Source organism: Oncorhynchus clarkii, chromosome 14 (genome assembly GCF_045791955.1).
Source record: "Oncorhynchus clarkii lewisi isolate Uvic-CL-2024 chromosome 14, UVic_Ocla_1.0, whole genome shotgun sequence".
NCBI classification, from domain to species: Eukaryota; Metazoa; Chordata; class Actinopteri; order Salmoniformes; family Salmonidae; genus Oncorhynchus; species Oncorhynchus clarkii.
In genome coordinates this window covers 17496684-17785041 of record NC_092160.1, presented here as the reverse complement: position 1 = coordinate 17785041, position 288358 = coordinate 17496684, and the positions used below count along the sequence as shown (strand labels likewise).

The 288358-nt window shown below is 42.0% G+C and overlaps 4 protein-coding genes and 1 pseudogene across 20 annotated transcripts in view; 2 read left to right on the top strand and 3 right to left on the bottom strand.

The window, feature by feature from the left end:
* LOC139366366 (rap guanine nucleotide exchange factor 2-like) overlaps positions 1–68976 on the bottom strand; it is a 149774-nt gene extending 80798 nt beyond the window's left edge. For 15 of the 16 annotated variants that reach the window (XM_071103760.1, XM_071103764.1, XM_071103762.1 and 12 more), the window contains exons 1-4: positions 68360–68976; positions 20766–20836; positions 20128–20184; positions 6640–6723 (exon numbers count right to left, since the gene is read on the bottom strand). In XM_071103760.1, coding sequence (XP_070959861.1) covers positions 6640–6723; positions 20128–20184; positions 20766–20836; positions 68360–68428 — 281 coding nt within the window. In that variant the 5' untranslated portion in view covers positions 68429–68976. Of the gene's footprint in view, positions 1–1794; positions 2019–6639; positions 6724–20127; positions 20185–20765; positions 20837–68359 lie in introns of those variants that run through there. The other variant, XM_071103774.1, reaches the window with a different exon arrangement.
* Positions 68977–72502: 3526 nt separating this feature from the next.
* Positions 72503–77638, top strand: LOC139365840 (protein SPMIP2-like; annotated as a pseudogene).
* A 5886-nt stretch (positions 77639–83524) lies between these two features.
* On the top strand, positions 83525–88374 carry LOC139366365 (peptidyl-prolyl cis-trans isomerase D-like). The gene is made up of 10 exons (XM_071103757.1): positions 83525–83718; positions 84219–84359; positions 84646–84752; positions 84882–85070; positions 85290–85412; positions 85639–85745; positions 85929–86073; positions 86323–86409; positions 86639–86681; positions 86925–88374. The coding sequence occupies exons 1-10, from the start codon at positions 83634–83636 to the stop codon at positions 87011–87013; spliced, it is 1116 nt and encodes a 371-aa protein (XP_070959858.1). The 5' UTR covers positions 83525–83633; the 3' UTR covers positions 87014–88374.
* LOC139366364 (electron transfer flavoprotein-ubiquinone oxidoreductase, mitochondrial-like) lies at positions 87129–112745 on the bottom strand. Of its 2 annotated transcripts, none has more exons than XM_071103755.1 (13): positions 112496–112745; positions 111315–111467; positions 110386–110615; positions 106479–106560; positions 106223–106341; positions 105830–105907; positions 105488–105634; positions 105104–105244; positions 97753–97896; positions 96723–96891; positions 95915–96097; positions 95194–95415; positions 87129–88037 (listed from the first exon to the last, which is right to left on the bottom strand). In XM_071103755.1, exons 1-13 carry the CDS (start codon positions 112539–112541, stop codon positions 87874–87876), a joined length of 1878 nt encoding a protein of 625 aa, XP_070959856.1. In that variant the 5' UTR covers positions 112542–112745; the 3' UTR covers positions 87129–87873. The 2 variants fall into 2 exon arrangements, with proteins under 2 accessions (XP_070959856.1, XP_070959857.1); XM_071103756.1 differs by having other exon boundaries at positions 112568–112718.
* A 4639-nt stretch (positions 112746–117384) lies between these two features.
* Positions 117385–221581, bottom strand: LOC139366363 (relaxin receptor 1-like). Its single transcript, XM_071103754.1, has 18 exons — positions 221521–221581; positions 212673–212819; positions 176062–176145; positions 140484–140589; positions 138641–138712; positions 137459–137530; positions 137180–137251; positions 136905–136976; positions 136633–136701; positions 136473–136544; positions 136126–136197; positions 135471–135542; positions 135250–135321; positions 134534–134605; positions 130622–130851; positions 128205–128615; positions 119112–119330; positions 117385–117710 (listed from the first exon to the last, which is right to left on the bottom strand). The coding sequence occupies exons 1-18, from the start codon at positions 221579–221581 to the stop codon at positions 117385–117387; spliced, it is 2301 nt and encodes a 766-aa protein (XP_070959855.1).
* Positions 221582–288358: the final 66777 nt, after the last annotated feature.

The following is a 288358-nucleotide window of genomic DNA, read 5'->3' as shown; positions in this document are numbered from 1 at the left end:
CACTAGTTAACTACACATGGTTGATGATATTACTAGTTTATCTAGCTTGTCCTGCATTGTATATAATCGATGCAGTGCGCATCGTTGCTCCAATGTGTACCTAACCATAAACATCGATGCCTTCCTTAAAATCAATACACAGAAGTATATATTTTTAGACCTGCATATTTAGCTTAAAGAAATCTAGGTTAGCAGGCAATATTAACCAGGTGAAATTGTGTCACTTCTCTTGCATTCATTGCACGAGTCAGTGTATATGTAACAGTTTGGGCTGCCTAATTTGCCTGAGACTTGGAGTGGTTGTTCCCCTTGCTCTGCATGGGTAATGCTGCTTCGAGGGTGGCTGTTGTCGTTGTGTTGCTGGTTCGAGCCCAGGGAGGAGCGAGGAGAGGGACGGAAGCTATACTGTTACACTGGCAATACTAAAGTGCCTATAAGAACATCCAATAGTCAAAGGTTAATGAAATACAAATGGTATAGAGAGAAATAGTCCTATAATTCCTACAATCTTAAACCTCTTACCTGGGAATATTGAAGACTCATGTTAAAAGGAACCACCAGCTTTTGTATGTTCTCATGTTCTGCGTAAGGAACTTAAACGTTCGCTTTTTCACATGCAATATATTGCACTTGTATTTTCTTCTCCAACACTTTGTTTTTGCATTATTTAAACCAAATTGAACATCTTTCATTATTTATTTATTTTTACCTTTATTTAACTAGGCAAGTCAGTTAAGAACAAATTCTTATTTTCAATGACGGCCTAGGAACAGTAGGTTAACTGCCTGTTCAGGGGCAGAGCGACAGATTTGTACCTTGTCAGCTCAGGGATTTGAACTTGCAACGTTTCGGTTACTAGTAGAACACTAACCACTAGGATACCCTTGAGGCTAAATTGATTTTGATGTATTATATTAAGTTAAAATAAGTGTTCATTCAGTATTGTTGTAATTGTCATTATTACAAATAAAAATAAATTGGCCGATTAATCGGTATCTGCTTTTTTTGGTCTTCCAATAATCTGTATCGGCGTTGAAAAATCTAAATCTGTCGATCACTATAATCAAAGTCAATGAAAACATGACCGGGAAACTAATAGTTGAAGGTCTCCAACCAACTCCAACCGACCAAAGGCTAAACAGACAGTCAAGATGGTTAGAGGGCATCGAAAGAGTGCAGAGTGTCTGATACCTTCTCGCCCATCCAACACAAACACAAAACCTGCCGTTCGGGCACATGGTAGCTTTCCTGAACTGTAAATAGAAGCCGACATCCAGGCAAAGAATTCACAAGTGACTTGTGACTAATGACTCATACATTTTACTTCCCGAAATATAACTTGATGCTTCAATGACGCTGAAATAGGGTGGAGTGCATCCATTTTGGGTACACATCGATTGGAGTGCATCTCAAAATATCAAATCATGCCTAGTGTCTACTCCTTTCATAACTTTCCCCACAAATTCAAAAGCACAAAAGTTAAATGTAGTGTTAGTTCAGTTGCCAAACGGATGTATAACCTCAACCCAACAAATCTCTCTGCTGAGCTGATCTGGAGGCACAGTGTGCTCGCTAACAATAACAAAATAATTTTGAAAAACATGCCTTGCATCCCTGACATCTTTCATATACTCTAATCGTTGAACCCACCAGCTCCCTTGCTGGAGAAAAGTCATAATTTCAGCTACAACCGGTTACCATTGTGCTACTGTGTGCTGGTCCTCCTAGGGAAAACATGTCTCACAGACTCACGCCTCGTGCCTGGAAGTTAAGAAAAACGCAATGAACTCATACCTGCCAGAGGTCTGTCATCTGGTATGTATATCCTCTCTCTCCCTCTCAAAGTCCTTCCTCAGTCTACAACCACCTAGACGAGTACATCCAGTTGGGAAAAGTTCTGATCAATCGCAGCATTTCACTCCGCTCATAGTTGCACCATCCTGCTGGTGTTTGAGTGAGTGAGTGTGTGAGAGGGTGTGGTGTGTGTGTGCCTGTCTCTAGCTACGCTGTGCGTACTCTGGCCAACATTCCAGTGCACAGCTCACTTCCTGCAGGCCTGGGAGCATACAGGCCAGGGGTGGGGTGGTGCGAGGGTGACCCTTTCTTCCACCAGTCCTTCTCTGCAGGCCATATACATGAACTCTGGTGCAACAGGCTACAATTTTGACTAGTGGGGAGTAATACGCACGCAGCTCTCACTCCTATACCCTCCCTTTTTTTGATATCCTTATTGTTACTACAATTATGATTACATACATACATACATACATACATACATACACATATATATATATATATACACACACACACATACATATACATACATACATACATACATACATACATACATACATACATATACACATATATATATACACACACACACACACACACTGCTCAAAAAAATAAAGGGAACACTTAAACAACACAATGTAACTCCAAGTCAATCACACTTTTGTGAAATCAAACTGTCCACTTAGGAAGCAACACTGATTGACAATAAATTTCACATGCTGTTGTGCAAATGGAATAGACAACAGGTGGAAATTATAGGCAATTAGCAAGACACCCCCAATAAAGGAGTGGTTCTGCAGGTGTTGACCACAGACCACTTCTCAGTTCCTATGCTTCCTGGCTGATGTTTTGGTCACTTTTGAATGCTGGCGGTGCTTTCACTCCAGTGGTAGCATGAGTCTACAACCCACACAAGTGGCTCAGGTAGTGCAGCTCATCCAGGATGGCACATCAATGCGAGCTGTGGCAAGAAGGTTTCCTGTGTCTGTCAGCGTAGTGTCCAGAGCATGGAGGCGCTACCAGGAGACAGGCCAGTACATCAGGAGACGTGGAGGAGGCCGTAGGAGGGCAACAACCCAGCAGCAGGACCGCTACCTCCGCCTTTGTGCAAGGAGGAGCAGGAGGAGCACTGCCAGAGCCCTGCAAAATGACCTCCAGCAGGCCACAAATGTGCATGTGTCTGCTCAAACGGTCAGAAACAGACTCCATGAGGGTGGTATGAGGGCCCGACGCCCACAGGTGGGGGTTGTGCTTACAGCCCAACACCGTGCAGGACGTTTGGCATTTGCCAGAGAACACCAAGATTGGCAAATTCGCCACTGGCGCCCTGTGCTCTTCACAGATGAAAGCAGGTTCACACTGAGCACGTGACAGACGTGACAGAGTCTGGAAACGCCGTGGAGAACGTTCTGCTGCCTGCAACATCCTCCAGCATGACTGGTTTGGCGGTGGGTCAGTCATGGTGTGGGGTGGCATTTCTTTGGGAGGCCGCACAGCCCTCCATGTGCTCGCCAGAGGTAGCCTGACTGCCATTAGGTACCGAGATGAGATCCTCAGACCCCTTGTGAGACCATATGCTGGTGTGGTTGGCCCTGGGTTCCTCCTAATGCAAGACAATGCTAGGCCTCATGTGGCTGGAGTGAATCAGCAGTTCCTGCAAGAGGAAAGCATTGATGCTATGGACTGGCCCGCCCGTTCCCCAGACCTGAATCCAATTGAGCACATCTGGGACATCATGTCTCGCTCCATCCACCAACTCCACGTTGCACCACAGACTGTCCAGGAGTTGGCGGATGCTTTAGTCCAGGTCTGGGAGGAGATCCCTCAGGAGACCATCCACCACCTCATCAGGAGCATGCCCAGGCATTGTAGGGAGGTCATACAGGCACGTGGAGGCCACACACACTACTGAGCCTCATTTTGACTTGTTTTAAGGACATTACATCAAAGTTGGATCAGCCTGTAGTGTGGTTTTCCACTTTAATTTTGAGTGTGACTCCAAATCCAGACCTCCATGGGTTGATAAATTTGATTTCCATTGATCATTTTTGTGTGATTTTGTTGTCAGCACATTCAACTATGTAAAGAAAAAAGTATTTAATAACAATTTATCATTCATTCAGATCTAGGATGTGTTATTTTAGTGTTCCCTTAATTTTTTTGAAGGAATAAACTGCGTTCAACAGCGGATAAAAACTAAGTGGTCGCTCGCCCCTAACAAACAGTACACTAGACTCAACCCTCATTCTGAACAGCCCTACTTCTTCATTTCTCAAAGGAAAAATATCAACCAATTTCTAAAGACTGTTGACATCCACTGGAAGTGATAGGAACTGCAAGCAAGTGCCTAGATCCCCATCAAAACCCACTGAAAAGAGAGTGACCTCAAAACAATGTTTTCCTGGATGGTTTGTCTCTGGGTTTCGCCTGCCAGTAACTTCTGTTATACTCAGACATTATCCAAACAGTTTTCTATCCAAATCTACTAATAATCCTAGTTTCTGGGCCTGAGTAGCAGGTAGTTTACTTTGGGCACGCTTCTCATCCGGATGTGAAAATACCACCCCCTAGCCTAGAGAGGTTAATCCTAGGAAAAATTCCCTGTTTTAGGTCAGTTAGGATTACCACTTTATTTTAAGAATGTGAAATGTCAGAATAATAGTAGAGAAATCATTCTATTTCAGCTTTTATGAATTTCACCACATTCCCAGTGGGTCAGAAGTTTACATACACAATTAGTATTTGGTAGCATTGGCTTTAAAGTGTTTAACTTGGGTCAAACGTTTTAGGTAGCCTTCCACAAGCTTCCCACAATAAGTTGGGTGAATTTTGTCCCATTCCTCCTGACAGAGCTGGTGTAACTGAGTCAGGTTTGTAGGCCTCCTTGCTCACGCACAAGCTTTTTCAGTTCTGCCCACAAATGTCCTATAGGTTTGAGGTCAGGGCTTTGTGATGGCCACTCCAATAACTTGACTTCTTTGTCCGTAAGCCATTGTGCCACAACTTTGAAAGTATGCTTGGGGTCATTGTCCATTTGGAAGATCCCATTTGCGACCAAGCTTTAACTTCCTAACGGATGTCCCCATGTGCAGTCAGTAGTCTGACTTTTTATGGCGGTTTTGGAGCAGTGACTTATTCCTTGCTGAGTGGCCTTTCAGGTTACGCTGATATAGGGCTTGTTTTACAGTGGATGTAGATACTTTTGTACCTTTTTCCTCCCGCATCTTTACAAGATCCTTTGCTGTTGTTCTGGGATTGATTTGCACTTTTCGCACCACAGTATATTCATCTCTAAGGGACAGAACGCGTCTCCTTCCTGAACGCTATGAAGGCTGCGTGGTCTCATGGTGTTTATACTTGCGTACTATTGTTTGTACAGATGAACATGGTACCTTCAGGCGTTTGGAAATTGCTCCCAAGGATGAACCAGACTTTTGGAGGTCTACAATTGTTTTTCTGAGGTCTTGGCTGATTTCTTTTGATTTTCCCATGCAGAGGCAATGAGTGAAGGTAGGCCTTGAAATACATTCACAGGCACACCTCCAATTGACTCAAATTATGCCAATTAGCCTATCAGAAGCTTCTAAAGTCATAACATCATTATCTGGAATTTTCCAAGCTGTTTCAAAGCACAGTCAATTTAGTGTTTGTAAACTTCTGACCCACTGGAATTGTGATACAGTGAATTATAAGTCAAATAATCTGTCTGTAAACAATTGTTGGAAAAATGACTTGTGTCGTGCACAAAGTAGATGTCTTAAACGACTTGCTAAAACTATAGTTTGTTAACCAGAAATTTGTGGAGTGGCTGAAAAACGAGTTTTAATGACTCCAACCCAAGTGTATGTAAACTTCCGACTTCAACTGTACATTATCTTTCCCTTCATGTATTGTAAAGATTGGGCTGAAACAGCACAGGTGATATGATTATCTGTCACAGTGTACGGTGCATTATTCCAAAAACAAATGGGTGAATATTCAACCTATATAGCTCCTCCTGCACAACTAAGTGGGCTAATATTAAACCCATATAGCTCCTCCTGCACAACTAAGTGGGCTAATATTAAACCCATATAGCTCATCCGGCACAACTAAGTGGGCAAATATTAAACCCATATAGCTCCTCCGGCACAACTAAGTGGGCAAATATTAAACCCATATAGCTCCTCCTGCACAACTAAGTGCCTCCCTGTGTGCCTGCATCATACGCTGAGCAAACAGTTTCAGACCCATTCTCCCTAGTGGGTTCCTCTCAAGCATTAAAGTCTAATCTGCCAATATCCTAAAATCCCTCTCAAGGAGACACACTTTCACCTTGGAAAGGGGAAAGGTACATTTTGAGCGTGGGTAGCGGCTGTCCGATTCTTGGCATTTTTCAGGTGGAGTGGAACGCGGGCCTGTGGCAACGATGCTCCAGACATGCATATGAGTTATGAGTGTTACTGACCCTGAGATATGACAGAATAATTAGAGCTAAGCTTCTTAAGTCACAGTGCTTCGTATTGACATTTTTTTACATAAAGGAGCATTGTTTCAAGACACCCACAGTAGGGAAAGCGAATCCCGTATGCAAGACTGGATTTCATCACTGCGTTTATTGAGACTAACATTTTAGACAGGGAGACAAATAATTCAGTCGGGGGGGACGAATAATTCAGTCAGTGAGCCTAACATTTCAGTCGGTGACATTAATCATAGTTTTATTCACTTGTCTGCACCTGTAGTGTCTGTAGTCCAATGCACATATAGTCCTACTCTGATATAAGACACCCTTGGGTCAAAAACGTGATTACAAAATGGTCGACAATTTGATCAAATCCAGTCCCAACTTGCTGTTATTCGTACCTGCTTCTTGGCAGGAACATGGACTCCTTGATGAAGACAGACCCGGACAGTAGGATATACCAGCAGCTTCCGATGTCATCCGGGCTGTGAAAGAGAAAACAGAGAGAATTGAACTGGTGAATCGCAAATTCAAATTCGTACCTGCACACACACCCAAGTGAAAACACAGACAGCGTAATACACGTCACAGACGAACTCACACTAACCCTGAGCAGTACAACAGAGAGGATGACACACAAAGTTTTCCAACTTCCGAATAGAAAACTCCCTAGGTGGCAATTCCGTGTGACGATAATGTCAGATTTGCTGTTTAAAGTATCTGAAAGCAGCAGCAGAGGACTACAGTACAATGAGGGAGGATTCAACAGTCCATTGAGAGGGTTTTCTGATAGTTTTCTTGGCAAGCAATGGTTCTCTATTCAAATAGATCTAACAGAAAACAGCCCATTGATAGTACAGATCTAGGAGGAAATACCAGTACCGACACATAGCAGTATGTTTTGTGTGCGTGTTATTTCATACATTACTTGCTCAGAATGTTTCTTGCATTATTAACAGCCAAAATTAATTGGTGGCTATAAGATCGGCAATCACTCTACAGCATTTCAACCAGAAGTGTGATTTTCCTAAATTGGACCCTTTGTTTGAACACCCCGAGGCAGTTTCATTCATCCCGGGGGCTGCTCCAAAACACCGCCGCAGTAGAATAGGAATAAAGAGTGGGCTTCTAGTCAGACTCAGGAGGTATGCATAACCTCCACCGCTTCCGAGTATATTGCTCGCTAATATTTCCTTCCAAACTAACGTTCTGTTTTATGGAATCATGGCTCTCTCAGGAACTACAGTCTCTGACCATTCAGCCAGTGGGGTTCCCCGATAACTCTCATTGGAAAAGAAAACTGGAGGTGTACGTTTCATGATTGACTTCTTGTGGTGTGATTATGGTAACGTACAGGAACTTTTGGTCTCCCGATCTGGAATACCTCACCATCTAATGCCGATTACATTACCTTCAGAGATCATTTTCTTAAGTACGGCCGTATTCTCGCCCCAGCCGAAATGTCTCTCAAGGAAATAACCTGGACTTTATACATTGCAATGTCCGTACTGTGAGACGCCTAACACAGCGCTACAGGGAGACAGGACGGACAGCTGATTGTCCTCGCAGTGGCAGACCACGTGTAACGAGACATGTACAGGATCGATACATCCGAACATCACACCTGCGGGACAGGTACAGAATGGCAACTGCCGCCTGAGTTACACCAGGAACGCAGAGTCCCTCCATCAGTGCTCAGACTGTCCGCAATAGGCTGAGAGAGGCTGGACTGAGGTCTCGTAGGCCTTTTGTAAGGTAAGTCCTCACCAGACATCACCAGAAACAATGTCGCCTATGGGCACAAACCCACCGTCGCTGGACCAGACAGGACTGGCAAAAAGTGCTCTTCACGGATGTGGTTTTGTCTCACTGGGTGTGATGGTCGGATTTGCGTTTATCGTCGAAGGAATGAGCGTTACACCGAAGCCTGTACTCTGGAGCAGGATCGATTTGGAGGTGGAGGGTTCATCATGGTCTGGGGCAGTGTGTCACAGCATCATCGGACTGAGCTTGTCGTCATTGCAGGCAATTTCAACGCTGTGCATTACAAGGAAAACATCCTCCTCCCTCATGTGGTACCCTTCCTGCAGGCTCATCCTGACATGACCATCCAGCATGACAATGCCACCAGCCGTACCGCTTGTTCTGTGAGTGCTTTCCTGCAAGACAGGAATGTCAGTGTTCTGCCATGGCCAGCGAAGAGCCCGGATCTCAATCCCATTGAGCACGTCTGGGACCTATTGGATCAGAGAGTGAGGGTTAGGGCCATTTCTCCCCAGAAATGCCCGAGAAATTGCAGGTGCCTTGGTGGAAGAGTGGGGTAACATCTCATAGCAAGAACTGGCAAATCTGGTGCAGTCCATGAGGAGGAGATGCACAGCAGTACTTCATGCATCTCCCTTTGTTCAGGGACACATTATTCAATTTGTTAGTCACATGTCTGTGGAACTTGTTCAGTTTATGTCTCAGTTGTTAAATCTTATGTTCATACAAATATTTACATATTAAGTTTGCTGAAAATAAAAAGCAGTTGACAGTGATAGAACATTTAATTTTTTGTTGAGTTTACACACACGTTAAAAAGTATGAGGTCACTTAGAAATGTTCTTGTTTTTGAAAGAAAAGCACATTTGTGTCCATCAACCTTTTGTGACTAGGGGGCAGTATTTTCATTTTTGGAAAAATAACGTTCCCGTAATAAACGGGATATTTTGTCAGAACAAGATGCTAAAATATGCATATAATTGACAGCTTATGATAGAAAACACTCTAAAGTTTCCAAAACTGTAAAAATATTGTCTGTGAGTATAACACAACTGATGTTGCAGGCGAAAGCCTGAGAAAAATCCAAACAGGAAGGGACTCTTATTTAGAAGGCTCTGCGTTCCTATGCGTCCCTATTGAGCAGTGAATGAGATATCAACCAGATTCCTTTTTTCTATGGCTTCCCTAATGGGTCTAGTGTCACAATACATCGTTTCAGGCTTTTATTTTGAAAAATGAGCCTGAACGTCAACATTGCGTCAGTGGTCAGCTGAAGTCTCTCATAGTGTTTGGTGCGTAAATGACAAATGCGGCCATTGTTTCTCTCTATCCTACTAAGAAGCCACCAGTCCCGGTTGATATATTATCGAATAGATATTTGAAAAACACCTTGAGGATTGATTATAAACAACGAGATAATCAGTTTCTTGGCAATTTCTCGAATGGAATATCCTTCATTTCTCAGAACAAGAATAGACTGACGAGTTTCAGAATAAAGTACTTGGTTTTTGGACATTTTGAGCCTGTAATCGAAACCAAATGCTGATGCTCCAGATACTCAATTAGTCTAAAGAAGGCCTGTTTGATTGCTTCTTTAAACTGTTTTCAGCTGTGCTAACAAATTGCAAAAGGGGTTTCTAAAGCTCAATTAGCTTCTTAAAATGATAAACTTGGATTAGCCAACACAAGGTCCCATTGGAACACGAGTGATGGTTTATGATAAATGGGCCTCTGTACGCCTACGTTGATATTCCATTAAAAATCAGCCGTTTCCAGCTACAATAGTCACTTACAATAATAAAAATGTCAACACTATTTCTGATCAATTTGGACCAAAAATGTTATGCTTTTCTTTCAAAAACAAGTAAAATGTCTAAACGACACCAAACTTTTGAACGGTAGTGTGTAGTATATATACACTATGTATATACTGTATGTACGTACACACACACACACACACACACACACACACACACACACACACACACACACAAACAGTATAACAGTCAAAAGTTTGGACACCTACTCATTCCAGGGTATTTTAAATTTTTACATTGTAGAATAATAGCTAAGACATCAAAACAATGAAATAACACATGGAATCATGTAGTAACCAAATTAAAGTGTTACACAAATCAAAATACATTTTATTTTTGATTCTTCAAAGTAGCCACCCTTTGAACACACTTGGTATTCTCTCAACCAGCTTCGCCTGGAATGCTTTTCCAACAGTCCTGAAGGAGTTCCCACATTTGCTGAGCACTTGTTGGCTGCTTTTACTTCACTGCGGTCCAACTCATCCCAAACCAACTCAATTGGGTTGAGGTTGGGTGATTGTGGAGGCCAGGTCATCAAATGCAGCACTCTCCTTCTTAGTCAAATAGCCCTTACACAGCCTGGAGGTGTGTTGGGTCAATGTCCTGTTGAAAAACAAATGATATCCCATCTGGTTTGGGCTTAGTGGGACTGGCGTATGGCTGCAGAACGCTGTGGTAGCCATGCTGGTTAAGCGTGCCATGAATTCTAAATCAATCACAGACAGTGTTAGCAGCAAAGCACCCCCACACCATCACCTCCATGCTTCACGGTGATTACGACAAATCTCCAATTTGGACTCATCAGACCGAAAGGACAAATGTGTCCATTGCTCATGTTTCTTGGCCCAAGCTGGTCACTTCTTATTAATGGTGTCCTTTGGTAATGGTTTCTTTGCAGCAATTCGACAATGAAGGCCTGATTGATGCAGTCTCCTCTGAAAGGCTGAGGTTGCAATGTGTCTGTTAATTGAACTCTGTGAAGCATTTATTTGGGCTGCAATTTCTGAGGCTGGTAACTCGAATGAACTTATCCTCTGCAGCAGAGGTAACTCTGGGTCTTCCTTTGCCGTGGCGGTCCTCATGAAAGACAGTTTTATGATAGCGCTTGATGGTTTTTGCGATTGCACTCGAAGTAACTTTCAAAGTTCTTGAAATGTTCCCAACTGACTGATTTTCATGTCTTAAAGTAATGATGGACTGTTGTTTCTCTTTGCTTATTTGAGCTGTTCTTGCCATAATATGGACTTGGTATTTTACCAAACACCGGTGGTAAATTCAATTGATTGGACATGATTTGGAAAGGCACACACCTGTCTATATAAGGTTCCACAGTTGATAATGAATGTCAGAACAAAAACAAAGCCACAAGGTTGAAGGAATTGTCCATAGAGCTCCAAGACAGGATTGTGTCGAGGCACAGATCTGGGGAAGGGTACTAAAACATTTATGAAGCATTGAATGTCCACAAGAAGACAGTGGCCTCCATCACTCTTAAATGGAAGAAGTTTGGAACCACCAAGACTCTTTCTAGAGCGGTCCGCCCGGCCAAACTGAGCAATCAGGGGAGAAGGGTCTTGGTCAGGGAGGTGGCCGAGAAAGCCGATGGTCACTCTGACAGCGCTCCAGAGGTAGTCTGTGGAGATGGGAGAACTTTTGTCGCAGGAGTAAAATAATACTGCAGCAGGAGGATTTGATTATTAAAAAATAAATACATTCTAACGGGAAATCAGTTTTGATAGGACCTACAGTAGTAGGACATTTATGTCAGGTGCTGTAGAATTTGAGCGAGCGAAAGAGAAAGACCACTGAAGTGAATTGATGTCAATTCTGTGGCGCAGGGAAGTTCTCTGTGACAACAGAGTGAACAAATGAAGATATAATACCTCTCTCTATAAGTTCAATGGCCACATGTTTCACTTTGTTATGGGTTTACTCATCTAGTCTCTACCAAATGACGCTATAACAAGGAATAAACTGCTTCATCATCATAATTCTGTCTTACACTAACTACCGAGCAGATTGCCGTGGCTGCACACCCTGTACATGCTGCAGGTGCTATTAAATTGCTTGTCTTGTCATTGGGTTCCATTTAAATCTAGTGCTAATCGGCCAGTCGTGTGTAATTATTGGTCAGTGTGTACGAGTCCCACCAGCGGAGAGCTCTGAAAGGTAGTCTGGAGGAAATCCATTCGATGGCAAATATGGCACGCCAAAGGTTTGTGTCCCACTCACATCTAGAGGTGGGACGGATGGGGATGAATGCATGGCCAAACAAACAGACAAGTGAACATGCACAAGTATGTTCATACACACACACACACACACACACAGTGAGAGTTTCTCATCACAAAGTACAAAGCAATGCCCCCCACCCCCCTCCTCTCCACACCTTCACTCTGGAGCTAATACGGCTGAGTATAGCACACCCTACTGATGCAGTGTGAATCCTGCTTCCCTCCCTCTCCCCATCTCTCTCCTTCACCATTTTCCCTCCTTTCCCCTGATGCACTTGTTCCCCCCTATATCGTCCTCATCTCCTCCCTCGCAGTCCAAATGAAAATGTTCAATTATTAAATCGCTGGCACGCAGAGGCGCTCGCTCCCTTGCACATCGCTAAGGAGGAGAGGAGCACAGAACACAAAGTAGTAGGAGACAGGAGAGTCTTATGCGCCACGACAGCTTGACTGAACTGGGTCATGAGCATTTTGGGAGAAACAATCGTCTGAGAAGCGCTCAGCAATGACAAGCCCGAACACCACATCTCATCTTCAGACAGGATGCAAGGTAGGAGAGAAGCTGAGGGTCTCTGGGTGTGTTAGAAGCTGGAGAATAACTGTTTTTTAATAAACATCAATATTCTCATGAGATCCTTTATGAAATGATGATCAAATGATGTTGGAGTGGGGGGACAGAACGAGCCTATTTCCAAAGGGGTGTGTCTGATAAACTACAATATACAGTGCATTCAGAAAGTATTCAGACACCTTCCCTTGAAATGGGTTAGGGTTAAATGGTTGGAACTTCAACACGAGGTGAAGAAATAAACTCACCTTCCTTTAGACCAGAGAGACGGCAAGCTGCAGCTCATGACCATCGTGGTTCGAATCCTGAATAATCAACACGAGGTATGGGTGAGGAGCGCACCTCTCAGACAATCATTTAGACAGCTGCTTGGCTGTCGTGAGTCAAATATCTAGAGAAGTGAATGTAAGTGAGACAATCCTACTACGCTCATCACCGGGAACCGTTGACATGGCTGGCTAGCTATCTTCCAGAGTGAACAACAGTAGAAGATGGGAAAGGGGAGACCCCTTCTGGACAATTAGAGCCATGCAGCTTGCCGCTCTAAGGTCAACAATCTTCCTAATGAGGGCTGGTTCCGACCGAAAAAAGGCACTCGCGCGTCTTCTAGGGTAAGTCTATAAAAGCTTTGCACACCTGGATTGTGCAATATTAGCCCATTATTCTGTAAAAAAAAATTGTCAAGCTCTGTCAAGATGTAGGGGTCATGGCTAAACAGCATTTTTCAAGTCTTGCCACAGTATTTCAAGCAGAATTAAGTCAAACTGTAACTTGGACACTCAGGAACATCCACGGTCATCTTGGTAAGCATTTCCAGTTGAAATTTGGCTTTGTGTTTTAGGTTATTGTCCTGCTGAAAGGTGAATTCTTCTCCCAGTGTTTGGTGTAAAGCAGACTGAAGCAGGTTTGCCCTACCATTTTCCCTGTGCTTCACTCCATTCGGTTTCTTTTTATCCTGAAAAGGTATTTGCTGATGTCAAGCATACTCATACCATGATGCAGCCACCACCATGCTTGAAAATGTAGGCCAAAAAGTGTATTCCTTTGCCATGTTTTTTTGCAGTTAGTGCCTTGATGCATACAAGATACATGTTTTGGAATATTTGTATTCTGTATATTTATATTATCGGGGAGTCACGACAATGTTGATCCGTCCTCAGCTCGCCCTTCACAGCCATTTAACCCTGTAGCGGTTTTAAAATCCCCAATGGCCACATGGTGACACACCTGGGCAGTTTCATTCCGGCCCTGCAGCTCACTTCAGAAGGACAACTATCTTTGAGTTGTCTAGTGGTTTAATAACATAAGTAACTTGACCATGCTTACAGAAATATTGAATGTCTGATTTGTTAGTGTTACACATCTACCAATCACTGCCCCTTTTATGATGCTTGAAATTCAATACATGATGGAGGGACCTTACAGATGTTGTTTGGGGGACAGAAGGGTCATTTATTTTTGTACATGTAACTTTGTGATTTGTTAAGCCAAATTTTACTCCTTTACTAACTTAATCTTGCCGGGAAAAAGGTGGCTGAATACTTCGAATGCAGTGACTATGTTATATTTTTTCTTAATCTTAAAAAAAACAATTAAAATGGCCCACTTTGACAGAGTATTTTGTGTATATTGTTGATAAAAATGACAAGTCCATTTGAATCCCACTTCGTAACACAAAATGTGGAGAAATCCAAGGGGTCTGAATACTTTTGCAAGGCAAAAGTTAGTGGCAGTTGATGGCCTTATTTCTATTACAGCATATTGGATGACTGTCATTCAGATTCCATTCACTAACATCAATAGGTTTAATCTACTACATGATACTCAAATTTGCCCTATACACATGATTGCTAAAACCTAGCCTACAAATGAAAGTTTATAACATAGGTGCACATGTACAGAGACAAATTGGAGTAATCAAGGTGAGTGACATGCACACTCTTGCCAGCATCTAGCAGATCTAGGGTGTAATCATTAGCCCAAACAGTTGCTAACATTTTGCAACAAAACCAAGGTAGTTTTTTTTAACAAATGTAGGTAGGTCCAGCCCCGTTCTGTTCCGTTTGCTTCCATTTCAGAAATGTTTCGCAAAACAGAATTAGCGGAATGAATACACCCCTGATCACCGGCACACAGTTCATACAATTTTAAAGAAATTAATTTGTTCAAAACCGTTCAACTAGCATCTCACTGAGTCACTTTTGATTGGATGGACAACATGTCAGTTCACACTGCAAGAGCTCTGATGGGCTGGAGGACGTCCTCTGGAAGTCGTTATAATTACTATAGTAAGTCTTTGGGAGGGGGTGAGAACCATGAGCCTCCGAAGTTCTGTATTGAAGTCAATGTACACAGAGGACAGAAAATAGCTGTCCTCTGGCTACACCAGGGTGCTACCCTACGGAGTGCTGTTGAGGCTACTGTATACCTTTATTGCAAAACAGGGTTTAAATCCGTTATTTGGTGACATAAAACTATACTAAATATATTCATATCTAAAAAATAAATAAAACATTTATTATTATTCACTATTTTGATCAAATTCACTGCGTAGGATGGTCCTCCCCTTCCTCCTGAGGTGCATCCACTGTTTGCAGTGTTTTATATGATGGTTTTTACTACAGAATACTGCTAACCCCAATACTGACATGACACTCCCCAATTCCAACAGAGACCATCACTCATTGCCATCAGCCAGTATAGCCTCAGCTGACACATTGAATCAACAGTACGGTGTGTTTTCTCCATTAGAGTGACGTTTCTCATAGTAAACAAAAATCTGTGCATTCAGAAGGATGGAAATGCAATGTTCCTTGAGCGTTGTTTGGATGGGACATGTTATTTCTCCCAGTTCTTTTCCCAGATCAGATGACCTTGTTTCCAGAAGCGAGCGGGCACATTCCCGGCTGATTACAGTAGGACCCTATTGGGAGTTGGAGCTGGTGAGGGGAAAACTTTCCATCAGCTGCGTGAGAGTTCTGCACACACACAGGGGACGCAAGGCACACACACACAATGACCTGGGTTTGAGCACTACACACACACACACACACACACACACATACCAGGGAAGAGGGAAACCCGGAGATGAGGACTGCTGGAGGGTATAATCAATTCCTGTCAAGTGTAATACTCTTGGTTTATAACCTGATGTACTAAGATGGCAGTGTATCGCCTGTAGCACACACACTATCAACCTCACTTTGGGATTTCAGGTTTGGACAGAATTGGAGTGGATGTAAGATCAGAGTTGCTTAGCCTTGTAACAATTGACTGTCCACCTCCCTACGCATAACGTGCCGTCTACTATTGACAGCATGTCTATGATTGACAGTCCATCACCCTATCCAAAATGTGCTGTCTATGATTGACAGTCCATCACCCTATCCAAAATGTGCTGTCTATGATTGACAGTCCATCACCCTATCCAAAATGTGCTGTCTATGATTGACAGTCCATCACCCTATCCAAAATGTGCTGTCTATGATTGACAGTCCATCACCCTATCCAAAATGTGCTGTCTATGATTGACAGTCCATCACCCTATCCAAAATGTGCTGTCTATGATTGACAGTCCATCACCCTATCCAAAATGTGCTGTCTATGATTGACAGTCCATCACCCTATCCAAAATGTGCTGTCTATGATTGACAGTCCATCACCCTATCCAAAATGTGCTGTCTATGATTGAGAGTCCTTCACCTCCCCATCCAAAATGTGCTGTCTATGATTGAGAGTCCTTCACCTCCCCATCCAAAATGTGCTGTCCATGCTTTCATCTCAGGAACTGTGTTTACCTTAAGGGCACCACTACAGCTAAAGATTCTTAAATCAGATTCTCCACAGGGAGAGACTGCATCTTATTTTCCCACTGTCTGCTCCCAGCACTTATTCAGGAAGAGAACCAGAGTATGAATGTCTACAAGAGGAATCCCCTACCCTGTGCCAAAATATTCATGCATGCATACATACTACACATGACCACCGGCAGACGAGTGCACACACATACAGTGGGTACGTGTTATTTCTTAAAGAGACTGTTTCATTACATACTGAAAGTGTTGTCACACTAGCTGCCTTACAAACAGGACAAAGCTACCAGCAGGGTACGGGCACAGCGCGCACACCAGCATTCTTCTTGCCAATGTCCAGTCTCTTGACAACATCCCCCCACTGCTACTTTTGGCCAATGGGAGAACTCAAAAACTCTTTATTTAACTCTCTGCAAACTGGAAACAATTTATCCGGAGGCTGCATTCATTGTAGCTGGGGATTTTAACAAGGCTAATCTGAAAACAAGACTCCCCAAATTTTATCAGCATATCGATTGACCTTGGACCATTGTTGTGTGTGTGTGTGTCGTGTGTGTGTGTGTGTGTGTGTGTCCTCTGACTGCTGTTCCCACATGCTTCAAGAGGGCCACCATTGTTCCTGTTCCCAAGAAAGCTAAGGTAACTGAGCTAAATGACTACCGCCCCGTAGCACTCACATCCGTCATCATGAAGTGCTTTGAGAGACTAGTCAAGGACCATATCACCTCCACCCTACCTGACACCCTAGACCCACTCCAATTTGCTTACCGCCCAAATAGGTCCACAGACGATGCAATCTCAACCACACTGCACACTGCCCTAACCCATCTGGACAAGAGGAATACCTATGTGAGAATGCTGTTCATCGACTACAGCTCGGCATTCAACACCATAGTACCCTCCAAGCTCGTCATCAAGCTCGAGACCCTGGGTCTCGACCCCGCCCTGTGCAACTGGGTACTGGACTTCCTGACGGGCCGCCCCCAGGTGGTGAGGGTAGGCAACAACATCTCCTCCCCGCTGATCCTCAACACTGGGGCCCCACAAGGTTGCGTTCTGAGCCCTCTCCTGTACTCCCTGTTCACCCACGACTGCGTGGCCACGCACGCCTCCAACTCAATCATCAAGTTTGCGGACGACACAACAGTGGTAGGCTTGATTACCAACAACGATGAGACGGCCTACAGGGAGGAGGTGAGGGCCCTCGGAGTGTGGTGTCAGGAAAACAACCTCACACTCAACGTATAGGGCATTCTGCTTGTCACCAAAAGCACTCACAAACTTCTACAATACTGCACCGCCCTCAACCCTGAGGTCTGCACAACGCATCACCGGGGGGACACCTACACCACCCGATGTCACAGGAAGGCCATAAAGATCTCATCAACCACCCGAGCCATCTAGGTCAGTACAGGTGCATCAAAGCTGGGACCGAGAGACTGAAAAACAATCAAGGCCATCAGACTGTTAAACAGAAGTGGCTGCTGCCAACACACTGATTCAACTCCAGCCACTTTAATAATGGGAATTGATGGGAAATGATGTAAATATATCACTAGCCACTTTAAACAATGCTACCTTATATAAATGTTACTTACCCTACATTATTCATCTCATATGCATACGTATATACTGTACTCTATATCATCGACGGTATCCTTATGTAATACATGTATCACTAGCCACTTTATACTATACTATGCCACTTTGTTTACATACTCATCTCATTTGTACATACTGTACCCGATACCATCTACTGTATCTTGCCTATGCTGCTCTGTACCATCACTCATTCATATATCCTTATGTACATATTCTTTATCCCCTTACACTGTGTACAAGCAAGTCCTATAATCATTCTGGAATATCCTGGCTCTCATCTAAATGAAGCAATTCCTATAAACTCTTAAAAAACGGATCAGACCTTTTTAAATTTTCACCTAAAATGACATACCCAAATCTAACTGCCTGCAGCTCAGGACCTGAAGCAAGGACATGCATATTATTGATACCATTTGAAAGGAAACACTGAAGTTTGTGGAAATGTGAAATTAATGTAGGAGAATATAACACATCAAATCTGGTAAAAGATAAAGATGTTCCATCATCTTTGAAATGCAAGAGAAAAACCATAATATAACATTGCATTTTAAGCTCAATTTAGATTTTGGCCACTAGATGGCAGCAGTGTGTGTGCCAAGTTTTAGATTGATCCAGTCAAGCGTTGCAATACTGCACAGTATTTTGTATTAAGTCTGCCCAAATGTGCTGATTTGTCAATTGATACATTTTCAACTACATAACTATTGGTAACGTACAAAAATATGGTAATACAACATTTAAGTTTACACACACACACTCACAGGAATGTCATACATGATGGATCCTTAGTTTATACACTAACTTTCACAGATCTAGATGGCCGGGCGGGGTGGGTGTGGAGGCAGAGGCAGCAGGGGTTCAAACTGTAGAACCCAGTTCCTACATTTGAATATAAAAATAGATTTTACCAAACAAAACTATGCTACATTTTATCTCTAGGACCCTCAGGATGACAAATCAGAGCAAGATTACTGAATAAAAGTATATTATTTACCTTCACAGGTGAATGTATCAAATCAGTTGCCGTGATAAATGTTTGTTGTACACTCTCCTCAAACAATAGCATGGTATTTTTTCACTGTAATAGCTACTGTAAATTGGACAATGCAGTTAGATTAACAATAATTAAAAAATTCTGCCCATATAAGACCTGTCTAGGTCCTGGAAACTTTGCTGATTATTACGTCATTCTAGTCACATTAGCGCAAATTAGCATCAACCGATCTCGTAGAGGTCAATCAGATGAACTTCCGTCTCCTGCACCTATACGTGCATGTGCACACGGTTTTCTATAAAAGGTCATTATTTCTCATCAGATATGGATGACAACAGCAAAACCTCTTGTCAAGTGTGTGCATCTTCCAGTCAGTGTGTGCGTCTTCCAGTCAGTGTGTGTGAGTGTGTGTGTATATATCCAGGAGGGTCTCAGGCTCTTAGAATCATAACAGGATGTCTTGGGGTAGAAAAATGGAGTGGACGGTGCCAACGGGAGAACTAAAACTGCGCAGTCGGGAGAACTAAAACTACACAGTCGGGAGAACTAAAACTACACAGTCGGGAGAACTAAAACTACACAGTCGGGAGAACTAAAACTGCGCAGTCGGGAGAACTAAAACAACACAGTCGTGCTCCAAGCGGTTTCAACCCTCTCAAGACACACCATTATCTTTTTATCTGTCTCAATTGGAAGACAACACACAGAGGCTTACCTCAAATGGCCTAGCTAGCCAGGAACTAACCATCAAGACAAGGTTCTGGTAGCCATTAAAGCTTGCATTTTGTTATCAACCACAACTCAATGACTTGTCAAGTAGGCCAAATTGAATTGTTCCGGACGAACTTGCAGGTCTCTCTGCTTCAGTGGTTTAGATTCACGCCTAGGCAGCACAGAGGGTTTCTGGTGACCGTGCTGATGCACACAGGCATTTGTTTTCTAAATCATACATTTCGCTACGCGTCATTAACGGGGCATAATCGCAGCTTGTCAATAAGTTGGACTCTGACCATGTCTTGTGTAAAGGCTTCCAGCAGAGAATATCTAGACATGATTTATTAAGAATGTGTACCTACATACACGCACAAGGGTACTTACTAATAGAGCACTTCATTGGCTTCGTGTCTTTCATAGCGCACTGTCTCACACATTATCCTGTAGGAGAGAGAAGGAAGGAAGGACAGAGGAGAGGAGTGGGGCGAGAGGGGGAGGAGAGGAGTGGGGCAAGAGGGGGAGGAGAGGGGTGGGGCGAGAGGGGGAGAGGAGAGAAGAGAGTAGACAGTGACAGCAAAGTTAACAAATACAATAGAACAGATGGATGGTTGAGTTCACTAAAGTTTAGTTTATCGAGTTTGTAGAAGCTCTCTACTGAGTTTACCATTTTAAGAGGAAGGAAATGTCAGTATTTTAAAAGTAACTTGTGTGCCTTGGCATTTGTGAAACTTTATCTTAGTAAACAGCGATATCAAAAAACACAAACTCCAAAAAACAGCCCAGAGCATGTCATGCATATTATTGTTGCTCAAGGATTCAAAACAAGCAGGAGAAAAACAAGTTTCTGAGAACTAGCTACCACAGAGGAAAACAACATTCCTTTAAGGTGTTACCATCTAATAATAGTTTTAGTCTCATCAGGGTATTGTGCAACTGCTAATCACAGACCATCCATGTAATTAACGAGTATAAATTCATGTGTAATTCATTTGATCAATCTGAATCAATGTGGGAGCTCTCACCTCAGCTGGTGTTCTCTGAGGTTAGACAGGGCCTCCATTCCATGCAGATAGGAGTAGACTATCTCCAGGTCCTGTGTGAAATAGAGGAGATGTGTCAGTTTATTAGCATTTTAACATTACGATTTTACCGGGTGCAGGGTGTTGGAATATCATGGGGAAAAGGTCAGCGTGTTAACAGCAGACAGACATGAAGAGTCAGCAGTTCTAAGAGCCAAACAACCTTTCTAAAATGACCAGTGCTGTCCCTAATACATACAGTACCAGTCAAAGTTTGGACACACCTACTCTTTCAAGGGTTTTTCTTTATTTTTACCATTTTCTACATTGTAGAATAATAGTGAAGACACCAAAACTATGATATAACACAGAATCATGTAGTAACCAAAAAAGTGTTCAACTAATCAAAATATATTTTAGATTCTTCAAAGTAGCCATCCTTTGCCTTGATGACCGCTTTGCCCGCTCTTGGCATTCTCTCAACCAGCTTCACCTGGAATGTTTTTCCAACAGTCTTGAAGGAGTTCCCACATATGCTGAGCACTTGTTGGCTGCTTTTAATTCACTTTGCGATCCAACTCAACCCAAACCATTTCAATTGGGTTGAGGTTGGGTGATTGTGGAGGCCACGTCATCTGATGCAGCACTCCATCACTCGCCTTGGTCAAATAGGCCTCACAGGAGATGTGTTGGGTCATTTTCCTGTTGAAAAACAAAATGATAGTCCCAACTAAGCGCAAACCAGGTCGGATGGCATATCGCTGCAGAATGCTGTGGTAGCCATGCTGTTTGTGTTTCTTGAATTCTAAATAAATCACAGAGTGTCTCCAGCAAGCACCATCACACCTCCTCCTCCATGGGAAGCACACATGCAGAGATCATCCGTTCACCTACTCTGTGTCTCACAAAGACACAGCAGTTGAAACCAAAAATCTCAAGCAGTCTCCTCTGAACAGTAGATGTTGAGATGTGTCTGTTGCTAGAACTCTGAAGCATTTATTTGGGATGCAATTTCTGAGGCTGGTAACTAATGAACTTATCCTCTGCAGGAGAGTTAACTCTGGATTTTCCTTACCTGTGGCGGTCCTCATGAGAGCCAGTTGTATCATAGCGCTTGATGGTTTTTGCAACTGCACTTGAAGAAATGTTCAAAGTTCTTGAAATTTTCCAGATTGACACCTTCATGCCTTAAAGTAATGGACTGTTGTTTCTCTTTACTTATTTGAGCTGTTCTTGCCAAAATATGGAATTGGTCTTTTACCAAATAGGGCTATCTTCTGTATACCAACCCTGCCTTGTTACAACAGAACTGATTGGCTCAAACACATTAAGGAAAGAAATTCCACAAATGAACCTTTAACAAGGCACACCTGTTCATTTAAATGCATTCCAGGTGATGACCTCATGAAGCTGGTTGAGAGAATGCCAAGAGTGTGCAAAGCTGTCAAGGCAACGGGTGGCTACTTTCAAGAATCTCATATACATACATATGATTTGTTTAACAATTTTTTGGTTACTACATAATTCCATGTATTAATTTGTAGTTTTGACATCTTCACTATTATTCTACAATGTAGAAAATAGTAAAAATAAAGAAAAAACCTGACAGACACGTAGACAGACACACCTCCTCTGCCATTCAAGGCAACATACTTAGAGGCCCAAAGAAAATGCCTGCGCAAAGCACCTAATCTAAGAAAGATACATTTTAGAGACCAAAAAGGAAACAGGACGGGTGGTGCTTCCTTTCATTTGTCTCAACTTTGTCAGCTGACGCCAAGCTCTGGGCTCTGAAACCGTCTGACACCAAGGGGAATGAATGGAGAGGTCAACCGGTTTGAAGCACCTCAGGTTAGAGGTCAAAGATTGAGAAAGGGGAGCTGGTGTTTGGTTAAAAATGACCTGCGAGGGCCTCCCGGGTGGCGCAGTGGTTAAGGGCGCTGTACTGCAGCGCCAGCTGTGCCATCAGAGTCCTGGGTTCGCGCCCAGGCTCTGTCGTAACCGGCCGCGACCGGGAGGTCCGTGGGGCGACGCACAATTGGCCTAGCGTCGCCCGGGTTAGGGAGGGCTTGGTCGGTAGGGGTGTCCTTGTCTCATCGCGCACCAGCGACTCCTGTGGCGGGCTGGGCGCAGTGTACGCTAGCCAAGGTGGCCAGGTGCACGGTGTTTCCTCCGGCGCATTGGTGCGGCTGGCTTCCAGGGTTGGATGTGCGCTGTGTTAAAGAAGCAGCGGCTTGGTTGGTTGTGTATCGGAGGACGCATGACTTTCAACCTTCGTCTCTCCCGAGCCCGTACGGGAGTTGTAGCGATGAGACAAGATAGTAGCTACTACAACAATTGGATACTACGAAATTGGGGAGAAAAAGGGGTAAAATTCAACAAAAAAATAAAAATTTAAAAAATTTAAAATGACCTGCGGGTCATACCAAAGTGTGAGTTACTACAAACAAGACCATAGATCAAATCTGTTGAGCCGATCAAAGCTGAAATGTGATCTTTTGCAAGTTATTATTTGAACAATCACACATATGAGTTTATAACGTATGCCCATTGAACAGACAAGGTCTATAGGCTATTATGCAAAGTTAGGGCCTATCTTGGATATCCTATGTCCCATCAAAATACACAACATTCATGCAATACAAAACACTGTTCAGACCGTTGGCTGAATTAGAACTAAAAAAAAACGTAACTAGGTTGGTCTTCAACGCTCTATAGACTGGGTTACCTCGACCCATGTTACATCATGCAGTGATATCCCCAGCCTAATAGACTGGGTTACCTCGACCCATGTTACATCATGCAGTGATATCCCCAGCCTAATAGACTGGGTTACCTCGACCCATGTTACATCATGCAGTGATATCCCCAGCCTAATAGACTGGGTTACCTCGACCCATGTTACATCATGCAGTGATATCCCCAGCCTAATAGACTGGGTTACCTCGACCCATGTTACATCATGCAGTGATATCCCCAGCCTAATAGACTGGGTTACCTCGACCCATGTTACATCATGCAGTGATATCCCCAGCCTAATAGACTGGGTTACCTCGACCCATGTTACATCATGCAGTGATATCCCCAGCCTAATAGACTGGGTTACCTCGACCCATGTTACATCATGCAGTGATATCCCCAGCCTAATAGACTGGGTTACCTCGACCCATGTTACATCATGCAGTGATATCCCCAGCCTAATAGACTGGGTTACCTCGACCCATGTTACATCATGCAGTGATATCCCCAGCCTAATAGACTGGGTTACCTCGACCCATGTTACATCATGCAGTGATATCCCCAGCCTAATAGACTGGGTTACCTCGACCCATGTTACATCATGCAGTGATATCCCCAGCCTAATAGACTGGGTTACCTCGACCCATGTTACATCATGCAGTGATATCCCCAGCCTAATAGACTGGGTTACCTCGACCCATGTTACATCATGCAGTGATATCCCCAGCCTAATAGACTGGGTTACCTCGACCCATGTTACATCATGCAGTGATATCCCCAGCCTAATAGACTGGGTTACCTCGACCCATGTTACATCATGCAGTGATATCCCCAGCCTAATAGACTGGGTTACCTCGACCCATGTTACATCATGCAGTGATATCCCCAGCCTAATAGACTGGGTTACCTCGACCCATGTTACATCATGCAGTGATATCCCCAGCCTAATAGACTGGGTTACCTCGACCCATGTTACATCATGCAGTGATATCCCCAGCCTAATAGACTGGGTTACCTCGACCCATGTTACATCATGCAGTGATATCCCCAGCCTAATAGACTGGGTTACCTCGACCCATGTTACATCATGCAGTGATATCCCCAGCCTAATAGACTGGGTTACCTCGACCCATGTTACATCATGCAGTGATATCCCCAGCCTAATAGACTGGGTTACCTCGACCCATGTTACATCATGCAGTGATATCCCCAGCCTAATAGACTGGGTTACCTCGACCCATGTTACATCATGCAGTGATATCCCCAGCCTAATAGACTGGGTTACCTCGACCCATGTTACATCATGCAGTGATATCCCCAGCCTAATAGACTGGGTTACCTCGACCCATGTTACATCATGCAGTGATATCCCCAGCCTAATAGACTGGGTTACCTCGACCCATGTTACATCATGCAGTGATATCCCCAGCCTAATAGACTGGGTTACCTCGACCCATGTTACATCATGCAGTGATATCCCCAGCCTAATAGACTGGGTTACCTCGACCCATGTTACATCATGCAGTGATATCCCCAGCCTAATAGACTGGGTTACCTCGACCCATGTTACATCATGCAGTGATATCCCCAGCCTAATAGACTGGGTTACCTCGACCCATGTTACATCATGCAGTGATATCCCCAGCCTAATAGACTGGGTTACCTCGACCCATGTTACATCATGCAGTGATATCCCCAGCCTAATAGACTGGGTTACCTCGACCCATGTTACATCATGCAGTGATATCCCCAGCCTAATAGACTGGGTTACCTCGACCCATGTTACATCATGCAGTGATATCCCCAGCCTAATAGACTGGGTTACCTCGACCCATGTTACATCATGCAGTGATATCCCCAGCCTAATAGACTGGGTTACCTCGACCCATGTTACATCATGCAGTGATATCCCCAGCCTAATAGACTGGGTTACCTCGACCCATGTTACATCATGCAGTGATATCCCCAGCCTAATAGACTGGGTTACCTCGACCCATGTTACATCATGCAGTGATATCCCCAGCCTAATAGACTGGGTTACCTCGACCCATGTTACATCATGCAGTGATATCCCCAGCCTAATAGACTGGGTTACCTCGACCCATGTTACATCATGCAGTGATATCCCCAGCCTAATAGACTGGGTTACCTCGACCCATGTTACATCATGCAGTGATATCCCCAGCCTAATAGACTGGGTTACCTCGACCCATGTTACATCATGCAGTGATATCCCCAGCCTAATAGACTGGGTTACCTCGACCCATGTTACATCATGCAGTGATATCCCCAGCCTAATAGACTGGGTTACCTCGACCCATGTTACATCATGCAGTGATATCCCCAGCCTAATAGACTGATATCCCCAGCCTGAATAGACTGGGTTACCTCGACCCATGTTACATCATGCAGTGATATCCCCAGCCTAATAGACTGGGTTACCTCGACCCATGTTACATCATGCAGTGATATCCCCAGCCTAATAGACTGGGTTACCTCGACCCATGTTACATCATGCAGTGATATCCCCAGCCTAATAGACTGGGTTACCTCGACCCATGTTACATCATGCAGTGATATCCCCAGCCTAATAGACTGGGTTACCTCGACCCATGTTACATCATGCAGTGATATCCCCAGCCTAATAGACTGGGTTACCTCGACCCATGTTACATCATGCAGTGATATCCCCAGCCTAATAGACTGGGTTACCTCGACCCATGTTACATCATGCAGTGATATCCCCAGCCTAATAGACTGGGTTACCTCGACCCATGTTACATCATGCAGTGATATCCCCAGCCTAATAGACTGGGTTACCTCGACCCATGTTACATCATGCAGTGATATCCCCAGCCTAATAGACTGGGTTACCTCGACCCATGTTACATCATGCAGTGATATCCCCAGCCTAATAGACTGGGTTACCTCGACCCATGTTACATCATGCAGTGATATCCCCAGCCTAATAGACTGGGTTACCTCGACCCATGTTACATCATGCAGTGATATCCCCAGCCTAATAGACTGCAGGTTACCTCGACCCATGTTACACATCATGCAGTGATATCCCCAGCCTAATAGACTGGGTTACCTCGACCCATGTTACATCATGCAGTGATATCCCCAGCCTAATAGACTGGGTTACCTCGACCCATGTTACATCATGCAGTGATATCCCCAGCCTAATAGACTGGGTTACCTCGACCCATGTTACATCATGCAGTGATATCCCCAGCCAAATTATAGCCTTATGTTCTGTTCTGACGTCGCTCACTGATTTGTATACTGTGTGGGCCTTATAATTCTGCTTGGAGACTGGCTAGGTTCTGGCACCATCTACTGTACAAGGACAGGACAGGCCAATTTATTTGGGATTTAACATAAAATGGCACAGTACATTGAAACAAATTATCCAGCAAGCTGATATGAATAGAAATTGATAACACCAAAATAAGACATATTGACATATTGTGACTAGATGGAGTCATATTCTCATATTTTACTAGGCCTACTAAAGGTGCTACACAATGATTTTAAGCAAGACAAATACTGCCAATTCCATTTTTGGGAGGGATAATCTGGACTCATTATGCCTCAATGTTGCTTACATAGAATGAACCGTGAACATGCGGATTCACACGGGACAACAAGACCCTGTTGAAAGCTTAGCTGACATTTTTCAGTCTTCCCTAAAGTAGGCTTAATCACAGATTTGAGAGGTTGGTAGGTGAACAACTTGCTTTGACTTATCCAATCACCGACAGTAACAGACTATAACCTAAAGGAAGGGTTGTAAAAGAAGATTCCAAACACCAGCGCACAAGTCTAATTTCCCATTGCCATACATGGAAGCAGACCTTACCAAGAATGACCACTAGGTGGCATGTTACTGGTGTGTTTTCCCATAGGCCTACTATAGCAGTGTGGGAAAGAGCGCCACTCTTACGCCACTCAGGAGCTCCAGTGAGAGAGACAAATATGCAGACCCATCAATTGTGGCTTTGGTCTTAAATATTTCAGATTGACTCTTGAGATTAGCTCCATGGAAAGAATGCGAGGGACACCATTTTTCCACTGCCTCTCGCTACCATGCTACCATTCATTTTCCGGTTTTGTGTTTTTGGATTGGATAATGTTTGAGATGTTGGGGCCAACCGCAAAACACTGGGGGGGGGGGGGGGGGGGGGGGGGGGTATCTGGTATTGCATATTGACGGCAATGACTGTATAGACTCAAGGTAGGGGAGTGGGATAAGAGTCAAGCAATGTCAAGTTTGATAAGTGTGTGTGAGAGACAGCGAAAGAGAAATAAAGCAAGCATTTAATGAGGGTCCTTAATAACAGTGCTATTCAAGCACATTTTTTAAATACCAGATGTTTGTCTTTATGGGGTCTGGGACATTTTTCTCTGTTACCATCCAATTCCTGCTTATTTCCTTAGGTCAGGGGGATCTAATGTTTCACTACACCTCTGGATCGGAGTCAGACAGTAGCAGTGTAGTGTACCATACAGTAGGCAAACTAGCAGAGGTATTTCCTCCCAGGACATTAGGGCATTAGCCAACAATGTTAGCCTTGTGTTCTTTGTTTTGGGGGGCAATATGACCAAGGCTGCCTCTCCAGTCTCCATTATCTATAGTTTGTTGTGTAACTCCATGAGCAGTAGGGTACAGAACAGGGCTATGGGCCAACGTGTCGATAGACATGACAATCAGTTGAGCAGAGAGAGTTCCAGGAGGAAATTAATGTTTAGCTAAAACCATGCACATTCACTGAGATCCTGGATTCAAGTTAAGAGGAGGCCTATAACATGATGAAGAATTTACAACATTGGCATAAAACATTTTAGAGCTTCCAGTCAGCAATCGTCCACTGGACCTCAAATCGCTCCCTTTCACTTTCAATAAAATGGGAAGGACACGAACAACAAAGCCTCATTTAAATTCTAAAACGGCAGCCACACCTCATCTCAAATCCACTGATGTGTCTGCAAACAAGATAGGGAGCTTTAATTGTCCGCTCCTTTCAATGGTCTGAATGAGTATTTGGTACATTCATTTGGGTCAGCGTGAATGCAAACCACCCTGCATCTTATCACACTGACACTGTAGGCGAGTCATCAAAAGGTGGGGTCACAACCTTAAAGACCTATGGGGAAGGTAAAGTCCTGTGCGGAAGGTAAACTTGGACTTACAAAGAGGACAGCAGGTGGTCTAGTGGTTAATGTTGGGCCAGTAACCGAAAGGTCCAATCCCCAAGCAGACAAGGTGAAAAATCTGTCAATGTGCCCTTAAGCAAGGCACTTAACCCTAATCGCTCCAGGATCACCACTGATAATACAAGCACCCACCAAATTCTGATTTATTACTATTTTAAACCTGATTGTCTTAACTAAGAGACATCCAATGTTGTAACATATGAGCCTATATATTATAATGATACAATATCTGAGATTGCTGTGAGTATTCTAAATGTGGGATAGGCCATTGTGGTTAATGTGGCTTTTGGTTTCCACAGGATATTAAAATGATATGGCCAATAACATGTCATAAAACTCACCATGGGATGAGTGTAATGAGCACTTCATTGGGTGCATTGACCTTACAAAGGGAAGTTACATAATACCCACTCCTGTCATTGGTTAAGACAGTGTTACCATCATAATCTCCATCACTCAGTCAACAGTAGCATTCAGTCAACAGTAGCAGCCTCCAATACATCGTAAAATAGAGATTTTAAACAGCTGATAGTCAATGGGATTCATCTCTTTAGCAGATCAGTGATCACCTTGAAGGAAAGAACAAAGGATGTATTTTAAAAGTATTCCTCAAAAGTATATCAGGAGACAGTCACTCAACTACTGGGCATACATGACAGAGATACACCAGTAAGGCCACGTGTGGGAAAGCATGGGTCTGTCACTGATGAGAAGTTGTTGCCAACATTAAGTTCTGTGAGCCACATCCTGTTGGCATGCCTTGTGTAACTAGTCTGGTTCTCCAATCCATCAAAACAATGAGTCATCGACCAGTTACCTCAGCTATTAGCATGTCTCCGCCTTAAGATGCCGGTGTCCCCGATCCCTGGCAGGCAGGCACGTCAAGAACGTGGCTTTTTAATCTGGGACGCTTCGCACAGAGATTGTGGTTCTGTTTAGGTGAAAAGCTGTGAAAAGCATAAATGAATCTCCTGCGACTCAGAGCAGAGCCGTGCTAGATTTGCAACAGATTGCTAACTTGTCACCGGCTGAGAGTGATGATTTCGCCATATCTTCAGAGGGCAATGAGACGTGGCAACAAGTTCATAGCTCAACCTAGCGATCGGTGACGTGGTGGGAAAAAAAGAGAGAAAAACAGCCCCATTATCAGTATGTTTGCCGCCATTTTGATTTCCGACCTTGATCCTTAACCAGGTTAGGCCTCTAATCTGATCATCCATCCCACCAAGCAAAGTCCCAGTGTCAATAGATCCCCTTACCATGACAGTAGAGGTGGCCATCTTGTGTGTCAAATCAGGGGTGAAGACTGCATTCCTCAGATGACAGTGCCAAGACAAAAAACACACAACGCCTATGCTTTGCCCTCCACCGCTCCCTAACCTAGACATGTCGGGAGGAAGAGGCATCTGTGTCGTCCATTAGTTAGAGAAGGTCTTGTGCCTGGATACATTCTGGTGCTAGCCAGAGACCACTCACTGTTAAGTCTTACGGTAAGACTCCAAAATAGCTAATCAAATGGCTACCCAGACTATTTGCATTGCCCCCCCCCCTCCCCTTCTACACTGCTGCTACTCTGTTATTATCTATGCATAGTCACTTTAAGAATTCTACCTACATGTACATATTACCTCAATTACCTCGACACCGGTGCCCCCCGCACACCCTGTCTATGGCCCGCTATTGTTATTTACTGCTGTTCTTAAATTATTTGTTATTCTTATCTCTTACTTTTTTAAAGGTGTTCTCTTAAAACCACATTGTTGGTTAAGACCTTTTAAATAAGCCCAGCAACAGCCCCAAAACATCACTGCTCCAGAGGAGATCTGCATGGAGGAATGGGCCTTTTAACATGAGTCTTCAATATTCCCAGGTAAGAAGTTTTAGGTTGTAGGAATTATAGGACTATTGCTCTCTATACCATTTGTATTTCATTAACCTTTGACTATTGGATGTTCTTATAGGCACTTTAGTACTGCCAGTATAACAGTATAGCTTCCGTCCCTCTCCTCGCTCCTCCCTGGGCTCGAACCAGCAACACAACAGCCACCCTCGAAGCCACGTTACCCATGCAGAGCAAGGGGAAAAAAAACACAGGCTAAGAGCGAGTGACTTTTGAAACACTATTAGCACACGCTAACTAGCCAGCCATTTCACATTGGTTACACCAGCCTCATCTCGGGAGTTGATAGGCTTGAAGTCATAAACAGCGCAATGCTTGACGCACAACGAACAGCTGCTGGCAAAACGCACAAAAGTGCTGTTTGAATTAATGTTTACACGCCTGCTTCTGCCTACCACCGCTCAGTCAGATACTTGTATGCTCAGTCAGATTATATGCAACGCAGGACACGCTAGATAATATATAGAAATATCATCAACCATGTGTAGTTAACTAGTGCTTATGATTGATAGACTTTTATAAGATAAGTTTAATGCTAGCTAGCAACTTACCTTGGCTTACTGCATTCGCGTTACAGGCAGTCTTCTTGTGGAGTGCACAAGTACTAGTTAACTGTAAGGTTGCAAGCCTGGATCCCCCGAGCTGACAAGGTGAAAATCTGTCGTTCTGCCCCCGAACGAGGCAGTTAACCCACCGTTCCTAGGCCGTCATTGAAAATAAATTTTTGTAAAAATACATTTTAAAAAATCGTCAAAATCGGTGTCCAAAAATACAGATTTCCGATTGTTATGAAAACTTGAAATCGGCCCTAATTAATCAGCCATTCCGATTAATCGGTCAACCTCAAGTATTTAGTAAGGCAGCTGACTGGAAGGAGGGTATGAGTGTATAGAGAGGCAGAGGACAGAGACACAGACAGTGGTGAAGGTCACCAGATCAGTGTTGTCTACTGTCAAGTATGTGAAAATGGCACATAGTAGGTTTATACTGTCAGTTCAGCACAAACATGTCCCAGCCCCCATCGGTGTCAGTGTGCCAAGCAGGACTCATGAGGCCCCCAGCCCATTCAAAATAGCAAGGACAACAGTTTATCCAAAATGTTGTAGGAGACACGTACACCTCAGGCAGGCAGGCGGGTGCATAATGCTTGTGCAAAGTGTGTGTCATTGTGGAAGTAACATCAATAATATGTGCAGTGGTATGTTCATGTGTGTATTCCTGTGAGTGAGAGGACATTGACTGCTATCCTTGAATATCTATTGACAAAGAGTGTGGGGACTGAGGGATATTTTTATCAATTGCCCAGTGCAACCAGACAGCAGGTGGAACCTTTATGTAGGAGGGCAAGGTCACAGAGTAGCTGGGCGCAACACAGTATCAGTGGCTGTCCTGACTCCTGACAAAGAGAAGGCCAGCAATCTTGTTTTCAAAAATGTGCACTACACTATGGTAGGAATGTTGGTGTGGGGCAACACTTGTTTCCCCCTGGTGCTACCTTGAAATTATTAGCTAAGCTTGGCACCAACACACATTACACAAAGCTAAGTAGCTAGTAGCAGGAATCTAGGAGCCATGTGAATGAGCTTAGCGCCCTCCACTTGAGCTGCCAGGATAAAGACTAAGAACAACAGCACAGTGAGATTCCTTAAGCATGCAAATAGGATGCATGCTAGGCTAAAATGAGCAGTTGGTGTTATGCACTCTTTGGACTACCATATTTCTTAAAATCAGAATTGTCCCTGCGTTCTAAATTGCAACTTACAAGTAGGAATCTTCAATGTATTAATTTATAAGATGACAATACATGGGATCAATAGGGTGTACAGGCCTAGACTTTTTATTTTTAGTTTTTTAATATCACCTTTATTTAACTTCTTGGTGACGGGGGCAGTATTGAGTAGCTTGGATGAATAAGGTGCCCAGAGTAAACTGCCTGCTACTCTGTCCCAGATGCTAATATAGGCATATTATTAGTAGTATTGGATAGAAAACACTCTGAAGTTTCTAAAACTGTTTGAATGATGTCTGTGAGTATAACAGAACTCATATAACAAAACCAACCAGGAAGTGGGAAATCTGAGGTTTGTAGTTTCATTTAAGTGATTGCCTATCCAATATGCTGTGTCTATGGGCCAAATTGCACTTCCCAAGGCTTCCAGCAGATGTCAGTCTTTAGAACGTTGTTTGAGGCTTCTGTGGAAGGGGGTCGAATAAGAGCTGTTTCAACAAGTGGACTAGGCTGAGGCCAATCAGTTGTTTACTGCGCGGTCACGCGGGAGCGCCGTTCCTTCTTTTTCCTCTAATGAATACGCTATTGTCCGGTTGGAATATTATTGAACATTATAAAAAGACCCTAAGGATTGATTGTAAACATCGTTTGACATGTTTCTACAAACTGTAATGGAACTCGACTTTGTCTGGATTTTGCGCTCGCGCATTGTGCCTTTGGAATAGTGAACTAAACGCGAACAAAACGTTGGCATTTGGACATACATATGGATGTAATCGAACAAAACAAACATTTCTTGTGGAAGTGGGAGACCTGGGAGTGCATTCCGACGAAGATCAGCAAAGGTAAGTGAAGATTTATAATGCTATTTATGGCTTTTGTTGACTCCACAACTTGGCAGGTAACTGTATGGCTTCCTTTTGTGGCTGAATGCTGATCTCAGATTAACCTCTTGGATCTCTAGGGGCGCTATTTCATTTTTGAAAAAAAACGTTCCCGTTTTAAGCGCAATATTTTGTCACGAAAAGATGCTCGACTATGCATATTATTGACCGTTTTGGAAAGAAAACACTCTGAAGTTTCAGAATCTGCAAAGATATTGTCTGTAAGTGCCCCAGAACTCAAGGAATGAGCCTACACTTTGTCGTTTCCCCAAGGTGTTTGCAGCATTGTGACGTATTTGTAGGCATATCATTGGAAGATTGACCATAAGAGACTACATTTTCCAAGTGTCCGCCTGGTGTCCCTGCGTCGAAATTGGAGCGCAAAGCCAGGTGCAATTATTTTTCCATTTGAGAGCAAGGAGAAACCAGGCTTCCACGAAGGATATATCATCGAAGAGATATGTGGAAAAACACCTTGAGGATTGATTCTAAAACACGTTTGCCATGTTTCAGTCGATATTATGGAGTTAATTTGGAAAAAAGTTTGCGTTTTGAGGGCTGAATTTTTTATTTTTTTTTGGTAGCCAAATGTGATGTACAAAATGGAGCTATTTCTAATACACAAAGAATCTTTTTGGAAAAACTGAGCATCTGCTATCTAACTGAGAGTCTCCTCATTGAAAACATCAGAAGTTCTTCAAAGGTAAGTTATTTTATTTGAAGGCTTTACTTGTTTTTGTGATAGTTGCCTGCTAAATGCTAACGCTAATGCTAACGCTAAATGCTACGCTAGCTAGCTACTGTTACACAAATGATTGTTTTCCTATGGTTGAAAAGCATATTTTGAAAATCTGAGATGACAGTGTTGTTAACAAAAGGCTAAGCTTGAGAGATAGCATATTTATTTCATTTCATTTGCGATTTTCATGAATAGTTAACGTTGCGTTATGGTAATGAGCTTAGGTCTATAAATAGAATCCCGGATCCGGGTTTGGTCGTCGCAACAGGTTAATGAATATTGTGCTTTTATCGTAACGCTTTTTTGAAATGTGACTTTTGAAATGTTGCATTAAGAACAAGTTTCTTTAATTCTATGTAAAACATGTATCTTTCATCAAAGTTTATGATGAGTATTTCTGTTATTTGATGTGGCTCTCTGCAATTTCTCTGGATGTTTTGGAGGCATTTCTGAACATTGGATATAAATATGAACTTGATCGAACAAAACATACATGTATTGTGTAACATTAAGTCCTGGGAGTGTCACCTGATGAAGATTGTCAAAGGTTAGTAATTTATTTTATCTATATTTCTGCTTTTTGTGACACCTCTCTTTGGTTGGAAAATGGCTGAATGCTTTCTGTGACTAGTTGCTGACCTTTTCGCCGAAAAGCCTTTTTGAAATCGGGAAGTGTATCTTTAAAATAGTGTAAAATACTTGTATAGTTGAGGAATTTTAATTATGAGATTTGTTGTTTTGAATTTTGCGCCCTGCACTTTCACTGGCTGTTGACGAGGTGGGACGCTAGCGTCCTGAACGATCCCAGAGAGGTTATTTAACCAGGTAGGCCAGTTGAGAACAAGTTCTCATCTACAACTGCGAACGGGCCAAGAAAGCAAAGCAGTGCAACAAAAACAGAGTTACGCATGGGATAAACAATCGTACAGTCTGATGACAACCGCACTAGATATTATGCTAATGCTAACGCACTGCTAATATTGATGAACATTAGCATGATAGCTAGTGCAGTGGTCACTAACACACTGCTAACATTCAATGTAAGCTTCAAAAAAGGCTCAGGACTGTTACATTTCACCATTACACTGCATTCATTCATCAGAGCATGGAAAACCAGAGAAGTTTAAAAATATATATTAAAAATATATTTAAAAAATTAAGTACCAAAAAAATAGACATTTGGAAGCACTGACGCTCCAGACCTTATGAATATGCATATTGACTGTAGGGCGGTTCGGTGAGCACGGCTGTTGAGGCAGGAGCCTTCAGGCCACGTCACGTGCGGAGGTCCTTATTAGTCATTATTGTTGGTTATGAGCAGGGTGAGGGGGTGCGGCGTCAAAACTATGAAATAGTACCCTCACTGTGCTTTATTACAGATCGTTATTTCCAAACCCAAGTGAGTGAACAATAAATGGGTACCGTTTCTAAGGCTATCTTATAACCTACAGTATTCCAGCTACAGTAGTAATACCTGGCTGTAATCAATACTACCTAAATGAGACTGAACTCATTTATCACAATCTTAAACATGAGCTCATAAAAAGATAGCAATAAGCTGCTGGCTTGAAACGTGTCTGAGGTAAAGTAAACAGAGGAGCTTCAGTTATCAACACGGCTAATCACTTGTTAATGTGTAAGAATCTGATAAGATGGCTTCACTGTTAACCTGTCAGACCCTCAGGTAGGCAACTAGGGGATGAGGCCGGATTTCTGCCTGTGCTGGTATAACTTTCTGTAGAATCACTCCTTTGGCTCCATGGTGGGGAAATTGGCACATTACATAAACATTCTATTGGGGTTAGTTGCATATTTGCAAAGATGGTCGTCAGCATAGAGGAATATTCTGCATAAGTAGGCTAGTTATTTTTGTAAGAACTACTATTACTGAATTATTCTTATTGAAAACAGTCAAGACAATTCCATGTACAATATCACAAGGTACTGACAAAACTCATAACAAGAAAATAATTGCACATTTTAAGGGAGCTAAATTCAGCCACTGTTATTGTAGTGTTTTTTTCTCCACAAACTACAACCCCCTGGCAAAAACCAAGCAACTGATATCTTCTGAATAATTGACGTGGTAAATAGATGTATGCATAATTCATGAGGATGTTTACCTTTCCTCAGGTTGAATCCTCAGAGCGGTAATCAAGATGGCAGCGACAATCTCGTTTGTGAGCAAACTTTTAACAATGTTATTTTGGGGGAATGTGGGGAAACGGCAATGTTACGCCTAAGACTATGTATAGATAACGGAATTATGGGGACAGGGAGTGTGGGGGATGGGGGGGGGGGCTGGTAAGAATGTTCGGGGATGTTTGGGGGAAAATTGAAAATCCTGAAGGAAATAAATCACTTCTGAAACAGCTTTTCATTGGGATAAGAAAGATGGCGCAAGCAATTTGGTATAATACCAGCGAAAAGTGTATCCATGTTGAGTAATGCAACATGTGGACGCGGCACTGAATATCAGATTATGCATTGTGAGGACACGACATTGTGACCCTGCTATGCCTCTGGGTGCAAAAGAACCAAACGGTCTACACTAAATGAGCATTAATTTGCCCGCAGGCCTTCAGTCTGGTGTTATTTTAACGTTATCCACACAACATGAATCAAGCGACATCGATACAGGATCTCAACAGTCATCTAATTAGCACTGCATTTTATGCTTTGAGCAGGGCGTGAGTTGTGAGTAACTATAGATCACAATAATGCAAGCATGGTTAGACATGGCAATACATCAAAGTTAGCCATGAATTAGCCAATCAAAACATTGAAACTAGAACAAAAAAAGAGTTACCGCTTAACTAACCACAGCAGGCTTTTCAAACATTACAGGTACAAAATGGTGCTACACAAGGATAAGTGTTGACCAAACTCCAATGACCTCACCACACACCCCCCAAGTTCAACTATTCTGACCACAATCACCTGGACTAACAGCAATCTGACTTGCATTCAAACAATCACCATGACTTCATTAATGCAACCACCATTGCCCCTCGACTCCAACCCTCTAGAGAGTCTAACCGAACCACAATGGCCCCGTATGGATTTAACCGTGGACTCTGAACACTCAAAAGGATAATTCAGCACTGTCATTCAACCAAGTTGTAGCAGGTCCCAGCCAGGAACAAAGCCAACTGTCGGGCAAAATGAAATGCGCTCCATCCTGCCCAAACAAAGCCTTCAAAAGAGGTGTGGGGTAATCAAAGTTACAGAACATCCTATAAAGAGCAATTTATGACAATCCACCCCAAAATGAAGCAAAATGGGTAGAATTATATTAACTAAGGTGAATTTGACCAAACAAATGATTTGCTGTATGGGAAAAAATATGCCAAAATGTATTGTATTGTTTTTCTGTCTAATTAAATATACAAGCATGGCAGGGCTGGGGGGCAAGGTCATGAATCATAAGTAGTTGGGATGATAATAGCAAGTCAGGTCTGGCTCTAATGGGCTTCGATACAGTGCTGCTTTAAAAATCAGCCCTTCTCTCTGCTCCTGTGGCCATTAATCCTCAACATATCCGCCAGTGCATATTTTCAGGCCTACACTTAGGTATTTATGGAAACCAATAATCAATCTCCTTACAATTTCTCCCCTCAGCATTCTCTGAAAGGTAATTCCAGCCATGGATTATGATGATATCGTGCCCCGGTTGCTAGGGAACAACCAGTCAAAACGGCTTTGCTACGAGCATGGCTTTCATTAGGTGGGAATATTTTGGGCTCCAAAGGTGTAAATTCTCCCCCCTCACCAGGTGAGCATGGAATTATGGGGGGGTAGTAAATCTAAGGTGGCAAATGGTGACATCTTTAGATTGATGAGAGGTGAGCTCCGCTCTCATCTTGATGGATTTTCAATGACGGGGGGTTTAGAAGGACTTGTAAATCGAGATATCCTTTATGATATGCAGTATTGACTGCTCACAACTGGGCATTTCTATTCTTTAGAGAAGGAATGCACACATGAGTCACCCTCGCAAATAACGCCACACACACACACACACACACACCTCTCCTAAACCACTCCCACAAGCCACACACACAGCAAATCCTGAACACCAACACTGAATAAATGCATTTGTGGCTCTCTAGCAGTACATAGGGGCATTTCAATGGGTCTATCTTCCGAGTCAAGGTTACTTCCCCTCGTCACGAGCCATGTGTTTAGTGTGATTCAAGAGGGGCCTTGATATCTGGGGGTTATTTGTGCAGGGACAACATGTCCCCAGTCATCTGGGAGCAGGCCAGAGGCGAAACGTCTTTGTTAGTAACCAGATGACAGAGTCAACGTTCCTTGAACGTTTCACCGGTAATGGAGCTGTGAGTCACCAACATTGCTTCAACGTTCCAGTGATAATGGAGATGAATCTCTCACCAGTCTCCAGTCTGTTTCACCTCTGAAGGTATAATTGTCACCTATTTACCGTCAGTATTAAGAGACAATGGCACTTCTGTCTTTAACCCAGTCTCTAAGCCCCGTCTTAGTCGGGGGAGGGGTTCTACTAAGCTATATGGAATTGCTGTAAGGTCATACCAAGGATCATTTAGCTATTTGATTTTGAATTTTTAAAAGACCCCTTAAAGTTAAGTACCTAAAACATTTGATAAAACATTTTGGGGGAATTACTGATTCAGCCCATACAAACGCATTGAATAACAGATTTACTACATCAAACATAGTGGTTGTAATAGTTTGTAGGCCAAACCGTTCGGACACTACACACAGTTTCGTGAGAAGACCGATTTTCAGGATGTCTCATGGTCTGACAAACACCACTCTAGCTCTTTCACTGCAGATGCGAATGTGTGATATTGGCGGATGCAGTGGATTGAGATGCATCCAAAGCAAAAAAAACATCTCTAGCTTAAACAGATTGTTATGCCGATGTTTTTATTATGCTAATTAGATTTATGCGGGGGCATGGACATTGACTCTAGGGGGTTAAAAACATTTTTACTCATTGTATGCTAATGGTGTATTTGGTTAAAGTGTGAGTGTCATTTGGTTGACATGGATACAGGAGCTCCCATGACCAAGAGACATTTAATACTAGGTCTACTAGACTATGTGTCAGTGTGACGTCCTGGCAGGGTAATGGTCCATTCTTGTGCCACAATGAATTAAGACATATAACATGAGGGCATCTGTTATTTAGTGCAATTACTTAGTATGTAGACTACTACAAATCAACAGTATTAATGTTCAGAAAAAAAGCCTTGCTCTTGAAAATAGGAAATCAGTGTTTATCAGATAGCCTTTCAAATGTTCCTGCACTTCCTGTATACAAAGTAGCCTTAGGATCCCACCCAAGGCCCTAGCGCCTCACCAAGTCTAAAAGAAACTGCCAACTACAGACGGTGGTATTTCAAGCTATATCCTGAGGATGTTGTTTAACAGAAGAAACAGAGGACTGATTTCACTATTGTTATCTGGCGGGCCCCAAGTCACAAGTGTAGGCTTCTTCAGGGCAATACTCACCTAACCTAATCATGTTACAAAAATAAAAAGTGGATTTTTCAATTCGAGGGTAGTTCTCAAAGCTTAAAGGATTTGGAAAATAAAGGCCCCTGGATATTGGGGTATTCTGTTGGTGTGGAATGGAGATGCATCCATTTCAGTGGATGTTGCTGCAAATGTAGGCCGATATTTCAACCGGACAATAACGTCGTCAATATAAAAAGGTAAACAAGAAAGGCGCGTTCTCAGGATTTCACATGAAAAAGCTGACACTTTAGGGTCCGGTCATTCAGACTGGTCTTACTCCCTCATTTTTTAGAATACAAGCCTGAAACAATATCTAAAGACTGTTGCCATCTAGTGGAAGGCATAGGAACTGCAATTTGAGTCTTAAGTCAAATGGAAACTGTAATGGCATTGAATAGAAAACTAAAAAAAAGATTTACAAAATCCTACTTTCTCAGGATTTCGCCTGCCAAAACAGTTCTGTTATGCTCACAGGCATTATTTTAACAGTTTTGGAACCTTGAGTGTTTTCTATCCTATCCTATATGCATATCCTAGCTTCTGGGCCTGAGTAGCCGGCAGTTTACTTTGGGCACACTTTTCATCCAGAGATGAAAATAGTGCCCCCTACCCTAGAAAAGTTAACAGGTGTGCCTTGTTAGAGGTTAATTTGTGGAATTTCTTTCCTTCTTAATACGTTTGAGCCAATCAGTTGTGTTGTGGCAAGTTAGGGGTAGTATACAGAAGATAACCCTACTTGGTAAAAGACCAAGGCCATATTTGGGCAAGAACAGATAAAATAAGCAAACACAGTCCATTACTTTAAGACAAAGGTCAGTCAATCTGGAAAATGTCAAGAACTTTTATAGTTTCTTCAAGTGCAGTCACAAAAACCATCAAGCGGCTTAGATGAAAATGGCTCACGAGGACCGCCACAGGAAAGGAAGACCCAGAGTTACCTCTGCTGCAGAGGATAAGTTCATTAGAGTTACCAGCCTTAAAAATGGGCAATTAACTGCATATCAGATTGCATCCCAAATAAATGCTTCACATAGTTCAATTAACAGACACATTTCAATATCAACTGTTCAGAGGAGACTGCATGAATCAGGCATTCATGGTCGAATTGCTGAAAAGAAACCACTACGAAAGGACAACAATAAGAAGAGACTTGCTTGGGCCAAGAAACACGAGCAATGGACACCAGACTGGTGGAAATTTGTCCTTTGGTCTGATGAGTAAATATTTAGTTCCAACAGCAGTGTCTTTGTGAGACGCAGAGTAGGTGAACGGATGATCTCTGCATGTGCGATTCCCACCGTGAAGCATGGAGGTGGTGGTGTGATGGTGCTTTGCTGGTGACACGGTCAGTGATTTATTTAGAATCCAAGGCACACAACCAGCATGGATATCAACAGCATTCTGCAGCGATACGCCATCCCATCTGGTTTGAGCTTAGTGGGACTATCATTTGTTTTTCAACAGGACAATGAACCAAAACACGTCACCAGGCTGTGCAAAAGCTATTTGACTAAGAAGGAGAGTGCTGCATTAGATGATCTGGCCTCCACAATCACCCAACCTCAACCCAATTGAGATGTTTGTGATGAGGTGGACCGCAGAGTGAAGGAAAAGTAGCCAACAAGTCCTCAGCATATGTGGAAACTCCTTCAAGACTGTTGGAAAAGCATTCCTCATGAAACTGGTTGAGAGAATGCCAAGAGTGTGCAAAGCTGTCATCAAGGCAAGAATCTCAAATATTAAACATATTTTGATTTAACACTTATTTGGTTACTACATGATTCCATATGTGTTGTTTCATAGTTTTGATGTCTTCACTATTATTCTACAATGTAGAAAACAGTAAAAATAAAGAAAAAACCTCTTGAACGAGTAGGTTTCCAAACTTTTGACTGGTACTATACATGTCCAGTATTCCTGCACATTGTAAATATGTACTGGAACTGACCCTGTATAAAGTAAGTTTAATTACTTTATCATGTTCTTTTAGTTTCTGTTCCACCTTGTTATTTTTAGTATTACATTGTTATTGATGAAAGGAATTTCACTGTACTTGTGCATGTGACAAAAACTTGTAGTTGGGTAAAACAGTTACTCCCAGTGTGGCAACAAGCTACTTACTACACTGATCTTGATGGCTTTTGACAAGCAGGGAATGTGAACATTGTGCCACACGTCAGCAAGTTGTGACTTATAGCGCTTTAATTAACCTTCGGTAAGGTATAGACAAAACACAGCTGACATACCCTCTACCAAAACAGGGCCTTGGTAATAGGCTACCCATGTGCACCAGCATGAAAACAATACAAGGCGAGACACTGATGTAAATCCAACAAATGTACAATAAAGCAATTAAACAAATGTCTAACAGATCACATGATAACTTGAGCTGTTCAGTGAAGGCAAACAAATACTGGACTAGTGCACACTTCAAACAAGTCATTAGTTACCCAATGGGACAGACAAAGCCCCCAGGACTACCACTAACCACCATCTGCTGCTTCAGCATACTAATACTAAGTAAAGCCCCCCGGACTACCACTAACGCACCATCTGCTGCTTCAGCATACTAATACTAAGTAAAGCCCCCCGGAGTACCACTAACCACCAACTGCTGCTTCATCATACTAATACTAAGTAAAGCCCCCAGGACTACCACTAACTGCTGCTTCAGCATACTAATACTAAGTAAAGCCCCCAGGACTACCACTAACCACCAACTGCTGCTTCAGCATACTGATACTAAGTAAAGCCCCCAGGACTACCACTAACTGCTGCTTCAGCATACTAATACTAAGTAAAGCCCCCCGGACTACCACTAACCACCAACTGCTGCTTCAGCATACTAATACTAACTAAAGCCCCCAGGACTACCACTAACCACCAACTGCTGCTTCAGCATACTAATACTAACTAAAGCCCCCAGGACTACCACTAACCACCAACTGATGCCACAGAATTGTCCCTTTGTATCATGTCACACTTAAAGGAACATGACAAAGTACACAAATGGGTAGTCCCCCACCCCCTTCCTTGTTTGCAAATTGGGTCACGCCCATGTAATTACTAATTCACTAGACTCACCACCACGAGTCTGTGCCTGACCTGGGCAATATGCAAATGACCTGATGAAAACAAGCTTAGGTTAATTAAGTTCATTACATATAGGGGATTAGGCCAGAAATAGGTCTACACAATGGTACCTAATGTGACAGGACGAAGCCTGGCAGTCCAGATTAGGCACACCAAAAACAACCTCCAAATCTGGAAACAGATTGCAGCACAGTTCAAGAGCTGAGGGAACGCCAGCTAAATACCACAACACCAAAGCTCAGCAACCTCCTTTCTTTTCAAATTAGTGTATTCCAAAAGTATTCAAACCCCTTGACTTTTTCCACAGCATTATTCTAAAATTTATTAATTTGCCCCCCCCATCAATGCACATACAATACACCATTGTGACAACGCAAATACTGATTTTTGAAATTTGTGCAAATGTATTAAATATTTAAAAAAAGGAAATATCACATTTACATAAGTACTCAGATCCTATACTCAGTACTTTGTTGAAGCACCTTTGGCAGTGATTACGGCCTCAAATCTTGGGTATGACGCTACAAGCTTGGCACGCTTGTATTTGGGGAGTTTCTCCCATTCTTTACTGATCCTCTCATGCTCTGTCAGGTTGGATGGGGAGTGTCACTACACAGCTATTTTCAGGTCTCTCCAGAGATGTTCGATCGAGTTCAAGTCCGGGCTCTGGCTGGGCCACTCAAGGACATTCAGAGTCCTGTCCCGAAGCCACTCCAGCATTGTCTTGACTATGTGCTTAGGGTCATTGCCCTAATGGAAGGTGAACTTCCATTAGGGCTCAGAGGTCCTGAGCGTTCTGGAGCAGTTCATCAAGGATCTCTGTACTTTGCTCCATTCATCTTTCCCTCGATCCTGACTAGTCTCCAAGTCTCTGTCGCTGAAAGAAAAAACCCAGAGCATGAGGCTGCCAACACCATGCTTCACAGTAGGGATGGTGCCAGGTTTCCTCCAGACGTGATGCTTGGCATTCAGGCCAAAGAGTTCAATCTTGGTTTTATCAGACCAGAGAATCTTGTTTCTCATGGTCTGAGATTCTTTAGGTGCCGTTTGGAAAACTCCAAGCGGGTTGTCATGTGCCTTTTACTGAGGAGTGGCTTACATCTGGCCACTCTACCATAAAGGCCTGATTGGTGGAGTGCTGTAGAGATGGGAGAACCTTCCAGAAGTACAACCATCTCTATAGAGGAACTATAGAGCTGTGTCAGAGTGCCCATCGGGTTCTTGGTCACTGACCGAAACCCTTCTCCCCTGATTGCTCAGTTGTGTTCTTGGGGAACTTCAATGCTGCAGAAATGCTTTGGTACCCTTCCCCAGATCTGTGCCTCGACACAATCCTGTCTCGGAGATTTACGGACAATTCCTTCGATCTCACGGCTTGGTTTTTGCTCTGACATGCACTGTCAACTGTGGGACCTTATATAGACAGGTGTGTGCCTTTCCAAATCATGTCCAATCAATTGACTTTACTACAGGTGGACTCCAATCAAGTTGTAGAAACATCAAGGATGATCAATAGAAACAGGATGCACCGGAGCTCAATTTCAAGTCTTATAGCGAAGGGTCTGAATCCTTATGTAAATAAAGTATTTGTTTTTAATACATTTGCAAAAAAAGTTATCACAATTCCCCATATTGTCATTATGGGGAATTGTGAGTAGATTGGATGAGGGGGGAAAACATATTTTATTCATTTTAAAATAAGGCTGTAACGTTACAAATGTGGAAGGAATACTCAGAATGCACTGCAAATGATTCCTCTCCAATTCAGCATTTCGTCTTCATCCAAATACTGAATAGGGCATTCCATTTATTTATTTATTTCTATAGGCGATTGCATAATAAGTATATCCTACCTCTAGTCTCCTTTATTATTAAACCCCCTCTTTGGTCATATTTGAGAATCATACAGGCATCTGAAGAGGACATTTACAAAAATGTCCACAAATTCACATTGGATGTGGATCATAAAATAGGAAATTGCAGTGCACAAGAAATATGGAACATGAGCTGGGAGAGGATGAATGTATGATTTCAGATTTCAGCAATGTTTTCATACCAATGAGGGATTAAACTACAATTTATTCCTTAATTAATACAAATGTTTGTTTGACTACATGCTTAGAATACTCTTCCTTTTAAGTGCTCTTCTAGCAACGTGTTCTAAATTCGCTTCATGGAGACTCCTGAGTGGCACAGCGGTCTAAGGCACTGCAGTGCTTGAGGCGTCACTACCGATCCGGGTTCAATCCCGGGCTATGTCGGACACGACCGGGATGCCCATGAGGCGACGCACAATTGCCACGGGGGTGTCCGGGATAGGGGAGCATTTGGCTGGCCGGGAAGTCCTTGACCCATGGTGCTCTAGCGACTTCTGTGGCAGGCCTGGCACATGCATGCTGACATGGTCGCCAGTTGTATGATGTTTCCTCCGACACATTGGTGCGTCTGGATTCCGGGTTAAGAGAGCAGTGTGTCAAGAAGCAGTGCGGCTTGGCACGGTCGTGTTTAAGAGGTCGCATGGGTCTCGACCATTGCCTCTCCCGAGTCCGTACGGGAGTTGCAGCGATGGCCAAGACTAACAACAAATTGGATATCACAAAATGGAGAAAAAGGGGTACATATTTTATATAAATAAATAAAACAAAGAGTAGTGCACGACCCTAGGGTGGAAAATTCTAAGTGAATTCAAATGGGGCTTTCTCCATTCTTATTGTTTTACACTAGTGGTCACCAACTGGTTGATCTCCAAGGCATTCCTAGTTGATCACCAAACATTTCTGTAAAATGTGTTCCTATTTATTTATTTTTTGTGCCGCTGGCAGTAGGTGCACTTGACTCCGCAGCCCTAGTGCTGGGAAGTCAAAGTGTTCCAATTTTGAACCATTTAAAACCATTTTGAACCATTTAAAGTGTCTGAAAGAAGAACTACTCGGCCCAGAGAGCAAATCAAGTGCATCTATAGGCCTACCGCTGGACAATCAGAATGTGTAGACATGGTGGTCTGAGCTGTTTCCTCGAGCCATAGACTGCAAAAAGAAGCCTGGAACGCACTGCAAAGTTGATACTGTGAGATTTCCAAACCATGACTAGAGAGAGACTCAACGACCAGCAAAGAGCTGCTGTTTCTATTGGTTAATGTTGCATTGGTTTACATTTTAAGTCATGTTTAAAAATCTGAGCAGTAGATCTCGGCTTTGACTCAGAAAGTGATATTGACTAAGAAAAAGGATGGTGGCAACTGTTTTACACTGATCAATCAAACCTCAAGTAACATTTCTATTTTTAGCAATGTGTGCATTTGCTGCACTCATTCGAGATCATTCCCACACTGCCAGGTAGGGCTGCATGCATATTCAGTGTTGCCAAGTAGATTTAGCGAGTTCAGACCGCCACAGCGACTTTTATTGGTAAAAGAGTATTGCGAAAAATTCAGCTACTTTTTAAGGTTGCCCCAGCGACTTCCCTGCTTGTGTGCAGAGTTGTTCTGCCCCCTCGAGGTTCCGCCTGCGCCACCTGCCGTGTGCGCACCGATCACTTGGCCCCTTCTCCCACCTACCTCTCTCCGACCATCTCTGCTCTAGCCTCTGTCCTCTCCCCGCTGCAGCTAGTGAAGTGAATTTATTTGTAAAAAATAAAAAAATGGGCAATGCATAAATAAATACATTTAGTTTCGTCGTGTTCCCAAATTAATATAGGTGGCTCAGAGTTTGTTTTGATATCTCAACCTGCGTGTCCTGATCACGTCTGCTATGGATGGAGAAAATCAACATGCTCACATTGGCACACGCCCAGTCTTGTCAGCATGTAAGCATAACAAAAAAATGATTTAATGTGCATGCGACAAATGGAGCAACCAACAGCTACTTTCCATAAAAAATATTTGGCAACACTGATATGGGAAAAATAAATAAAATAGAAGCCTTATTTTTAACCAAATATTGCAATTGCAATTTGACTTGCGATTTAGATCAAAACACATGGGTAAACTGTTAGAATAATCATTCTATATCCATGATTCCAATTCTATAGTAATATAATAGTGGGCAGGTAACCTAGCGGTTAAGAGCATTAGGCCAATAACCGAAAGATTGCAGGTTCAAATCACCAAGACAACTAGGCGAGGGGGAAAAAATCTGCCGATGTCCCCTTGAGCAAGGCACTTAACCCTAATTGCTCCTATAAACATGCTAAGATGGCACCGACGGATGGCGCCTCGCCTTGAGCTCCTACAATAGATTGCAGGTTTCTACTTTTCTAGTGTTTCTATAATTTTCCTCTATTACAGAGCATACTACTCGCCAATGTTCAATCAGTGAATAAACGTAGAAACTTAAATCAGTGAATAAATAAAATCAGAGCGAGAATCTCCTTCCAGAGGGACATCAGATTCTGCAACATACTCTGTTTTTCTGAGACTGGGTTTTCTTGAGACATCCAAATGAATTATACCCAACCAGCAGGTTTTACAGTTCATTGAGCGTATAGAAAGAGGGCGCGACAGGGGAAATGTACAGGACCTTGCGAACTTCTGCTCTACCGACTTGGAATACTTGGTCATCAAATGTCACCCTTTTTACCTTCGAGAGATTTCAGGGATTATCACCATGGCTGCATACACGCAGGCACCAAAAATGCTCTGAAAGATCTTAATTGGACCCTCTCACAGTGAGGACCCTCTCGAATGTCAGCAAAACAAAAAAGGAGCTGATTGTGGACTTCAGGATGAACCAGGCTGGACACGCCCACATCCTTTATGCGGCCACCATGGGGACTATCAAAAATGTCAAGTTCCTCGGCGTACTTCTCAGAGGAGCTGAAATCTTCAAAACACATGGACACTGTGGTAAAGACACGACAACGACCCTAACCTTGAGACTCAAAAGAAAATTGGCCTGTCTCAGAGGGCCCTCAGTGTTCTACACGAGCACCAGATTGCATACCATCGGGTAGCATCACAGCCTGGGACGACAACTCCACCAACGCAGACCGCAAGGCTCTACAGTCGAACGCACCATTAAGTACAGTGCCTGGCCTCCAGGACACCTTCAACACCAGGTGTCGCACTAAGGCCAAGAAGATCAGCAGGGACCTTATCCACCCGAGCCATGGCCTGTTCTCCCCGCTTCCATCACTCAGACAAGGCCAATACAGGAGCATCATGGCTGAAACTAACAGAGGCTAATAGCTTCTACCTCCAGACCATCAGGGAGCTGAATAGACGAGGAAAAACAGTACCAACTCCCAATACTAAATATGGAAGAGAGAAAACCAAGAGTGGCAGTCTAAACTAGTAATGGTCACAGTAAAATCACTTTCCTATTTCATCAACACAATCAATTACAAGTATATTAAGGTTATACTACTGTAGAGAACAATGTAATTATTAATCGTATGCAATTTATAATGACAGTTTTTGCCCTAAGTTTTGATAATTTCATAGCACCCTTTAGAATGTCCCTGTTTTTCTCTACATTCTAGAGCAGTGAGTGAACACCCCCTATATTAAGAAGCAAAGTGGATAGCAGAATCGTTGTCATCAACATCTTGTTGCATCTGCTGCATTGACCATGCAGACTGAAGAATGAACGGCAAGTGGTCTCATGGTCAAGCAACAACTGCACTTCTTGAGTGATTGTGGGAAGGGCTTGGTGTGTCCGGAAAGAGGCAGAGACTCAAGTAGCAGAGTAAACTATGAAGTATAAAAACAGATGTTACACACAGAGGAGTGGCCTATCACATTTAACAAACCAAACATTGGAAATACAGTTACACAAGGTAAAGTAAAAACCCAAACCGGTCCGTGTATCAATACCAGTATATTGTACAAGACAGTATAGTGCACAGCCCTACAGCAGAGGGCATAATATTAGAGCAGCTGCTGTTCAACCCTGTAGTACACATTGCCCTTAAGGCAGGGAGACAGCAACAGGTCTCGTTAAATAAAAGAACAAAAAAACATTCTATGTTATTCTGAAGTAGAGCACAAAACATCTTCCAGGAAAAAGCACCACTAATATGGTATTATGCAAGACAACATTCTTAGCTGTTAGGCCAAATGGCATCAACAATGTATGTACCACATAGGCAATATGAATATTAATGATTACAAGATGAGTTATGCAAAGTATTTGTTCTCAGCAGGAACAGTTTAAATGCTAAGGAGATTCCAGGCCATTTGGGAGAAACCTGGCAATGGATGGCAGTTTGAGGTCAAGCCAGTCAATTAGCCAGAACTAGGTCTATCACAATATATGTCACTGGAAAAAATTATGCCTTGTAATACATCATGCAATTTACAGCGCATCACATATGCTTCCTCACCTTTGAACTAAAAGTACAATGGGAGGGAATCTTTAAGTGATGTCAGAGGCACTCAAAATCAAACATTTTGACATGGAGATGTCGTCATTACAAGAATATGGCACATTATCTAACAGATACAGGCAACAGGTCAGAAATGAGCAATAGCATACTGCCAAGCCTTCAAGCAAGTCAATCTCAGAAGTAAATGTTGTAAGAAGCTGGCTTGTAAAGACAAATGGTGCACAGTGTGAGGAAAGAGTGGCAGGCTAATCTTGAGGTTGCCAGTCTGGTAGCCGAGGCTTGAGCCATTTAGAAATGATCTAGCCGGAAGTCCAGTCGAGGCAAGGCTCTACCAGAGATAATGACCCTTTTTCCCAAAAGTGGGAAAGGGGAGGGAAAAAACCTCTCGGACATTTAAGGCAGAATTGGATTAGGATCAAGCTGGCGAGCAACGGACATTTTTCTTTGATAGGCAGAAGAGGGACAGGGTCTTGGATACGTGACCAGCCACAGGTCAGACAATCCCTCAGGGACCAATTACACAGATAGAGGGACACACTGCACCTATTTGAAACCCACAATTCCAATCTGCTGTGCAGGGCACATGAAATCATCAGGACCGCAGGAACAATGCTCATTAAATAACAATGTTGTGCTTAGTTACTGCAATTGGAGTCTAAATAACAAGAGTAGGCAATTTGAAGACAATTTAAAAACAAAATGTTAAAAGGCAGATTACTCAGAAGTGGACTTCATAGTTTTACATTTTGCAAAGGAGCATAACTCCAACAACAATAAGCGATGTAGGCATATATTTTCATTATCCAGTTGTTTAATTCAATAAAATGTCAAAACCTTGTTGATTTTTCCTGCATGAGATTCAAGCCAGTCACAATTACCCGTTGGCCACGCTTTGAGATGTTTTGTTTGACAATGACCTCCATGAATAAAGACAGCTGTTCTTGCTTATGTCATCTTTATTTCACCTTTATTTAACCAGGTTGGCCAATTGAGAACAAGATCTCATTTACAACTGCGACCTGGCCAAGATAAAGCAAAGCAGTGGGACAAAAACAACAGAGTTACACATGGGATAAACAAAACATACTGTCAATAACACAATAGAAAAATCTATGTACAGTGTGTGCAAATGTAGAAGAGTAGGGAGGACCGCTAGCAGTGGCTAACTGACTACTAGCTAGTAGCAAGTTAGATGGCTAGCGCTGATGGGGGTTCCGGTTCTAAAGTACAAAAATAGCAAATCCGTACCACATTGGGTGAGGCGGGTTGTAGGAGAGTATATTCAGTCTGTAGATGGAAAGAGAGATTCAAATATATACGAAGAAAACCTTATATACACGGGACAAGACAAAATACACGTCCGACTGCTACGCCATCTTCTTCTAAAGAGATAACTTTTGTCATAAAGGGCTATGAATCAGCTCTCTCTGTTCACATGTCAAGCAGTAACAGCATCCCCAGCACAGCACTTTGCCCATGTTAACATATGGATAGACAAGATAGATTAATTCATTTAGACTAGGTCTCAAAGCCCTTTACATTGTCTGGGAAGAGTGACTCTTGATGCAAAAACTGATGAGCTTTCCCTTACATTCTATAATACAGTGGGAAAGCAGACTTGATTATATAAAGTAAGGGAAAGCAGACTATTATAAGATAGTGGGGCTACCAATCTATGCCCTAGTTTAGCATAAAGAGAACACAAATTGAAATCTTTAAGCAAGTAGGCAGAGAGATGAAGGATGAGCAAGGATTTTGTCCCAGTGTTTGTTTTGACATTGATCATTCAAAGATACTAAAAGGCATTTGAGAGTGAGAGGAGATACCGTCAGCATGTATCCTGTCACCAGCGCTAGAGTAACTTATCTAAATCATGAGCCAATAAGTGATGGGTGGGCATCTGGCAAAGGTTTCTGGTATTGCAACATTGGTTGGCCACAAAGGGCAGAAGGGCAGAAGTCAAGACAAAAACTGGCCAATACAATTACACGTGTGCCCAGACGATGACCCCTGTTGTGGCAGACACACAGCCCACTAAGACCTTTGTAACAAGCATTACGTCTGTATAGTGGACTACAGCACTGTAGGATTAACAGACTCCTAATCAGTTCACCATTTTATCCACTTCATGTCTGGCCAGTTCAAGAACAGGAAGGATTACACTGTGCAGTAGGAATCGAGGCCAGAAGGCAATTTTCACTCATAAGCAATTCTGGTGGTTTTGTTTCTCAGGCGCCATACCGTTCTGCATTAGATTTAATGCCAAGCACAGTGTGAGCTGTGTAATAAAATAGCATAAACATATATATTGTGTGTCTGGCAAGAGGATTATTTGTTCTTTCTACCAGTGGAGGAAGGGGAGGACTTTATCTTCTTAGATAAAACTACACTAAATATAGTCCTATCACCAAATAACTGATTAAAACACACTTTTTGACAATATATTGAATTACACTGTACAAAAATAGAAATGCAACATGTAAAGTGTTGATCCCATGTTTCATGATCTGAAATAAGATCCCAGAAATGTTACATAAGCGCAAAAGGCGTATTTCTCCAATTTTGGGCACAAATGTATTTACATCCCTGTTAGTGAGCATTTCACCTTTGCCACAAAAATCCATCCACCTGACAAGTGTGGCATATCGTACCATTCATCTGCCGCCATCAGCTTATGTTTCAGCAGGATAATGCATGGCCCAATGACGCAAAGATTGGTACACAATTCCTGCAAGCTTAAAATGTCCATGGTCTGCATACACTCAGACATGCCACACATTGAGCATGTTTGGGATGCTCTGGGTTGATGTGTACAACATTATGTTCCAGTTCCCGCCAATAACCAGTAACTTCGCACAGCCATTGAAGAGGAGTTGGACCGACATTCTACAGGCCACAATCAACAGCTTGGTCAACTATGCGAAGGAGATGTGTCTCGATGCATGAGGCAAATGGTGGTCACACCAGACAATGACTGGTTTTCTGATCCCCAACCTTGTTCTTAAGGTACAGTTGAAGTCAGAAGTTTACATACACTTAGGTTGGAGTCATTAAAACAGATTTTTCAACCACACCAAAAAATGTCTTGTTAACAAACTATAGTTTTGGCAAATCGGTTAGGACATCTACTTCGTGCATGACAAGTAATTTTTCCAACAATTGTTTACAGATGATAATCTCACTGTATCAATTCCAGTGGGTCAGAAGTTTACATAGACTAAGTTGTCTGTGCCTTTAAACAGCTTGGAAAATTCCAGAAAATTATGTCATAGCTTTAGAAGCTTCTGATTGACTCAAATGATGTCAATTAGCCTATTGGAGGTATATCTGTGGATATATTTCAAGGCCTACCTTCAAACTCAGTGCCTACTTGCTTGAAATCATGAGAAAATCAAGTCATCAGCCAAGACCTCAGAAAACAAATTGTAGACCTCCACAAGTCTGGTTCATCCTTGGGAGCAATTTCCAAACGCCTGAAGGTACAAACAATAGTACGCAAGTATAAACACCATGGGACCACGCAGGCGACATACCACTCAGGAAGGAGATGCGTTCTGTCTCCTAGAGATGAAAGTACTTTGGTGCGAAAAGTGCAAATCAATCCCAGAACAACAGCAAAGGACCTTGTGGAGATGCTGGAGGAAACAGGCACGAAAGTATCTATGTCCACAGTAAAACTAGTCCTATAAATCGAAAACCTGAAAGGACGCACAGCCAGGAAGAAGCCACTGCTCCAAAACCTCCATAAAAAAGCCAGACTACAGTGTGCAACTGCACACGGGGACAAAGATTGCACTATTTGGAGAAATGTCCTCTAGTCTGATGAAACAAAAATAGAACTATTTGGCCATAATGACCATCGTTATGTTTGGAGGAAAAAGGGGGAGGCTTGCAAGCCGAAGAACACCATCCCAACCATGAAGCACGGGGGTGGCAGCATCATGTTGTGGGGGTGCTTTGCTGCAGAAGGGACTGGCGCAGTTCACAGAATAGATGGCATCATGAGGGAGGAAAATTATGTGGATATATTGAAGCAACATCTCAAGACATCAGTCAGGAAGTTAAAGCTTGGTCGCAAATGGGTCTTCCAAATGGACAATGACCCCAAGCATACTTCTAAAGTGGCAAAATGGCTTAAGGACAAGAAAGTCAAGGTATTGGAGTGCCCTGCCCTCAATCCCATAGAAAATGTGTGGGCAGAACTGATAAAGCGTGTGCGAGCAAGGAGGCGAGCAACGGAAGCTTGTGGAAGGCTACCCATTTGACCCAAGTTAAACAATGTAAAGGTAATGCTACCAAATACTAATTGAGTGCATGTAAACTCCTGACCCACTGGGAATGTGAATAAAGAAATAAGACTCTACTATTACTCCACATTTCACATTCTTAAAATAAAATGGTGATCATAACTGACATAAGACAGGGAATTTTTACTATGATTAAATGTCAGGAATTGTGAAAAAATGCATTTGGATAAGGTATGTAAACTTTCGACTGTATCTGTATTCCCAGTCATGTGAAATCCATAGATTAGGGCGTACTTAGTCTATTTAAATTGACTTCCTTATATGAACTGTCACTCAGTAAAATCTTAGAAATTGTTACATATTACTTTTATATTTTTGTTCAGTGTAATTCAAATAAAACATTTTACATAATATTCCAAAGGCCTGTTTCTCAAAAAATCATGTTTTTTGTTTTTATGAATGTTAATGACCGCTTGTTCTCATGTATTTTTGGTCTTGTCTCCTTCAATCCTGTGCAATGTGCACCTTCCCAATTACACCAGAGATCTGTATATAATGACGATGCGCATGTCTCTGCCCTAACAATGGGGGGAGTCGTCCCAAAGGAGGGAAGGCAGGTGACAAGTTTAGTTTTTTTTTTAAAGCCCACAGAATCACACTTGGCTTATTTTGTACAGATTTTAGCGAGGGTGAAACCTCTTGCTTCACCTCTTACTCTATGGTTTATACTCAACACACCAAGTCCCTGCCACTCAAACAAAGTTGAGGTCATATCTTGAGGTCATATCTTCCTTTCTGTAGGTTCAACAAAATTGGTCATTTGGACACTGAAACACATTATTTTACTGTAATAGAGAAGTTAACCTTTCTAACGATACTCATTTTGTGTCTCAACTACTGTAATTGTACTCAGCAGACATTACTAAAACGAGAGTATCAACGAACGAAAATTAATGCTCAGTTTGTTGTGCACAGCATTTTAGCCAAAGACTGTTAAACTAGCTGTCCAGTCTTTTATTTTAAAAAAAGTATTTTATAAAACATGCAATAAGCATAAAACAATTATATAAGGAATTGGAAACTGGTTCTCATGCTGAGAAATAAACATCTCAACAAAGTGGATTGGCTAGCATGCTGTTCAGCTAGCTCTTCTGTCCATAACAGAAACTGTCTTAAACTGTTCTGTCTTGTTAGCTAGCAAACAGATCCAAGTTGGCTAAACTTGAAATAAAGATTAGCTGGCTACTCACTAGCACATGGGCTTGTGCTTGAGAGATTGTTAAATGAGACCGGTGTTAATTTTTTATAGCTTAATGCCTGCTACAACAAGTTAGTCATTATTAGGGAATGCATGGTTCTGGTTATATATTTATTTTAAATGGCATTTTCATAGACTTTAAAGCCGGATCAGTGATTTCAAAAACATATTTTGATGAAATAATACAATTATTAGTTGGTCTTATGGTTGTGGAAGGCTTATAGTTAACCCAGTTATAATTTCAAACCCTGAATTCATTCGATTTTGCTGATTGTTTGAAAGTGTTATTGACCGTTAAAATTGTAGAATGCCTAAATCAGAGAAACACACATTTTTAAAATCAAGATATGTATTGTGAATAACCCAGAAGTTTAAAATAAAATATGGATTTTAGGCCATGTCGCCAAACCCTACAGTAGCCTCAACAGCACTCTGTAGGGTAGCACCATGGTGATTACAGTACAAAACCTAGGAGGCTCATGGCCCTCACCCCCTTCCATAGACTTAGTCATTATGACGTCCTCCAACCTAGAGCTCTTCCAGCATGAACTGACATGTTCTCCACCTAATCAAAGCATCAGAGAATTCATCTAGTATTGAAAGCATAAGCTACAGCTAGCTAGCTAGCACTGCAGTGCATAAAATGTGGTGAGTAGTTGACGAAAGACAATAGTACAGACTTGAACAAATTTTCCCAAAAAATTGAGAAGCAAAGAGATATTTAACTTCTTTGGGACTGGGGGGGCAGTATTGAGTAGCTTGGATGAATAAGGTGCCCAAAGTAAACTGCCTGCTACTCAGGCCAAAAAGCTAGAATATGCATAGAATTAGTAGATTTGGATCGAAAACACTGAAGTTTCTAAAGCTGTTTGAATGATGTCTGTGAGTATTACAGAACTCATACGGCAGGCAAAAACCTGAGAAAAAATCCAACCAGGAAGTGGGAAATCTGAGGTTTGTAGTTTTTCAAGTGATTGCCTATCCAATATACAGTGTCTATGGGGTCATATTGCACTTTCTAATGCTTCCACTAGATGTCAACAGTCTTCAGAACGTTGTTTCAGGCTTCAACTAGAAAGGGGGAGCGAATAAGAGCTGTTTGAGTCAGGGGTCTGGCAGAATGCCATGAGCTAAGTCAGGCGTGCGGCCGTGAGAGCGAGCTCCGTTCCTTTTCATTTCTAAAGACAAAGGAATTGTCCGGTTGAAACATTATTGAAGATTTATGATAAAAACATTCTAAAGATTGATTATATACATTGTTTAACATGTTTAAACAAACTTTAATGGAACTGTTTTGACTGTGTGTCTGAACTAAGTGCCCGCACCTTGTGAATTTGCATTTGTGAACTTGACGAGCAAACAAAAAGGAGGTATTTGGACATAAATGATGGACTTTATCGAACAAAAACAAACATTTATTGTGGAACTGGGATTCCTGGGAGTGCATTCCGATGAAGATCAAAGGTAAGTGAATATTTATAATGCTATTTCTGAGTTGTGACACCTCTCCTTGGTTGGAAAATGGCTGTATGGTTTTCTGTGGCTAGGCGCTGACCTAACATAATTGCATGGTGTGCTTTTACCGTAAAACTTCTTTGAAATCTGACACCGCGGTTGCATTAAGGAGAAGTTTCTTTAATTGTGTGTTTAACACTTGTATCTTTCATCAATGTTTATGATGAGTATTTCTGTAATTTGATGTGGCTCTGCACTTTCACCGGATGTTTGTTTGAGACAATGCATTTCTGAACATAACGTACCAATTTCAAATGAGGTTTTTGGACATAAAGATGAACTTGATCGAACACACATTTATTGTCTAACATGGAGTACTGGGAGTGCCATCCGGTGAAGATCAAAGGTTAGTGATTCATTTTAATGCTATTTCTGTCTTTTGTGACACCTCTCCTCCTTTGGAAAATGGCTGTATGATATTCTGTGGCTGGGCGCTGACTAACATAATCGCACGGCGTGCTTCCGCCGCCGTAAAGCGTTTTTGAAATCAGACACTGCGGCTGGATTAACAAGAAGTTTATCTTTAAAATGATGTATAATACTTGTATGTTTGAGGAATTTTAATTATGGGATTTGTGTTTTGAATTTGGCACCCCAAGACAGTTGTGAAGATGGCACGAAAACACCTATTTCCCTTCAGGGGAATGAAAAGATATTGGCATGGGGAGGGAAGTGCATACGGCCCACCATATCACTGGGGACACGCTTCCTACAGTCCAGTACCTATATACTAGGCGGTGTCAGAGGAAGGAAAAAAAAATTGTAAAAGACTTCCAGCCACCCAAGACAAAGAATGACCTCTCTGCATCCGCACGGCAAGCGGTACCGGAGAGGCAAGTCTAGGTACAAAAGGCTCCTTAACAGCTTCTAGCCCCAAGTCATAACACTACATTGACCCCCTTTTTTCACGCTGCTGCAACTCAGTTTATTATCTATGCACAGACACTTTACCCCGACGTACAGCTGAAGTCGGAAGCTTACATAGACCGTAACCAGATAGTGAAATACTCCTGACATTTAACCCTAGTAAAAATTCCCTGTCTTAGGTCAGTTAAGATCACCACTTTATTTTAAGAATGTGAAATGCCAGAATAATAGTAGAGAGAATTATTTATTTCAGCTATTATTTCTTTCATCACATTCCCAGTGGGTCAGAAGTTTACATACACTCAATTAGTATTTGGTAGCATTGCCTTTAAATTGTTTAACTTGGGTGAAACGTTACAGGTAGCCTTCCAGAAGCTTCCCACAATACGATGGGTGAATTTTGGCCCGTTCCTCCTGACAGAGCTGGTGTAACTGAGGTTTGTAAGGCCTCCTTGCTCGCACACTCTTTTTCAGTTCTGCCCATCAACTTTCTATGGGATTGAGGACAGGGCTTTGTGATGGCAACTCCAATACCTTGACTTTCCTGTCCTGAAGTCATTTTGCCACAACTTTGGAAGTATGCTTGGGGTCATTGTCCATTTGGAAGACCCATTTACGACCACGCTTTAATTTCCTGACTGATGTCTTGAGATGTTGCTTCATTATATCCACATAATTTCCCTACCTCGTGATGCCATCTATTTTGTGAACTGCACCAGTCCCTCCTGAAGCAATGCACCACCACAGCATGATGCTGCCACCCCCGTGCTTCACGGTTGGGGATGTGTTTTTCGGCTTGCAAGCCCCCCCCCCCCCTTTTCCTCCAAACATATCGATGGTCAATATGGCCAAACAGTTATATTTTTGTTTCATCAGACCAGAGGACATTTCTCTAAAAAGTACGAGCTTTGTCCCCATGTGGTGCAGTTGCAAACCGTAGTCCGGCTTTGTTATGGCCGTTTTGGAGCAGTGGCTTCTTCCTTGCCGAGCGGCCTTTCAGGTTGTGTCGATATAGGACTTGTTTTACTGTGGATATAGATACTTTTGTACCTGTTTCCTGCAGCATCTTCACAAGGTCCTTTGCTGTTGTTCTGGGATTGATTTTTACTTTTCGCAATAAAGTACGTTCATATCTAGGAGATAACGCTTCTCCTTCCTGAGCGGTATGACGGCTGTGTGGTCCCATGGTGTTTATACTTGTGTCATGACGTTGGCCTGTGGGTAAGGTTTATGAGCCCCCATAAATACCTTTCTCCCTTTCCTCTCTTGACTCTACTGAAGGACTCTTGAAAAGCCTTTGTTAAACATAGAGAGTCAGGGAACATCAAAAGTTGGGGGGGGGGGGGGGGGGGGGGGGGGGGGGGGAGAACCATATTTCGGCAATCCAACCAGTTGAAAATATACGTTGGTATTTAATAACCTCTTAGAACTACCCCTCCCGGCTACGGGGGAGATGTCATAAGCAACCGCTGAATAGCATAGCGCAACAGTCAAAAAATATAAAAATCCTTGGCGTTGTACAAAGGGTAGACACCAGTGGCGATTGTATTTGTTTTATGGCTCGCCTTATTTCTATTACATCATATTGAATGACTGTCATTCATATTCCATTCACCCAGCTCAATGTAACATCAATTGGATTAGGCTACTGATACTCAGATATGCAATAAGCCCATCATGAGGTTGCTACAACCTAGCCTTCGGTACTGGTACCCCCTGTATATAGTTAGGTTATATAGCTAGGTTGTAGCAACCTCATGATGGGTTTAGGGCAAATTTGAGTATCAGTAGCCTAACTCTATTGATGTTACGTTGAGCTGGGTGAATGGAATATGAATGACAGGTTGTAGTACCCTCAACACCGCACATATCGGTACTGCTACCCCCTGTATATAGCCTTGTTATTGTTATTTGATTTTGTTATTTTTTATTTATTTATTTAGCAAATATGTTCTTACCACAAAAAAATATATATAAAATAGCCGCATTGTTGGTTAAGGGCTTGTAAGTAAGCATTTCATTTCACAGTAAGACCTGTTGTATTCGGCGCATGTGACAAATAACATTTGATATGCAGGAAAGAGTGTACAAGGCGCTATTGAATTTGTCACTTTATGTCACCTTGATAACTCCAATTTGTCTCAAACTGTGCACCTACGTTATAAACTTCCGAAGGCTAGGTTGTAGCAACCTCATGATGGGTTTAAGGCTAATTTTTGTATCGGTAGCCTAAACCAATTGATGTTACATTGAGCTAGGTGAATGGAATATGAATGACAGTCATTCAATACGATGTAATAGAAATAAGGCGAGCCATAAAACAAATACAATCGCCACTGGTGTCTACCCTTTGTACAACGGCAAGGATTTTATGCACAATATGTAAAGCGTGTAGTGTTTAGTAATCTGTTGATCACGAAATTCTGCAGTAAAGAACAATGGAATCTACAGTGTGGGGCCTTGACTCGTCTGAAGTTGTTTCCTTTAAGAAATACAGTGGGGCAAAAAAGTATTTAGTCAGCCACCAATTGTGAAAGTTCTCCCACTTAAAAAGATGAGACTCCTGAAATTTTCATCATAGGTACACTTCAACTATGACAGACAAAATGAGAAGAAAAAAAATCCAGAAAAATCACATTGTAGTATTTTTTATGAATTTGCAAATTATGGTGGAAAATAAGTATTTGGTCACCTACAAACAAGCAAGATTTCTGGCTCTCACAGACCTGTAACTTCTTCTTTAAGAGGCTCCTCTGTCCTCCACTCATTACCTGTATTAATGGCACCTGTTTGAACTTGTTATCAGTATAAAATACATCTGTCCACAACCTCAAAACAGTCCCACTCCAAACTCCACTATGGCCAAGACCAAAGAGCTGTCAAAGGACACCAGAAACAAAATTGTAGACCTGCACCAGGCTGGGAAGACTGAATCTGCAATAGGTAAGCAGCTTGGTTTGAAGAAATCAACTGTGGGAGAAATTATTAGGAAATGGAAGACATACAAGACCACTGATAATCTCCCTCGATCTGGGGCTCCACACAAGATCTCACCCCGTGGGGTCACAAGAACAGTGAGCAAAAATCCCAGAACCACACGGGGAACCTAGTGAATGACCTGCAGAGAGCTGGGACCAAAGTAACAATGCCTACCATCAGTAACACACTACGCCGCTAGGGACTCAAATCCTGCAGTGCCAGGTGTGTCCCCCTGCTTAAGCCAGTACATGTCCAGGCCCGTCTGAAGTTTGCTAGAGAGCATTTGGATGATCCAGAAGAATATTGGGAGAATGTCATATGGTCAGATGAAACCAAAATATAACTTTTTGGTAAAAACTCGTCGTGTTTGGAGGAAAAACAATGCTGAGTTGCATCCAAAGAACACCATACCTACTGTGAAGCATGGGGGTGGAAACATCATGCTTTGGGGCTGTTTTTCTGCAAAGGGACCAGGACGACTGATCCGTGTAAAGGAAAGAATGAATGGGGCCATGTATCGTGAGATTTTGAGTGAAAACCTCCTTCCATCAGCAAGGGCATTGAAGATAAAACGTGGCTGGGTCTTTCAGCATGACAATGATCCCAAACACACCGCCCGGGCAACGAAGGAAGAAGCATTTCAAGGTCCTGGAGTGGCCTAGCCAGTCTCCAGATCTCAACCCCATAGAAAATCTTTGGAGGGAGTTGAAAGTCCGCGTTGCCCAGCAACAGCCCCAAAACATCACTGCTCTAGAGGAGATCTGCATGAAGGAATGGGCCAAAATACCAGCAACAGTGTGGGAAAACCTTGTGAAGACTTACAGAAAACATTTGACCTCTGTCATTGCCAACAAAGGGTATATAACAAAGTATTGAGATAAACTTTTGTTATTGACCAAATACTTATTTTCCACCATAATTTGCAAATAAATTCATTAAAAAAATCCTACAATGTGATTTTCTGGATTTTTTTTTATCATTTTGTCTGTCATAGTTGAAGTGTACCTATAATGAAAATGACAGGCCTCTCTCATCTTTTTAAGTGGGAGAACTTGCACAATTGGTGGCTGACTAAATACTTTTTTGCCCCACTGTATGTCATGAGACATAAGGAACTGAAACATGCCTTTGCCATGAGATGAGGGCGATTCATCCGACAAAAACATATGACCGTCAAAGAAATGTCCCGATCCGTCTATATTCCGACAGATATAGTGCGAGAGAGCAATGCACCTTGAGGAAACATGCAGTGCGAGGAAAGCCGTTTTCCCTCCAAGCGGCGTGAGAACACAGAGAAACGGGCTACGTCTTTGTACTGCACCGAGTATGGCGGCAGATCAAAGTGTACAATCTATGGAAGCAGATCACAGGAACATGTTTTGCAATGTGATAGAAGGGAGCAAGTAGCCTAGCAACACTTCAAAGCAGCTACTGTGTGGAGGGGCATTACCCATAGCGTAGTCAGAGCATAGCATTAGAACACAAGATAAAATATGTACAGAGAGGGACCACTGGATGGTCAGCTTTTAGTCCATTGTATGAAGGTTGTTGAATATTCCTGTTTGATTTGTACTTTCCCTTCTCCAAAAACACTACTGTATCTGAAAGATATCTATGAAACACAGAGAGCAGGTGTATTAGTAAGAGATATGTATTCTTTAGATTTAGCCTACTGTGGAGGTAGCCTAGATATTTCATGATTCACCACATTGGATTTTCCCGCCTTAAAATGAGACCAATGGATTGTGATCTTACCTTTGTTATGAACAGAGTAGAAACAATTAACTTCCAACAGATTGTAATGCAGAGATGGAAATATACAGAAACCTGTTATCAGAGAGGTACATACACTAGTGAGCAAGGTAGTGACGATTTCAGCAGACCATCCAGTGTGGTTAAATTGTGCGCCAAAGTGCAACGGCTTGTGACCATTTGTTTTTGTACAGTCTCTGTAGCGGATTTGAATATAGAGGATAGGCAGATCTCATTGGCCTTCTCATTATTAGGTTTGCTTACTAACAGACAAACACTGGCACTGTGGTACACAAGGTCCTGGTATTCCAATGAGGTGCTCCAGTGGCCTGGAATTCAAATGCAGGCACACAATTCAAACCAGGCAATCTGAGGAATTCAACTGTTTTTCCCTGTCCTCCAATGCTACAGTCTGCTACAGGAAACGAAGGACTGCCCACTAGGTCACAGATTTCACAAATTTAAACAGCAATCATTGACTAACTACAACTCTGGTACACTACATCAATATTTCTAATGTACTGTGGCTCAATGCAACCGGTCAATAATAATGAATTGTTCCATCCCCCCCATTATCTCAAATGTCATTATGAGCTGAAATACAGCCAATACTGGATAAGAAAACAAAACCCCAAAACCAGCTAGGCTTTGCCTAAATAGTGTGCGAATGTAGGCATCGTTCCTTTTGTGCTTTTCTTCCCTTTTTCCCTTGAAATACGTAGCTTCTGTATTAATAATGTGATGAATACGTAACTGTAATCGCCATGTGTGTAAACAGTTAAGCCAGAGCTCGGCCTCCACTTTCAATACAAGAATAACATGTGACATCACTTAAGTTCCACAGGGTTAGCGGCATGAAGAGAGGCCAAAGAAAGTTGCTTTTGTGCTTATGGACTGGGAGTTTGAAGCATTTCGCCTATTTTTAGCACATTTTATATGGGCAAACTAGAAGGTTCCTGCTTGCAAAAGCATAAGACAAAGTTCTTCGCAGTCCATTTTATTTCTCAATCAAGCCTGTTTCGCATGCTTCTGTTCTGACTGGGTGACCAAAATAGGGCAAATGTCACAGACCAGAAACGACAAACAAGCAGGATGAAAGCAGTCACATCAAAAATGTCTTCTCATCTGAGTCAGTCTTGCCATCAGCCCTTCAGTCCTGCTGGCTCGGTTCAAAAAGCATCCTGACTAGAGAGAGAAACAAGCTATGTCTGTCTCTCTAGACCTCCTGTCTTCACCTTCTCCTCACTGCCTTTTCACTTAGATATTACTAGCCCCTGTTTGACTACTATGCTAATCCCATGCTAAACTCAGCACACAAGGACACTGTCTAAGCTCTGAGGTAGGCCTGACATTTGAGCTGTGTGATTCACTGGCAGCTAGAGGTCTTGATGACTGTGTGTGACTGTTCATGGCCTTAACCTTTTTGCACCTGCCTAAAGAATTACAAGGAGCTGACAAGTCTGACCCATTGTCCCTTCTTGGATGGCTGCTGCGTCTTAGACACTAGCGCCGGCTGTACAGCCGATTAGAGACTCATTTTCAGCCAGGTAATTTTTTCCACTTAAATTAACCAGGCTACTTTTCTAGAGCTTGTAGTCCTAAAAAACACAGATGAGTTACCTCTGATTCATTCAGCCAGTCCTATGGAGGAAAGGAAAATGGGGAAAGAATATAATTATGGGATAAAGTCTGAGGTTAACACAGACTTAGGATATCTTATATATGTTTTGTTCTATGAGACAATCAGTCAACATGACATCAGTAGGCTACCACCTAACCCAAACTTGGACTAAAACAAGCCTAATGTTACTCCTTAGCCCAATAACCTTACATGTTCTGTTTATAGGGTGAATTGGCTCTGGAAGCTAAAACAGTGAAATAATCCATCAAAACGTCAAACGATTCTCAATTGCATTTCGTGAACTAACACTCGCATTTGACTCCTCCCCCCCTTACGAGCCCCGACTTTGCTGACAGCTAGTTTGAGAACATTTATTACTTACTATGACTGATATGTGGTTGTCCCACCTCGATATCTTAAGATGCACCAACTGTAAGTTGCTCTGGAAAAGAGCATCTGCTAAATGACTAAAATGTAAATGCAAAATTGCAGTACAGTTCTAGAAACAGAAATCCCTCTACTTTCATATCACACCAAAATAATGTAATAAATGCTAAAACACACACTGTGCACTGTTTTAACAGTTGTGCAGACAGTACTTTTCACTGACAACACGATTGTGGCATCTGTCTTCCGTTTACACAGATTTTAGGAGACGCAAAACGTGAATTACCACAGGTAGTCCACTCTGTCCTCTGTTTTCCATAAACAAGCGCTGTAATATGGAAATATGGCTGTGTGGGAAGCCTAATAAGGTGTGTATCAATTTAACTTTTACTTTTTTATTATTATCATTATTATTGTTATTCCTCTCCACCAGTCAGAACCAGGTGTTAATGATTACACATCTTTGAAACCTAGGCTAATACCAAGAGGGAATGCCATCTCCAATAAGACTAATGCTGTCAGTTGCGTAAGGGGGACACAACCAGCTGAATATTTAAATGAGTGACAAGTTAAAATTCCGAAACAAAAGTGCAAAGATGTGCCTAGTTAAAAATGTGAAAAAGTTCTGGACATCTTTCAAGGAGAACTTGTGGGGACTGTGGTCAGTCCACATTTTTCAAATACTTGTTCCCTCATATCAGCGTCAATGTCTATTTTTATTTCTAGCCGGCTTGCCTTTAATGCTTACAAATACGGTCTTGCAAAATTTGGATCTGCACGTGCATAGTGGGATAACGGAGTTCACAGTTAATGCTATGGAATTACTAGATTATGAGGCTTCCATTGTGAAGTCAAGCAAACAGCACAGTGCTTAGGAAACAACAAGCATATCTATGACAGATGAACAAATCAAATTTTATCGGTCACATACACATATTTAGCAGATGTTATTGCGGGTGTAGCGAAATACTTGTGTTCCTATCTAACAATACACACAAATCTAACAGTAAAAGAATGGAATGAAGAAATGTATACAGTACCAGTCAAAAGTTTAAGAACACCCACTCATTAAAGAGTTTCTTTATTTTTACTATTTTCTAAATTGTAGAATAGTGAAGACATCAGAACTATGAAATAACATATGGAATCATGTAGTAGCCAAAATAAGTGTTAAACAAATCAAAATATATTTTATATTGGAGATTCTACAAAGTAGCCATCCTTTGCCTTGACAGCTTTGCACACTCTTGGCATTCTCTCAACCAGCTTCACCTGGAATGTATTCCCAACAGTCTTGAAGGAGTTCCCACATATGCTGAGCACTTGTTGGCAGCTTTTCCTTCACTCCGCGGTCCAACTCATCCCAAACCATCTCAATTGGGTTGAGGTTGGGTGATTGTGGAGGCCACGTCATCTGATGCAGCCCTCCATCACTTTCCTTCTTGATAAAATAGCCCTTCCACAGCCTGGAGATTTTGGGTCATTGTCCTGTTTTAAAACAAATGATAGTCCCATGCTGTGGTAACCACGCTGGTTAAGTGTGCCTTGATTTCTAAATAACTCTAACAGTGCCACCAGCAAAGCACACCTCCTCAATGCTTCACGGTGAGAACTACACATGCAGAGATCATCCCTTCACCTACTCTACATTTCACAAAAACAGCGGTTGGAATCAAAAATGTCAAATTTGGACTCAGACCCAAGGACAGATTTCCACTGGTCTAATGTCCATTGCTATCGTGTTTATTGGCTCAAGCAAGTCTCTTCTTATTGGTGTCCTTTAGTAGTGGTTTCTATGCAGCAATTCGACCATGAAGGCCTGATTCACAGTCTCCTCTGAACAGTTGATGTTGAGATGTGTCTGTTACTTGAACTCTGTGAAGCATTTATTTGGGATGCAATTTCCGAGGCTGGTAACTCGAATGAACTTATCCTCTGCAGCAGAGGCAACTCTGGGTCTTCCTTACCTGTGGCGATCCTTATGAGAGCCAATTTCATAGTAGCGCATGATGGTTTTTGCAACTGCACTTGTAGAAACTTTCAAAGTTCATGAAATGTTGCTGATTGACCTTCATATCCTAAAGTAATGATGGACTGTCATTTCTCTTTGCTTATTTGAGCTGTTCTTGCCATAATATGGACTTGGTCTTCAACCAAATAGGGGGGGATCCACAAATTAACTAAAGGCACACCTGTTATTTGAAATGCATTCCAAGTGACTACCTCATGATGATGGTTGAGAAAATGCCAAGAGTGTGCAAAGCTGTCAAGGCAAAGGGTGGCTACTTTGAAGAATCTGAAATATAAAATATATATATTTGTTTAACACTTTTTGGCTTACAACATGATTCCATATTTCATAGTTTTGATGTCTTCACTATTATTCTACAATTTAAATCAATCTTTAAAAAATAAAACAAAAACCCTTGAATGAGTGTCAACTTGACTGGTACTGTATATATAGTGCATTCGGAAAGTCTTCAGACCCCTTGACTTTTCCCAAATGTTGTTACGTTACAGCCTTATTCTGAAATTTATTAAATAGTTTCCCCCCCTCAATATACACACACACACACACAATACCCCATAATGACAAAGCAAAAACAGTTTTTCAAATGTATCTAGTTGGATGGGGAGCATTGCTGCACAGCTATTTTCAGGTCTCTCCAGAGATGTTTGATCGGCTTCAAGTCCGGGCTCTGGCTGGGCCACTCAAGGACCTTCAGAGACTTGTCCCGAAGACATTCCTGCATTGTCTTGGCTGTGTGCTTAGGGTCGTGCCTGTCAGCCCTCTGGAGTAGATTTTCATCAAGGATCTCTGTACCTTGCTCCGTTCATTTTTTCCCTAGATCCTGACTAGTCTCCCAGTCTGTCGGAGTTACCATTGGGTGCTTGGTCACCTCCCTGACCAAGGCCCTTCTCCCTCGATTGCTCAGTTTTGGCCGGGTGGGCAGCTCTTGGAAGAGTCTTAGTGGTTCCAAACTTCTTCCATTAAAGAATGATAGAGGCCACTGTTCTTCGGGACCTTCAATGCTGCAGGCAGTTTTTTGGTACCCTTCCCCAGATCTGTAACTAGACCCAATACTATCTCGGAGCTCTACGGATCATTCCTTCAACCACATGGCTTGGCTTTGTTTTGACATGCACTGACAACTGTGGGACCTTATATAGACAGGTGTGTGCCTTTCCAAATTATGTGCAATCAATTGAATTTACCACAGGTGGACTAAAATCAAGTTGTAAAAACATCAAGGATGATCAATGGAAACAGGATGCACCCAATTTCAAGTCTCATAGCAAAAAGTCTGAATACTTATTTAAAGGAGAAAGGGGGATACCTCGACAGCTGTACAACAATGCAGTAAACTGAAATGTGTCTTCCGCAAGGGAACTGTTGGTTAACTGCCTTGCTCAGGAGCAGGACGACAGATTTGTACCTTGTCAGCTCAGGGATTCTATAAATAAGGTATCTGTTTTTTTATTTGTAATAAATGTGTAAACATTTCAAAAAACCTGTTTTGTGCTTTGTAATTATGGGTTAGTGTGTAGACTGAGTAATGTATTTGATTTAATCAATTTCAGAATAAGGATGTAATGTAACAAAATGTGGAAAAAGTCAAGGGGTCTGAATACTTCCCGGATTCACTGTATGTAATGGGATCCAGACATTATGAACAGTATGTGGACAGAATATGGTGGCTTGGTTGACGGATAACGTAAACAGAGACATTGACACACCAGTAGGTGTAGTGTGACATGGTTATAAAAAGGTTTTGTTTTTTAACTCTACAAGGCTCATTGTTTCCTGAAGAGCTATGGAGATGAGAGCGACAGGCATGATGCCATATTCATTTATTATTATGTTGTACTAATTTAGTACATGCACAGATGACTAGAATGGTATGCTCCACTATGAAACATAATGAAATGTGTAGACCTACTAGCACACGGTTAACGAGACAGCAATGACAACACGTGACAGACGTAATTGTTTCCTCAATGTCAGATACATCAGCATGTGGCAGTGTCACTATCGCCTCGCCCACTATTTTAAGTGGTCTATCGATTTTCTGGGCCATCGTTGTGCGTATCTCTTGCTGTGAACAAACCGCAGGGCGCCAGGGCCAATTGCCTGATGGTTGAAATGTACTGGAAATAACTACCCTTGCAATAAACAATAGCATGTGAAAATTTAACCGATATAGTCCACTGAACTTGATTATTGCCAACTGTCTGTCCCATGCAGCCAATTCAAGCGGCTACAGATAAGGAGTCCTGATTATTTAAGTCACTTCTAGGAGAGGCCTAAAGTGTACAGCTGAAACAGTGTCTATTAATCAAAACATGTCCATTCAAGCTCAATATGCCTAATGACACACATTTAAGGTTTGTTTGGAATTGGTTCAGGCCAATAGCATTAGCGTAGGTTTATGTTTTGTATGCTGTTTAAATACAAATTGAGCAAATTCGTAGCCTATTTCACTGTCTGGGAAACAATATAGCCGGTTTACATTGTCGTTTGGTAAATACAGGAAACGTAAACTCTGATGCGCTCTGAAGTCTGAATATGTTCATGACATAAGTGGCTGGGTTACTATCAAATCCTGTTATGTAAAGTAGCTGAAGATTATCTCCCAATGATAGAGCTTTACCGGGATGTAGTCAGGATACGTAACACTGTAGCCTCATGGCAACAGTAACGCAGAAACAAAGAATGTAACAATTTAGCGAAGGGGTGGTGGTGGGAAATTATAGAACACTGACAGTAGCAGAGGTTTCACAAATTACAACATTTTCAGATTAGCATCACTGAAGGCTAATAAAATAATTATACTGACCTGTTGCGTTCTTTCCGCCGGATTCATCATCACAGCTTGACGAAAACTGTTATCCACATAAGACGCCATTGTTTTGAAGACGCGTTAAAAACAATTAAATTGCTTATCTTGTTGACAATTTAATGTTCGCGGTCTGGGTATGCACAGACCAAGCCACAATCTTTGTTCCCACTTTGTTATCCACTAAGAAAACTCTAGTGTGCTAAGAATTGATAATTAGTCCCCCCCGCCAGGCCACAATGTGAGCCTCGGGGTTTATTATGTCCCCAAACCGATACAAGAAGGCTGCCACCGGTCCAAACAAACTTGCTATCAAGGCGCGGATCGAAGAATCCAGATTCCAACACAGTAGATCTGTTGCTGCACAATTTGTATTATGGTAAAACGGGTTCTTTATCTAAACCGACACTAAAAGCCAATCCACTGATCTTCAGCATTTTTGCGTTTGCCACAATATCATGTATCCGCCTTCAAAGAAAAAAGTGGAAATCTATCCTGACAGTAACCGGTTGTCCATTTTTTTACATAATAAACCTATACATGTAGAAAGGAAACCTTTGAAAAAAACATTATGATAGGTTTAAAAGTGACGATGAGGCCACAGCTTTCTGCTGTATGCCGCCATGGTGACTGACACAAGGGAAAGCTCATGGGCGAGTCCATTTACAAAAATAGAGCCGGGGGACAATGCATTGTGGCCTACAAAGCTATCCTTTGTCGCCATCCAATGACAGAACCTGGAATAAAACTACTAAATACTTACGCACACTTGGGAACAATGAATTGTTATGGACCTTAACGATGTGAAAATATCAGATTTTTTTCCCTATTTATTGACAACATGAAACTCTATTTGACTGGAATGTAATTCTGTTTTGATATATGGAGGAAAATATCAAGTGTAGAAGTAGGAAATGGGGAAAAAGTTATATTCAATTCCATTTAATGATATTATATTTCCTTATTCTAACCACGTGTTATATTTGTATGCTTCAGTGCTGTTCAAGCTCTTCTATTCAAGAAAAATCTGTGGCCAATGGTACATTTACATTTTGTAAAATTGGAGAAGTTCAAAACAACTGGGAAATCTCAGTTTTCCAACTTCAGTGTGTTTAATGTCGCGTTCATGTGCTAGTCGGAACTAGGAAACTCTGAAATGTATGAATTGCTAACTGGTTGAACACAACAGGTGTATAACTACAATACTACAGGAGGCTGCTGAGGTTTGGGAGGCTCATAATAATGTCCGGAACGGAGCTAATGGTACGGCATCTAACACCTGGAAACCATGTGTATGATGTATTTGATACCATTGCACTCATTCCGCCCTAGCCATTACCACGAGTCTGTCCTCCTCAATACAGGTGCCACCAACCTCCTGTGAACTACAACCAGTTAGCAAGTCGTACATTTCAGTGTTTCCTATATCTTAATAGCACTTGAAAGCACAAACTTACTAGCACTAGCACAAAAAAAAGAAGACAGGTCAAGACTCGAACCATCTGCCTCCTGTGTCTGCATCTGGGTCTTGCCCTGTGTCGTTAGAGTGGGCTTACTTGCAAAATCTTGTTATAACAAATAAGACAAATTTTCCGTTCATGGAACCAACTCACGCCCAGTTCAAACATTTTCTGGAACATGCTTATTACTGACATTGTCTCGAAAAAAGCTTAGTTAATGCCTTACAAATATTGTATACCCAACAAATGTAAGGATGTGCACACAGATTCTACATAAGATAAATCCATGTAATTCCATGTTGTCCAAATTTGTTGATATTGATGATATCTGCATTTTCTGTGTAAATGGGGGTGAAAATCTGACTCAGTTGTTCTATGAACGTAAATCTGTGAGATATTTTGGGAAAAACCTTGCAGAATACTTACTTACTTTTTTTTAACATAACTCATGTTTTTGACATGAATGATATATGTTACTATTGCAATGATAAGACAATTGAAATTATTGTGAACATTTTTATTCTTGTTGCCAAATACTTTACAGAAAAAAAATCCAGATTTCTATACTAAAATTACAAGTATTTTTGATTGAATTTAATCATCTTGTAAAGACATTGTCCATAGTGAATCATTATAATGCAATTTTTTGAATACAATTGCACTAGAATTGTCATTTTATATATATATATATATATGTATGTGTATGTGTGTTTTATGTTATTTACTGTATACACTACAGTTCAAAAGTTTGGGGTCACTTAGAAATGTCTTGATTTTTGAAAGAAGAGCTATTTTTTTGTCTATTAAAATAACATCAAATTGATCAGAAATGCAATGTTGACATTGTTAATGTTGTCAATGACTATTGTAGCTGGAAACAGCAGATTCTTTTAGGGAATATTTACATAGGCGTACAAAGGCCCATTATCAGCAACCATCACTCCTGTGTTCCAATGGCACATTGTGTTAGCTAATCCAGGTTTATCATTTTAAAAGGCTAATTGATCATTAGAAAGCCCTTTTGCAATTATGTTAGCACAGCTGAAAACTGTTGCTCTGATTAAAGAAACAATAAAACTGGCCTTCTTTAGACAAGTTGAGTATCTGGAGCATCAGCATTTGTGGGTTCGATTACAGGCTCAAAATGGCCAGAAACAAAGAACTTTCTTCTGAAACACATAATCTATTCTTGTTCTGAGAAATGAAGGCTATTCCATGCGAGAAATTGCAAAGAAGAAGATCTCTTACAACTTCCTTCACAGAACAGCGCAAACTGGCTCTAACCAGAATAGAAAGAGGAGTGGGAGGCCCCAGTGCACAACTGAGCAAGAAGACAAGTACATTAGAGTGTCTAGTTTGAGAAACAGACGCTTCACAAGTCCTCAACTGGCAGCTTCATTAAAGTACCCGCAAAACACCAGTCTCAACGTCAACAGTGAAGAGGCGACTCAGGGATACTCGCTTTCTAGTCAGAGTTTTAAAGAAAAATCCATATCTCAGACTGGCCAATGAAAAGATTAAGATGGGCAAAAGAACACAGACACTGGACAGAAGAAGATTGGAAAAAAGTGTTATGGACAGACTAATCTAAGTCTGAGGTGTTCGGATCACAAAGAAGAACATTCGTGAGGCGCAGATTTTTTTTTAAAGATGCTGAAGAAGTGCTTGACGCCATCTGTCAAGCATGCTGGAGGCAATGTGATGGTCTGGGGGTAATTTGATGGTGGTAAAGGGGGAGATTTCAATAGGGTAAAAGGGTTCTTGAAGAAGGAAGGCTATCACTCCATTTTGCAACACCATGCCATACTCTGTGGACAGTGCTTATTTGGAGCCAATTTCCTCCTAAAACAGGACAATGACCCAAAGCACAGCTCCAAACTATACAATAACTATTTAGGGAAGAAGCAGTCAGCTGGCATTCTGTCCATAATGGAGTGGCCAGCACAGTCACCGGAACTCAACCCTGTTGAGCTGTTGTGGGAGCAGTGTGAAGTGCCCATCAAGCCAATCCAACTTGTGGGAGGTGCTTCAGGAAGCATGGGGTGAAATGTCTTCAGATTAGCTCAACAAATTGACAACTAGAATGCCAAAGGTCTACAAGGCTGTAATTGCTGCAAAACAAAGGATTCTTTGATGAAAGCAAAGTTTGAAGGACACAATTATTATTTCAATTAAAAATAATTATTTAAAACCTTGTCAACGTCTTGACTATATTTACTAATTTCATGTATGTTTGAAATTTGTATGAAATTTCGAAGTGACCCCAAACTTTTGAACGGTGTGTGTGTGTGTGTGTGTGTGTGTGTGTGTGTGTGTGTGTGTGTGTGTGTGTGTGTGTGTGTGTGTGTGTGTGTGTGTGTGTGTGTGAATATATATATATATTTTTTTTTTTTGGTATATACTGTATTTAGTATTTTCTTGTTTATACCTGTGTTTTGTTATTTTAGACATAGACAGTTTGATGTAGGGATGTAAATTGTTGATATTTTTGTATAATGAATAAACAGTAAAAATAAGAGTTCCCAGTTGTCCTGAAAGCACGGTGACAACCATGTGTCGCATGGCAACAGCCCACTGACCTCATCACCAGCGCACACTGGGCTCACATATCGACCGCGGGCGTCCTGCGGTAACTGTGTATTTGGCTGCTAGTAGGCTATCTAGTATGAAATTAAAAGTTCCAATGGAGATAAGCACAATGGTACAAGGAAGGCCCCCAAAAGCCTATGGTCAAAGTCTGGTTTATACCGGTATGTGTCATGTAATTATTGGGTTTAATGTAGAATTTTGTATAAGTAGGTTACAACAATCACTTCTTATTAGCTACGTAGGCTATGGTGTGTAACCTACAGTATGTTCCATTTTATTCATGGTGCAATTACAATTAGGCTTATTTTTTAATTATACATTGGGGATGTTTCATGATATGCTTATTGGTATTTTGTGATTTCAATGACATGTAGATGGGTCAGGACAAGGAACTGTGGGGGTGAGTGGATAACAGATACTTGACACAGCCCTTTCATTGGCAAATGCCCTCTAAAGGGTACTACTTTAGATTAGGGCTCTGTGTTGTTCACTATGTATGAATGGTTCTCACATTTCACTATGTTGATTCTAACAAGGTCCAGATGGAATTGGAGACTACAGTGCAAGATTCATCGACTTTCCCCGCTAGATTGGAGTTGGCCCTTTGTCACCTATGGGTACAAGCGATTTGAATGACCTGTGCCGGCCTACTCCCTGCACCCTACCCCCCAAACAGTGCTACATTGGAGGGGTGGGATGGGGCATGCAATATCACCAGCAGCTGAACAGAAGGACTCCGCTCAGCAATATGCAAATTAAGGTGGAGCCCAAATGAAGCCTGTGAGCTGGATGTTAATTAGATTATTAATAAAGGAGGGAGTTAGGCAACCTTGATGAACATTTAGTAGATTAGCCGCATCATATATTTTATTGTGGTATGACATAAAGCGAATGCAACATATGCTAATGTAAGCTTGTCTTATCTAGACTTATATCAGTATTGTATGAAAAGTCATTCAGCATGTTTAAATGGTTCATGGTAACATTATTGATTTGACCTGCCACAATGGTAAGAATGTTTGACACGTTCTGACCTTAGTTGTTTTATTATGTCTTTGTTTTAGTATGGTCAGGGCGTGAGTTGGGTGGGTTGTCTATGTTCCTTTTTCTATGTTTTGGGTTTTCTGTGGTTTGCCTGGTATGGTTCTCAATCAGAGGCAGCTGTTTATCATTGTCCCTGATTGAGAACCATATTTAGGTAGCCTGGTTTCACTTTTGAGTGGTGGGTGAATGTTTCCTGTGTCTGTGTTTGTACCACATGGGACTGTTTCAATTTTCGTTTGTTCATTTCACGTTGTTGTTTTGTATTTTTGTAGTGTTCAGTATTATTATTAAAATGGACATTTACCACGCTGCATATTGGTCCGATCTCTCATACTCCTCGTCAGAGGAGGACGAATCCCGTTACAATGTTGTCATAAAACAATACTATAATAATGATGTCATAATGCTCACCTGTCACAATGGTCATTATGTTGTCATAAGAGAATAATGTAGTCATGATGTCAAAATGCTCACCTGTCACAATAGTCAAAATGTTGTCATAAGGCAATACTGCAATCATATGATTCTCAACAAATGATGTCACAATTGTCTCATGTCACAATGCACAGAGTGTTGTAAAGAAGACAATACTCTAGTCACAATTCCCAAAGTTGTCACGGCTCATGACCCTATTCTTACACATACATACACTCATTCTGATGACAGCATTACATGGGTATTAAGACAAAGCCACTTCAATTGTGACATTTTTATTCAGCCATCCATTTAACTGTTATAACATAGAAGTTTTGAAGTGACTCAGACCATGTTGTTCCTGTAGAGTGCTGAATTCCGCTCCGGCCTTGAGGACGAAGTCACCAACAGATATCAAAACCCATGGTAGGCCCCACATGTGGTAACCAATACTTTATTGAATATATTTTATTTTCAGTCAGTCAGAATCATTTTACCTGCGCTCTGTGCACATTTCCAATTGGAAAGTGATAGCACCAAAGCAGGCATGTTGAGTGAATGTATGTGCATTGTTCTCCAACCATTATTCACCACTTCCACTTTTGCAGGCATTCACCGCCCCACTTTCTAGATAAGCAATCTGTCGAGGCCCGCAGCAAAATCGTTTGGGCGCACAACGAGTATGAAAATTACAGCCAAGACAACAACAAATATGTTCTTCTCAACAGTAAGTCATTAACTCTAGGAATGTGACATTTCCTCCCTTACCAAAGAATGTAGGACACATTTCATAGCTGGATATACGCTATACAGACCCCTTGACTTCTTCCACATTTTGTTACTTATTCTAAAATGTATTAAATACCCCCCCCCCCCCCCCCCCCCCAAAAAAAGAAATAAAAGTAACAAATAATTAAAGAGTACTGGTACAGAGTCAATGTGTGGGGGCACCGATTAGCCGAGGTAATTGAGGTAATACGTACATGTAGGTAGAGTCATTAAAGTGACTGCATAGATAATAACAGAGAGTAGCAGCAGCGTAAAAGAGGGTAGGGGGGGGGGGGTGTGGCAATGCAAATAGTCTGGGAAGCCATTTGATTAGATGTTCAGGAGTCTTATGGCTTGGGGGTAGAAGCTGTTTAGAAGCCTCTTTGACCTAGACTAGGCACTCCGGTACCGCTTGCCGTGCGGTAGCAGGGAGAACAGTCTATGACTAGGGTAAATGGAGTCTTTGACAATTTTAAGGCCTTCCTCTGACACCACCTGGTACAGAGGTCCTGGATTGCAGGAAGCTTGGCCCCAGTGATGTACTGGGCCGTACGCACTACCCTCTGTAGTGCCTTGCAGTCAGAGGTCGAGCAGTTGCCATACCAGGCAGTGATGCAACCAGTCAGGATGCTCTCGATGGTGCAGCTGTAGAACCTTTTTTGAGGATGTGGCGGATGTGTTGTTACCTACCCTTACCATCTGGGGGTCGGCCCTTCAGGAAGTCCAGGATCCAGTTGCAGAGGGAGGTGTTTAGTCCCAGGGTCCTTAGTTTATTGATGAGCTTTGAGGGCACTATGGCGTTGAACACTGAGCTGTAGTCAATGAATAGCAATCTTACATAGGTGTTCCTTTTGTCCAGGTGTGAAAGGGCAGTGTGGAGTGCAATAGAGATTGCATCATCTGTGAATCTGTTGGGGTGGTATGCAAATTGGAGTGGTCTAGGGTTTCTGGGATAATGGTGTTGATATGAGCCATGACCAGCCTTTCAAAGCACTTCATGGCTACAGACGTGAGTGTTACAGGTTGATAGTCATTTAGGCAGGTTACCTTAGTGTTCTTGGGCTCAGGGACTATGGTGCTCTGCTTGAAACATGTTGGTATTACAGACTCAGACAGGGAGAGGTTGAATATGTCAGTGAAGACACTTGCCAGTTGGTCAGAGCATGCTCAGATTACACGTCCTGGTAATCCGTCTGGCCCTGCGGCCGTGTGAATGTTGACCTGTTTAAAGGTCTTACTCACATCGGCTGCGGAGAGCGTGATCACACAATCGTCCGGAACAGCTGATGCTCCCATGCATGTTTCAGTATTACTTGCCTCGAAGCGAGCATAGAAGTAATTTAGCTCGTCTGGTAGGCTAGTGTCACTGGGAAGCTCTCGGCTGTGCTTTCCTTTGTAGTCTGTAATAGTTTGCAAGCCCTGCCACATCCGACGAGCATCGGAGCCGGCGTAGTAGGATTCGGTCTTAGTCCTGTATTGACGCTTTGCCTGTTTGATGGTTCGTCGGAGGACATAGCGGGATTTCTTATAAACATCCGGGTTAGAGTTTCGCTCCTTTAGCTCTGTGCGGATGTTGCCTGTAATCCATGGCATCTGGTTGGGGTATGTACGTACAGTCACTGTGGGGACGACGTCATCAATGCACTTATTGATGAAGCCATTGACTGATGTGGTCTACTCCTCAATGCCATCGGAAGAATTCCAGAACTTATTCCAGTCTGTGCTAGAAAAACAGTCCTGTAGCTTAGCATCTGCTTCATCTGACCACTTTTTTGGTGCTGACCACCAAGTCATTGGTGCTTCCTGCTTACATTTTTGCTTGTAAGCAGGATCAGAAGGATAGAATTATGGTCAGATTTGCCAAATGGAGGGCGAGGGAGAGCTTTGTATGCTTCTCTGTGTGGAGTAAAGGTGGTCTAGAGTTTTTTCCCTCTGGTTGCACATTTAACATGCTGATAGAAATAAAGTAAAAAGGATTTAAGATTCCCTACATTAAAGTCCCCGGCCACTAGGAGCGCCGCTTCTGGATGAGCGTTTTCCTGTTTTCCTGCTTATGGCCGTATACAGTTCATTGAGTGCGGTCTTAGTGCCAGCATCGGTTTGTGGTGGTAAATAGACAGCTACAAAGAATATAGATGAAAACTCTCTTGGTAGATAGTGTGGTCTACAGTTTATCATGAGATTCTCTACCTCAAGTGAACAAAACCTCTAGAATTCCTTAGATGTTGTGCACCAGCTGTTGTTTACAAATATACATAGACCGCTACCCTTTGTCTTACCAGGCTGCTGTTCTATCCTGTCGATACAGTGTACAACCTGCCAGCTCTATGTTATTCATGTCGTTGTTCAACCACACCTTGGTAAAACTTAAGATATCACAGTTTGAATGTCCTGTTGGTAGGATATACGTGCTTTTAGTTCATCCACTTTATTATCCAGCGATTGTACTTTGGCCAATAGTACCGGTGGAAAAGACATATTAGCCACTCGTCGCCGGAACCTCACAAGGCACCCTGATCTCCTTCCGCAAAATCTCCATCTCTTTCTCCTGCGAATGACGGGGATGAGGGCCCGTTCGGGTGTCTGGAATAAATCCTTCTCGTCCGACTCATTAAAGACACTACAGGCTTGGCACAGCTGTATTTGGGGAGTTTCTCCCATTCTTCTCTGCAGATCCTCTCAAGCTCTGTCATTTTGGATGTGGAGCATCGCTGCTCAACTATTTTCAAGTCTTTCCAGAGATGTTCGATTGGGTTCGAGTCCAGGCTCTACTGGGCCACACAAGGACATTCAGAGAATTGTCCCGAGGCCACTCCTGCGTTGTCTTGGCTGTGTGCTTAGGGTTGTTGCCCTGTTGGAAGGTGATGATGCCACCACCAAGCTTCGCTGTAAGAATGGAGACAGGTTTCCTCCAGACGTAATGCTTGGCATCCAGGCCAAAAAGTTCCATCTGTGTTTCATCAGACCAGAGAATCTTGTTTCTCATGGTATGAGAGTCTTTTAGGTGCCTTTTGGAAAACTCCAAGGGGGTGGTCATGTGCCTTTTACTGAGGAGTGACTTCTGTTTGGCCACTCTACCATAAAGTGCTTGATTGGTGGAGTGCTGCAGAGATGGTTGTACTTCTGGAAGGTTATCCCATCTCCACAGAGGATCTCTGGAGATCTGTCAAAATGACCCTTGGGTTCTTGGTGACCACCCTAACCAAGGCACTTCTCCCCCGATTGCTTAGTTTGGCAGGGCGGACAGCTCTAGGAAGAGTCTTGGTGGTTCCAAGCTTCTTCCAGTTCAGAATGATGGAGGCGACTCTGTTCTTGGGGACCTTCAATGTTACAGAAATGTTTTGGTACCCTTCCCCAAATCTGTGCCTCTTCCCAATACTGTCTCGGAGCTCTATGGACAATTCCTTTGACCTCATGGCTTGGTTTTTGCTCTCACATGCACTGTCAACTGTTGGACCTTATATAGACAGGTGTGTGACTTTCCAAACCATGTCAAATCAATTGAATTTACCATAAGTGGACTCCAATGAAGTTGTAGAAACATCTCAAAGATGATCAATGGAAACAGTATGCACCTGAGCTCAATTTCAAGTCTCATAGCAAAAGGGTCTGAATATGTATTTAAATAAAGTATTTGTTTAAAAATATATATTTTAATACATTTCAAAAATGTCCAAAATCCTGTTTTCACTTTGTCAGTATGGGGTGTTGTGTGAAGAGGGATTAGTGAAAAAAATATTTTATCCATTTTAGAATAAGGCATGTTGTAGAAATTATTTTACATGGGACACTCAAAGTCAATCTTAAATGAATTAAATGAACAGTTAACTGGAGAGGTTCCAACAAACTTGATGCACCGTAGTGAACGTCTGTCAGGAGCTCTAACGGGGCAGTCCGGTTAGTTCCCTCCCTTATACAAGTTACATTTGTATGATTTAGTATATTCATCATTCATAATTCATGTTTGCTTCAATCATGTGACGACCAATACTGGGTCATGCATGTGACAGACCAATACCACACGAGGATTCTTCTCTTTAAGCTGAGATCTTGAAACTGAGATATCCCTTTCTCTAAACAAGGTTATGGGCGTACTGCCAAATTGCAGATACTAATAGTGAGGATTTGTTCAATCAGTCACTTGCATGAACACAGAAATGGGTTCTTTTATGAAGCACATGAATAGAACAGAAATTTGTTATTAGAAAATCACAAACTTAAAAATTTTCATCACAGGCTGTAAAGTATCAAAATGTGGAAAAAGTCAAGGGGTCGGAATACTTTTCCAAATCCACTGTATATAAAAAAGTATGTGGACACCCCTTCAAACTAGTGGATTGGGGTATTTCAGCCACACCTATTGCTGACAGGTGTATAAAATTGAGCACACAGCCATGCAATCTCTGTAGACAAACATTGGCAGTAGAATGGCCATAATCAAGAGCTCAGTGACTTTCAACGTGGCACATTTATAGGATGTCACCTTAAAAACAAGTCAGTTTGTCAAATTTCTGCCCCACTAGAGCTTCCGCAGTCAACTGTAAGTGCTGTTATTGTGAAGTGGAAACATCTAGGAGCAACAACGACTGTACCGTTTTGTGCTGTTACCATGTTGTGCTGCTGCCATGTTGTGTTGCTACCATGTTGTTGTCATATTGTGTTGCTACCATACTGTGTTGTCATGTGTTGCTGCCATGCTATGTTGTCGTCTTGGGTAAAGTGTTGCCAACTCCTCAGTAAGGAAAGTAGCCATTGGCTGTCCTAAAAGTCGCTAAATTACGTCATCGCCTAATTTGCATAATTTGTCATGTGCATGTAATTGTGATGGACGCTATAGGAGAGAGGAATAACGTCGTGGGAGAGACAAATAGTGAGTAAACTACAAATGAACTTTCTTCTGTCGATTCTTGTTTTTTTTTTATGTCACAATTCCAACCCTCCTCCTTTATCCGGACTTGGGACCAGCAAAAGTGACCCAAAAGAGACACTCTGACGGAGTTACTTAGTTTTTTATATATTTTCATTTTTTATTTATTTTAGTTTTCTTAATTTGGTTTGGGTTTTAACCTTATGGTCAACTTAGGAGCCTACAACAAGTCACAGTAAAACATGAACATTTTTAACCATCACATAAAAAAAAAAATGGTATACAATCTACATTAACAATCTAAATGGACCAAAAAGAGACACTAGAAAAAAATGGCAATGGCAATTTGAGAAATTTATGGTAACTAGTCTGGCCCTAATTCAGGTTAATTGTTTTTAACAATGTTAATCAGGGTGGGATCAGCCAGCGGCGGCTTCCTGCATGAGCGAATCAGTTGCATTCTGGACGCGGAGGGGTGAACATCTCCTGCTCTGACTCGTTGATAAGAGTAATAACGATACGTGCTTTCACGTCAGAGTCTCCAAAAGTCTCCAATAACACCAGAAAAAGCCCACTGATGGATGGGTGCCCAAACTTGACAGGAAAAAACGTTGGCCTTTTTAAAAGGATACAAGATCCAAGTAGCTGAGCTGAAAATTATTTTCCTGCGTTGCATAATTCATCAGGATGTGTGCTCTGTAAATGTGTTCTGAAAATGAGCAATGCTGTGGATAAAGTCACTAAAGTGGTAAACTTCATAAGAACAAAATCTTTAAACCACAGGCAGTTTGTCTCACTGTTGGAAGAGACAGAGTCGAGTCATGCAGATCTCCCCTACCACACAGACGTGAGATGGCTGAGTTTAGGGAATGTGCTTAAAAGGGTGTGGGACCTGAAGTCAGAGATTGCTGAGTTTTTGCAAATGAAAGGGAAATATGTGGATTTCACTCAACTGCAAGATAAAGTATAGTTGGCTGATTTTGCTTTCCCAGTGGACATCATGGCCCTCATGAATGAACTGAATTCCAAACTACAAGGAAAGTGCCTTTTTGCACATCAGATGTACAGCCTTGTCAAAGGCCGATTTAAAGGAAAAATTACTTTTCCCGACCGGCCAAGTAGAAGCCAACAATCTCACCTACCTTGCGACACTACTAGTCTGCTCCCTCTCGGATGACCAGCGGGAGTATACATCGCTGCTGCGTGCTTTGAACGGTGAGTTTTCTTGTCGTTTTGAGGATTTCAAAGTGTTGGAAAATGACATGTTGTTGGTTTCCTCTACTTTCACCTTCAATGTGAATAACGCTTCCACTGACCTGCAACTTGAGCTCATGGATCTTCAGTCTGATGCAGTGATTGGAGAACTATTCAAAACAATGTCACTTACGAGGTTCTATGCATCTCTCCATGGTCAAAACTTTCCAAAGATAACTAGTCATGCTCAGAATATGTTTGTCCTGTTTGGGTCAACCTATGTATGTGAACAGACATTTTCAGTGATGAAATATAACAAGTCAAGGCAGAGATCATATCTTACTGACTCTCACCTCTCAGCAATCCTGCGCATAGTGACGTCAGAAACTATACCTGACTTCACTGCTCTAGTCAATGCCCATCAGAGACTTCAGTCCTCACACTGACTGAGTAGTTTAAATGTAATGTTGAGCTCTCTCTATTTCCTGTGTTTTTGTGCATACCCGTTAACAAGAGTTCTGTCCGTGGTGCTGAATGCACAGTGTACTTTTCCCTCTGTGTAGTTCATTGCATGTTTAATAATTAAAATACCTACCAAAAGGAGAACATGGATGTGGTTTATTTCTGTGCATGTTAAAAAAAGTCAAATAAGTAGCATATCTGGAAGTGATTTACAGTAGATATATCTGTCAATAGTCATACACATGATGTATAATCATGTAATATGATTCTGGCCCGCGATGGCAAAAATATATTCTAATGTAGCCCTCCATGGAAAATAATTGCTCAGGCCTGTGCTTGCAACTTTGTGGCAACAGTTGGGGAAGACCCTTCCCTGACACAGAATGGCAATGCCCCCATCACAAAGCGAGGTCCATACAGAAATGGTTTGACGAAATCGGTGTGGAAGAACTTGACTGGCCTACACAGAGCCCTGACATCAGCCCCATAGAACACCTTTAGAATGAATTGGAACGCCGACTGCGAGCCAGGCCTAATCGCCCAACATCAGTGCCGACCTCACTAATGCTCTCGTGGCTGAATGTAAGCAAGTCCCAGCAGCAATGTTCCAACATTTAGTGGAAAGCCTTACCATAAAAGTGGAAGCTGTTACAGCAGCAAAGGGGGGACCAACTCCATATTAATGCCCATGATTTTGAAAGGAGATGTTAGACAAGCAGGTGTCCACATACTTTTGGTCATATAGTGTTTATTTGACCCACTAAACTCAATTGTACACACACTCCTATTTCTGCACAGGCCCTGTTCTCAGGGCACAACTGACCTCTCATTTGCTATATCACTTCTTAGAACTATTATGAAACTATATCCACAGCATTTGAGGAATTCGATGCAAATGCATTTAAAGTTCAAATGGGCCATGCATGATATATGAAAGGACATGATCTGGCCTGTGAATGAACCCATTCAAACCACACATGCTAGACCATTTCTGTATGTGGTCTTTTTAAGTGAACAGTATTCAATAGAGACAACATTATTTAAGGATTGCTATGATATTTTTGACGACAAATACCTACAACTCATAAATACTACTTTGTTTTTCCCTTCCGAGGGAGATCTACTCGTTCAGAGAAAAGCTGCAGGCACTCACAATTGAGTTTCCTTTAAATCCTTTAAATTCCTTTAAAGTACGGAAGATGATTCAATCGGCTGTGTTGTCCTGAAGACCTGACCAATTATCTGATATACACCACATTGTTATCTACTGTATATAAACGTGAATCAAACTATTTTACTCTCCCGTCAGTACTCAATTACATCCAACAGTCTCATGAATCATTTGCATGTTCTATTTCACTGAAATGGTTTAGGATCACTGCAAGTAAGCTACTCTACCACACCTACACTGGTGTATTTTACATTTAGTTATACAGCAACATTTACAGTAAATTAGCAGTCCTTAAAATTCTCAAACAAGGATTTGATTAGAAGGATGAAAACATCCCCAAGTTTTGTCTGAAGAGTTACATTGGACATTTTAGTCATATAGGAGACACTCTTATCCAGGGTGACCTACAGTTAAGAGTTAATGTATAGTTTATGTAAACCCGCTTAAGTAAATCATTCATATTTGGTTAAACCCATTGGCTCCACTATAAAATCTCCAAAGTTTTGACAAACTATTTGGAGATAACTTATCTAAAAGTACTCAAATATTGATAGCTGTACATGGGGAACTAAGAGAATAAAAAAGTTAATTCACCAAGGATGACTCGGACACCAGTATTGGATACCACAGGTCTGGGATCCAGGTATTTCCTATCTTATGACATAGATTCAAACTTTTGATAACAAGTGTGAAGAAGATAATCCATCCCCTGAGCAAAAGCCATTACAATCCCCAAAGTCTAGCTCAGATAGCTGTGCTGCTAACTGAAATAGATTGGGAGAGGAGCCTTTATCGCACTAGAGAATTCCAATGTGTTGTTAGCTCAACATCAATTTGGTGGTAATCTTGCCTCCAGTTAATGGCTGACCCTTTCTAATACCTTACGAAAAACATGATTTTATCTATTATAGTATAGTATTTTCAATCAATATGGCCAACATATTCACATGCACACCTCTGGGACATTCAGGTAGGTTATAGCAGTGGTTGAATCGAATGGGATTAGGCAAAGAGTTCACTACTTTAGGATTGGGGACAGAACACTGGGAATATAAAATATTTTAGTTAAACATAAACATTTTGGAAAAGCTATAGTTACTTTTTTGGGGTAATTTCCCGTCTTCAAAATTCACACAGGTTCTTGTAGTTGCACATCCAACTTAGTAGATGGCAGTGGTCCATGTTTTGCAACGTTTGAATCAACGCATCGAATTTAGAGGAAGTAAAATCTCCGAGATTGAAGCTCGCAGTCAACCAGGAGTACTGTGAAAGTAGATAACATTTAGAATTGTGTAATTTTTAGAAATGTCTAACGCAACACCAGTGACCAAGCCTTCAAACAAAGAAAACCCCCGTGTCTTCCTTGATGTAGACATCGGTGGTGAAAGAGGTTAGGATAGTTTCAATAAATGCGTTTAGTCGAACAACTGGACTCGATAGGCTAATGGCTAGCTAGCAGAACCGGGTAATATTCGTTTCTAGAAAAAGCACATTCAAGCTAGCTAGCTAACGTTATCGTGTTCTTAAATTGTTAACGTTACGCCACAGAAAAACTGCAGCGACCAATGTAGCCATGTTAAATAACAAATCTGCCATGTGCATGCTGTTTTAAACAAATAGATGCTTGTCTTGTTAGCTCATTTTACTGTGTGAATGTACGTTAGTTAGCCTAGTAACTTTGTTACCGTTCATTCGCAATTATAGTACATTACATTTGAAGCACGTGCTGTTAATTCTAGCATGAATAGTCAACACACCAGTATCTACCCGAGTATCCAGTTCAGGACTAAACGGCTTATTTTTATGAGTTAGTTACAACTACGTAGAAAATTGCATTTATCAAGGCCAGCTATCCACACAGTCGTGACTTATTTTGTTTGTTGTCACCAGTTGGCCGAATCGTGTTCGAACTGTTTGCTGATGTTGTCCCCAAAACTGCTGAAAACTTTCGAGCACTCTGTACTGGTGAGAAGGGAACTGGCAAAACCACAGGGAAACCACTCCATTTCAAAGGATGTCCTTTCCACAGGAGTAAGTAAATATGTCTTTCCACTGTTTGTGTGGAACTCTGCCCCAAACACCCACCGTTTCAAATACATAAGCGGTTTATAGCTATGTAACTGAGGCTTTATCTGCAGTAGCCATGTAGCTACATTTCCCCTCTCATTTTGTTCTAAATTACTACCTTGAAAACTCTTTTACCGATGCATAGCTATTATAGATCACATCTATATAATTCAGTAGTAAATAATTTTTTTAGCAACTTCAGAAAGTTAATGAGCTCTTACTTGTATTTTACGCTGTCAATCAATTTTAGTCATCAAGCAATTCATGATCCAGGGAGGTGATTTCTCCAACCAGAATGGCACTGGAGGAGAGAGCATCTATGGGGAGAAGTTTGAAGATGAAAACTTCTATTACAAGGTAAGGATTTTCATAACGGCATAACATATAGCTGGGGCTAGTATAAATACCTGGCCCTAATTATAACGTATACTTTTAGTTTTCTTCGTCATCTCTAAATTAACATGTGGGTGTTGGTCTCCTCTCCAGCACGACAAAGGGGGCTTGCTGAGTATGGCCAATTCTGGACCTGCTACCAATGGCTCCCAGTTTTTCATCACCACTGTGCCTACTGCTCATCTAGACGGCAAACATGTGGTCTTTGGACAGGTCTTGAAGGGGATGGGGCTGGTGAAAACACTGGAGGCCATAGAGACCAACGAGGACATGCCTGTCAAGGTAAATCAGTGAAAGCAACTGCCACATTAAGTAGGAGCTTGGTGTAATGTGTGTGATGACATTGTCATCAGAGGTTGTTTTGGGGCATATTAAAACTGCAGCAAGCTGTGTTTTGTAGCCAGCAGGTAGATTACCTAGTATTTTTCTGTAAGGTGCGTGACACTTGTGAAATGCTCATCGTGTATTAACAGTTTTGCTTTGATGTTTCTTTCCACATAGCCATGTGTAATTGCTGAGTGTGGTGAGCATAAAGATGGCGACATCTGGGGAGTAGCACCGAATGACTGCTCAGGGGACACCCATCCAGACTACCCAGAGGACTCCGATGTCGACTTAAAAGATGTTAGTAGGCCTGCCTTTTTTTTCTCTGGATGCTTCTCTTAAAATATTCAGAGAATATTAGTAGTTCTTACTACTAAGTATTAATAAGCAAATAATATTGTCTTAACCCTTATTCACCCTCAATCAGCATATGTGTATTGATTTAGTCTGTCAAATTAAAAAAAAGTGTATCATGAACTATGAATTGCTGTGATTGTGAAAATGGCACACTTGTCTTTTTGGTTAGGTTGACAAAATCCTGTCTGCTGCTGAAGATATTAAGAATATTGGGAACAACTTCTTCAAGAACCAAGACTGGCAGTCTGCAATCAAGAAGTACTCCAAAGCTCTCAGGTGAAACATGGTCCCAGGCTCACTCTTCTCTTGCTGTGATTTGTGTGTGTACTAGGCCTGTCTGCTATTTCATGACATGCTTTTGAATGTGCGATGACCATAGAAGTTGGCCAAATGGCACAAACAGATCTGGGACCAGGCTAGCAAAGTGTGGACTAAATGGTGAAATGTGTCTCTTGCCAGGTATCTGGCGCTTGGCGGAGACGAGCAGGAGATTGAGAAGGCCCAAACGAAGCTGGAGCCCACAGTGTTGAGCTGCATTCTCAACACAGCTGCTTGTAAACTGAAGTTGCAGCTCTGGCAGGAAGCCATGGACAGTTGTGACGAGGTAAGTATTTTAGGCCAGCCAAAATCCTAGAAGCAAGCCCTATCACGCTACCATCACTAGGCTACAGTACGATTGTTTATTAATGGCAAAGATTCAAAGGCCATTCGTGGTCAGTACTGTAAGTCTCTATGGAACTGATTGAGTGCAACTTAGGATATGTATATTTGTAGGTCAATTTGTAGATAAACATTTAAAAGAAACACTGAAGTGCAGTTACTATTTAGTCTGATTTTGTGTGTTTGTTTTCAGGCACTGGAGTTGAACCAGAAAAACACTAAGGCTCTGTTCAGGAGGGCCCAGGCCTGGCAAGGACTGAAGGAGTACAGTAAAGCCATGGTAAAGAAAAACTTATCATACCAGACATATTTCTGTCTTCAAAATGTGTAGCCTTGGTGCCAGCCTAACTAAAATGTGCTCTTTCTGGACTGGAACCCATGCCACAGAACTATTTATTTGCACTAAAGGATGCCGTCAAGAGTTGGGCCGACTCGTTTCATAAATCAGTGAAGTTGACTTGTCACGGTGTCTGTTGACTCACTGAAATGTTTTTAACTTGTTCCATTAGAGTGATCTGAAGAAAGCTCAAGAAATTGCACCGGAGGATAAAGGTTTTTACTGCTTTTTTTATTGTGACAATCAATCCAGGGGATCATGTCCTCACGTGTTCCTTTCCATATCCCAAAGGCTAACTATAGAATACATGGTCAAAAAGTGAGAGCAGTATATTTATCAAATAAAAGTTGTTTAGAAACCCCCTTTGACAGATGTGCAACATTAGATTTTTCGTTTCATCATGATCGGTTGTTTTCCTTGCCTGACCAAGTGAATTTACTTTTTGCATCCTTTAACAGCAATCGGAAACGAGATGAAGAGAGTCCAGATAAAAGTGAAGGAGGAAAAGGAGAAAGAGAAGCAAATCTATTCCAAAATGTTTGCGTGAAGGTATCAGACAATAATTTGATATAGGCCTATCCTTAAAGTCCACTTGCCAATAGTTATTTTGTTTAGGCAGCTAGCTACAATACAGGTGCAAATTGAAAACCAGGACCATATAATCATATTGTCTGTTTAATGAGTGGCACACAAAGGTAGATGAAAATGAAGTATAGATATGTAACAAAATGTAAGCATTTTTTTTGAGGAAGCGTAAACCTGTCAGCATTTTGTCAAGAGTATTTCACTATTAATTTCATATTCTTTCATGTTTACTCTGTAATATCCCTTTATTTATTTTTCTGAATGTTTAATATAAGCCATAAAGATGAAATGTGGTTGGTTAGTTGACTCTATTTCTAGAAATTTCCATACTCCACCTGTATACAATGCAATTAAATACTACCTGTACGTTCAATGAGAGAAGTATGGAGTAAGATACCGAGGCACGGTAAATATTTTATTCACCCACATACATCCTACCCACATTATGTACAGTATCTCATAGATCATATGCTGTTATTGCTAATGGCACCTGCAACTAGCTAATGAAATAACCCTCAATTTTGGCACTGATTCGAAGATATTTCGATCCATGTCAATGCAGCTTCTTCTGCTTATGGCATACAAATATATAAAATACTTCTTAGTTGCATTCTGAAAACCGTACATGAACCAAAGTCACTGTTTAATGCCCGTACTTTACAATGTTGACATTCAGTTCCATATCTATGCACACAGTATAGTAGATTCTAAAAGCTGTCTTGGCAGCAAGCCCTGAATGTGTTTTTGCAGACACCACACTTGAGGTTTCTGACCTCACTGCTACAATTGGTGCCTCGTGATATGTCTGAATGAAAAGGGAAATCACATTCCATTATAGGCTGGTCCTCCGCTGCCTTCGGGCACCACCCAGTTGATGTTCTGGCTGGGGTCCTTGATGTCGCACGTCTTGCAGTGCACGCAGTTCTGAGCGTTGATCTGCAACCTCATACCTTCTCCAGTTTCGAGTGGAACGTACTCATATACACCTAGTGAAAGGGGGAATGACGGGATTTAAGACAAATCTAACTAATACTGTAAGTCTACTCTTGTGGTGACTCATATTTGATTTATCGGGAAACAGGTTTGCAGAGGCCACTACATAGGTTAATGACTGAGAAATGATAGCTATGCAGCCAGAATTACCGCAGGTGTGTGCAGTGCAGTACTCCCAGACAGTCAATATGTTTGTCACTATTCATTAGATAATGAAATTACATTTCAATGATGATACTACTTACAATGAACAAAAATATAAACGTAACATGTAAAGTGTGTTGGTCCTATGTTTCATGACCTGAAATAAAAGATCCCAGAAATGTTCAAGTTTGTTCAGTGTAAATGCATGGTACTGCACAGAACAAAAATGCAATGATTTTACAGAGTTACGGTTAATTTCAGGAAATCAGTCAATTGTAATAAAGGTTAAATAAAATGAATTTAACTAGGCAAGTCAATTAAGAACAAATTCTTACTTACATTGACGGCCTAACCCGGTCGACGCTGGGCCAATTGTGCGCCGCCCTATGGGACTCCCAAACATGACCGATTGTGATACAGCCTGGAATCAAACCAGGGTATGTAGTGACGCCTCTAGCACAGAAATGTTGTGCCTTAGACCGCTGCGCCACTCGGGAGGCCCTAAACTATGGCTTTCACATGACTGGGAATACAGATATGCATCTGTTGATCACAGATACCTTCTTTTTTTTAGTAGGGCCATGGATCAAAACCAGTCATTATCTGGTGACCACCATTTGCCTCATGCAGCGTGACATCTTCGCACTGAGTTGATCAGGCTGTTGATTTTGGCCTGTGGAATGTTGTCCCACTTCTCTTCAATGGCTGTGCGAAGTTGCTGAATATTGGGGGGGGGGGGGGGGGGGGGGGGACTAGAATACGCTGTCATACTTGGTGATCCAGAGCATCCCAAACGTGATCAATGGGTGACATATCTGGTGAGTATGCAGACCATGGAGGAACTGGGACATTTTCAGCTTACAGGAATTGTGTACAGATTCTTGCGACATGGGGCCGTGCATTATGTTGAAACATGAGGTGATGGCAGAGATGAATAGCACAACAATGGGCCTCAGGTTCTCATCACGATAGCTCTTATGCTTGCCCATACCATAACCCCACCACCACTGGGCACTCTGTCGACAACATTGACATAGGCAAACTGCTTGCCCACACGTCTGCCACCTGCCCCATACTGGGGTTCATACATGAAGAGCACACTTCTCCAGTGTGCCAGTGGCCATCGAAGGTGAGCATTTTCCCAATAAAGTCGGTTACGACGCCAAATTGCAGTCAGGTCATGATCCTGGTGAGGACAACGAGCAAGCAAATCAACTTCCCTGAGACGGTTTCTGACAGTTTGTGCAGAAATTCTTTGGTTGTGCGAACCAAAGGTTTCATCTGCTGTCCGGGTAGCTGGTCTCAGACCATTCTGTAGGTGGAGAAACTGGATGTGGAGGTCCTGGGCTGACGAAGTTACACGTGGTTTGCAGTTATGAGGCCGGTTGTATGTACTGCCAAATTCTCTAAAACGACATGGAAGGCAGCTTATGGTGGGAGAAATGAACATTACATTTTCTGGAAACATCTCTGGTAGATTTTCCTGCAGTCAGCATGCCAATTGCACGCTCCCTCAAAACTTCAGACGTGTTGTGTGACCAAACTGCACATTTTAGAGTAGCCTTTTATTGTTCCCAGCACAAGGTGCACCTGTGTAATGATATTGCTGTTTAATCACCTTCTTGATTTGCCACACCCGTCAGGTGGATGGATCATCTTGGCAAAGGAGAAATGCTCACAAACAGGGATGTAAACAAATTTGTGAACAAAATTTGAGAGAAATAAGCTTTTTGTGCGTATGACAATTTTTGGGGGTCTTTTATTTCAGATCATGAAACATGGGACCAACACTTTACATGTTGCGTTTATATTTTTGTTCAGTGTATTTAATGGGTGGTACTAAAAAGTTTGTAATAGTTACATTTTTATGGATGGGAAACCATGAAAGAGATGCAGAAATATAAATCCCAGGTTCTGGGTCAGTAATTTTGGCCAGACATCTGAAGAAGACTGATTTCTAACAGTGTTGTCTGCATATCAAATCAATCATACTGTATTTATTACAGCTCTGCCTCTGTAGCAGTATTGGGTTTGATATTAATTTCAGAGAATAAACCTGGCTGTGCCGAACAATATCAATGTCGAGTCATATTGGTTGTGCAGGCAATGACAGCACTTGGACGCAGCAATGGTGTGCACTCTGCTTGGGTTTACTTTATTGATAGAGGGTCAGGTCGTTCAGTGGACAGTCATAACAGAGAGGAAGAGGCGATGCGAGAGGTTTTAAATCTGTCCAGAAAAATAAGCCCACCAAGTAGGGTTGCACATTTTGGGGAATATTCAAAAAAGTGGAAACTTTGTGGGAATTGAAGGGAATATATTCAAATTAATATTAATACCATTTTAATGTAGATGTTTTTTGCATTGGATATATTTACCATATGGAGACAAACATAAAACTTTTACCTTATCATAAGTAGACATAATTGCAAATTATTCAATCCTTCCAATAGAAAAAAAAACTATTTAGTTACGAATTGAACTTTAATTAAATTAGTTGACTTCATATGGGATGATATCACTGAGCAACAAAACAAAGGGAATATTGAATGATCCCCAATGATCCATCGCATCTCCCAATTTTTTTTAATAATGTTAATAATAGTCTAGAAACTAAAGCTTTGGTTGTCTTCCTCTCAGGCTTCCAGGTCTTCTTCCTGGACCTCCTCAATGTCCACCTCTTGAACATCAGACTCTGAGGCCTCATCTTCACTGTCACTTTCCAACCTTTTTGAGGATGGCTTTTTGTCAGGCTCAAAAAGCCTCAAATTTGCCAGCATACTTGGGGTCCAGCATGTACGCTGGGAGGTGTATGGGCTTCAGGCAGAAGTTCACGCTTTTTGATGTATTTCAGAACTGCAGTTTCCTCTGCTTGGAGCAACAGTGAGGTAGGCAGAGCAGTATGGATTTCTTCTCTTTCACCTGCAAGCAGAGTCTGAACATCAGACAGGATGGCATCGTCTCCCTCAATCCGTGCAATGGCTACTACTATAGGTTTCAGGAGTTTCAGGCTTCTTGATGGGGGGGGGCTATATCGACAGACTGTGATATGGCCATTTCTTGAAGATACCCCTTCCCCTCCAGGAAACTGTCAAACATGATGACAACACCACAACAACAGGTGTTGCTGGGCAGCTTCAATGTGGTCCTCTTATTCTCACTTTGCTTGGTGAGGTAGATTGCTGCTATACCTAACCATTTCCTTGGCTCTCTTGTAGAGTGTATCCATTGTTTTCAGCGCCATGATGTCCTTGAGGAGCAGATTCAATGCATGAGCAGCACAGCCAATGGGTGTGTTGTGAGGGTAGGACTCCTCCACTTTAGACCAAGCATCCTTCATGTTCGCAGCATAGTCACCAGTGCAAATACCTTCTGTGGTCCATGGTCATTGATGACTGCCTTCAGCTCATCTGCAATGTAGAGACTGGTGTGTCTGTTGTTCTTTGTGTCTGTGCTCTTGTAGAATACTGGTTGAGGGGTGGCGGTCTAGTTAATTATTTATTGTCCACAAACATTTGACCACCCATTAGAGATGGTTAAAATACAGTCTATGGTTTGCTTGACCTTCACTTGAACTCTTGAATTCTGCATTCAGCAAATGAGTATATAAACAATGTATATAAACAATGTCTGGTTGGAAGGTTGTATGCTGGGCGAAGAACATTCAGAAATCTCTTCGAATACACATTGCTTGTGAGCAGCAGAGGTGAACCAGTTTTATACACAGCTCGAGCAAGACATTCATCAGCATCTCTCTGACTACATTCCCCCATTGAGTAAAAAAACCATCGGATTCCAGGAGGAACATGAGCTGTTGATACCAATAAGGTGTCTGATTCATAATTTTCACCTCGAATTGAAGTAGAATGACTTGTCAGAGGTTGCTTGTTGTGAGCGCTGAGGGAACTTTATGCACTTGGCCAGATGATTCTGCATCTTTGTTGCATTCTTCACATATGATTTGGCACAGTATTTTCAAATATACAGAGCTTTTCATCCTACATTAGCTGCGGTGAAATGTCTCCACACATCAGATAGTGCCCGTGGCATTTTCCTGTAAAGATTAGGGGGAAAAATGAGTAAAAAATAAACTAAATACAATTCCATGTACAGATAAATAGTTAAGCGGTTAGATTAAACAACTCCTTTGTAAGATAAATGTTTTAGAATTAACACTCAGTTAGCAGGCTCAAGCAAGCTAAAACCCACATGGTAGCAAAAATGAACAAGCAGAAATTATTAACAAGTTAGAAATTATTTAAACACACTTTGCTGTAGGCTACTATTTACTAGCTAACAAAAGAACTTACCAGAAAGGGTGTAGTCCTTTGCTCAGACAGTGTACTAGTGTGGGCTCAAAGCATCTCAGTAGTGTGCAAGATCTTGAGAATCAGCTGTACATGTGATGGAAGAGTGCGCTGTGCATGCGAAGTTTTCAATTCCATTGAATTGGGGATAGTTTAACCAAAATATGCCACTATACTAAAAAGCTACCTTTTTTGATGAATTTAAGAAAAATTCCCCCAAATTCCCAGGCTTAACTTTTCGTTCCTTTGCAACCCTACCACCAAGTGAGGCATTTTAGTATGGAGGCCAATGAGAGTGACGAATTTGGTTAACAAATAATGTATTGCTAATGCGCTACGTGAGTTTAAAAAAAATCTAACATAAGTTTCATAATGGTTAGGTTGTAATGAATGCACTGATAAGTGGACACACGTGGCATTTCGGCAACTTTGGAAAATATAAATACTACTTTAGATCAGAGTTTTGCCTGTTGTAATAGAGATCGAGAACTCATGGATATAACCCTTTTTAGCATGGACATTGCCATAGAGGGCTTCCACCATTTTAAAGTAGTCAACTGGGTGGGGATTCCTATGAGCTGGGAGCAATCAGCCAATGAAGAAGAAAATTGACTACTATGCTGCCACAGACACTATAATGCAGGGCTGCCCAACCCTCTTCCTGGAGATGTACCGTCCTGTGGGTTTTCAGTCCAACCCTTTTTTAACATACCTGATTCTACTAATTAGCTGCTCAATAAGACCTTAACTAGCTGAGTCAGATACGCAAAATTAGGTTTGGACTGAAAACCTACAGGACAGTAGATCTCCAGGAAGAGGGTTGGGCAGCCCTGCATAATGGCACAGATCCAAAGATGAGTCCTTCATCACCATGGTCAATTTTTCACACGCGTTCTAGCCTTCTCATTGGCTAGAATGGTCCCACCTGATCTTGCCTCCTCCCGCCTGCATTCCATGTTTGAGGACATGTATTACCATTGTTAGAGCGGTCACGTCTATCTTGTCAATATAATAATCAATCTTTGGTAATATCCAATTATGCCCCATACCTCCTACTTGGAGTTATTGGGCATGTTCCAGGTCGTCCTCATTGCAGTCATGCTGCACAGATGATCATACACTACAAAAGTATGTGGACACCTGCTCGTCAAACATCTCATTCCAAAATCATGGGCATTAATATGGAGCGATTAGACCTGGCTTCTCCAAACTGTTGCTACAAAGTTGGAAGAACAGAACCGTCTAGAATGTAATTGTATGCTGTAGCGTTACGATATATCCCTTCACTGGAACTAAGGGGCCTAGCCCAAACTATAAAAACAGCCCCAGGCCATTATTCCTCATCCACCAAACTTTACAGTTGGCACTATGTAGTCGGGCAGGTAGCGTTCTCCTGGCATCCACCAAACCCAGATTCGTCCGTCACACTGCCAGATGGTGAAGCGTGATTCTTCACTCCAGAGAACGTGTTTCCACTGCCCCATAGTCCAATGGCAGCGAGCTTTACACCACTCCAGCCGACGCTTGGCATTGCGCATGGTGATCTTAGGCTTGCGTGCGGCTGTTCGGCCATGGAAATCAATTTTATGACGCTCCCGACAAACCGGAGACAGGCGATTTTTACGCGCTTCAGCACTCAGTGGTCCTGTTCAGTGACTTTGTGTGGCCCACCACTTCACGGCAGAGCCGTTGTTGCTCCTGGACGTTTCCACTTCACAATAACAGCACTTACAGTTGACCGGTGCAGCAGGGCAGAAATTTGACAAACAAACTTGTTAGAAAGGTGGCATCCTACAACTGTCCCACGTTGAAAGTCACTGAGCTCTTCAGTAAGGCCATTCTACGCCAATGTTTGTCTATGTAGATTGCATGGCTGTGTGCTTGATTCTATACATCAGTCATATACACCTGTCGGCAACGGGTGTGACTGGAATAGCCAAATCCACTCATTTGTATCTCAAAACGCCTGGAGGCACCACAGTAATATTACACAGCAATCTTCAGAGACGCGAAGCACGACTGCAATAGAAGACAACCTGGCAGAGGTGGATTAATAGCAAATTACTGAAGTAAAAGTGAAAGTCACCCAGTAAAATACTACTCGATTAAAAGTCTGAAAGTATTTGGTTTTAAATATACTTAAATATGAAAAGTACATTTAATTGCTAAAATATACTTACGTATCAAAAGTAAAAGTATAAATAATGTCAAATTCCTTATATTAAGCAAACCAGACGGCACCATTTTCTTGTTTTTAAAATGTATGGATAGCCAGGGTCACACTCCAACACTCAGACATTATTTACAAAAGATGTATGTGTGTTTTTTGAGTCTGCCAGAACATAAGGCAGTAGGGATAACCACATGTTCTCTTGATAAGTGCATGAATCTGACAATTGTCCTGTTCTGCTAAGCATTCAAAATGTAGAGTTCTTTTGGGTGTCAGGGAAAATGTATGGAGTAAAAAGTACAATATTTTCTTTAGGAATGTAGTGAAGTAAAAGTTGCCAAAAATATAAATAGTAAAGTGCAGATACCCCAAAAAACACAAGTAGTACTTTGAAGTATTTTTACACTACTGCAACCTGGAACACAACCCTTAACATATTTCTCATACCTATCCAACCCTTTAAGATCTAAGTGATGCTCCTATGGTGTATGGGCGAAGGATGGATGTATAACTGTGCATCAGTGGTACCTGCTGGACAGAAGCGCTGCTCAGGCCCATCGTAGATGGCCAGGTTGTTGGCCACGGGGACACTGTCGTCCTTCAGGGTAAGGTGGGGGGGCTGGTCCCCCTCGTGGTTGGTGCCACTTAGAGCCACCGAGGAGAGCAGGTCGAAGCTCAGCTTGCCGTCGGGCTTGGGGTACTCGATGGCCGTGCACTCCTTAGCCGGTCTCAGCTGGGCCGAGTCCAGGCCTAGGGTAAAATAGTTGGAAGTTATCAAACCTTATAGGGCAGACCAGATAAAATAACCTTGGTTTGTTCCCTGAGGCAATGCACTCAGCCTGTGAGCATGATTTTGCTGTTGCCTTGTCCAAAGACAAATTGACTTAAACAGAAAGACTAGCATCCAAGAGAGGGCTACTTTTTATTCTTACTTTTTCTCACATTTAAATATCTCTTTGCTTCTCAATTTTTTGGGGGAAATTTGTTCAAGACTGTACTATTGTCTTTCTCTTTTGTCAACTACTCACCACATTTTATGCACTGCAGTGCTAGCTAGCTGTAGCTTATGCTTTCAGTACTAGATTCATTATCTAGCATATCTTAGCTTCTGGGACTGAGTAGCAGGCAGTTTACTCTGGGCACCTTATTCATCCAAGCTACTCAATACTGCCCCCAGCCATAAGAAGTTAAAGAGTTGCTATATAACCATCTGATGAGCGTATCATACAAAACAACCTCAATGTTGTACCTGCATGTTTCAGTGTCCATGGCTCCTTCCCTCTGAGTATCCAATAGAAGACACCGGTGTAGACCATGCCCCCGTACAGCCCAAAGTAGTTGTGGAATGAGGGCCTGATGTTCCTTACTGAGTACAGCTCTTTCCAGATCCAAGACTTCTTTAAATTGTCCTCATATTCAGGTACATGAAGTCCTAGAGGACATCAGATAAACTCATTGTAAAGCAGATGTTAGAATATCACCCACAAATTAAACTGCTCATTTACTTTTTGTGTAAAAATCCCATTCATGTACATACAAAAATTAAACTGGAAAGAAGCAATTAACATCATTGTTCTCCTATTGGCATTAGTGATAAGAGTCTCGTCAACAAATTACACTCTTTAATAGTGTATTAAGTGCATATTTTATTGTGTTGAAATGTGCCTTATGTTTCACCTCAATTAACGAGAGGTGTGTGTGCATTTAATCAAAGGAAAGGGTTTTGGTCTGGCTTAATCCTTAAGAGTCCCCGTGCGTCAATCTAATTACCACAATAACAAAATCCCCATCAAAATCTGTCTGTTTAAGCTAGATGTGTTTTTTTGGTATGGGCTGCATCTTAATCCACCGCATTCGCTTATGTGGGCCTTCCGCATCTGAGGTGGAAGGTGGCTGAGCTACAGTGGTGTTTGTCAGACCAGGCGATATCCCGAAAATCGGTCTTCTCATGAAAAGGTTTGTGGAGTCCAATTGCTTTGGCCTACAAAATAATATGATCACCATGGAAATATGAGATGCTCACAATGGTCCCCCCCCACCCCCAGCAGTTAGGCTACCTGCAGTTTCAGATGCTAGGTCCTTGGCTGTGACTTTGGGGAAGATGGCCTCTGCGGCCAGCATGCCACTCTTCATGGCCGTGTGGGTGCCTTTAATCTTTGGTACGTTCATGAAGCCTGGACTGCATCCGATAAGCATCCCCCCAGGGAATGTCACTTTAGGTAGGCACTGGATGGAAGAACAGACAGGTAAGATTATAATCTTGAATGAACCCTCAGAACCAGTGGAAAACCTGACATCAGATTGATGCATTTCCCATTTTTGCTGCCAAGACACACAGTAGCCAGGTTTCCATTGACCCAAGCAATGTCGCTAAAATGTTTTTAAAAAAAATCTAAAACATTTTTATCTGTTTGACAGGGATGGATTTTTCTTTTGTGAAACTTTCTTTATAATGGAAACTGATGACTGATTACTAATTTCAAGGTACATGGGGCACATGATGTCATCACATAACTATAAAGCTCCACTCCACATTGAATTGTACTGCTACAATGCTACTGCTTGCTAAAATCAAAATGTTCAACTATAAAAAGTGTTTATTTGCAGGATAAGGATTGCTTCACCTTGCATTTCTGGTTGGCTGGCAAGTTTCACCATCCAATTATTTCAGATCTGAAGAAGTGCAAGTTAGCACATGAGATTTATTAGAATATGGATGATATTAGTTCATTCTTAGACTTTTGGGGGCTATACCTGAGACATATAGGTAAGAGGGCATACAGGCTGTCCCCAATTTATTAATGCACAACATCTAAATTAATAATGGAAACACTTCAATCACTTTTATGCAACACAGGATTGTTTTTTTGCGACTTATTTACATCATTAAGTCCAGCTGTTTTAATTGACACAAGACAGTCCAATGGAAACGCACCATAGCAGGCAATTGTCACATTACTTTCTATGCAAACTCTCTAAAATAAATTATAGAAAAGAAAATGGACATGTTAATGGAAACAGCTATCGTCACTGAAGCATGCACAGTGCCACAGTAGTTCATAAATAATATATACGACACACACACACCTGATAGCCTCCCTCATTGAGCGCCCTGGCTCCATAAGCGATTCTGTTCCCTCCCTCCAGGGTCTTGGCAATGAAGGGGTGGTGCTTCCATCGCTGGAACTCTCTGAAAGGGCTGAGGTATGGGTTGGTGTAGTCAAGCCCAACCTGGGAGTGGGGTAATACACAACATTCAACATTTTGACCTCAATGTATGATCTACATAAAAGTTAACTATACACATCTCAAGTAGGGCTGTGCATCTCAAGTAGGGCTGTGCATATAAAGTGGCTATGTTGTGCGTAACAGTGATAACTTTAAACAGGTCCTATACGCTACATTTAGAGTTATTTAGCAACTCTAGTTGTGAATTATACAAACCTTAGAATGTCTTAGAAATCCAAACATATATGGGCTGCATGGTGCGACTATAGGCTATTGATGATTTGAGAAAGTCGCAAAAAAGCTTGCCCCAGGTTGCACATGCTGTTCTCTCATCAAGTGATCATATTTTCACCCTCCAGACTATTCTCAATGTAATTTTGTCTTTACTTATATGTAAAATTAGTTTCGATTTAGAATGGCCCATCAAATGGATAGGAACAGGTGCAGGGGCCAAAATACATCCGTATGCACCCAAATAGCGAATGGAGGCCGCTTTCCCACGGTTAGTTTTTTAATCATGCCAGGTAACCAAGTGAAATATGTTCAGAAACATCAATAGTAACACGTTTTGACAACGAAACACATTTCATTAAACTGTTGACAGCCCCTCTTTCTGGGCACTCGAGAAAGGAATGAAGGAGAGCGAGGAGAGATGGAGATATTCTGTAGCTACAGTGGGGCAAAAAAGTATTTAGTCAGCCACCAATTGTGCAAGTTCTCCCACTTAAATATATGAGAGAGGCCTGTAATTTTCATCATAGGTACACTTCAACTATGACAGACAAAATGAGAGAAAAAAATCCAGAAAATCACATTGTAGGATTTTTTAAATGAATTTATTTGCAAATTATGGTGGAAAAATAAGTATTTGGTCAATAACAAAAGTTTCTCAATACTTTGTTATATACCCTTTGTTGGCAATGACAGAGGTCAAACGTTTTCTGTAAGTCTTCACAAGGGTTTCCCACACTGTTGCTGGTATTTTGGCCCATTCCTCCATGCAGATCTCCTCTAGAGCAGTGATGTTTTGGGGCTGTTGCTGGGCAACACAGACTTTCAACTCCCTCCAAAGATTTTCTATAGGGTTGAGATCTGGAGACTGGCTAGGCCACTCCAGGACCTTGAAATGCTTCTTACGAAGCCACTCCTTCATTTCCCGGGCGGTGTGTTTGGGATCATTGTCATGCTGAAAGACCCAGCCACGTTTTATCTTCAATGCCCTTGCTGATGGTAGGCTTTGTTACTTTGGTCCCAGCTCTCTGCAGGTCATTCACTAGGTCCCCCCGTGTGGTTCTGGGATTTTTGCTCACCGTTCTTGTGATCATTTTGACCCCACGGGGTGAGATCTTGCGTGGAGCCCCAGATCGAGGGAGATTATCAGTGGTCTTGTATGTCTTCCATTTCCTAATAATTGCTCCCACAGTTGATTTCTTCAAACCAAGCTGCTTACCTATTGCAGATTCAGTCTTCCCAGCCTGGTGCAGGTCTACAATTTTGTTTCTGGTGTCCTTTGACAGGTCTTTGGTCTTGGCCATAGTGGAGTTCGGAGTGTGACTGTTTGAGGTTGTGGACAGGTGTCTTTTATACTGATAACAAGTTCAAACAGGTGCCATTAATACAGGTAACGAGTGGAGGACAGAGGAGCCTCTTAAAGAAGGTCTGTGAGAGCCAGAAATCTTGCTTGTTTGTAGGTGACCAAATACTTATTTTCCACCATAATTTGCAAATAAATTCATTAAAAATCCTACAATGTGATTTCCTGGATTGTTTTCTTCTCATTTTGTCTGTCATAGTTGAAGTGTACCTATGATGAAAATTACAGGCCTCTCTCATCTTTTTAAGTGGGAGAACTTGCACAATTGGTGGCTGACTAAATACTTTTTCGCCCCACTGTAAATGTAAAATGTGTCAGCCTATTAATTATGAAAATATATTATTACTAGGCTATTCAACATCAAATACAAATTCACTATCATTGTAGGCTAACTCTGTAAGCCGCCCTGCACAATAAATGAACCAACAGCATCTCCTAGGCCTACAGTATATATTCTCTCCCAGACTCATGCATAGAACGTTTGGAGCGTAACATAAGATAACCAGTCCATCCAGAACGCATACTATTACAGTCCACACTCAAATGCGATTACTAGAATTTGTAAAAAATAAAATAAAAAAAAATAAAAAAATTGTATTAGGCTACACCAATTATGTGCCAAAGACATCTTAAATCTGTTTATATTTTGTATGTTTTTGCGTAACAGGCGATAAGCTACTACGCTACCGTATAACAGCACAATCGTTATTTTAATTCAAGTTTTTTTTACACAGTGATTACCGCTGTGAGTCTTCCTGGGTAAGTCTAAGAGCTTTGCACACTTGGATTGTACAATATTTGCACATTATTCTATTAAAAATTCTGATTATTGATAGACAACCATTTTCAAGAATTGCCATAACATTAGTCTTGATAAGCAACTCTAGTGTATACTGTATTTGGCCTTGTATTTTAGGTTTAGGGCTGTCCCCCCAAAAAATTACAATCTTGGTCAACCAAGAATGTGGGAGATCTGTCGACGTGCCCTCGAGCAGGGCGTTGACAGTGGATGCTTCGTTGTGTCGTTCTGAATGGGAGTCTGTTGGATGACTGGTGTGGTGTAGTTGTTGAGCGGGCTTCACTACAAGTATATTGTATGTTTTTGGATATTCAATGAAAAAAAAAGTAAAAGAAAAAAATAATAATAGTTGATTGGTCGAAAGAACAGACAATTGGCTGAAATTTTTAAACATATTTTTCCATATATTAGATACATCCTGTGTGTTTTAAACAAATCAACTATACGCACTGAGCTTGTCTGATGCCTTAAGCAAACTGTTTGATTAAATCATTAAGACACATAAATGACTAGAGGGATTCCAACTGCAACTGATTTGATTGTGCCGGGCCTGGCTCAGACTTGCTGTGACGTGTAAAAAAAAACAAAAAAAAGACAGCTAGTGACAGTGTGACAAGCACCCGATGTATTGCTCTCTTCCTGCTGCAGCAACTACCACAGAACATCAACAGTGTATTGCGCCTTCCGTGTTGCTGAAGCTGCAACATAATTATAGCCATTTGACTGAAAAGTTGTTTACCGAAATCACTCAATTGTTTAGAAAAAAATCATTCTCTATTCCCTCAACCCTTGCTCTTTTTACGTGACATGTAACATTGCATGTACTCGATCAATAGGACCTGACCTATAGCTTATCATAATCACAGTAATAAAAAGGTTATAACACCATAATACATGTAACTGCAATATGGATGTGACAAATAAACTTGAAACGAGGGAATGTTTACTGGTTGCTCAGGAGGTAAAGGGGAAGTCAGATGTGTGGAATAAAATTGATTAGTTGTGGAAAATACTGGAGATCAAGAAAAAGGTGCTGTTAGTTTACAATATAATTTTTCTGACTGTTTGGAACAATGTAAACACTAAATAAATGATAAGCGTACCACAGAGTCTGTTGCAAAAAAGTGTAAAGCCTTTATCACAGCAAAGACTAAAAACTGTTGCATTCATTCGGTTTAGGCCTATTTATTGTTTATGCTAATTATTCAATGGTCGCTTTGTTATTTTATTTTAAAACAAATGCTTGATTGCATGTCACATCATGAACGAACACATTATTTATTGATACAGTAGCCTATATGTATTGAAATATAAGCCAGAGTACACTACGGTATTAAGACTAAACAGTACGCACTCTTAGGCCTACAGCTAGATGGTAGTTATACAAGGCTGCTATACTAAGCCTACTAATGATAATGACATTACTTATAATGATCATAATAATAACATTAAGTAGCTCAATGAAAAAAGAGGGTTATTATTATAAGAAATATAATTTTAGACAATTTGGAACAGTGTAAAAATTAAATAAATGATAAATAATACCAGAGGCTGGTCTAACAAAAAAAGTCTAAAGCCTTTATTACAGCATAGCAAAGATTAAAAACAGACAAATTGGGAAATTGTTCCGGGAGGCTTGGTGCTCACGGAATCAGTAGGCTATTAAACAAACACTCAAAACAGACAACAGAAGTAGGATCTGTCTAATTTCTGGATGATTTATTTAACAGTTAGGCTATTGATTATAGATCAAATTAAGTTGGGGTTTCCTCTCCAACTTTCTTAGACAATTAAAGCCAGGACTGTTTTCTCATCCCCTAACGCTGCTGCTGCCTCCACCAATATGCTGGTTAACTTTGCTATTATGCACATAGCAACATGGTCTAGGAAAAGGCACCAATTTAACAGTGCACTGATGGTTTTTAGAACCACTATGCAATGTGGGAGAAAGTGCATGTTATAAAATGTATAATACCGTGTAATAATATAACCATATACAATTTTAGTAGCACGTCTTAGACTGATGGACTGTGCCACCCCCACGGCCTCCACAATGGATCAGTCCACTCAAATAGGCACAAATCAGACAGGTTTCTTGTACACCACGATTTCTTTATTTATTTTTTATTTGCTACTGCTCGACTAAAGAAATCTCGACCAGTCGACTAAATGGGGTTAGCCCTATTTAAGTTATTGTCCTGCTGAAATGTGAATTTGTCTCCCAGTGTCTGTGGGAAAGCAAACTGAAATGTAAGTAGTTCTGTCCTTGACCTGTTCTTGTCTACTGATGTTCTGTATTATATGGCATTCTGTATTATGTTTCATGTTTTGGGTGGACGCCACGAAGAGTAGCTGCTGGTTTTGCAACAGCAAATGGGGATCCTAATAAAATACCAAATACGAAACCAAGTTTTCCAATTAGGTTAGCATTTAATAACTTCACCATGCTCAAAGGGACACAACAAAATGTAGAAAAAGTCAAGGGATGCGAATACTTATTATTATTATTATTATTTATAATAACCCTTTTTCCTTCTCCAAAAAACAACTTACAGAAACAAACAGACTACATGTCATCATCAGACTACATATAATCTGTCCAGATCTCCATCTCTAGTGTCTGAATTATTGTTTGCCACTTGGCCTTAAAGTTGTATGGTCGCCCATGCCATTTCAATAATAAATCATTTGATTTTTCTATTGTGTCTAAATGATGGCGGATTGATTGACTTCCAAGTTCTTAGTATACATTTTTTCAATATATTTTTTCAAGTATCTCATGTCTTCAAATATGCAGACAAAGGTAAGATCACATTGTAATACAGCCAGCTTTCTAGCTCCACCCACATCTCCACCAACAACTTCCAGACTTTATTACATTCCTAGAAAGCGTGGGTTATTGAGTCATTATTAGTTTTACACTTAAGTCATGACTCTGCTGTTGTGCTGTAGAATTTGTGAATTTTGTCTCTTGTATAATAAATGATATACATTAGGTTCATACTGGATTAAGAGTACATTTTCATTAACTGTAATTTCATTAGTTATGCTCCAACTTTAAACATTTTATTTGACCTTTATTTAAGTAGGCAAGTCAAGTTAACTAGGCAAGAACAAATTCTTATTTTCAATGATGGCCTAGGAACAGTGGGTTAACTGCCTTGTTCAGGGGCAGAACGACAGATTTGTACCTTTTCAGCTCGGGAATTTGAACTTGCAACCTTTCGGTTACAAATCCAACGCTCTAACCACTAGACTACGCTGCCGCCCCCACTTTCCTCCAAGTCTTGGTTCCAATAGTTCATATATATTTGTCTAATAGATTTTCAGTTGGATATGCTCTCTGCAAGTTTTTGCATATCTTCCCTATTACATGAACATCATTTTACTCAAATACGATTCCCTCAAGTTTGCTGATATCCAAAAGATTTCAAATCAAAATGTTGTGGTATGTAAGTTGCATGTATTTTAAACTAATCTACATTGATCAGTACAATATTTTTATTAAAATGTATTATTTCAGCTGGAAAGTTTAAAGCTTCCGAAGTTGACTAGAAAAGGCCATTCTTGTTTTTTTGCGTATTGTATTAAACTTGTTCTTGTATTTGTTTGTAAGTGTCAATTTTTAATAAACCCTGTTTGATTGATATGTATCAAGTCTGGTAAGACTTTCTATTGATTATAAGTTTTGTTATTATTTGTCACAATTTATTAAACTTACGAGTCTATAAATCAGCAGGTGACTACAGATTTTCCTGGTTTTAATATAACTGAAATAACTATTTGATACATGGAACTAGGAAGCCCTGAATTGAATGATGTGTGTTGTCCTTTGTGTAAATAGGGGGGGCCTACTTTGTCCCAAAATGTTGAATAGAATTCCATGGGAAAGCCATCCATTCCTGCTGCTTACCTCCGTGTGAATGTTTAACAGTATCTAATATTTATTCTTGGGTGATCTCTGTTTTTAGTGATTATTTTTGGTGTGCTGATAGTTGCTTCAGAGTTGTTGAGTCTGAGAAGGATAGAGGATCCGTCCAACTGTTGTTTAATTCTGATTTATATAAATTGTGAATGCTTTCTGAAGGCACTGCATAGGCCTATGAGTCTGCATAAGCTCGAATGTTCTACATGCTACGTATTAAACGCTTTGAAATCATTGTCACCTTAGAAAGCGCTGTCCTTTTCGTTGTGTTTGGCTTTGAAACAACATCCTCAACGACCATGTTTTCCACTCAGTTTCAACCTGCTGTTGAACATCTGTCTTCAAATTGATCGATCACAGTGAGGTCAAACAATGTCGTCTAACAGTGGGTTTTAAAACCATGATACTATTTTGATTATGTGTTTGATATGAATTTCGAAGGCATTTGCATTGATGTGGTTAGAGGGACAATAGAGCGCTGAGTAACAGACCATTAGCAACTTGATGGTTAGCGAGTTGGGTACCATACCAATGCATGTCCAGAGTGCATAAAAGGAGATTACCGTGACTCAGCGGTCACTGCGGTCTTGTCTCAGCGGTCACTGCGGTCGTGTCTCACGACTGCCGGTGTGGTGGTAATACGGTCACCGTAACAGCCCTAAGTTGTTGTTTTAGGCCTAATTAAGATTCACATGATAAGCTGACAAGCATCCCCTTAAAAAGGCCAATAAGATAAATGGGTATAGTACATTGACATACACTGATCTCAGTGGTAAAAAGGTTACTTCATTTAGAGTTCAGACCGTTTGAAAGTGATAGCATGTCTAGTAGTTTGACTGTTGCCATTAAATGGCATCAAGGAACCAAAATGGCCACCATAACAGGGACTCACCACAATGCCCAAGGCCACCAGTGGCTCACCCTCGTTCAGGTGGTAGAGGAAGGAGCCGCCGTACGTGTTCCTGTTCAGGGGCCAGCCCACTGAATGCTCCACTCTGCCCGGTCTCCACTTCTTCTCATCAATCAGCCACACCTGGTCAAACAGAAAAACTGTTAAATGACTCCAATGTAAAATGTAATCAATATGCCATTCTAATTTGGATCCACTTAAATAATAGCTACTACAAATTATAATAAATGAATGGACCCTTTCAATCTGTAATGGATGACTGGTTGAAAACAGAAAACCAATTATAGAGTATTTGTTTAATTCTGCCCAAATAAAAATACACTTTGAGAAAGACACTTTGGGATTTGAGGGGGCAGGGAGAGTTACCTCTTTTAGACCAATGGCATAGGTCTGTGGTTCACAGTTCTCCCTGAGGTTGAACTGCCTGTAGAGCTGCTTGGCCAAGTGGCCATGGCAACCCTCTCCGAACAGTGTCACTTTAGCATGGAGTTCCATCCCCCTCTCAAACACATCCTGCAGAGGCAATGTAGAGGAGCATGTTATTCTGATACACCAGGGATGAGGCTACTTGTCATAAATACTCTATTCACTGCTGATTCTCCCTTGTTTTTCATCAAACTTGCCGTTTTCACAGCCCAACTCTAAACTTCCAAAGTCATACTGTATGCTTCACATTGGTGAATAAGTGACTGTACTTCAGAAGTTTACCTTTGGCGAACCATCCTTAGCGATGCCCACGTCATTGGTGGCAATTCCTTTCACACTTCCATCTTCATGAAACAAAACCTAAAAAACACAATCAGAAATTAAACACTTTTGAAAGTAGAATACAAGCGAACACGATCAATGAAAGCCAGTCATGTCCAGTCAACACATCGCAGTGAAATCAGTTATCGATCTCAGGCATGAAAACGCCTCAAAATATCACGGCCAATATTTGAACAACGGAATCCAATTATGTAAATGTTCACAGAGAAAAATCTGACGTTCGAGAAAAGATCAATGTAGCTTGTCAACGGTAATTGTCAACCCTACACTAGTAAGATGGCCTGTGTTTTCTTAAAATGTGAGAGAGGTAGAGAGTGGGCAGGGCTCACTCACCTCAGCAGCAGCGTAGCCGGGGTATATCTCCACTCCTAGCTCCTCAGCCTGCTCTCCCAACCAACGCACAAAGTGGCCCAGCCGCACAATGTAGTTCCCATGGTTGTTCATGGGCAGACCTATAGAAAAATCAAACAATTGTACAAAAACAGACAGAACAGTCAAAGCTAATACCATCATTTCTGTATGTTTATAACAGAGCTTACATGTGACAAGCTAGAGGTGTCATTTCATGTAAACACGCATGTGACTTTACCTGGCAACATTGGGACAGGGATCCTGTATTTCTTGGTTAGAAGGCTAAACACATCCTCTGTCACTGGTGTGTTCAAGGGTGCCTAAGGGAAGAGTACAAAAATAACGTTAGCACTTTATCTTTAGTCTGTGTTGCTTGAAGACATTCCAGTGGGAAGTATCACAGTGTTGTCTGGGACTGTGATGTACTTTCATAGTTCTCGAAGAATGAAAAAAAGACCAAGAAAATGCCAGGTCCATATCCTGTGTGTATCCGTCGAACACAAGATGTCTGTGAATTGAGCATATGCTGCATATGCTAATTTAAAGATGGCTAGTCATTATTAGCCTGGTTCTATGTGGAATGCAGGTACATTATGGGACACAGGTCATTATCTGGGACACTGTAAAGTCCATGGAGAATAAGAGCACAAAAACTGTCACAACTGATAAATCCACGATAATTGAGAATTTCAATAAGCATTTTCCTACGGCTGGCCATGCTTTCCACCTGGCTACCCCTACCCCGGTCAACAGCCCTGCAATATCACAGTCGTTCTACTAAAGAGCAGAGATGTGGACAATTTCAATTTAATCTCTCTCAGTGGAAAGAAACTCCTGCAGAGTAAACTCAGTGAGAAGATGCTTCTTTCCTCTGAATGACGTTGTAATATTGTAACATTTACAACAGACCGACTGAAGCAGCCTCCAATTTCATTTTTTACTTTAGTTTCTTTAGTAAATATTTTCTTAACTCCATTTCTTGAACTGCATTGTTGGTTAAGGGCTTGTAAGTAAGCATTTCACAGTAAGGTCTAAACCTGTTGTATTCAGCGCATGTGACAAATAAAATTTGATTTGTGAGGGCATTTCAGTTTTTCCCCTAAATGCATTTAGCAGCAGTGCTCCGCCGGGGAAGAACCCCCCCAGAACACATTCCCCCCAGCAACTCTGCCACCGCTGCTGAAAAGAATTCTAGGGGAAACACCGCATTTCATTTATAAATCTCATTCTCTCAGTGGAACTAGGAGCTTAATTCAATTCATGAATGTGTATGGTGAACTGACACCAACTCTGCAATAACTAATAGAATAAAATAAGGAAAATCCAAATATTATAAGTTTTTGCTCAAAATTTCTCATTTACCCAGAGTAGATGTCACCAGTCAAATAAGCTTGCCAGTTAGACCTAATGAATGATATCGTTGCCTGTCTCCATTACCTGAAGTAAGGAATACACACACACATGAAAGAAAAGCGAGTGGAGTTAAGGACAAGAATGAAGATGAGAGGAGAAAGTTAGAGACAAATTGAAAGCTAGAGACAGATAGCATACAGGTCCTACACACACACACACACACACACACAAACACGACTCCAAACAGAGACAGATGAGATGACACAACCAGGGCTCAAAACTACTTTTAACTGGTTGCTAGGGCAGCAGTGATTTTTTTTTAGCTGGTCACGTTAGTTATTGGTTCACAATTTGCTTGTAAATAAAGTATTTATTCAAACAGCAATGGATATGCAGACCAGGTACTCAAAAAGTTAGGTTCGAAGTCGTGGTTGAATCTTTGCGATGCCCAATTCAGTCATCAGGCACTGTTTGAATGGACATTTCTAAAGGCTTTCCCAAAACACCTTCCCAATTAAATGTTGACCTAAACGTAAGCCTACCTGACAGAATGATATCATGATGATTTGTATCAATTGGGGGACATTTGTTTTGCAATCTCATGTAGCCTACACTGTACAGTACAAAAACACTGCTAGCCAAACAATGGTCTCTTGCAAGGCGTGCAATTTAATTAAAGGGTAACTACACCCTCTAAGATTTTTTGATTGTTCCCAGTCCTCAAAAGTGGTCTCCTGATGTGGTTTAAGCATTGTTGTGGACTTAGAACATCCATTTTCTTTTTTCTTTTTTTGTGAGTGATAACCTAAAAACCTAAAAAACAACTGTAGAGTGTCTGTTCAAAATAAAATTGCTAACAATAACAGCCTTAATGACATTTGCGCAAACAATCAAATGTAAATATGATATTCTCAAGTTAAAATGAAATTGTGTATGGAGGGTAAGTATTATAGGCTACTTGGTCAGCATGCAAATTAATAATAGGCTACTTGGTTAGCATGCAAATTACAGATAATATTTAAATGATGCGCATCAGCCACTTTCCCAGGCCAGTAGCTTTCAGCTGGCACTGGCCCAGTGTGCCACTAACAAATTTACCCAAATGTCAAGCCCTGCAAGGGCATGCTAATTTAAAGATGGCTAGTCATTATTAGCCTGGTTCTATGTGGAATGCAGGTACATTATGGGACACAGGTCATTATCTGGGACACTGTAAAGTCCATGGAGAATAAGAGCACCTCCTCCCAGCTGCCCACTGCACTGAGGCTATAAAAAACTGTCAACTAATAAATCCACGATAATTGAGAATTTCAATAAGCATTTTCCTACGGCTGGCCATGCTTTCCACCTGGCTACCCCTACCCCGGTCAACAGCCCTGCATCCCCACAGAAACTTTCCCAAGCCTCCCCATTTCTCCTTCACCCAAATACAGATAGCAGATGTTCTGAAAGAGCTGCAAAATCTGGACCCCTACAAATCAGACGAGCTAGACAATCTGGACCCTCTTTCTGAAATGATCCACCGCAATTGTTGCAACCCCTATCACTAGCCTGTTCAACCTCTCTTTGGTATCGTCTGAGATCCCCAAAGATTGGAAAGCTGCCGCGGTCATCCCCCTCTTCAAAGGGGGAGACACTCTAGACCCAAACTGTTACAGACCTATATCTATTCTACCCTGCCTTTCTAAGGTATTCGAAAGCCAAGTTAACAAACAAATCACCGACCATTTCGAATCCCACCGTACCTTCCCCGCTATGCAATCTGGTTCCCGAGCTGGTCATGGGTGCACCTCAGCCACGCTCAAGGTCCTAAACGATATCATAACCGCCATTGATAAGAGACCATACTGTATTCATCGACCTGGCCAAGGCTTTCGACTCTGTCAATCATCGCATTCTTATCGGCAGACTCAACAACCTTGGTTTCTCAAATGACTGCCTCACCAACTACTTCTCAGACAGAGTTCAGTGTGTCAAATTGGAGAGCCTGTTGTCCGAACCTCTGGCAGTCTCTATGGAGGTGCCACAGGGTTCAATTCTCGGGCCGACTCTTTTCTCTGTATACATCAATGATATCGCTCTTGCTGCTGGTAATTCTCTGATCCACCTCCACGCAGACGACACCGTTCTGTATACTTCTGGCCCTTCTTTGGACACTGTGTTAACTAACCTCCAGACGAGATTCAATGCCATACAACTCTCCTTCTGTGGCCTCCAACTGCTCTTAAATGCAAGTAAAACTAAATGCATGCTCTGCAACCGATCGCTGCCCGCACCTGCCCGCCCATCCAGCATCACTACTCTGGACGGTTCTGAATTAGAATATGTGGACAACTACAAATACCTAAGTGTCTGGTTAGACTGTAAACGCTCGTTTTTTTTCTTCTATCCTTTGCACCCCAGTGTCTCTATTTGCACATTCATCTTCTGTACATCTATCACTCCAGTGTTTAATTGCTAAATTGTAATTATTTCCCCACTATGGCCTATTTATTGCCTTACCTTCCTTATCTTACCTCATTTGCACACACTGTATATAGACTTTTCTATTGTGTTATTGACTGTATGTTTTCTTATTCCATGTGTAACTCTGTGTTGTTGTTTGTGTTGCACTGCTTTGCTTTATCTTGGCCAGGTCACAGTTGTAAGTGAGAACTTGTTCTCAACTAGCCTACCTGGTTAAATAAAACAAAAAAATATATATATTGAGCATTTAATACCTGAAGAATTGGTGCGTTGGACGCAACAGTGTCACCAGTGGAAAAAGTCTTAAGCCCTGCACACTAACATACCCCTCTCTCCTTCCAGTCTGAGAAGAGCTCATTGAGGGCGCTGGGCTCCAGGCAGGCCCCGGAGAGAGTGTGTGCGCCGATCTGAGAGGCCTTCTCCACCAGGCAGACACGCAGCTCCTTCTCCTGCTCATTGGCCAGCTGCTTTAGCCGGATGGCTGCCGACAGCCCTGCGGGACCCCCGCCCACTATCACCACATCAGCCTCGTCGGCAAACCGCTCCATCTCCACACCTGGACAGAGACAAAACACCACACACAAATAGGTGTGTCACCAACTGGGTTTGGAACTGTGTTAGCTCACTGAGCTACATCGACAGTCATTAGCTTGGGAGAGTTCACACAAGTCTTCAGGTCTCGGGCAAGGTTACACAAGCCTCTGTAAGACAAACTGGAATGAATAGCAGTATGTAGTACTATCTAATGTCAAAAGTGGAAATGTGTAGCGCTGACATCAGAGTTACAATAACTTAACTTACAAATAGTATACAGTGATAACAATAACTTACAATAGTATACACTGAAGGACAAATGTTTGTTTTAGGAAGACATAAGCCTAATATATTCCCCAGTCACTCACATATCAGATTATTTAAAAGTTAACATGTGATTAGGTGAGAAAAACAAAGGTGTTTGGGTGTTGCATAATGCAATACATTCCATTTCAGACAGTGTGCCATAGATGAGGTGAACCATAGATGAGGAGGATTACCCCCATACAGGTCTTTGGCCCTGGGGCAGATTGTGTAATGTGATGTTATGTACCTTCACGTAGCTGGTCTTTGCCCCTGGGGCAGATTGTGTAGTGTGATGTTATGTACCTTCACGTAGCTGGTCTTTGTCCCTGGGGCAGAATGTGCAGTGTGATGTTATGTACCTTCCCATCATGGGTCTTTGTCCCTGGGGCAGAATGTGCAGTGTGATGTTATGTACCTTCCCATCGTGGGTCTTTGTCCCTGGGGCAGATTGTGTAGTGTGATGTTATGCGAGGCGTTACTGCGGACGAGCATTTCCATCTCCATGTGTAGAGCTGTGGAGGTGCATGATCTGCTTTCACTGTTTTCAACGCTTTTATACACCTCTGGGCTGCAAAGAACAAGGCAGATCCTTTCAGTGCTGACTGGGACTGGCAAGGAAGCTGATTAAGTTAGATCGTACTTTACACAAGTTATCTTATGCACTGTACTAACAATCACAGTCAAAAGTACACTCATGGTGGCCTGGGCAACTCATGTCACTGGTTATGATGGATCACACAACTGAAGGAGAAGTAAAAAATTATCATGAAGTCATCATGTGAGTGTTTATTGGGCTATACAGCAGAACTGTATAATACACCGCAACTGAATGTGTCACTATTATTCTTCCTAGCAGCTTGTGATATATTTGTATGGGCATGTGCATTTGTCAATAGGCACTCTCTTTTCTGAGATTGTCAGCAGAGTACTGGTAAGATAAGTTATCACATATAGTAATAACAAATCAGTACGAAAGAAAAAAAAAAGACCTAGCCTTCTACATGATCCTCAACAGACTCTTCGTCAATCATCTCTCTGACCACCTTCCTCTGATCAAGCCATAAACTGTCCCTCTGAATCTTTGGAGGATCCATGCCCTCAAAGTCTTGGCCTCTCTCTATTGGTTACAATAACTGTAGCAAGCTACAAAGTTAGCTAGCTAGCCAGCCAAGTTACTTTCAAAAGTGCATATATTTATATTATTATAAGAGTGGTTTCAAAACACACAATGTAAGAGGAAACGTAGCTACCAATTTATTTTTGTTATACACATACTAAAATAACATTCTGACCCATATTCTGACCCAAGGACAGTCGTTCATGTGCACATCTGATTTCAACTTTGCCCTACATTTGGTTTAGCTAGTTAGCTACAGTGCCAGAGTGGAGATAGCTAACGTTAACTAGCTAGCGTTAAAATATTTCAAAGCTAATGTCACCCATCTTACTATGAAAATCTCAGTGCATGCCACTCTCAAATTATAGCTAGGTAGTTTCGATAACTATCATTGACAAGTTAGGGGGACCAATATGTGTCATAAGGCAAGAGAGAGAACATGGAAATTGACACGACGTGTGCATAGCTAGCTAACTTACCTTGAATTGAATATCTGCTAGCTGGAAACATCGTATGAATTAACATTAGTCAGCTAGTACTAGCTAGCTCACCAGTTAGCAGCGGTAGTCTTTGGGTACATACGAAGTGCTCTCGCAGCTCAGCTACCCCAATGATCGTGCAAGTCTGACTGGACCACAAATCTCTTCCAGAGACACGTTATAAAATTCGTCTCATAACACATACATAACATACAGTTGAAATGATCAGTAACTGCGCAGAAGCTGCAATGTTCTGGCACGTTCACGTGAGTGAAAAGAGGCGGTACCTGCGTAAATGTAGATCTCACACTGACTGGATTGACTCAGAGACATGTACACTGTAAGTAATATCCGTTTCATAATCAAATCAAATTGTATTAGCCACATGCACCGAATACAACAGGTGTCGACCTTACAGTGAAATGCTTACTTACAAGCCCCTAACTAACAGTGCAGTTTCAAAAATTACTCATAAGAATAAGAGATAAAAATAACAAGTAATTAAAAAAAAAATATATATATATATATATATATATACAGGGGGGTGCCAGTACAGAGTCAATGTGCGGGGGCACTGGCTAGTTGAGGTAGTATCTTCATGTAGGTAGAGTTAATTAAAGTTACTATGTATAGATGACAACAGAGAGTGGCAGTGGTGTGGGGAGGGGGGGGGGGGACAATGTGAATAGTCTGAGTGGCCATTTGACTAGATGTTCAGGAGTCTTATGGCTTGGGGGAAGAAGCTGTTTATAGAAGCCTCTTGGACCTAGACTTGGCGCTCCGGTACCGCTTTCCATGTAGTAGCAGAGAGAACAGTCTATGACTAGGATGGCTGGAGTCTTTGACAATTTTTAAGGCCTTCCTCTGACACCGCCTGGTATAGAGGTCCTGGATTGCAGGAATCTTGGCCCCAGTGATGTACTGGGCCGTTCGCACTACCCTCTGTAGTGCCTTGCGTTCGGAGCCCAAACAGTTGCCATACCAGGCAGCTCTCGATGGTGCAGCTGTAGAACCTTTTGTGGATCTGAGAACCCTTGCCAAATCTTTTCAGTCTCCTGAGGGGGAATAGGTTTTGTCGTGCCTGCATCACGACTGTCATAGTGTGCTTGGACCATGTTATTTTGTTGGTGATCTTGAAGCTTGAAGCTCTCAACCTGCTCCATTGCAGCACTGTTTATGAGAATGGGGGCATGCTCGGTCCTCTTTTTCCTGTAGTCCTTAATCATCTCCTTTGTCAAGATCACTTTGAGGGAGAGGTTGTTGTCCTGGCACCACACAGACAGGTCTCTGACTTCCTCACTATAGGCTGTCTCGTTGTTGTCGGTGATCAGGCCTACCACTGTTGTGTCATCTGCAAATGTAATGCAAGTTTCTTTGTTTTTACTCTTCTAGAAGCCAAATAGGATAAAATAACAATACATCTGTAAAATATTAAAATGATCAAGTTACATCTAGAAAGCAAACAAATCATGCATATATGTTTTTATTTCCAAGGTTGATGCTGTGCAAATCTTAAAAACATCTTATGTAAACAACAGTGTCTTGAAACCACCACCAGGGTCAAATGCACGAGACACATAACTCTCCACTAAAAACACATTCAGTAGTAGTGACATAATGTAGGCTACAAAGCCAGCGCTCACTTCCAAACTATAGATTACATCACTTTTGCAGTTCTCCTTGTCCTTCCATTATTGAAGTCTGAGCACATATGGGTTTATCATATGAAAGCAAGTTTCAATTCAGCAGATAAGCCTTTGTAAATATTTTGGTGACCATGTCATTCAGTTCATGAAAAATAGCAAGAATCAAACAATATATCCACAAAATAATATCCACAAAATCATTGAATATAAAATATTTTAAGACCAATCAAAACTTTTTGGCTCTTGATTTTATTAAATACGATTACAACAAATAAAATAACAAATGATAACACACATATTGTAATGTGTGGGAGTGACTGAGTGCAAATAATGTTATGATTACTTCCTTACAAAGGAATGGCACATTACCACTGTTATCAGCAACTGTAAATTGAGACCTTTGAACAAACATTCTATCATGCCTTTAAGAAAATGCCTCCTGCGGTCATCAAATCAAAATAAAATAAAATTTTATTTGTCATATACACATATTTAGCAGATGCCATTGCATCTGTTGTTCCTAACTCCAACAGCGCAGTAGTGTCTAATAATTCACAACAATACACACAAATCTAAAAGTAAAATAATGGATTTAAGAAATATACAAATATTAGGACGAGCAATGTCGGAGTAGCATCGACTAGAATACAATAGAATACACTATATACATATGAAATGAGTAAAACGGTATGTAAACATTATTAAAGTGACTAGTGTTCCATTATTAAAGTGACCAGTGATTCCATGTCTACGTACATAGAGCAGCAGCCTCTAAGGTGCAGAGTTGAGTAACTGGGTGGTAGCCAGCTAATGATGGCTATTTAGCAGTCTGATGGCCTTGAGAGAGAAGCTGTTTTTCAGTCTCTCGGTCCCAGCATTGATGCACCTGTACTGTCCTCGCCTTCTGGATGATAGCTGGCCATCAAAGATGGACGCAAACCCAAGATTGACTGCTCTTGAAACATGACATACTTTATCTTTGTGTTGCAATAGCAAATGCCATGAACAAGTCACCTCTGCTGTCTGCATAGCCTGCCTGTACATTAAATAAACAACATGAATCTGTCAGCAGTTCACTGCTCCTCTCAGAGATGATGTCATAATTATTTCAAAGACAAAATGAAAACCATTCAAACATACAGTACCAGTCAAAGGTTTGGACACACCTACTCACTTAAAATCAGATACCACCTGGTGCTTCTCCCCTGACAAATAGATGTCTGATTCAGTAGCATCAGTTGCCCTCTTTGTGAAGAAGCAAACATGAGTCACTGAGCCACTTTGTATCATGGACCATTACAGTAGTGAATTCCTGTGCAGCTTGTTGCTTGCTCTTTGCATGCACATACAGTACCAGTCAAAGGTTTGGACACACCTACTCATTCAAGGGTTTTTCTTTATTTTTACTATTTTCTACTTTGCAGAATAATAGTGAAGATATCGGAAATATGAAATAACACATATGGAACCATGTAGTAATGAAAAAAGTGTTAAACAAATCAAAATATACTTTATATTACAGTAGCCACCCTTTGCCTTGATGACAGCTTTGCATACTCTAGGTATTCTCTCAACTAGCTTCACCTGGAATGATTTTCCAACAGTCTTGAAGGAGTTCCCACATATGCTGAGCACTTGTTGGCTGCTTTTCCTTCACTCTGCGGTCCGACTCATCCCAAACCGTCTCCATTTGGTTGAGATCGGGGGGTTGTGGAGGCCAGGTCATCTGATGCCGCACTCCATCACTCTCCTTCTTGGTCAAATAGCCCTTATACAGCCTGGAGGAATTAGGTCATTGTCCTGTTGAAAAACAAATTATAGTCTCACTAAGCACAACCCAGATGGGATGGCATAAGTGTTCCTTGAATTCTAAATAAATCACTGACAGTGTCACCAGCAAAGCACCCCCACACCTCCATGCTTCAAGGTGGGAACTACACATGCGGAGATTATCCGTTAACCTATGCTGCGTCTCAAAAAGACAGCGTTTGGAACCAAAAATCTCAAATTTGGACTCATCAGACCAAAGGACAGATTTCCACCAGTCTAATGTCCATTGCTCATGTTTCTTGGCCCAAGCAAGTGTCTTCTTATTGGTGTCCTTTTGTAGTGGTTTCTTTGCAGCAATTTGATCATGAAGGCCTGATTCATGCAGTATCCTCTGAATAGTTGATGTTGAGATGTGTTACTTGAACTCCGTGAGGAATATATTTGGGATGCAATTTCTAAGGCTGGTAACTCTAATGAACTTATCCTCTGCAGCAGTAGTAACTCTGGGTCTTCATTTCCTGTGGCAGTCCTCATGAGAACCAGTTTCATCATAGCGCTTTATGGTTTTTGTGACAGCATTTGAACTTTCAAAGTTTTCCAGATTGACTGACCTTCATGTCTTAAAGTGATGGACTGTCATTTCTCTTTGCTTATTTGAGCTGTTCTTGCCCTAATATGGACTTAACCCTATCTGTTAAAAGACCATCTTCTGTTTACCACCCCTGCCTTGTCACAACAACTGATTGGCTCAAACGCATTAAGAAAGAAATTAACAAGGAACACCTGTTAATTGAAATGTTTTCCAGGTGACTACCTCATGAAGATGGTCCAGAGAATGCCAAGAGTGTGAAAAGCTGTCATCAAGGCAAAGGGTGGTTACTTTGAAGAATTTAAAATGTATTTTGATTTGTTTAACACTTTTTGGTTACTACATGATTCCATTTGTGTTATTTCATAGTTGTGATGTCGTCACTATTATTCTACAATGTAGAACATAGTAGAAATAAAGAAAAAACCTGGAATGAGTAGGTGCGTCCAAACTTTTGACTGGTGCTATACATGACAAAACATCGCATTCCAGAACAGAGAATGGCAGTGATTGATTTATTATATACAATACTCTGTACATGAAGAGTGATGGACTTTACAGAAATGGATGCTTATGGGAATGATTGATGTTTTTTCTTATAACCATAAATCATAGAAGTGTGTCAATAATCACATGGAACTGAAAGCATGAACAAAGTCAAGGTCTAATCCTCAACAGAATAGAACGGTACATAGTCCAAAGTGTACCAATGAGCTCCTTTGATGTCTGTATAAATCACAGAGGAAAAATTTGATAAACTCTACAACAATCAACATGCTGTAAACATACCATTGCACATGAAACATCGGCATAAAAAAAAAAGACCTGTGTGGGAGTCAAGCCGCTCCTCCCTCTGCTGGGCAAATTGTTAAACCTGAAGGGCATTATTTGGGGTTTGTACTTTCCACAGGCAGTGGCTGAGACGTGCCTGATGTGCACGATATTGTGCAGGACATTTCCAAGGGATGTGTCAGGTTGTCGCCGGGCGAAGTCAGAGTCTGGCTGTTCTCTTGGAGTGGCCACATCTCCTGCAACGTCAATGAGGGGTGGTGGGCTGGGTGGCTGCTCATTAGTGGTCTCCTCTGCCTGTAGTTGGCCCACACCTGGAGGATGGTCTCTTTGAATGGCCGTGTGGTCAAGGTGTACAGGATGGGGTTGAGGGCACTGTTGATGGGCAGGATGAAGATCACCACCCAGGAGCTGATGGTTCCTATTTGGGAAGAAGATTACATTATTATCCATTTAATAATACATGAGCAACGGAAATGGATATTCTGCAATCACATTCTGCTCGGTAGACATACACAGAGCCTACATTCAGTCACGGATGGTAGAAAATGTGCCAAACTAAACTAGCCAGTCTGGCCAAATTTCACAAGGCACACATTTTTTACCTGAAAGTTACCCAGGCTAGTTGAAATTATGTTTTACAAGCCATGCTGGCTTGTGCCCTAAATCCTTGAGTTCCATTAATGTGTATAAAGTTCATGCATGGGAAGTAGGGTGAGGTGTGGTGGGGTTAAAGAGAAGAGAATGATGGTTCGAGGATGTTCTGTGATGCTGGTCCCATTTGTAAACATGCTTTTAGTACAACCACATATTTACATTTAGAGTACCCATCAGTCTGGAAGTGTGCTATTCAATTTACAACCAGAAAATAGGATTAATTATGGAACTAATCTGAATGATGTAATGTTACAAACTCCCTGCTGGAGACTCACAGCAAACCATCTCAGAGTCCTCTGAGACACAAACACTTACTTTCTAACCTTTGCAGTAGGCACCCCTCCCCACTGGAACCTAGCAGGCCAGGCTATGGTTTATAATGTCATAAACTGTCCTTTCACACCTAGGGCCTTGGCCACTGATTGGTTGACAGGGCAGTTGCTAGGGCAGTTGCTAGGGGGCCACACATCTGCTCCTCTTTCTGACTCTCCAGGTCACACACTTTTCAGTCTCTTTCAAGCCGTCACAGAGAAGGCAGCAAGTTCATCTCTGTCCTGCACAACAACTGGACTCGTTCATATCTCTGGACATGAGGCATACCTCAGGGCATGTGGGATTGCGTGCGTGTTTAAAGTTGTGTATTTGTGTATATTACTGCTAGTTGTTCAGCACTATATCAGCTTATATTTCTATAGTCCTTTATAATTTATTACTGCTTTATACTTTAAGATTCTGTATCTGTGCATTCTTGCCCTGGTGTGTTCATTCGGTATGTGTATATTCATTGCCTCTGTTTCTCCTATTACAGAACCACTACCATTCCACTACCTTTCTACATGTCCATTTCATTCCTGTGTGTGTCAATAAAGTAGCCGTGTGTGTAACTCTGAGGTTGCCTTTTTCCCCTCTGACAGGGGTAGGTGCTAGCAGGTCACAGATGGTCCCAAATGGAAAGTTGCTCTCTTTCATGCAAGTATAATATCTGTAAAAGAGACCAATTGAAATACTTATCTTTGATGTAAGATGGCACTGCACAGTAGCCTACATATTGTATGTTTTATAGCCTACAAATTTACCTTGTCTGTTTGATACAATGTTAGGGTTTCCAAATAAAATGTTTGAAATGATAAAAGTAGTCAGATTATGACAGTACTGAAACTCCTACCTGGAATCTCCACCTGCAACAGCGATAGAATCTTGAGGACAAAGATGGGTATCCAGCAAAGGGAGTCTGTGATGACGATGGAAAAGAACCTCTTGGCTATGGTCACCTCGTTCTTGATATGGTTACTATATTTAGTCGTCTGTGTCCCTGTCCTCTGGATGTTGTAGAACATACTCCCATAAGACAATACGATTATAAGGAACGCTACCAGGTTCAGGCCTGTAGAGGAAATAACATTCATTGTGAGCTCCTTGTACTCATACAAAGTAAAATTCTTAAAATACTTAAACTTTCAGAACAATTCAAACAATTACAGTTAGCAGATAATTAAAAAATACAAACAATATTTACCTGGCTTAAAGAGAAGGAATATACTATATATTGTTTACAGGAAACTCATTCAACAATTTTAGAGGAAGTTGTGTGAAAAAAGGACTGGGTGGGGTTGAAATACTTCTCCCGTGGGCAAAGAAAAACTAAAAAGGGTTGATGATATTAATTAAGTCATTTTGATCTGAATGTAGAAATTGTCCAAACAGATCTGCAAGGTAGATGGACGATTTTAAATATGTTATTGGACCATAAACAGATATGGCTCATTAATCTTTACGGAACAAATAATGATCCACGTGTCTTTGAAAATATATATAATAAATGATCAACCCTACAAGCAATACAATACTATTATTATGTTGGGAGATTATAATACCTCTAAGGAAATCACACTACAAACTATCACCTTCATGGAAATCCCAAATGTCATGTATATATTGGACGTAGTGGATATATGGACCTATATCCTGACCTAGTGAGATATACAAAGCCAAAGCTCAATCAAGCTAGTGGTCCTGACTACTTTTCTTGTGTCATTCTTGTTGGCACCAAACATTTTAAAAGTGTTGATAGCGGACAGAATGCGGTTGGAACGTCAGATAATTGGCATATACATTACTCTTAGTGAATTTTCACAGGGGTGAGGATATTGGAAACTTAATCAAAGCCTATTGGATGATAACTTGTATTTAACTATGACAGAGGAATTTTAACTGAATTTCTGACATAACATAGGTACAGAAGATCCCATTATTGTATGGGACACTTTTAAATGTGCCTTTAGAGGCCACACAATTCAGTACTCATCTATAAAACAAAAGCAATTTAGGTTAAAAAAAAAGGAGTCAAGTTTAACAAATGATGTAGAAGGTCTAACAGAACAGATACAGTCAATAGCAATACAAACTACCATAAAGGCTCAGAATAAGTCAGAGGAAAAACTAAAATAAATGGAGGAACTAATTCAAGGTGAAGTGTAATGTATTATAAAAATCAAGCACACTGGATGGAATATGGGGAAAAAGGCAGCAACTTAAAAAAATAAGAAAATCAACATAGAAATGCTAACAAAAATAATTCTGAAACTTGTTACAAATGATGGAGTCACCAAATTATATTTTGAAAGAGGAAACAAAGTCCTTTAGCATATGTTTTCATTTCAGTCTCCTCCATCTCCTCTAACCGAAGCAAACTGTATGGATTTTTAAAATTAACAGCTGTACAGAAAGACTCATGTGAAGGCAAAAAGTCCGGGAAAACTCCAGGGCTGGATGGCATACCAGTTAAGGTATACCAAACGTTCTTTTTTATATACTCAGAGAACTGTTATTAGCATGTTTTAACCACTCCTATGTGAATGGTAGATAATCAGACCTTCTTGTTGAGTGTCCGATATCATTATTACGGAATAGGATACAAGTGGTAAATATAAACATGCTGTACATTTAAAAATATTGGAGGCCCCTTACACTGTTGTGATGCAAGAATATATAGCACAAGAATTAAAGTATTGTCAGATATTATTCATTCTAATCAGACAGGTTTTTTACATGGACGATGCATTGGAGATAATATAAGACAAATACTGGACAATAGAATAGTATGAAAAATCTGGGAAACAAGGCCTGCTATTCATAGCTGACTTTGAAGAGGCTTTTGATAAAGTACGACTGGAGTTTATATATAAATGCCTGGAACTTTTATTTAATAAAGGTTAAATAAAAACAATTCAGAATTTATTTTAAAATGGGTGATGTAGAGTAGTCCTAGGTAACCCTAGGTATAAAATAGAAAGTATTGACTACTTCTTAGAAAGTTTTAAACTGTCAAGAGGAGTAAAACAAGGTTGTCCACTATCAGCATATCTATTTATTATGGCCATCGAAATGTTAGCTATTAAAATCAAGATCCAACAATACAGCCGGGTGCATGCATGCTGACACAGTCGCCAGGTGTTTCCTCCGACACATTGGTGTGGCTAGCTTCCGGCTTAAGCAGGCATTGTGTCAAGAAACAATGCGGCTTGGTTGGGTCGTGTTTCGGAGGACGCACGGCTCTCAACCGTCGACTCTCCCGAGACAAGACTAACTACCAATTGGATACGACAAAATCGGAGAGAAAAATAGGTGCTTTTTTTATATTATTATTTTTTAAAATTAAAACATAGGTGTCATTGTACACTGATGATTCATGTTCTTTTAAATACACAATTTGGATCCCTCCAGCCTCAGAGAATCTAGATACTTCTTCTAACCTCCCTGGAGGTTACAACCAAATTATGATAAAATGTACTATATTACATTTTTGATCACTAAAAAAATGCAACTTTTACATTACCGTGTAGTTGTCAGAAAGCGAGTGTAGCTGGTGCATGAAGTCAGGTGCAGGAGAGCAGAATGAGTGAGCAACGTACTTTGCTCAGAAAATAGCGGCACAAGGTAAAGCAATACACTTGACCAATAACCAACGGTAAATATTACGCATGGGTGAACACAGCACCCGTCGAAAAACCAGCCATCATAAACCGAACTGAACATAAAAATAATCACGCACAACAAACATGAGGGAAACAGAGGGTTAAATACCTGAACATGTAATTGGATAATGACAACCAGGTGTGTAGAAAATAGATACAAAACCAATGGAAAATGAAAGATGGATCAGCGATGGCTAGAAGACCGTTGACGTCGACCGCCGAACGCCGCCCGAACAAGGAGAGGGACCGACCTCGGAGGTAGTCGTGACAGTAGTTTACCAATAAAATGGTCTGATGTTGATGTGGACATACTCGGTATACATATCCCGAAAGAAGTAAATGATCTCACTCGAATAAATGTTTATAGAAAGTTAGCAAAAAATCGATAAGAACTTGCTACCATGGAAAGGAAAATACCTGTCTATTTGTGGAAAAATCACCCTGATTAACTCTTTAGTCATATCCCAGTTTACCTATTTGCTTATGGTCTTGCCTACACATAGCGAACAGTTATTTAAATTATATCAGACAAACAATATTCCATTTTATTAGGAACTGCAAGCCAGACAAAATTAAACGGGCCTATTTATGTAATGAATATGAATTTGTGGGGTAAGAAATTATTAAATATTAAAGCATTAGACGTCTCACTAAAGGCTTCAGTCATACAAAAGTTATACTTAAATCCGAACTGGTTCTCATGCAAATTAATAACCTCGCACTTTCAGTTATTTCAAAAGCAAATAATCTCCCAAATATCGCAATTTTTAAAACACGCCATAGAAAGTTGGTTGCAATTTCAATTTCATCCACCAGAAAAAAAAACAGCACAAATAATACAACAAATATTGTGGTTAAACTCAAATATACTAATAGTTACATAAACATAATTTTGGGATTCAATAAAAATGTATAATCTTTGTAAATGCATGGAGTTATGTCATATGGAAATGTCTGCTCTACCCGAAATTACAACCAACTAATTACAGCAAAAAATGGAAGAGGAAAGTCGAAGGGGAAAAATAGGGAACTGGTCTGTCAGCCCTGCATTAAAGATAATAATTGGTTAAAGAAAATTATGAAAAATAAAAAAGTATACCAGTTTCATTTAATCACCAAAAATGAACAGCTGTGCCATGTAGATTGTAAAATAGTTGGAAAGAGACTTGAGGTACGGATTCCATGGCACATGGTTTATGAACTGATACGCAAAACGACGCCAGATTCAAAACTTTAATTATTACACAAAAATCTTGCAACCAATAAAATGTTATATATATACGGGCGATACAACCTTCCCAGCTCTGCAGATTTTGCTGCAAAGAGACAGAATCATTAGATCATTTGTTTTGGTACTGTCCATATGTAGCTTGTTTTTGGTCACAGGTCCAGGAATGGCTGAAGAATTGCAACATTTACCTGGAGGTAACTCTGCAGAGGGCACTACTGGGTGATCTGAAAGTCATAGTCAATCGATCAATAATATAATAAATACTTTCAGGAATTTTTTTTTTTTTAATTTACAATCTGTAGAAATTATGAGAATAGAAAGGTTCAGTACTTTTGTGAAACATCACAGCACAAGAGATAAATGGGAGGGGTTGAATGAAGGATGGGAAAAATAACAACTAATAACAACAAGATAACTAATGTAAAACATACTGTGTCCGTAAAACGGATATAGGTTCAGAACTTTTGTGAAATAAATAGATGGGAGAGGTTGAGGTTAGAGGAAGGACAGGAGTAAAAATAAACAAAATAGAACAACTGTAAAATAGACTGTCCATAAAATGTATATAGTATATCAGTTGGAAGAAGAAGCCAAAGCGTTTTTGTTCACTAGTTTACTACATTTATGGGAGGGGTGGTAGGGTTAGAAAGTAATAAAGAACAATATATTTAAAAAAAAATGATGTGTATATATATAGTTGAAGTTGGAAGTTTACATATGCCTTAGCCAATTTGAACTCAGTTTTTCACAATTCCTGACATTCAATACTTGTAAAAAAAAAAAAAGGATCACCACTTTATTTTAAGAATGTGAAATGTCAGAATAATAGTAGAGAGAATGATTTATTTCAGCTTTTTTCTTTTCCATCACATTCCCAGAGGGTCAGAAGTTTACATACACTCAATTAGTATTTGGTAGCATTGCCTTTAAATTGTTTAACTTGGGACAAACATTTTGGGTAGCCTTCCACAAGCTTCCCACAATAAGTTAGGTGAATTTTCCTTAAGCTATTTTGCCACAACTTTGGAAGTATGCTTGGGTTCATTGTCCATTTGGAAGACCTATTTGTGACCAAGCTTTAACTTCCTGACTGATGTCTTGAGATGTTGCTTCAATATATCCACATAATTTTCCTCCCTCATGATGCCATCTATTTTTTGTAGTGCACCAGTCCCTCCTGCAGCAAAGCACCCCCACAACACGATGCTGCCACCCCCGTGCTTCACGGTTGGGATGGTGTTCTTCGGCTTGCAAGCCTCCCCCTTTTTCCTCCAAACATAACGATGGTCATTACGGCCAAACAGTTCTATTTTTGTTTCATCAGACAAGAGAGTACTTTCCAAAAAGTACGATCTTTGTCCCCATATGCAGTTGTAAACCGTAGTCTAGCTTTTTTTATTACAGTTTTGGAGCAGTGGCTTCTTCCTTGCTGAGAGCATTTTAGATTATGTCGATATAGGACTCGTTTTACTGTGGATATAGATACTTTTGTACCTGTTTCCTCCAGCATCTTCACAAGGTCCTTTGCTGTTGTTCTGGGACTGATTTGCACTTTTAGCACCAAAGTACGTTCATCTCTAGGAGACAGAACACGTCTCCTTCCTGAGTGGTATGACGGCTGCGTGGTCCCATGGTGTTTATATTTGCATACTATTGTTTGTACAGATGAACATGGTACCTTCAGGCATTTGGAAATTGCTCCCAAGGATGAACCAGACTTGTGGAGGTCTACAATTTGTTTTCTGAGGTCTTGGCTGATTCCTTTTTATTTTTATGTCAAGCAAAGAGGCACTGAGCTTGAAGGTTGGCCTTGAAATGCATCGACAGGTACACCTCCAATTGACTCAAATGATGTCATTTAGCCTATCAGAAGCTTCTAAAGTCATGACATCATTTTCTGGAATTTTCAATGCTGATTTAAGGCACATTCGACTTAGTGTATGTAAACTTCTGATCCACTGGAATTGTGATACAGTGAGTTATAAGTTAAATAATCTTTCTGTAAACAGTTGTTGGAAAATGTATTTATGTCATGCGCAAAGTAGATGTCCTAACCGACTTGCCAAAACCATAGTTTGTTAACAAGAAATGTGTGGAAATGGTTGAAAAACATGTATGTATGTATGTATGTATGTAGGTATGTATGTATGTACGTACATATGTATGTGTATATATGTGTATGTATGTACAGTCGTGGCCAAAAGTTTTGAGAATGGCACAAATAATAATTTTCACAAAGTCTGCTGCCTCAGTTTGTATGATGGCAATTTGAATATACTCCAGAATGCTATGAAGAGTGATCAGATGAATTGCAATTAATTGCAAAGTCCCTCTTTGCCTTGCAAATGAACTGAATCCCCCCCAAAACATTTCCACTGCATTTCAGCCCTGCCAGAAAAGTACCAGCTGACATCATGTCAGTGATTCTCTCTTTAACACAGGTGTGAGTGTTGACGAGGACAAGGCTGGAGATCACTCTGTCATGGTGATTGAGTTCGAATAACAGACTGGAAGCTTCAAAAGGAGGGTGGTGCTTGGAATCATTGTTCTTCTATCAAACATGGTTACCTGCAAGGAAACACGTGCTGTCATCATTGCTTTGCACAAAAGGGCTTCACAGGCAAGGATATTGCTGCCAGTAAGATTGCACCTAAATCAACCATTTATCGGATCATCAAGAACTTCAAGGAGAGTTGTTGTGAAGACGGCTTCACGGCGCTCAAGAAAGTCCAGCAAGCGCCAGGACCGTCTCCTAAAGTTGATTCAGGATCGGGGCACCACCAGTACAGAGCTTGCTCAGGAATGGCAGCAGGCAGTTGTGAGTGCATCTGCACGCACAGTGAGGAGACTTTTGGAGGATGGCCTGGTGTCAAGAAGGGCAAACAAAGAAGCCACTTATCTCCTGGAAACACATCAGTGACAGACTGATATTCTGCAAAAGGTACAGGGATTGGACTGTTGAGGACTGGGGTAAAGTCATTTTCTCTGATGAATCCCCTGTTTGGGACATCCGTAAAAAAGCTTGTCCGGAGAAGACAAGGTGAGCGCTACCATCAGTCCTGTGTCATGCCAACAGTAAAGCATCCTGAGACCATTCATGTGTGGGGTTGCTTCTCAGCCAAGGGAGTGGGCTCACTCACAATTGTGCCTAAGAACACAGCCATGAATAAAGAATGGTACCAACACATCCTCCGAGAGCAACTTCTCCCAATCATCCAGGAAAAGTTTGGTGATGAACAATGCCTTTTCCAGCATGATGGAGCACCTTGCCATAAGGCAAACATGATAACTAAGTGGCTCGGGGAACAAAACATTGATATTTTGTGTCCATGGCCAGGAAACTCCCCAGACCATAATCCCATTGAAAACTCGTGGTCAATCCTCAAGAGGCGGGCGGACAAACAAAAACCCACAAATTCTGACAAACTCCAAGAATTGAGTATGCAAGAATAGGGCTGCCATCATGTTAATTGACAGCATGCCAGGGCGGATTGCGGAGGTCTTGAAAAAGAAGGGTCAACCCTGCAAATATTGACTCTTTGCATCAACTTCATGTAATTGTCAATAAAAAGCCTTTGACACTTATGAAATACTTTTAATTATACTTCAGTATTACATAGTTACATCTGACAAAAATATCTAAAGACACTGAAACAGCAAACTTTGTGGAAATTAATATTTGTGTCCAGTACAAGTCAAAAGTCAAAAGTTTGGACACACCTACTCATTCATGAATTATTCTATATTTTTACTATTTTCTACATTGTAGAATTTTAGCAAAGACATCAAAATGATGAAATAACACATATGGAATTACGTAGTAACCGAAAAAGTGTTAAACAAATCAAAATATTTTTTTATCTGATATTCTTCAAAGTATCCACCCTTTGCCCTGATAGTAATTCAAAATAGTAAAAATAAAGAAAAACCCTTGAATGAGTAGGTGTGTCACGCCCTTACCTTAGAGATCCTTATTATTCTCTATGCTTGGTTAGGTCAGGGTGTGACTCGGGTGGGAAAGTCTATGTTTTCGATTTCTTTGTTTTTGTTCCCAATCAGAGGCAGCTGTCTATCGTTGTCTCTGATTGGGGATCATATATAAGTTGTCATTTTCCTTTTGTGTTTTGTGGGATCTTGTTTTCTGTCTTGTGTCTGTGCCTGACAGAACTGTGAGCTTTCGTTTTCACTTTTGTTATTTTGTTTGAGGTTTAAAAAAAAATAAAAAAATAATTAATACTTTCCACGCTGCGCTTTGGTCCACTCCTTTCGACGAGAGCCGTTTCAGGAATGTTTATATTTGCAAAAAATATATATGGGGGATTGGAAGTGATGCAGACAATTACATCGGTGGATGCTACAATCTATCTGACATATTAAAGCTGATCTACCCCCTACATTTAAAAAATAAATAAATAAAACAATTATTACAGTTCGACACACATGGGACAAAGGCCTGTGTGACAACTTTCATGAGCCAAAATCAATTTGTTTTAGGGGCCCAATGTGGTACTGCCTTTGTAACAGATAACGAGATACATTATAGAAAAGCACATATATAGAAACCTTCAGTGATTATGGAAATATGTCTTCTGCTCTCAACCCCATGAGAGTATGTACCCCTCATTGAGAGGCTGAAAGCGCAACAGTACCACCCACAGTGCAGCAACCCTAGAGCAATTCGCTCAAGGGAACAATGGATGTAAACATGGTAGTTGGGATTCTTACAACAGAAATCTTCTTGTTGCCAGTTCATTTACCAGACTTGGGATTTGAACCAGGTAGCAACCCTCTGGCTACTAGCATGCCTCTTTAAGCTCTGGGCTAATAAGTGAGCCTCATGATTTTAAAATGGAAGCTACAATTAATAAGCAGCACTTGGAAATATATAGAAATAGGCCATCTTCCTGTCAGTGACATTGGAACAATGCTCATGTCAGAGTGACATTGGAACCATTCTAATTTCAAACTGAAATTGGAAATAGACAATACTAATTTCAGAATGACATTTACATTTTGACCTTGGCAGTGACATTAAGTTAGATAAGACACCCACCCAGGAAAATGACGATGGAGTACACCTGCGCCCCTGTCGTCTCGGGCTGCTCCGAGTGTAACGGAAAACACACGCCGTTGGTACCATAGAAGTTCCGGAATAATCCTTTGAAGACCAGGGGGAGGAAGGCGATGACGAAGCCAATAAACCAGATGCTGAGGAGAATGGAGACGGTGCGCCGGCGGCCCGGGGTTAGATACCGGAAGGGGTAGACGATACAGATGTACTTCTCCAGGGTGAGGTAGGTGAGCAGCAGGACGGAGACCTCAGTAGAGAGCATGGCGAGGGAGCCGATCACCTGACACTGGACGCTGTCCATCCAGGCCTGGGCGTGGCGGTTGTACTCGCCGCGGAACTTGAGATCATAGGCGCCGATCATGAAGAGGTAGACACCCATCAGGCCATCGGCACCTGGGTGGTGGAAGTGGGTTGCAACAGTAATTACTATGATCCAATTGAACTCAGTGTATGGATTGATACTGCTGGACTTTTTACAGTGAAACAGATTTCTTAGCGTCGTAGTTCGGTTACCTGTGCACTACCATTCAATCTATCTCCTTGATTAAAGGAACATCTCACTCCATAGTCAATCAATTCTACTGTCATTTGGGAGTCATAAAGTGCAGAAAAGAGTTACTGTAGAGTTACATCAATGCAAACTTCCGTAATTTAATGGGACAAGCTTTTAGTCACGGTAGTATGCCTTCAGAGCATCTACAAGTGGAATATAGGCACAGCTCAACTTCAAGACACTTCTGAGGTATGAATTTGATGGACAAATTGATTTCAGAGTGAATCTGTTCAGGATTAATAGCAGTGTCATGTACAAACTGATATGTTATAATCAGCAATGACAAACTTTTCTGGTAATATATTAACTTTATCGTACACAAACTTTGAAGTCTATTTGACTCTGCTGAGATGTCCCCTTTTTCAGTAAGCCATCCATTAACATAGAGATGAAATATTTGTGCAACAAAATCAAACAAACATTTTAATCGAACTGAAATTTCAGACGTAAATTAAATAATAATTTTGGTCCAAGATGAATTTATCTGGCTGGTGTTTGACTTTGGCCACGGTGATGCCAAAACAGACAACATATTTACTGCTCACACTTCCCCTCAGTAAATGACACTAGGCTCTGTCTATTACAACATTTTGTGACTCATTGTATAACATAGCGCTAGACCATGTAATTGCACATCCTTTGATATGAAAAGGTAGCAAATGTGCATGTCAAAAAGCATTTTTCTTCTGACACATTACAGTGTGAAGCATGGCGGATTTCTAAACCCATTCTGATCTTCACAGGGATAAGTCCTAAACATATACTGTCTATCTAGTTAAATTGAACAGAAAGGTGTGTCTTACAGTGCAGGGCACAGAGACAGGGGCAAGTCAGGTAATCTAGCTATCCCACTGACTTCCAAGGGACTAAGACATGAATATGTCTCTCATTCCCTGCATCACGGTATCTGTGACAAATCTAGTTTAATTGAGCAAAAATGTGGGCCTGGCATAAAGACATGAAATGTAGCTATGTAATGTTGACTCCCTCTGACTCCTAGGGTAGTACAACATTAACATACTATGTACTAATGGTTCAGTGGTGGTCACTGTGATTGTCAACAGTTCAATAAATAAATAAACCTGCATATTAAAGACCCCAATTCAATCGTTTGCGGATCAAGGAAACCTGCACTGAGGGTTCACTAAGAATGTTCACTCTGTATCTGTGATGTTCACATTTTAATCGACACCCCGTAAGTTATCCCTCTCTTGGACATTGTCCTTGGATATTGGAGCGAAACCTCACCTTCCCTTAGGATACAGAGTAAACATTCTAAATGAAATTGAAACCTCACCTTCCCTTATGATACAGAGTAAACATTCTAAATGAAATTGAAACCTCACCTTCCCTTATGATACAGAGTAAACATTCTGAATGAAGCTCAAACCTCACGTTCCCTTATGATACAGAGTAAACATTCTGAATGAAGCTGAAACCTTCCCTTACGATACAAAGTAAACATTTTGAATGAAGCTGAAACCTCACCTTCCCTTACGATACAAAGTAAACATTCTGAATGAAGCTGGAACCTCACCTTCCCTTATGATACAGAGTAAACATTCTGAATGAAGCTGAAACCTCACCTTCCCTTATGATACAGAGTAAACATTCTGAATGAAGCTGAAACTTCACCTTCCCTTATGATACAGAGTAAACATTCTGAATGAAGCTGAAACCTCACCTTCCCTTATGATACAGAGTAAACATTCTGAATGAAGCTGAAACCTCACCTTCCCTTACGATACAGAGTAAACATTCTGAATGAAGCTGCAGTAAGGTTTTCCTTTATCTGAAATCAATTGAATGGAGGCCTGAGTTGAAAGATATGAAAGCTGTTTCTTACAACACAAGGAGATTATACACATGGCATGGAGCTTATTCTCCGATCGGATGTAGGAGCGCATGCAGATGACAAAGATGTTGCCGAAGCACGTGGTGGCCGACACCACCCAGACGAAGACCCTCAGGACAATGTTGGCCAGGAGGTCCTCGAAGGAGGAGATACCGTCCGTGTTGGGCTTGCAGCTGCGCACATGAGGGGCGTACCCACAGTACTGGAACTTCTTAAAGTAACTAAACACAACAGGAGAGAAATCAATGAACAGGATGAAAGAGGGAGACTGTCCAAAAACAATCCCTAGCCCCTGAGCTCTACCCCCTAGCCTCTAGCCCCTAGTCTCTTACCCTAGCCTATAGCCTCTAGGCCACTCTCTAGCCCCTAGTCTTTAGCCTCAACCCCTAGCCTCTAGGCAGTTCATGATCTTTAATAAATTGACAGGTATAAGCAACATGGGAGTTATCTCTACTTTGAGCTTTAATATGCTAGGTGGCATTTCTGCCACATTACTGACAACCACACATGTAGAATCTTAATTTGAGACAGTTTGCTACAGCAGAAAAATTATCCTGCAGCAACAGGAAATGTGAATTATTATGTGGATTATTGGATATTTTTGAAAGGGTTGATACATTTTCCATAATGGAAAATCAAGACTGAAATGTCAAAGTGGAAATTATAAACTTCAGAAGCCTTTTTAAACCCGAAATGCACCACAAGTTTTACATTTCCTGCATTGCAGGTAAATTCTCATTTGACAGAGTGATTAAATTAAGATCCTACATCTGTAGCATGTCCTTTGTGATCTACACATGTGTAGAGTGTAGCGATTAGGGATGGTTTCAGGGCCCCTATCAGGATAGGGGATAGTGCCCATCCAAAGGTTGCACAGAAGTTGGCCAAAAAGGTATGTGACACAAAGTTGTGCTGCATATGGCAGGAGTATTTGGTTTTCAGTGAATCTCAGAATGGACCTGTATTTTGTGTTTTGGGATGACCTTACTCACAAGTATATACAGTGCCTTCAGAAAGTAATCACACCCCACAGTTGAGCTCATTCAGTTTAGCTGATTGGCTATTATTTTATACTTTTTTTTTATCAAGGGAGGCCAAATGCTCGTTGGCTTCCCTTGCATTCAATGCTACGGGTGGCAACAATGTCATACTGTTTTTGACCAGACAGCATCAGATAGATGGCCTACACATACAGAGACGGAGGGGCGCTGTTTCACTCACTCGGATGCTTTCTCCGGTGAGATACAATCAGCCTCTTGTAAAATGAAAGAAAATTGTGAAACACAAAGAGACAAAATATCATTATTATTTTATATGTTTTAAAAAATTGTACTTGGTAAATTTTTCCCTCTGCATCCACTGTTTGCCACATTATTTGCAGTATTACTTTAGTGCCTTGATGCAAACAGGATGCATGCTTTGGAAATATTTTTAGTCTGTACAGGCTTCCTTCTTTTCACTCTGTCAATTAGGTTAGTATTGTTGAGTAACTACAACGTTGTTGATCCATCCTCAGTTTTATCCTATCACAGGCATGAAACTCTGTAACTTTTTTAAAGTTACCATTGGCCTCATGTTTCCCTCCTCTCCAGCAACTGAGTTAGGAAGGACACCTGTATCTTTGTTGTGACTGTGTTTATTAATACACCATTCAAAGTGGAATTAATACATTTACCATGCTCATAGGAATATTTAATGTCTACTTTTTTTCAAATCCAATAGGTGCCCTTCTTTACGAGGCATTGGAAAACCTCCCTGGTCTTTGTGGTTGAATCTGTGTTTGAAATTCACTGCTCGACTGATGGACTTCACAGATAATTGTATGTGTGGTGTACAGAGATGAGGTAGTCATGTTAAACACTATTATTGCACACAGAGTGAGTCCATGAATCTTATTATGTGACTTGTTAAGCACATTTTTGAACTTAGTCTGAACTTAGTTAGGCTTGACATACAGTAACTAAGGGGTTGAATACATTTCAGCTTTCATTACATAAAAATTAATAATAATTTTAAATTCAGGCTGTATAATCAAAATCCTGAAAGTCAATGGGTGTGAATAATTTCTGAAAGCACTGTATGTGATGTAATGCACAGTTGGGATCATACAGTTGGGAGTGGACATTCAAGCTTCAGATAAGGGGCCAGATTGACTATGAAATGTTTGCAATAGAAAGTACGTATGGGAAAGTACAGTACCAGTCAAAAGTTTGGACACACTCATTCAAGGGGTTTTCTTTCTTTAATTTCTACATTGTAGAATAATAGTGAAAACATCAAAACTATTAAATAACACATATGGAATCATGTAACAACCAAAAATGTGTTAAACAAATCCAAAAATATTTGAGATTCTTCAAAGTAGCCACCCTTTGCCTTGATGACAACTTTGCACACTCTTGGCATTCTCCCAACCAGCTTCACCTGGAATGCTTTTCCAACAGTCTTGCAGGAGTTCCCACATATACTGAGCACTTGTTTGCTGTTTTTCCTTCACTCTTCACTCATCCCAAACCATCTCAATTGGGTTGAGGTTAGGTGATTATGGCGCCCAGGTCATCTGATGCAGCACTCTATCACTCTCCTTCCTGGTCAAATAGCCCTTACACAGCCTCGAGGTGGGTTGGGTCATTGTGCTGTTGAAAAATAAATGACAGTCCCACTAAGCGCAAACCAGATCGCTCCAGAATGCTGTGGTAGCCATGCTGGTTAAGTGTGCCTTGAATTGTAAATAAGTCACTGACGGTGTCACCAGCAAAGCACTCCCAAAACATTACACCTGCTCCTCCATGCTTCATGGTGGGAACCACACATGTGGAGATCATCCGTTCACCTACTCTGCATCTCACAAAGAAACACCGGTTGGAACCAAAAAAAATGCAAATTTGGACTCATCAGACCAAAGGACAGATTTCCACCAGTCTAATGTCCATTGCTCATGTTTATTGGCCCAGTCAAGTCTTCTTCTTATTGATGTCCTTTAGTCGTGGTTTATTTTCAGCAATTCAACCATAAAGGCCTGATTCACACAGTCTCCTCTGAACAGTTAATGTTGAGATGTGTCTTTTAATTGGACTCTGTGAAGCATTTATTTGGGTTGCAATCTGAGGCTGGTAACTCTAATTAACTTATATTCTGCAGCAGAGGTAACTCTGGGTCTTCCTTTCCCTTGGCGGTCCTCACGAGAGCCAGTTTCATCATAGCGCTTGATGTTTTTTGCGACTGCATTTGAAGAAACATTTAAAGTTCTTGACATTTTCCAGATTGACTGACCTTCATGTCTTAAAGTAATGGATGGACTGTCGTTTCTCTTTGCTTATTTGAGCTGTTCTTGCCATAATATGGACTTTTACCAAATAGAGCTATCTTCTGTATACTCCCCCTACCTTGTCACAACACAACTGATTGGCTCAAACGCATTAAGAAGGAAAGAAATTCCTTTAAATGAACTTTTAACAAAGCACACCTGTTAATTGAAATGCATTCCAGGTGCCTACCTCATGAAGTTGGTTGAGAGAATGCTAAGAGTGTGCAAGCTGTCATCAAGGCTAAGGGTGGCTACTTTGAAGAATCTAAAATCTAAAATAGATGTAGATTTGTTTAACACTTTTTTGGTTACTACATGCTTCCATATTATTTCATAGTTTTGATGTCTTCACTATTATTCTACAATGTAGAAAATAGTAAAAATGAAGAAAAACCCTTGAATGAGTAGGTGTCCAAACGTTTGATTTGTTTTGTATACATTTTGTATTTTATTCCAGAAATAATGCTTTTTAAACAACTTACCACAACATTCATCACTAATCAGTCATAAAAAAGTGTCCAAATTTTAATTTGGGATTGATCTTCAAATACACATCCCAAATCTTTACGATGAAACAAAATGAACGAATTACTCACATATGGGTCAAGTGTTTGAGTGGTTCAAACATCCTTCGCTGTATGTTCCCTATCTCAATTCCCTCTATGCTCCTAAAAAACACAAACAAATGTTGTTCCCCTTAGGAGCTTACATAGAAAAACAAACAAAACCAAATATTTGAATTTCAGAGGCCCTCTTTGCAACGCTCTTTCCACAAAATGGTTGGTCTTTCACAAAGTGCTTTTGATGATAAGCTTTGATATATTACCTACAATGCTATTTGTTTTCTTTCTTGATACGTGTGAATGAGGGAATTCCTGATGTGTGGGCCAGTAAGTGCACTCTGTTCCAATACGATAATACATTGAACACATAATACACAAATTACATGTTAAGTGCCACATAATTCTCTTGTATGATAGGGTGCAAATTGAAAAAGTGCATCATCAGGGGATGTGATTATATAGTGTATGTAATTGAAATGAGTAAAATAGATGGATGGATTTTTAGTTAGTCTGAAAGAGCCACAAAAAGGGATGTAGAGGGGAGATGTACTAACTGTACACACATGTTCTTGTGGTTGGAAAAACGTTGTTTAAAAAAAAATATTATGTAGATTTCATTTAAATGGCCTCTTGCATATTTACAAGAACTATATATTTTTTTCTACACCTGATATTACTACTAATGGATCCCCTCTCAAGTGTGACATTCATTCACAAAGTGAGCATTGAAAAACATACAGGCTACTTACAATGATTTCAATTTATGCAAGTTATCAAAGTGGTCAATTTGCAGATCCGCGATAGGGTTATACGAGATGTTTCTGTAAGAGCATCAATCATTAGACATAATATCCAACAATAACTATAGCACCATAGCTGTATGTGTATGTCTTTCAACGTTAGTGCAAGAAAAACGTTTAAAATATTAAAATAACGTTTGTGCATAGATTCGAGTGTGGATCTGACTCACAGCTGTAGTAAATCTCCCAGATGAACAAAGAGATTGGGAGGGATTGCCAGGAGTCTGTTGCTGGACAGATCTCTGTGGAGACAAAGCTATTTATTGGAAACAACATATGAAACTTATATAAGGTTTACATGGCTTACATGACCACCTAATCACACATGCATGCTGTGTTCCCATTCATGTTAATGATCAATTCCTGGAATCCATTAGTCTACTTGATAAGCATTGTGTTAAGCTAGATGCACCACATATTTGTGTTCACCATGACTAACATGGTTATGTGTATGCGTATATTGGAGACACTCCAAGACTCCCCACTGTTCTGCAAATCCGGATACCAGTGGAAAAGCAGGTTAGGATAAATACTAGGATTAAACAGAACGCATAAAATATAAATCATAATGAACATCTTCTTGGCTTGGGAACATGTTGTTTTCCTATTCGGGCACATTTTGGGTTGCAATAAATTTCAGCCCTGTACTGCACAGTATATTTATAGTACAGTCTGAACTAATAATATGGTAGTATCTAAATTCTTCAAAAAGTCAGTGGAATAGATGAAGATGTGCAGTACCACTGCGTGTGATAAAGACATTTATAAATAAAGGAAGATGTCATGCAATTTCATGTCTGAGGCAAACAAAACATAATAACTTACAATTCCCCAAGTTTTTGCAGAAATGAAAAAGCCTGTTCATGTATGTGACTGATTCTGTTACTCTGTAGGACGCTAGAAAGAGTTGAAGAAAGACGGTCAAAACAAGAATTATAAAACAGTGAAAGCAATTTTCTTACTTTATTCCCCTCATCTTCTCTGTTGGTTCTAAAAGCAATTAAACAAGAGTGTTGCTTTTGGGTCTAATATTTAGAACCCCTTGTGGAAACAAATTGCTGTTGATATTTGGGATTGTAATGGGTTATCGCCTACTGAGAAAGCCAAGGACACATACGGGGAAAAAACAGAATCCATTCTGAAGATTGAAATGTATTAAGTCACACTCTTACAGCACAGTCATCATGTTGCATGACCAGAATGTTACGTTTCCAACACTTTCGATTTGATTCCCCTCCATGTCCCTGGAGACACACAAGCGCACAAAAACATATTTAAAATGAATATCATGCCGATAACAAAGCTCTTTGATTTGCTGACTTCCAAACTTACAGCCAGTTAAGTCTTGGCATTTCCAGGCAGATGTCATCCAGCATTGTCAGAGCGTTGTTCAACAAAACCCTGTGAACCAATACAACAAAACAAGAGCGGTCTGATTTTTGTGCCGATCAAAGAAAACAACACTCCGCCAATATACGTAAGCATATCAAATAGGCCCTTAAAAATACTGGGGCACTTCAATTAAGTGCATATTAAATAACTTCTTAGAGGGTAAAAGCAAAACAAGACCAACTCAAGAAGGTAGAGGTAGAAATGAAACTCACAGGAGTACCAAGGAGCGCAAGCCTGAAAAGGTTGTGGGGGATATCTGATGGATACTGTTGTTTTCAAGGATCCTACAACCAGAGGGTACAGTTTATTTTCAGCTCTTTTATTAAGTGAAGTATTTGGCTGAGCATTGGTTCAGATGAAACTGCAGCGATACAAGCTTGTTTGCTGAAGGCTGTCTAAAAATGTGATGTCTTTGTTCCATTTATGTTAGCAGTATGTCTATATTGGCACACAGGATATACAGAATGTGCCAGTAAGGAAAACCTACAACCACTCCAGTTTGTGTAGATCTTGGAACACCCCAGGCATCAGGATGGATATCTTGTTGTAGCTTAAATATCTGAGGCAGAGAATACTGATTTTAAATACGCACAGTTCTCTGAAACAATTCATAGGAATTATTTACCCTTTATTTCAAACATAAGCAACTTTGATGAGAGAAACATAAATCAACAACATTCATTATGAAGGACTTAGTTGTTTGATCAAGAACAAAGTTCAACATAACACTGTCAATTGCACGGATGGATGAATATAATGAACTCACAGTCTTGTTAGATTGTACAGTCCTCTGAATGCTTTAGGGCTCACAGCTCGGATTCTGTTATGTTGTAGATATCTGAAGTCGTATGTTAGAAGTATGTTACAAACATTCATAGAATTTGTGTGTTGAGGAGAACAACTGCCACAATGGCTAACACGTTACAAGAAGTTACAACATGTTACAACAAGTTACAACAAGTTACAGCATGTTACAACAAGTTACAACATGTTACAACAAGTTACAGCATGTTACAACAAGTTACAACATGTTACAACAAGTTACAACAAGTACAGAAGCCTCACATTTCTAACATGAACTGCACTTCAGACGAAGTTTAGATCACAGGTTGATCAACCCACCCAAAATTGTGTTTTCTGTCAGGTGTCGTATTTAGCCTTTCCAATTTAGCTTGCAATACTGCTAAATAGAACAGACAGGCAATGTTTACAGTGCTGAGGAATCTTTTTGGCAAGCTGTCAAGCGAGATGAGGATTTTGGCATGGTTGTGAAAGCAGCTGACAGAAGATTTCCTCCATTGAAGTGCTTTTCAATAGAACTTACAGTTGAACCATAGCATCAACTGTCCTGCTATTTTATACATAAAAACTAAATAAAAATGGCTCGATGTAGATTAGAAAAACAAAATAAGAATACCAATTGGTACATACTTTCATAATATTTGGTTTGATAGCATTTTTTTTATAAGAAAAAGAAAATTGCAAGCAACGCTTGAATGAAAGATTACCCAAACAATACTACAAAGCTGACTTTATTCGATAGATAGTTCTTGGCAGTCTATGAGGCATGTGTTCAGTCTCCTCCTCGCTCTACTACTTCCATGATGCCAATATGTTTCAGGCACCACAAGATAGACTGAATGATGTGGTGAACAATCGTGAAAGTCCACTTTCCTCACAACCATCATCCAAAGGTGAGTCTTGATAAAAACATCCTTTGTAAGCTTGTTTTGGCCCTCAAAAGCATCAAAAGGGGACAAACAATGCTTAGAATTATGTCTATGTCTGTCACAGTGGACTTGACAGGTTGGTCTATCAGTGTGTGTTTTTGAAGTGCTAACACAATTATTTCTGAACGACTGAATGCTTCACTAGCAGTCTACAACTCAACCAAGTGACTTCTCTTGCCTGAATACATTTAAAAAAAATAAATGTAATGACAACTTACAATTTCTGAAGACTCTGGTACTTATAGAATATGTCACCATTCAATATCCGGAGTCGGTTCTTTTGCAGTGACCTGTGAGATGTGAATAGTTCATAAGGTCGACTAGGTAAAATAAAAAATGTCATAAACATAACATTGTGCCACCAAACAATACTGTGTCAAATAAAAAGGCCAAAACCTTTGATCCATTTTTATTACTATGTTCTGGGTCCAGTGTCTGTTTAAGGTTTCTATGTGATCACACGTTGTTCCAAATGCAAACAATCTTCCAATTATGTTTCAAATGGGACTGGTGATAAAACACATCATTATTCCAAACAGAAGAGGAACATCTTTCTTTATGGAGTGACAGAGATAATGCATAATGTTGACATTTGTAGTTGAATCGTTATCTAAGCTCATTCCACCTCGATTAGCACTATGGCCACGTTTACCCGAGTTTACGGAGATACACTTTGAATTAGTGAAGAAAGCATTTTAATTGAAAATGAACAATGTGAAGGATGCTGCAGTAGTCTACAGCACCTTGATGAAAGCTGAGCCAATTGGAGAAGGAATAGGCGGCGATGATAAGCAATTGACATAATTGAATTATTCTGCATGCAAATTGGGCCTTCGAGGTTTACACATCAAGCAAACAAACAACACATTGTTTTGTTGATGAATAGTCAAGTGGAACTGGATGTCCCCAATATGGAAGGATGAGAAACATGGGGCCCAAATGGGCCATTATCTAAACAATGTTGGGCCAATATGATAGGGAGACATACTATTGTGAGACTGAGAAAGGGCGAGCTCCTTGTGATAATGTATAGTTATTGTTGTCATTCTTTTGCATAATGCATGAATTGAAATTATGATGTATATTATACATCATCTTGTTATAAATACATTTTGTAATAATCATATCCTTACCTTCAGTTTGTCTCACATTCCAGTAGGTTTTAGTAGGCTTCAGTAAAGAGATTCCAGTAGGCTTTAGTAGGCTTCAACAAAGAGATTCCAGTAGGCTTTAGTAGGCTTCAGTAAAGAGATTCCAATAGGCTTCAGTAGGTTTCAGTAAAGATATTCCAGTAGGCTTTACTATGCTTCAGTAGGCTTAAATAAAGAGATTCCAGTAGGTTTTGGTAGGCTTCAGTATGCTTTAGTAGGCTTCAGTAAAGATATTCCAATAGGCTTTATTAGGCTTCAGTAAAGAGATTCCAGTGGCCTTCATTCAGCTTCAGTAAAGAGATTACAGTGGTCTTCATTCAGCTTCAGTAAAGAGATTCCAGTAGGCTTTATTAGGCTTCAGTAAAGAGATTCCAGTAGGCTTCAGTAGGCTTCAGTAAAGATATTCGAGTAGGCTTCAGTGGGCTTTAGTAGTCTTCAGGAAAGAGATTCCAGTAGGCTTTAGTCGGCTTCAGTAAAGATATTCGAGTAGGCTTCAGTGGGCTTTAGACGGCTTCAGTAAAGTTATTCCAGTAGGCTTTAGTAGGCTTCAGTAGAGATATTCCAGTAGCCTTCAGTAAGCTTCAGCAGGCTTCAGTAAAGAGATTCAAGTCTCATTTTCCTCTGTCAAAAAGACTGTTCCAGTACAGCAGAGAACAGCCCTAGGACTTAAACCAACCTCCACAAACAAACTTCCATCAAGACACTCATTAGCTAACTGAGCGAGACACTTTGTTTAAATCCTTTTTCTCTTCCAATTCACCGGAGATACAGAAGAAAGTATGCACACTTCTAGTCAGATGCAAATGTCTCAACGAAGAAGGCTATCAGGTGTGTGTGTGTGTGTGTGAGTGTCATTATGTGCATATTATTTATGAACTCCTCAAAGGTGTGTGTGTGTGTGTCAACTCACATCATGGTGACGTTAATGGACACTGCTGGGACATGGTGAAACTGGGCGCCGTCACAGTCCAGCTCCAGGTCTCTGCACTGGCACGGCTCTGGAACAGCCCCCAGCACTGGAGGAGGAAGAGAGAAGACAGAGGAAGAATATGTTATTGTCTAACGCCAGAGGAGGTTGGTGGCACCTTAATTGGGGAGGACTGGCTCGTGGTAATGGCTGGATCCGAATTTGTGGAATTGTATCAAATACATCCAACACATGGTTTCCATGTGTTTGATGACATTCCATTCGCTCAGTTCCAGTCATTATTATGAGTTGTCCTCCCCTCAGCAGCCTCCTGTGTCTGATGCACATCCACGAGTCATACTGGACCAAAAAAAGATAGCAATGAAAATAAATTACAACAAGGAATTAGGACAACATTGTTGTTATAGAACTAGCGTTAAAGGGAAAATCCACTCACAAACTATCTTTCGGTATTTTCTTAATTAGTCCACCCACTGTTGATACAGTCTCAAAATGCAGAAGCAAGACATTAGACTTTCAAGTTTTTGACTGCTGACATACAAAACATTTTGGGATTGTATCAACAGTGAACTAATAAAAAAAATAAGATCCGAGAGACATAGGAGAGCATCAGGGATCAGTCTTAATCACTGCCTATGTACGTTAGAGACACGTAACTTGTGCTTGCTTTGCAGTTTTGCTTCCTTCCCTGTCTGGGTACACTGTTCTTACAAAGGCTGACCCCCTGCCAGACAACGTATTTGCCCATTACTCCACCGAAAAGGTACCAATTTGATAGCACTAGCGGAGACATTTCAAGATGTGGAATGAGGTTACGGCACAATCTCAACACCGTTACAAACGGCCACAGAGACACAATGCGAAGCTGCAATCGATTGAATTGGGGCCTCATGTCAGAGGCTGACTCGGAGGTTCCAGGAATAGAGAGGATGACTGTGATTATGTGAGTAGTTTAGGTATTATTTGCCAAAGACAAGAAGTCCAGGTTCCAGGCAGGACATTTTTAAATGGATAAGGGACCATGTTTGATATAGGATACAGTAAAGTGGATATCATCAGAAAAGAATCCTATATATTTGAGGGGAATTATAATCAGGCATAAAGGAATGGGAATATTAAAATATCAAGGGTATTCAAATCATGTCTTCAAGTTCTGTAGTGTTGATTTCCTTTTTCATTACTTGTTGTTTTTTTGATCAGTGTCATAGAGTACACTTATAATGTGTCATGACTAACTTATGGGAAGAATGAAAATCAGCAGTCTAATATTGATGTACTGTTGAGGGCACATTTGAATCATGTTCTGATGTTCAAAGAAAGAAACATCTGTAGGAAGAATGACATCTAATGCAATGCATATCTAATGACTAAAATGAAGAGGAGGTTTGCATTTGACCTGAAGTGTGAAATCTCATATTCCTCACTCATTTCAAAAGTATTTTTGAAAGACGGGAAATTTGCAATTTTAAAATGTTCTTATCAGTGACCTCTGTCACTAACAATAAAGTTACTAATGGTTTGAAAACCTGTAACTCTGTAACAAAGACATTTCAGAGAACATTGGATATAATCAAAGGATTATATGCACAGTCTTGGAAGAAAACAAACCTGTTTATTCAATCAGGAAACGCTTATTGCTTGTTATCTGATAGCATGTCAGTCGTGGTTAAAATTAAATTGCATTATTCCGAAACTAAATAAGGACATTTTAGGAATGTTCTAGCGAGGAGATGTCTGACTAATCCTCATCTGTTTAAAGCACTGTCTTAATGCCTCTGGGAGGCAGCACAAATGGACCATTCGAAACCGCTAGACTTCCATCTGGCCTGTATTATTCAGTTCCAGAACCACAAACTTAAATAAATAAAGACATCTGAATGTTAGAATTGGATATTAGGGACATCAGGCGAATTGGAGTGAAGCAGTTGCTATATCAAAACCTTGCTTCAGTCGGTACGTTTTGTTTACATGCAAAGTTAGTATAGTTCAGTAAGTTCGTCAACATGTAAAGTTATTATAGTTGTTCTACCTTTGACCTTACAGTACACAACAGGGTTTCAAACAACTCACTCACACATGTGGGAGGAGCACAGGGTCAGTTGAAGGGTCAGTTGCAGTGCCGCGGCTCTGGAGATACTAAGAGCACGTGCCTTGGATCTGAAACCCTGGCCATCTAATTGTCCGTTCAATCCCCTCATGTTTTACTTCCCTGCCATCTCCTTGACAGTTCAACCCCCTCATGCTATACTGCCCTGTCATCTACATGCCAGTTCAACCCCCTCATGTTTTACTGCCCTGCCATCTACATGCCAGTTCAACCCCCTCATGTTTTACTGCCCTGCCATCCAGATGCTATTTCAACCCCCTCATGTTTTACTGCCCTGCCATCTAGATGCTAGTTCAGCCCCCTCATGTTTTACTGCCCTGCCATCTAGATGCCAGTTCAACCCCCTCATGTTTTACTGCCCTGCCATCTAGATGCTAGTTCAACCCCCTCATGTTTTACTGCCCTGCCATCCAGATGCTAGTTCAACCCCCTCATGTTTTACTGCCCTGCCATCTAGATGCCAGTTCAACCCCCTCATGTTTTACTGCCCTGCCATCCAGATGCTAGTTCAACACCCTCATGCTTTACTGCCCTGCCATCTACATGCCAGTTCAACCCCCTCATGTTTTACTGCCCTGCCATCTACATGCCAGTTCAACCCCCTCATGTTTTACTGCCCTGCCATCTACATGCCAGTTCAACCCCCTCATGTTTTACTGCCCTGCCATCCAGATGCCAGTTCAACCCCCTCATGTTTTACTGCCCTGCCATCTACATGCCAGTTCAACCCCCTCATGTTTTACTGCCCTGCCATCCAGATGCCAGTTCAACCCCCTCATGTTTTACTGCCCTGCCATCCAGATGCCAGTTCAACGCCCTCATGCTTTACTGCCCTGCCATCTACATGCCAGTTCAACCCCCTCATGTTTTACTGCCCTGCCATCCAGATGCCAGTTCAACCCCCTCATGTTTTACTGCCCTGCCATCTAGATGCCAGTTCAACCCCCTCATGTTTTACTGCCCTGCCATCCAGATGCTAGTTCAACACCCTCGTGTTTTACTGCCCTGCCATCTACATGCCAGTTCAACCCCCTCATGTTTTACTGCCCTGCCATCCAGATGCTAGTTCAACCCCCTCATGTTTTACTGCCCTGCCATCTACATGTCAGTTCAACCCCCTCATGTTTTACTGCCCTGCCATCTAGATGCCAGTTCAACCCCCTCATGTTTTACTGCCCTGCCATCCAGATGCCAGTTCAACCCCCTCATGTTTTACTGCCCTGCCATCTACATGCCAGTTCAACCCCCTCATGTTTTACTGCCCTGCCATCCACATGCCAGTTCAACCCCCTCATGTTTTAATAAATACTTTTATCATGTCTGTGTAATTAAAACTTGTATCATGGCTGTGTAATAAATACTTTTACCATGACTGTGTAATGAATACTTTATATACTCATGGTTTATGTAAATGACTAAAGGAGATTTACAGTATTCTCTTGGATGAATTTCTGATGTACAGTACCAGTCAAAAGTTTGGACACACCTACTCATTCAAGGATTTTTCTTTATTTTGTACTTTTTTCTACATTGTAGAATAATAGTGAAGACATCAAAACTATAAAATAACACATGGAATCATGTAGTATCCAAAAAAGTGTTAAACAAATCAAAATATATTTTATATTTGAGATTCTTCAAAGTAGCCACCGTTTACCTTGATGACAGCTTTGCACACTTTGTAACTACCAATTGGATAATGGGGAGAAAAATAAGTAAAAAGTACCCCCCCCCCAAAGCAAAAATTACTGTGCAGTGTTACCATTCCCCAAATTACCAAGTTTTCCACAAATTGTGTGTAGTTTGTTAACCTGCATGATTAAAATCTGTGTTCATATGTGTTAGAAATTGAGAGTTCCTGCAAAAACTAAGTCTCCACCCTCCAAAAGGAAAATCTCAGCTAAAGCACCCCCCCCCCCCCCCCCCTTTTGATCTGTGTGGGCAGATGCAAAGTACTCGAGGTGAATCCGTTTAAGCACCGCCTTCGCCCAATCCTGATACGTTCAAATAACCAGTGACAAAAACCCACAAACCAGAACTAATGCATCTCATTATCTCATGCATCCCATTCAGTGCCGGCAGATTCTTCGGTCTACACACATAATCTGCCCACGGGAGATTAGGCATTGATAAACCATGTTTTGAATTCTGTCGCTGTACATTTCAAAAGTGCTGAACAAATAGTAATATTGACTATGTCCATCTTAGCTTGCTAATTAATGTCTTCATCGAAATTACGGATTGCATCTTATGCGCTCATCATTCCCTTATGCCATAGTTTGTACATGTCAATTGTTATAGGCCTATTGCTTACATCGGCCTATCTCATTAGTATCTTATTCATAATTTTAGGCAATGTTGGAAGGATTTCATTGTTTTGCTTACTTTGTGTATTATACAGTGCCTTGCGAAAGTATTCGGCCCCCTTGAACTTTGCGACCTTTTGCCACATTTCAGGCTTCAAACATAAAGATATAAAACTGTATTTTTTTGTGAAGAATCAACAACAAGTGGGACACAATCATGAAGTGGAACGACATTTATTGGATATTTCAAACTTTTTTAACATATCAAAAACTGAAAAATTGGGCGTGAAAAATTATTCAGCCCCCTAAGTTAATACTTTGTAGCGCCACCTTTTGCTGCGATTACAGCTGTAAGTCGCTTGGGGTATGTCTCTATCAGTTTTGCACATCGAGAGACTGAAATGTTTTCCCATCCCTCCTTGCAAAACAGCTCGAGCTCAGTGAGGTTGGATGGAGAGCATTTGTGAACAGCAGTTTTCAGTTCTTTCCACAGATTCTCGATTGGATTCAGGTCTGGACTTTGACTTGGCCATTCTAACACCTGGATATGTTTATTTTTGAACCATTCCATTGTAGATTTTGCTTTATGTTTTGGATCATTGTCTTGTTGGAAGACAAATCTCCGTCCCAGTCTCAGGTCTTTTGCAGACTCCATCAGGTTTTCTTCCAGAATGGTCCTGTATTTGGCTCCATCCATCTTCCCATCAATTTTAACCATCTTCCCTGTCCCTGCTGAAGAAAAGCAGGCCCAAACCATGATGCTGCCACCACCATGTTTGACAGTGGGGATGGTGTGTTCAGGGTGTTGCTTTTACGCCAAACATAACGTTTTGCATTGTTGCCAAAAAGTTCAATTTTGGTTTCATCTGACCAGAGCACCTTCTTCCACATGTTTGGTGTGTCTCCCAGGTGGCTTGTGGCAAACTTTAAACAACACTTTTTATGGATATCTTTAAGAAATGGCTTTCTTCTTGCCACTCTTCCATAAAGGCCAGATTTGTGCAATATACGACTGATTGTTGTCCTATGGACAGAGTCTCCCACCTCAGCTGTAGATCTCTGCAGTTCATCCAGAGTGATCATGGGCCTCTTGGCTGCATCTCTGATCAGTCTTCTCCTTGTATGAGCTGAAAGTTTAGAGGGACGGCCAGGTCTTGGTAGATTTGCAGTGGTCTGATACTCCTTCCATTTCAATATTATCGCTTGCACAGTGCTCCTTGGGATGTTTAAAGGTTGGGAAATATGTTTGTATCCAAATCCGGCTTTAAACTTCTTCACAACAGTATCTCGGACCTGCCTGGTGTGTTCCTTGTTCTTCATGATGCTCTCTGCGCTTTTAACGGACCTCTGAGACTATCACAGTACAGGTGCATTTATACGGAGACTTGATTACACACAGGTGGATTGTATTTATCATCATTAGTCATTTAGGTCAACATTGGATCATTCAGAGATCCTCACTGAACTTCTGGAGAGAGTTTGCTGCACTGAAAGTAAAGGGGCTGAATCATTTTGCACGCCCAATTTTTCAGTTTTTGATTTGTTAAAAAAGTTTGAAATATCCAATAAATGTCGTTCCACTTCATGATTGTGTCCCACTTGTTGTTGATTCTTCACAAAAAAATACAGTTTTATATCTTTATGTTTGAAGCCTGAAATGTGGCAAAAGGTCGCAAAGTTCAAGGGGGCCGAATACTTTCGCAAGGCACTGTAATTAGCGCATGTGCTTTTCTTGACGAGGAGGAGATACTATATAATGTTGTTTGGTCTGTAACCATGTTTGCCAGTGACAATCTCTTCCCATTCAAATATTTGTTTTCAACAAAAAGTTCAGTAATAGACACATGTAATTCCAGTTGATATTGTGATGTTTGTTATGTTTGCGCAATGCGCTGTCTGTGCGTCAGTGTATTGTATATAAAAGTGGATTCTCATGATTGTATTTTCCTTCCTTTTTAGACCGCTTAATAAAATAATTTAAATGGTAGGCTAGCCAAGTCTCTCTCTCTCTCTCTCTATCTGTGTGGTGTATTTATGTGGTGACTTAAAGAAGAGTAAAGTTGAGGCCTCAACATCTTGCTGAATTTATCTGAACTAACATCTCTTTAAATTGATTTATTTTGTAAAAAAATATACTTTTTCTCCCCAGTTTTGTGATATCCAATTGGTAGTTACAGTCTTGTCCCATCACTGCAACTCCCGTACGGACTCAGGAGAGGCGAACATTGAGAGCCATGCGTCCTCCGAAACACGACCCTGCCAAGCCGCACTGCTTCTTGACACACTGCTCGCTTAACCTGGAAGCCAGCCGCACCAATGTGTCGGAGGAAACACCGTACAACTGGCTACCGAAGTCAGAGGGCATGCACCCGGCCCGCCACAGGGAGTCGCTAGAGCGCAATGGAACAAGGACATCCAGGCCAGCCAAACCCTCCCCTAACCAGGAAGAGGGTGGGCCAAATGTGTGATGCCTCATGTCTGTCCTGTCGCGGCTGGCTGGGACACAGCCTGGGATCGAACCTGGGTCTGTAGTGACTTAGAACGCTGCACCACTCGGGAGGAATCTATTTGAATTTCTGTCGGGGTCCATTTTTAAAGTGCTGAACGAATAGGCCTACCTCGTTGCAGCTCTTTTGCTTGCATTTGCTTAAACTTAGAGCTAATTATTAATGATATAAGAATAAACATCATGAATTCAATTAACATAAATGTAATAATGTTTGTGTATGGTTCAAAAGTCAAAACTCATTTTGGCGTTTGTTATTATTGAAGGAGAATGCGGCTCTTATCGACTTACACAAATCCACAAGGATTTGTTTAAGTTCACTCCATGGTGCTGAAGGAAAGCTCTGCTGTTGGGACAGCTTTATGTAGGTCCTAACAGTGTGTGGGCACCGTTTGTTCCCTATTACAGGGGTCATTGGATGGGGCCACACTGTCTCCTGACCTCTCCTGTCTCAGCCTCCAGTATTTATGCTGCAGTTGTTTATGTTTTTTTTATTTTTACCTTTATTTAACCAGGTAGGCAAGTTGAGAACAAGTTCTCATTTACAATTGCGACCTGGCCAAGATAAAGCAAAGCAGTTTGACAGATACAACAACACAGAGTTACACATGGAGTAAAACAAACATACAGTCAATAATAAAGTATAAACAAGTCTATATACAATGTGAGCAAATGAGGTGAGAAGGGAGGTAAAGGCAAAAAAGGCCTTGGTGGCAAGGTAAATACAATATAGCAAGTAAAACACTGGAATGGTAGTTTTGCAATGGAAGAATGTGCAAAGTAGAAATAAAAATAATGGGGTGCAAAGGAGCAAAATAAATAAATAAATTAAATACAGTTGGGAAAGAGGTAGTTGATAGGGCTAAATTATAGGTGGGCTATGTACAGGTGCAGTAATCTGTGAGCTGCTCTGACAGTTGGTGCTTAAAGCTAGTGAGGGAGATAAGTGTTTCCAGTTTCAGAGATTTTTGTAGTTCGTTCCAGTCATTGGCAGCAGAGAACTGGAAAGAGAGGCGGCCAAAGAAAGAATTGGTTTTGGGGGTGACTAGAGAGATATACCTGCTGGAGCGTGTGCTACAGGTGGGAGATGCTATGGTGACCAGCGAGCTGAGATAAGGGGGGACTTTACCTAGCAGGGTCTTGTAGATGACATGGAGCCAGTGGGTTTGGCGACGAGTATGAAGCGAGGGCCAGCCAACGAGAGCGTACAGGTCGCAATGGTGGGTAGTATATGGGGCTTTGGTGACAAAACGGATTGCACTGTGATAGACTGCATCCAATTTGTTGAGTAGGGTATTGGAGGCTATTTTGTAGATTACATCGCCAAAGTCGAGGATTGGTAGGATGGTCAGTTTTACAAGGGTATGTTTGGCAGCATGAGTGAAGGATGCTTTGTTGCGAAATAGGAAGCCAATTCTAGATTTAACTTTGGATTGGAGATGTTTGATATGGGTCTGGAAGGAGAGTTTACAGTCTAACCAGACACCTAAGTATTTGTAGTTGTCCACGTATTCTAAGTCAGAGCCGTCCAGAGTAGTGATGTTGGACAGGCGGGTAGGTGCAGGTAGCGATCGGTTGAAGAGCATGCATTTAGTTTTACTTGTGTTTAAGAGCAATTGGAGGCCACGGAAGGAGAGTTGTATGGCATTGAAGCTTGTGTCCACACAGTGTCCAAAGAAGGGCCGGAAGTATACAGAATGGTGTCGTCTGCGTAGAGGTGGATCAGAGACTCACCAGCAGCAAGAGCGACCTCATTGATGTATACAGAGAAGAGAGTCGGTCCAAGAATTGAACCCTGTGGCACCCCCATAGAGACTGCCAGAGGTCCGGACAACAGACCCTCCGATTTGACACACTGAACTCTATCAGAGAAGTAGCTGGTGAACCAGGCGAGGCAATCATTTGAGAAACCAAGGCTGTTGAGTCTGCCGATGAGGATGTGGTGATTGACAGAGTCGAAAGCCTTGGCCAGATCAATGAATACGGCTGCACAGTAATGTTTCTTATCGATGGCGGTTAAGATATCGTTTAGGACCTTGAGCGTGGCTGAGGTGCACCCATGACCAGCTCTGAAACCAGATTGCATAGCAGAGAAGGTATGGTGAGATTCAAAATGGTCGGTAATCTGTTTGTTGACTTGGCTTTCGAAGACCTTAGAAAGGCATGGTAGGATAGATATAGGTCTGTAGCAGTTTGGGTCAAGAGTGTCCCCCCCTTTGAAGAGGGGGATGACAGCAGCTGCTTTCCAGTCTTTGGGAATCTCAGACGACACGAAAGAGAGGTTGAACAGGCTAGTAATAGGGGTGGCAACAATTTCGGCAGATAATTTTAGAAAGAAAGGGTCCAGATTGTCTAGCCCGGCTGATTTGTAGGGGTCCAGATTTTGTAGCTCTTTCAGAACATCAGCTGAATGGATTTGGGAGAAGGAGAAATGGGGAAGGCTTGGGCGAGTTGCTGTTGGGGGTGCAGTGCTGTTGACAGGGGTAGGAGTAGCCAGGTGGAAAGCATGGCCAGCAGTAGAAAAATGCTTATTGAAATTTTCAATTATGGTGGATTTATCAGTGGTGACAGTGTTTCCTATCTTCAGTGCAGTGGGCAGCTGGGAGGAGGTGTTCTTATTCTCCATGGACTTTACAGTGTCCCAGAACTTTTTTGAGTTAGTGTTGCAAGAAGCAAATTTCTGCTTGAAAAAGCTAGCCTTTTCTAACTGCCTGTGTATAATGGTTTCTAGCTTCCCTGAACAGCTGCATATCACGGGGGCTGTTCGATGCTAATGCAGAACGCCATAGGATGTTTTTGTGTTGGTTAAGGGCAGTCAGGTCTGGGGAGAACCAAGGGCTATATCTGTTCCTGGTTCTAAATTTCTTGAATGGGGCATGTTTATTTAAGATGGTTAGGAAGGCATTTAAAAAAAATATCCAGGCATCCTCTACTGACGGGATGAGGTCAATATCCTTCCAGGATACCCCGGCCAGGTCGATTAGAAAGGCCTGCTCGCTGAAGTGTTTCAGGGAGCGTTTTACAGTGATGAGAGGAGGTCGTTTGACCGCTGACCCATTACGGATGCAGGCAATGAGGCAGTGATCGCTGAGATCTTGGTTGAAGACAGCAGAGGTGTATTTAGAGGGGAAGTTGGTTAGGATGATATCTATGAGGGTGCCCGTGTTTAAGGCTTTGGGGAGGTACCTGGTAGGTTCATTGATAATTTGTGTGAGATTGAGGACATCAAGTTTAGATTGTAGGATGGCTGGGGTGTTAAGCATGTTCCAGTTTAGGTCGCCTAGCAGCACGAGCTCTGAAGATAGATGGGGGGCAATCAGTTCACATATGGTGTCCAGAGCACAGCTGGGGGCAGAGGGTGGTCTATAGCAGGCGGCAACGGTGAGAGACTTGTTTTTAGAGAGGTGGATTTTTAAAAGTAGTTCAAATTGTTTGGGTACAGACCTGGATAGTAGGACAGAACTCTGCAGGCTATCTTTGCAGTAGATTGCAACACCGCCCCCTTTGGCAGTTCTATCTTGTCTGAAAATGTTGTAGTTTGGAATTAAAATGTCTGAATTTTTGGTGGTCTTCCTAAGCCAGGATTCAGACACAGCTAGAACATCCGGGTTGGCAGAGTGTGCTAAAGCAGTGAATAGAACAAACTTAGGGAGGAGGCTTCTAATGTTGACATGCATGAAACCAAGGCTATTACGGTTACAGAAGTCGTCAAAAGAGAGCGCCTGGGGAATAGGAGTGGAGCTAGGCACTGCAGGGCCTGGATTCACCTCTACATCGCCAGAGGAACATAGGAGGAGTAGAATAAGGGTGCGGCTAAACGCAATAAGAATTGGTCGTCTAGAACGTCTGGAACAGAGAGTAAAAGGAGGTTTCTGGGGGCGATAAAATAGCATCAAGGTATAATGTACAGACAAAGGTAAGGTAGGATGTGAATACAGTGGAGGTAAACCTAGGTATTGAGTGATGAAGAGAGAGATATTGTCTCTAGAAACATCATTGAAACCAGGAGATGTCATTGCATGTGTGGGTGGTGGAACTAATAGGTTGGATAAGGTATGGTGAGCAGGACTAGAGGCTCTACAGTGAAATAAGCCAATAAACACTAACCAGAACAGCAATGGACAAGACATATTGACATTAAGGAGAGGCATGCTTAGTCGAGTGATCAAAAGGGTCCAGTGAGTGGAGAGGTTGGTTGAGGGTCACGGCGATTTAGACAGCTAGCCAGGCCAACCGGTAGCAAGCTAGCATAGGATGGAGTCTGTTGTTAGCCACCTCTTGCGTTCGGTCATGTTATATAAATATTCATACACATAGCTCATATAAACAAAGACATTCCGTCGTAAGAACACATACACCCAGCCATAAGACTGACCCCCTCTTCCTTATATAAACACACATCTCATCTCCCTCTAACTGGCCGGTCCCAAGAGCAAAGAACTTTTGCTGTGCACCAATGGGGCCCGCTCTGGCTAGAGCAAGGCCCGCCTCCAACCCTCCGACCAGTCAAGAAGACCGAAACGACAAGACTCCACCTACTTTATTCTATGTATAAAAATGTATGTAACCATTGTATAGGTCTCTTTTTCACCTGGCTCCTTGCCGAGTTATGTGAACTAGGTCCGTGCACGTAAAACTGCGGGACAAGATATCTCTGACTCATTAAAACTGTCTTTTGTTACAACTGAAATCCACTCTGTCCAGCGTCCGTGATTTGGTCTCAACTCTCCAGTATTTGAACACTAACAGAATTGGTAGCAGAGTTTGGTTGTTCTTGAATTCGATCTATTATAAGTTAGTGTGAGAGGACGAGACTGATCACGGCTAAAAAATCAGACGGAAGAGTGACTTCCCCAGCCATTCATCTTGCCTCAGGAAATCTGATCGGAGCGCTCTATATAAAGGTGAGCAGAGCCCGTTATATCGAAATCTGCATATTGTATTATAGCCTAAACCAAATTTTGATCAGAAAGTACTGGGCGTGAGTATGAATCGGTGCCCAAATTTTTTACATAAGAACCTAAGACATTGATTAAAGATATCTTGTTTTGTAAAAAAATATATATATATATTCTTATTAATGGGCCTATACTCAGTTATTTTAATAGGAATGTGTGAATTGTGATTGACCAATGTGTTAAATTCCTCCAGGGACCCTATTTGTTCTGAAATCTGCATAGAAAACTGTCCTAATTATATATGTATTGGGTTGTGTATAGAGGTGACGTTAAATAGTGGCTGTGTTTTAACACGTAATGGACACAATTATGGATGTTGGAAATTCAATGAGAATTTCATACGAATGAATGAATTATAGATGAACCGAATCTGCAAGTAAAAATGTCCTATTTTGATATGTTCTGTACTATCGAATAAGGTCTTGTGGAGGTGTGGTTATAGATGAACCGAATCTGCAAGTAAAAATGTCCTATTTTTGATACGTTCTATACTATCGAATAAGGTCTTGTGGAGGTGTGGTTATAGTTGAATTATGGATGAACCGGATCTGCAAGTAAAATCTCCTGTTGATACATATAACATCGAATAGGTCTTGTGGAGGTGTGGTTGGATTGAATGAATCTGCATGAAAAATGCCCTATTAAAAAAGCTGTGTATTATTTAATAGGTTTTGTAAGAGGTGTAGTCGAGTAGATACAGGATATGTAAGTTTGGCGTTCCACAAGACAGAGATCGGGAATGAGGTGGCTATTGCACATCAAACAATAAACATAATATGAACCAGAGTTGACATTCCATGATTTGGAGATGGGGGAAATTAAATTGAAAGAAACGTTTGTCGCGGAGTAGGTTGGGATACGTAACTGGGCTATTATGCACACGTGCTGGTAGACAAAGCCACCTTAGTATCGAATGGCCGTGCAATTTTGATTGACAGCAGCCGGGCTGGAATACTGATTTTCGTTTTTTTCATTCCTGTTGATATTGCCTAAAGTTTAAAATTATTCTGACAATTGCTATAGAATCGCTGGAATTTACTGATATAAGTTCATAAAGGAACTTACTGAATTGTTTCTAGAAAGTATTTAAATAAGCCGCCGAGCTTAGTACAGACTTTGTTTGACAGACGCTAAAAGCTACACACTGATTTTTGGGTTTTTCTATTCTATCCATATTTCCTAAAGATATATAATTATTCTGACAATTGCTATAGAATCGCTCGAATTTACTGATATAAGTTCATAAAGGAATTTACTGAATTGTTTACAGAAAGTATTTAAATAATTCACTGAACAACTCTTAGTTGTCTAGAAATTATATCTATATTTCCTAAAGAGCTACAATTACTCTGAAAATTGTTATAGAACCGCATATATTCACTGATATATTGTTCCAAAAGGAAATCGCAGAATCATTTATAGAAAATACCTAAACGAATCGCTGAACAAATTCAAATAAAATACCGGTGAAATACACACGTGGCGGGCGTCACATACTGATAACCCCCTTTGTCTCGACCAGGGACAGGCTAAGCATACAACGATAGAAATAAACACCACATAGTAAGGATTGAATATACCTAAATAACGCATTATACACATTATCAGACGACTTAGATAAAATGTCTGCAGCCATCACGCCCAAACAAATGATTGCAGTAGAAACTCAAGACCAAGGGGAGCAGCCAGATAACACTCAGATCGTGGCACAGACTGTCTCTCAGATGATCCAACAGCAGGCAGCCCCACCACCCCATTACCCTCCCCCACAGCGGTATATCCTGCAACGGCAACGGGCTCAACGAGGCCCCTACACTGGACCATACAGAGGGGGAAACTACCAGTGGTATAACTGCGGAATTCCCGGTCACTATGCCAGATATTGCACGAAACCACTCTCCCCGCAGCAACAGCAATGGAGAGAAAGAGGAAGAGGACGTGGAGGGGCACCAGGAAGAGGAAGAGGACCCTCTCCTAGACACATGCAGCAGGAGCAGCAAGATTACAACCAACCCTCCCACTTCAACACCTGATCACCCAGTAAGAATGATGAGGATGCCACTCCTGCCGATGACCACACTGTCTGAAGCCCAAGAAGTGTACTGGCTAAAATGCCTACCCACAGGGCCTGCCACCCCTCACATCCAGTTTAAGTTCAACCAACTGAAAGCTCAAATCTACACTCTGCACCCATATAAGACTCCCCAAGCTGAGATCCATTGCACACTCAATGCAACAGAAACTGATGACTGCCTCTACACTGCAGACTGGGACGAAGACATGATGCACCTGACCCCACCTATCAGGTGTTGTACCATTGGGTGTGGCCCAGAGGGGGTGGCAGCACCGGTCATCCTACGATCAAGGAACCTCCATGCACCCCTGGCCTGGACGGCTGAAGCATCAACAGCCATAGCACTCCTGAAAACAGATCTATCAGCGGCAGCAGCTCTGACTGCACCTGACTACAAGAACAAGTTCCATTTGGATGTTTCTGGAAGGGAAGGATTCACCTCATCCGTCCTATTCCAGAAACAAGAGGGGGAGAGAAGGGTCTTGATGTACTACTCTTCAAACTTGACCACATTGAGGTAGGACAGTCAACATGCTCCAGATACGTTGCTGCAGTAGCAAAAGCTATTGAAAAAACAGCTCACCTCGTGATGTCACCCTTCAATCAGCCATCATCCCTCAACCAGCATCGGCCAAATTAGCTGAAATCACCGGATTGACGCAGGTCCTCATCAGAGGAAAAGGAAAGACTGAATATCTATACAGACTCAGCCCATGCCCATGAAGCAGGCCACACTGATGGACCCAGAACTTTTATGAGAAACACATGGCCCCACACACGAAGGCAAACTAAAGACCCTCCAAAAAGGCCTCGCACATCTGGTGGCACCCTCACATAAAAAATATGACTGACTTATTTTATGACGATGATTTATTTTGTGACGAATGCAATGGTTGTGACAGACACAACCCAAAGAAACCATATCAAACACCAATGGGCTCATACGTAATACCTAATGCATGTTTTCAGGATATTAGTATAGACTACACCGACATGGGCCCCGAAAATTTATCTAAAGGCAAACTCTATCTCCTAGTCATAGTAGATAGGTTCTCCAAATGGGTAGAGGCAATAATAACAAAAGGGGAGGATGCTAGGTCAGTCTTTAAGTGGCTACAAACCAAACTAATACCCAGGTATGGCATCCCAAGACAAATCAAATTTGACAAATGGCTCACATTTAACAAACACCTGAGACAGGTGGAAGAAAGATTTGGCATAACCCACAGATTTGGATCTGTGTACAGGCCCCAATCCCAAAATCTGGTGGAACGTCAAACCAAAAGCAAAAGCTAAGATAGCTAAAGTATGTGCCTCATGGGATAATGACTGGTAGAGTCATGCATGGTCCACCAAGGGAGGGAGGTCATATGCCCGCCCTTGATGTACAACAAATTGTAATGTCTAATTATGTGAAAAAACTGACGGTTCTCGCTGCAGCACTCTCTACCCAGGTTCACAAGGTCCAGGAGGGGGAGCTGCCGGGGGACACGGGTGACGGGGTGAGGGTTACAGTCCACAAGAGAAAGTGGCTGGAACCCAGGTGGACTGGACCGTACGAAGTGAAGGAGGTTACTTCACACTCAGTCCAGGTCAAAGGTAAATCAGGCACACCTTGGCACCGCCTTACACATTGCACCCCAGCCCCAATTCCTTCTAGAACACTGACTGAAGTCAGAGCTGATTTGAGCGGCCTAAATTCGATTCCAAATGAAGACACTCCTTCCTCAGGTGATGTGGCATCAAACTCCGCCTCCCCTGAGAAGGGAACCTCGCCCAGTTAGAGGGAAATTTCTCCCTCTCTGGGTGAGGCTGGGGATATCTGGTCCCTTATTTGTGATATTCATACTGATATTTGGAGTAACCCTAGGACTTTCACATGGTTAATTGAACAACTACTTCACCCTGCCACATCACATACACCAACCCCTACACATGTCCCTAACTCCTTTCCTGATATCACTCCCTCCAATCACTCCCGTCCCAAACGTAGCACTACACCTACAGACCCACCATGCAAACCAGACAAGGTTAGGAGCACCACCTTATGTATACCCACGATTGCAACCGCCACCTTTCTGCTATAGTTTTCACGTCTAATAGACGTGAAGAGGGGGATTTGTTATATAAATATTCATACACATAGCTCATATAAACAAAGACATTCCGTCGTAAGAACACATACACCCAGCCATAAGACTGACCCCCTCTTCCTTATATAAACACACATCTCATCTCCCTCTAACTGGCCGGTCCCAAGAGCAAAGAACTTTTGCTGTGCACCAATGGGGCCCGCTCTGGCTAGAGCAAGGCCCGCCTCCAACCCTCCGACCAGTCAAGAAGACCGAAACGACAAGACTCCACCTACTTTATTCTATGTATAAAAATGTATGTAACCATTGTATAGGTCTCTTTTTCACCTGGCTCCTTGCCGAGTTATGTGAACTAGGTCCGTGCACGTAAAACTGCGGGACAAGATATCTCTGACTCATTAAAACTGTCTTTTGTTACAACTGAAATCCACTCTGTCCAGCGTCCGTGATTTGGTCTCAACTCTCCAGTATTTGAACACTAACAGTCAGTAGATTAGTGGGGTTCCGTGTGGTAGAGGGGATTAATCCAAATCACACAACAACAACAAAAATAAGAACAATAGATATAGTTATAGAGGCCCGAGAAGAAAACATAATAATAATAAAAATAAATAAATTGTCCGATTGTCTATTCAGATAGCAGCCGGTAAGACAGCTAACGGTTAGCGGGCCGCAGATGGGCGTTCAGGTAACGTCGCGACAGAGGAGCCAGCCGGATCTCATTCAGGTAGATAACGTCGGCAGTCCAGTTGTGAAGGCCCGGTGGGGCTCCGCGTAGGCAGTGAAACGGGTCCGGATAGGTGACTGCAGCCCAGGAGTGAATGATGGAACTCAGGAGTGATTGACGGAGCTGGCTAGCACCGGAACAATCGATGTTTGCTCCGGAATCGACGAAAGCCGACTGTCACACGGATAGCAGCTAGCTAGCTGTGAGATCCGGGTATGAATTTTATTTTATTTTTTTTTATTTTACCTTTATTTAACCAGGCAAGTCAGTTAAGAACAAATTCTTATTTTCAATGACGGCCTGGGAACAGTGGGTTAACTGCCTGTTCAGGGGCAGAACGACAGATTTGTACCTTGTCAGCTCGGGGGTTTGAACTCGCAACCTTCCGGTTACTAGTCCAACGCTCTAACCACTAGGATGTCCAGAGAGCAGTTGAAATCCAGGGACATGGAGAGAAAAATTGGTCCGGTATGTTCCGTTCCGAGCCGCGCTGCGCCGTACAAAACTGGCGATAGATTTTCGATAGATTTTCGAGCTAAAGGATAGCTGATGACCACAAACCGTGGTTAGCTGAATACTAACGATTTGCCAGTAAAGAAGCTAACTAGCTTCTGATTAGCTTCTGGATTAGCTTCTGGGCTAGCTCCTGGCTAGCTTCTGGCTAGTTTCTGGCTAGCTTCTTGGAGTTTCTGGCTAGCTTCTTGGAGGATTACAGATCTGAGGTAAATAATACTTTTTTATAAATATAAATTGGTGAGGCTGGTTGCAGGAGAGTGTTTAGAAGATGAGTTGATGGAAAATAAAAATAAAATGTATGTGAAAAAAGTTATAAATATATATATATACAGGACACGACAAGACGAGGACAAAAGACGTCTGAACTGCTATGCGATCTTGGAGATATAGATGTAGGGGGGCTAGGGTCAGTCTGTTATATCTGGTGTATTTCTCCTGTCTTATCCGGTGTCCTGTGTGAACTTAAGTATTCTCTCTCTAATTATCTCTTTCTTTCTCTTTCTTTCTCTCTCTCAGAGGACCTGAGCCCTAGGACCATGCCTCAGGACTACCTGGCATGATGACTACCTGGCTGTGCTGCTGCTCCAATTTCAACTCTTCTGCCTGCGGCTATGGAACCCTGACCTGTTCACAGGACGTGCTACCTGTCCCAGACCTGCTGTTTTCAACTCTCTAGAGACAGCAGGAGCGGTAGAGATACTCTCAATGATCGGCTATGAAAAGCCAACTGACATTTACTCCCAATGTGCTGACCTATTGCTACTGTGATTATTATTATTTGACCATGCTGGTCATTTATGAACATTCAAACATCTTGGCCATGTTCTTTTATAATCTCCACCTGGTACATCCAGAAGAGGACTGGCCACCCCTCATAGCCTGGTTCCTCTCTAGGTTTCTTCCTAGGTTTTGGCCTTTCTAGGGAGTTTTTCCTAGCCACCGTGCTTCTACACAAATCCACAAGGATTTGTTTAAGTTCACTCCATGGTGCTGAAGGAAAGCTCTGCTGTTGGGACAGCTTTATGTAGGTCCTAACAGTGTGTGGGCACCGTTTGTTCCCATTATAGTGCAACTATTATGTATTGTTTAGTTTTGTGTGTTGTGTAGTTGCTTTGCTGGAATGCATAAAAAAATATGTTGAATTTGCCACACCAAGATTTACATACTAAAATCACCACTGACAACAGATTCCTGGAGAAAATTTGCAGAAGGGAAAGTCTATCAGTGTAGGCAGATTGATAAAACTATATTAAAGAACATGCTTTTAAATAACAATGAAATGTGAATGAAATGGATGTGGAGAGAGCAAATGGACTAGGATTGTGTTTTTCTGTCAAATACTTTTGAAGAGCACTAATTGTAGATGAGCACACCCCATATCATACAGACTGTTATATGGACATCTGATGAAAGGCCTCATAAATGTGATTCTCTTATCGTCTATTAATAATGAAAACTCATTTCCGATGCCGTGACATTTTGCATTGTGCACTGATTGGCAACAACTAAAGACATAATTATGTCCCTATAAATACTTTCCCTTTGAAACATCCAGAGAAGTAATATCCATCTTAATTTCCATGCCCAAAAGTAATGAACATGGTTAGTTTGAGAAAAATATTAGATTTTGGGACCTATTGAAGGTAAAACAACTGAAGGAGTCATATTGCTCCAGACAGTGGAGGACTCCTGTCATTATTAATTTCTATCATATTTTATGACCATTTTGCTCTAATGTTCATTGAAAAAAATACATATGACCATATCACTTCAAGACAATAACAATGAATAAACCTTTGTGTGGCCTTTCAAACCTGAGTGTGTAATAACCTTCTGTTGAATCTTCTGTTGAATCTGACAATTAATCTTGATGGTTGCACAGTCGTCTCAAATAAAACTGAAGGACCACGGCGTTACTCTGGACCCTGATCTCTCTTTTGACTAACATATCAAGACTGTTTCAGGGACAGGTTTTTTCCATCTACGTAACGTTGCAAAAATCAGAAACTTTCTGTCCAAAAAAGTTTCAGAAAAATTAATCCATGCTTTTGTTACTTCTAGGTTAGACTACGGCAATGCTCTACTTTACGGCTACCCGGATAAAGCACTAAATACATTTCAGTTAGTGCTAAATACGGCTGCTAGAATCCTGACTAGAACCCCAAAAATTGATCATATTACTCCAGTGCTAGCCTCCCTACACTGGCTTCCTGTTAAGGCAAGGGCTGATTTAGAGGTTTTACTGCTAACCTAGAAAGCACTACGTGGGTTTGCTCCTGCCTATCTTTCCGATTTGGTCCTGCCGTACGCTACGGTGTCACGTCCGTCTTAAGGAGGAAACCAAGGCGCAGCGTTGTAAGCGTACATTCTTAATTTATTGAACGAATGAACACTGAAACAAACTAACAAACAACCGAACTAACCGTGAAGCTATACACATGAGTGCTAACAGGCAAGACATAGACAAGAACCCACAAAATACCCAAGGGAATATGGCTACCTAAACATGGTCCCCAATCACAGACAACGATAAACAGCTGCTTCTGATTGGGAACCAATTCAGGTCACCATAGACATACAAATACCTAGACTTACAAAACCCTCTAGATATACAAAAACCCCTAGACAATACAAAAACTAACATACCCACCCTAGTCACACCCTGACCTAACCAAAATAATAAAGAAAACAAAGATGAATAAGGTCAGGGCGTGACATATGGTCACAATACCCAGGCCTCCTAATTATCCCTGGAATTTCTAAGCAAACAGCTGGAGGCAGGGCTTTCTCCTATAAAGCTCAATTTTTATGGAATGGTCTGCCTACCCATGTGAGACGCAGACTCGGTCTCAACCTTTAAGTCTTTACTGAAGAATCATCTCTTCAGTGGGTCATATGATTGAGTGTGGTCTGGCCTATGAGTGTGAAGGTGAACGGAAAGGCTCTGGAGCAACGAACCGCCCTTGCTGTCTCTGCCTGAGCGGTTCCCCTCTCTCCACTGGGATTCTCTGCCTCTAACCCTATTACAGGGGCCGAGCCACTGGCTTACTGGTGCTCTTCCATGCCGTCCCTAGGACGGGTGCGTCACTTGAGTGGGTGACGTGGTCTTCCTGTCTGGTTTGGCGCCCCCCCCTTGGGTTGTGCCGTGGCGGAGATCTTTGTGGTCTTTACTCGGCCTTGTCTCAGGATGGTAAGTTGGTTGTTGAAGATATCCCTCTAGTGGTGTGGGGGCTGTGCTTTGGCAAAGTGGGTGGGGTTATATCCTGCCTGTTTGGCCCTGTCCGGGGATATCATTGGATGGGGCCACAGTGTCTTCTGACCTCTCCTGTCTCAGCCTCCAGTATTTATGCTGCAGTTGTTTATGTAGGGGGGCTAGGGTAAGTCTGTTATATCTGGTGTATTTCTCCTGTCTTATCCGGTGTCCTGTGTGAACTTAAGTATGCTCTCTCTAATTATCTCTTTCTTTCTCTTTCTTTCTCTCTCTCAGAGGACCTGAGCCCTAGGACCATGCCTCAGGACTACCTGGCATGATGACTACATGGCTGTGCTGCTGCTCCAGTTTCAACTCTTCTGCCTGCGGCTATGGAACCCTGACCTGTTCACAGGACGTGCTACCTGTCCCAGACCTGCTGTTTTCAACTCTCTAGAGACAGCAGGAGCGGTAGAGATACTCTCAATGATCGGCTATGAAAAGCCAACTGACATTTACTCCCAATGTGCTGACCTATTGCTACTGTGATTATTATTATTTGACCATGCTGGTCATTTATGAACATTCAAACATCTTGGCCATGTTCTGTTATAATCTCCACCTGGTACATCCAGAAGAGGACTGGCCACCCCTCATAGCCTGGTTCCTCTCTAGGTTTCTTCCTAGGTTTTGGCCTTTCATGGGAGTTTTTCCTAGCCACCGTGCTTCTACACCTGCATTGCTTGCTGTTTGGGGTTTTAGGCTGGGTTTCTGTACAGCACTTTGATATATCAGCTGATGTAAGAAGGGCTATATAAAATACATTTGATTTGATTTAATAATATGAATTCATTTAATGTGGACCCCAAGGAGGGGTCCAATAGGAAAGCTACTGAAATAAAAGATCCCAGAAATGTTCCATATGCACAAACATCTTATTTGTCTCAAATTTTGTGCACACATTTGTTGACATCATTAATGAGCATTTTTCCTTTGCCAAGATAATCCATCCACCTAACAGGTGTGGTATATCAAGAAGCTGTTTGAGCAGCATGATCATTATACATGTGCACCTTTTGCTGGGGACAATAAAAAGGCCAGTCTAAAATGTGCAATTTTTCCACACAGCACAATGCCACAGATGTCTCAAGTTTTGAGGGAGCGCGCAATTGACATGCTGATTGCGGGTGTGTCCATCAGAGCTGTTGCCAGATAATTTAATGTTAATTTATCTTCTATATGTCGCCTCCAACGTTGTTTTAGAGAATTTACACCTTGGTGGCGATGGGGTTATTATATGGGCAGCCATAAACTATGGACAACAAACACAACTGCATTTTATCGATGGCAATTTGAATGCACAAAGATACCGTGATGTAATTGTTGTGCCATTCATCCACCACCATCACCTCATGTTTCAGCATGATAATGCACAGCAATATGTCACAAGGATCTGTACACAATTTCTGGTTGCTAAACATGTCCGTTCTTCTATGACCTGCATACTAACCAGACATGTCAGCTACTGAGCATGTTTTTCGGATGCCCTGGATTGACGTGTACGACAGCATGTTCCAGTTCTAGCTAATATCCAGCAACTTTGCACAGCCATTGAAGAGGAGTGAGACATTCGATAGCCCACAATCAACAGCCTGATCAACTCTATCTGAAGGAGATGTGTCGTGCTACATGAGGCAAATGGTGGTCACACCGGATACTGGCTTTATGATCCTCGCCCCTGTGTGACCAACATATGCATATCTGTATTCCCAGCCATGTGAAATCCATAGATTAGGGCCTAATGAATTCATTTCAGTTAAATCAATTCCTTATATAAACTGTAATTCAGTAAGATCTTTGAAATTGTTGCATGTTATCTTTATATATTTTTTCAGTATACATGGGAATGTATATTTGTTATGTCATTTCAATTGAAATGGTTGCCATGAGATGTTTGAAATAGCAGTTTATAGGGAAGGCTCAACATCTATTTTGAGTACAAAAATGCATTTTTCACTACAGCTATAACCACTGAGAGGAAATTCATACAAGTGGGTTGAGATTGCAAGGCTGTTCATACATGCTTCCTACTTGGGTCTTCAGTCTGTGACAAAAGGACAGGAATCCTCTCTTCTACCTCGAAATGAAAGCACATAAGATCATTCTTGTTTTATTCTAACAGTCCTGAAAATTTGAACAGAGCATGGAAAAAGGTCATTTCATTATTCATAACACTGGTCTTGGAATTCCCTCTAAGCCAACCTACACCTCCAGGACCTGGTTTCCCTGGAGGAGTTCAAAGGACAAATAGATTGTTGAGACGTAGGTGTTTCTAGTTGTCACCGAATGTCACTAGTTTGTTTTGCCTTAAGTAAGGAAGCATGTTGTTTTCCTTCTCACACACATGCATGCAAACACACACACACACACACACACACACACACACACACACACACACACACACACACACACACACACACACACACACACACACACACAGTTTGTTTGCTGTTGTGTTTGTGCTGTTGCCAGTCTTCTGTCTGTACTGTCAGTTTTGTCTTACTTTGGAGCCCGTACCCACAGGAGGCCTTTTGCCTCTTGCCAAGCCGTCTCTGTAAATAATCATTTGTTCTTAATTGACTTGCCTGGTTAAATATAAAATAGTTGGGTTGCAATATTGCAGAACTTGTATTCATGTTTGCAGGGAATTGGATTTGGAGTCAGTGGTACATGACATGACTTGAGTCTGAACAAAAAGTACATTTAAATTAAAGTGTGATATAAGTCGATGCAATCAAATACAGGACTGTGGCGGTCACAAAATTTCATCAGCCGGTGATTGTCAAGCAAATAACTGTCGGTCTCATGGTAATTGACCGTTCATTAACATAAAACACATTTAGCATCTCCTGACTTTCACACATAGCATGAAAGTCACTGATGCAGTCCTTTGGAACATCTACATTTGAAAAAGTATAATAAATCCATGTAATTTACCCTACACCTTCACAATAAACCCATTATTTATTTTAGACAGGTATAAAGAAACATGATATGAAGAAAATATAGTGAATTTCAGAAGAACAGAATAGCATACTCTGAGTTGTCCTTATGCTAGGTCCTGATCTGGTTTGCCATATACAGTGCCTTGCGAAAGTATTCGGCCCCCTTGAACTTTGCGACCTTTTGCCACATTTCAGGCTTCAAACATAAAGATATAAAACTGTATTTTTTTGTGAAGAATCAACAACAAGTGGGACACAATCATGAAGTGGAACGACATTTATTGGATATATCAAACTTTTTTAACAAATCAAAAACTGAAAAATTGGGCGTGCAAAATTATTCAGCCCTTTTACTTTCAGTGCAGCAAACTCTCTCCAGAAGTTCAGTGAGGATCTCTGAATGATCCAATGTTGACCTAAATGACTAATGATGATAAATACAATCCACCTGTGTGTAATCAAGTCTCCGTATAAATGCACCTGCACTGTGATAGTCTCAGAGGTCAGTTAAAAGCGCAAAATTGAACTTTTTGGCAACAATGCAAAACGTTATGTTTGGCGTAAAAGCAACACAGCTGAACACACCATCCCCATTGTCAAACATGGTGGTGGCAGCCTCATGGTTTGGGCCTGCTTTTCTTCAGCAGGGACAGGGAAGATGGTTAAAATTGATGGGAAGATGGATGGAGCCAAATACAGGACCATTCTGGAAGAAAACCTGATGGAGTCTGCAAAAGACCTGAGACTGGGACGGAGATTTGTCTTCCAACAAGACAATGATCCAAAACATAAAGCAAAATCTACAATGGAATGGTTCAAAAATAAACATATCCAGGTGTTAGAATGGCCAAGTCAAAGTCCAGACCTGAATCCAATCGAGAATCTGTGGAAAGAACTGAAAACTGCTGTTCACAAATGCTCTCCATCCAACCTCACTGAGCTCGAGCTGCTTTGCAAGGAGGAATGGGAAAAAATGTCAGTCTCTCGATGTGCAAAACTGATAGAGACATACCCCAAGCGACTTACAGCTGTAATCGCAGCAAAAGGTGGCGCTACAAAGTATTAACTTAAGGGGGCTGAATAATTTTGCACGCCCAATTTTTCAGTTTTTGATTTGTTAAAAAAGTTTGAAATATCCAATAAATGTTGTTCCACTTCATGAATATGTCCCACTTGTTGTTGATTCTTCACAAAAAAATACAGTTTTATATCTTTATGTTTGAAGCCTGAAATGTGGCAAAAGGTTGCAAAGTTCAAGGGGGCCGAATACTTTCGCAAGGCACTGTATATACTGTACTCTATACCATCTACTGTATCTTGCCTATGCCGTTCGGCCATCGCTCATCCATATATTTTATGTACTTATTCCTTTACACATAAGGCAGTTGTGAAATTGTTAGATTACTTGTTAGATATTACTCAATGGTCGGAACTAGAAGCACAAGCATTTCGCTACACTCGCATTAATATCTGCCAACCATGAGTATGTGACAAATAAAATTTGATTTGATTTAAGATACAATACCATCGGTGGAAAAAAGCAACCATTCAAGGTCTCTGATATTACATTCACTTTATGAGTCTTAACAGCTTCTGAATCTCCGTAAACTAAAATATATGCAGTTAACAATTATTGAGTGCTGTAAACAATTATAGAGATTATTATTACTTTAATTGGCAATGTAAAAGCTTTCACTGTCTGCATATGTCTATGAACATAATTCAGCCCAAACTAACAAACATTACATGGATGTCCAATAAATAATCTGAATGAATATTCAATTCACTGTGCATCAGCAGAAAATAGACCCACGGTACAGCAGTTTCAGAAAATACAAAACTGAAAAATCGGAAGTCGGAAGTTTACATACACTTAGGTTGGAGTCATTAAAACTGATTTTTCAACCACTCTCCAAATTTCTTGTTAACAAACTATAGTATTGGAAAGTCGGTTAGGACGTCTACTTTGTGCATGACAGAAGTCATTTTTCCAACAATTGTTTACAGACAGACTATTTCACTTATAATTCACTGTATCACGATTTCAGTAGGTCAGAAGTTTACATACTCTAAGTTGACTGTGCCTTTAAACAGCTTGGAAAATTCCAGAAAATGATGTCATGGTTTTAGAAGCTTCTTATAGGCTAATTCACATAATTTTATTCAAATGCAGGTGTAGCTGTGGATGTATATCAAGTCCTACCTTCAAACTCAGGGCCTCTTTCCTTGACATCATGGGAAAATCAAAGAAATCAGCCAAGACCTCAGAAAAACTATTGTAGACCTCTACAAGTCTGGTTCATCCTTGGGAGCAATTTCCAAACGCCTGAAGGTACCACGTTCATCTGTACAAACAATAGTAAGCAAGTATAAACACCATGGGACCACGCAGTCGTCATACCGCTCAGGAAGGAGACACGTTCTGTCTCCTAGAGATGAACGTACTTTGGTGGGAAAAGTGCAAATCAATCCCAGAACAACAGCAAACGACCTTGTGAAGATACTGGAGAATGCAGGTACAAAAGTATCGATATCCACAGTAAAACGAGTCCTATATCGACATAACCTGAAAGGCGCAGAGCAAGGAAGAAGCCACTGCTCCAAATCCGCCATAAAAATGCCAGACTACGTATTGCAACTGCACATGGGGACAAAGATCATACTTTTTGAAGAAATGCCCTCTGGTCTGATGAAACAAAAATATAACTGTTTGACCATAATGGTCATCGTTATGTTTGGAGGTCACTTGCAAGCCGAAGAACACCATCCCAAATGTGAAGCACGGGGGTGGCAGCATCATGTTGTGGGGGTGCTTTGCTGCAGGAGGGACTGGTGCACTTCACAAAATAGATGGCATCATGAGGCCGGAAAATTATGTGGATATATTGAAGCAACATCTCAAGACATCAGTTAAAGCTTGGTCACAAATGGGTCTTCCAAATGGACAATGACTTCAAGCATACTTCCAAAGCTGTGGCAAATTGGCTTAAGGACAACGAAGTGGCCATAACAAAGCCCTGACCTCAATCCTACAGAAAATGTGTGGGCAGAACTGAAAAAGCGTGTGCGAGCAAGGAGGCCTACAAACCTGACTTAGTTACACCAGCTCTGTCAGGAGGAATGGGCCAAAAGTCACCCAACTTATTGTGGGAAGCTTGTGGAAGGCTACCCGGAACGTTTGACCCAAGTTAAACAATTTAAAGGCAATGCTACCAAATACTACTTGAGTGTATGTAAACTTCTGACCCACTGGGAATGTAATGAAATAAATAAAAGCTGAAATAAATCATTCTCTCTACTATTATTCTGACATTTCACATTCTTAAAATAAAGTGGTGATCCTAACTGACCTAAGACAGGAAATCTTTACCACGATTAAATGTCAGGAATTGTGAGTTTAAATGTATTTGGCTAAGGTGTATGTAAACTTCTGACTTCAACTGTAAGTATTCATTTTGTAAGTATTCTGTAAGTATTCAGACCCTTTACTCATTACTTTATTGAAGCACCTTTGGCAGCGATTTCAGCCTCGAGTCTTCTTGGGTATGATTCTACAAGGTTGGCACACATGTATTTGGGGAGTTACTCCCATTCTTCACTGCAGATCCTATCAAGCTCTGTCAGGTTAGATGGGGAGTGTCGATGCACAGCTATGCTGTTTTTAAATCTCTCCAGAGATGTTAAATCTGGTTTAAGTCCAGGCTCTGGCTGGGCCATTCAAGGACGTGTCCCGAAGTCACTCTTGCTTTGTCTTGGCTGTGTGCATTAGGGTCATTGTCCTGTTGGAAGGTGAATCCTCGCCCCATCCTGAGCTCCTGAGCGCTCTGGAGCAGGTCAAGATTCTCTCTGTACTTTGCTCAGTTCATCTTTCCCTCGATCCTAACTAGTTTCGCAGTCCCTGTCCGTGAAAAACATCCCCACAGCATGATGCTGCCACCACCATGCTTCCCCGATGGTGCCAGGTTTCCTCCAGACATGACACTTGGCGTTCAGGCCAAAGAGTTCAATCTTGGTTTCATCAGACCAGAGAATCTTGTTTCTCATGGTCTGAGAGTCCTTTAGGTGCCTTTTGGCAAACTCCAAGCGGGAGTGGCTACCGTCTGGCCACTCTACCATAAAGGCCTGATTGGTGGAGATTGTTGTTCCTCTGGAATTTTCTCCCATCTCCACAGTGGAACTCTGGAGTTTTTTTTGAATTTTACCCCCTTTTCTCCTCAATTTCGTGGTATTTAGTGTTTAGTAGCTACTATCTTGTCTCATCGCTACAACTCCTGTACGGGCTCGGGAGAGACAAAGGTTGAAAGTCATGCCTCCTCCGCACTGCTTCTTAACACAGCACGCATCCAACCCGGAAGCCAGCCACACCAATGTGTCGGAGGAAACACTGTGCCCCGTGCACTGCGCCCGGCCCGCCACAGGAGTCGCTGGTGCGCGATGAGACAAGGATACCCTACCTCCCTAACCCGGACGACCCGGAGTCGCCCCATGGACTTCCCGGTCGCGGCCGGTTACAACAGAGCCTAGGCGCGAACCCAGAGTCTCTAGTGGCACAGCTGGCGCTGCAGTACAGTGCCCTTAACCACTGCGCCATCCGGGAGGCCCATGGGGACCTTCAATTCTGCAGAAATGGTATCCTATCCCAGATCTGTTTCCCCCGGCACAATCCTGTCTCGGAGCTCTACGGAGAACCTCATGGCTTGGTTTTTGCTTTGAAATGCACTGTTAACTGTGGGACCTTTAAAAAACAGGTGTGTGCCTTTCCAAATCAAATCTAATCAAATTTTATTGGTCACATACAGATGGTTGGCAGATGTTAATGCAACTGTAGAGAAATGCTTGTGCTTCTAGTTCCGACCATGCAGTAATATCTAACAAGTAATCTAACCATTTCACAACAACTACCTTATACACACAAGTGTAAAGGAATTAATAAGAATATGTACATATAAAAAAAATGGATGAGCGATGGCCGAACGGCATAGGCAAGATGCAGTAGATGGTATACAGTATATACAAAGTATATACATATGAGATGAGTAATGTAGGTTATGTAAACACTATATAAAGTTGGTTGTTTTAAAGTGACTAGTGATACATTTATTACATCCAATTTTTAATTATTAAAGTGGCTAGAGATTTAAGTCAGTATGTTGGCAGCAGCCACTCAATGTTAGTGATGGCTGTATTACAGTCTGATGGCCTTGAGATAGAAGCTGTTTTTTAGTCTATCGGTCCTAGCTATGATGCATCTGTACTGACCTCGCCTTCTGGATGATAGCGGGGTGAACAGGCAGTGGCTCGGGTGGTTGCTGTCATTTGATCTTTTGATCTTTTTGGCCTTCCTGTGACATCGGGTGGTGTAGGTGTCCTGGAGGGCAGGTAGGTTGCCCCCGGTGATGCGTTGTGCAGACCTCACTACCCTCTAGAGAGCCTTACGGTTGTGGGCAGAGCAGTTGCCGTACCAGGCGGTGATACAGCCCGACAGGATGCTCTCGATTGTGCATCTGTAAAAGTTTGAGTGTTTTAGGTGACAAGACAACTTTCTTCAGCCTCCTGAGGTTGAAGAGGTGCTGTTGCGCCTTCTTCACCACACTGTCTGTGTGGGTGGACCATTTCAGTTTGTCCGTGATGTGTACGCCGTGGAACTTAAAGCTTTCCACCCTCTCCACTAATGTCCCGTAGATGTGGATAAGGGGGTGCTCCCTCTGCTGTTTCCTGATGTCCATGATCATCTCTTTGTTTTGTTGACATTGAGTGTGAATTCATTTTCCTCCCTGTAGGCCGTCTCGTCATTGTTGGTAATCAAGCCTACCACTGTAGTGTTGTCTGCAAACTTGATGATTAAGTTGGACTGCATGGCCATGCAGTCATGGGTGAACAGAGAGTACAGGAGAGGGCTGAGAACGCACCCTTGTGGGGCCCCAATGTTGAGGATCAGCGGGGTGGAGATGTTGTTTCCTATCTTCACCAACTGGGGGCGGCCCGTCAGAAAGTCCAGGACCCAGTTGCACAGGGCGGGGTCGAGACCCAGGGTTTCTTAATGACGGGTTTGGAGGGTACTATGGTGTTAAATGCTGAGCTGTAATCGATGAACAGCATTCTCACATAGGTATTCCTCTTGTCCAGATGGGTTAGGGCAGTTTGATTGTGATTGCGTCGTCTATGGACCTTTTGGGGCGGTAAGCAAATTGGAGTGGGTCTAGGGTGTCAGGTAGGGTGGAGGTGACATGATCCTTGACTAGTCTCTCAAAGCACGTCATGATGACGGAAGTGAGTGCTAAGGGGCAATAGTCGTTTAGCTCAGTCACCTTTCTTGGGAACAGGAACAATGGTGGCCCTCTTGTAGCATGTGGGAATAGCAGACTGGGATAGGGATTGATTGAATATGTCCGTAACCACACCAGCCAGCTGGTCTGCGCATGGTCTGAGGACGCGTCTAGCGATGCCGTCTGGGCCGGCAGCCTCGGGAGGGTTAACACATTTAAATGTTTTACTCACGTTGGCTGTGGTAAAGGAGAGCCCACAGGTTTTGATAGTGGGCTGTGTCATTGTCCTCAAAGCGAGCAAAGAAGTTTTTTAGTTTGTCTGGGAGCAGACATCGGTGTCCACGACTGAGCTGGTTTTCTTTTTGTAATCCGTGATTGACTGTAGACCCTGCCACATCTTGTGTCTGTGCCATTGACTTGCGACTCTACTTTGTCTCTAAACTGACGCTTAGCTTGTTTGATTGCCTTGCGGAGGGAATAGCTACACTGTTTATATTCGATCATGTTTCCGGTCGCTTTGCCATGATTAAAAGCAGTGGTTTGCACTTTCAGTTTTGCGCGAATGCTTCTATCCATCCATGGTTTCTGGTTGGGGAAGGTTTTAATAGTCACTGTGGGTACAACATCACCGGTGCACTTGCTAATAAATTTGCTCACCGAATCAGCGTATACATCAATGATGTTATCCGATGCTATCCGGAACATATCCCAGACCACGGGATCGAAGCAATGGAATCAGACTGGTCGGACCAGCGTTGAACGACCTGAGCACGGGCGTTTCCTGATTTTGTGTCTGTCTATAGGCTGGGAGCAACAAAATGGAGTCGTGGTCAGCTTTTCTGAAAGGAGGGTGAAGGAGGGCTTTGTACAGCGAGGGAAAATACTTATTTCCCTCATTAAAATGCAAATCAATTTATAACATTTTTGACATGCGTTTTTCTGGATTTTTTTGTTGTCATTCTGTCTCTCACTGTTCAAATAAACCTACCATTAAAATTATAGACTGATAATTTCTTTGTCAGTGGGCAAACGTACAAAATCAGCAGGGGATCAAATACTTTTTTTCCCTCACTGTATGCATCGCGGAAGTTAGAGTAGCAATGATCCAGAATTTTGCCAGCCCGGGTCACGCATTTGATATGCTGATAAAGCTACAATAAATGCAGCCTCAGGATATGTGATTTCCAGTTTACATAGAGTCCAATGAAGTTATTTCAGGGCCATCAATGTGTCTGCTTGGGGGGAATATATACGGCTGTGATTATAATCGAAATTCCCTTGGTAGATAATCCGGTCAGCATTTGATTGTAAGGAATTCTAGGTCAGGTGAACAAAAGGACTTGAGTTCCTGTATGTTGTTATGATCATACCACGACTCGTTAACCATAAGGCATACATACACCCCCGCTCTTCTTCTTACCAGAGAGATGTTTGTTTCTGTCGGCACAATGTGTGAAGAAACCGGGTGGCTGTTCTCACTCTAACGTATCCAGAGTGAGTTTCCGTGAAACAGAGAATGTTACAATCTCTGGTGTCTCTCTGGAAGGCAACCCTTGCTTGAATTTCGTCTACCTTGCTGTCAAGAGACTGGACATTGGTGAGTAGTATACTCGGGAGCAGTGAGCGATGTGCCCGTATACGGAGCCTGACCAGAAGACCGCTCCATCTGCCCCTTCTACGGCGCCGTTATTTTGGGTCGCCTACTGGAACCCGAGCCATTGTCCTGGGTGGTGATCCAAACAGAGGATCCACTTCGGGAAAGTTGTATTCCTAGTCGTAATGTTGGTAATTTGACGTTGCTCTTATATCCAATAGTTCCTCCAGGCTGTATGTAATAAGATTTAAGACTTCCTGGGGTAACAGTGTAAGAAATAATATCCAATCCAAAAAAATAATGTCCAATCAATTGAATTTACCACAGTTGGACACCAATCAAGTTGTAGAAACATCTCAAGGATGATCAATGGAAACAGGATGCACCTGAGCTCAATTTTGAGTCTAATAGCAAAGGGTCTGAATACTTATAAGGCATTTCTTTTTTTATAGATGTTCAAACATTTCAAAAAAGCTGTTTTTGCTTTGTCATTATGGGGTATTGTGTGTAGATTGATGAGGCAAAAATGTATTTACTCCATTTTAGAATACGGCTGTAACGTAACAAAATGTGAAATAAGGGAAGGGGTCTGAATACTTTCCGAATGCACTGTCTATGTGTATTTGCTTGGTAGTATTCCTCTCAGGAAGTCTTCAAGAAATGTTCCTCTAGACTGCTGAATTGTGAAGTTATAAAACTGCCACAAAACAGATGGATGGATATTTGTTTTATTCAAAGCTACTGATCCAGTAGGTAGGTTGTCATTCTGCACTAATATACTTGCTCATTGGTTCTTGAATACATTTTACCCAACTTACCTGTCATAAGCATAATGGATATTGGATCAAGGCAAGGCAGAGTACACTGACTAGCCCTTTCCTGCAGTCAAATGACCTAGTGGCCTCATGGGTGGAATGTGATTAATATTTTCACAATTATTAATTTATACAATTTTTACAACAAAAATCGGGTGTTTCTATGTCAAACGGTTTTGTTATATTTAAGTCTTTTGTGATTGTAACGAGTGCGCTGCATTGCGAGTTGGGAAGCAAGTACAGGGAGCGAATATTTAATAAATAAATGGAACATAATACAAAACAAGAAACAAGAACAGCACACATGAAACTGAAACAATAACGCCTGGGGAAGGAACCAAAGGGAGTGACAGTAATAGGGCAGGTAATCAAGCAGATGATGGAGTCCAGGTGAGTGTCATGAGGCACTGATGCGTGTGACGATGGTGACAGGTGTGCGCAATAATCAGCAGCCTGTTGACCTAGAGGCCAGAGAGGGAGCACACGTGACAGTACCCACTCCTTGATGCGCGGCTCCAGCCGCAGGACGCCAACCAAAATTACGATCTCTGGGATCAGGAGTGGACCGGTCACCTCTGCTGAAGAGCGAAACCTGTCGATCCGGCTGAGGCATGGGAGCATGGCGGCCTAGAGCGCCGTAGAGAGCATACGTGACAGTACCACCTCCCCGGGAAGAAGCTCCAGCTGCAGGATGCCAACCAAAGGGACGATCCCGGGGATCAGGAGTGGACCGGTCGCCTCCGCTGAGGGACAGAAACCTGGCAAACCGGTTGAGGCCTGAGAGCCTAACGAACCGATTGAAAACTCCCCAGGTGCGTCTTCCGAGGCATGGGAACCTGTCGAGCCAGCTGAGGCATGGGAACCTGTTGAGCCAGCTGAGGCATGGGAACCTGTCGAGCCAGCCGAGGCATGGGAACCTGTCGAGCCAGCCGAGGCATGGGAACCTGTCGAGCCAGCCGAGGCATGGGAACCTGTCGAGCCAGCCGAGGCATGGGAACCTGTCGAGCCAGCCGAGGCATGGGAACCTGTCGAGCCAGCTGAGGCATGGGAACCTGTCGAGCCAGCTGAGGCATAGGAGCCTATCAATCCCGCTGAGGTATGGAAATCTGTCGAGCCAGCTGAGGCAGGGGAACCCGTCGAACCCGCCGAGGCTTGGGAACCTGTCAAGCCAGCTGAAGCATGAGAGTGACGAACCGGCTGAGGCCGACCTAGTAGCTCCAGTACTGACACCCGGACCCGACATCAGCCTCAACACAAAAACAAAACAAACACTCCCTGATGCTTCCCTTTGTTGAGGCGTTATTCTGTAAGGAGTGCGCTAAGAGTCGGGAAGCAAGTACAGGGAGTGAATATCTAATAAATAAAACAAGACACACGAACAGCACACAGGCATGAAACAGAAACAAAAACAATAACGCCTGGGGAAGGAACCAAAGGGAGTGACATAAGTAGGGCAGGTAATCAAGGAGGTGATGGAGTCCAGATGAGTGTCATGAGGCGCTGATGCACGTGACGATGGTGACAGATGTACGTGACGATGGTGACATGTGTACGCAATAATCAGCAGCCTGGTGACCTAGAGGCCGGAGAGGGAGAACATGTGACAGTGATGCACAGTACAAGTCATAAGTTTGGACACACCTACTCATTCAAGGGCTTTTCTTAATTTTCTACTATTTTCTTCATTGTAGAATAATAGTGAAGACATCAAAACTATGAAATAACACATATGGAAGCATGTAGTAACCAAAAAAAGCTAAAAAAAACCTCAAAATATATGTAATATTCTTCAAAGTAGCCACCCTTTGCCTTGATGACAGCTTTGCTTACCTTTGGCATTCTCTCAACCAGCTTCATGAGGTAGTCACCTGGAATACATTTCAATTAACATGTATGCCTTATTAAAAGTTCATTTGTGTAATTTCATTCCTTTGTAATGCGTTTGAACCAATCAGTTGTGTTCTGACAAGATAGGGGTTGTATACAGATGATAGCCCTATTTGGTAAAAGACCAAGTCCATATTATGGCAAGAACAGCTCAAATAAGCAAAGAGAAATGACAGTCCATCATTACTTTAAGACATGAATGTCAGTCAATGCGGAAAATTTAAAGAACTTTGAACGTTTCTTTAAGTGCAGTTGCAAAAACCATCAAGCGCTATGATGAAACTGGTCTCATGAGGACCGTCACAGGAAAGGAAGACCCAGAGTTACCTCTGCCGCAGAGTTAGATTTACCAGCCTCAGAAATTGCATCCCAAATAAATGCTTCACAGAGTTCAAGTAACAGACACATCATAACATCAACTGTTCAGAGGAGACTGTGTGAATCAGGCCTTCATGGTCGAATTGCTGCAAAAGAAACCAATATTAACGGACACCAATAAGAAGAGACTTGCTTGGGCTAAGAAACACGAGCAATGGACATTAGACCGGTAGAAATCTGTCCTTTGGTCTGATGAGTCCAAATTTCAGATATTTGGTCCCAACCGCTGTGTCTTTGTGAGACGCCGAATAGGTGAACGGATGATCTCTGCATTGTGTGGTTTCCACCGTGAAGCATGGAGGAGGAGGCGTGATGGTGTGGGGGTGCTTTGCTGGTGACACTGTCAGTGATTTATTTAGAATACAAGGCACCCTTAACCAGCATGGCTACCACAGCATTCTGCAGCGATACGCCATCTCATCTGGTTTGCGCTTGTGGGACTATCATTTGTTTTTCAACAGGAGAATGACCCAACACACCCCCAGGCTGTTTAAGGGCTATTTGACCAAGAAGGAAAGTGCTGCATCAGATGACCTCAACCCAGTTGAGATGGTTTGGGATTTGGATCGCAGAGTGAAGGAAAAGCAGCCAACACGTGCTCAGCATATGCGGGAACTCCTTCAAGACTGTTGGAAAAGCATTCCAGGTGAAGCTGGTTGAGGGAATGCCAAGAGTGTGCAAAGCTGTCAAAGGGTGGCTACTTTGAAGCATCTAAAATATACAATATTTTGATTTGTTCAACACTTTTTTGGTTACTACATGATTCTGTGTTATTTCATAGTTGTGGTGTCTTCACTATTATTCTACAATGTAGAAAATAGTAAAAATAAAGAAAAACCCTTGAATGAGTAGGTGTGTCCAAACTTTTGACTGGTACTGTATATTAAGTGTAATATTGGGATGCAAACTCTAAATATCTTTATCTGACATGGTACAGGTGTTTTTTTGGAACAGTCTTCTCATGTGTTCTGCTAGTATAGCTTCAACTTCTATATCTACTTGTTCTGGTCCCTAACTCTGGCCTTCTATTTGTGTATACTTTTATAACAATGTTGATTTTGTTAAAGACTACCAAGAAACACTCTGTGTGACCCTGATTTAGCCCAATGCAGTAAAAGGATAACTTTCATATACTTACAGCATTTATCGGACTTGGTCCTGATGTCGATGATGGGCATCCCAAAATACTTGTCAAAAAGATGGGGCCATCCGTTGTTATCTCCTAGGAAACAAAATATCAACACATTATTATACTGATCAGAAATAATACAAAGTAAAACCCTACAGCAAACATCAATGTTGTACCATACCTTTATTACTAATTTAGACGTGCAGGCCAAGGTGTCATTTAATGCCTTCTACAAGACAGCAGGAATAAACTACTTTCAGCCTGGCATCAACTTGATATCCATAACCCAGCCAGTAGGCTTCAAATTTTGACACTGTAGATTCTCCCTCAATAAGTCTGGGGCTTAGCCTTGATGTCAATCTGTTTCTACTCTCTTGCCAACTCCTTATGGAGCTGCCATGTTTGGCTTGACAATGACAGCAATGAAGTTGGCAGGAACACTAACAGATCTGGGGCCAGGCTTTCCAGGGCTCATTCGTTGAACCATGAGAAGATAAATAGATTGCCTATTTTGGTAGATCAATCTGGAATGAAGTTTGGGTTTGCCGATATAAATACTACAAGCTTTTAGGTCAATCCATCTCAAAAGATCTGTTTAAAAAAAATTAGACACAGAAAGAAGTAATTATGTTTACAAGGAAAGTGTGTCATTTCTAACAGCTTCCTCATTACCAGTGCAAATGGATGTGCTGTTTTAGCTGCCTTCCAACCTAATGCAGCATCATCAATCACAAGTGTCACAGATTTCAAAAGTTCAGCATTGATTTTCTGCTTCAGTGATAACATTCAAGTTAGGGCCTTAAAGCTATGGGCTTTCTTCGGCTATTTGCTATGGGGATCAGTATGGTCTTTTAGTGAGTAACAACCTCCTCCGTATCCTGGCTTCACGCACCAGTTTCATGCCCAAATGGATGTGACATACTTTGATAATACAACTCTTACATCCTACTCATATTAATTAGACCAATAGAACCCTCCATGTAGTTTCTGAGTGAAATACCTTCCTCAACCCATATCACGTCGCATGGCTGAACTGCTGAGCTCTTCGCATGATTAAAATGTTAGCTACCCAGTAGAGTTTGCACTACGGAATCCCAATAGTCGACCTTTAAAATATCATCATGACATGGAGGCTGCATCTCATCATGTGTCAGGTGAAAGTGTACTGTTCAACAACAGTCGAAATCAATCAGCAAATGCATTTTTTAAACCATATGTCAATTATTTGCGACGTGAGCAACTATTTCCCTGTTTTGTTGAGCAAAACTTATTTTAAGGCTTTTAATAAGATCCAGTGTTTGTGGGCTTGGTTGCTATACGTTCAATAACTTCCTTGTAGTATATTGACACAAACATTTTTAAATCAAGGTATACCATTCAACAACAGATTTCTAAAACACATATGTTCAAGTTATTATTTCCAACATGTGGAACTATTTAATTTTCTTTGTTGAGGTAAACTTATTTTAAGGTTTTTAAAGAGATGCAATCCCAGTGGATTTGCTATTAGGTTCAATAAATTCCCTGTGGAGAGCACGGTCACAAATACATTATTTCATTATGAAAATATCATGCAAGGCCACTTATACTCAATACTAACATGTGATTGTGATTTGCATACTCATATGGTGTATAGAGACACATTCACACACACTGGCAGTGCTGAAAGAGCATTCAACTCTACTGCTATGGAAACCTGTGTCACCTTTTCAAATAGTGTCAGACATCCTTTCAAAACCAAGTAATATTAAAGTTATGAGTGACTGTCGTCAGAATGTTATGTTTTTCCTCATCTAAAGAGTTAATAAACTCAGTCTTATTCATTCCAAACTTTTAATTCAATATAGTCATATCAGTGACTTCCTGGCCCATGGCATAATGACAGCAAATCAATGCACTGTAAGGGGCTAAACATTAATTAAGGGTTGATTTTGCAAACATTGGCACTTTTGGATGTTAAATGTTTTGAAAATGAAACCTCTTGAAAATGCTTTTTATCTATCTGAATATTTTCTCCACTCTGTCTGGAAACAAGATCTAATGGTGGCAGAGACCATACTTAAGAATATAAAGATTTTTATCGATTTTCCCAAATGCCCAAGCAGAAATAACATTACCACCACATCATAAAATGTGCGATTTTAGATGAAAAGGGAATTACATAAGGTATTTTATATAACACTTCACATGATTTGTTTTTACTATTTGGAAGTTTTAATTATATCTTTCATCATTGTCAAGTCTAAATGTCTATATATGCCTTGATGATACTCAGAAACATGTATTTACCAAATCAAAATGTAAATATTTAAATTCCTAAAATAATGTATTTTAATAACATGCATCTAAGGTTCACATATGGGAAAAATCATCAATATCAATTGTAATTTAATACAGACTTTCCTTAAAAATATGTACCGTGATGGAAATAATTTAGCATTGTGGTAATGACAGAATGTGTTGGAAATTACATTTCATATAAAACAACTGATGAAAAATAAAAACATTTCACAGTTATACATGCTTAATGTATAAACTAATACGTCTGGGAATGATTTTTTTTTTTTACAGTATTTGGTCATAAATAGCAAGGATTCTAGCATGCTATCTCCAGTTGAAGAGCTAGCATACAGTTTATCCTAAATACGCATAATTAAAACATAATTTCTAAAATCTTACATAATTTAATGAAATTATAGCCTAATTGGTAATGACGTACAATAAAATATTATCTTCTCAAGTCGTATTTACCTTTATTTTTCTATTCTTTCCCAGCATAAAAATGTGAATCTCCCTCCATGACATCCATGTGCTCCAGTCACTATTTACATCCATGGTAACCAAGAACACAAACTTTTGAAAAAACGTTATTATCATGTAATCCGCTTGTCGTTGTGGTAATGACCCAAAACTTAGACAAGACTGTATTTTGTATTAAAAAAATGAACAAGTGGCTTATACACATCTAATATGTATATAGATTCCATTTATTTGAATATTTTTTTAAACAGATGCTTTAAATATTTTCTCATTTTAAAGACCTTTGTAAGTGTAATACTGTACATAGTAGAATGTCAAAAGTATGGGTGTGAGACAGGACAATTTTAGTCTCTACTTAATGGAAGTGAAATAAAAACATCTAAATTCACATTTTATCTGAAAAATCTAGCCATGAGACACAAAAAAGTCCCGTATTTGCAAGATCACCCTAAAATGAAAACTCATTGAGAAATGAAAGTCTTGAGGGTGTTTAAGGTGGAATATTAAATCACCACCGTTCTCCTTATAACTAATTTTAATAGCAAACGTAATTCAATGAACAAAGGTTAACATCTCCGAGGTTGTTCCCACACAGACAGTTTGAAGACACTGATCTTAAAAACTGATGCTGTATCCTTCTGCAGCCCTTGTTATTTTAGACATCCCCTAACGTTTTCACAAAACAAGACAATCCAAAACTTCTTTAGCGACCCCTGGTGTCTGAATGTATTTTGCCGTCTTGCTGATCTCGCTCTTTTCCCTCTTGCCTTTGGAGAGAGTGTCCACGAACTGAGAACTCTGGAGCAGAAAGAAACCTAGAAATATTGAACGTTGATAACTTACTGGAAACAAAGTTGTAAAGTATATATTTACTACTACAGCATAATCAAGTGCGTAGATAATCAGAGTGAGTTGAACCAGAGGGTAATTGGATATTTTCCTTTGACGCTTATGAACAGAGAATCCTGGTGAGTTAGCTTTATGCTAGCTAAATTATATGCCTGTCTTGATGAATAACAAAGGTGTACATGATATTTACGATCTAAGAACTATTGACATACGCATGTATGACTTTGAGAGGGATGAACATTTTAGATTTTAGAATGTTTAGCATTTAGCATTTGCTATCACTACATGTGCATTTTGTAACCCCCTTTTGATTCGACAGCACCAGCGCCACATACCATCTTCTGCAAACTACTTGGCCATTTACAGAGGCTCATCATCTACAGATTCTATGATCATCATTGTTGCCTCATCTCTATAGAGGGATATTTGACTGGTACATTGTGGAATGAACTGAACCGAGATAATTGATTGAACTCACATTTCACTTTTATTGGGTACCCCATTTTTTTATTTTTATTACTGTATTGGACAAAACTCAATTGCTGAAAATGAATGGTCGTTGTTGATAATCTGTTGTTATGATACTCTGTTGTTGTGATCTTTGAACATAAAAGAGAACAAAAACAAAAGTCCTTGCATATTCTTCCTTTTTCCTTGCTTAATTAGATTCCATTGCTTTAGATAACAGTCTCCTTATAAATTCATGATGAAAAATCTTGTATTGACAAACAAAAAATGCAAGATATACACTATATATGGGGCAGAAGGTAGCCTAGTGGTTAGAGCGCTTGACTAGAAACTGAAAGGTTGCAAGATCGAATCCCCGAGCTGACAAGGTAAAAATATGCCATTCTGCCAATGAACAAGGCAGTTACCTCACTGTTCCTAGGCCGTCATTGAAAATAAGAATTTGTTCTTAAGTGACTTGCCTAGTTAAATAAAGGTAAAATAAGAAAATAAATATATACAAAAGTATGTGGACACCTGTTCAAATTAGTGGAGTTTCATTATTTTAACCACACCCGTTGCTGATAGGTGTATAAAATTGAGCACACTGCTATGCAATCTCCATAGACAAACCTTGGCAGTAGAATAGTCTTACTGAAGAGCTCAGTGACTTTCAACATGGCACTGGCATAGGATGACAAGTTAGTTAGTCAGATTCCTGCCCCGGTCAAGTGTAAGTGATGTTATTGTGAAGTGGAAACGTCTAGGAGCAACAACAGGTCAGCTGCAAAGTGATAGGCCACACAAGCTCACAGAACGAGACGGTCGAGTGCTGAAGCATGCAGTTGCAACACTCACTACTGAGTTCCAAACTGCCTCTGGATGTAACGTCAGAACAAGAACTGTTCATTGGGCGCTTCATGAAATGGGTTTCCATAGCCGAGCAGTCGCACACAAGCCTAAGATCACCATGCGCCAAGCGTCAGCTGGAGTGGTGTCAAGCTCGCCGCTACTGGACTCCGTAGCAGTGGAAATGCATTCTCTAGAGTCTAGAGCGATGAATCACGCTTCACCATCTGGCAGTCCGACGGACTAATCTGGATTTGACGGAAGCCAGGAGAACGCTACCTGCCTGAATGCATAGTGTCAACTGTAAAGTTTGGTGGAGGAGGAATAATGGTCTGGGGCAGTTTTTCATGCTTCGGGCTAGGCCCCTTAGTTCCAGTGAAGGGAAATCTTAACTCTACAGCACATTCTGGACAATTGTGCTTCCAACTTTATGGCAATAGTTTGGGGAACGCCCTTTCCTGTTTCAGCATGAAAATGCCACGTGCACAAAGTGAGGTCCATACAGAAATAGTTTGTTGATATTGGTGTGGAAGAACTTGACTGGCCTGCACAGAACCCTGACCTCAACCCCATCAAACACCTTTGGGATGAAATGGAACGCCGACTGTGAGACAGGCCCAATTGCCAAACATCAGTTCCCAACCTCACTAATGCTCTTGTGGCTGAATGGAAGCATTACCTGCAGCATTGTTCCAACATCTAGTGGAAAGCCTTCCCAGAAGAGTGGAGGCTCTTATAGTAGCAAAGGGGGGATGTTGATGGAATTTATATGAATGACTAGAATATTCCACCCTGAAGCCATATAATCGTATGAAATTGATTAGAATTATGTATACCATAGTCTGTACAATATGTCTATAATAGTATCTTAAAAACAGACCAGAACGTTCTGTCTGAGCAAGATTCAGTGCCGACCTTGGCTGGGGCCACTGAGAGTACTTCCCAGTCTCCCTATCTTGAGGGAGGAGGGGGAGTAAGTCTCACAGAATCCCCTAATCTTTGTCGGCTGGGTAGCAGGAAATGTGTGTGCGTATGTTAGTGTGAATGGGTGTGCGTGAGAAGTCAGCATAAAATGAATTGTCTTGTACAACAGAGCAGTGCGCTCTCGTAAATAAACTTACTATCGTAGCTGGGCCTCCGTCTGATTCATTTCAACCAGTTTCTTACAAATTCTGGGTTTCAGGCTGAGTAGTTAATTGAATTGGGTTTATGAACGTTGAGAACATAATTCTCGTGACAGGGGACCAACTCTATATTATTGCTCATGATTGCGGAATAAGATGTTGGACAAGCAGGTGTCCACATACTTTTGGTCATGTAGTGTATATATGAGGGCATAAAAAAGGTCCCCAGAAGAGTTGAAGGGTAATTTCTCTTTGTAATTTCAAAGTTTCATCTGCATTCTGTTTTGGGTGAAATATGAATATGACTCACATCTTGAATGCACAGATACACACACACACACACACACACACACACACACACACACACAATACAATAGCTGCAGACAGACACCGAGGCACCCAACCCGACCCTAAATGATTTGGTTTGGGGCCGTCTTTCATCTTGTCAAAACAGTAGTTGGGCTCATCTGGGCCACAGCAAAAAGACACTTCCAAATCGTTTTGCTTTGAAAAATGTTTCTTCAATATTAATGTTGACAGGAGATTATCATGAAAAATGTTTCTTCAATATTACTGATGACAGGAGAGTATGATGAAAAATGTTTCTTCAATATTAATGTTGACAAGAGAGTATGATGAAAAATGTTTCTCTAATATTAATGTTCACAGAAGAGTGTCATAAAAAATGTACATTCTGATGGCAGAACGATGACAGATGCAGGGTTAGTAATTAACAGTGTCTAAAGACAGTGTGCATTTTTACCAGCTGTAAGTCTGACAATAGTAAAGATAATCGAACACATTTTATTCCCCTGACATTGTCCTTTATGGCGCCAGGCAAAGGCATTTGCATATTAAAAATCCACTACAAAAAACGCAATGTCCAATCCTTTTGAAGACTTTCCAATTCTTCACGAATTTGTGACCAAATGATCTATTATTAAGTAGATATTCGTAGTTGTTACCCACTAGTTATGAATCCTTCGACTGATGGGAGTAGTATGTTTTCTTCTTTTTCAGATTGCATAGCTGTAGTCTGTAGTCATTAATGCTTGACTTCAGACCTAGCCATTAGAAACAGATGGTCATGGAAATTCATATCTCAATGGACTGCACCAGATGCACTAGTCATTGGGACAAGTACCAACGGACGTGGTATGCTAAATAATGTTTGTTGGAGAATAATCTGATTATGTTTATTGGATCTTTATTCAATTAAGTTGAGCTTGTCATTATCAGTTGTCAAAGGGAGAGCGCTGGAATAATTGTGCCGTTATCCTAATCAACTTTATATTGCATCAATGGTCTGCTCTCTGCACAAACAGTGACGGTGTGATGGTGTTTTATTAAGTGTGCAGTGAGACAGCTGTATCATCTCGGTGTGTTGCCTGGAGTCTAAGAGATATGGTGGTGGCCGAAGCCCAACATGATTAACTGTTTTGAGGTCAGTAAAAGCTCAAACAATGCTGTTACCCTCAAGGTGTCGGTCTCTTGCAAACAAACAAACACAGCACGCATGCACACAAACACATGCATGTGCACACTTTATCATACACACACACACACACACTTTCGTGAACACTTACACTCATACACACACACACACACACACACAACCAACCTCACAATGGGGATGACTCATCTAATTTCCCCAAAACAGTTTGGACCAAAACCATCTATCTGTGTGGCACACATGGCCACCTACTAAGCCTCATGGTCCTCTGCACAGACGAGACGTTTCCCAATCTATCAAACAATACCACCATGCATAAAGAGAAAAAACAATTTGTTTGTACGGTAACTGCAAAGAATGAAGCACACACCCACCAGACATGAATCATAATTATATAGTAGTTAGCAGCCTATGTACACCATTATTTGACATCATCATGATTATATGCACTCCACCTCCTTGAGAGACTCTCTGAACCATAGGTGGCTAAGATGAGTGTTTGCCGCACAGAAGAAAGGGGGGATGAAAACAACTTTAAAGAAAGAAGATGAAGTTCAAGAGAAAAGTGTGATTCGGCTTTACAATTATGCAGGAGTATGGTGAGGCAGATATAGAGGGATGGCTCCCCTACCTTTCCATTCACCACTTCCAGGAAGCCACAGCAGGAAGCACAGTGAATTGATTGAGAGTGAAATATACATTGACAAGGTCAATGCCATCTACGTTATAGCTCATCCTCTCTCGTAAACATGTTAAAATAAATTAAAAACAAAGCTTAATTGTCTTGGTGGAAGGAAGACAGTTGCCAAAGAGCAGTATACTCTCCTTTTCCCCCTCCCATCCCTTCCTTCACTCACTGGAGGGCTTAAGGCTTGTCTTAAGCAGGGCTCAGAGCAACATCCACTTGGTCAAACCCACTCTCACCAGATGGTTATAAGTGTGGCAGAGTGGCAATAGAAGCTGGATCAGCCCAGGTGGTCAGCTTCTGAAACAGACATGGTTTGTTGAGTTTACTTATTATATACACTAAACAAAAATATAAACGCAAGTGTTGGTTCCATGTTTCATGTGCTGAATTAAAAATCCCAGACATTTTCCATATGCACAAAAAGCTTATTTCTCTAAAATGTTGTGCACAAATTTGTTTACTGCCCTGTTAGTGAGCATTTCTCATTTGCCAAGATAATCTATCCACCTGACAGGTGTGACATATCAATAATCTGATTAAACAGCACTGAAAGGTTACTCTAAAGTGTGCAGTTTTGTCACACAACACAATACCACATATGTCTGAAGTTTTGATAGGTATGCTGATTGCAGGAATGTGCACCAAAGCTGTTGCCGGAGAATCAAATGTTAATTTCTCTACCATAAGCCACCTCCAACGTCATTTTAGAGAATTTGGAAGAACGTCCAAACGGCCTCACAACCGCAGACCACATGTAACCACGCTAGCCCAGGACCTCCATATCCGGCTTGTTCACCTGCAGGATTGTCTGAGACCATCCACCCGGACAGCTGATGAAACTGTGGGTTTGGACAACCAAAGAATTTCTGCACAAACTGTCAGAAACCGTCTCAGGGAAACTCATCTGCGTGCTCGTCTTCCACACCAGGTTCTTGACTTCACTGCAGTTCTGTGTTGTAATAGACTTCAGTGTGCAAATGTTCACCTTTGATAGCCACTGGCATGCTGGAGAAGTGTGCTCTTCATGAATGAATCCCAGTTTCAACTGTACCGGGAAGATTGCAGACACTGTGTATGGCGTCGTGTGGGCGAGTGGTTTGCTGATGCCAACATTGTGAACAGAGTGCTCCATGTTGGTGGTGGGGTTATGGTATGGGCAGGCATAAGCTATGGACAATGAACACAATTGCATCATATCGATGGCAATTTCAATGCACAGAGATATCGTGATGAGATCCTAAGGCCCATTGTCGTGGCCCTTCATCCGCCACAATCACCTCATGTTTCAGCATCTTAATGCACAGCCCCATTTTGAAAGGATCTGTACAGAATTCCTGGAAGCTGAAAATGTCCCAGTTCTTCCACGGCCTGCATACTCATCAGACATGTCACCAATTGAGCATGTTTGGGTTGCTCTGGATCGACGTGTAGGACAGCATGTTCCAGCTCCCACCAGCCATTGAAGAGGAGTGGGACAACATTCCACAGGCCACAATCATCAGCCTGATCAACTTTGTGCGATGTCTCAAGCTGCATGAGGCAAATGGTGGTCACACCAGATACTGATTGGTTTTCTGATCCACGCCCCTACCTTTTTTTTAAGGTATCTGTGACCAACAGATGCATATCTGTATTACCAGTCATGTGAAATCCGTAGATTAGGGCCTAATTTATTTATATAAATGGACTGATTTGCTTATATGAACTGTAACTCAGTAAAATCTTTGAAATTGTTGCATTTATACTTTTGTTCAGTATATACTGCATCTCCAGGTGTTACAAACAATTGAGCCGCCACTTCCACAGCCCATTGGGATTCAGTAGAGATGTAACAATGTTACTTCTCGATATCCAATTGATGATAGTGGGGAGTGAGGGGGGCTTAGAACACGAAGAGGGGAGTTAGTGAGGTGGATTTGAGAGCAGGTGGGAATGGTGCAGTGACAGCTGATCTAGATAGCAGTTTGTCGTACAAACAAGCAAACATGATTGCACTTCTATTTTCGAGAAAATAACAAGTTTGTTTACCCATACAATGGAGTAAGACCTAAGTGTTCAAAATGGTGTTGCACGTAAACATACTTGTGTGCAGATAAGAATATACTTATTTTGCTGAAACTCAAAGCGCAATCATTCTTGCAAACACACACCTAGATCATTGTCACCATACAATTCCCATTCGGTCTCAAATCCACCTTTCCTACTCCTCCTACTCCAAAAATATAAATGATCCATGCAACAATTTAAAGATTTTACTTAGTTACAGTTCATATAAGGAAATCACTCAATTGAAATAAATTAATTAGGCCCTAATCTATGGACTTCGCATGACTGGGAATACATATATGCATCTGTTGGTTACAGTTACCTTAAAAAAAAAGCAGGGCAATGGATCAGAAAACCAGTCAGTATCTGGTGTGATGACCATTTGCCTCATGCAGCTGGACACATATTCTGTCGATTGTGGCCTGTGGAATGTTGGTGGAATGTGGCCTGCAAAGTTGGTGGATATTGGTGGGAACTGGAACACGCTGTCGTACACATCGATCCAGAGCATCCCAAACGTGCTCAATGTCTGGGGAGTATGCAGGCCATGGAAGAACTGGGATATTTTCAGCTACCAGGAATTGTGTGCAGATCCTTGCGACATGGGGCTGTGCCTTATCATGCTGAAACATGACGTGATGTTGGCGGATGAATGGCACGACAAAGGGCCTCAGGATCTTGTCAGGTATCTCTGTGCATTCAAATTGCCATCGATAAAATGCAATTGTGTTCGTTGTCTGTAGCTTATGCCTGCCCATACCATAAACTCACCACCACCATGGGGTACTCTTTTCACAACGTTGACTTCAGCAAACCGCTTGTCCATACGACGCCATACATGTGGTCTGCAGTTGTGAGGCCGGTTGGACGTACTGCCAAATTCTCAAAAATGATGTTGGAGGCGGCGTATGGTAGAGAAATGAACATTAAATTATCTCGCAACAGCTCTGGTGGACATTCCTGCAGTCAGCATGCCAATTGCACACTCCCTTAAAACTTGAGACATCTGTGGCATTTTAGAGTGGCCTTTTATTGTCCCCAGCGCAAGGTTTTAGAGTGGCCTTTTATTGTCCCAAGCACAAGGTGCACCTGTGTAATGATCACGCTGTTTAATCTTGGCAAAGGATAAATGCTCACTAACAGGGATGTAAACAAATTTGTGCACAACATTTTAGAAAAATACGTTTTTGTGAGTACGGAACATTTCTGGGATATTTTACTTAAGTTCATGAAACATGGGACCAACACTTTACGTGTTGCATTTATAATTTTGTTCAGTGTAATGTTTTGAAATTGATATCGAGCATCTGGTCTATACTTTCTCATACACCTTAATTGTAGGTGTATGTCAGAAAAGGTGTACTCAAGTCAGAACTACAATATTGTACTCCGACAGGGACAGCTTGAATAGAAATTGAACCAGGTACTTTTCATTTGGGGCTAATTCACCACCTGAGTAAGTGGAAACTCAAAACATATTATCAACATTGCTAACTGCAATCACTGAATATTGAGAAATACATGTCATACCCCCAGGAAGCTGAGACCTTACTCTCTTCAGCTAACAACATGATAATTGTTTTCCAGCGATTTAATTTTGAAATATTGCACAATCAGAATGCATTTTTTCTCTATATACAGTACCATTCAAAATTTTGGACACACCTACTGGTTTTCTTTATTTTTACTATTTTCTACATTGTAGAATAATAGTGAAGAGATCAAAACTATGAAATAACACATATGGAATCATGTAGTAACCAAAAAAGTGTTAAACAAATCAAAATATATTTTAGATTTTAGATTCTTCAAAAAAGCCTTGATGACAGCTTTCCACACTCTTCTCTCAACCAGCTTCATGAGGTAGTCACCTGGAATGCATTTAAATTAACAGGTGAGCCTTGTTAAAAGTGAATTTGGGGAATATCTTTCCTTCTTAACCTCTCTAGGGTATGTGGGACGCTAGCGTCCCATCTGACCAACATCCAGTGAGATTGCAGAGTGCCAAATTCAAATACAGAAATACTCATTATAAAAATTCAGAAAACAAAACATATTTTACATAGGTTTAAATATGAACTTCTTGTGAATCCAACCATGGTGTCAGATTTAAAAAATGCTTTACGGCGAAAGCATACCTTACGATTATTTGAGAACATAGCCCAGTTGACAAATTATTATAAACAGTAACCAGCCAAGCAGAGGCGTTACAAAACTCAAGAAATAGAGATAAAATGAATCCCTTACCTTTGATGATCTTCATATGGTTGCACTCAGAAGACATTAATTTACTCAATAAATGTTCCTTTTGTTCGATAAAGTCTCTTTATATCCAAAAACCTCAGTTTTGTTTGCGCGTTTTCTTCAGTAATCCACAGGCAGACAAAAAAATCCAAATTGATAGAAACATGTCAAACGATGTTTATATTCAATCCTCAGGTTGTGTTTAGCCCAAGTGATCTATAATATTTCAACCGGACAATAACGTTGTCAATATAAAAGGTAAACAAGAAATGCACTCTCTCGGGATTGCGCATGAAAAAGCTCTGTGACACGTCAGGGTCCACTCATTCAGACTGGTCTTACTCCCTCATTTATAAGAATACAAGACTGAAACAATTTCTAAAGACTGTTGACATCTAGTGGAAGGCATAGGAACTGCAAATTGAGTCCTAAGTCAATGGATACTGTAATGGCATTGAATAGAAAACTACAAAACAAACAAAACAAAAAAAACTTCTGAATGGATTTTTTTCAGGTTTTCGCCTGCCAAATCAGTTCTGTTATACTCACAGAAACTATTTTAACAGTTTTGGAAACTTTAGAGTGTACTATATGCATATCGTATCTTCTGGGCCCGAGTAGCAGCTGTTTAATTTGGGCATGCTTTTCATCCAAAGTTCCGAATGCTGCCCCCTACCCTGGAGAAGTTAAAGCATTTGAGCCAATCAGTTGTGTGTGACAAGGTAAGGGTGGTATACAGAAGATAGCCCGATTTGGTAAAAGGGGGTGGAAAAAGTCAAGGGGTCTGAATACTTCCCGGATGCACTGTATTATAAGTGTGGTTGGCTCAGCTTGTGAACTTTTGCACATTCCCCCATTTCTCTAATTATTGCATCACCAGCCCCAAGGGATAGCTGGCCTTTATCTTTTCAGATGCTTTATTAAAGATTAACAGATCAGTCTCCAGCTGTGTCACCTGCTGTTTGAAGTTAAAAAAGTAAAACCTCTTGAAATCTTTGCCAAAGTCGATGAAGAGTTGTCAAGATCCTAAACCCGGTTTAGTCATTGTACTGATTCATGACACCTCACAACTACGAGTTATGTCCTGGACTCTGTAAACCCTCATTCATTGGACAGTGCCTTTCAATCAAAGCCCTTATTCTTACCTTCAAGATGTTTACGCAGGCAGCCCAATTGGCAGGGCAATTCTGATATTTGTTTCACTAATTTGTGTTTTGATAATTTAGCTCTTTGTCAATCATTTGGCATAAGATAATACTTGGGCTGCATGTGTAAACGCAGCCAAGGTGATTCTTCTGAGACGTTGATTAAGAAGATTTGGCAGACAAAGTTCAGATGGCTTTACTGTTTCACACATGCCAACAATCTTCATGTGATCCCCCCACGGTTATTTAGTTGAGGTTGTTCTGATTCATCAAATCTTCTTGAGGCAATATAAACTCAGCAAAAAAAGAAACGTCCTCTCACTGTCAACTGCGTTTTATTTTCAGCAAACTTAACATGTGCAAATATTTGTATGAACATAGCACGATTCAACAACTGAGACATAAACTGAACAAGTTCCACAGACATTTGACTAACATAAATGGAATAATGTGTCCCTGAACAAAGGGGGGGGTCAAAATCAAAAGTATCAGTCAGTATCTGGTGTGGCCACCAGCTGCATTAAGTACTGCAGTGCATCTCCTCCTCATGGACTGCACCAGATTTGCCAGTTCTTGCTGTGAGATGTTACCTCACTCTTCCACCGAGGCACCTGCAAGTTCCCAGACATTTATGGAGGGAATGGCCCTAGCCCTCACCCTCCGATCTAACAGGTCCCAGTCTTGCTCAATGGGATTGAGATCCGGGCTCTTCGCTGGCCATGGTAGAACACTGACATCCCTGTCTTGCAGGAAATCACGTACAGAACGAGCGGTATGGCTCGTGGCATTGTCATGCTGGAGGGTCATGTCAGGATGAACCTGCAGGAAGTGTATCACATGAGGGAGGAGGATGTCTTCCCTGTAAAGCACAGCGTTGAGATTGCCTGCAATGACAACAAGCTCAGTCCGATGATGCTCTGACACACCACCCCAGACCATGGTGGACCCTCCACCTCCAAATCGATCCCGCTTCAGAGTACAGGCCTCGGTGTAACGCTCATTCCTTTGACGATAAACGCGAATCCGACCATCCCCTCTGGTGGGACATAACCGTGACTTGTTAGTGAAGAGCACTTTTTGCCAGTCCTGTCTGGTCCAGCGACGGTGGGTTTGTGCCCATAGGTGACATTGTTGCCGATGATGTCTGGTGAGGGCCTGCCTTACAACAGGCCTACAAGCCCTCAGTCCAGCCTCTCTTAGCCTATTGCAGACCGTCTGAGCACTGATGGAGGGACTGTGCATTCCTGGTGTTACTCAGGCAGTTGTTGTTTTCCATCCTGATCCTGTGCAGGTGTGGTCTGTGGTCTGTGGTCTGCATGTGGTCTGCCACTGCGATGATGATCAGCTGTCCGTCCTGTCTCCCTGTAGCGCGTCTTAGGCGTCTCACAGTACGGACATTGCAATATATTGCCCTGGCCACATCTGCAGCCCTCATGCCTCCTTGCAGCATGCCTAAGGCACGTTCACACAGATGAGCAGGGATCGTGGAGCTTAGCAATTTTCCACTGAGGACAAGGTTGGAATGGGTGTCTGGCATGTTAATTAAGGGAAATGTAATTAACAACAAAACTGCTGCGATGCTCTGTGGCCCTTCTGGGATTCAAACCCTCACAACAGTGGGCTGTGTTCAATATGGCATATTTTAAGATGTTTTGCATTAGAAAGTATTTCTTATTGGTTCTTATAAGTCCAGGTAGTCTCTCCCTGTTTCAGCCTGCTCTTTTCAGATTGGTGCACAATGAACAAGACTCTGCTGCAAACAACTGTGCCTTCTGAACGCCAGGACATTTCAATGTGGTATGTATAAATCCCTGTCATAATCAATCTAACAAACACATGTGTTTGTGTGCATGTGCATTCATGTGTGTGTAAGGGTTTCCAATCGGAAAATGTGGTGCCGGACAACATAACCAGGAAGATTTTAATTTACAGTCCATTTGAGAAATTTACCAGACCCATATGCATTGGGTGCATAACCCATTAGGGCGTAAACCCACAGTGCTCAGAATGACAGAAATCCAATTTAGATTATGTTAATCAATGCATATTAACAGAACATGCAACTCCTGTATTGAAGCAGCCAATAAAACGTAATTTATCAAAGTGCAATTCACGGGAAAAATCCATTCTAAACAGCGCACCTGATGCGAGCGGATCCATATCTGACAGAGATGAAAATCTCTGTTAGAAACTTATAAAGAGGGGAAATGTAAACATGCAACAACTAGGAAGGGTTTCTAATATGACTAGGATTGTGCCTTTGGCTTCTGGACAACGAAAGAAAGTTGATATGAAAACCAATAGAACAGGAGAGAAATGCTATAGCGTTGAGTCCAATACCGATGTAAATGGAAATAAATTTGTAAAAATTAAATAGTTACTCCTGTCTATACAGAAATAAATAAAATAATTATAAATACTTCCCAGAAAGCAAGACAGAGGAATTAAGGATATTAACCTTATTTTTTTTAAATAGCTGTGGATTGTTTCAAAATTAGGCCGATGCCAATTTGGGAAGCCCGCAATTTGGGCTGCACTTGTGGCAATAGGCCTAGCTGATTATTGAGTTGTGGCTGTCAGTGAAAAGCATCTCAAATATGTGTGAAGATAATGTGTCTTTAGTATAATTTAAAATGTTGAGACAAGAAGAAGGGTAGGTGTGGCAAAGATATAGGCGAGTCTCTCTCCAGAATGGCTCAGCTGTCTCCTGTCAATTCTTGGGCATTCATGGTTTCATTGTGTGAATTGTTGTCCCTTTGCTTTTTTTCTTTGATCAATTCCCCTTTACATATGTCACCAGTAGTAAATGCATCGTTAATCACTGTCATTTGGTTACATTCATTTCTGTTAATGCATGTTTTAATTACAGCAATTTACCCTTCTCATTCTCAGAGTGGAAATGTTGTTTGCAGAGTTCACACTTTTGGTTTATTTTATAACCATCATTTTTTTTCATTGTCCTTTTTTTTAGTTCTCCATGTGAGCAATGGTTTTTCTGTCCTGATAGAGAGCAAGCACCTGAGCACGCATATTTAAAAAAAAAAAATGTATTTCACCTTTATTTAACCAGGTAGGCTAGAACAAGTTCTCATTTACAACTGTGACCTGGCCAAGATAAAGCAAAGCAGTGCGACACAAACAACAACACAGAGTTACACATGGAATAAAGTCTATATACAGTGTGTGCAAATGGTGTGAGGAGGTAGGCAATAAATAGGCCATAGTAGCGAAATAATTACAATTTAGCAGATTAACACTGGAGTGATAAATGAGCAGATGATGATGTGCAAGTAGAGATACTGGTGTGCAAAAGAGCAGAAAAGTAAATAAAAACAATATGGGGATGGGGTAGGTGGATTGGGGGGGCTATTTACAGATGGACTATGTACAGCTGCAGCGATCGGTTAGCTGCTCAGATAGCTGATGTTTAAAGTTAGTGAGGGAAATATAAGTCTCCAGCTTCACTGATTTTTGCAATTTGTTCCAGACACTGGCAGCAGAGAACTGGAAGGAAAGGCAGCCAAAGGAGGTGTTGGCTTTGGGGATGACCAGTGAGATATACCTGCTGTAGCGCATGCTACGGGTGGGTGTTGTTATCATGGCCAGTGAGCTGAGATAAGGCGGAGCTTGACCTAGCATAGACTTATAGATGACTTGGAGCCAGTGGGTCTGGCGACGAATATGTATCGAGGTCGCAGTGGTGGGTGGTATTAGGGGCTTTGGTAACAAAACGGATGGCACGGTGATAGACTGCATCCAGTTTGCTGAGTAGAATATCGGAGGCTATTTTGTAGATGACATCGCCGAAGTTGAGGATCGGTAGGATACGGTAGGTTAGTTTTACTAGGATAAGTTTGGTGGCGTGAGTGAAGGAGGCTTTGTTGCGAAATAGAAAACGTGTTCTAGATTTGATTTTGGATTAGCCAGACACCCAGGTATTTGTAGTTGTCCACATATTCTAGGTCAGAACCGTTCGGGGTAGTGATGCTTGTCGGGCAGGCGGGTGCGGGCAGCGAACGGTTGAAAAGCATGCATTTGGTTTTACTAGCGTTTAAGAGCAGTTGGAGGCCACGGAAGGAGTGTTGTATGGCATTGAAGCTTGTTTGGAGGTTAGAAAACACAGTGTCCAAAGAAGGGCCAGATGTATACAGAAGGGTGTCGTCTGCGTAGAGCTGGATCAGGGAATCACCCGCAGCAAGAGCGACATCATTGATATATACAGAGAAAAGAGTCGGTCTGAAAATTTAACCCTGTGGTACCCCCATAGAGACTGCCAGAGGTCCGGACAACAGGCCCTTCGATTTGACACACTGAACTCTGTCTGCGAAGTAGTTGGTGAACCAGGCGAGGCAGTCATTTGAGAAACCAAGACTATTGAGTCTGCCGATTACAATACGGTGATTGACGGAGTCGAAAGCCTTGGCCAGGTTGATGAAGACGGCTGCACAGTACTGTTGGCGCAGTACTAGCAAGTGCAAGCTAGCTAGTTAATTGCCATAAATGTTTAATGCTTTTTGACCTGTCCCCAAATTAATGTAATTGGTTCAGAGTTCGTTTTGATATTTTAACCTGTGATCTCGTTTGGTGTGGGGGGACAAAATACTTTTATGCACGATGGCACACGATGGCGCACGCGTGCAGTCGGTTTGGCTTCCATGTTATACTCATTTTAACTTCAATATGGTTGAGTAACCTTCATCTAATTATGTACTTTCTGACATTTCTGATCAAAAGTATTTTATTTGTGATCTTTTCCAGCTGAGGGAAAAGGTAGTTTTTAGACTCCATATATCTTTTTGTGCTATCAAAATATATTTCTCTAGAATGTACTAGAGTATTCTTGTCACCTGTCAAACTCTTGATTTACTGCGTGACTAGCCAACTAAGACATTGTACATTCCACACAGATAGATCCCCTCTAACCAAAATCCTCTTTATTTCTTTATTTTTCTCTTTCTTATTTTCTTTCTTTCTTATCTTGGTCTGAATCTGGGTCTGATTGTGATATGAATCTTTTTTTCAAAGGAGACCTGGCCAAGAGACAGAAGCATACAATACACAAACAACAAAAAAGAAATAACATAAGTCCTAATGATCTGACAGCAGACACTAAAACTTAATCTGCTAAAACAAGTACATCTCAGTAGAAGGTATTTGCTAAACCATGACAGAGCACTCCAGTTCGCTGACAATTCAAATACCACAAATATAAAATTGGTAGCCATGCATATAAATTAATATTGGGATTGCGTTCATAACATTTAACATGAATGTTTCATGAATCTTTATGATTTGTTGCAGATTCTTTCAAAACTAACTTGCTAGCACATTATCCAGCACCAGGGTAATTTCTGAATGTCTGGAGAGAGGATATTAAAATACAAATGATGTTTATTGCAATATTAAAAGCGATTTGAATGTTAATATATATTTTTTAATTCTATGATGCAATTGAAATTCTGAATGAAATTCAGTTGGACTGTTTTCTTGCATGTATGAATTTTATTAGATGTACTTGAATAACAAAAAAAAGATAAGTACAGAATTGGGTGTCCTTGAATAACAAGAGCCATGGAGAAACAGTAAATGAGTACGAACTTGTTTTTGTTTGATTGTTTGTTTTTACATGTAAAGATATAATTACAGTATGTCACAGCTTTTGTTCACTATGACACTGTGTATGCAAACCCATTTTGAAAAACAGAATACCCCTTAATCATTTCAAATGTGGCTGTCAATTCAGTGTTAACATTGGTATTGGACACACAGTTAACAATCACATTTTCTCTGCTGGGCTGGGCCAGGGCCTGTGGATTTTGAGTATTAGCTTGAAAGTTTAATTACAAAGTCAAAAGGAGGCAGCATGATGCATTTCTGCATGATTCCTCTCAGCACGGCCCATGGATGTTCACCAGATCTCCTGCTATTGATCTCCGTATTACACACTACGAAGCTGTGTAGCTGTCAATCACAACACATTCATAATACATTCTAAACACTAAATTCACTCTGGGCCTTCAGTGTTAACAAGTTTGCATTGAAAAGCCTTCATTTTTCAAAACAAGAAGAGTTTCAGAAGAAAGTTATTTGTTTCTGGCCATTTTGAGCCTGTAATCGAACCGACAAATGCTGATGCTCCAGATACTCAACTAGTCTAAAGAAGGACAGTTTTATTGCTTCTTTAATTATAACAACAGTTTTCAGCTGTGGTAACATAAATTCAAACGGGTTTTCTAATGATTAATTAGCCTTTTAAAATGGTAAACTTGGATTAGCTAACACAACGTGCCATTGGAACACAGGAGTCATGGTTGCTGATAATGGGACTCTGTACGCCTATTTAGATATTCCATTTAAAAACAATCTGCCGTTTCCAGCTACAATAGTCATTTACAACATTAACAAATGTCTACACTGTATTTCTGATCAATTTGATGTTATTTTAATGCCAAAACATTTGCTTTTCTTTAAAAAGAAGGACATTTCTAAGTGACCCCAAACTTTTGCACGGTAGTGTAGCTTTTACCTTGACATGCAATCACTGAAAAGTCCATCACACACACACATGCTAAATTTGTCGCTCGCAACTTTGAACATTATCTTAATGACACATATAAGTCTGCAGGGTTTTTAAGACACTTGGTGACATGGGGACTTAGGCATGGCTTTCTTCAACTCAATAGCATTAGTAACTCATTAGTAAATTGATCTAGATTGCTTTGTGACTCAGAAAATGGGCATACTTAGTTCCAGCATTTGGATCATATTAATCTGCCTTGCCAGGACTCAAAAAGCTACTTCAACAATATTCTCCATACAGAGCTGTGACCAACATGCTCTATATGAGGGGACAATGAAATTAGAGGATGGAATTATTCCAAGCATTTCTTAACATGACAGAAAATACTGGGTAATCATTAGCAGAAAATACTGGGCAATCATTAACACAAAGAGGGCTGCTGTTTATGAAAAGTGCAAAGCACGGCAACCTTATCTAAACACCACAACATTAACTTAAGACCACAACCATAAGACTAAACCTGTGGAATTAGATTCCACTAGTTTAACTGACCAAGCAGCTATGCTCAAAACTTGCCAATTACAAAATTACAAATCAGCACTGTACCAAGGCATGCGTTCAGAAATGGAGGAAAAATAAAGCTAAATTGTTAAGTCTCTAATCAGCTAGAAAAGTTGAACGAGGTCAAACACATCAGGATGGAGACACACTTAGAAATAAGGGAACAGGGGGGTCGTTTGACACCTCAGTCACCCTCCCAGCCCCAAACTCTCGGTCCAGCTCCAGAGAAGGAGTCCCATGTCACCACCAGCGCCCTTCTCAACCAAGCTGAGAAAGCAAAAGCACAGCCAGAAACAATAAAGACCAATTGACACCTACTGAAACATACCAGGCAACCATCAAAACTCTGCTGGGTTTACAAGAACACTTACGTAATTCACTCCAGGCATCAACCACTGTTTGAGAAGCATGCAGCCTCTCGCTGCGTGACGTTATATTCCACCCAAATGCTGTATGCCATGGGCCCTCCAACCCTGTTCCTGCAGCTACCCAGTGCTTAATTTGGGAAACCAAGTGAAATCTGTTCGGGAACATCGATAGTAACATGTTTTCACAATTAAACATATTTCAGTTGACTGTTGACAGCCCCTCTGTCTGCGCTCTCGAGAAAGGAATGAAGGAGAGAAAGAGATGGAAATGCACGGATATTCTGTAGCTAAAGGTAATGCGTCAGCCTATTAATGATGAAAATATATAAAAAATGCCCTATTAGTAATTGTAGGCTAACTGTAAGCCACCCTGCACAATCAAGGAACAAACAGCATCGCCTAGGGCTGTATGTTCTCTCCCACTCATGCTTTGAAAGTTTGGAGCGTAGCATAAGGTAACCAGTCCATCATGCATGCATAATAATACAGTCCACACTCAACGGGGATTACTTTTTAATTTTGGAGTATAGGCTAGTCCAATTATGTACCAAAGACATCTTACATCTGTTTATTTTTTTAATTAATTTTTTATATGCGGTAGACTATTCGGCTATATATTGTATAACGGAACAATAACGACTTTAATTCCGAATTTATGGGGGGGCTTGGACTTATATATAGGCAGGCCTATTCGTATGCTGAAGCTCTAATATGTGTATGGGCATTTTGAATTAATCATCACCATAGAAAGTGCTGTCCATTTCGTTGTGTTTGAAACAACATCCACTCAGTCTCAACCTGTTGTTGAACTTGAGTGATCACAGTGAGGTGAGTTTTAAAAGCATGATACTGTTTTGATGATAAGCGTTTGAAGTGATTTTTGATTGCATTTTGCATTGATATTAGAGTGGTTAGATTGCCAACAGAGTGGTTGGGTACTACCAGTGCATGTCCAGAGTGCATAAGAGGAGATTACCATGACTCATGACTGCAGGTCTGGCAGTAACACCATCACCACAACAGCCCTATGCCCACGCACGAAACAGGCTTAGAAGAAGACTTAATCTCAGAAGAGCTATTGTAGCCTGAACAGTGCACTTAATAAGCTAACATTCAATGAAAGAATGAGAAGATAATTAGAGTACAGCTTCTGCAACTCAAGCAAAGAGCCAACAGAGAAAAACAACAAGCATAAGGACACCAACCAGGACCAGGAGCAACTTGAAGGAGGAACCCCAACTCAACCAGGAAGGACACACAGCCACCTTCTTTCTTTGTTCTCTTCTGTGCGGCCTGAACAATCAAGAAGCCACAACAGACAACAGGATCTCCATGTCTTCACTTCTTGTCTTTCATTCTATTTCCTAACTCTCATTATGTTTGTAAATATTTTGATTAGTGTTATTAAATGTTGATTGTATGAAGAAACTGTGTTTGTCTTATTATTCTGGTAATTAACTCAAATAATTAATACTTTCAGATAAGTCCATTACTACTTATAGTCTTCTAGGGCAGGGTTCCCCAACAACACTGACTGGGTTCGGGAAACCCTGTTATAGAGTTATTACTAAAATAAGTCAGGTCTTCTTACAATACTATTTTTTTTCAGTAACTGAACTGGTGTCCCATTAATAATGTCATAGTGTACACACTACCTTACACTATTACATTACCATGTCTGTCCCTCTGTTTTATGCCATAGGTGTTCCCGCCTTGAAAATCACTCATTACAAAGATAAACAAAGACTATGAGCCTTACCTCCTGTTTCACGCTGCTGGTATGAACAGCTAAAACAAAAACAAAAAACATTTTATGTTGGCTTTCAGTTATAGCTTTCACTACACAGCAGCAGGAGTTGATTGAGCTTGATGCACAGGGGCAGCTTGTACATGGCCTGTCTGATCTCACGTGGTATGAGACTGTAATCCATCATCAGGAAGACAAAAGGCTATCGTAAAGGACTAAAAAATCAACTCCAAAATCTCCCGAAATCAGAAATTGTGGACGGCTGGGCTTGGGGCTAGCAACGCCATCCCATAAAACCCTTGTGCTACAGAAACAGCAAAAAGTGACAATTCTACAACTGGATGTGAAGATCTTCCAGAGTCCTAGACTTGTCTGACCGCCATCAGTGAAAGCCTATGGGGGAACTGCTAACGTTAAGATGGGAGCACTGAACACAAAATAAAAACTGTGCATTGGCTTATGGAATGTTCAAACAATGTTTGAGTCCAGAAAGCTGGTACAGGTTACCAGCAAAATGAGGAGATACAAGCTATAGATCCTGGAGGTGAGTGAAGCCAGGTGGAATAGCCAGGAGGATAGACAACATAGTGAAGGTGTCACCATCATCCTACAGAATGGTGTACAGAAAACTCTGATGGAATGGAAACCAATCAGCAGCAGAACGACAAAAGCCAGACTCAATGGACAACATACCAAACTAACAATAATCCAATGTTATGCTCCCACATACAATGCCAAAGATGTATAAAAATGTCTGTTCTATAACACCCTCTAATCTGGAGTAGAGAAGACGCCTGATCAAGACCTGCTCCTCATCATTGTAGACCTGAATGCAGAGGTTGGGACCAAGAACACCAACTACGAGAGAACAATGGGGAAGCACGTCTGTGAAGAGAGGTTTGACAACAGTGAGATACTGTTAACATTCTGCATCACAAATAACCTGGTGATACCTGTTTCCCCACAAGAATATCTACAAGCTAAAATTCGTACTCTCCTAATGGAAGAGACAAGAACCAGCTTGACCACCTGATGATCGACACCAAGTGTAGAAGCTTGCATGAAGGGGGGCAGATGTCGCCAGTGATGACCATCTAGTGACTGCCGACATCAAACTAAAAATGAATTGTTCAGGACCACCAACAAAAGTAACACCAAGATTTGATGTTGGCATGCTGAGGGACCAAACCGCCAAGAAAACTTCATAATACAAGTTCACAACAAGTATCAAGCCTTTCAAACAACACAGAAGAAGAAGATGAGGAGGAACAGACATATACAGGAATATAGATAGGAAGTAGGAGAAAGTGGTTAAAGCTTACAGTGAAAGCATCAAGAACACCATAGGACAGAAGAAGGCTATGCAAGGAATGGATCAACCCCAAAACATGGGACATTATCAAGTAAAGAAGGGAACTGAAAAAGAAAACAGGTGCCAAATCGCAAAGGCTGAAACAGAAATAAGAGGAACAGTACAGAAAAATCAACACGGGACAAATGGCTAGTAAGGAGAGATGAGGAGTGAGTGATGAGCTGGCAAGTGCAGCTGAAAAAGCAGCCACAAGTAATCAGCTAGGAACATTACACGAAAATCACTAACCTAATCTGTAGCAAAAAATTCAAGTCAAATACCCAAATCAAAGAACAGCAAGGCAATCTTCTGACTATAAAATTAACAGAAAGCAAGATAGACAGAACATTTCAGAGGTTCTCAACAGAGAACCCCCTGTGGATCCAATGAACACACCTGAAGCTACTTCAGAAGATCTAGACATAAACACTGACCCACCAACCAAAAAAAGAAATAATCACTACCATCAAGTCACTAAGTAATGGGAAACTTAATGCAGACATGTTCAAAATCAATTCAGTATTGGCTGCAAACATCCTTCTTCCACTCCTCACTGACATCTGGATGGAGAGAAAGATACTTTCAGATTGGCCCAAGTGGCTCATCATACAGGTACCTAAGAAAGACACACTATCCGACTGCAACAACTGGAGGGGCATCACACTTTTATTCATTCCCAGCAAGAAATTTGGCAAGATTATCGTACCACGGCTTCAGCTGTAAACAAGGTGCTTAGGAACGAACAAGTGGAAAGGAGCGGTACAGACCAGGTCTTTGCCCTCAGGAACATTATTGAGCAATGTAGGGAGTGGAAACAGCAGCTATATATAAACTTTATTGACTTCCAGAAGGCTTTCGACAGCATTCACTGAAGAAGCCTATGGAAGATCTTAAGAATTTATGGAATCCCCACCCGTGATGTTAACATTTCCCTCTGTGGAAAGGGTTTTTACATTGAACCCAAAAGGGTTCTATCTGTAACCAAAAAGGATTCTTCAAAGGGTTCATCTATGGGGACAGCCAAATAACCCTTTTAAGTTCTAGATAGCACCTGTTGGTTAACTTTAAATAAAATATTACTTATTTTTTTCATCAGCAAGAAATTCCAGTGTTTCCCGCTGCTTAATTTTTTCCGCCACACCCCAAAAATATGGAACAGTAAAAAATATTGATACCGAGGCACACGTTGAAGATGCTGGAACTGTCCACATTTACTTCTCCTCTGCCAACAAGATGAGTAATGAACAGCAAAATCAGACAACCACACAGTATAATAGTTTACCTAGCAATTTAACTAGGGTGTGTTCGTAAATTCACTCAGAGTGCACTCTGGGCGTTCATAAATTCAAAGCGTTGTCAGATTGTCCTTTCGTAAATTCAGAGCATTTAGCTCCCGGAGCGTACAGAGCGCACACTGCACGATTGACACTGGACGCTCTGGCCGAAGAGTAGGGTTGATCCAAGCGTTCCTTACAATGGCAGTCAAACACCCACGCTAACTGGTTAAAGTGGCTAGCTTGCTACTTCCAGAAACAAATGAAAGAATACCTCACTCTGACCATTTTACTCGCCCTAGCAGAGCTGGTTAGGCTGTTTTCATGTTATATAGAAGAATGTTAGTGATTGTAACTGTGCTGCTGGCAACAATTTAAATCCGTTTCTTTTGCCCATGTTTACTGACACCGGTCATATTCAACAGGTGTTGTGCATTCGTAATTTAATCAGTTATTCTGCACTCTGGCACACTCAGACGAGAGTGCTGTGAAATCAGTGTAGACAGCCAGAGTAAATTTACGAATGCACTCCTAGTCAACTTGTCGTTGTGCATTATATGAGAAAATAAACATTCCTATTGAGGCGCATTCAAGTTTGGAGTGTCACAGGTAGGCCTACAATATATTCACTGTTGCAAGTTGTTTTTGGGACAATAAAGTCATCAATATGTTGGTATCTAGTAACAAGATCATGTTTGGACTTTGGATCTAGCTAATGATTAGCCCACTAAGGTGTGCATTAGAGGTTAATATTTTCAGGTACTTTAGAAATGTTCCATCCCGAGATTAAATCACTTTTCTCCCGGGTAACCCGCTATTTCCCACCAAAACCAGAAGTGTCATTCAAAAGCATTATAAACCTTATAAATATGTCTGGATCTTGATCTGGAGCTTTGATCAGCATGAAAATTCAAACCTGATACAACCTGAGCCTGATGAGCCATACATTAAATACATTTCATGAGCCTACATTAACAACATTTAATGAGACCAAGCCAAAAAAAAGCCCAAATGATTGTGCCGCTATCCAATACATATACTGTGTGATATAGGCTACTTCACATTACTTACGACAGAAAAACATAAAAGCCCATGTATATAGCTGGCTATATGTTCTCTTGGGTAAATAAATAAAACTAGCTCCAGTAGGCTAATCTTTTTGCGTGTGAACTATATTACTGTACTGTATGATGCAGTATTATATGCACTGCGATTGCGCACATCATTCAAACCATGATAAGGCAGAAGAGAACAAGCGATACAAAGTTACAAGTACAGGCTAGGGCCAACTCCTTGTGCTTACCATGGGGAGAAGCGTGATACTGGTCAGGCACCGTGTTATGCGGTGGAGAGCACAGTGTCTCCAGTGCGCGTTCACAGCCCGGTGTGCTACATCCCAGCTCCCCGCATTTGCCGGGCTAGGGTCAGCATCCAGCCAGGAAGGATGGTGCCGGCTCAGCGCGCCTGGTCTCCAGTGCGTCTCTTCGGCCCAGGATATCCTGCGCCGGCTCTGCGCACTGTGTCTCTGGTGTGTCTGCACAGCCCAGTGCATCCTGTGCCAGCGCCCCGCATTTGCAGTGCGAAGATTACCATCCAGCCAGGACGGGTTGTGCAGTCTCCAGTCCGGGGCAACGAGGGTCCCCAGTCCGGGGCCAGCAACGAGGGTCCACAGTCCGGGGCCAGCAACAAGGTTCCCTAGTCCTGGGCCCGCAACGAAGGTCCCCAGTACGGGGTCGGCGACGAGGGTCCCCAGTCCGGGGCCCACAACGAAGGTCCCCAGTACGGGGTCGGCGACGAGGGTCCGCCGCACCAGAGGCGCCACCAAAGTGGGGTGAGCCAGAGGTGGAGCTGGGTCTACGTCCCGCACCAGAGCCGCCACCGTGGATAGATGCCCACCTGGACCCTCCCCTATAGGTTCATGTTTTGCGGCTGGAGTCCGCACCTTTTGGGGGGAAGTACTGTCACGCCCTGACCGTAGAGAGACTTTTTATGTCTCTATTTGGTTTGGTCAGGGTGTGATTTGGGTGGGCATTCTATGTTTTGTTTTCTATGTTTTTGTATTTCTATGTTTTGGCCGGGTATGGTTCTCAATCAGGGACAGCTGTCTATCGTTGTCTCTGATTGGGAATCATACTTAGGCATCCTTTTTCCCTTCTGTCATTGTGGGAAGTTGTCTTTGTTAGGGTCACTATAGCCTTTGTAAGCTTCACGGTCGTTTTTGTTATTTCTTGTTTTGTTGGCGACATTTTTACAAATAAAAGAAAATGTACGCTCACCACGTGTCACAACGCCTGGATTGGTGTGTGCGGAGTCAAATGCAGAGAGCAGAGGATACTGGGGAAACCAACTTTATTAGGTTTTCAAAGCGAACGCCCAAAACAACAGGCAAAATACGACACAAAATTGTCCAACCCAACACAGGGCACAAACGGACAGGAACACAACACGCACAACCTGACTAACAGAAAAACAAGCACGCACAAAAACAGGCGGGCCTAACAGACTTAAATAGACTGAATCAACAACCAAAATAAGAGACAGGTGCAACCAATAAGACCAAACAAACAGAAAAGGAAAAGGGGATCGGTGGCAGTTAGTAGACCGGCGACGACGAGCGCCGAGCGCCGGCCGAACAGGCAGGGGAGCTACCTTCAGTGGGAGTCGTGACACCACGCTGCACCTTGGTCTTCCTTGAACAACGGCCGTGACACTTCTATTCATAAAGATTGAATGGTTAATGGTCTGAATAAATAACTGCTATAGCCATCACGTGTTCACTCTACTTTCAAACTACCCGTGAGTTCTATTGACTGCTCTATTTAACATTCAGCAAAAAAGAGCTTGAGTCCCTCTTCGAATAGTTTATTGGTATAAGAAACGTTACAAAAATGATGTCCAGCAAGATATTCTAGTCTAGCTTTTTCTGCATGGGTCTCCATGCGTTTTTTAAGGAGAGGCCAGCGGAGCACAGGTGCGTGGGTATTGTGCAAGAGATATAGGCTACAAGTTAGAAGCTTATTATGCACAACCCATCATTAATTAGCTAAATATACACTACTGTTCAAAAGTTTGGAGTCACTTAGAAATGTCCTTGTTTTCCATGAAAACATACATGAAATGAGTTGCAAAATGAATAGGAAATATAGTCAAGATGTTGACAAGGTAATAAATAATGATTTTTTATTGAAATAATTGTGTCCTTCAAACTTTGCCTTCGTCAAAGAATCCTCCATTTGCAGCAATTACAGCCTTGCAGAACTTTGGCATTCTAGTTGTCAACTTGTTGAGGTAATCTGAAGAGATTTCACCCCATGCTTCCTGAAGCACCTCCCACAAGTTGGATTGGCTTGATGGGGGCACTTCTTATGTACCATACGGTCAAGCTGCTCCCACAACAGCTCAATAGTGTGGTGGCCACTCCTTTGTCCAGTGTCTGTGTTCTTTTGCCCATCTTAATCTTTTTTTTTTATTGGCCAGTCTGAGATATGGCTTTTTCTTTGCAACTGTGCCTAGAAGGCCAGCATCCCGGAGGCGCCTCTTCGCTGTTGACATTGAGACGGGTGTTTTGCGGGTACTATTTAATGAAGCTGCCAGTTGAGGACTTGTGAGGCGTCTGTTTCTCAAACTAGACACTAATATACTTGTTCTCTTGCTCAGACCAGAAATAGACTGATGAGTTTCTGAAGTAAGTTCTTTGTTTCTGATCATTTTGAACCTTTAATTGAACAAACAAACGCTGATGCTCCAGATACTCAACTAGTCTAAAGAAGGTCCGTTTTATTGCTTCTTTAATCAGAACAACAGTTTTCAGCTGTGCTAACATAATTGCAAATGGGTTTTTCTAGTGATCAATTAGCATTTTAAAATGATAAACTCGGATTAGCTAACACAACGTGCCATTGCAACACAGGAGTGATGCGCACTGTGTCTTGGCCGAGCATTCACAGGCCGGTGTGCTCGGTGCCAGCGTCCATTTGCCGGGTGGAAGCTGGCATCCAGCCAGAACGGGTGGGGCCAGCTCTGCGCTCGAGACCGCCAGTGCGCCTCCACGGCCCAGTGTGTCCGGTGCCTCAGCCAAGGAGGAGGCCGCCTGTATGTCTCCCCAGCCTGGTGAGTCCTGTCCGGAGCTGCCAGAGTCGCCCTCCTGTCGGGAGCTGCCAGAGTCGCCCTCCTGTCGGGAGCTGCCAGAGTCGCCCTCCTGTCGGGAGCTGCCAGAGTCGCCCTCCTGTCGGGAGCTGCCAGAGTCGCCCTCCTGTCGGGAGCTGCCAGAGTCGCCCTCCTGTCGGGAGCTGCTAGAGTCGCCCTCCTGTCCGGGGCCCGCTGCGAGGGTCCCCAGTCCGGGGTCGGCGGTGAGGGTCCCCGCTCCAGAGGCGGCACCTAAGTGGGCCAAGCCTAAGGTGTGTTTTGTGGGTAGTTATTTTCTGTTTTGTGTGTCTGCACCAGACAGAACAGTTTTGTTTGTTCCGCTTTGTTATTTTTTGTTCTAGTGTTCAGTTTTATTAAAAATCATCAACACGTACCACGCTGCACCTTGGTCCTCTTCTTCAAACAGCCGTTGCACCTATGCAGACATTCCATTAAAAATCTGCCGTTTCCAGCGACAAAAGTCATTTACAACATTAACAATGTCTACACTGTATCTCTGATCAATTTGATGTTATTTTAATGTACTTTTTTATTTTAGGACATTTCAAAGTGACCCCAAACTTCTGAACAGCAGTGTAAGTCTAATACTACATTGAACGTCTTACCTGAAAGAGGTAGGCTAGGACATCTATATATATATAGAGCTATATATCAATCTAGAAGAAGATTATCTATTTTGATGGAGAGAGAAAGACTGCGATAGAATGCTCGCATGTGCACTGATTAAAAGCAACGATATTCGAGTGATAGGCTGTTTCAAAACTCTGCAGCTGCAATAAAAAGTATATATATACTTATAATGAAAAAACAAGGTGACCTCTGAAAGCCAGATGGAGATGGGTAAATTAGACACACATTCGGTCTTTATATTACTGTAGCTTAAGCTATGCTGCAGAAAATATAGGCCTACCTGTCACAAGTAACCGGAAAGTTGCAAGTTCAAACCCTCGAGCTGACAAGGTACAAATCTATCGTTCTGCCCCTGAACAGGCAGTTAGCCCACTGTTCCTAGGCCATCCTTGAAAATAAGAATTTGTTCTTAACTTGTTGTGACTAGGGGGCAGTATTTTCATTTTTGGAAAAATAACGTTCCCGTAGTAAACGGGGATATTTTGTGAAGAATGAGGAGTCACTAACTGACTTGCCTACCAGTTTCCTACAGATAATTTATCCAGAGAAAGGGCGTGGTTTTAAAAGTCAACAGAACTGACCTTCTCTACACTGACGATATTAATTTTATTTGTTAAATTATTTATTCTGCCTATTGCTTGAACATATAATACTTTTTTTTAAAGAACTGACCGTCTCACAGTTCTACAAAACATTTATCCTGGTGGGGCATTCCCCTCGGACCCCTCCCCTTACCACCGCTGCAAAAAATGTATCTTTGGGAATCACTTCAGTATATTACTTACCATATAGAGCCAGGATACAAGCCATTCTAAACAATGGCCAAATTTATAGTTGGGATCTTCATATTTCCCTACCTAGTAACATTGGCTGACATGTTTCTACTTTGCTTCCGATTGATTGTGACACTTAATTATGTCTTGCAGGCACAACTACTGGCTTCTTGCCATCCTCTCACTCTTACATCTGGTGTACATGCATTTGGAGGGCAGTAAAATCCATGTGTGTATCATGTTCACAGTTTTCTCCTCTGCATGTAACACAATCCGTTTGTCCTCTTGGACAGACAGAGGAGACTTCGGACTTGATGCTATGCTTATCACATGGATCACCAACTTTTTAACTAATATCTCTCAGCAGGTGCGAGTTGGCAACACACTCTCTGAGGTGCGCACTACTTCAGTTGGAACTCCACAAGGAAGTGTTCTTTCACCAGTACTATACATACTGTATACTACTGCCGGAGCCGGTTCCCAGGGCGCCACCTGATCAAATATGCTGACGATACTGCTTTGGTCATTCTTCCCGAAGGGGATGAGACGGAGCATGGACCAGCCCTAAAGGATTTTACTGTCTGATTTGAGTCATCCCATCTAATATTAAATACATCAAAAACTAAGGACAAGGTGATTGACTTTCGAAGGAACATTACTATGCATCACTGATAAATGGTGAGCCCATTGAAATAGTGGAGGAATACAATGTTGTGTCTTTGGCATCATTAAACTGAAGACTTCTTTGTCAAATAACTCTGTAATTATTATTACGCGATCAAACTGATTAATCATGTAACTGTAATTAACTAGGAAGTCGGGGCACCAAGGAAAATATTCAGAATAGAAAGTTATAATTTTCCTGATATAGCTTTTCAGATATTTTAATATCTGATCAATTAGCCTTCTGATTAATGACTTATTCTTTATTTTACCTCACGTTAGTCTCATTCCAAACGTCGTAAATTGTTGGTCATCTGCACGAAACCAGTCTTCACTATTAGTCATCCATACATCAATTGTCTTAAATCCTTTCTTTACTAACTAAGTAATTCACAGAAATGCATAAACAAACAGTAGATAGTTACAAGGAAATTATAGCGGATGTGCTTTAGTGGGCTAAACCGGCGTCGCGGCTTGGTGTACAAAAAGAGAAGTGGGGGTCAACTGAGATGAGACACTACAAAGTTGATAATTATAACAATTGAAATGCTAATCCTTTGCACATGAACGCTCACTCATTCGGGAACAATTGCAATCAATATACTGTATATATTTACACTCAGTGTGTCGTCGGGATCTCTGTTGAAAAGTTTGTTTCTGTTGGAGAGCCTTCTCTCTCTCTCTCTCTCTCTCTCTCTCTCTCTCTCTCTCTCTCTCTCTCTGTCTCATGGTTAGAATGGATAGTTCAGAGTGACATTCATTCATGTCGTTACAGAATACATGTTTCGGCGGTTGTCGGTCTTCGCGTTCAATGATACAGAATTCCTAGCTGCAGACTAGTAATTAATATCAAAGACTTGTTCTTATTCTGTCGGTATCGGTAGTCTAAGAGTTTAACCTCTTTGATCTCTAGGGGCGCTATTTCATTTTTGGATAAAAAACGTTCCCGTTTTAAGCGCGATATTTTGTCACGAAAAGATGCTCGACTATGCATATTCTTGACAGTTTTTGAAAGAAAACACTCTGAAGTTTCAGAATCTGCAAAGATATTGTCTGTAAGTGCCCCAGAACTCATTCTACAGGCGAAACCAAGATGATGCGTCAACCAGGAAATGAGCAGAATTTCTGAAGCTCTGTTTTCCATTGTCTCCTTATATGGCTGTGATTGCGCAAGGAATGAGCCTACACTTTCTGTCGTTCCCCCAAAGTGTTAGCAGCATTGTGACGTATTTGTAGGCATATCATTGGAAGATTGACCATAAGAGACTACATTTTCCAAGTGTCCGCCTGGTGTCCCTGCTTCGAAATTGGAGCGTAAAGCCAGGTGCAATTATTTTTCCATTTGAGAGCAAGGAGAAACCAGGCTTCCACGAAGGATATATCATTGAAGAGATATGTGGAAAAACACCTTGAGGATTGATTCTAAACCACGTTTGCCATGTTTCAGTCGATATTATGGAGTTAATTTGGAAAAAAGTTTGCGTTTTGAGGGCTGAATTTTCGTTTTTTTTTTTTGTTTTTTTTTGTTTTTTTTTTGGTAGCCAAATGTGATGTACAAAACGGAGCTATTTCTAATACACAAAGAATCTTTTTGGAAAAACGGAGCATCTGCTATCTAACTGAGAGTCTCCTCATTGAAAACATCAGAAGTTCTTCAAAGGTAAGTTATTTTATTTGAAGGCTTTACTTGTTTTTGTGATAGTTGCCTGCTAAATGCTAACGCTAATGCTAACGCTAATGCTAACGCTAATGCTAACGCTAAATGCTACGCTAGCTAGCTACTGTTACACAAATGATTGTTTTCCTATGGTTGAAAAGCATATTTTGAAAATCTGAGATGACAGTGTTGTTAACAAAAGGCTAAGCTTGAGAGCTAGCATATTTATTTCATTTCATTTGCGATTTTCATGAATAGTTAACGTTGCGTTATGGTAATGAGCTTAGGTCTATAAATAGAATCCCGGATCCGGGTTTGGTCGTCGCAACAGGTTAACCACGTGGGATGGTTAAAAGATTCAGCAATCGTCTCAAACCTTGGCCCTCTCGTTATTGAGGTAAGCTAGTCTGCAACCTTTGTCCTCTCGTAATTGAGAGAAACATGGTCTGGTGATAAAAAAAACCAGGGTGGGGGTTTTATTCAAAAGAGTAGAAAAGGGCCTGTCCCAGGATGCCCGACCATAACTGTGCTCATGGGCGGTCCTCTGATTTAGTTAACTCCAATTCCCTTTGGAGTTTTCCTTCATTAAACAGTCCAAAATCACATTTCACAATTTCACAAACAGTATCATCCTCACTCATTCATCTTATACAACAATTCGTTGTAAGCCTCATATCTGAGGCTATTATATAAACAGCGTTATGGTAATGTGGCCATATTGTCTCCCATGAGTTTCACAAAATTGTACCAAACGGACCAGTTCGTAGCTGGATTCTTCAACGATCTTTTATACCTTCTCCAGAACATAAATGTTGTTCGGTTCTCCAGTTCTGTGAGGTGGAAGAAATTCCTTTGTACTCTCTATGAAACTTTACTCTCTCTCTATACTGTGGCCATGAGGAGATAATCTCCTCCAGGAATTTACGACCTCTCTCTGACCACAGCAGCCTGGGTGTAGGAGACAGGGGGGGTAGGGGGATGGTGCATAGAAAAGGGTTGGTGCAGAGGGAGGGGTGCTCGCTATACCCAAAGAGGGCAACGTCACAACAACAAATACCATGGGCTAGTCATTGACAACAAGCTGCCCTGGGATCAGTGTACTGACGCTATTTTTAAGAAAGGCCAACAGAGAATGTATTTCCTATGGAAACTGCACTTTTTTAATGCTGATCTAACCATCATGGTTTTATTTTATAAATCTTTCATTGAGAGCATTCTGTCCTACTGCTTGACCTGTTGGTTTGGGAATTTCAAGGTTGCACAGAAAAATAGGTTGGGCAAGTTGATCAGAACTTGTAGAAAAATCATGGGGCAGCAACAGCAAGAACTGTCATCTATCTCTCTACCTGGGCAGAGCCCTCCATAAGTCGAATAAAATAGCGGTTGACTCTTCCCATCCACTCCACCCTGAATTCCAGCATCTTCCTTCTGGCCGCAGGTACAGACTACCTATGGTTAAAAACAATACTGCCAAGTACTTTTATTCCGAATGCAATTCTGCAACTTAACAAAATGTTGGACTAATTGCACTTAGCACTTGCACTATGAAACTGCACTTACCCTGCCTATTTGTTTGTAAATATCCTTTGCTATTTATTTTACATTTTTGATGTGATATGTTTTATGACTGCTGCAAGATCAACAAACTGGATGCAGTCTATCACAGTGCCATCCGTTTTGTCACCAAATCCCCATATACTACCCACGACTGCAACCCGTATGCTCTCGTTGGCTGGTCCTCGCTTCTTCCTCGTTGCCAAACCCACTGTCTCCAGGTCATCTACAAGTCTTTGCTAGGTAAAGCCCCGCATTATCTCTGTTCACTGGTCACCATAGCAGCACGCGCTCCAGCAGGTATATTTCACTGGTCACCCCCGAAAGGCGTGTGGCCGCCTTTCCTTCCAGTTCTCTACTGCCAATGACTGGAACGAACTGCAAAAATCGCTGAAGCTGGAGACTCTTATCTCCCTCACTAACTTCAAGCACCAGCTGTCAGGGCAGCTCACAGATCATTGCACCTGTACATAGCCCATCTGTAAATAGCCCATCCAACTACCTCATCCCCATACTGTATTCATTTATTTTGCCCCTTTGCACCCCAGAATCTTTACTTGGACATTCATCTTCTGCACATCTATCACTCCAGTGTTTATTGCTGTATCGTAATTACCTCGCTACTATGGCCTATTTTACTGCCTTACCTCCCTTATTGTCACAGTCATCATGAAGAGGAGACCAAGGCGCAGCTTGGTAAGTGAACATAACTCTTTAATAAAAGAGAGAACACTGAACAGAACTGAACAGAACTAAAACAACAAACCGTGAAGCAATATGGCTAGTGCAGAACAGGCAACTAAACATAGAATATAACCCACAAAACCAACATGGAAAATGGAAACCTAAATAGGATCCCCAATCAGAGAGAACGACAAACAGCAGCCTCTGATTGGGAACCAACTCAGGCCACCATAGACCTATATCTAGACAAACCAAAATCCCAAAATCCCATAGAATCCCATAGATCCCATAAAACCCTAGACAAGAAAAACACACATACCACCCTCGTCACACCCTGACCTAACCAAAATAATAAAGAAAACAAAGATAACTAAGGTAAGGGTGTGACACTTATCTTACCTCATTTGCACACATTGTATATATACTTTTTTCCCTACTGTATTATTGACTGTATGTTTGTTTATTCCATGTGCAACTCTGTGTTGTTGTATGTGTTGAACTGCTTTGCTTCATCTAGCCTACCCGGTTAAATAAAGGTGAAATATTTTTTACTTTTTTTAATGGAATAATCCTGAACTTTCCTTGATGGAAAAATTTACATCTGATGCACCGCCACACTTCATGATCAAATATCCAAATATCAAAGTCTGGAGAGCAAGGATCAAAGTGAGCACAGTCAGAATACAATTACTTATAATAAATGAGTCAATAAATCAGGGGTGCCAAACTCAATTCGTGGAGGGCTGTGTGTCTGCTGGTCCAGGAGGGGTGTGTGTCTGCTGGTCCAGGAGGGCCATGTGTCTGCTGGTCCAGGAGGGTCATGTGTCTGCTGGTCCAGGAGGTCCATGTGTCTACTGGTCCTGGAGGGCCGTGTGTCTGCTGGTCCTGGAGGGCCGTGTGTCTGCTGGTTTTTGTTATTTAATTTCTATCGGAGTCTCGTTAAGACCTAGACAACCAGGTTATGGGAGTTCCCAACTAATCAGTGACCTTAATTGATCAATCAACCACAAAGGAGTTGTAAAATCCCCAGACACTCGGCCCTCCAGGACTGGAGTTTGACACATAAATTAATAAACTGACGACTCACCACAGTTCTCCTCGTCCGCTTCATTTCCACAGTCATCGATACCATTGCAGTGCATGAGCTGGGGCAGGCACATGCTCAGGTTGCCACAAGGGAAATATCCTAGGGGGCAGTTTGTCTTCTCCTCCGAGACGTTGAACGAAGTTCCTGCTGAAAATTCAAGAACCATGTTTAAATTTCAAAGTCGGTGTTTCTCATTGATTGGGGAATGGGGAAACATATTATAAGCGGGGAATGGGAACAGATATTATAAGTGGGGAATGGGAACACATTAAAAGTGGGGAATGGGAACACATTAAAAGTGGGGAATGGGAACACATTAAAAGTGGGGAATGGGAACACATATTACAAGTGGGGAATGGGAACACATATTATAAGTGGGGAATGGGAACACATATTACAAGTGGGGAATGGGAACACATTAAAAGTGGGGAATGGGAACACATATTATAAGTGGGGAATGGGAACACATATTATAAGTGGAGAATGGGAACACATATTACAAGTGGGGAATGGGAACACATATTATAAGTGGAGAATGGGAACACATTACAAATGGGGAATGGGAACACATATTAAAAGTGGGGAATTGGAACACATATTATAAGTGGGGAATTGGAACACATATTATAAGTGGAGAATGGGAACACATATTAAAAGTGGGGAAAGGGAACACATATTATAAGTGGGGAATTGGAACACATATTATAAGTGGGGAATGGGAACACATATTATAAGTGGAGAATGGGAACACATATTACAAGTGGGGAATGGGAACACATATTATAAGTGGAGAATGGGAACACATTACAAGTGGGGAATGGGAACACATATTAAAAGTGGGGAATTGGAACACATATTATAAGTGGGGAATTGGAACACATATTATAAGTGGAGAATGGGAACACATTAAAAGTGGGGAATGGGAACACATATTATAAGTGGGGAATGGGAACACATATTACAAGTGGGGAATGGGAACACATATTATAAGTGGAGAATGGGAACACATATTACAAGTGGGGAATGGGAACACATATTATAAGTGGAGAATGGGAACACATTACAAATGGGGAATGGGAACACATATTAAAAGTGGGGAATTGGAACACATATTATAAGTGGGGAATTGGAACACATATTATAAGTGGAGAATGGGAACACATATTAAAAGTGGGGAAAGGGAACACATATTATAAGTGGGGAATTGGAACACATATTATAAGTGGGGAATGGGAACACATATTATAAGTGGAGAATGGGAACACATATTACAAGTGGGGAATGGGAACACATATTATAAGTGGAGAATGGGAACACATTACAAGTGGGGAATGGGAACACATATTAAAAGTGGGGAATTGGAACACATATTATAAGTGGGGAATGGGAACACATATCATAAGTGTGGAATGGGAACACATTATAACACCACGGAAAATTAAAGGGCGGTTGCTAATTTTAAAGTTGGTGTATTTCCTGAGTGGAAACATAATATTATAAGAGCCCTCTAAAAATGATGAAAGTAAACATCTTTCAGTATCGTCCACCCAAGGGGAGCTAGCTCATCAGTCAGTAGGCTCTGGATGGGTTTGTCGAAAACACTTGAGCATTTTCCTATCAATGTTTCATTTAGCAGTCAATTCTGAAAATGTATGAAATACGAAATATTAACAGGGCTCCCATGGTGTTCAGTTCATAGAGATGATTTATTCTTAGTTCAGAGTGTTCATGTGCTCTCTGGAGTATAGGCTAGTTGCATAATGCAACAGGGGAACATATCCACCATCCTTTATCTGCTTCCATGATAATCAAACTAAACGGGTGCACTTTTACATGCAAAGACCCCCCACTGCCTTTTTGCTCCTGATATATACCCACACATCATACTGTATCTAGTCAGTTACATGTTTTTGAAATATACCCACACATCATACAGTGCACCAGGAAAGTATTCAGACCTTTTCCACATTTTGTTACGTTACAGCCATATTCTAAAATAGATTAAATCGTCCGTCCCCCCCTCAATCTACGCACAATACCCCATAATGACGAACTGTTTTTATTTTATTTTTGCAAATGTATAATTTTTGTTGTTGTTGAAATATCACATTTATAAAAGTATTCAGACCCTTTACTCAGTACTTTGTTGAAGCACCTTTGGCAGCAATTACAGCCTAGGTTCTTCTTCAGTATGACGTTACAAGCTTGGCACACCAGAATTTGGGGAGTTTCTCCCATTCTTCACTGCAGATCCTCTCAAGCTCTGTCAGGTTGGATGGGGAGCATCACTCCACAGCTAATTTCAGGTCTCTCCAGAGATGTTCAATTGAGTTCAAGTCCAGGCCTTGGCTGGCCCACTCAAGGACATTCAGAGAATTGTCCCAAAGCCACTCCTGCGTTGTCTTGGCTGTGTGCTTAGGGTTGTTGCCCTGTTGGAAGGTGAACTGTCGCCCCATTCTGAGATCCTGATCGCTCTGGAACAGGTTTTCATCAATGATCTCTCGGCACTTTAATTTGTTCATCTTTCTCTCGATCCCAACTAGTCTTGTGGCAAACTCCAAGTGGGCTGTCATGTGCCTTTTACTGAGGCGTGGCTTCCGTCTGGCCACTCTACCATAAAGGCCTAATTGGTGGAGTGGTGCAGAGATGGTTGTCCTTCTGCAAGGTTCTCCTTTCTCCACAGAGGAACTCTGGAGCTCTGTTAGAGTGACCATGTGTGCCTTTCCAAATCATGTCCAATCAACTGAATTTACCACAGGTGGACTCCAATCATGCTGTAGAAACATCTCACGGACAATCAATGGTAACATGATGCACCTGTGCTCAACTTCGAGTCTCATAGCAAAGGGTCTGACTATTAATGTAAATAAGGTATTTCTATTTTTCATTTGCAAACATAAAAAAAACTGTTTTCCGCTTTGTCATTATTGGGTATTGTGTGTAGATTGATAAAAAAAAGTAATACATTTTAGAATAAGGCTGTAACGTAACAAAGTGTGAAACAAAAGAAGGGGTCTGAATACTTTCCAAATGCAGTGTATGTTTCTGAAATATACCCACACATCATTGTGTATGTAGTCCGTTATTTGTTTCTGAATAGCACAGCTCTGACTGCTTACTGAAGCATTTGTCAATGCAGGCTTGAACCTCAATTTCCACTCTTTTCCATGTTGATCCATATTCCACCAATGGACCAGGAGAAGTGTTGCTCCTTATGTCAAAGCCATCTTAAATTCAAGTTGGCGGGATCAAGACAACAACTGGGAATGGCACCATATTTTTGGTTGTTATCTGGTCAGTAAACCATGATGACCATGTGTCAAGCATGCCTCACTTAATTACAACCAATTCCCGCTGGGAATATTCATTGGTTACGCTCTCTGTGTGACAAACGGGGGAAAACCAGGTAAAATGCCCATTATGTTGTTGTAAGTGCCTCTTTTGTAAAGCAGTTAGGGGTTGGTTGGTTGTACAGCAGTAGGAGCAATAGAATCTAGGATGATCCCACCAACTTGAATTTAAGATGGCTTAGAGGAGAACTGTGTTAGAGGAGAAGGATGGTTCCAACCATCCATCAGAGCTTATACACTAAGATAAAATCACAGGTAGGAAAACCAATCTACCGGCTGTAATCTTCAGCCACCAACATACTGAGGAATACTGCAGTCCTCTTGGTGTCTCGTATCATTTCAGAAGAGATACATCAATTATCTTTCAGAAGTCATTGCTCATCCATCCTAATAAGAGTATGTTTCCTTAACAATTCTTGAAACCATGTCTCTAGAGGAACATCATTCTGGATACAGCAATGCATGATGCAACAAGGAAACTCATTCAAAGAGACTTGCAAAGCTGTTTATGTCTAACATCTGTTCCCACCATGGCAGGTGATGCAGTGAATTTCAGTTGAGCAAACACATTTTATATTGACAGAATTTTTGTCACAGCTGTCTTAAGTTGGAGCTATGTTTTTATTTTGTTCAAGTAACACTTGGAATGAAAAGTTGAGTAAACTAAAAAACGCTAGGGAACCAGTTACTGTACTTAATAATAAATAGTTGAAACAACAACATTTGCAGGTGTTTTTTATTTGTATTTTTACAGTGCATAATGTTTCCATTTCAAGCAACGGAAATTGACATCAAATATGTGAAGTCATAGTCCACATTTTCCAATATTTAAAGTAGTTCAATGCTGAGATGAGTCCACGTCCCATTCCATCTGTTGCATTGCAGTTCCAGATCAACCCCAAATCAAATCTGACGTTTGAAGCTAAATAACATTTGACACACTTTGTTTTGGGAATGAAGTGGCACTTTATGTCAGTCTGCATGGGACATTTTGTTTTGGGAATGAAGTAGAACTTTATGTCAGTCTGCATGAGACACTTTGTTTTGGGAATGAAGTAGCACTTTATGTCAGTCTGCATGAGACACTTTGTTTTGGGAATGAAGTAGCACTTTATGTCAGTCTGCATGGGACATTTTGTTTTGGGAATGAAGTAGAACTTTATGTCAGTCTGCATGAGACACTTTGTTTTGGTAATGAAGTAGCACTTTATGTCAGTCTGCATGAGACACTTTGTTTTGGGAATGAAGTAGCACTTTATGTCAGTCTGCATGGGACATTTTGTTTTGGGAATGAAGTAGAACTTTACGTCAGTCTGCATGGGACACTTTGTTTTGGGAATGAAGTAGAACTTTATGTCAGTCTGCATGAGACACTTTGTTTTGGGAATGAAGTAGCACTTTACGTCAGTCTGCATGAGACACTTTGTTTTGGGAATGAAGTAGAACTTTACGTCAGTCTGCATGAGACACTTTGTTTTGGGAATGAAGTAGAACTTTACGTCAGTCTGCATGAGACACTTTGTTTTGGGAATGAAGTAGCACTTTACGTCAGTCTGCATGAGACACTTTGTTTTGGGAATGAAGTAGAACTTTACACTAGTCTGCATGAGACATTTTGTTTTGGGAATGAAGTAGCACTTTACACTAGTCTGCATGGGACATTTTGTTTTGGGAATGAAGTAGCACTTTACACTAGTCTGCATGTGACATTTTGTTTTGGGAATGAAGTAGAACTTTACACTAGTCTGCATGGGACATTTTGTTTTGGGAATTAAGTAGAACTTTACGTTAGTCTGCATGGGACACTTTGAAATACATCTACCTTCCATGTAGCCTGTGTGCTCAATTACTTTTTCATGCAAAATTTATCTGAGTCAATACTAAGAATATCTCTTGATCTGTGTACAAAATCCATGCACATTAAATATCAAATTTGAGGAAGAAAGAGCTATTGCAGTGTCCCAAATAACCCTGTGGCAAAGTTATTTTGGTCAACTGATGTCAACTGATGTTAGACAGTCTCTCAGTCCATCTGTCAATGTGGACACTTTCCAGCACCGAGCCACAGAGCAACCTGTCACTAACATGGCTGACTTGTCAGTCAGGATACTGTAGGAGGTCTACCTTTTTTCACCCCAAATATTTGCATATCATTTTCATTCATTGGAGCTCATCTAATTTCATCAATTTGTGACAACTGTTGTTCTGTGAATTACAGGGTGGTCTAGCCTATCAGAGCCTGCCTGTCAGAATTGTTTTAAGATGGCCGTACTATGGATAATTTAGCTATTTATTTAGAATTTTAGGGCCCTTGTAGGTATAAAAAATATATACAAAATTATTTCACAAAATAATGAATTTGGCCTTTACTGCTACAGACAGTCAAAAATAAATAATAAGAAATCAGGTTTTGAAGTGTCTGTCCTATATCTAGGAGATAAAGGATATCTCATGAAATATATATTTTTTACACATATTTAACCCCCTTTTTTGTTGGCACAAAACTAATTCCATTGATTTTTTAAACCGGTTCCAGGTTACCTTCAATAACGAGGCTATATACAGGGGGTACCGGTACCGAGTCAATGTGTGGGGGTACAGGTTAGTTGAGGTAATTTGTACATGTAGGTAGGGGCGAAGTGACTATGCATAGAAAATAAACAGCGAGTTGTAGCAGCATTCTTATGGCTTGGGGGTAGAAGCTGTTAAGGAGCCTTTTGGTTCTAGACATGGCGCTCCGGTACCGCTTGCTGTGTGGTAGCAGAGAAAACAGTCTATGACTTGGGAGACTGTAAGTAGCCTAGGGCAGCGATCGTGAAACCCGACGTCTTCTGAGGAATTCGATTTTAGACACGAAAGACTGTAAAATTACTAGGAATTCATCTCAAAGTGATGTTAATTCAGGAAATGTATTGCCAAGTATTTCCACTCGTAAATAGAGATATACACTAGGTGTACAAAACATTAGGAACACCTTCCTAATATTGAGTTTCACTCCCTTTTGCCCTCAGAAAAGCCTAAATTCATCAGGGCATGGACTCTACAAGGTGTCGAAGCATTCCACAGGGATGCTGGCCCATGATGACTTCAGTGCTTCCCACAGTGTCAAGTTGGCTGGATGTCCTTTGGGTGGTGGACTATTCTTGATACACACGAGAAACTGTTGAGCGTAAATAACACAGCAGCGGTGCACTTCTTGACACACTAAATCTGCCTGGCACCTACTACCATACCGCATTCAAATGCACTTCTCTCTTTTGTCTTGCCCATTCACCCTCTGAATGGCACACACACAATCTATGTTTCAATTGTCTCAAGGCTTAAAAATCCTTCTTTAACCTGTCTCCTCCTAGATGAAGGGGAGTGGATTTAACAAGTGACATCAATACAGGACATAATACAATGTCATGGAAAGAGCAGGTATTCCTAATGTTTCGTACACTCAGTGTATGTGTTTGTGTACCCATGTAATCAAAGTTTGAAATGATTATGTTTTGACAAATACAATATCTGTTTGGGCTTCTTGCGTCAATTTGCAGAGTACAAATTATTTATAATTATGTTCCGGCCCCCGACCATCCACTCAAGAAAAAATGTGCCCGTGGCTGAATATAGTTGATGACCCCTGGCCTAGGGTATGTAGTGACTGACAAGCACTTATAGCTGGATTACTAATTTCACTGATTGAAACTGATGCATGCAGGCTCAACAGTTACTCAATGATCTTGATCATCACTTTTAAACAAGCTACAATTGTCATGGAAATACTGAATAAAGCAAATGTTCTCAGATGTGTCAAACAATATATGCAATACTAATACAGTATTTGAATCATTGATTTTACTAATCAATATTTGTTTGAGATCTGCAAGTGGTGGGAATGTAATTTTAGAATATGACTCTCAGGGCCAAAATCTTTGCCATGCTAATTTCAGAAAAGCCCAGGGCAAGATCCTGACATGTTATATTTAGTGTATGAGCCACAATATGTATCTCTATGGTATGAGCATCATAAAGGAGATGGTTTCTATATCATTCTCTACTGGCGTTCATTCCACATCATTGAAATAAGGTGAACAGTTATGTAAAAAGGTCCCATGACCTCAATGCTCTCTTGTAAACAAATGGTGGGAAAATACATTATTTATATGACTGAGAATAATATTCCTCAACCCCAAATTAGTCTCTCCAAACTGCATAAACAGCACCACAGCAACGTAATATCTCAATGTGAAACATCAGCAGCCAGCAGCCAATAAAGGTGCAATATGCAGATTGGTTGCTGGTTGCTAAATTCTATTAGTTTGCCTAATTTCAGGTTATTTGACAAATCAAGCAATGTATAGTGTAGAGCCGTCAAAGTCAACTCTCGACCTCAAAGTCAGTTCCACTGCATTTTTTCATTGTTGCACTCTAAACAGGAACTGATTTAGACCTGGGACACCAGGTGGGTGCAATTAATTATCAGGTAGAAGAGAAAACCAGTAGGCTCCGGACCTCATAGGGTAAGAGTTGAGGAAATAGTTGAGGAAGAAATGGAGTGTTCGGATTTACGTACAGACTAATACGAAATGCTCTGCGACCAGGTTGGGACTCAGGGGTAGACATAACATTATACATTAAAATCCAGGACACTCCAATTAGTCTGATATATTATGTTTTGTATGGTATCGTATGTATTAATTTGTGTCCATGTCCATCTTCCATTTCATTTGATATCTTACGAATAACAATTCGTATATGTTACAAATTGCAATATGTACAATATGTTATGAATTTGACATTTGTATAATATGTTTCGAATTAGCAAAACTTATGATGTTAGAAATTCCAATTTGTTGTGGCTAATGTTTGCTAGGTGATTAACACTAATGTTAGCTAGGCTAAGGGTTAGGGCTTAAGTTTAGGGTTAAGGTTAGGAGTACGGTTAAGGTTAGGTAGTTTCAAAGTTGCTAATCAGCTAAAATGCTAAAGTTGTCCGTGATGAGATTTGAACACGCAACCTTTGGATTGTTAGGTGTTAATGTTGTATGCCTACCCATCCAACCTAAAAGTAACCTTCTGTCTTATGTAACCATACAACACGTATCATATCATACTAATACGTGTCTATGTTACGCTTAGTCTATTAGACCAGGCTACAACGGCGAAGGCAATTCGATTCCATAACGAAAATATTTTCCAGGGTTTTATCATTTCGTGCCATTATAGAGCACTTAAACGTAATTTCGTCTGTCAAGTGTCCCACGGTATTTTCGATAGCAAAGCTACAGTATAGGCTGCATTTAGCTGCATCTATTGCAATATACACGTCTAAGACGTTCAGGCTAAGCAAACTTCCAGAAGACCAGTCAAAAATAAATGCAAACAATGCCAGAATTGGAGGGGAAAACCGATAATATATAGGCTTAAACCATACATTAGCATAAATAACTATTGGTCAATTTCAGAGTGTGACTGTCAAACTGATGTGCAACATATCATTAGGTTAAACATACCTGTCACTCCATACATGAGAATCCAAGCGACATAAGCTTGCATATTTAACTGTAACAGCATTAAAAACACGAGAAAACAGAAGTTTAAGTTTTCTTCCAAGCTTCCAACGCGTAAAAGCTGTAGTCTAAGAACTGCAGTTACCAAGATGGGCTAGACTACTTAGTAGTTAAGTTTGTCAAGATGACGTTGGTAAAGATGGTTAGCGGCTGTCTGGTGCCAACAGTAGAAAAACCGATTCGAAACTGCTCCAGAGAATCTATTTCATCAACTGGCGCGCGGAAATCTCCACTGCCGCTCTAGAGCGCGTGCGAACCGTTTGTCATCAACAGAGGGAAAGGGAGACGGGGAGAGCGAGAGAGAGATACATACGTACAGAAAGAGAGAGATATACATACAGAAAAAGAGAGAGAGATACATACAGAAAGAGAGATAGATACATACAGAAAGAGAGATAGATCCAGAGAGATTAAGAGAGAAAGAAAGATGGAGATATAGATATACATAGACAGAGACAGAGAAAGAAAGACAGAAAGAGATGGATACATAGAGAGAGAGAGAGAGAGAGATACATAGATAGAGAGCGATAGAAAGACAGAGAGAGTGAGAGGCAGAAAGACAGAGAGATACATAGAGAGAGAAAGAAAGACAGAGAGAGATGGATACATAGAGAGAGAGAGAGAGACCATAGTTTGTGTCTGCAGGTAAAATTATGAAAATAGTTTCCAAAAATAAATGTTTACCACTGAAGGGGAGGCTTACCCTGTAAAAATAAATACAAATAAATAAATAAAAGTTCCTTATTAACAAGCACTATTGTGCCCAGTCGTGCTTTGCAGCATATGAAGAATTGGTTTATGTTTGTCGCACCCTGAAAGCTGTTTGCTGGCAGACGAAAACACAATGGCAGATTTAGCAAAAAATTGCACCAGGTACAAAGCTGGTGCCTGGTTTTTACAGCAGGTGATAAAACACACAAACTGTTTTCATTAACACTCCTCTCTCGTTTTATTTAGCCTATTTATTTAGCCTATTTAAATAGCCTATTTGTTGAGAAAATAGCGAACTTTTCTCCTGATGCAAAAGTGTAATATTTAATATTTAAAAATATTTAAAATTGCTTGGGGTCAGACACAATTCAATACATGTTTTGAGTTAGAACCAAACAATTATTTGGTTTAACATCAGAAAAACTGCTGAACTATGGTTTTCAATTATGCAATTTCTTACACTTCATACTCCAACATTGATAAGATTGCTCCAGTTAATTTCAGAACCTTCCCACTGGGCACAAATTCAACATCTATTCCACGTTGGTTCCACAACATTTAGTTGAAAGGGACACAATGTTGATTCAACCAGTGTGTCCAGTGTTTTCTTTCTAATGGAAACTTCTTGAGTGACATTTGGTGGTGCATGAAACACTGAAAGCAAAATAATGTTCTGTAGCAAATTCTGACAGTCCAACACCTTACAAATTACACCATGTGTTCCAAACATCTACGCACAAAAACAATATTTTTCTAAAATGTTGTGCACAATTTTTTTTACATCCCTGTTAATAAACATTCTCCTTTGCCAAGATAATCCATCCACCTAACAGGTGTGGCATATCAAGAAGCGGATTAAACAGAATGATCATTACACAGATGCACCTTGTGCTGGGGACAATAAAAGGTTACTCTAAAATGTGCAGTTTTGTCACATAACACAATGCCACAGATGTCTGAAGTTTTGAGTGAGCGGGCAATTGGCATGCTGATGTCCACCAGAGCTGTTGCCAGCAATTTCATGTTCATTTCTCTACCAGAAGCCGCCTCCAATGTCATTTTAGAGAATATGGCACTACATCCAACTGGCCTCACAACCGCAGACCACGTGCAACCACGCCAGCCAAAGACCTCCACATCTGGCTTCTTCACCTGTGGGATCGTCTAAGACCAGCCACCTGGACAACTGATGAAACGGAGGATATTTCGATCTGTAATAAAGCCCTTTTTGTGGGGAAAAAGTAATTGTGATTGGATGGGCCTTGCACCCAGGTCGGTGGGCCTGGCTCCCCAGTGGGTGGGCCTATGCTCTCCCAGGCCCACCAATGGTTGCGCCCTTGTCCAGTCATGTGAAATCCATAGATTAGGACCTAATTAATTTACTTCAGTTGACTGATTTCCTTATATGAACTGTAACTCAGTAAAATCGTTGAAATTGTTGCATGTTGCGTTTATATCTTTGTTCAGTATACAGTTTACTGACAGTGCTAGCCTGAAGTGTGGAAGGCTGATTGTGAGTGAATGAGGGCTACGTATTTCACCTTCATCCTTGTCTTTATTCCCAATAACTAATACATCCCACCCTAACACATTAAGCCTGTACTGTATTGTAACTATAATAGTGCTTTATTACCAAGTACTGAGGGCAGAGTTGAATAACCAAATAGAGTGGCCCATTAACATCCCAATTCCAAAGTAGGGCATGGAAATCCTCAGAACAATGGTGAATTAAATCAATGTATCGGGCTCACATAAGGAAGGAGGACTGGATTTGCTTGTTGTTGTCAGTGGGGGTTTCTGTGTGTAACAGTATAACTTTAGACCATCCCCTCGCTCATACCCGGGCTCGAACCAGGCAGAGCAAGGGGAACTACCACTTCAAGGTCTCAGAGCAAGTGACGTCACCGATTGAACCGCTATTTAGCACGCACCGCTAACTAAGCTAGCCGTTTCACATCCCTTTTCTGCAGCAACCAGTGATCCAGGTCAACAGCATCAATGTAACAGTATAACTTTAAACCGTTCCCTCGCCCATACCCGGGCGCGAACCAGGGACCCTCTGCACACATCAACAACAGTCACCCACGAAGCATTGTTACCCATCGCTCCACAAAAGCCGCGGCCCTTGCAGAGCAAGGGGAACTACTACTTCAAGGTCTCAGAGCAAGTGACGTCACCGATTGAAACGCTATTTAGCGTGCACCGCTAACTAAGCTAGCCGTTTCACATCCATTACATGTGGATGGGCATTAACATACAACATTCCTTGGGGCATGTGTTCTGCTACAGCCTAGGGGTTTTGACAGAACAGAGTGATCCATGCCTGCTATCTGATATGCAGCTTGTGTGTCCATCTCGTGTGTCCATCACCCTCTCTCCAGCAGCTTTAAAGGTATCCGTGAAATGAGTCTCTCTGCCATGAATTTGCATGCAATTTCAAGTGTCCATTTCGCTTGTCCTTGAGTCGACATTTTCCGAGGTATAACTTGTTAGGAAAATAGGAACATTGGAGGTGACATGGAGTAAAGTGAGACCAGAAAGTGTCATAAAGATTATGTGTGGTAACCAGAGCTATGAATGATTAAAGTAGTCAACATACCTGTTATTCAAGCCACAGAAACAAACAATGAAAGTGGTGTGGATGCAACACGTTTCAGGTTTCTCCTTCAGGCAGTGTAAACAGGTAAATGGGAGTTCTTGACGTAAGGAAATAAGAATCTTGAGGGTATTCACAGGGCAACTTACTGTACAGTATATCCTGTGAGATAAAACCTTCAAAACATGTTTTTTAATTGGATTAAAAAGGATTCCCCACCTCCTATTCTATCAATTCCAAATTCAACTTCAGCTCAACTTAGTCTGGGTATTGTCTCGCTCAGCGTCAAGCATCAAACGTAGGTAATTTAATGAGAGAAGTTACCTTTCACGCTCTCTCAAAAACTCAATGAGACAGAATGTAATATGAAATACAAATTCATTCATAGGAACAGATTTGAACTGAAGGGGTTTGATATCAGTTGATAGAGGAAATAACGGTTGGTCTTTGTGCTGTGATAATGGCATTCATGGCATTGTCACATGCCACACAGCATGGGCACTGGCAACCTCGCCAACACAATTGTCTTCTCCTTAGCTTGCCTCATTACTGATTGGAGTCGTATCTCTTCTCACAAAACTTGGAGTACATCTGAGGTTACTCTGGATAGATCTGCCTCTCTTCTGTAGCCCATATATTTCTCTGCCCATAGCTGCCATACAATGAATGCCTATTATCTTTTGGGCTCTATATGGCTGCACTGCTGTCACGTTCTGACCATAGTTCTTGTGTGTTTTCCTTGTTTTAGTGTTGGTCAGGACGTGAGCTGGGTGGGCATTCTATGTTGTGTGTCTAGTTTGTCTGTTTCTGTGTGTGGCCTGATATGGTTCTCAATCAGAGGCAGGTGTTAGTCATTGTCTCTGATTGGGAACCATATTTAGGTAAATTGTTTTGTGTTGGGGTTTGTGGGTGATTGTTTCCTGTCTTTGTGTCTATGCACCAGATAGGACTGTTTTTGGTTTTCACACTTGTTGTTGTGTAATTTGAAGTGTTCAGTTGGGATTTATTATTAAAGAAGATGAACACTCACCACGCTGCGCTTTGGTCCTCTCTTTCCCAGGAAGAAAGCCGTTACAGAATCACCCACCCCAACAGGACCAAGCAGCGTGGTAACAGGCAGCGGCAGCAGGAGAAGCAGGCAGCATCACAAGACTCATGGACATGGGAGGACGAGTTGGACGGAAAAGGACCCTGGGCAGAGCCAGGGGAATATCGCCGCCCCAAAGCAGAGCTGGAGGCAGCGAAAGCAGAGAGGCGGCATTACGAGGAGCAGGAGAGGCAGCGATGTCAGGATTTCGGGACATGGGAGCAGATTCTGGACTATACAACTTGGGAAGAGATAGACAGGTGGGCGGTTGACCCAGGGAGAGTGCCGGAGCCCGCCTGGGATTCGATGGAGCAGTGCGAGGAAGGTTACAGGAGAATGAGGTTGGCGAAGCGAGCACGGCGGCGTGGTAGGAAGGCCGAGAGGCAGCCCCAAACATTTCTTGGGGGGAGACACAGGGAAAGTGTGGCAAAGTCAGGAGTTAGACCTGAGCCAACTCCCCCTGTTTACCATAAGGAGCCATGGATGGAATCAGAGCAGTCGGCGAAGTTGAGGTGTGTGTCTGGGAATGTTGAGGAGGTATTGGACAGAGTAGAGAGAGAGCTGTTGGTTTGGAGTAGTATGCATGGCATTCACCCTGAGGTGCGTGTCCCCAGCCCGGTACCACCAGTGCCAGCACCCCGCACCAGGCTGTCTCTCCGTCCCATCAATACAGGTGCTCCCGCCTGTCCGGAGCTGCTAGAATCTCCCGTCTGTCCGGCGCCGCCAGAGCCGCCAGTCAGCATGGAGCCGCCAGAGCCGCCAGTCAGCATGGAGCCGCCAGAGCCGCCAGTCAGCATGGAGCCGCCAGAGCCGCCAGTCATCATGGATCTGCCAGAGCCACCAGTCAGCCAGGATCCTCCAGAGCCGCTAGTCAGCCAGGATCTTCCAGAGCCGCCAGTCATCATGGATCTGCCAGAGCCACCAGTCAGCCTGGATCTTCTAGGGCAGCCAGTCAGCCAGGACATTGACCTGATGGGAGAAAGGGAAAGGGAAAGACAAAAGACAAAACAAACAGCAGAGACCTTTCTTCTTTAAGGATGCTGACCCTATCATCGTCAAGCCTATCTACAACTTTTTCAACCTGTCTCTCCTTTCTGGGGAGATTCCCATTGCTTGGAAGGCAGCCACAGTTTGTCCTTTATTTAAAGGGGAGATCAAGCTGATACTAACTGTTATAGGCCTATTTATATCTTGCCCTGTTTATCAAAAGTGTTGGAAAACTGATTGGCTTTCTTGATGTCAATAGTTCTCTCGGGTATGCAATCTGGTTTCCACTCAGGTTATGAATGTGTCACTGCAACCTTAAATGTCCTCAATGATGTCACCATTGCCCTTAACTCTAAGCAATATGTTGCTGCTATTTTTATTGACTTGGCCAAAGCTTTTGATACGGTAGACCATTCTATTCTTGTGTGCCGGCTAAGGAGTATTGGTCTGTCTGAGGGGTCTTTGGCCTGGTTTGCTAACTACCGCTCTCAAAGAGTACAGTGTATAAAGTCAGAACATCTGCTGTCTCAGCCATTGCCTGTCACCAAGGGTGTACCCCACGGCTCGATCATAGGCCCCACGCTCTTCTCAATTTACATCAACAGCATAGCTCAGGCAGTAGGAAGCGTTCTCATCCATTTATATGCAGATGATACAGTCTTATACTCAGCTTGCCCCTCCCCGAATGTTGTGTTAAATGCTCTAAAACAAAGCTTTCTTAGTGTCCAACAAGCTTTCTCTGCCTTAACCTTGTTCTGAACACTTCCAAAACAAAAGTAATGTGGTTTGGTAAAAGAATGCCCTCTCCCCACAGGTGTGATTACTACCTCGGAGGGTTTAGAGCTTGAGTTAGACACCTCATACAAGTACTTGGGAGTATGGCTAGACGGTATACTGTTCTTCTCTCAGAACATATCAAAGCTGCAGGCTAAAGTTAAATCTAGACTTGGTTTCCTCTATCGTAATCGCTCCTCTTTCACTCCAGCTGGCAAACTGACCCTGATTCAGATGACCATCCTACACATGCTAGATTACGGAGACGTAATTTAGAGATCGGCAGGTAAGGGTGCCACCAATGCTCCTTATAGGACACATCACTGCACTCTATACTCTTCCGTAAACTGGTCATCTCTGTATACAACTTGTAAGATCCACTGGTTGATGCTTATTTATAAAACCTGTAATTGCTGCCAAAGGTGATTCTAACTTGTATTGACTTAGGGGGTTGAATACTATTTATTTTAATGAATCTTTTACGAATGTTAGAATTTTTCTTCCACTTTGACATTATAGAATATTTTGTGTCGATCGTTGACAAAAAAATACAATGAAATCCCTTTTAATCCCACTTAATAACACAACAAAATGTGAAAAAAGTTCAGGGGTGTGTAACGCACTTAGGCGTAGTGGGTGCAGAGTCAGGGGCAGGAAGCAGAAGGTACAGAACAATGTTATATTCCGGCACAGAGAAAAATGGTCACGCCAATACCGGGCGCACATACAAGACCGGCCCAAAACCAGGACCCAACCAGTCTGGAGGACAAACAAAGGGAAACGCACTACCACAAACATACACAGAGGAAAAATAAGCCCGCACAAAGAGCAGGCGGGCCTTGCCGGCTTAAATAGCCCAACTAAAAACCTAAACAAGAAACAAGTGTAACCAATAAGACAAAACCAACAGAAAAGGGAAAAGGGATCGGTGGCAGCTAATAGACCGGTGACGACGACCGCCGAGCGCCGCCCAAACAGGAAAATGAGCCACCTTCGGTGGGAGTTGTGACAGTACCCCCTCCTGACGCTTGGCTCCCGCAGCGCGCCGACACTGACCTCGAGGGCGACCCGGAGGGCGAGGCGAAGGGTGATCCGGATGGAGGCGATGAAAATCCCTCAACAGTGATGGATCCAAGATGTCCCCCACCGGTACCCAGCACCTCTCCTCCGGACCGTACCCCTCCCAGTCCACGAGGTACTGCAGGCCCCTCACCCGGCGTCTAGAGTCCAGAACAGCACGTATTGTGTACGCCGGGGACCCCTCGATGTCCAGAGGGGGCGGAGGGACCTCCGGCACCTCACCTTCCTGCAGGGGACCAGCTACCACCAGCCTGAGGAGAGACACAGGAAACGAGGGGCTAATACGATAGTAGGAAGGGAGTTGTAATCTATAACACACCTCGTTTATCCTCCTCAGGACATTAAAGGGCCCCACACACTGCGACCCCAGCTTCCAGGAGGGCAGGCGGAGGGGCAGGTTTCGGGTCGAGAGCCAGACCCTGTCCCCCGGTGTGAACACGGGGGCCTGACTGCGGTGGCGGTCAGCGCTCATCTTCTGCCGTCCACCAGCTTGCTTGAGGGATTCCTGGACGGCCCTCCAGGTCTCCTTAGAGCATTGCACCCACTCCTCCACCGCAGGAGCCTCAGTCTGACTCTGATGCCAGGGTGCCAGGACCGGCTGGTAGCCCAACACGCATTGAAATGGTGACATGTTCGTGGAGAAGTGGCGGAGTGAGTTCTGGGCCACCGCCCATGGGACGTACCTCGCCCATTCTCCTGGCCGGTCCTGGCAATACGACCGCAGAAACCTACCCACCTCCTGGTTCACTCTCTCCACCTGCCCATTATTCTCGGGGCTGATAACCAGAGGTCAGGCTGACCGAGAACCCCAGACGCTGCATAAACACCCTCCACACTCGGGACGTGAACTGGGGACCCCGATCAGAGACGATGTCCTCAGGCACCCCGTAGTGCTGGAAGACGTGAGTAGATAGGGTCTCCGCAGTCTGTAGGGCCGTAGGGAGACCGGGCAATGGGAGGAGATGGCAGGACTTAGAAAAATGATCCACAACGACCAGGATCATGGTGTTCCCCTGAGATGGGGGAAGATCGGTAAGAAAGTCCACTGACAGATGAGACCACGGCCGTTGTGGAATGGGGAGGGGCTGTAACTTCCCTCTAGGCAGGTGCCTAGGAGCCTTACTCTGAGAGCACACCGAACAGGAAGAGACATAGAACCTCACGTCCCTAACTAAGGTGGGGCACCAGTACTTCCCTCTAAGACCCCGCGCTGTCCTCGCCACACCAAGATGACCCGAAGAGGGTAGCGTGTGAGCCCACCGAATCAATTGATCACCAACACCAAGCGGCACATACTTAAGACCTGTAGGACACTGTGGAGGTGCAGGTTCCAACCGTAATGCCCGCTCAATGTCCGTGTCCACCTCCCATACCACCGGTGCCACCAGCCTAGAAGCTGGAAGGATGGGAGTAGGATCGATGGTTCGATCCTCTGTGTTATAAAGACGGGACAGTGCGTCGGCCTTTGTGTTCAAGGAACCTGGTCTATACGAGATCCTAAACCTAAATCTGGTGAAAAACATGGCCCACCTTGCCTGACGAGGATTCAGTCTCCTCGCTGCCTGGATATACTCCAGATTACGATGGTCAGTCCAGATGAGGAAATGGTGCTTGGCCCACTCAAGCCAGTGTCTCCACACCTTCAGGGCCTTTACCACAGGTAACAAATCCCAGTCCCCCACATCATAGCTTCGCTCCGCCGGACCGAGCTTCTTCGAAAAGAAAGCGCAGGGGTGGAGCTTCGGTGGCGTGCCCGAGTGCTGTGATAGCACGGCTCCAACCCCAGCCTCGGACGTGTCCACATTCACTATGAACGCTAAAGAGGGGTCCAGATGTGCCAACACGGGAGCTTCAGTGAACAGCGCCTTCAACCGATTGAAAGCTCTGTCCGCCTCTGCCGAACACTGCAAAATACTCCGGCCACCCCTCCAGCAGTGAGGTAATGGGAGCCGCCACCTGGTCAAAACCCCGGATAAACCTCCGGTAGTAATGGGCAAACCCTAAAAACCGCTGCACCTCCTTTACTGTGGTTGGAGTCGGCCAATTATGCATGGCCTTAACGTGGTCACACTCCATCACCACCTGCGATAATCCAGGAAGGAGACGGCTCGTTTGGAGAACACACATTTCTCAGCCTTAACGTATAGGTCATGCTCCAGCAGTCGCCCAAGCACCTTGCGCACCAGAGACACATGCGCAGAATAGATCAGGATATCATCAATACACAGAACCACACCCTGCCCGTGCAGGTCCCTGAGATTCTTGTCTACAAAGGATTGAAAGACGGCTGGAGCATTCTTTAACCCATACGGCATGACGAGGTACTCATAATGGCCAGATGTGGTACTAAACGCGGTTTTCCACTTGTCTCCATCCCGAATACGCACCAGATTATACGCGCTCCTGAGGTCCAGTTTCGTGAAAAAACGCGCTCCGTGAAATGATTGAGAGGTAACTAAACCCCACTGTGATGGAATTGAGATCTCGATAATCAATGCACAGACGCAGACCTCCCTCCTTTTTTTTCACAAAAAAGAAACTCGAGGAGACGGGTGACGTGGAGGGCCGAATGTACCCCTGTCCCAGAGATTCCGTGACATATGTCTCCATAGCCAATGGCCCCTCCTGTGATAATGGGTACACATGACTCCTGGGAAGTGCAGCGTTTACCTTGAGGTTTATCGCACAATCCCCCTGTCGATGAGGTGGTAATTTGGTCACCCTCTTCTTACAGAAAGCGATAGCCAAATCGGTATACTCAGAGGAAATGCGCACAGTGTAAACCTGGTCTGGACTCTCCACCGACGTGGCACCGATAGAAACTCCCATACACCTACCTGAACACTCCTCTGACCACCCCTGGAGAGCCCCCTGTTTCCATGTAATCCTGGGATTGTGACTGGCCAGCCAGGGAACCCCCAGCACTACTGGAAATGCAGGTGAATCGATAAGGAAGAGACTAATCCGCTCCCTATGATCCACCTGCGTTACCATGTCCAGTGGAACCGTGGGCTCCCTGACCAGCCCTGACCCTAATGGTCGGCTATCTAAGGAGTGCACGGGGAAGGGGGGGATCTATCGGCACCAGCGGAATCCCCAGCTTATGGCCGAGTCCGCGATCAATAAAGTTCCCAGCTGCGCCTGAATCGACTAGCGCCTTATCCTGGAGAGAGGGAGAAAATTCAGATTTCTTTTTTGTACAAACATGTGACCAACAGGGAGCTCTGGGTGAGTTTGATGCTGACTCACCTGGGGTGACCGAGAAGTGTTCTGCCTGCCCTATCGACTCCCAGACAGGCTCCTCTCCAGCACCGGTCGAAAGTGTGTCCTCTCCGACCACAGCTGGTGCAGGAGGAGCCTCCTGAAAGCCCGCGGACAGCTAACAGATTGTCAAGCCGGATCGACATGTTTATGAGTTCGTCAAGGGAGAGAGTGGCGTCCTGACAAGCTAGCTCCCTGCAGACGTCCTCCCGGAGGCTGCACCGGTAGTGGTCCATCAGGGCCCTGTCATTCCACCCGGCCCCAGCGGCCAAGGTCCAGAACTCCAGCGCAAAGTCTTGCACGCTCCTCGTCTCCTGGCTAAGGTGGAATAGCCGTTGACCCGCCGCTCAGCCCTCCGGAGGGTGGTCGAACACGGCCCAGAAACAGCAGGTGAACTCTGGATAGTGGTCCCTAGCCGTCAGGCAGGAGACGATGACGCTCACACTCTCTTCGCCCGAGGGAGTCGGCCTCACGGTAGCCAGGTACAACTCAAGCTGGAGCAAAAAAACATGGTACTCAGCTGCTGTTCCATCGTACTCCCTCGGGGGCGCAAGATGAGGACGCAAGACGAAGAACGTTGGAGCCGGACGCCACTGGAGGAGTGGGTTGAATCGTCGGACGAGCTGGAGGCGAGGTGGGGAGACCACTCCTCTCCCATCGGTCCATTCTCTTCCATCATCTGTTCCATCGCCGACCCAATCCGATGGAGGATGGTCGTATGATGGAGGACACGCTCCTCCATCGATGGAAGGGGGGTGGCCGCTGCTCCTGCTGACTCCATTCTTGGTGCGGGCTTCTGTAACGCACTTAGGCGTAGTGGGTGTGGAGTCAGGCGCAGGAAGCAGAAGGTACAGAACAATGTTTTTTTCCGGCACAGAGAAAAATGGTCACGCCAATACCGGGTGCACATACAAGACCTGCCCAAAACCAGGACCCAACCAGTCCGGAGGAAAAACAAAGGGAAATGCACTGCCACAACCATACACAGAGGAAAAATAAGCCCGCACAAAGAGCAGGCGGGCTTTGCCGGCTGAAGTATCCCAATTAAAAACCTAAACAAGAAACAGGTGTAACCAATAAGACAAAACCAACAGAAAAGGGAAAAGGGATCGGTGGCAGCTAGTAGACCGGTGACGACGAACGCTGAGCGCCGCCCGAACAGGAAGAGGAGCCACCTTCGGTGGGAGTCGTGACAGGGTGTGAATTTATTTATTTTATTTTATTTCACCTTTATTTAACCAGGTAGGCAAGTTGAGAACAAGTTCTCATTTACAATTGCGACCTGGCCAAGATAAAGCAAAGCAGTTCGACACATACAACAACACAGAGTTACACATGGAGTAAAACTAACATACAGTCAATAATACAATAGAAATATAAGTCTATATACGATGTGAGCAAATGAGATGAGATAAGGGAGGTAAAGGCAAAAAAGGCCATGGTGGCGAAGTAAATACAATATAGCAAGTAAAACACTGGAATGGTAGATTTGCAGTGGAAGAAAGTGCAAAGTAGAAATAAAAATAATGGGGAGCAAAGGAGCAAAATAAATAAATAAATACAATAGGGGAAGGGGTAGTTGTTTGGGCTAAATTATAGATGGGCTATGTACAGGTGCAGTAATCTGTGAGCTGCTCTGACAGCTGGTGCTTAAAGCTAGTGAGGGAGATAAGTGTTTCCAGTTTCAGAGTTTTTATTGTAGTTCGTTCCAGTCATTGGCAGCAGAGAACTGAATGGAGAGGCGGCCAAAGGAAGAATTGGTTTTGGGGGTGACCAGAGAGATATACCTGCTGGAGCGCGTGCTACAGGTGGGTGCTGCTATGGTGACCAGCGAGCTGAGAGAAGGAGGAACTTTACCTAGCAGGGTCTTGTAGATAACCTGGAGCCAGTGGGTTTGGCGACGAGTATGAAGCGAGGGCCAGCCATGCGTACAGGTCGCAGTGGTGGGTAGTATATGGAGCTTTGCAGCCGAGGTGAGGTGAGTAAAACATTTAAACGTGTTAACCCTCGCAAGGCTGCAGGCCCAGACGGCATCCCCAGCCGTGCCCTCAGAGCATTCGCAGACCAGCTGGCTGGTGTGTTTACGGACATATTCAATCGATCCCTATCCCAGTCTGCTGTTCCCACATGCTTCAAGAGGGCCACCATTGTTCCTGTTCCCAAGAAAGCTAAGTTAACTGAGCTAAACGACTAGCACTCACTTCCGTCATCATGAAGTGCTTTGAGAGACTAGTCAAGGACCATATCACCTCCACCCTACCTGACACCCTAGACCCACTCCAATTTGCTTACCGCCCAAATAGGTCCACAGACGATGCAATCTCTACCACACTGCACACTGCCCTAACCCATCTGGACAAGAGGAATACCTATGTGAGAATGCTGTTCATCGACTACAGCTCAGCATTTAACACCATAGTACCCTCCAAACTCGTCATCAAGCTCGAGACCCGGGGTCTCGACCCCGCCCTGTGCAACTGGGTACTGGACTTCCTGACGGGCCGCCCCCAGGTGGTGAGGGTAGGTAAGAACATATCCACCCCGCTGATCCTCAACACTGGGGCCCCACAAGGGTGCGTTCTGAGCCCTCTCCTGTACTCCCTGTTCACCCACGACTGCGTGGCCACGCACGCCTCCAACTCAATCATCAAGTTTGCGGACGACACAACAGCGGTAGGCTTGATTACCAACAACGACGAGACGGTCTACAGGGCGGAGGTGAGGGCCCTCGGAGTGTGGTGTCAGGAAAATAACCTCACATTCAACGTCAACAAAACTAAGGAGATGATTGTGGACTTGAGGAAACAGCAGAGGGAACACCCCCCTATCCACATCGATGGAACAGTAGTGGAGAGGGTAGTAAGTTTTAAGTTCCTCGGCGTACACATCACAGACAAACTGAATTGGTCCACCCACACAGACAGCATCGTGAAGAAGGCGCAGCAGCTCCTCTTCAACCTCAGGAGGCTGAAGAAATTCGGCTTGTCACCAAAAGCACTCACAAACTTCTACAGATGCACAATCGAGAGCATCCTGTCGGGCTGTATCACCGCCTGGTACCGCAACTGCTCCGCCCACAACCGTAAGGCTCTCCAGAGGGTAGTGCAGAGGGTAGTGCACAACGCATCAGCGGGGGCAAACTTCCTGCCCTCCAGGACACCTACACCACCCGATGTCACAGGAAGGCCATAAAGATCATCAAGGACAACAACCACCCGAGCCACTGCCTGTTCACCCCGCTATCATCCAAAAGGCGAGGTCAGCACAGGTGCATCAAAGCTGGGACCGAGAGACTGAAAAACAGCTTCTATCTCAAGGCCATCAGAGTGTTAAACAGCCACCACTAACATTGAGTGGCTGCTGCCAACACACTGACTCAACTCCAGCCACTTTAATAATGGGAATTGATGTAAAATATATCACTAGCCACTTTAAACAATGCTACTTAATGCAATGTTTACATACCCTACATTATTTATCTCATATGTATACGTATATACTGTACTCTATATCTACTGCATCTTTATGTAATACATGTATCACTAGCCACTTTAAAATATGCCACTTTGTTTACATACTCATCTCATATGTATATACTGTACTCGATACCATCTACTGCATCTTGCCTATGCCGCTCTGTACCATCACTCATTCATATATCTTTATGTACATATTCTTTATCCCTTTACACTTGTGTGTATAAGGTAGTAATTTTGGAATTGTTAGCTAGATTACTCGTTGGTTATTACTGCATTGTCGCACAAGCATTTCGCTACACTCGCATTAACATCTGCTAACCATGTGTATGTGACAAATAAAATTTGATTTAAAAAATGTATTGAGTAGGGTATTGCAGGCTATTTTGTAAATTACATCACCGAAGTCGAGGATCGGTAGGATGGTCAGTTTTACGAGGGTATGTTTGGCAGCATGAGTGAAGGATGCTTTGTTGTGAAATAGGAAGCCAATTCTAGATTTTACTTTGGATTGGAGATTTTTGATGTGAGTCTGGAAGGAGAGTTTACAGTCTAACCAGACACCTAGGTATTTGTAGTTGTCCACATATTGTAAGTCAGAACCGTCCAGTGTTGTGATGCTGGACGGGCGGGCAGAATACGTTCTGAAGGCACTGTATCGGGCCTGAACATATGTTCTACAATACAATACAGAACAAATGCACACATGCTTAAGGGTATGAGTGTTATTGGCACATGACTTGATTATTACTCAATGATCATCACCAATAGTCGCTCAGTAAACCTTCTGGACCTATATTTTCCAGTAAATGAATCTACCTCAAACCTTATTAACAAGGGAATGCAGCAGCGTTTTCACATTTTGATGATTAGTTTACTTTGGAATTCTCTCTCAAGGGCATCAACTACATAGAAGCATGGTGTGCAATACATACTTTCTTTCTGTGCGATAAAGATCCGCCTCTTCCCTTGAATATCGACACATTATTAATCATCTGAAAGGAAGCTCGCTCCATTGTTTGAGTGTGAGGGAAATGTTTATTATCATCAATAATGCATATACCCTCATATACCCCCCTTTCTTTTTCTAGCTATAGTACTGTATGGACTTTATGGAGTATTTGAGGATGCCGTGCTTTGTATTCTACAGGAGTAGTTCAAGCTTTTTGAGACATCTAAAGCCTTTTGAAATACCCTGTATCCACACAGATGAACCAAACTATAAGTATACCCCAGCCCAGACAGCCTAAGCCTTGACCCAGCAGGAATTGGTTGGAACTAAGTCACAATTTTGGAAAGACCGTTCTGCAGTGTACTGCCAACACCAAACCACTGCCCGTTGAATAGGTGCAAACTGTGCAGTGCTGTTCATTAGTCACAATTTCAATACATTCTATTTGACTTGGTTATCTCCATACAGTACTCTAGTCAAAAAACATAGTATTCATCAAGAGTACACTGTCCTCTAGCGCAAGAAGATTGACATCTCATTTTCAACATAGGGGAGCTTTGTTGTGGCATACTGCATAATTATCATGTCGAACAGGAAACAAACTTTACTAAATTGTCACCCTTATAACATTATAACACGTTGTTGTGGAGTTTTCTGGAGAAAACTTGTGGGGATTTGTCAACTGGATGACTTTCTTAAGGTCTCTTTCTGACTTTTTCCAACAGGCCATGACACCTGACATGTCACTGTTGACACATGTAAACACCGATGATGGATGAAAACACAGAACACTCTCTCTCACACAGACCTCTGTCTGTCTCTCTGTGTGCCCCCCCATCTCTCAGTTCAATTACATTCCAGCGGATTTATTGTTATGGGAAACATATGTTTACATTGCCAGTGCAAGTGAAATGGATAAACAAAAGTGAATTGAACAAATCTCTCTCTCCCTCTCTCTGCTCTTTGAAACTGCCCTTTCAGCTGGAGTTGGATGGCAATCAAGCAGAATGTATGGAAACAGAGGACATGTCTGTCTGACAGACATCAAAAAGCAGCTGAAAGCAGAGTGGGAGTGTCGTTTGGCTCTTCAAAATACGTATAACAAAGGAAGTAATAACACCGATCAGATTGGAAGGCTGGCACTCACAATGCTGGGTTCTGCCTGACTTTGTGACCCCACAGTCCGCACATATAAAGGTTGACACCCGTCCAGTGCTGTTGTCTGGTTCTTGAAACATAGCCACTTTTGAGGAGCATGGATGGTTCTTGGAACACAACCACTTTTGAGTAGCATGAAGGGTTCTTGGAACACAGCCACTTTTGAGGAGCAAGGATGGTTCTTGGAACATGATCACTAATGTCCTTTGTTTTTTGTGTTTAGGATCGTTGAGTAATTATTACTGGTTATGACACCAAATTATGTGGAATAGGGTAAGCATTTTATTACTGACTGTAGCATTTTACCACTGACTGTAGTCATTTACTACTGACTGTAGCATTTTACCACTGACTGTAGCATTTTACCACTGACTGTAGCATTTTACTACTGACTGTAGCATTTTACCACTGACTGTAGTAATTTACTACTGACTGTAGCATTTTACCACTGACTGTAGTAATTTACTACTGACAGTAGCATTTTACCACTGCTTATATTTACCCGAGAATAATTCCCATTCCATATCTCACCAGGGTTTGCACTGCCTTTGCAAAAGTGTCAACTTTATCTGTAGTGTGAAAAATTAAGTTGAGGTATTCACTACTCAGTTCTACAGTATGTGAGAGGCTTTAATGTTGTACTGGTATGTGAAAGCACAGTTATATTTTCCCAGACACTGTTGATTTTCTTCTCAAGGCTTTCCTTGAACCTGTCAACGCATCTCTCATCTCCAATTTCTAAAATATGTTAAATAATCAACTGATCTGTGACAGACACTGTGCCAAAGCTGCATAGAGATGTTATAAGAATGTTTCCCATTACTGATAGAAGTGGCATAGATTAAAAAAGAAGCTTGGCCACCATCTTGGATTTGATCAACCGACCCCTTTCAAGACTTTTCCACTTTAACATTCTCCGCAATATGAAAGCATGTTGTGTGAAACGGATTCTTTGTCGATGTTCACATCACAGATTGTGCTCAAGAGAAGTATATGTTCATGTTCTTCATGTTGTACAGTACCTATGGCCACTCGTATAACCAGTAATACACAATTGATTTTCTTCTTTCAACGATGTAAGGGCACAATGGGTTGTTTTTACACTCTATGATTTTGATTTCCCAATAGCGTTCTATGGTGAGAAGCCCAACTAATCGATTAGCCTATAACATTGGCAACACATTTTCAAAGATGAGAAACATGCATCTAAGACAACAATCTCTGTCCGAGTCAAATCATGACCCTAACATGCACTCATTCAAATTGGCTATGCATGAACAACCTTGACTCATTGAGGGCCAGCGAAACCAGGCATGGAAGTTTAGTCTATCTGTGCACCCAATATGAAATCAATTGTGGTGGGGGAATTACTTGTTCCTTGCCGTCACACTGTCCAAGAACAACAAGATCCATTGTGCAATGGTGGCATCCGAATGTGCAACACAAATAGTTTTCAAACATTGGCAAGCCAGTCAGAGAAAGTGTTGTAGCTTGTATCTCTGGTTAGTTTTAAAGAATTGCCTTGTAAATAATGTGTACCTTAAGCTACGTAAGCATGTCCACAAATGGATCTCTGTAGGAGCGAGCAATTATTCTTTATAAAAATTACAGACTATTCCAGTCTCAACCTATTCACAGTAGCATATTTACTGTGAGGGTGTTTCGTGTTGGCGTTGTCCATTGAAGAATGCGAAAACATTATCATACAAATCAAAAGGAATGATATATATGTATCTTGATACATGCTCTGTATGTAAGGAAGCAAGGGAAGAGGTGTGTGTGTGTGTGTTTATGTGTCACATTCAAATATATTGCCTGTATGTGTTCATTACCTTAAAGATTGCAACCATGGACATTATAAACATGGAAATATCTAGAGGACACACGCATGGCGCGAGTGAAATAAACATATTTGCTTTTTCATCAACATATGACTCTGTAAAAAGACTGCTATTGTGAACAACTAATTTAACTTTGGATTGGGGAAGTCCTGTGGGTGGGGGACTGTTTGTCTTATTTGGTCTTTTCACTTGTTTTCCTGTCCACGTGTGTTACGTATACTCCCTCTCTGGCCTCTAGGTCACCAGGCTGCTCTTATGGCACACACCTGTCACCATCGTTACGTGCACTCGCACGTCATCAGACTCGCCTGGACTCCATCACCTCCTTGATTACCTGCCCTACTTATGTCACTCCCTTTGGTTCCTTCCCCAGGCGTTATTGTTTCTGTTTCTGTTTTATGTCTGTGTGTTGTTAGTGTCTCTTGTTTTGTATTATGTTCCGTTTATTTATTAAGTATTTACTCCCTGTACTTGCTTCTCGACTCTCAGTGCACAACATTACAATGTGTACCAAAAAACAATGTGTAACAAAATAAATTATATCAAAAAACACAAAAAAGAATGAGAGAACATTATCATACAAATAGAAAAATATGAAACATATTGATACATGTTCTGTATGTAAAGAGGCAAGGGAAGAGGTGTGTGTGTGTGTGTGTGTGTGTGTGTGTGTGTTCACATTCAAATACACTGCTCAAAACAATAAAGGGAACACTAAAATAACACATCCTAGATCTGAATGAAATATTCTTATTAAATACTTTTTTCTTTACATAGTTGAATGTGCTGACAACAAAATCACACAAAAATGATCAATGGAAATCAAATGTATCAACCCATGGAGGTCTGGATTTGGAGTCACACTCAAAATTAAAGTGGAAAACCACACTACAGGCTGATACAACTTTGATGTAATGTCCTTAAAACAAGTCAAAATGAGGCTCAGTAGTGTGTGTGGCCACCACGTGCCTGTATGACCTCCCTACAACGCCTGGGCATGCTCCTGATGAGGTGGCGGATAGTCTCCTGAGGGATCTCCTCCCAGACCTGGACTAAAGCATCCGCCAACTCCTGGACAGTCTGTGGTGCAACGTGGCATTGGTGGATGGAGCGAGACGTGATGTCCCAGATCTGCTCAATTGGATTCAGGTCTGGGGAACGGGCGGGCCAGTCCATAGCATCAATGCCTTCCTCTTGCAGGAACTGCTGACACACTCCAGCCACATGAGGTCTAGCATTGTCCTGCATTAGGAGAAACCCAGGGCCAACCACACCAGCATATGTTCTCACAAGGGGTCTGAGGATCTCATCTCAGTACCTAATGGCAGTCAGGCTACCTCTGGCGAGCACATGGAGGGCTGTGCGGCCCCCCAAAGAAATGCCACTCCACCGCCAAACCGGTCATGCTGGAGGATGTTGCAGGCAGCAGAACGTTCTCCACGGCGTCTCCAGACTCTGTCACGTCTGTCACATGTGCTCAGTGTGAACCTGCTTTCATCTATGAAGAGCATAGGGCACCAGTGGTGACTTTGCCAATCTTGGTGTTCTCTGGCAAATGCCAAACGTTCTGCACGGTGTTGGGCTGTAAGCACAACCCCCACCTGTGGACGTCGGGCCCTCATACCACCCTCATTGTGTCTATTTCTGACCGTTTGAGCAGACACATGCACATTTGTGGCTTGCTGGAGGTCATTTTGCAGGGCTCTGGCAGTGCTCCTCCTGCTCCTCCTTGCACAAAGGCGGAGGTAGCGGTCCTGCTGCTGGGTTGTTGCCCTCCTACGGCTTCCTCCACGTCTCCTGATGTACTGGCCTGTCTCCTGGTAGCGCCTCCATGCTCTGGACACTACGCTTACAGACACAGCAAACCTTCTTGCCACAGCTCGCATTGATGTGCCATCCTGGATGAGCTGCACTACCTGAGCCACTTGTGTGGGTTGTATACTCCATCTCATGCTACCACTAGAGTGAAAGCACCGCCAGCATTCAAAAGGGACCAAAACATCAGCCAGGAAGCATAGGAACTGAGAAGTGGTCTGTGGTCACCATCTGCAGAACCACTCCTTTATTGGGGGTGTCTTGTTATTCCATTTGCACAACAGCATGTGAAATGTATTGTCAATCAGTGTTGCTTCCTAAGTGGACAGTTTGATTTCACAGAAGTGTGATTGACTTGGAGTTACATTGTGTTGTTTAAGTGTTCCCTTTATTTTTTGAGCAGTGTATATTGCCTCTGTGTTCATTATGTGAAATATTGCAGAGGAGCCCCTGAATGCACGGAAACAAATCAAAGCTGAAAACAGATCACTGTGAGAAATCCGAAGGCAAAATCCCTCCAAATGGTAAATTAGACATACAGGCATTTATTTGCCTTTCGCCTTTCTAGGTGATGGAAATATAAATTGAACAACTAAAGTCAATGGGACCTTTAAGATGTCCAAGTTAGAAAATACATCACTTTTTATTGACAATACCTTTTTTAAAGTCAATAGACTGAAGGAGGCAGGATGTGTGTGGAAGGCTAGGGATGTGAGGCAGGGAATGACTTACATGTGTCATTCATTTTCCTCTCATCTCTAGTACTGATCAAGAGAGTTTTGAATGTATAGCAACATGGAGACTTACAGGTAACTGACAAAATAAAGGAAACACGAATGTAAAGTGTCTTAATAGGGAGTTGGGCCACCACAAGCCAGAACAGCTTCAATGCCCGTTGGCATAGATTATACAAGTGTCTGGAACTCTATGGGAGGGATGCGACACCATTCTTCCATGATAAATTCCATTATTTGGTGTTTTGTTGATGGTGGTGGAAACACTGTCTCAGACCTGGGTGACTGAGACACACCCAGACCCACACACACACACACAATTAAGATATATTTTTTTTACCCTGATCTTAACTTTTTGGGTAGACAATGTCTCCGCCAACATTTTCTATGACTGAAAACAACTTCTGGACATCAGAACAGCAATCACTAACCTCAATTTGGATGACAATTTCTACTTCAACGAGTCGGCAGCTCTGGATGTTCTGCACACTCTGGACCAGTTCCTAATCCCTGGGACTCGAAAGAGGAAGCAACAGTGCAAGAGAAGCAGACGAGCCGGCATCCTGACGAGACTACGTTAGCGAGCAAATAAACTGCCTCTACCCTCCGTTCTATTGGCGAACATACAGTCACTAGAGAACAATCTGGATGAGCTCCTTTCGAGACTATCCTATTAACGGACCTGATGAACTGTAATATTCTATTTTTCCCGTAGGTGTGGTTGAACAAGGACATGGATAATATACAGTACATCTCGCTGGTTTTCCCATGCATTGTCAATACCGGTCGGCAGCCTCGGGTAAGACGAAGGGTGGAGGGGTGTGTCTCTTTGTTAAAGGGAAGCTTCACCACTGGACATTATGAGTGACGAGGGTTGTTTCATAACGGGGCTTGCTAGTATCAATACAAGTTGAGCTAGCTGGCTTTGTTGCTAAACCCAAAATGTACTGTAGCCAAACTGTAGCCAGCTAGCTAACCTCAGTGCATCTCATTAGAACTAGGAGCAAAACTGGATAAATGTTTTGATGATGATGAAGGGTAAGTAAATTACTTTGGCTTCATGACTTGTCTTTGAGTAACTGTACCTGTGTGTTGTAGCTGGCTAGCTAATGTGTGTCTGTGAGATGTCTCATATTCTACACCATGCTTCTACAGTAGGAATACATACAGTACACAACAGTTGCCCATGAATGTCTAATAGCATTTTTGTCATTATCTTACAGACAGTACCGCTTGGTGGCCTACAGATTGTTTTAGGAATTTGCTTTACGTGGGGAGAAGCTAGGTACAGGACACCAAATCCCCTTGCCTGCATGTGTTGTTGGGGTCATTTAAGCAATTCAAGAGATATGAAAGGTCCATAACAACATTTACCCATTGTATCAAAGGGAATCCGAACATCTCACTGCACCCCCCCCCCCCCGAACACATATTAAAGTATTCCATTTGTAGAACTGTAGTATTGACTATAGGCATTAGTAGAATATTTTTATTCTACTGTATATACTGTATGTCATACATTGCCATAACTGTTCCTGCATACTGCTGTGTGAACTGACCTCAGTCTCAAGAGCAAATAAACTTTGTCTTGAATACAAGCCATATCTACTTATTTGCTACACTGCCAGTCTAATCCACTGTTTAATACACCAATACACTAACCCCATGCATCATTTGTTTTAGCTTTAAGATTGTAGCTAGTTTATGCAAATACATTTCATGAACCTCCTCTTGTGTTGGGCAATGGCAGCTGGTCTGGCAGAACTTCATGAGGTCCATGCCAGCCCCGTGCAGTCTTTTCCTCTTTCGAGTCAGATGATGTTGAGCTTGAGCTTGTTCCCGGCTGAAAGCTTTCATCCAATGGGTGTACACTACAGGATCTGTACTTTTAATGCTGTTGTCAAGGTCGTCATCAGCAGCAGCAGGATTATTAATATGAGGACTTACAGGTGCATGGTGTGCACTCTTTACTTTTTCCCAGTAGTCTTCAATGGGTTCCTCTCCTTACTTTCTTTGCTTCTGACCTGAAAAGTGTTAGCAGCTATTGGTTTTTCAAAATTCACCCAGACAATGTTTCAATAGCCACACTAGCACACTATCTAGTAAGAAAGTCCTCCCAGAAATGTTCCAGCATCTAGTGAAAACACTTCCCAGAAGAGTGGAGGCTTTTATAGCAGCAGAGCGGGGACCAACTCCATATTAGTGCCCATGATTTTGGAATGAGATGTTCGACGAGCAGCTGTCCACATACTTTTGGTCATGTGGTGTATTTCGCTCTGAGTTTTAGCCCCATATTTCAACAAAGGCTCCAAATTAATTAAAGTGTCCGTGGGCTGTGTTCTAAAAGTCATGAGGAAAATCATCTGTGTTACTCAAAACGGGCCAGGCTGATCGCCCATTCCGAGCATTGGACACCGAAGCTCATTGGTGGAAGGTGGGAATATTGAAAACTCACCCTCTGTAATAGATTTTTCTTCCCACCAGGGTTCTGTTATAATTGGATCAAATGTCAGACAGAACAAGTGAAAGGGTACAGCGTACTGTCCAGAGTTAATTAAAGGTACTGTTCTCTGATGTTAGAGTTAATGTGCTGTGATGCGTCATTACTGGCCTACCACCTAAACATGAATTAATTGGCTCATTTGCATTTTTACGTTTCCACCTCAAGAAATCATGGCAGAGCTGGTTGACAAGCTGATCTAATTGGTGTGCGCACATACTCTGTACAGGTAGGCCCAATGTGTAGACTAGATACCATTTGAAGGAGGTTAGAGCAGAGGTGTCACCTTGAGGGAGTTATAGCTCAAGCCAATTATTGATGGTGTCATTAATAGTCCATGATAACCTTATAGATACAGATTCATTTTCAATACCAATTAGGAGAATTTCAAGCTATTGGATAATGATGTCCAGGTGATCAAATATTCAAGACTTATTGTTGTTGCTCTTTTACCAAAACCCTGTGGATGCATCCCCTGAAAAGGACAAAAAATGTGTTCTAAATTTTTTGTATAATTTCAGCCAGTAGTTTTGATAAGTAGTGCTCACAAGAAAAAATGGGTCCCGGAAAATTGTGCACAATTGTGTGCGTGGTCATCCATTTCGTATGATACGTTTTGTCCTGCAAAATGTTTTATCTTGCAATTCGTATGATATGTTACGAATTCAAAGTCATACAATATGTTACTAATTTGTAAGTGCTTAAGAACCCCTACAATCTCTTTAAGATCCTGTCGATAAATGCTAATGCATTTTATTTTAGCTACAACAGAGATTAGGCTCAAAACAATCACTATTGTGGTCTAATCCTGCTGGGGAAAAACATCTTTGCATCCCTTATCTCCTAAAGCTTTGATCACCACAAATCTATTGCTCTCTCCCAGTATCCACACTTGAATAATACTTAGTGTGAACTAATTTACATTCAGCCACAAGAGCAATAGTGAGGTCAGGCACTGATGTTGGGCGACTAGGCCTGGCTCACAGTCGGCGTTTGAATTCATTTCAATGGGGTCGAGGACAGGGCTCTGTTCAGGCCAGTCAAGTTCTTCCACAGCGATCTCGGCAAACCATTTATGCATGGACCTCGCTATGTGCACGTGGGCATTGTCATGCTGAATCAAGAAAAGGCCTTCCGCAAACTGTTGCCACAAAGTTGGAAGCACAGATTCGTCTAGAATGTCATTGTATGCTGAACTAAGGGGCTTAGCCCGAACCATGAAAAACAGCCCCAGACAATTATTATTCATCCACCAAACTTTACAGTTGGCACTATGCATTGGGGCAGGTAGCGTTCTTTTGGCATCCACCAAACCCAGATTAGTCTGTCAGACTGCCAGATGGTGAAGCGTGATTTGTCACTCCAGAGAGCGCGTTTCCAATGCTCTAGAGTCCAATGGTGGCGAGCTTTACACCACTCCAGCCGACACTTGACATTGTGCATGGTGATCTTAGGCTTGTGTGTGGCTTTTCGGCCATGAAAACCCATTTCATGAAGCTCCCAGAGAACAGTTCTTGTGCTGACGTTGCTTCCAGGGGCAGTATGGAACTCTGCAGTGAGTGTTGCTACCGAGGACAGACGATTTTACGCGCTACGCGCTTTAGCACTTAGTGGTCCCGTTCTGTGAGCTTGTATGGCCTACCACTTAGCGGCTGAGCAGTTGTTGCTCTGAGACGTTTCCACTTCACAATAACAGTGGTGTCTCTCTATCACACATTAAGGATATTTTAAACGAACAAAGAGACCTACAAGCAGTTAGAACAACAAGAAAATAGCTTCAAGTTTTTTGTCCAAATACTCGTGGGTTCTACTAATAAAATAATGGACGACCTGATTAGAGGTGTACAGGACCTGAAGAACAGTTTGCAGTTCTCCCAGGGTCAGCTTGATGAATTGAAACAGAAGAACAACAAGATGACAGCAATCTATAAGTCATTAAGAGAGGACATCAGTTCTGTGTGTGAATCCATGATAACAATGATAGTCTGATTTATGTATCTCGAGGGACAATCAAGGTGGAATAACATGGTTGTGGATGGAATTGCAGAATCTGCACATGAGACCTGGACGGAGTCTGAGGACAAAGTGAGGGAAATTATTTCTGAGAAATTGAAGATGGACCACAGGAAGATTGAGGAGGAGCGTGCCCACAGGACTGGAAAACCCACCACCGGCCCAGGTGATAGGCCAAGGCCAATAGTGGTCAAGTTCGAGGTTCAAGGATAAGGTAGCTACTCTGGAAAGGGCCAAGAACTTGAGAGGAACGTATATCTTCCTCAACAAGTAATATCCTGAAGCTGTGCGCCAGAAGAGGAAAGAACTGATCCCAGCTATGAAAGCTGCCAGAGTGCGTGGAGACATTGCTTACTTCCGCTATGACTGGCTCATTGTCCACCCTCCCTCCCAGAAGCTTGGAAGGGATGAGAGAGCCAAGCCTATGGGTTTGGAGCTTCAACCCTGCAGCACACACACACACACCAATTTTCTCTTGCTTTGTTTACTCTTTCAATATTATGTCTACCTCTGATGAGTTACCCAGGAAAGGGCTGAAAATAGCCCATATTAATATACAGTGCCTTGCGAAAGTATTCGGCCCCCTTGAACTTTGCGACCTTTTGCCACATTTCAGGCTTCAAACATAAAGATATAAAACTGTATTTTTTTTTGTGAAGAATCAACAACAAGTGGGACACAATCATGAAGTGGAACGACATTTATTGGATATTTCAAACTTTTTTAACAAATCAAAAACTGAAAAATTGGGCGTGCAAAATTATTCAGCCCCCTTAAGTTAATACTTTGTAGCGCCACCTTTTGCTGCGATTACAGCTGTAAGTCGCTTGGGGTATGTCTCTATCAGTTTTGCACATCGAGAGACTGAATTTTTTTCCCATTCCTCCTTGCAAAACAGCTCGAGCTCAGTGAGGTTGGATGGAGAGCATTTGTGAACAGCAGTTTTCAGTTCTTTCCACAGATTCTCGATTGGATTCAGGTCTGGACTTTGACTTGGCCATTCTAACACCTGGATATGTTTATTTTTGAACCATTCCATTGTAGATTTTGCTTTATGTTTTGGATCATTGTCTTGTTGGAAGACAAATCTCCGTCCCAGTCTCAGGTCTTTTGCAGACTCCATCAGGTTTTCTTCCAGAATGGTCCTGTATTTGGCTCCATCCATCTTCCCATCAATTTTAACCATCTTCCCTGTCCCTGCTGAAGAAAAGCAGGCCCAAACCATGAGGCTGCCACCACCATGTTTGACAATGGGGATGGTGTGTTCAGCTGTGTTGCTTTTACGCCAAACATAACGTTTTGCATTGTTGCCAAAAAGTTCAATTTTGGTTTCATCTGACCAGAGCACCTTCTTCCACATGTTTGGTGTGTCTCCCAGGTGGCTTGTGGCAAACTTTAAATGACACTTTTTATGGATATCTTTAAGAAATGGCTTTCTTCTTGCCACTCTTCCATAAAGGCCAGATTTGTGCAATATACGACTGATTGTTGTCCTATGGACAGAGTCTCCCACCTCAGCTGTAGATCTCTGCAGTTCATCCAGAGTGATCATGGGCCTCTTGGCTGCATCTCTGATCAGTCTTCTCCTTGTATGAGCTGAAAGTTTAGAGGGACGGCCAGGTCTTGGTAGATTTGCAGTGGTCTGATACTCCTTCCATTTCAATATTATTGCTTGCACAGTGCTCCTTTGGATGTTTAAAGCTTGGGAAATCTTTTTGTATCCAAATCCGGCTTTAAACTTCTTCACAACAGTATCTCGGACCTGCCTGGTGTGTTCCTTGTTCTTCATTATGCTCTCTGCGCTTTTAACGGACCTCTGAGACTATCACAGTGCAGGTGCATTCATACAGAGACTTGATTACACACAGGTGGATTGTATTTATCATCATTAGTCATTTAGGTCAACATTGGTTCATTCAGAGATCCTCACTGAACTTCTGGAGAGAGTTTGCTGCACTGAAAGTAAAGGGGCTGCATAATTTTGCACGCCCAATTTTTCAGTTTTTGATTTGTTAAAAAAGTTTGAAATATCCAATAAATGTCGTTCCCCTTCATGATTGTGTCCCACTTGTTGTTGATTCTTCACAAAAAAATACAGTTGCATATCTTTATGTTTGAAGCCTGAAATGTGGCAAAAGGTCGCAAAGTTCAAGGGGGCCGAATACTTTCGCAAGGCACTGTATGTAGCATTAGAAATTATGTTCATGAAATCAATAACTTGCTATGATCAGATAACATTCATATTTGTCAAGACCCGGTTTCGAACTCCGAGTCTCCGGTGTGAGAAACAGTCACTTAGCAAACTGAGCCACTAATAGTCGGCAGAACCCAGAAGATGAGGCAGACACAGCAGTACTTGAGACGGTGTTTTAATAAAGTAAAAAGGAAAGTTATTCAGGCAAAAATATAAATCCACAACGTCAAAATTAATTCCAAGAGAAAAAGGTAAATCCACAAGGTGGTAGGTACAGCAGAAAAAAGCCTCAAAGGATAATCAAAAATAAATAAACGAGAACAAAAACAGAGTACCACAAGAGAGTCCAACTGGCGCAACAAATGTTCACAGCATCGCTTGGGCTGGGTGCTAACATTCAAAACACAGAGCAAAGAACTGAGGAAAACTAAGGGTTTAAATACATTTTAGGGAAACGAGGCACAGGTGCAAATAATAACTGGAAACAAGGGAAAACAAAAGGGTCAAAAAGCACAATGGGGGCATCTAGTGGCCAAAACCGGAACAATCCTGGCCAAATCCTGACAACATATTAGCCATTTCTGAGACTCACTTAGATAATTCATTTGATGATACAGCAGTAGCAATACAAGGATATAACATCTATAGAAGAGACAGAAATACTTATGTGGCAGGTGTGGCTGTGTATATTCAAAGCCATATTCCATGAATGCTTAGGGAAGATCTTATGTCAAGTTTTATTGAAGTGGTGTGGTTGCAGGTTCACTTTGCACATCTAAAGCCTTTTCTTTTGGGGTGTTGCTATAGGCCACCAAGTGCTAACAGTCAGCATCTAAATAATATGTGTGAAATAGCTGATAGTGTATGTGATGTAAACACAGAGCTCTACTTTCTTGGGGACCTGAATATTGACTGGTTTTCATCAAGTTGTCCGCTCAAGATGAAGCTTCTTAATGTGCCTGTAATTTGGTTCAGGTTATTAACCAACCTACAAGGGTGTTTACAAACACTACAGGAACAAGCTCACCTACATATATTGATCACATTTTTACAAATACTGTAGAAATTTGTTCTAAAGCTGTATCTGTACCCATTGGATGCAGTGATCACAATATAGTGGCAATATCCAGGAAAGCCAAAGTTCCAACAGCTGGGACTTAAATAGTGTATAAAAGTTAATACAAAAGATTTTGCTGTGACTCTTGTGTAGATGATGTTAAAAATATTAGTTGGTCTGATGTGATTAATAAGGAGCATCCAGACGGTGCACTTGATGAATTTATGAAATTGCTTCTTCCATTTATTGATAAACGTGCATCATGGATTGATAAAAAAATCTGTTGTTCTGCCCCTGAACATGCCAAATTGTCACATCCTGACCTTAGCTCCTTTTTTATGTCTCTATGTTGGTTTGGTCAGGGCGTGAGTTGGGGTGGGCATTCTATGTTTTTCATTCTATGTTTTGTTCTGTGTGTTGTATTTCTATGTGTTTGGCCTGGTATGGTTCCCAATCAGAGACAGCTGTCACCTGTGTTTGTGGGTAGTTGTTTCCTGTTTTGTGTTTTTTCACCATACAGGACTGTTTCGTGACGTTCACGCTCTTTGTTGTTTTTTGTCAATCAGTGTTCAGTTTGTTTAATTAAATGTACTATGAACACTTACTACGCTGCGTGTTGGTCCGATGATTCCTATTCCTCATCATCAGATGAAAAGGAGAGCCGTTACAGAACAAGACAGTTAACCCACTGTTCCTAGGCCGTCATTGAAAATAAGAATTTGTTCTTAACTGACTTGCCAAGTTAAATAAAGTCAAATATATACATTTAAAAAAAAATTATAATAATTGATGAGGATTTGAAAAACTGGGCAAAAGGAGTGGATAATAAGTCTGGCTGCACATCTGACTGGCTTACTTACTGCAAATTGAGAAATTATGTGACTAAACTCAACAAAAAGAAGAGGAACCTGTATTAATGAAGCCAAGATCAATGATATTAAGAATGATGGAAAAAAACTTTGGAGTACTTTAAATTAAATTATGGGCAGAAAGACAAATTAAACTCCACCTTTCATCGAATCAGATGGCTTATACATCACGAAACCATTTGATGTTGCCAATTATTTTAATGATTATTTCATTGGCAAAGTGGGCAAACTTAGGCAGGAAATACCAACAATGAACAGTGAGCAATTGTATTCGTGCATAAAAAAACAAATAATGAAAGAAAAGCACTGCAAGTTTAGAATTTTGTAAAGTTAGTGTGGGAGAGGTGAAAAAATTGTTATCGATCAATAATGACAAACCTCCTGGCATTTACAACTCCTATCTGTCATAATTTTTTATCTGAGCCTAGAGGAAAGTCTTTGTCCTCAGGCCTGGAGGGAAGCCACAGTAATTCCGCTACCCAAGAGTGGTAAAGCGGCCTTTACTGTCACAATGTGTGCAACTGGTTAAAGGTAAGTCAGGTGCAGGAGAGCAGAGATGGGTGATGACAGGCGCACTTTATTCATACCCAAGGAAAACAGTGATAACGTCCAAAGTACACAAACGGTACAATAAACAAAACACATGGGTCAAACACATACCCGGCGTAAACCAGCCTGATGCGAACCACACGTAACAAAACAAACAATTCCACACACAGACATGGGGGGAACAGAGGGTAATATACATTTAGTCAGATGAGGGAATGTGAACCATGTGTGGAAAACCAAGACAAAACAAATTGAAAATGAAAGGTGGAGTGTCGATGGCAAGAATACCGGTGATGTTGACCGCCGAATGCTGCCCAAACAATGAGAGGGACCGACTTCAGCGTTAAGTCGTGACAGTACCCCCCCTTGACGCACGGCTCCAGCAGCGCGCCGACAACGGCCACGGGGACAACCCGCAGGGCGAGGTGCAGGGCGATCTGGACGAAGACGGTGGAACTCCCGCAGCATAGAAGGGTCCGAGACGTCCTCCACTGGGACCCAGCATCTCTCCTCCGGACCGTACCCCTCCCAGTCCACGAGGTACTGAAGGCTCCTCGCCTGACGCCTCGAATCCAGTATGGAGCGAATGGAGTATGCCGGGGGCCCCTCGATGTCCAAAGGAGGCAGAGGAACCTCCCGCACCTCAGACTCCTGGAGCGGGCCAGCCACCACTGGCCTGAGGAGAGACACATGGAACGAGGGGTTAATACGGTAATGGGGGGAAGCTGTAACCAGTAACTAACTTCATTCAGTCTCCTCAGGACTTTAAATGGCCCCACAAACCGCGGCCCCAGCTTCCGGCAGGGTAGGTGGAGGGACAGGTTTAGGGTAGAGAGCCAGACCCGGTCCCCAGTGCGAACACCGGAGCCTCACTGCGGTGACGGTCTGCGCAGGCCCTCTGGCACAGCATGCCCGCTGGAGGTGAACATGGGCAGCGTCCCAGGTCTCCTCCGTGTGCCTGAACCAGTCGTCCACCGCAGGAGCCTTGGTCTGACTCTGATGCCAATGCGCCAGAACCGGCTGATACTCCAGTACGCACTGGAAGGGGGAGAGGTTAGTTGAGGAGTGACGGAGGGAGTTCTGAGCCATCTCGGCCCAGGGCACGAGCGCCGCCCACCCCCCCGGCCGGTCCTGGCAATAAGACCGCAGAAACCTACCCACATCCTGGTACACTCTCTCCACCTGCCCATTACTCTCGCGGTGAAAACCCGAGGTAAGGCTAATCGAAACACCCAGACGTTCCATGAACGCCCTACAGAACCTCAAAGTGAACTGGGACCCCGATCAGACACTATATCCTCAGGCACCCTGTAGTGCCATAAGACGTGAGTAAACATGGCCTCCGCAGTCTGTAGGGCCGTAGGAAGACCGGGCAGAGGAAGGAGACGGCAGGACTTAAAAAAACGGTCCACAACGACCAGGATCATGGTGTTACCCTGTGAGGGAGGAAGATCGGTGAGGAAATCGAACGACAGGTACGACCAAGGCCGTTATGGAACGGGTAAGGGGTGTAGCTTACCTCTGGGCAGGTGCCTAGGAACCTTACACTGGGCGCACACCGAGCAGGAGGAAACATAAACCATCACGTCCTTAGCGAAGGTGGGCCACCTGTACTTCCCACTCAGACAGTGCACCTTCCGACCGATGCCTGGATGACCAGAGGAGGGTGACGTGTGGGCCCAATAGATCAGCCGGTCACTGACAGCAGACTGAATGTACAGACGCCCAGTGGGACACTGGAGGGGAGCGGGCTCCGCATGTAACGCCAGCTCAATGTTCGCTTCCAGCTCCCATACTACCGGTGCCACCAGGCAGGAGGCCAGGAGAATGGGGGTAGGATCCATGGGCCACTCCTCTGTGTCATACAGCCGGGACATTGCGTCTGCCTTCACATTCTGGGAACCTGGTCTGAAAGAGAGGGTGAAAACAAAATGGCTAAAAAACATGGCCCACCTTGCCTGACGAGGATTCAGTCTCCTCGCCGCCCTAATGTACTCCAGGTTGCGGTGGTATGTCCAGATGAGAAAAGGGTGTTGAGCCCCCTCAAGCCAATGTCTCCACGCCTTCAACGCCTTGACCACAGCCAACAGCTCCCGGTCCCCCACATCATAGTTTCGCTCCGCCAGGCTGAGCTTCTTCGAGAAGAAGGTTCAGGGGCGGAGCTTCGGTGGCGTTCCCGAGCCCTGAGAGAGCACGGCCCCTATCCCAGCCTCGGACGCGTCCACCTCCACCGTAAACGCCAAATAAGGATCCGGATGCGCCAGCATGGGAGCCGAGGTAAACAGAGCCCGTAGGTGACCAAAGCCCTGTCCGCCTCAGCCGACCACTGCAAACGTACCAGGCCCCCCTTCAGCAGTGAGGTAGTGGGACCCGCTACCTGACCAAAACCTTGGATAAACCTCCGGTAGTAATTGGCAAACCCTAAAAAACGCTGCACCTCCTTTACCGTGGTGGGAGTCGGCCAATTACGCACGGCTGAAATGCGGTCACTATCCATCTCCACTCCTGAGGTGGACTTGCGGTATCCTAGGAAGGAGACGGACTGCTCGAAGAACAGGCATTTCTCAGCCTTGACATACAGATCATGCTCCAACAGTCGACCAAGCACCTTGCGCACCAAGGGCACATGCTCGGCGCGTGCAGCGGAGTATATCAGAATGCCATCAATATACACCACTACACCACTAGACAGACCAAGTCCATGTTATGGCAAGAACAGCTCAAATAAGCAAAGAGAAATGACAGTCCTTCGTTACTTTAAGACATGAAGGTCAGTGAATGCAGAACATTTCAAGAACTTTAAAAATGTCTTTAAGTGCAGTTGCAAAACCATCAAACGCTATGATGAAACTGTCTCTCATGAGGACCGCCACAGGAAAGGAAGACCCAGAGTTACCCCTGCTGCAGAGGATAAATTAATTAGAGTTAACTGCACCTCAGATTGCAGCCCAAATAAATGCTTCACAGAGTTCAAGTAACAGACACATCTCAAAATCAACTGTTCAGAGGAGACTGCGTGAATCAGGCATTCATGGTCCAATTGCTGCAAAGAAACCTACTAATGGACACCAATAAGAAGAAGACATTTGCTTGGAATAAGAAACATGAGCAATGCACATTAGACTTTTGAAAATCTGTCCTTTGGTCTGATGAGTCCAAATTTGAGATTTTTGGTTCCAAATGCCATGTCTTTGTTTGACGCAGAGTATGTGAACGAATGATCTCTGCATGTGTGGTTCCCACTGTGAAGCATGGAGGAGAAGGTGTAATGGTGTGGGGGTGCTTTGCTGGTGACACTGTCAGTTAATTATTTAGAATTCAGGGCACACTTAACCAGCATGGCTACCACAGCATAATGCAGCAATACGCCATCCCATCTGGTTTGCACTTAGTGGGACTATCATTTGTTTTTCAAACTATGACCCAAAACACACCTCCAGGCTGTGTAAGGGCTATTTGACCAAGAAGGATGTCACGTTCTGACCTTAGTTCCTTTATTTTGTCTTTGTGTTAGTTTGGTCATGGCGTGAGTTGGGGTGGGTAGTCTATGTGTCTTTTTCTATGTTGTATTTCTGTATTTGGCCTGGTATGGTTCTCAATCAGAGGCAGGTGTCGTTCGTTGTCTCTGATTGAGAATCATACTTAGGTAGCCTGTTTTCCCCATTTTAGTTGTGGGTGATTGTTTTCTGTTTAGGTTGTTTCCCTGACAGAACTGTGCGCTTTCGTTTTCTCCGTTTGTCATTTTGTTTGAGTGTTTTTTTAGGAACATTAAATATGAACAGTATCCACGCTGCGCTTTGGTCTCATTCCAACAACGATCGTTACAAAGGAGAGGGATGGAGTGTTTCATCAGATGACCTGGCGTCCACAATCCCCCGACCTCAACCCATTTGAGATGGTTTGGAATGATTTGGACCACAGAGTGAAGGAAAAGCAGCCAAAAAGTGTTCTACATATCAAATCAAATAACATTTTGTTGGTCACATACACATATTTAGCAGATGTTATTGTGGGTGTAGCGAAATGCTTGTGTTCCTCTCTCCAACAGTGAAGTAATATTTAACAATTCAAACAATACAGTTAAATAATGGAATTAAGAAATATATACATTTTAGGACGAGCAATGTCGGAGTGGCATTGACTAAAATACAGTAGAATATAATATAGCATATACATTTGAAATTAGTAAAGCAGTATGCAAACATTATCAAAGTGAACCGTGAGTCCATGTCTATGTATATAGGGTAGACGCCTCTAAGGTGCAGGTTTGAATAACCGGGTGGTGATGGGAACTCCTACAAGACTGTTGGTAAAGCATTCCTTATGAAGCTGGTTTAGATAATGCCAAGAGTGTTCAAAGATGTCAACAAGACAAAGGGTGGCTACTTTGAAGAATCTCAAATATTAAATATATTATGATTTGTTTAACACTTTTTTGGTTACTAAATGTTTCCATATGTGTTATTTCATAGTTTTGATGTACAATGTAGAAAGTAGTAAAAATAAAGAAAAACCTATGAATGAGTAGGTGTGTCCAAACATTTGATTGGTACAGTATATTGTATGACATATATAATACATATATTGTATGTATTTTCTATTACGATTTTTCTGGTGGTGCTGCAGCTCCCTCAGAACCCCTACTTTCCACGGCTATGATGCTAAGTCTCTGAAAGAAAAAAGTAATTCATAAACAGACAGCATAACATGTCATAAGCCATGGCAAAATGCTTAGAATTACAGGAAATTATATGTAAGACTGCTACATGATCTCTCAGCCTCATGACAAAATGTGTAGAATAGCAGAAAATTAGCTTTACAAATGCAAAATTGTCTCAGTCTCATTGAAAAATGTTTAGAATAGCATGAGATTAGCTGTAAAAATGCTAAATTCACTCAGCCTCATTGCAAAATGTGTATAATAGCATTAGATTAGGTAGAAAAAACATATTTTTTCTCATTCCCCGTGGTAAGATGTGTAGAATTGAATGAAGTTAGCTGTTCCCCCCCCTAAAAAAAAGCCCTTGCTCAGACCTTGCAAAACTGTGGTAAGCCATTGAATGCTTGTCTATAGAGAAATTAAAGCTTTACTCCACCGCTTCTCTCTTCTCTTCATAAAAATACAAATAAATTCTAGTCTCGGAAGGTTTTCTGATTTTCCTCTCAATTGAAGAAACACTTTGTTTGAAACAGATGCAGTTCAGTCAAGAGACACTTCTGCTGAGAATATCTCACATGAATAGAGATTGTTTTTATAGCTACTGTTTACAGGCCTCCTGGGCCATATACAGCGTTCCTCATTGAGTTCCCAGAATTCCTATCAGACCTTGTAGTCATAGCAGATAATATTCTAATTTTTGGTGACTTTAATATTCACATGGAAAAGTCTACAGACCCACTCCAAAAGGCTTTCGGAGAAATCATTGACTCAGTGGGTTTTGTCCAACATTTCTCTGGACCTACTCACTGTCACAGTCATACTCTGGACCTAGTTTTGTCCCATGGAATAAATGTTGTGGATCTTAATGTTTTTCCTCATAATCCTGGACTATCGGACCACCATTTTATTACGTTTGCAATTGCAACAAATAATGTGCTCAGACCCCAACCAAGGAGCATCGTGCTATAAATTCACAGACAACACAAAGATTCCTTGATGCCCTTCCAGACTCCCTCTGCCTACCCAAGGACGTCAGCGGACAAAAATTAGTTAACCACCTAACTGAGGAACTCAATTTAACCTTGCGCAATACCCTAGATGCAGTTGCACCCCTAAAAACGAAAAACATTTCTCATAAGAAACTATCTCCCTGGTATACAGAAAATACCCGAGCTCTGAAGCAAGCTTCCAGAAAATTGGAACGGAATTGGTGTCACACCAAACTGGAAGTCTTCCGACTAGCTTGGAAAGACAGTACCGTGCAGTATCGAAGAGCCCTTAGTGCTGCTCGATCATCCTATTTTTCCAACTTAATTGAGGAAAATAAGAACAATCCAAAATTTATTTTTGATACTGTCGCAAAGCTAACTAAAAAGTAGCATTCTCCAAGTGAGGATGACTTTCACTTCAGCAGTAATAAATTCATGAACTTCTTTGAGGAAAAGATCATGATTATTAGAAGGCAAATTACAGACTCCTCTTTAAATCCTCGTATTCCTTCAAAGCTCAGTTGTCCTGAGTCTGCACAACTCTGCCAGGACCTAGAATCATGAGAGACAGTCAAGTGTTTTAGTACTATATCTCTTGACACAATGATGCAAATAATCATGGCCTCTAAAACTTCCAACTGCATACTGGACCCTATTACAACTAAACTACTGAAAGAGCTGCTTCCTGTGCTTGGACCTCCTATGTTGAACATAATAAACGGCTCTCTGTCCAAAGTCACTAAAAGTGGCAGTAATAAAGCCTCTCTTGAAAAAGCCAAACCTTGACCCAGAAAATATAAAAAAACTATCGGCCTATAATCTAATCTTTCATTCCTCTCAAATATTTTAGAAAAGGCTGTTGCGCAGCAACTCACTGCCTTCCTGAAGACAAACAACGTATAGGAAATGCTTCAGTCTGGTTTTGGACCCCATCATAGCACCGAGGCTGCACTTGTGAAGGTGGTAAATTACCTTTTAATGGCATCAGACCGAGGCTCTGCATATGTCCTCGTGCTCCTAGACCTTAGTGCTGCTTTTGATACCATCGATCACCACATTCTTTTGGAGAGATTGGAAACCCAAATTGGTCTACACAGACAAGTTCTGGCCTAGTTTAGATCTTATCTGTCAGAAAGATATCAGTTTGATATTGGTTTGTCCTCTGACAAATCAACTGTAAATTTCGGTGTTCCTCAAGGTTCCGTTTTAGGACCACTATTGTTTTCAATATATTTTACCTCTTGGGGATGTCATTCGAAAACATAATGTTAACTTTCACTACTATGCGGATGACACACAGCTGTACATTTCAATGAAACATGGTGAAGCACCAAAATTGCCCTCGCTAGAAGCCTGTGTTTCAAACATAAGGAAGTGGATGGCTGCAAACTTTCTACTTTTAAACTCGGACAAAACAGAGATGCTTGTTCTATGTCCCAAGAAACAAAGAGATATTCTGTTGAATCTGACAATTAATCTTAATGGTTGTACAGTCGTCTCAAATAAAACTGTGAAGGACCTCGTCTTTACTCTGGACCCTGATGTCTCTTTTGACGAACATATCAAGACTGTTTCAAGGACAGATTGTTTCCATCTACGTAACATTGCAAAAATCAGAAACTTTCTGTCCAAAAATTATGCAGAAAAATTCATCCATGCTTTTGTTACTTCTAGGTTGGACTACTGCAATGCTCTACTGTCCGGCTACCTGGATAAAGCACTAAATAAACTTCAGTTAGTGCTAAATACGGCTGCTAGAATCCTGACTAGAACCCCAAAATTTGATCATATTACTCCAGTGCTAGCCCCAAAACACTGGCTTCCTTGTCAAGGCAAGGGCTGATTTCAAGTTTTTACTGCTAAGCTACAAAGCATTACATGGGCTTGCTCCAACCTATCTCTCTGATCCTACCGTACATACCTACACGTACGCTACGGTCACAAGACAGGCCTCCTAATTGTCCCTAGAATTTCTAAGCAAACAGCTGTAGGCAGGGCTTTCTCCTATAGAGCTCCATTTTTATGGAATGGTCTGCCTACCCATGTGAGAGACGCAAACTCGGTCTCAACCTTTAAGTCTTTACTGAAGACTCATCTCTTCAGTGGGTCATATGATTGAGTGTAGTCTGGCCAAGGAGTGTGAAGGTGAACGGAAAGGCTCTGGAACAATGAACCGCCCTTGCGGTCTCTGCCTGGCCGGTTCCCCTCTTTCCACTGGGATTCTCTGCCTCTAAGTCACTGGCTTACTGGTGCTCTTTCATGCCGTCCCTAGGAGGGGTGCGTCACTTGAGTGGGTTGAGTCACTGATGTGATCTTCCTGTCTGGGTTGGCGCCCCCCCTTGGGTTGTGCTGTGGCGGCGATCTTTGTGGGCTATACTCGGCCTTGTCTCAGGATGGTAAGTTGGTGGTTGAAGATATCCCTCTAGTGGCTGTGCTTTGGCAAAGTGGGTGGGATAATATCCTTCCTGTTTGGCCCTGTCCCCAACATCTGATGAGGCCACAGTGTCTCCTGACCCCTCCTGTCTCAGTCTCCAGTATTTATGCTGCAGTAGTTTGTGTCGGGGGGGCTAAAGTCAGTTTATTATATCTGGAGTACTTCTGCTGTCTTATTGGGTGTCCTGTGTGAATTTAGGTATGCTCTCTCTAATTCTCTCTCTCTTTCTCTCTTTCTCTCTTTCTTTCTTTCTCTCTCTCGGAGGACCTGAGCCCTAGGACCATGCCTCAGGACTACCTGGCATGATGACTCCTTGCTGTCCCCAGTCCCCCTGGCCATGCTGCTGCTCCAGTTTCAACTGTTCTGCCTGCGGCTATGGAATCCTGACCTGTTCACCGGACGTGCTACCTGTCCCAGACCTGCTGTTTTCAACTCTCTAGAGACAGCAGGAGTGGTAGAGATACTTTTAATGATCAGCTATGAAAAGCCAACTGACATTTACTCCTGAGGTGCTGACTTGCTGCACCCTCGAAAACTACTGTGATTATTATTATTTGACCATGCTGGTCATTCATGAACATTTGAACATCTTGGCCATGTTCTGTTATAATCTCCACCTGGCACAGCCAGAAAAGGACTGGCCACCCCTCATAGCCTGGTTCCTCTCTAAAAGTGTCTCCCCCTTTTTCCTTCCAGTTCTCTGCTGCCAATGACTGGAACGAATTGCAATAATCGCTGAAGCTGGAGACTCATATCTCCCTCACTAAACTTAAGCACCAGCTGTCAGAGCAGCTCACAGATCACTGCACCTTAACATTGCCCATCTGTAAATAGTCCATCCAACTACCTCATTCCCATACTGTTAATTTTCTATTGATTTATTATTGCTCCTTTGCTCCCCAGTATCTCTACTTGCGCATTCATCTTCTGCACATCTATCACTCCAGTGTTTAATTGCTAAATTGTAATTATTTCACCACTGTGGCCTATTTATTGCCTTACCTTCCTTATCTTACCTCATTTGCACACACCTTTTCTATTGTGTTATTGACTGTATGTTGGTTTATTCCATGTGTAATTCTGTGTTGTTGTTTGTGTCGCACTGCTTTGCTTTATCTTGGCCAGGTGGCAGTTGTAAATGAGAACTTGTTCTCAACTAGCCTACCTGGTTAAATAAAGGTGAAATATATATATATTTTTTAAATATATATATTATCACCTAATGTTGTGTTAGATATTTTAATCAACTTGTTCTTGTCAACATTACAAGTGTTGAACTTCTATTTGCTATTTATGGACTGCCTCATTGACCTGAGCTCATCCAACTTGTTTTTGAGTATGGATTATTTTGACTATAACAAATACTCAGATGAAACATATTGTACTGTTTATCACAGAATACTTTGTGTCAAAGTTGAACAAGGACTCTCTCCTCCTCACCAGTGTCATGATCAAATATCAAGATTCTCACATACAGTATGTCATTTGGTCATTGTGCTGCCACAGAATGAATTGTGAGCAAGGCCTCAAAAACGCTTTATATACCAGAGCTGCGTAAAAAGTTATATGTATTATTGAAACAATGTTGCGATTGTTTGTGAGAATGCTAACAGCTGTGGTTCCCATGGGGGAAAGATTCCCGTGGGGGTTGCCACAGGAAGCCAAGAAGGCGAGTGAGGGGTGTGTGTGTGGTGTGTGTGGTATGTGTGTGTGCTCAAACATAGATGCATGTGGGGGTCTGGGAGAGGAACTGTGTCCATCTGATGAATGGGCATGTGCCTGAACTCAATTTTATACGCTAATTCTAGTCTCACCCGTTCATTTGTGATCAGGGAGTACAGGAGGGGGCTGAGCACCCACCACTGTGGGGCCACCATGTTGAGGATCAACGTGGCGGAGGTGACTAAGCCTACCTTCACCCCTTAGGGTCGGCCTTTGATGGTGAGGTTTGACAAATTAGGAAAACAAAAGGACTTGAGTTCCTGTACGTTACTACAATCAGACAATAAGTTGGTAATCATGAAACAAACCTCTCCGCCTTTCTTTTTCAGAGAGATTTCTTTCTCCCTGTCCACGTGATGGACAGAGAACACCGCTGGCTAAATGGACCCAGATAATATATCTGACTATGTCTGACTAGGGGCCCACTCCTTCTACCTCTTCTCCAGCGTCAACGTTTTGATGTAGCCCCCGAAATAGAGCTACCTCGTGAAATTCAAACAAAGGAACCACGCCAGGGAAGTCACATTTCTAATTGATTTTCTGGTGAGTGACCACTGATCTAATATTCAGAAGTTATTTGGATATTAGAAACATTCTGAGCAAATAATGGATTAAATAATACTGAAAAACTACAACATACTGCAAAGTTGGCTAACTTGTCCAGTGTTACTTTGTAGACATTTACAAAGTTTGCATAGAAAATAGCCTAGATTTGACAGTTACCTGCTATGCTGCATTTCCATTGAACTGTCTTGTGTTGATAAAAACAGCTGGACATAATGACATCACATCTAAATAAAACACCTTTTTCGCATTAACTTACAGTGTCGAATAAAAATGAAGTCGTTGATGTCTTTCCATTACCCATTTAGGCAAATTGCGCATTAATAAATTGGCAACATCCTGTATGCCCTCCCACCTATTTGTTTCATGTCTCAGGTAGCCTGCAAAATTAACTAGGAAGTCGGGGCACCAAGGAAAACATTCTGATTACAAAGTTATCACTTCCTAAAATAACTTTTCAGATATTTTATATCTGATCAAATAGTCTCATTCCAAATGTCGTAAATAGTTGGTTATCTGCACGAACCCAGTCTTTACCATGAGTCATCTAAACAATCACAGAAATGCATAAACAAACAGTAGATAGTTACAAGGAATGATAGGAGAATGTGCCTTAGTGGGCTAAACCGGCATCGCGGCTTGGTGGACAAAACAGGGAGTGGGGGTCAGCTGAGAAGTCACTACAGAGTTGCTAATTATATAATCTTTTGTACATGAACGCTCACTCATTCGGGAACAATTGCAATCAATATATATATTTACGCTCAGTGTGTCGTCTTGATCGCTGTTGAAAAGTTTGTTTCTTTTGTGTTCGTCTCTCTCTCTCTATCGTGGTTATAGTGGATAGTTCAGAGTGACATTCATTCATGTTGTTGTAGAATGGATGTTTCGGCGGTGGTCGTTCTTCGCGTTCAATGATACCGAATTCCTAGCTGCAGACAACTAATTAATATCAAAGACTTGTTCTTATTCTGTCGGTATCAATAGTCTAGGAGTTTAACCACGTGGTATGGTTAAAAGATTCAGCAATGGTCTGCAACCTTTGTACTCCCGTGATTGAGAGAATCATGGTCTACTTGAGAATTTCTCAAAGTTGGGTTTTATTCGGAATTGCAGAAAAGGGTCTGTCCCAGGATGCCTGACCCTAACTGGGCTCAGGGGCGGTCTTCTGATTTAGTTCAACTCAAAAGGGAATTGGAGTTTCCTTCATTAAACAGTCCAAAATCACATTACACAATTTCACAAACAGTATCATCCTCACTCATTCATCTTCTCTATGAAAAACTACCCTCTATAATTGTGTGACCATGAGGCAAGGTTTTCCTTAGGAATTTACGACCTCACTCTTCCCACAGCAGTCTGGTTGTAGAAGCAGAGAGCGGGGGATGGTGCTCGCTGCACTCAAAGAGGGCAACGTCATGACATCTGTGTCTCTCTCCCTCAAAATATGCCATCATAATTCTGACTTGCATAAATCATGCATTATGTGAAGGAGAAATTGTGATTAAGCCCTGGATTCAGAGGAACATGTTCCTTCATTATAAACTAGAGCCCTGCAATGAAATAATAGAATTAGAATAATTCTAATTTAATAGAATCTCTATGGAAATAATACTGTACTGCATCAGGGGAAACCTTCCAATGAGCCTGTTATATTAAATTAAGTGACCTTTAATATTGATCACATTGACAATTTAACACATCTGATGTTTAATATGAATAAAGACTTGCCTCAAAGACTTGCTATAAAGACTTGCTATGAATAAAGACTTGCCTCAAAGACTTGCTATAAAGACTTGCTATGAATAAAGACTTACCTCAAAGACTTGCTATAAAGACTTGCTATGAATAAAGACTTGCTATAAAGACTTGCTATGAAAAAAGACTTGCTTAAAGTGCTACAATTCAGCCTTTTGTCCCTCTGTGCGTCCTCTGTAACTTCTAGGATGATTTTAGTCCACTTTTTTTTTTAACTTCAGCATTTCTACACGTTTTTACCATCATTGTAAAGCCCTAGTTATTTTGTTGCTTTGACAAAGTAACTTCTGAAGATTATTATTTATTTCATGTGATTAGTGATTCATTTTAAGGGGGGAAAAACCTGTCCCTCATATTAAGGTCATCCCTGTTACGTGAAATGTACTCTCATTTTAATATAATGAAACTCTTCCTATAAAAATATTGCTTTTATAATGAAACAGAATATCTAATATTCGAATCACGGTATAAAAACAAATGAGCTGGTTCTCCTCTTTTTGGCCAATTTCTGGTGTTTTGTAGTGGGTCGAGCATAACACGACAACCCTATTACCCATAGATAGACAGGCTAGAAATGTTTTCACAATAAAAACATTTGGGGTGAAGCTTGCATTCAATTGCCCCTACCTGTTGCACACAGCACACTTACATCATTCCCCTTGTCATAAGGGCCCTGTTACTTTATTTGGCACTTAATAGGCACCTATTTATTTCATTAAGTTGAGCATGTGCTCTTTATAACAGAATGTTAAAATTAAGTGAAATCAAAAGTACTTTTTCACCACAACTCTAACCCCCAAAAGGCACCTAATTGGTGGAATGACCCAAATACTCTTAAAACAACACCCTGATCACACCCTGATCTATTTCACCTGTCTTGTGCTTTTCTCCACCCCCCTCCAGGTGCTGCCCATTTTCCCCTTTATCCCCTGTGCATTTATACATGTGGTTTCTGTTTGTCTGTTGCCAGTTCGTCTTGTCAAGCCTACCAGCAGGGCCCCCCCCCCCTCCCCCTGTACGCCTGTTTCTTGTTAATTCCTGTTTTCTAGTTCTTCCGGTTTTTGACCATTCAGCCTTCCCTGAGCCTGCCTGCCGTTATGTACCTCTTGACACTGCCCTGGATTACTGACCTCTGCCTGCCCTTGATCTGTCTTTTGCCTGCCCCCTGTTTTGTAAATAAACATTTGTTATTTCGAACTGTCTGCATCTGGGTCTTATCCTGAGGTCTGATAGCATGTAACTTATGATTCTGTAACTATTGTGAGCATGGATCATGGGAACAATCAGAATTCAATTGTGGTATCAACATCATTTAGTGAACAGATTACTGCAGGACATCCTTGGAGACAATTGAACTTCTTAGACCATCCTAATATGGACACCGTACTACCATGACCCTTTGTGATTGATGTGCATCTCTGGAGAAAGGAATTGCCTTTCTGCAAATTAAAGATACAATTGAAAACATGCACATTGCACGAGGAGACGACTCCCCACCTATTGTCAACTCATCAGTACGAACAACAACAGCCAATTTTCTTTTTGCCTCCTGACCTATCCTAGATATGGATATGAAAGAATATGAATATGTACATCTCCGACTATGGCCGTCCATGGGCTGATCATACATGCTGCATTCTATAACATCTTGTTAGTAGAGGGTCTTGACAGAGTAATCCAATACCCCCTGACATGCATATGAGAGTTGACAGAAGTTGCTGTTTATTTTAAGTCTTGAGCATATCCATGTTATTAGACAGGTCCCACTCCACATCCAACCAGCCAACCCTCTTGTTGATATCCACCAGCTGTCTCTTTGATTAGATATATGAGAGAGGCCCTCGTCCTATCCTTTCTTCTTCTCGTTCCTTCACACTCTCTCTTTCCTTGCCTCTTCATTTGACTGGAAACCCTTAGCACCATTTTCTCTTGAGAGTTGACGAACGCCTGAAGTGGAATTGGCTACATACACTTAAGGACTCAACATGTTCAAAGAGAAAATGAGTGAAAAAAAATAAGTCCTTAGCTGGTGGTAGAGCGACAGAGAGAGAGGAGTAAACTTGTGAGGTCTTTATATGGGGTCTGCAACTTTGGTCCCTGGTTTCTATGGGTTATCCTCTTATATTTTGGTCCTTAGCCTTTAAAGGGGTCATCTGTGATTGGTATATACATTTGAGAGTGGTTACATTTCTCTAGCCCATCACCTAAATGTGGTGGGGTATCAGCTTTGTTTAAAAAAAATCCCAGATTGACTCTTTAATTGGCGAATAAAGGACATAGTTACAGGATGTATTCATCTGTTTTTATTTTTAGGTCCCTGTAACCATGCAATAATACAGAATAGAGTTAAAGGTTAACAAATCCAAATGTGTCAGGGAAATAATTGTTGTCTGATAAAGCTATTCCCACTCAAAATAACTATTTGAAATTGGTGAAAGTCATGGTGAAAGTTGGAATCTTAATCAGCACAGAAACATGTTGGAAGACCTTTTGTGTTTAACTTTATACATTTTGAGCCATTATCTTTTTAGAACGATTGTAATGATCACAAACGCACAAATATATATTTTTTATTTATTTTATTTTTTATTTCACCTTTATTTAACCAGGTAGGCTAGTTGAGAACAATTCTAATTTACAACTGCGACCTGGCCAAGATAAAGCATAGCAGTGTGAACAGACAACACAGAGTTACACATGGAGTAAACAATTAACAAGTCAATAACACAGTAGAAAAAAAAGAAAAAAAAGAGAGTCTATATACATTGTGTGCAAAAGGCATGAGGAGGTAGGTGAATAATTACAATTTAGCAGATTAACACTGGAGTGATAAATGATCAGATGGTCATGTACAGGTAGAGATATTGGTGTGCAAAAGAGCAGAAAAGTAAATAAATATAAACAGTATGGGGATGAGGTAGGTAAATTGGGTGGGCTATTTACCGATAGACTATGTACAGCTGCAGCGATCGGTTAGCTGCTCAGATAGCAGATGTTTGAAGTTGGTGAGGGAGATAAAAGTCTCCAACTTCAGCAATTTTTGCAATTCGTTTCAGTCACAGGCAGCAGAGAACTGGAACAAAAGGCGGCCAAATGAGGTGTTGGCTTTAGGGATGATCAGTGAGATACACCTGCTGGAGCGCGTGCTACGGGTGGGTGTTGCCATCGTGACCAGTGAACTGAGATAAGGCGGAGCTTTATCTAGCATGGACTTGTAGATGACCTGGAGCCAGTGGGTCTGGCGACGAATATGTAGCGAGGGCCAGCCAACTAGAGCATACAGGTCGCAGTGGTGGGTGGTATAAGGTGCTTTAGTAACAAAACGGATGGCACTGTGATAAACTGCATCCAGTTTAGAGTATCCAGTTTAGAGTAGAGTATTGGAAGCTATTTTGTAGATGACATCGCCAAAGTCGAGGATCGGTAGGATAGTCAGTTTTACTAGGGTAAGTTTGGCGGCGTGAGTGAAGGAGGCTTTGTTGCGGAATAGAAAGCCGACTGTAGATTTGATTTTAGATTGGAGATGTTTGATATGAGTCTGGAAGGAGAGTTTACAGTCTAGCCAGACACCTAGGTACTTATAGATGTCCACATATTCTAGGTCGGAACCATCCAGGGTGGTGATGTTAGTCGGGCGTGCGGGTGCAGGCAGCGAACGGTTGAAAAGCATGCATTTGGTTTTACTAGCGTTTAAGAGCAGTTGGAGGCCACGGAAGGAGTGTTGTATGGCGTTGAAGCTCGTTTGGAGGTTAGATAGCACAGTGTCCAAGGAAGGGCCGGAAGTATACAGAATGGTGTCGTCTGCGTAGAGGTGGATCAGGGAATCGCCCGCAGCAAGAGCAACATCATTGATATATACAGAGAAAAGAGTCGGCCCGAGAATTGAACCCTGTGGCACCCCCATAGAGACTGCCAGAGGACCGGACAACATGCCCTCCGATTTGACACACTGAACTCTGTCTGCAAAGTAGTTGGTGAACCAGGCAAGGCAGTCATCAGAAAAACCGAGGCTACTGAGTCTGCCGATAAGACTATGGTGATTGACAGTTGAAAGCCTTGGCAAGGTCGATGAAGACGGCTGCACAGTACTGTCTTTTATCGATGGCGGTATAGAGTCATCCGCATACATAGGTTGGAGTAGCCAGGCGGAAGGCATGGCCAGCCGTTGAGAAATGCTTGTTGAAGTTTTCGATAATCATGGATTTATCGGTGGTGACCGTGTTACCTAGCCTCAGTGCAGTGGGCAGCTGGGAGGAGGTGCTCTTGTTCCCCATGGAATATTCGATGCTATTGCAGTCCGCCACAGGATGTTTTTGTGCTGGTCGAGGGCAGTCAAGTCTGGAGTGAACCAAGGGCTATATCTGTTCTTAGTTCTGCATTTTTTGAACGGAGCATGCTTATCTAAAATGGTGAGGAAGTTACTTTTAAAGAATGACCAGGCATCCTCAACTGACGGGATGAGGTCAATATCCTTCCAGGATACCCGGGCCAGGTCGATTAGAAAGGCCTGCTCGCGGGAGCGTTTGACAGTGATGATTGGTGGTCGTTTGACTGCGGATCCGTAGCGGATACAGGCAATGAGGCAGTGATCACTGAGATCCTGGTTGAAGACAGCGGAGGTGTATTTGGAGGGCCAGTTGGTCAGGATGACGTCTATGAGGGTGCCCTTGTTTACAGATTTAGGGTTGTACCTGGTAGATTGTAGGACTGCCGGGGTGTTAAGCATATCCCAGTTTAGGTCACCTAACAGAACAAACTCTGAAGCTAGATGGGGGGCGATCAATTCACAAATGGTGTCCAGGGCGCAGCTGGGAGCTGAGAGGGGTCGGTAGCAGGCGGCAACAGTGAGAGACTTATTTCTGGAGAGAGTCATTTTTTTAATTAGTAGTTCGAACTGTTTGGTATGGACCTGGAAAGTATGACATTACTTTGCAGGCTATCTCTGCAGTAGACTGCAACTCCTCCCCCTTTGGCAGCTCTATCTATACGGAAAATGTTATAGTTGGGTATGGAAATCTCAGAATTTTTGGTGGCCTTCCTAAGCCAGGATTCAGACACGGCAAGGACATCAGGGTTAGCAGAGTGTGCTAAAGCAGTGAGTAAAACAAACTTAGGGAGGAGGCTTCTGATGTTGACATGCATGAAACCAAGGCTTTTTCGATCACAGAAGTCAACGAATGAGGGTGCCTGGGGACATGCAGGGCCTGGGTTTACCTCCACATCACCCGCGGAACAGAGGAGGAGTAGTATGAGGGTGCGGCTAAAGGCAATCAAAACTGGTCGCCTAGAGCGTTGGGGACAAAGAATAAAAGGAGCAGATTTCTGGGCATGGTAGAATATATTCAGGGCATAATGCGCAGACAGGGGTATGGTGGGGTGTAGGTACAGCGGAGGTAAGCCCAGGCACTGGGTGATGATAAGAGAGGTTGTATCTCTGGACATGCTGGTTGTAATGGGTGAGGTCACTGCATGTGTGAATCCGGTTTAATGTAAACTGTATTGCGTGGAACACGGAGAAAGTTGGCTTGCTGAGATTTCCTTTCTGTTGTCCAATTCTAAACCCTGGGATGGGAGTATTTGTATTGTGAGAGCCTTGAGGAATCCTTTTGTTCTGTTATAGGCTTAGCCTATACAATACGCCAACCTCTCAAATCTTTCCCACACATAAAAAGGATAGATGGTAAGATTCCAGCAAAATGTTCAATACAGTAAACTAGACCATTGTACTATGCATTGTACTTTAAATATCCAAGGACTCATTCAATCTATTAAATTAGAATATCTTTGATTTAAAAAAATTCTGGGACATTGTAAAGTCCATGGAGAATAAGAACACCTCCTCCCAACTGCCCACTGCACTGAAGATAGGTAACACTGTTACCACCGATAAATGCACTATAATTGATAATTTCAATAGGCATTTTTCTACGGCTGGCCATGCTTTCCACCTGGCTACCCCTACCCCGGTCAACAGCACTGCACCCCCCACAGCAACTCGCCCAAGCCTTCCCCATGTCTCCTTCTCCCAAATCCAGTCAGTTCATGTTCTGAAAGAGGCTCAAAATCTGGACCCCTACAAATCAGCCGGGCTAGACAGTCTGGACCCTGTCTTTCTAAAATGATCTGCCAAAATTGTTGCCACCCCTATTACTAGCCTGTTAATCTCTCTTTCGTGTCGTCTGAGATTCCCAAAGATTGGAAAGTATCTGCGGTCATCCTCCTCTTCTAAGGTGGGGACACTCTTGACCCAAATTGCTACAGACCTATATCTATCCTACCCTGCCTTTCTAAGGTCTTCGAAAGCCAAGTCAACAAACAGATTACCGACCATTTCGAATCCCACCATACCTTCTCCGCTATGCAATCTGGTTTCAGAGCTGGTCATGGGTGCACCTCAGCCACGCTCAAGGTCCTAAACGCTAACCGCCACCGATAAAAAACAATACTGTGCAGCCGTATTCATTGACCTGGCCAAGGCTTTCGACTCTGTCAATCACCACATCCTCATCGGCAGACTCGACAGCCTTGGTTTCTCAAATGATTGCTGCGCCTGGTTCACCAACTACTTCTCTGATAGAGTTCAGTGTGTCAAATCGGGGGGTCTGTTGTCCTGGCCTCTAGCAGTCTCTATGGGGGTGCCACAGGGTTCAATTCTCGGACCGACTCTCTTCTCTGTATACATCAATGATGTCGCTCCTGCTGCTGGTGAGTCTCTGATCCACCTCTACGCAGACGACACCATTCTGTATACTTCTGGCCCTTCTTTGGACACTGTATTAACAACCCTCCAGACGAGCTTCAATGCCATACAACTCTCCTTCCGTGGCCTCCAACTGCTCTTAAATACAAGTAAAACTAAATGCATCCTCTTCAACCGATCGCTGCCTGCACCTGCCCACCTGTCCAACATCACTACTCTGGACGCCTCAGACTTAGAATATGTTGACAACTTCAAATACCTGGGTGTCTGGTTAGACTGTAAACTCTCCTTCCAGACTCACATAAAACATATCCAATCCAAAGTTAAATCTAGAATTGGCTTCCTATTTTGCAACAAAGCATCCTTCACTCATGCTGCCAAACATACCCTTGTAAAACTGACCATCCTACCAATCCTTGACTTCGGCGATGTCATTTACAAAATAGCCTCCAATACCCTACTCAATAAATTGGATGCAGTCTATCACAGTGCCATCCATTTTGTCACCAAAGCCCCATATACTACCCACCACTGCGACTTGTACGGTCTCTTTGGCTGGCCCTCGCTTCATACTTGTCGCCAAACCCACTGGCTCCAGGTCATCTACAAGACACTGCTAGGTAAAGTCCCTCCTTATCTCAGCTCGCTGGTCACCATAGCAGCACCCACCTGTAGCACGCGCTCCAGCAGGTATATCTCTCTGGTCACCCCCAAAACCAATTCTTCCTTTGGCTGCCTCTCCTTCCAGTTCTCTGCTGCCAATGACTGGAATGAACTACAAAAATCTCTGAAACTGGAAACACTTATCTCCCTCACTAGCTTTAAGCAGCAGCTGTCAGAGCAGCTCACAGATTACAACACCTGTACATAGCCCATCTATAATTTAGCCCAAACAACAACGTCTTTCCCTACTGTATTTATTTATTTATTTTGCTCCTTTGCTCTCCATTATTTCTATCTCTACTTTGCACATTCTTCCACTGCAAATCAACCATTCCAGTGTTTTACTTGCTATATTGTATTTACTTCGCCACCATGGCCTTTTTTTGCCTTCACCTCCCTTATCTCACCTCACTTGCTCACATTGTATATAGACTTATTTTTCTACTGTATTATTGACTGTATGTTTGATTTACTCCATGTGTAACTCTGTGTTGTTGTATGTGTCGAACTGCTTTGCTTTATCTTGGCCAGGTCACAATTGTAAATGAGAACTTGTTATCAACTTGCCTACCTGGTTAAATAAAGGTGTAATAAATACAAGTACATTTACTTGTACTGCCATTCTGACAGTGAAAGTGAGGTGAATGTCTCTGATTATCAAGTGTCAGGTAATAATTTTGAAATCACCAAAATGGAGCGCTGTGTGACAGTATGGTCCTTCATTTTCATTGACGAAACCAGTAGGTGTGTGTATTTGTCACGTTCTGACCTCTATTTCCGTTGTTTTGTATTTATTTAGTATGGTCAGGGCGTGAGTTGGGTGGGCAGTCTATGTTTGTTTTTCTATGTTTTGGGGCATTTCTATGTTTTCGGCCTAGTATGGTTCTCAATCAGAGGCAGGTGTCATTAGTTGTCTCTGCTTGAGAATCATACTTAGGTAGCCTGGGTTGCACTGTTTGTTTGTGGGTGATTGTCTATGTTAGTGGCTTGTGTCAGCACAGGTCTCATTTTGTAGCTTCACGGTCGAATTTGGTTAATTGTTTTTGTTACTCTTTTGTATAGTGTTCAGTCTTTCTTTATTAAAGATTTTACCATGGACACTTACCACGCCGCATATTGGTCCTCTGATCCTTCTCGCCTCTCCTCTTCAGACGAAGAGGAGGACGACCGTGACAGTATTACTGTGAAAACCCCTATGGCAACTGAAGTACACTGAAATAAGGACTAGCAGACAGATATTGAGGTGCCCTGTCAAGACTAGCAATTTTAGTTACCGACTGAGCTCAGTTGCTTGTAATAGAAATGTTGTTCGGTGTACTAACAATTATGTTGGTCATGACATTACCTCCTAAAATTATTTTATGACAATGTTGACAGAATGTGGAAAACGCTACAGGATGGAAGAGAGGTACTAGGTCAAAGCAGGTAGCCTGGTCACAGATCTGTTTGTGGTCTTGGAAACTCCTATGGTCATTGTCATGCATGGCAGAATCAACAGACCTGGGACCAGGCAACAACAAATAAAACGTTATTCAGAAAACAAAATACTTGGGTGAGAATAATAAGCATAACTCAAACGCTCTTCTTAATCTTGCCTTGATGAGGTTGCAGCATCTGAAGAATTCAACTGAGACTGCTATTCATTGTGAATGCGTCATCAATATATCACAATCAAATGCAAGAGGAATTCTAATGGGAAATTGAGCTGGTGCAATGAGAATCACTTAGTTAATTCTCACTGTCGGTATGCGTTAGAACGCATATAGATCACATACTGTATTTACAGAGAAAATAATTGCTCCAATGTTGTTTTCTGCACACACCTATCTATTGTCAGTGTTGAAAGCAATCAATTGATTACTTAAAATGACTCACAACAATTCCAACTAGATGTACCAAACTACCGCCATGGAAGTTGTGAAGGAGAAAATTACAAGTTCTGTATTAAGGATAACTCATATCACCCACTCCAAGAACTCAATATCTTCATGCTCTCTCAATGCCAGAAAATCCCAAATCCATTCAATTGACTCAATGCACATTGAATAATTCCATTCATTGAATCGCATTGAACTTGGTGACTCATAGCAGAAGTTTACTGTTTCAAAATCCCTCATCCATAAACGGAAGGCCTTAATCTTCCGTACAAACTGCATTTGATTTGATACACCATGTGGATATAATGGCTTAAACAAAATAACCAACAAAGACTCCAAGCAGGAACCCAGCAGCTTCATCATGGAAAGATAATGGAGGTGGATACCACACAACACTCATAATCCCAACACATAACAACACTGTGCTACAATCAATAGGACAGAAAGCAGAGAGGACCAAGAGACAGATTGAGACACTTAGCTTTCCAACAATCAATATTGTAGGGATCTCCGAGCATGAGGCAAAGCCATCACACAAACATGACTCAGATGGAGAGGCACGTTGAAAGTCATGTGCTCCAAAGGTGTCCAAGAGTTACTTAAGACAAGTAGGTTAAGTTTGGTTATGTAGTTAGCAGCATACATTGTATGGCAGTCACGTCACCCATTCTCTTAAGCTACCTTGTCTCTTTAGAGTCAGGAACAAGATCAAACGTCTAGCAGACAGAATAGAGAAGGCAGAGCAGACACTTTCCCTCAAGAGAAAGAAACGAGTTTAGGAAGAAGTAAAATTAGGCTACAGCTAACCAGAACATCTGAATCATGCTCTCTGAATGGAAATCTCAATGCAATCAATCTGTTTGTTCACTCATGACTTTGAGCGCACTGAATTGTTGGGATTTATTGAATTACATTTCTCTTTTTGAATAAGTATTAGATAGCTCTAAGCTGCTTTTATTCCATTTCTACAGAAAACAAAAACCTTTTTTTGACATGAATTGACCAAGAATAGTAAAATAACAAAAGGAAAACAAATCAATAAATGCACTTTAGGTCACTTTGAGGATGAACCATTGAAATCTTCTAGGGCATTATTTTACACTCATAGGGTGTGTTCGTAAATTACCTCTGGAGTGCCAGAGTGCGCACTGGGCTTTTGTAAATTCAGAGCATTGTCAGATTGTCCATTCGTAAATTCATTGTTTCGTTCTCATGTGCGTTCAGAGCGCACAGGAGTAGGGTTGATCAGAGTGTTCCTCACAACAGCAGTCAAGCACCCAAGTTAACTGGCTCAAGTTGGCTAGCTTGCTACGGTAGCTACTTCCAGACACAAATAAAAGAACTCACTCTGACCATTTTTCTCACCCTAGCAGAGCTGGTTAGGCTGTTTTCATGTTATCTAAAGCGTTGGTGACTGTAACTGTGCTGCTGCCATCAATTGAATTTTTTATTTTTTTTGCAAACGATGAATAGCATTCTTAAGTAGGTATTCCTCTTGTCCAAATGGGTTAGGTCAGTGTGCAGTGCGATTGCGTTGTCTGTGGACCCATTGCGGCGGTAAGCAAATTGGAGTGGGTCTATGGTGTCAGGTAGGGTGGAGGTGATATGGTCCTTGACTAGTCTCTCAAAGCACTTCATGATGACGGAAGTGAGTGCTACGGGGCGATAGTCATTTAGCTCAGTTACCTTCGCTTTCTTGGGAACAGGAACAATGGTGGCCCTCTTGAAGCATGTGGGAACAGCAGACTGGGATAAGGATTGATTGAATACGTCTGTAAACACACCAGCCAGCTGGTTTGCACATGCTCTGAGGACGTGGCTGGGGATGCCGTCTGGGCCTGCAGCCTTGCGAGGGTTATAGGGATATATTCTGTATTACACCCCTACCTTGTCACAACACAACTGATTGGCTCAAACACATTGAGAAGGAAAGAAATTCCACAAATTCACATTTAACAAGGCGCACCTGTTAATTGAAATGCATTCCAGGTGAATACCTCATGTAGCTAGTTGAGAAAATGCCAAGATTGTGCAAAGCTGTTATCAAGGCAAAGGGTGGCTACTGAAGAATCTCAAATATAAAATATATTTTGATTTGTTTAACACTTTTTAAAATTGTATTTAACACTGTAAGTTGACTGAGAACACATTCTCATTTACAGCGACAACCTGGGGAATAGTTACAGGGGAGAGGAATTAGCCAATTGTAAACTGGGGATGATTAGGTAGCCATGATGGTATGTAGGCCAGATTGAGAATTTAGCCAGGACACCGGGTTTAACTCCCCTACTCTTACAATAAGTGCCATGGGATCTTTAGTGACCACAGAGTCAGGACATCCGTTTAACGTTCCATCCAAAAGACGTCACTCTACATAGGGCAACGTCCCCAATCACTGCCCTGGGGGATTGGGATATTTTTTTAGACCAGAGGTAAGTGTACCTCCTACACCACTTCCAGCAGGATCTGGTCTTCCATCCAAGGACTGACCAGGACCAACCCTGCTTAGCTTCAGAAGCAAGCCAGCAGTGGGATGCAGGGTGGTATTTTGTTGGTTACTACTTGACTCCATATGTGTTAGTTCATAGTTTTGATATCTTCACTATTATTCGACAATCTAGAATATAGTAAAATATAGAAAAATCCTTGAATGAGTAGATGTCTCCAAACCTTTGACTGGTACTGTATATATTTTTTTATTGCAGCTGCAGAGTTTTAAAACAGCCTATCACTCGAATATCGTTGCATGCGTGAGCACTCTCTTGCAATCTTTCTCTCTCTCCATCAACTCCATTCAAGCCTTCCTCTTTCAGGTTATAAATGCAATGCAGTATTAGCCTTATATTTAGTAATTAATGGTGGGTTATGCATAACTAGCTTCTAAATTATAGCCACTGTCTCTTGCACAACACCCACGCTGGCCTCCGCTGGTCTCTCCTTAAACTCTCCTTAGCTCTTGGAGTCCCATGCAAGAAAATCTAGACTAGAATAACTTGCTGGACATCATATTTTTGAAGCATTTCTTATAAGATTAGATTATTTGAAGAGGTATGCAAGCTCTTGTTTGCTGAATGTTAAATACAGCAGGCAATATAAATCACGGGTAGTTTGAAAGAAGAGCGAATGCGCGATGGCAGTAGGCTATATCAATTATTTATTCAGAACCCATAACCATTCAATCTTAGTGAAGAGAAGTAAAAGCCTTCTGAATATCATTTTAGTCCTGTAATATTCAGATATGTCATTAGAATGTTGAAGATAAGGACAACGAAACGTATTTAATTTAACTGTTGAAAGCGAGGAATGAATGAAGCAACAGCAGAGAGAGAAAGAGCCTATTAGGCTACTAACACTAGGGGAAATATTATGAAAGGTATACAGTATATGTGTCAGCCTACTAATTATACAAGAGGCCCTATTATATTTCAAAATTTCGCTTGCCTATACTTGTAACTTTGTAGGCCGCATGTCGATGCACCAGAATCATATGTTCTCTTCTGCTTTATCATGGTTTGAACGATGTGCGTAATTCCAGTCCATATAATACAGTTGATACAATACAGTACAATAATACAGTTCACACTCAAAAAGATGAGCCTACTGGAGCTAGTTTCATTTATTTACCCAAGAGAGCATACTGTATAGCTAGCTACATCCATGGGCTTTTATGTTTTTCTGTTGTGCGTAATGTACAGTAGCTTATATCATTAATGTATTGGATAATGTTCTATAATGTAGGGCTCATAAAGTATATTTAATGTATGGCTCAACAGGCCCAGCTAGCACCAGGCTTGGATTTTCAATCAAAGCTGTAATCTAATCCAGACATTGGCCTATTTATATGGTTAATGATGCTTTGGATGACACTCCCGGTTTTGACGGAAAATCCTGGGTTACCCGGGAGAAAAGTGATTTATTCTCGGGATGTAACATTTGTAAAATACTGGGAAAATATTCAACACTAATTTGGAACACCTTCCTAATATTGTAGCCTTAATTCGTCGGGAATGGACTCTATAAGGTGTTGAAAGCGTTCTAGTGGATCTCTGCTCTGAATAGCTCATTCCATCTCATCCCACAGATGCACAATTGGATTGAGATCTGGTGACTGGGCATGCCACTGTAGTAAGCTGAATTCACTGTCATGTCCGTGGAACCATTCCTGGACAATCCTAGCCTTGTGGCATGGGGAATTATCCTGCTGAAAAAAAGAAATTCAGAATGATACACTACTGCTTCAGATATCCCTTTGCATTCAAATGTTGCTCAACTTCTTTTTTTTGTATTTTACCCACTTTTTCTCCCCAATTTTTTCGATCTTGCTTCATTGCTGCAACTCCCCAACAGGCTTGGGAGGCAGAGGTTGAGTCATGCGTCCTCCGAAACATGACCCGCCTAACCACGTTCCTTATTACCCGCCAGCTTAACCCAGAAGCCAGCCGCACCAATATGTCACTGTTCAACTGGCGACCGGGGTCAGCCTGCAGGCACCCGGCCTGCCACAAGGAGTTGCTAGAGCGCAATGAGCCAACTAAAGCCTGGGCGATGTGGGACTTCTCCATACACTAGTACTCCCATCAGTATGAAACAGCAGGAACAGGGATTCATCAGACGAGACAATGTTTTTCCAATTCTCCAGTGTCCAGTGTTTTCGTTCCTTAGCCCACTGCAATCGCAGTTTCTGGTTTTTTTTGCTGAAAGTAGTGGGACTTTTTAAGGTCGCCGGCTGGCATACCCCATTCGTGTCAAGGTAAGACACGAACGCATTATTTTCATTGGCGACCCTTTTTCAACCACTGGCCTGCCGTTGGCTGGATGTTCTTTGGGTGGTGGACCATTCTTGATACACACAGGAAACTTTTGAATGTGAAAAACCCAGCAGCTTTGCAGTTCTTCACACACACAAAAATGTGTGCTCCTAGCACCTACTTCCATATCCCGTTCATAGGCACATAAATATTTTGCCTTGCCCAATCACCCTCTGAATGGCACACACAATGTTGCCGCTACCGTCTATTATGACCAAAAATAACTTCTAGACATCAGGACTGCAATTACTCACCACAGACTAGCAAAATCATTTTTTTCCTTTCATGACTCTGACGAGCTGGACACGAAGGATATACTGCTTCCTCGGGAACAAGCCCTGATCTGCGTGAAGAGGAGGCGGAGAATCAGTGGCCGAAGGTCGGTCTGCCTTAGAACTCGTAGGCAATCGAAAAAACCCAACTTCCCTCTATTCTGCTAGCAAACGTGCAATCTTTGGAGAAGCATATCGACGATTTACGTGGAAGATTAAACTACCAACGGACATTAAAAATTGTAACATCTTATGCTTCACGGAGTCGTGGCTGAACGACGACAATATCAACATACAGCTGGTTGGTTATACGATTTCCCGGCAGGATAGAACAGTGACATCTGGTAAGACAAGGGTCTATGTATTTTTGTGAACAACAGCTGCTGCATGATATCTAAGGAAGTCTCGAGCTATTGCTCGCCTGAGGTAGAGAATCTCATGATAGGCTGTAGTCCCACTACCTACCAAGAGAGTTTTCATCTATATTCTTTGTAGCTGTTTACATACCACCACAGTCAGAGGCTGGCACTAAGACAGCATTGAATGAGCTGTATTCCACCATAAGCAAACAAGAAAATGCTCACCCAGAGGCGGCACTCCTAGTAGCCGGGGACTTTAATGCAGGGAAACTTATATCCGTTCAACCAAATTTCTATCAGCATGTTAAATTTGCAACCAAAGGAAAAATAACTCTAGACCACCTTACCTCCACACTCAGAGATGCATACAAAGCTCTCCCTCGCCCTCCATTTGGCAAATCTGACCATAATTATATCCTCCTGATTCCTGCTTACAAGCAAAAATTAAAGCAGGAAGCACAAGTGACTAGATCAATAAAAAAGTGGTAAGGGGAAGCAGATGCTAAGCTACAGGACTGTTTTGCTAGCACAGACTGGAATGTGTTCTGGGATTCCTCTGATAGCATTGCGGAGTATACCACATCAGTCATTGACTTCATCAATAAGTGCATTGATGATGTCATCCCCACAGTGACCGTACATACATACCCCAACCAGAAGTCATGGATTACAGGCAGCATCTGCACTGAGCTAAAGGCTAGAGCTGCCTCTTTCAAGGAGCAGGACTCTAACCCAGAAGCTTATAAGAAATCTCGCTATGCCCTCCGACGAACCATCAAACAGGCAAAGCGTCAATACAGGACTAAGATCGAATCGTACTACACACTGAAACTTGTTGAATGTGGCAGGGCTTGCAAACCATTACAGACTACAAAGGGAAGCACAGCCAACAGATGCCCAGTGACACAAGTCTACCAGATGAGCTAAACTACTTCTATGCTCTAGTCGAGGCAAATAACACTGAAACATGCATGAGAGCACTAGCTGTTCCGGAAGACTGTGTGATCGCGCTCTCCGCAGCTGATGTGAGTAAGACTTTTAAACAGGTCAACATTCACAAGGCCGCAGGGCCAGATGGATTACCAGTACGAGTACCGCAAGCATGTGCTGACCAACTGACAGGTGTCTTCACTGACATTTTCAACCTATCCCTGTTCGAGTCTGTAATACCAAAATGTTTTAAGCAGAGCACCATAGTTCCTGTGCCCAAGAACACTAAAGTAACCTGTCTAAATGACTAGCAACGCGTAGCACTCACGTATGTAGCCGTAAAGTGCTTTGAAAGGCTAGTCACGGCTCACATCAACACCATCATCCCAGAAACCCTAGACCCACTCCAATTTGCATGCTGCCCCAACAGATCCACAGATGATGCAATCTCTATTGCACTCCACACTGCCCTTTCCCACCTGGACAAAAGGAACATCTGTGTGAGAATGCTATTCATTGACTACAGTTTAGCGTTCAACACCATAGTGCCCTCAAAGCTAATCAATATGCTAAGGACCCTGGGACTAAACACCTCCCTCTGCATCTGGATCCTGGACTTCCTGACGGGCCTCCCCCAGGTGGTAAGCGTAGGTAACAACACATCCGCCACGCTGATCCTCAACACGGGGGCCCCTCAGGGGTGTGTGCTCAGTCCCCTCCTGTACTCCCTGTTCACTCATGACTGCACGGCCAGGCACGACTTCAACACCATCATTACATTTTCTGATGACACAACAGTGGTAGGCCTGATCAACGACAACAACGAGAGCCTATAGGGAGGAGGTCAGAGACCTGGCCGTGTGGTGCCAGGACAACAACCTCTCTCTCAATGTGATCAAGACAAAGGAGATGATTGTGGACTACAGGAAAGAGAGGACTGAGCATGCCAACATTCTCCTCGATGGGGCTGCAGTGGAGCAGGTTAAGAGCTTCAAGTTCCTTGGTGTCCACATCACCAACAAACTAACATGGTCCATCCACACCAAGACAGTTGTGAAGAGGGCACGACAAAACCTTTTCCCCCTCAGGTGACTGAAAAGATTTGCCATCGGTCCTCAGATCCTCAAAAGGTTCTACAGCTGCACCATCGAGAGCATCTTGATGGGTCGCATCACTGCCTGGCAAGGCACTACAGAGGGTAGTGTGAACGGGGCCATCACTGGGGCCAAGCTTCCTGCCATCCAGGACCTCTATACCTGGCGGTGTCAGAGGAAGGCCCTAAAAATTGTCAAAGACTCCAGTCACCCTACTCATAGACTGTTCTCTCTGCTACAGCACTGCAAGCGGTACCGGAGCGCCAAGTCTAGGTACAAGAGGCTTCTAAACAGCTTTTACCCCCAAGTAATAAGACACCTGCACATCTAGTCAAATGACATACATACTACCTCAACTAACCGGTGCCCCCGCACATTGACTCTGTATCGGTACCCCCCTGTATATAGTCTTGCTGTTGTTATTTTACTGCTGCTCTTTAATTACTTGTTACTTTCATCTCTTATTCTTATCTGTATTTTTTTTAAACTGCATTGTTGGTTAAGGGCTTGTAAGTAAGAATTTCACTGTAAGGTCTACTACACCTGTTGTATTCGGCGCATGTGACTAATAAAATTTGATTTGACACAGTCCATGTCTCAATTGTCTCAAGGCTTAAAAATTATTCTTTAACCTGTCTCCACCCCTTAATCTACACTGATTGAAATGGGTTTAACAAGTGACATCAATTAGGGATCATAGCTTTCACCTGGATTCACCTTGTCACTCCACATCATGAAAAGAGTACTGTCCACTCAGTTTAAAGTGCACTTTTGAAACGTATTATTTAAAGGACCTTCTCTTATAGAAACAGTTCAAACAAGCATTGACATGATTAGGTTAATGTTTCGGTTGATGATTTAGTTCAAAAGTTGAACATGATTAGCCTAAGTTCTCAAACAGCAGCAGGATGTGATTATGAAAATGTGTAAAAAGCAAACTGGGAACATTGTGTTCAAGGTTATTTCCCTATTTAAAATATGTTTCTATTTTAAACTTCTGTTGACCTTCTGAAATGCAATCACTCCATATTACCACAAAGAAGAATGAACATGTCATTTAATGATGGCGGCTTCAAACACATTCCGGTTTTATCTCCACTTGCAGCTGCTAAGCTACAAAGGCTTCCAAAATATTGCTTTGCTACTTATTTCCACACATATAATTTCTCCATATCGCCTCAAGTACATGGCCTCACTGAGGCCTGACCCAGAAATCTAATTCAAACACTAAAACACTAATGGGAATACATACAGTGTGTTGTTATAAATGAGTTTGAGAAAGAAAACATACACATATTGCAGATACACACCCATACACAAACACACACATCTACAGTGCCTTGCGAAAGTATTCGGCCCCCTTGAACTTTGCGACCTTTTGCCACATTTCAGGCTTCAAACATAAAGATATAAAACTGTATTTTTTTGTGAAGAATCAACAACAAGTGGGACACAATCATGAAGTGGAACGACATTTATTGGATATTTCAAACTTTTTTAACAAATCAAAAACTGAAAAATTGGGCGTGCAAAATTATTCAGCCCCCTTAAGTTAATACTTTGTAGCGCCACCTTTTGCTGCGATTACAGCTGTAAGTCGCTTGGGATATGTCTCTATCAGTTTTGCACATCGAGAGACTGAATTTTTTTTTCCCATTCCTCCTTGCAAAACAGCTCGAGCTCAGTGAGGTTGGATGGAGAGCATTTGTGAACAGCAGTTTTCAGTTCTTTCCACAGATTCTCGATTGGATTAAGGTCTGGACTTTGACTTGGCCATTCTAACACCTGGATATGTTTATTTTTGAACCATTCCATTGTAGATTTTGCTTTATGTTTTGGATCATTGTCTTGTTGGAAGACAAATCTCCGTCCCAGTCTCAGGTCTTTTGCAGACTCCATCAGGTTTTCTTCCAGAATGGTCCTGTATTTGGCTCCATCCATCTTCCCATCAATTTTAACCATCTTCCCTGTCCCTGCTGAAGAAAAGCAGGCCCAAACCATGATGCTGCCACCACCATGTTTGACAGTGGGGATGGTGTGTTCAGCTGTGTTGCTTTTACGCCAAACATAACGTTTTGCATTGTTGCCAAAAAGTTCAATTTTGGTTTCATCTGACCAGAGCACCTTCTTCCACATGTTTGGTGTGTCTCCCAGGTGGCTTGTGGCAAACTTTAAACGACACTTTTTATGGATATCTTTAAGAAATGGCTTTCTTCTTGCCACTCTTCCATAAAGGCCAGATTTGTGCAATATACTTGTTGTCCTATGGACAGAGTCTCCCACCTCAGCTGTAGATCTCTGCAGTTCATCCAGAGTGATCATGGGCCTCTTGGCTGCATCTCTGATCAGTCTTCTCCTTGTATGAGCTGAAAGTTTAGAGGGACGGCCAGGTCTTGGTAGATTTGCAGTGGTCTGATACTCCTTCCATTTCAATATTATCGCTTGCACAGTGCTCCTTGGGATGTTTAAAGCTTGGGAAATCTTTTTGTATCCAAATCCGGCTTTAAACTTCTTCACAACAGTATCTCGGACCTGCCTGGTGTGTTCCTTGTTCTTCATGATGCTCTCTGCGCTTTTAACGGACCTCTGAGACTATCACAGTGCAGGTGCATTTATACGGAGACTTGATTACACACAGGTGGATTGTATTTATCATCATTAGTCATTTAGGTCAACATTGGATCATTCAGAGATCCTCACTGAACTTCTGGAGAGAGTTTGCTGCACTGAAAGTAAAGGGGCTGAATAATTTTGCACGCCCAATTTTTCAGTTTTTGATTTGTTAAAAAAGTTTGAAATATCCAATAAATGTCGTTCCACTTCATGATTGTGTCCCACTTGTTGTTTATTCTTCACAAAAAAATACAGTTTTATATCTTTATGTTTGAAGTCTGAAATGTGGCAAAAGGTCGCAAAGTTCAAGGGGGCCGAATACTTTCGCAAGGCACTGTAGTAACGATTGTGGTGTTGACTTTAGATGCATTGTTACTTTAGCCAGCTAACTAAGATTGAGGAGGCCTCCTGAGTGGTCGCAGAGGTCTAAGGCACTGCATCTGCTAGCTGTGGCACTAGAGAACCTAGTTTGAGTCAAGGCTTTGTTGCAGCCGGCCGCAACCGGGAGACCCATGGAGCTGCGCACAGTTGGCCCAGTGTTGTTTGGGTTAGGCGAGGATTTGGCCGGGAGGGATGTTCCTGTTCCATCATGCACTAGCAACTTCTGTGGCGGGCCAGGCGCAATGCACTCTGACACGGTCGCCAGGTGTACGGCACTTTCTCTGATACATTGGTTCGGCTGGCTTAAGCGGGCGTTGTGTCAAGAAGCAGCTTGGCTTGGCTGGGTTATGTTTTGGAGGACGCACGGCTCTCGACCTTCGCCTCTCCCGAGAGTTGCAGCGATGGAAAAGGACTGTTATTACCAATTGGATACCACGAAAAACGGGAGAAATAATACAAAAAAATATATAAGAGTGGGGGGACCACTGCATTTTAGCTAGCAAACATTAGCATTGATAGCTATTTTGAAAAGCTTTGCTAGTAACAGTAATGGAAACATTTTCATCTCTCTAAAGCAAATTTTACGACATCATATGGCAAAGTTATGTCGAACAAATGATTTGCCTACTTTAGCGATGCCACCATGACCACTATACGTTTGTGTAATTTAGACGTAACCTCCGAGGTGCAACCCATGTCTAGGGCACAAATAAATATTGGATGCAGCTATGATGGAATTAACTAACTCTTGTCTGACTACAACAGCATACTAACTACCTGTCATTGTTGATGAGGCCAGGTCACTATCAGAGGCGGCAGGTAGCCTAGTGGTTAGACTGTTGGGCCAGTAACCGAAAGGTTGCTGGATTGAATCCCCGAGCTGACAAGGTAAAAATATGTTGTTCCCCAGTAGGCTATCATTTAAGTAATATTTTTTTCTTAACTGACTTGCCTAGTTAAATAAAGGTTAAATAAAAAAAACATGTTTTTTAATAGCAGCAACAAGCCCAAAGCCAAACATGTCACGGTTGGTTGCGTAGTTTAACGACGTCACAGGCCTGAATTTAATCCAATCTGGAGCCAGTCAGCCTAAACATACATTTAGGTTCCAAATGAGATTACTTTATTTCTCAAGCTAAGTTCATAATTGAGGGATGATCATGCCAATGGCTGAGCCTGTTTTACTGCTAGACAAAGTGCACAGTGGGGGTGCCAGACTGATCCCCTGGTCATGAACAGATGCCAGGACCTACCAGAAGAATCAAAGGTGCGTATCATAACATCTCCAGCAATGTAATTGCAATGGTTTAGTGACATCCAAAAATAATTTCATTCACTGTTCACTTGCCATTTTTACAGCTTGTCAGGCAACATCTCATGCAACACAAGTACCCTTATGACACCTCCTCTGTTCTTGTCAGAGTCCCCTTAGACTCCTATGAAAAGGACACCCCATCATGAGGCCTCTGATAGTGACCTGGCTTCATCAACAATGACAGGTAATGTGTGATATGTGAAAAGTTTTATAAAGAAAAATACCTGGCTTGATAAAATAGTAGGCTAATTCCCCAGCCAAGCAGATACAACTAGTAGAGTCGTTTTGGTTGTGAAGTGCATTAGCAAAAAGCTTTGTCCTTTATAACAAAATACTATTTACCCTTTGGCTGTCTGTTATATGAACCTGTCACAGGCCCTCCTAGTCAACACCACCTCATAAGATAGCCTGCTGCAAGAGAAATCAAATTATATTGGTCCCATACACATATTTAGCAGATGTTATTGCGGGTGTAGCGAAATGCTTGTGTTCCTAGCTCCAACAGTGCAGTAGTATCTAACAATTCACAACAACACACACAAATCTAAAAGTTTTAAAAAATGAATGAAGAAATATAGGAATATTAGGATGAGCAATATCGGAGTGGCAATGATTAAAATACAGTAGAATAGAAAACAGTATATACATGTGAAATGAGCAAAGCAGTATGTAAACATTATTAAAGTGACTAGTGTTCCATTATTAAAGTAACCAGTGATTCCATGTCTGTGTACATGGGCAGCAGCCTCTAACTTGCAAGGTTGAGTAACCGGGTGGTAGCCGGTCACTTCGCTGTGAGCATTAAGTTGAATGGAACAGCGAGCCATATATTGGCAAGTATCCAGTCCACAACCTTCACCTGTCAGCGGCAGCAGCTTTCATTACTTTCATACATTTGATAACCTAATTGTGGAAAAAAATGTTTGTAAACTCACATTATTTGTTGCTTATGTGCTACTTTTTAGACACATACAGTGGGGCAAAAAAGTATGTAGTCAGCCACCAATTGTCCCACTTAAAAAGATGAGAGAGGCCTGTAATTTTCATCATAGGTAAACTTCAACTATGACAGACAAAATGAGAAAAAGAAATCCAGAAAATCACATTGTAGGATTTTTAATGAATTTATTTGCAAATTATGGTGGAAAATAAGTATTTGGTCAATAACAAAAGTTTATCTCAATACTTTGTTATATACCCTTTTTTGGAAATGACAGAGGTCAAATGTTTTCTGTAAGTCTTCACAAGGTTTTCACACACTGTTGTTGGTATTTTGGCGCATTCCTCCATGCAGATCTCCTCTAGAGCAGTGATGTTTTGGGGCTGTTGCTGGGCAACACGGACTTTCAACTCCCTCCAAAGATTTTCTATGGGGTTGAGATCTGGAGACTGGCTAGGCCACTCCAGGACCTTGAAATGCTTCTTACGAAGCCACTCCTTCGTTGCCCGGGCGGTGTGTTTGGGATCATTGTCATGCTGAAAGGCCCAGCCACGTTTCATCTTCAATGCCCTTGCTGATGGAAGGAGGTTTTCACTCAAAATCTCACGATACATGGCCCCATTCATTCTTTCCTTTACACGGATCAGTCGTCCTGGTCCCTTTGCAAAAAAACAGCCCCAACGCAGTCTTCCCAGCCTGGTGCAGGTCTACAATTTTGTTTCTGGTGTCCTCTGACAGCTCTTTGGTCTTGGCCATAGTGGAGTTTGGAGTGTGACTGTTTGAGGTTGTGGACAGGTGTCTTTTATACTGATAACAAGTTCAAACAGGTGCCATTAATACAGGTAACGAGTGGAGGACAGAGGAGCCTCTTAAAGAAGAAGTTACAGGTCTCTGAGTGCCAGAAATCTTGCTTGTTTGTAGGTGACCAAATACTTATTTCCCCCATAATTTGCAAATAAATTCATTAAAAATCCTACATTGTGATTTTCTGGAAACGAGGGTTTGGAAGGAACAGACAGAGTATCCCGTCTACCACACAATGACGTTACTACAACGTATTCAATTTACCAGCAGAGACATTCTTCAAAGGACTCGGTTGGGAAACACGGCCTTCCATCTACCACCAACCTACTGAAGCGCAGCTCAGAGTAAATATTTATTGCATTTTCCTTTTCCAAATGGGCGGTAATTTAGAATGTGTTACGGTTTTCTTTCTCCTCTTCCTCTGAAGAGGAGGTGTAGCAAGGATCGGACCAAAACGCAGCGTGGTTTCTATTCATGGTTCTTTAATAAAGACTCTACACATGAACAAACTAACAAAACAATAAACGTGAGAAAGGCTGTATAGGTTATCTGGTGAAACCAAACACAGAGACAGGAACAATCACCCACAAAACACTCAAAGAATATGGCTGCCTAAATATGGTTCCCAATCAGAGACAACGATAAACACCTGCCTCTGATTGAGAACCACTCCAGACAGCCATAGACTATACTAGATACCCCCACTAAGCCACAAACCCAATACCTAACAAAACCCTAAGACAAAATACACCACATAAAAAAAAAACATGTCACACCCTGGCCTGACCAAATTAATAAAGAAAACACAAAATACTAAGACCAGGGCGTGACAGAATGCATAAGATACTGCATTTACGATAGCACAGCTTCTCCCTTTGTTCCTCAGTCTTCCCGCTCTTTCACTCAAACCCAGCCCCTTTTCTTTTGTGTAACCAGCTGTCATATCTGTTCCGCCCACTAGGGATGTTTTCCTTTAAGATTTGTAATCAAGTTGATTACTTATGTGTATGTGTAATTCTGTGTGATTAGTTAGGTATTTAGTAAATAAATAATTAAACCCAATTTTGTATTGCTGATTCAACTTGTTAGCCAGGGTTCGTGCAGATAACCAAGAATTTACAACTTTCAAATGAGACTGAATTAAGATGACGATTAATATTGACTGCTATTGATGTAAAATATTACTAGGTCTTTAAGAGTTTATTCGGAAGATAACAGCTCTATGAATATTATTTGGTGGTGCCCCGACTCTCTAGTTAATTACATTTACATGATTAGCTCAATCGGGTAATATTAATTACAGAGAAATTATTTTATAGAATAGCATGTCATATCACTTAATCCGGCATAGCCAAAGACACGGCACTCCTCTCAATGAAGGCTTTGTGAATTAAATAGTCAAGACTGTCAATAAAGGGGTTGGCTCCTGAGTTTCAGAGGAACATAACATGATGTAGGCTACTTTTTATGGCCATCTTTAAATGAGAGATGAGAACCTCCGGTGAATACCGGTGAACCTCATATTTAGAAGTTATCTGTAACCTGTAGCAATTACTTGTTTTCCTTTTCATTCCGAGCTAGCACCGTGGAACTAGAACGATTCCGGCTCAGAGTCGGGGCACTCGGCTGACGTCATCTGGCCCCAGTCTGGGCTGCTTTAGGCGGTATTACTTATGGCTAGGATGCAGGGATTGAGCTCGGGCAGATTCCGACACCCAGAATTTGTTTGAATCACCCGATTCCGGCATGATTCAAACAGTTCCGGCCCCCCGGAAGAGGGCCGCTTCCTCATGGCTAGCCGGGTATGTTCAAAACCCAAGTCCTCCCTTAGGCCTACTATAACTAAGGTTGGTTCAGCAGCAGTGTGTCTTTTTATCCTGGTGATTTTATGTTATCATTACACTTTAAAAACATTTACAGATGGAGAGGACTGGATATGCTTTTGCCAGACGCCAGCATCGGTCGTTTGATGGGGAGACCATAATTGGGTAGGTTTTATCTGACCTGTTCAAACTTCAACATAGTATATTTTCGTGTGCCAGATATTACCTATCCGAACTACCATTGGTAGTAGAACAGTGACTACGTGTAAGTGTTCACAGAAACATGTATGGAGCCAGCACATGGAAACTTGCAAGATAATGTGTGCCAATGGGCTTGACACTGATGTCTCTAAATGTAGAGAGACCTGGCACTAGACATAACAGTTTTACTAGACAAATTGTACTTTTGTCTTATTTTAAT

Coding starts and splice junctions, on each gene's coding strand:
- LOC139366365 (XM_071103757.1), top strand. CDS start 83,634: ATGTCTAACGCAACACCAGTGACCAAGCCTTCAAACAAAGAAAACCCC. Junction 84,360..84,645: donor AGGATGTCCTTTCCACAGGA/GTAAGTAAATAT, acceptor AATCAATTTTAG/TCATCAAGCAATTCATGATC. Junction 86,410..86,638: donor AGGAGTACAGTAAAGCCATG/GTAAAGAAAAAC, acceptor TTGTTCCATTAG/AGTGATCTGAAGAAAGCTCA.
- LOC139366364 (XM_071103755.1), bottom strand. CDS start 112,541: ATGTTAATTCATACGATGTTTCCAGCTAGCAGATATTCAATTCAAG. Junction 96,892..97,752: donor TCAATGAGGGAGGCTATCAG/GTGTGTGTGTGT, acceptor TCTTCCATCCAG/TGCCTACCTAAAGTGACATT. Junction 96,098..96,722: donor CCTAGCATCTGAAACTGCAG/GTAGCCTAACTG, acceptor GATGTCCTCTAG/GACTTCATGTACCTGAATAT.
- LOC139366363 (XM_071103754.1), bottom strand. CDS start 221,581: ATGCTGTTACAGTTAAATATGCAAGCTTATGTCGCTTGGATTCTCATG. Junction 135,543..136,125: donor CTGCAAAAACTTGGGGAATT/GTAAGTTATTAT, acceptor TTGTCTCCACAG/AGATCTGTCCAGCAACAGAC. Junction 135,322..135,470: donor CTGGGAGATTTACTACAGCT/GTGAGTCAGATC, acceptor ATGCTCTTACAG/AAACATCTCGTATAACCCTA.